The sequence below is a fragment of the Podarcis filfolensis genome (assembly GCF_964270895.1).
Source record: "Podarcis filfolensis genome assembly, chromosome: 13".
In the NCBI taxonomy this organism is placed as follows: domain Eukaryota; kingdom Metazoa; phylum Chordata; class Lepidosauria; order Squamata; family Lacertidae; genus Podarcis; species Podarcis filfolensis.
In genome coordinates, this window is record NC_139615.1 from 16931864 (window position 1) to 17175656 (window position 243793).

Consider the following 243793-nt stretch of genomic DNA (forward strand, 5'->3'; position numbering starts at 1 on the left):
CTCCCTCAAAAAAAGAAAAAGAAATAAGAGAGCTGTCTCTCTTACTTCTTTTGCTTTCTCAAAATGTAACTTACAAGTGATTTATGCCTCACTGTGAAAACATTCTCAGATCTAGCACGTATTATAACTCACTGCCTTGATCCACACACACCCTGCGTCTCACTGGATTGCACTTGCTTCTCAGAAGAACCAGGAGTCCTAGTCTGTCTCACACTATCACTATTATTCCATTTGGCTCCTCCACACACTCAAGAATCGCTTTCATACAACCTGTTTCACAGTGCATTCATCCTGATCTATGTGCAGGGAAGCTGTGAGACAATGTGAGGCTAGGCAGCATTAAGGCACAAAATGAACTGGATCAGACCAACAGACCCACATCCTTTTCGCACAGTGGCCAACCAGATGCCCGTAGTAAACCCACAAGCAGGACCCGTGCAAATGGGAGCAATGGGAGGGCATCCTCTAGCGCCCTGCTCATTCACAAAATGGGCTATTTAGCCTTTCTTCTAGTTCCCACCCTGAGAAGCCAGGAGCTCATTCTAGGCTCACCTCTCTCCATGAGAGTGTTAAAGAGCGAGGCATTGGAGAAGAAAAAGAGATATCCAAAGGTCTGCGAGACAAGGTCTGGGTGCAGGTCACAGTCACGGGTCAACTCGAGCGTGGCCTGGTAGATGGCAAGGGTCCCCTGGATTCCTTCTGGCATGCTGCTGAGCTCCGGCACGTGGGACAGGTCAGCTGTGGCCGTGAAGGGGTTACTGTCTAGCAAGGCAGGAAGAGCCGAGTAGAGAGTCTGCTGGGTGAGGAAAGGGATGAGAAACACAGGCTACTACAAAGGGTGGGTGGGAAGAGAAGGGGAGGTGGGGGGGGGCTTTACCGTCAAGAGTTTGCTCACCCACCTTAGTGAGGTAGTACACAGACTGCTGAAATGTGGACATGATGACTTCGTCCAAGACAGCCATTGCCTCATCACACGTCTCCAGGTCACTGGAGAGCAATGCATTGTGGGAAGCTCCTGCAGAGATGGGGGAAGAGAGCAAGTCTCAGGGTGTAGCTACATCACAGGAAAGCAAACTGGTTGCCCACTCATTTGCTCTGCGATGGGAACTGTAGCGCTGTAGTGCATCTTTACTGCAGCTTTCTCAGCATCCTCCTCAAACTGTAATTTCCAGGATTCTCTGGGGGAGGCCTTGGTAAACTGGCATAATGCCTTATTTATCTGGTAACAGTGTGTAGAGTGTCTTGAGAGTTCTGTGATATGTCCCTCACATAAGGCTCCACCACAAAGCTTATGCAGAGGTTGGGCTATGTCCTGTCATTATTGAGCATTTGTTTTGATTGGTTTGTGGGGAGATTTTGTGACAATGAGCATCCATCCTGATTTGTTTGTGGGGTGTTTCCACGTCTTCCCACTGATTATTTGTTCATCCCATACTTTTTAATGCATTTCCCTGTCACTTTAATAACTGCGAAAAATTTGTTCAATGTGCATTCCTTATGCTAGCACGACAAGAGTGCTTCAGTCCATCTGAACTGGATTTTCTGTTATGTGCTTGAATCTCTCCTGTAAAATACTGACCGTCTGGAGGCACCCACAGAAACCATAAGCTCCCTTGCTATTTGAACCCTTCCCCTTTCTGGAAAACCCAAACAGCCCTCAGTCATCAAGTTCTGTCCCTGAGGGTCTTTCTTTATCTGTCTCTTCTTGGCCCTCTGTTCTGATGTATGTTCTAGAGAACCCTGGTATCCTGACAAACAACTACCCTTCCATCCTCCTCTGACCCCAGGGAATGTTCAGGATTCTTGGCTCACCCTCCAAGTCCAGGTCCTTCTCAATGTCCAGGACTCTTTTCTGCACGAGGCTGAGCAGCTCCATCGCGTTGGCCATCCAGAGCATCAGGGGGCGCAAGTCGGCAGCCACTTCCTTGATGCTGAGATTTCCCAATTCTCCTTTGTCCTGCTGGCTGCAGGGATCAGACAGCGCAAGGGGGATTAGCGCACTGCCGAATGACAGGAGGGTGCTCTCACCTGCTGCCCAGAGGCAGCTGACTCTTGGCTGGGGCATTAAAACAACAGCTGGGCTGACTACTTGGAATTCAATCCATTCCACAAATTTTCAGAGTTCACACCGAGTTCAGGATTTCTTGACATATGTGAACTTTGCTTCCAAGGGACTTAGGTCTTCATTACTTGTGGATTTGCCTTCCACATTTGCAATGTTGCTATTGTGCTGGCTATATTATTAAGGAGGACTTACTAATATGTTGTTACCTATGGACCCTTCTGGATGCATTACAGTTGTTACTCATTTCTGCAGTGAGTACAAATTGCCTTCCCACAACTGAACTACCGCAATGGAAATGTTGCCTTTTCACAGCACCCTTGACTGAACTATCTTTTTTGCATCACAGAAAATGCAGTTTGTCCCCAATTATAGTGTGCTTCTTCCTCTCCAGCAGTGGAGCATACATGTGCCGTTTGTTTGTTTTAATGGTGAAAATAATACTAATATTCTCCTTCAGAAAATCTGCCTCCTCCTGCCACCCCATATCAGTTATGCTCCCTCCCCCAGCAAGTTATCATGCTATTGATTTTGAAATGTTATTTGCACAAAGATCTATCATACAAAGGCCAAAATTTAAGTTTTTTCATAGAAGTGGATGGAAGGAGCTGACACATGCAAATATTTTGGGAGGTAGTAACTTATACAAGAGTGGGAAGTATTAAAGCTTCAGAAGGCTGGAAGGAACTAAACCAGGGAAGGGGGAGCCTGTGGCCTTCTAGATCAGAGTCCTTCAGCCTGGATCCCTGGATGTTGTCAGGCTACAACTCCAATCTTCTTGTCAGCTTAGTTTAGGCAATTGCCACCTTAGCCTTAAGCAATTGTCAGGGGTGATAAGAGCTGTAGTCTCACAACATCTGGGGGCCCAGGGTTGAACAGCACCGTTCTAGATGTTGTCCCCAGCATGCAAGGTCAATTATCGGGGACAATGGGAGCATCTTGTTCAGTTCCCTCATCCCTGAACTAAACAATATAAGGATGTCTTCATCTTCACCTGCAAGATAATTTGTCATGCAACACACAATATTTATTCAGTTGCTAGTCACCTAACTGATATTTGTCTCTTTATGTCAAAAGTAACTTATTCACTAGACCACTACATCAAATAAAGTGGAGCAAACTGAAGCTTAGAAAGTCTGTAGCTCCCTTGGAGACAGAGAAAAAGGGCCTGGCCTACCAGTGTTAAACTGAAAATGCCCAATGTGCTGTTTGCTGTAGAGGCATCACTCTACCCCTGCACCTTTATGGTCCCTGGCATCAACCCCAACCCCATTTAATACCAGAATGTGTCCATGAGGACTGCATTCAGACATGGCAACTTCAAGAATTCATCCTAGGAAACAATTTAACAGTTTGACAAAAGCTAGGATAAACTGCTCAGATTCTAAGTTTAGCACCTCCCAAACATCTTGTGAGATGTGGAACAGCACCTTCCGGAAGCCAAATATGAGACATACTTTAGCTCTTACTTACTTTTCCGGCTGTCTATCTCCAATCTCTTTTATCTTCTCCTGGGAAGAAGGATATGAAAAAATAAAATGAATTATGGAGGTTTGGAACCCAACACAGAGTAGCCTCGAGCCCTTTCCATGCCTGAAAGCCAAAGGGAAAGAAGTCTATGGAAAACAGGTACTGAAGGAACTGATGGGGGAAATCTATTTCCTTTCATTACATTTACAACTTCCTCTTAGGAACTCAGTGTTTCCTACATGCTCTCTTATACCAGCTCCAATTCTGCTTAGCTAGAACTACTTTAGTTGCCTTCAGGGAGAGCTTAAGGGCCAGAAGGATCCATGTTTTTACCTATAACCATAAGAACCAGCTTCTTGCTACCATCGCCGTTTCTTAGTGAAAGTGAAAACGCTCCAAATGCTGGATTCCTTCCATGCCATGCCTGATTATCAACTCCATCTTAATAGCTACATACACAGACCTACATAAAGGGCTTCAGAATTGGATATGGAGGTGGAGGGAATACAAGGGAAGGACGTCAAAGAGGCAGGCGCAAAGGTCATGAACCAAACTGCGAGTCACTTACCCAAACAGCCTCCTTGACCAGCTGAGCGATTCTGGCTATCAACCTGGGAAGGTGTCCTGGCTCCAGCTCCCGGGCGGCGTGTTCCAGGCAGAGCCCAAAGAGGAAGGCAGGGCCCAACCTGCAGTTTGGCGCCTCCTGCAGCCTCACAATCTCAGCCAAGAGGGCCTCCTGCTCCTGGGGCCGGTAGCGCAGCTGAGGTTCTCGGCTCTTGAGGTAGGCCCGGAAAGCTTCCTGGCGCTCCTGCAGGGAACGGCCACAGGCCTGGCACGCCAAGGCCCCCACCAACCCTGGGGACACCCAGGCCTTGGGCAGCCAGGCCGGCGGCACAGCTGCAGCTCGCGGGTCCTTGTACATGAAGAGGAAGTGCTGCCCCATTCCCAGCAAGTCTCCAGGAGCCAGCTCCACCTGGCGATGGAGTGGGGCACCGTTGTGGGTTATCAACGCTCCCCGGAAGGGCCGCACCATGGCCGAGCCCCGGGGCTGGCTGGGGTCTGCGGGGGGCACCGAAGACACAACACAGCAGTGGCGCGGGAGGATGTCTGGAGCGCTCAGGAACGTGTCCACATAGTTGGATTGGTCCGGAGCCGGGCAGCGCTCAGGGCGGCCGAAAATGTGTCGGCGGCGTGTCATCACGTGGATTACAAACTCCTGTTAGTGAAGAGAGAGAAGGGAATAGAGCAATACAGGAAGAAAAGATCAGCCACAGCAGTTGCTATTCCTGTTAGTGGCCCTGAGTTACCCCAAGTGCATGTGTTGGGCCAGTGGGACACTTGGTCAAAACATTGGCCTTTTAGGCCAGGGGTGGGAAACCTTTTCAGTCCCTTCAGTCCCTTCCTTAGGGGTGGGCCCACACCAGTGGTGGGTGGAGCCAGAGGCAAAAGGGATGGAGCAACAGATGCAACAGAAACAAAGATGAGGCTTTGGAGGGGTAAGAGATCCTCTGGGTGCTCAAATAGTCACAGGTCAGCTGTAGTGTGGCTGATGCAGCAACTAAAAGTTCCACTGTGGGCTCATTCACACTTCCTTTTAAACTCAGGTCTGGGATTTCGGTCTGTGCCTGAGCAGGTTTCCCCAGAAAAACCTGCATTTTACTACTGAATCTGCAGAAAACCCACTTGCTGTTTGCTCCAATTCAGCAGTAAATTAGGGGGGGTGTCCCCAGGGAAAACAGCAGAAGTGGGGGAAATGCTTGGACACAGACCTTGAAATCCCAGTTCTGTGCCTAGAAACTCAGCACAAAAGGAAGTGTGGATGAGCCCTAAGTCACCACAACAGAGGTTTTTCTACTGGCAGCTCAACTGTGGATCACTAGGAAGAAGGCCTCCCACCCACCCCCAAGTAAATGTATGGGAAATCTTGCTCCCTTTCTTCTAAGAGGTTGCCTGAACTAAGCTTGAAGAAATTCAGTGGATCATCTTAACTTCACTCAGGCTTGGGTTACACCTTTCTCTGTGGCCTGACACTGAAGTGTCCTGCTTTGGTCATTCATTCCTGTTTGCTCCACAGGCCTCCAGGTGGACACGTCTGTCAATTTCAGTTTATCCCAGTTTCTTTTCTTTCTGTTTTTTTGCAGTCTTAAGTTCAGCTCTACACATTTCTGCAATAGTTTGTGATTTTTTAAAAAAACCTTCACAAAAATTGTCAACATTTGAGTGCACATTTCTCCTTATATGTACAGTTTCCATACGCAATTTCCCATGAGATTACACAATTTCACCAGAATTTTTGCCAAATATAATGCATTTTTATTTATATTTATTTATTACTAATACACACTTTTTAAATACTTTCCCTTTATAGACACATGCTTGTACACATTATTTGGCTAAAGAACTGCATCACAAAATTCAGACAAGTGCAAATTTTGAAGGATAGCTGTGTTTCAGTTTACATGTGGTTTCAGAAAATGTGAATCTGTTAAGTCTGCATTCAGATCCAAAGTGGATTGAATTTCTCCCCTACGCCTAGGCAGATCCCTCTTTATTTAATTCTGCTCTCTTTTCCTGACAATATAGAATAATAGAGAGGGCAAGAGTGGCTGATAGGGGTGGGGGTGAGGACAACCAACCTTCCTTCAGCAGAAGTTTCTAGTATTTTCCAACTCTATGTTGACATGGAACCTGAAGGACCCTGAATCCCACAGTCACTCAGCTTCATCAAAACCATAGAGTTGGAAAAGATTAGAACTGCCCCAATTTTCCAGGCAGGAAAGTGGACCTACCTGCTTTTCATTGTAGCCCAACAACTGTAGGAAATAGGGGTGCTCTGTTGGTGGTTGTATGAGGCACTGGGAGAGCTGCTCCAAGTTGGCCACATCCATGGCCTCTGCTTCAGATGCTGGAGGAGTTGATGTGCCCTCGGCCCCCTCGGCTGCCTTCAGTCGTGACTCCTCAGCCGCTTCCTGTGGTTCCCCAACCGCCATGCTCAGCACTCCTTTGCGGTCCCTGCGGCGTTTTGTGCTGAGATTCATCTCGCTGATGCTGCGACGGAGGGAAAGGTTGTCCGCCCTCTCTTTGGGGGCCACATGGCCTCCTGAGGCGGCCCGAGAACGGCGAGATTGCTGCCGACGGGCCTGGGAGATACCTAGAAGAGGCAGGGAGAGAAGGCAGACAGACAAATCTAATCTATATGAACAGTCATGCAAAATAAAAACAATACCCTTACCTATGTTGGTTTCTGTTTCCCTCACTGAGCAGCTGCTGGTAGTCACAGGACTATGTTTTCATTCCACAGTCCAGGTAACAACCTAACCTATATATTTTGAAAATTCTCCCAAGTTGGGGGCCCATGGAAGGGAAGGAGTACTGGGAAATATCCAAGCAGTTTTGGGGGGAAATAATTTTCTCACACTTCCCCTTTGATATATTTGTATACAAGGAGCTGGAATTCTTTCTCCTATTCAATTAGTTAAGGACTTTTGCTCCATTTACATGTATGGAATGTGTGAAAGGGGACCACATTAGTCTGTAGCCCCTGGAATTCGGTTTCCCCTTGCAGCTGCCTGTGTGCCCACATTCCAATATAAATAAAATTGTTCTTGTAAAAAATGTAATGTGTGAGTACTTAGGAATCCAATGTATGCAATGTATGTTTGTTTATTGGAAAATCATAAATAAAACTTAGAGAGAGAGCACTGTTACTTAGCCCTCAGTATCTGGTACTCAGAGAGGTATACTGCCCTTGAATATACTTGCAGCTCTCAGCACTAATGGCCATTAATCAATCTTTCCTCCATGCATTGGCCTCAACCTTTTTAGAAGCCAACTAAACTAAAGACCATCGCCACATCATATTGTGGCAAAACAAATTCCACATGCTAATTAAGCACTTGACAATGAAGTTGATTAGCCTCTTTGAAGCAGCAAAGCTTTTTGATCTCTTCCTGACAAATCATAAGTTCTAGAAACCTAACTGGATGGTAAATGAAATGAATGAAAGCCAAGCTTCTAAAGAACTTGAAAACACCATGAAACCCTAGAGCAGAATTGAGACCTAGGACCCAGAAGAGCATCTATTGACAGTTCCCTGGAAGCCTCACCCACTACCAACAACCCCGCACATACCAGACCCATCGCCATCTTCGCATTCTGCCATCCTCTCCACATCACATCGTCGGCGGATCTCAAAACGGCGTGTGCAGCCAGTCTTGGGTTTCCACACATCCTGCAGCACGAGCGGGCGTTCAGAATCGCCTACTGCACGGAGATACTGGGCCTGCCAGGAGCCATCTGTGCCATGGACGTTGCCAACCACATCGCACAAGACATACGCATCTTCGGCATTGGCCTGCGCCACGCCGTAGCGCTCAAGCGCTTCCTGCACCAGCTGCCGGGCAGTGGAGCGCGCTGTGGCCAGCACACTCTTGTAGTTGGCACCTGTGGAGATGTCGCCTCCATAGATTTTCAGGATCCCTGGCACTTCTCCCTGCGACGGGGGCTCAACTCGATCTTCGGGCAGTGGATCAATGAGATCGGCCAGTTTCTTCTCACTGGCCCAGCGACCTCTTCCTCCGCTGGTGGGCACGCCGGTCCCACCCCGCTGGAAGAGCGCTGAAATCCTCTTGTGTCGACTGGCCTTATTCTTGGTGGCCGGGCGCATCTCCACAGGCTCACTTCCACGGCTGGCTGTATCCGAGGATGTCGATCTGTGAGGAGGATAGACAGACTCAAAGATTCAGCAAGGGTGGCACCACAATGACAGGATGATGCAGTGGCCAAGCCGCATGGTTTCAGAGGTGAGAGATCTACTGTAACAAACTTGCTCTGCCTCAAAGCTTGTTGGGCAAGTCATAAGAATATAAGAAGAGCCTGCTGGATCAAGCTGTAGCAGGAAACACCCCCCCCCCAATCATTCAGTTTGTACAAACGTCACACACACTCACACACTACATACACTACGCTTCTGTTATAAATTCATAGAAAATCAACCATACATCGGATTTGCACTGTTCCACTTTTATTTTACTCCATGAAGGAAGGACAACAAAATGGGGAAAGTTTGATACAGGGCAGCCATAATCCCTTCAGCATACCAGCACATCCACAGGAGCCCTGCCTAGTTGCTATGCCAACCCTGATGGTCCTAGACAGAAGACCATCAAGATCACAAAGAACTTGCATATGGGAGTGGATTCAGCACAGACTGGAACAAAGGACAATAATCAGCTCTTCCCTCTGGGGGCAGGAAACTGCAAACTCCCCTCTGTCACCTGGAAAGTACTCATGGGGAGGGGGAAAGGGGGAACCAGCCAGGTGACAGGACACTCAGGTTACCAACACAACTCCTTCCTCAACCCCTCCTTTCTGTGATGTATGCATGATGTTTCTGGGGGTGGGCTTGATCTACAGGATGGGAATTTCAAAAGTCTTTATAAGACCTTGCACACCATTTTTCTGTGTCTTTCCTCTCTCCTGCAAGTGAGGGGAGCACCCTGTTGCAACAGTTCTGGTTGCTGGTGCCCACCAGCAGCTGAAATTACTGGAAGTGTGATCACTGCTGCTGCCAGGATCAGGAAATGACTGGTGCCAAAACAAAGGTGAAGGGGACAGTTTAGCAATACTTAGGGTTGCCATATTTCAAAAAGTTAAATTCCTGACACCTGCAAACTTGTTGAGCTTTTTTTTAAGAAACCCACCAAAATTGATTTTAAGCTTTTTGAGCTATTTCCACTCCTGCCATACATATGATTCGGCAAAATTCCCCCGACGGCACTTTTACACCTGAAAACCAGGACATGTCAGGAATTTTCCTGATGTAAGGCAAGCCTAGCAATACTTTTCTTCACTTCTGAGTAAAAAAGTTATGAGAAGTTCTTGTTCAATTCTGATTGCAAATTAGTTTTTGTCTGTTTTGCTCATTTTACCCCAAGCCCCGGAGAATGTTCATTCATTGCAGTCCCCATTTCATTAGCACAGATCACACATTTGTGTTCTGCTGTGTGCTTTGCCTCCTAAAATATTCCATACGATTTCTGAATGGATTAACTTTGAATTAATTCCCCACCCCCCTGTAACGTAGCCCTGGCACCCCACCCCATAGTGGTGGTTCAGAGCACATGATGCTTCCCTGAATGCTGCATAACCAGGCAAAGGCTACAGTACACAACTTAGTCTGAGGTGAGAGCCAGTGGTAGCATGGAATGCACAGCTGCTCATTGCCAATTACTGCTAAGGATTGCAATTATGCAAATAGATGTGAGGACCGGAATGGTGTGATGTCAGAAAGGCACGGAAGTCCACATACACAGACCACCCTGCTATAGTTTTCTTCTCTGTAATTCCTGAGAGGTGATTTATCATGGATGGACCAGTCCCAGGGCTGTGAATCTTCTTAACAGTTGCACTATTTCATGGTGCCTCTTTTGCCTGAATGAGTAAGTGTTTTAGGCAGATCGACAAGCAACAGAATGGCCTATGTACTAACAGTGAACTCATTCTCTGAGTACCTATTCATATGTAGCCAAAATGGCACCATCCGTGTTGGACGAGGCGGCATCAGCGGGCTTGTGGAATCTTTAAGGTTTGCAAAAATACAAAGAAATCTTAATTGAATAAACCCTAAAGAGAGGTGGACAGGGACAGGGGAGCAAAACAACAAGGTCCATTATCAGTCTAGCTGGGCCCCACAAGGCAGTCACTTACTTGACAGACCCCACACTAGGCCACCTGCGTCCCAGCTTGGCAAAATGTTTCTTTGGGGAGTTGATCCAAAGGCCAACAGGAAAGTGAAGCTTCCCAAAGCGGGGGCTCCCGTCTTTCCGCTCATCCGAGAACATGGTCACAGGGACCTAGAGCCTTTGACAGGTGAATATGCGGGGGGGGGGGAGAGAGAAAGGCATAAAATAAGCAGACCCATGCAAACTGTCCATCTACAACATTTGTCACAAGAAACATCTGAACATTTCAGCTTTAATTGATTGTATTTTCTTTAAAAACACAGAGACAACCCCAAACAGCATGCTTCTTCTAGGCTTTATTTCCAAGTGCCCTGAATCTGGGGAGAGGAAAACAAAATTTCTATGCACCACCACTGAGCCAAAGGAGGAGATGACAGCATGGCCCACCAGAGATCTGCAATATGGAATTTCAACTGGCCAGAGCAGATCACGTGATAAGGTGCAACACCTATAAAAGCTTCCAGTCAGGTTGGTTCTTTGGTTTGAGCAACAAGCTTGGTGGTGTCCTGTGCCACAGACTTCCTCCTTCTCTACCTTTCTCTTACCTGGCCACACCAAGCCTTGTTTTGACTTGCTCCCTGGATTTCATCAAGGCCTGCCAGGCCATATTGTAGAGTCCTAGAATTGTAGCGTTGGAAGGGACCACAAGGGTCATCTAGTCCAAGCACCTGCAATAGATGAATGTTTTGCCCAATGTAGGGCGCAGACCCAAAACCCTGGGATTAAAAGTCTCATGCTCTACCAACTGAACTATTTTTGAGGAGAGAGAGCCTGAGGGAACAGGGAAAAGTTTTAGAGCAGCCAAAATTTAAACACAGTTAGCCTAAAATTATATAAGGGTGTAATCTGACCCCTGGCCAATGGAATCTTGGGGCCACGGGTATAGGAAGGGGGAGGGTGCTGGGGGTGGACCACCCTGGGTGCCCTCACTGAGGAGGGTGACATTCGGCGCGCCACCTGCCCACAATTCCCAAGCCTACCCCGAGCCACTAGGGTAAGGGGGAAGCTGCGCCGCTTTGCCGGCGGCATTCCCCAATTCCCCCTTCGTTTTGACAGCTTGGGGGGTGGCTTGGGAGTCGCGGGCAGATGGCGTGCCGAATGTCTGCCATGGGCAGATCGCTTCACCCCAGCTGCAGGGCACCTGAGCGGCTATCCCACGCCTGGGAGAGCACCCTCCGTGCCACGCCCCCCTCGGGAGCACGCCCACCCTGGGCAGCATGGGCATATACTCCGTCCTGCTTGGGGCCATTGCCACATTAACAGCCCTGTACTTCATGTCAGCTGAGGCAGAAGGTGGGGAGCAGGCAAGCGGAGAGGACCTTGCTTCCCAAGGAAGGCGGAGAGCTTTAAAAGCTATTTTTGCATTGAGTTTTCCCAGTGTAAGAAGAGGTTTTAAGATTTCCACCTTGCTTGCATTTAATTTGTGGGATTTCAGCCAGTGGCCTGTATATGCTTGAAATCGTGCAAGTTAAATGCACTTAAGATGCAATCATACTGTATGATTTTCTTTTCTTTCAATGTTATGCTTTTTATTGGCTGTTTTCTCATAGCACTGTAAGATGCTGTGAATATAACATACAGAAGAAGCAACTAATGAATAAAATCCATATACTGTATATAAGTATGTGTATATTTGCACAGACAACACTCAGCTCAGCCCTGATGCCTGATAAACCTTTCCCCTCCCTGTGGCTTTATTTTTTTTTTTGTCCTTGCACTCCTCTTTCATGCCAGGCACTCTCCTTGCCTAAACCCTATAGAGAGACCTAGATTAATTTCCCAGAGAACACACACTGCTCACTTTGCTTCATGGGGAGAGCTGCCTGGTGGAGTTCAAACCCAGATCAAAGTGGCAGCAAAGGCACCAGGCCTGTACTTCCACCCTGACCACAAGGGGTGAGTCAGAGGCCCTGAATCAAACAGTTACGTCAACAGGAAAAGCAGAAAAAATGAGCTGAGGGGTTAGGATAGCTTGAAGCCACACCTCACAAAGGTACCCCCTAAGCTACTGGGTTTTTAGGAGATGGGACACAATGAAGGAAAGCAATAAACACATCAGCTCATAGCCCATTCCCACCCTACCTCCTGCTTCTCCATCATAATCAGTAGGTTCCTCTCCAAAATACTGAGTACTAATTCTTTAACTCTTTGGAATTCTGGTGTCTGACTTCTTTTCGTCTCCCCATAAGAAAACCCATGAGTTCTGGCTCTTATCACCTCTAACTGTAACCAAGGACAACACAAACCCTTCTTTGGTGCCTGAGGGAGAAAACCTAAATGGTGTTCTACTCCTCCAGTCCCACCCCATCTAGCCAACAAATAATCCAACATCTGCTGCTTTATAAAGGTATATCTAAATCTGCCCCTCCAATCAGAATGCTTCACCCTGCCTAACGTTAGGGATGGAAGGCCTGTAAACTTGCACATCTCGCAGAGAACTGAAGCATCTTAAGTTCTGTGTCCTTTCTCCACACTATCAGGAGCTTTCTAGAGGCAGAAAGAAAGTGAAGGCTGGAAGGCCTGAACACTATATATTCTGAAACAGAATCTATCAAGCAGGTAAATCAGAAGCAAGGAGCCAGGACTCCTGGGTTCCCTGAGAGGACGTTTTGGGCATAAGAAGGCCAAAGACAGATCTCTTTGGGTTCTCTTTGCATGAGATTCAATGGGCAGAGGAGGAAATGGGTACAACACACATTTTCCCACCTGTTTAATGTCCCTCCCCAGTTTTGAATTCTGGAGCTATGCTGCATGTTTACCTGTTCCACAGAGTGTCCCCAGGTGCTGCAGTCTCCCACTGTCACCCACTCTCACGCATCCAGCAGGCCAGGCTGCATCTTCCACTCGGGTATGGTGGCCACTCTCAGCTCTGGCGTTCCTGAGTGTGCTGTGTGTGACTTAAGTCCAGCGATGACTGCGCACGGATTTCCCGTGCCTCTGGTCATTCACACACAGGAGGTGGGGCAGGAAAGAGAGGTGGGGGGGCAGGAAACTGACTGGGAAGCAGGGCCTCTCCCAAGAACCGGGGAGGGCGCAGGAGCAGGGAGTGGGGCAGACAGGCTAAAAAGACATCTGAACTAGCAGGAGCAGGAAGCCCCAGGCTGTTAAACAGAGGTGGGGGGGGGATAGATTTAGAAAATCAGAAGTTGGGGTGTGCGGTTTTTGACATTTGATGGCTTTGCTGTCATCAAACAATGAGGCCTACAGGCAGAATCATTTGGCCTTGAGGGAAGCTATGTGAAAAGCCTGCATAGTCTGGCTCCTCAGAGCTGGTTGTATTCCTCCACTACCATGTGCAGGATTCAGCTTTGTGGCATGCTGCTAAGGTTGCCAACATTTTAACCAGCCACTGTAGTTGTGCCTATGCTATGAAGATATGTGCAGATTGGCAAGATTCTTGAAGCGATTTACAAAAACTGTAAAACTGAATGCAAGAAATGCAATAGTAAAGATCAAAATTGGGTAGATACCTTGGGGGACAGCCTTAGGGACAGCCTAGTGAAGCCTTCCCTAACCTGTTGCCTTCCAGATGTTTTGAACTACCACTCCATGATGGCTAGTGTGTATAGGAGGAGTTGGGAAGGCCCTCCCTATGTTGTTGGACTCAGATTTCCATCAGGCCCAGCCAACATGGCCAAAGAACAGGTATTATAGGAGTCATAGAAATCAGGAGCCATATGCTCCACTTAGATCCCCACCATTCAGGAAAAGCAAAAGTAATTGCAATTGCAAGCTAAGGAAAAACAGTGTGTTGTCTGCACTCAGTCTGTATGCATGCTATCATAGGCGTGTGAATGTTGTGGGCAGTATTCTTGGCTCAGATATGGCATATGGGTGGGAGAATTTGGCACAGTATTTGGCAGGGGCCAGGGCATGAGTGCTGCCAACCCTCTGGACGCTGCACGTGCATAAATATATTTCCCACACCTGTTTCCTTAGTCATTATTCTGGGCGGAGATTTGCTTCCCCTTTGCCACACTCCCTTTCATATGCACTTTCGCCCACCCGCTTCGGCTGTTTTACAGGGTGTGTGTAGCTTTCCCCCGACCCCAATCATTTTTTTCAGCTGGGACTTGGGGTGTGTGCTTGCACAGTACATGAGCCTACATTTCCCCTACACCCTTTTCCCTGGTCCTGTAGACTTGGGTGTGGGCAAGGGAGTGGGTGTTTTTGACCTGACTTCACACCTTTCATTTGTTTCCAGTGTATGTTGGGTGTGCCTTTCGTATGTGCTCGCAGGACCTTGGCTTCGGGCAAATTGCTGATCTAGGTAATCTTAGAGTCACTCTGAGCTCCATGATATTGTGATTCTTCAAGCCTCTTGTGTCCCACATGGTCAGATGACAAGAAGTACTGACCAGTTTTCTGGTGGGTGGAATTCAGACCATTAATCCTAATACTTTCTTACTAGATCTGCTCCCCACCCACCAAATTAAAAGCACCTCCATTTCTCTGAAGCTGTTGTTTGACCTGTTAGGGAAAACTTACCTGTACAGATTTGAATGAAAATTAAATGTACCAATTTTCTGTGGCTTTTATGTTCAGAGTTCACAGAGGGAGATGATTGCAGAAACGCTCAACAGTTTCAAAAGCCACCTCAGGATAATGGAAAGGTCTAAACAATATTGGATTGAGATAAATCAAACATTCATGCATAAGAATGAGGGAGGGGGTGAAATAAAGGAAAGAAAATGACCTGAACACTGTCATTTATAGGAACAAATTTATTGAGAATGATTATTCCCTCAGCTTGTTTTGAATGAACATTTTATGTTGTTTTCCCCTTCTTTAAACCTACCAAAATAACCTTAACTCAGTGTCACATCTGCTGAGGTAACTAACAAATTGACCAAGTTATTTCAGATGGTCTGGAAGAACATCTGCTGTGGGTCCATAAGGCAAGGGGAGGTTGAAGTTTATATCCTACCAGCAAAGGTTCCCTGTGCACGCTCACCATCCCAGCGTTGTATCTGAAGGGAGGGAAATAGAAAGGAGGTTGCGGAAGCTTAGTCAACAGCCCCAGACATTGTGGTACTTAGGGCAAAATAAATCAAGTTATATCTTCCCACAGTAATGAATAATATCATTAATGTTATCATCTACGTAATTCACAATTTTCAGTTCTCAAACAGTATTCCAAAATCTCCCACCTGAGGGAGAAATATTGTGATCAAGAGCCTGTATACTTTGCTGTATTTTTAAAGTTTTAATTCTAGAATAATCTGATTAGGCCAGGGATGGGAAACTCCAGGTGTTGTTAGGGTGACAACTCCCATTATACCATCCCGACCATTGGCCATGTTGGAGCTAGCAGGAGTTGTGGTCCAGCAAAAGCTGGAGAGCCACAGGTTCCCCATCTGTGGCTAAGCAATCCAAATTCTATGCTGAGAAAACTGGATTTTGTGACCCGTATAAATTATGCAAATTTAGAAAATGTTTTGTATAGCTTATTCTGCACTTGTTACTGTATTTTTCAAAATTCTGGTTTTGCTAGTCCTGAAGAGCCTAGTGGCCTGGAATCTTGGGCCTGGTCTATGCAGCAGACTAAGATAGCAAAATGATCCTGAGGCAGAACAACAAAACTTCAGACACTAGGTGTGGGATACCATTCTTGTGTGAAAGTCCTCATAAGAAAATAAAATAAAACATTCAAGGCATGTAAAAAGCTACCAGATCAGCTATCTGCTGTGTTATTTTTCCTCTTACTGGAAGTTGTTGTTTTTTAATGCAGACTAGCAGTCTGAAGTGACTTTAAATATAGTGTACATACATATATTTCTGCTGTTCAGCTAGTATATCTTGCTATGTATCTGATTTTGCTCCAAGGATCCCCTGTGATAAAGGATTTTGCATAAAGATACTAAAAATTGCCCAAAATGCAGGCCATGACTTGAGTCTTGGCAAAAAAATTATCATTTGCTACGTTTGCATCAAGCTGCCCCTTTTTAAAGGGGTGGAATTTTTAATCAGGCAAGTTGTCATCCCTCTCCCCAAGGCCAGAATTTGGTTCAAGGTACAAAATAAGCCCCATTTCATTCCCAAAACGTTAAAGAGCATTTTTAAGCAAAAACAAAAGGAAACCATACCTGTTGTTTCAACTCCATGTTGGTTACAACTTCATTGACATTGTCGAAAAGAAAGAGTGCAGCTGACTTGATGCTTTTTTACTTACCCAGGAAACAGGACACAGGGATTTAAAGACCCTGTGGTACCATTCACACACCTTGATGTCCTTGCCGTTGGCTCTTACGGTCTTCACACAGCGGTAATAATCTGCAAGGAAGGAAAAAGAAGCAACATGTCAACTTCTAAAGTGTTACCACTCCTGTTTCTGCACTGGTGGACATTTAATGTCTGCTTAACTTCCATATCATCTGTAGCTTTGTACCAGCAAGCAGGAGTCACCCTCTCTGTAATGATAAAAAGTTCCTCTAGCCAATAAGATATCTCAGTCTGAACCTACCAACAGGACACACTGAAGCAGAAGAGCACATGGCTCCTATTGGCTTTGGCTTCAGAGACATTAACAGTACAACCCTATGCATGTCTAGTCAGAAAAAGTAAGCCCTATTGAGCTCAATGGGAGTGTGAAAGATCTAGTGGAGGGGGCTTTTGCTTACTGGCAGACCCACCCATCCTTTCACTAGGGTGAAATCCCAAACTCTCCAGGAGGTGCTGGTGAGCTAAAGTGGAATATAGAGTTTCATTTAAAAGACAGAGTGTTACTTCCAGATGGGGAGAATTTTGACTTTTTGGTTTATGTATCAGAATGTCATTTAAAGCAGCATTTGGTTGAAAAAAAGGGATCCTCCTGATACCCAAGACAGTTTCTTTGTTTGCCATTTTCACAGGCATTTCCCCCAGCTGCCTTATTATCTGAGCAACAGAGTCAAAACTTTATTAGCAATGAGTCTTTATTACTTCTGTGTATAGTACACCACACTACTAAAGCTATACTATATGAATAATAACAACAATACATAAAGCTGTAGAGCAGGGGTCCGCAAGGGGCCGGTCCACTGTCCCGGACTATATTGGGGGGGGGGTGAACGAATTTCTATGCCCCACAAATAACCCAGAGATGCATTTTAAATAAAAGCACACATTCTACTCATGTAAAAACACCAGGCAGGCCCCACAAATAACCCAGAGATGCATTTTAAATAAAAGAGCACATTCTACTCATGTAAAAACACACTGATTCCCGGACTGTCCGGGATTGAGAAGGCGATTGGGCCAGATCCGGCCCCTGGGCCTTAGGTTGCCTACCCACGCTGTAGAGGTTAGGAAGGGCATCTAAGCATATATACGATGAAAAGCCTCTGACAAATAAAATATATCTTATCAGCCTGCCCCTCCCAAATATCTCAAAAGTACCATGCATGAAAAATTTTGCCCAATGCAGCCATATCCCTCTCTTTTACCCACCCAGGTAGTTCTGGTAGCAGTTCTTGGTCTGGTTGGTGTTTGGAAAGCGTGGGTCAAATGGGGCCGTGAGATAGTCACCCTGTTTTTTCTTCAGTTGGTTGATCTCTTCTGCTGATGGTGCAGCAGCTGAAAAGGTCTGCATTTCTGAGAGGGGGGAAGATGAGAGACTCAAGTAACCTGCAACACTGCCCATTGTCAGAGCAGACAGCCACCCCAGCTCTCAGCTACATCCTAGAGAACTTAAGAGTTCTGGTCAGAAATAGCTTTTAATTCCCAGTTCCTTTGCTCTAACAGCAGGGTTGCCATATTTCAAAAAGTAAAAACCAGGACACCCCAAAGTTCTTGAGCATACTTTTTTTTTACAAAATCGCGGTATTTCGATTGATCCTGGACATCAATTCTGGCTTTGAAATCCCAGTAATGCCTGGGAAAATTCCGACATATGGCAGTCCTATCTAACAATCCCAAGGCGCTGCAAGATTAATACACCTCTGGTTTTTTCTTGGCCTAGTGTTCAACCCAATCCGGCCCATGCTTTAGCCTAGCGGTTCTCATATTCCTTCCAAACTCTTATTCCCCTCCTTGCATCATCTACTCCTCTTCTCTGCTTTAGTCCTTCCTTTCCACAGATGTCATATTACAATAACTCGTCATGGGCCTCTTAACTCCTAGCTGTTGCCACCAGAGGTATACCTAGGCTCCCTTGGCAAGGAGCTGTATCGGTGCCCCCTCCCCCGACCCTCGCACTCCTCTGCCAAGGTGCCTAGAGGAGCCTGTGCACCTCACCCTGCCACCCAGAGCAGAATCACAGACTTGTAGTGTTGGAAGGGACCACAAGGCTCATCTAGTCCATCCCCCTGCAATGCAGGAATCTTTCACCCGGCGTGGGGTGAAAGACACACTCTGGGATCAGGCCAAAGGCCCTTTTAGTCCAGCATCCTGCGGTCACAGTGGCCAACTGGATGTGTCCACATGCAGGACCTGAGTACAATAGTACTCTTTCATTCACGATCCCTCACAATCCTGCTCCATCCTCACTGGTGATTCCTAGGGCCTGGTATTCATAGCCATCCTGCCCCCCAACAGCATGGACAGGGCCCTAAAGTCTCTCTGCCAACCAAAGTGCTGAAGGAAAACCAACCCTGGGATTATGGGTTGTATGGCAGCTGCAAACTGGCAAGGTTTTCTAGGACTGAGGTAGTGGTTTCGTTCCGACTTTTCTCTCCCCCAACCCCCTGCATGGAGTAGCAGCCCAATAAATTTCCAGAAGGCGCTGAAGGGAAAGCCTTTCAGCCAATCAAATGGCAGATACCCTCCTCCTGGCACAACTGACGGTGGGTTGGGAATAACTGTCACGGAATCTTCTGGAAGGGGTGCAAAGGGAAGAATGGACAGTGGTGTGTCTTAGCGGCCAGATAGGGCAAAATGTTCCCACCTCTGCTAGAGAAAAGAGGCCACTGTTGAGTCCTGTATTTTCACACACACACAAGCTGAGGAAAAAAATGATGTGGAATCTTCCTGATTCAAATTAGAGAATAGAAGTCTGTCCATCCCGCCTCCCCACGCCCCCTTTTTATGACTCCCAATGATGGATGTTGCCAAATTTGGAGAGGGTTTTTTTTAAAGGGGAGGGGGGTATAACTGTAGTGAGTTTGGTGTTTGCATAAATCTATGCCATGTCCTTTCCCTGGAGGGTGCAAATGTCCCGAAAAGAAAGCAAAGCACACACAAGAGTTAGACACAAAGCAAATATGTTTATTGTCCAGCTGAACAGATCTAACGTGCGGCTCACACCAGAAAGGCAGGGTAGACAACTTGCATCCACCAGGACTGTTCCCTAAACAAATACTCCTACTGTTGTGTATTGAGTCAAAGGATTTTATATCTGTATTATTATTGTCTGTATTTGCATTAGGGTAAAGTAACTGCCTTTTGGTTCCAGAGGGTACAGCTACTATTGGTTCATTTAAGCTGCTGTATTTGGATCCTCTGTCTTATTGGTTTCCTCCAAAAGGCAGGACTGTGATTGCCTGATATTGTTCCCTCCAAAATGTATCCTTTCTAGCTAGTTCCCTGTCCCTATAAATGTAGCTCTCCCCTCCTCAGTTCTCAGTCTTGTTTGCTTTAATAAAGAAGTGTTACTACAGAACTGTCTCCAGCATATTATGTCAAGAGAGCTGAAATCACAAACCCCACGTCACAACACCTACAACCTTTGCTCTTCTGTTGTCTGCAATTGGCTTTCCATACTCCAGCATACTCCATAGTCCAGCATTTTTGCTTTGGCCAGAAGGCTCCACTGCCGCCAACAACAACAGCAGCAGCAGCAGCAATTATTTATACCCTGCCCATCTGGCTGGGTTTCCCCAGCCACTCTGAGCAGCTTCCAACAGAATATTAAAAACACAATAAACCATCATTCATTAAAAACTTTCCTAAACAGGGCTGCCTTCAGATGTCTTCTAAAAGTCAGATAGTTGTTTATTTCCTTGACATCTGATGGGAGGGAGTTCCACAGGGCAGGCGCCACTACCGAGAAGGCCCTCTGCCTGGTTCCTTGTAACCTCACTTCTCACAGGGAGAGAACTGCCAGAAGGCCCTCAAAGCTGGACTTCAGTGTCCGGGCTGAACAATGGGGGTAGAGAGTCTCCTTCAGGTATGCTGGGCTGAGGCTGTTTAGGGCTTTAAAGGTCAGCACCAACACTATGAATTGTGCTCAGAAACGTTCTGGGAGCCAATGTAGTTCGGTGGCCACTCCCAGTCACCAGTCTAGCTACCGCATTCTGGATTAGTTGCAGTTTCCGGGTCACCTTCAAAGGTAGCCCCACATAGAGTACATTGCAGCAGTCCAAGCGGGAGATAACCAGAGCATGCACCACTCTGGCGAGACAGGTAGGGTCTCAGCCGGCGTACCAGATGGAGCCGGTAGACAGCTGCCCTGGACACAGAATTGACCCGTGCCTCCATGGACAGCTGTGAGTCCAAAATGACTCCCAGGCTGTGCACCTGGTCCTTCAGGGACACAGTTACCCCATTCAGGACCAGGGAGTCCTTCATACCCACCTGCCCCGTCCCCCCAAAACAGTACTTCTGTCTTGTCTTGTCAGGATTCAACCTCAATCTGTTAGCTGCCATCCACCCTCCAACCATGGCAGTCTGTGTAAGGGGCTGCTCCGATCCCGACTCCCTAGCATAGGAGCAGCCAAAGTGGCCAGTTTCTCATAAGTTATTTCAGCTGGCTGGCTGGCTGACTAGCCTGGATGGACTAGGTGCTGTTGCCTTAGCACACTCCACTCCAAAAGGTCCAGCAGCTCCTCTGGTCAGTCAGCCCAGCCCTTGACTCTCCTGGGCCTGAGTAACTAAATAACAGTGGAACGGACTTTGTCAGGAGGTGGTGGGCTCTCCTTCACGGGAGGTTTTTAATAAGAGATTGGATGGCCATCTGCTTTAGTTGAGATTGCCTGCATTGCAGGGGGTCCCTTCCAACTCTGCAATTCTTTGATATGATTCTAGGATCCAGGTACCCTGATTTTGGATGTTGCTGCCTCTTTAATGTAAAAACTCCTCCATAATGTTCTTCCTCCTCACTCTCCAAGGCCAAATAGTCTTAGTTTAGCCATGAGCACCTCAGCACTTGGTGCTTTGGAGAAGCAGCTGAGAGTTGGCACCTCTGGCAGCACCATCATTTCCCTGCCCTTCATCTCAGGTGTGTGTGTGTGTGTGTGTGTGTGTGTGTGTGTGTGTGTGTGTGTGACTGACTGCAGCTGCAAGAGTATGCATAGCACCACCCCTGGTGGCTATTTCTGGAATGCACCTTCCTCAGAAGACCCACTCCAGAGCTCAGAGAGGATCTCTTCAGGCTGGGAGCGGGTCTCCTTCCAAGCCAGAGGCTTGTTGAGGCTGCTCAGTTGAGACAAGGGGAGCCTTCTGTGCCTCAGCTGAGCAGCTTAGAGGGTCTCCCTGCCTCTCTGGGAGGCTGAAGAGCCTCAGCAAAGCCCCTTTGCGCCTCTGACTCACAAGTAGACCCTCCCTGGAGCCTGAAGAGAAAATCATCTACGGTCTCCAGAGACTATCTCCTTGCGAGCCAGAGGGGCTTTGCGGAGGCTGGGCAGGTCTCTCCCCTCACTTCGGGGCCCAGCTGAGAGGTGCCAGAACACTGTTCCAGCGCTTTCCAGCTGAAAAAAAGCCCTGCTTTTACCACCCATACACTCTGTTTAGGTAGTTCCTTCTGGAGTCCCCCACAATCTCTTTTTGTTTTACTTACCATGGAACAGTTTAGTATCATCAGCAAAATTGGTCACCTCACTGACCACTCCTAATTTTAGATCATTTATGAACAAGTTTGAGCAAACTGCAGGAGGCAGTGGAAGACAGGAGTGCCTGGAGTCGGACAAGACTAAATGACTAAACAACAACAATGAACAAGTTAAAAAGCACAGGTTCCAATACGGATCCTTAGGGCACTCCACTTTCTACATCTCATCATTCAGAGAACTGGCCATTCATACCTACTCCTTGCTTTCTGCAGCTTAACCAATTCCTGATCTACAAGAGGACCTCTCTTCTTCCTTGACTGCAAAGCTTACTTTGGAGTCTTGGGTGAGACACTTTGTCAAAAGCTGTGGACTCATCCACATTTACCTTTTGCCCCGAGCTTTCTAGGCACAGGTCTGCACTTTAAAGCACTGTGTCTCAGCACTTTTTTTCTGGCACCAGCACTTTCCCTGCAAAAACTTGCTGTTTAACACTAAATTGGAACAAACAGCAATTTGGATTTTCCAAGCTAGCTTTTTCCTCTGAGGGAAAAAAATTAAATGGTGCTCCAACCCTCCACATCACCCACCCACCTAGCCAACAAATTATCCACAAGTGGAGTGATAACATTTCTTCATTTGGCAGGTCACACTTGAGCAAAGGTAGGCAAACTAAGGCCCGGGGGCTGGATCCGGCACAGTTGCCTTCTGGATCCGGCCCACAGATGGTCTGGGAATCGCCGTGTGGATCGGCATGGATCTGATCGTTCGGGCTGCACCAGTGTGCACATTCAGCAGCGCCTGCTCCCTCCCTCCTCCTGGCTTCTCCCTGCCCTGCCTACAGCCAAGAAGAAGGGGACTGGCTTTGTTGGTGCCAGCAGCAGCAGCGTTAGCGCTCGAGTGGCCACCATTGTAAGCAGGCTCAATTTGGGCTTTGTTGCTGCCAGCCCTCTCCGGAGCCCTCTCGCACCGTCCTGCTGCCGCCAGCCCCTGCCGCTCGCAAAACACAGGTAAGGAACCACTGGGGCTTGTTCGGTACTGTGGAGAAGGGAGGGGAGAGTCGTGGGGTGGTGGTGGCTTACCTAAGTAGAATGTGTGCTTTTATTTAAAATGCATCTCTGGGTTATTTGTGGAGCCTGCCTGGTGCTCTTGCATAGAATGTTGTGTGCTTTTATTTAAAATGCACCTCTGGGTTATTTGTGGGAATTCGCTCATATTTTTCCCCCAAAATATAGTCCGGCCCCCCACAAGGTCTGAGGGACAGTGGACCAGCCCCCTACTGAAAAGGTTTGCCGACCCCTACACTTGAGGGTAACTATCTGGCTTACAGTCACAGGCATCAAGTCCTCGTGTCAACAATCTGTGAGATCTGGTTGGGTTTGGCTCTAACCAGAAAAGGAAAGAAAACAAGACCTCCTCCTCTTCCTTCTTGTATGTTTATTAAAAAATAGTCTGATACTTGGCATATCTATAGCAACGAGTTGTTCCAATTTCTCTTTATATATATAAGTAACCTTTATTGAGTAGTATCCTGGTTCACTCATCACTTCAACACGGGCTGTGACAGGAACCAAATGTGCCGTGGACTCCATCCAGACAAGGTCCTTTCAAAGTGGTTCAGTTACAACTTCTGAAAGCAAGAGCAGGGGAGCACAATGTGTTACAACACACCATCTATTTAAGGTGGTCCTATCCTGGTTTTCAATTTAAAGCCCTCAAGGCAGCTTACCTAACAAATGCAAACTATATAAAACATAATATCAAAGAGCAGTTGTCCTCTTTGTCATTGCTTCCCCTACATCCAGGAACTCAGATACCATTAAAAGCTTGGGTAACTAGAAGGGACCTAAAGGATAGTAATGAGGGTGCCAGGCAAGCATGACCAGACAGAAAAACCCTCTCCCTGTTAGCTGTCTACTAGGACTGTTCCTAAGCAGGTTCTCCTAGGAAAACACAGCCTTTGCTCTTCTGTTGTAAGCTATAAGTGGAACTGCAGTTGACTTTCTACACTATCAGTAGTCCAGCATTTTTGCTCGGGGCTAATGTTCTGTCCACCCTGGTCGTCTTCTTCTTCATCATCATCATCATGGCTTGGTGGCCATGATGTAGCTGCAATGGATGGGGCAGCACACCTTTCCCACAACCCTTGTGATTTGTGTCATTTTATGACCCCAATTATATTTAAAATCATTATTGTAATTATTGTAAAAATGGAATGTGTTTTGGGGAGGGGCCGTAAAATTAACACTTATGGACAAATTTCCGTTGGAGCTTCGGTGGTTTAGAAATGCAGAAAAAAAGCCCCTGGAAGAAAGAAGAAAGCATGGGAGAACTTTTACACTATGGGCTGGTTCAAATATGACTGCAACCTCAAGTGAAGGTTCAGCACATGGAAATGGGCTATCACAGATCATCACCTCAAATGCACATTTTGCTGTCTCACCAGTACCATCCATTTAATGCTCTTATATCATGGTCTCATTGATAACCCTGGCAACTGTAGTTTGTTCAGGGTGCTGGGAATTGTAGGTCTGTGAGTTCCGCGTCCTAAGCATACTACAGTTCCCAGGAATCTTTGGTGGAAGCCAAAATCTTTAAAGTTGCATTAGAGTACTTCAAATGTATGGTGTGGGTTAGGTTTAGCATCTTACATTAGGGTCCGGTACCTTGTAATCACCCTTGCCTTTCAGTCTCTCCAGCGATGAGGACAAGACACTATAGATGGTTATGAAAGTAGGGCTGCTTCTTTGTCTCGCTGCAAAGCAAATGGAGCCGTTAGCAGGTGCCTGGCTCTCAGTGATACTAGCACCAGGCAGGAGCATGATGGTGGGGGATATGGGAGCTAAGCATTGCTGTAGAGCATTTAATTGGCATTTCGTCTTACCTGAACTCAGAGCCTTTCCCAATTTGTTTATGGACTTATTGCTCCTAGTAAAAAAGAAGTTTAATTAGTTCACTTTGTACAAGGAGTTAAACATAAAGATACAGTTATTGATTTCTTAGTATTATTATTCTAAGGTTTATAATAGCCTGAGACCATTTACTGGCCCTGCTTGGAATCCCAGGAATCAAGTTTTAATTAAAAGAAGTATGTGTCTGTGAGATTGTATATAACCAACATGCTTATGTCTAATTAACATATGAAAGAGTTGTTGAACTTTTTAAAAAATGGTTGAGCTTTTTTTGGGGAGATCACAGATCAGGGACATTTCCTTTAAAATCTAAACCAAAACAAACCCAAGGGAAAGCTTTTGTTGGGAAGGCAGGTTTTTTAATTTTTTTGAGGCTTGGGGGGCAGCTGTCCGCCCTTGGTCATGACCATGAGGTTTAACAATGTCCCTTCATTTTGGAACTGGAGAATCAATTTTTGTTCTCCCCTAGTCTACCTGAGAAGCTTAGTGGGTGAAGAGATTTAAGCTAGTTGCTCCAGCTCAACCGCATGGCTCTGATCAGTCATACTTGGGTTCCTATACCCATAATGTAGGAACTTTCACCACTTTGTAACTAAGGCCACATTTACTGTCTGTGCAACTTTTTGAAACACATAAATCTGACTTTTAGAGAGTTTGTAAGTAAACCATTTTTAACTTACCAAATGTGTCGTCTTTTCCTATTGGGGGGGGATTTTGGAAAGAAACTTTTTAAGGGGACATTTTGGAATTCACTTGAAAGGGCATATTTTAAAGGTCTGACAGCCTATATTTCCACGCTTTACTTTGCTGCACATATTGTGACTCTAAATCTCTGCCGGGGTTCTCTCAGCAAAAAGTACTTGCCCCAAACTTGGATTTTGGCATCCAGGAATTCTCTTCTCTATATTATTTTCCCCTTGAATCAACACTTTCTAGATCTCATTGAGGCAGAAGTGAGAAAATAATATGACTGCAGACGTCATTGTTATACGGAATAGAAATGAATGAACATGGGGGATGTTAGGGTGGTAGGCTGCTCGCATGTGCATTCCTTGGAACATACAGAGAGCCCTGTATGTGCAAGATTTCTGATCATGGGAAGAAAGGGCTCTCAATGCCAGTTGGTTCTCCCAGCTTACCTGGATGGTTTCCCTGTGGCGCTTCTGGACTGGATCTGTTTAGCTAGATCTTTACTTTGTTTTTCTGTTTCCAGTGCTTTGCTCTGAGGTCTTGACGTTTGGCCACCCACTTTGGAGGGCCTCACACCTGCATTATCCCAGCCTTGATCAGAAGGTCCCACTGCCAGCGATGCCTTTGTCCTGCGGAGTTGTAGAGAAGGCTCCTTTTCCTTCGGGGATGGACTCTGAGAAGGGGGGTGCTCCTGCTCTGGGGAGGGGCTTAAAGGAGACTGTGGCCTGCTTGGCATTGGGGATTTCACATCTGTGCGGAGTTGTGAAGAGGGCTCCTTTTCCTTTGGGGATGGGCTCGGAGAAGGGGGGCGCCCCTGCTCTGGATAGGGGTTTAAAGGAGTCTGTGGCCTGCTTGGCGTTGGGGATTTCACGTCTGTGCGGAGTTGTAGAGAAGGCTCCTTTCCCTTCGGGGATGAACTCTTAGAAGGGGGGCGCCTCTGCTCTGGGGAGGGGCTTAAAGGAGTCTGTGGCCTGCTTGGCTTTGGGGATTTCACGTCTGCTGTCTGTGAACGTGAGGGGCTGCTCCGATTCCGACTCCCAGACTTAGAAGGAGCAGCCAAAGTGGCCAGTTCCCCAGAAGTCATTCGATCATGCCAGCTAAGTAGCCTGGATGGGTTAGACGCGACTGCCTTAGCACCCACTCCACGAGGTCCAGAGGCCACTGAGGTGGGAGATCTTGGGGCAGAAGTGGCTGGTGGTGGTCTGGACGTGTGCCCCTGGAAAGGAAGAAGGAGATGCTATCCTCCTGGCCTAGGTGGGTAATGGAGCCCCAAAAGGCAGGGAAAGATAAAGGCAATTATCATACCTTTGCTTCCAAGGAAAGCTTGGCCCACCCACTTCTCGATGAGCTAGAGGTCCTGCTTTCTGAATCCATTCAGGAAGGTGGTCCCCTGAGCACTGCCAGCTGAGCGCTTTCCAGCTGTTGGGCGGGAGACTCCACTAGACTACATGGGCAGGGGACCATGTAAAAACATTTTGCCTACTACAATACAAAACATGGAGCATCCCCCATCCCGATCTTTTGCTTTTAAACATCTTGCCTGAAGAGGAGTTCTGGAGAACTCAGAAGCTTGCACACTATTTTGTTATATCTTGGTTGCTCATAAGAATATAAGAAAAGCCTGCTGGATCAGGCCAATGGCCCATCTAGCCCAGCATCCTGTTCTCACTGCCTACCAGATGCCTACAGGAAACCTGCAAGCAGGTCCAATAAGGGAATCGTCTGACTATGGATTGTAGAACATGGACAGCATTTGATTTCTTGTGAAGAACTGAAACTCTGCTCTTCTCCCAGGCTCTGGCTTCCCACATTAGTGCCATTTTTTTGTCATAAAGCACCCCGAGTCGGACAGCCAGTGGGTCATCTGTAATGGCATCTACAGAGTCGGAGAAGGAAACGTTCAGACTCTTTTAACTGTTCTTACCTCCCTGGCTGGGATTCCACGTGTTTCTTGAGCAGAGCGGCCAGCAACACCTTTAGAGGGAGGAAAGGAGAGGAGGCAGGAAGCAAGATAGTGAATGCTATGGAGGCTCCAAAGAGACTTGTGGATGAAGAGGGGTCTGTAGAAAATAGTGAAGAGGCACAGGTTCTAGGGAAATATACCCCTGCTCCCCCAGCTGCTTCAGAAACTCAGCTGCATTAAAGCTGACATTTAACCTGAGGGGGGCCTTGACTTCAATCCTTCCATCCTTACCTGATTTTCGGATGATACGTTTTGCAACAGGGGCACTTTCCCTGCAATGGAAAGGCTGGAATGAAAACTGCACCAAAAAAAAAAAAAAAAAAAAAAAAAAACCTACCACAGTTTGACCAGAGCTGAATCATTGACTCCAGCATTCCCCAACTTGGTGCCTTCCAGATGTTTTGGACTCTAACCAGGGCTGGGTCCAGGACACCTTGCCACTTGAGGCATTCCACCTCAACTCCCTGCTACTCTGCCTGTGCGGCAGTGGAGTATGTCACGCAGATGCAGCTGTGGTGTGGGAAGGACATGGTTGTAGACGAAGTGGCAGATGAGGCAGCGTGGAGGCAGCACAGCCACAGAAGCAGTGGCAAGAGCAGTGCACTCCTCGGTCCTGATCTGCTACCTGAGGCAACTGCCTCACTGTGCCTCATCTCCCATCACCCTTAGCCAGCATGGTCAAAGGTCAGGAATAGTGGGAGTTGTAATCCAAAACATCTGGAAGGCAGCACACTGGGGAAAGCAGCAGATTTACTCACAGAGATGGGAACAGGGACACACTTGTGCTACCTGCATTTTCATTGTAAAGTTTGCTAGCAAGGCCTCTCCTCTGCCACTACCCCTCACCACCCCATTGCATATTGTTGAAGACTCAGTCCTCCCCCCACCCTATAGGACTGGAGTGGCCTGACCACCAGTTTAAAAGCAACAATTGTGTTTGTCCTTTTGGTTAAAGAGCAAAACACAGGTGCCTGACAATGTGTTCTCTCTACAAAATATACTTCCAGATACCCCTTGATTGTCAACTCATTGCATTTCCAGAGTTGGGTCGTTAATCCATGTTCACATGACATTATCCAAAATGCCTGTGTCTCCTGGGTTTTGTTATAAGATAATACTGTTGGGTGAAATGTTTCTCAAGCCAACTTCACACTGATTGGAGTGCTTAAACCATTTCTAATTTCTAGCCAAGATAAGAACACCTTTCCATAGGGTAAAGACATCGCCACCCCATCAGTGCCCCCTGCTGTGTTCACAAGCAGAAGCTAATCTGACAGTAATGAAGCTGGGCTGATGTGAACAGCTAGTGTTGCTGGCCAGGTACAATACCATGGTGCAAAGCATAATGAATAAATGAAATGCAACTCCTTCTACACTCCAGGGCAGCTGCATTGGGCACGCAGGCTGAATCAGAAAAAGTACTGCCTCAATGGACTAATGCAGAGGTTTCCAAACATTTCATGTTGGTGACACACTTTTTAGACATGCATCATTTTGCGACACAGTACCGTAATTCAGTTTTACCAGCAAACTGAAGGTTAAAACTAATCCCTTTCCAGCCTGGGGAGGAGCACAGGGAGGGTTCATGCGACACACCTACACACTGCAGCCAACACACTAACATTTGAAACCAAGGAGGGAAGCAAGACCTGTTAGGATGCTAATAATGTAAGTCCCTCCATCCTATGCTCAGGTTGTATATCCTAAAGACAACAGTGTCTCCGCTGGCCATCATTTTGAGGCAATGAACTCTGGGTAAGCAGAGGCAACCCTGGAGTCTCTTGCCACTTGGAGACTAAGACTGCATGCAAAGATATCAAGTTAAGGGTTGTTAATCCCAATACAGATGAAACACATACAGGGATCTTGATGTGCTCTTGACCAGGTTGGCTTCACGCAGCTGCTCCTTCACTATTTCATTGGAGTCTTCTTCAGCCATAACAATTGCAAGCCAATGCTGATGGAGAAAGACAGCGAGTCATGCACACGTATAAGAATACAGTAAGGATGGCAGCCAGGGACTGGGATGTGGGGCAAGGGTGAGGGTTAGGCACCCATAACAAACTACACTTCCCAGGATTCTTTGGGGGAAAGGCAGGTTTTAAATGTATGGTGCATGTACGCATCTGAAACAGAGAGACTGATGGGTTGGCCAATGTGACGGCCAAAGGTGGTAGACTTTGAGGGGGCTTTGTTTCATGAGACTGACCTTCTCGGGCGTAGCACGAAAGCTAGCGCTCTTCCATATCGTGTGGAGCCCGGATTGCTTTGACGTAAAGCTGATTGGATCACTGATCCTGCCACTGGCCACATTCAATACATAAATGAGACGCAGCCAGCGCTGAAAGATGATGTCCTCTTGCCCTGCAGGGGCACAGAGTTGCAGATAATATTTCCGGCCATTTGCCATCTTCACTCTCAGCTGCCGTTCATTCATGCTATGTACTTGAAACGCCACCAGGTTTAAAGAGATCAACCTGCGGGCAGAGGAAAGACTCAGCCTAGGAACCTCTGAGGTGGTGGTGGTGGTTTCTCTGGGAAGGTTTTGGGGCGATGGAGAGCAGGAGCTGGGTGGCTGTGCTAGTCTCACCTAGTGACTTCCAGGTCTTTAGCCTTTGCCTCTATATCTCTGATGCCTTTTCTCACCCGGGCAATGACCATCATGTCTGGAAGCAGCAAACCTGGACTGCTGGACAAAATGCCAACCATAACTAAATTGGGTTGGTTGTGGATCACGGCATATTCACCCGTCTTGGTTAACTGCATGGAGAGAGGAGGGTAAGGAGTCTGCTAAGAACGGAACAAATGCACGAGTGTTGGGCACCTCAAACAAGCTAGAGCACCTGGAACTGACCGGGCGCTGCAGGGAGTAACTAACAGGACATTTCCCAAGCTGTTCCTCAAAGGATGGCCTTCTGCAGGCCTGGAGTCTCTTCAACTCGCTATCAAAACCGGGTGGAAGGAGGCAGAAAATGGTCATTACCTCTGGCTCCTCCTCCTGTTTGGGCTCCCTAACTCTCTGCCCTATCAGTTCCATTGGGCACCAGCAGTGGCAGATCTTGGGGTCTCACACTTCAGCGGTGCCCAAAATTTGGCACACCCCACCTCTCATACTCCATTCTAAATCGTAGTTGTGGCATTCCTTGGGTGGGCTGAGCCCCATCAACTGAATGGTTTTTTTGGGGGGGGCTGACTTCAGCCCTTAGGAGTTGGCACCCCTCCTCTGACAGGGAGCCATGCAAGAGAAATATCTCCCTTCTGTATGAAAAAAAACTCCCACTGCCCGGCCATGACCAATGGTCCATCACCTGTAGAAAGGTCCCCTCAAAGATCTCCCCTTCTCCTAATGGAGAATACTCCGGCCTCCGCAGCAGCTGCTTGAGTCTCCCTGTTGCTGAGAACCGGCGCTGCGCAACCCGTCTGCCTCTGCGGGTTTTACGTGGAGCCCTCCTCCACTGACGTTCTAGGAGACAGATTGGGAAATAAAAACAAACAAAAATAAAAAAATAAATCCCACCCTAACCCCTCCCCCAGACTAGAGGCCTCTCCCTTAAAATCACAGATTGCATGCACACACCGTATGTTCAAATTGAATTCCTCCAAAGAATCCCGGGTACTGCAGTTTGTTAAGGGGCTGGAAACTACAGTGGTACCTCGGGTTACATATGCTTCAGGTTACATACGCTTCAGGTTACAGACTCTGCTAACCCAGAAATAGTACTTCAGGTTAAGAACTTTACTTCAGGATGAGAACAGAAATTGTATTCCGGCGGCGCGGCGGCAGCGGGAGGCCCCATTAGCTAAAGTGGTGCTTCAGGTTAAGAACAGTTTCAGGTTAAGAACAGACCTCCAGAACGAATTAAGTACTTAACCCGAGGTACCACTGTATAGCTCTTTAAGGGGGTAAAAACAGCTTCCAGGATTTTTCAGGAGGGTGTGTTGCTTTAACTGTGGGGGTAATTCTGTGGTGACATCATCTTTTGTGTTTTAGGTAACATTATTTGAACTCCAATTGTTTGTTAACTGGCTGGATCTTCCCTACAAAAATAATAAAGAAGTATGCCTCAGGAAGTTTGAATGCTTAATTCTTATTGCAATTTAAAAGATGTGGCCATTGTAACAGTTCTGCAACCTTGATAATTCATCTGGAAGCATGATGTTTTCTCTAAAAGTATGAATTTGGGGATGGGGAACAACCACCTGTGGCAATATATGTAAAGAGCAAACATTTCATGTGTGTCAAAATGATGGTAATGTTCATTAGAACAGTTTTTAAAGGCTTGTTTTCCCTCTGCCTGCTCTGTTGCTGAATGGAGCTGGTACTTTTACTCCAGGTTAAGACACACTAGCTTTCTTTGCACCAGTTTCTTGTACTGTACATAGGATTGTTCCCCTAATTATTAAATTATCAGGGGGAAAATCTGACAGTCCTCAAGAGAGGTTTAAATGACACACATGACAACACTTGTATGCTATTTAAGTTGCACCATTGTGGCGTGACTTTGGTCACAAGAAGAGCTGCATGTAAAACACTTTTCAGTTAATATCACATTTTCTTAATGCTCCCTAGCTCAAAGGAAAGAATAAAGTTAAAACATATAGAGCTTTCTGTTATTTTTGGGGAGCGGGGGGAGTATGTGTTTTTGTGACCAATGTAGCAAACTCAGTCAACATACATAAGTTTCATTGTTCTAAGCTCATAAGATTTCATTCCTAACGTAACATTTCTTGTCAGTTCACCAAGAAAGCAAGCAAAACTATCAATATAACAAAGGACCATGAAATGAATTTCTGAGCAAAATTAGAGAAATTCTGAGTCGCCTTGCATGCCATGATTCTGGTTGTTTTGCATGTGTGTAAAACGCCTTTTTGGAAAACTGGGAAATTTTCTTTAGAATGTTATAGAACCTGTTAACTATATGTGAAAATCAAAAATGGAGTCTGTAGGTTGACACACCCCACCCAGCTCAACAACTCAGCATCTTAGCTCCTCCTACCTTGAGGGTGTTTGTTCATAGCCGAGTTCCTAGGATCATCAAATGCTGTCTTTTGTGACTTAAAGGGTCAGTGTTCACAAACACCTCGTCTCCGCAACTGGTTCACCAGAAACTGATATGCACCCCTCTCCCAATGTAATATAATGTTGGCTTGCAAGCCTCCACATTGTGACATCAGCTGTCCAACAGGGGCCAGGCTGCTCCATTGTTGTCAGGCAGCTGAATGAATAGTAAAAGGGGACAGGGTCAAACATGGGCATAGCTAGGCTTTGATGGAGGGCAGGAATTATGGGGGGGGGGGACAGAAGCGAGCTTATTACAACACGGTTGGTTGGTTGGTTGGTCAGTTAGTTTTTTTATTTATTTACTTGATTTAGGGGGGCAGATGCTCCCCGCCCCCCCTTGGCTACGCACATGGGATCAAAATGTAGTGGAGCAAAAGTGTGATAGTTGTGCATCCTGCTCTATGCCTTTAGCAGCTTGACAGAAGGCAGCACCGTAGAAGTGTATAAAATTATGTGCAGAAAGCGGACAGGGAAAAGTTCCGCTCCCTCTCTAGTATGAGATCCACATCACACATTTAAAGCACACCCAGTGCACATTTAAAGCCCACGACGTCTCCCCCAAAGAATCATGGGAACTGTAGCTGAAAACCCATTTGCTCCGACTAAGCGTGAAAGAGTGGTTTTCCCTAGTGGGAAAGAGCAGCAGTGAGGATAGCCCTCACTGGATTGAGCACATCCAGTTCTTGAAAACTCCTCCAGTCGGTGATGCACTTTGAAGCCTTCTCGGTGCTTAATGGCGGTAGCTGCGATTATCGCAACACTCCTGTTTCTCTGCAGGACTCGCCTGCTAAAAGGTGTGCTGGTTTTATCAGTGTCGATGTCCATGCCCTTTGCTGGTTCTACTATGTGAGTTGTGTTTCTGGTCATCCCGTAGGAAGGAAAGCCCTCATTTTAGTAATGTCTGAACATCTATTGAGAAAGGAGCAGATACACACACAAAAAGGTGTGTGTGAGGGTAGGACACCTTTTACAACAGATGGGGAACTTGTGGTGGGAGAAGCCAACAATAAATCCAGTTTGTGTGCAAACAAGAGGATAACCTGATGACAATGATCATGATGATGATAGTAGTAATAATAATAATTAAAGCTTTATTAGAAACCAACCCACAGAAATAGACCCTGAGAGGCCGCCGGAGACCCTCACCCTTGGGCAAGACAGACAAACATGGAACAGCAACCCTGAGAAACTTAACAGTGAGCTGTGTGTCCCGGCCGGCCCTAGCATCACTCCAAAACTGCAGCCAGGATCTGGTCAGCTCAATAGCACCGGGAATCAATTCAATCAATATTCCGCTTCCAGATCAAAGGCAGCACAGCAGGGAGAGAGCTCCCCCTTCAGGCCTCTCTGAGTAGTGCTGCCTCACAGCCTTCAACAAATCCATGCCTGTAGTTCAAGATTTTCCATGTCTTCTCCTCATGTCTCAACCCGTAGAATCAAAAGTGCATCAAAGAATCACACGTGAAAGGAGGACGGGATGGTGATGGTGGTTGTAGCTCCAATGCGCTTGGATGCTGCTCCTTTTCCAGATAAACCTAGGAGTCCTGGTTCTTGGCCTTGTGTGCTCTAACTCACCAGATCTGCTTCCTTCATTCCCAACTGGAACAGAGGCCTCTTCCCTTCTACATGACCCAGATAGCTGCATTCTGGCTCCCAACCACCTGGCCACTAAGAGGGAAGTTGCTGGTGCTGTATAACCCAGGGAGGCATGAACATAGCAGGATTCGACAGGGGCGTAGTCCGTATCAGAGCAGGTCAACTTACTGCAAAGCAGCACAGTGCTCCAGTTCCTTAGCAGTGGAAGTGCTTATTTAGAAAGGGGTTGGGGGCAAGGAACCACCCGTTGCAGATCCCCTCACTGTGCAGATTCACAAAAAACAGATCCTGGCATCCAGATGGCTTCTGCTACAATCCTCGGCCTGAGAACATTGCAAAAAGTCATTGCCCCAACCCTCAGACACCAGAGGGTTAAACACGTGGGGAAAGAGGGCAGAAGAGTGAGATGGGAAGCCCACAACCACCAGCGTCTTATCTGTCCACAGTGCAATTCCCTCCTAGGCTGGAGCTGTGCCACACCACCCTGAAGTAGTGACTGTGCCCATCACCAGAGCCTCAGGCCTGCACCTGCCAGACAATGAGGTGGCTTCGCTCGGCTCGGCGTAAGCGTGGGTTCGGGAGGAGCAGGTCGCCGTAGCGGTCATCAGTGTCATCGCCTGGGTAAGGAGGAAAAAAACAGAGGGCCAAAAGGAGTCAAGAAGACATTGTACCTGGTGCTGGGATAATGGGGCTGGATGCCTATATCCCGTACCCACGTCATTCCATCCTACCTGTTAAGTAAGATGCTTACCTATCCGGAAGTTGATATACCCCTCCCCTCCACTTAGCACCAAGCTGCAAGGTTTGCTTGGTGCCTCTTGGCCATGCGATTCCTTGGTGCTCTCAGAAGAGGATGGGTTCATACACCCTAAAGTAAGCAAAGAACAGACAGAGCTGAAGTTTGCATTTATATATCCACCATTCTCCTCTTGTGGACAGCGATAGTCTGGCTACAGTGATCCTTGCTCCAGTAACATCCCATTTGGACTACTGTAAGTTCCTCGGGGCAAGGACCTGTCCTCTAGTACTCTATTAACTGCACATCTTTGGCATTATCTAAAGAATGGTAGCAGCAGCAGCAGCAGCAGCAGCAGCAGCAGCAGCAGCAGCAGCAGCAGCAGCAGCTTTGGATTCCATGCTCTTAAGTTCTTTTAAGCCACTGAATTCTATTTCCCCCAAAGAACCAAGGAATGGGCATCGATTCCTCCGTGCTGGTTACCTGGGACTGAGACAAAGAAGCGAACAGCATCGCGGTGCGCGTGGTAGCTGATCTGGGCTTGCTCCAGAGCACAGTAAGGGATGCCAGTGGGAGAAGACGTTTCCGAGCTCCCAGCAAATTCTATGAGAAACCAAGAGAGAAAATTCACAGAAATAGCCACCAGGGAGCTCTGCTGTGTATACACTTGCAGCTGCACTCCCTCTCCCTCTCCCTCTCTCTCTCTCACACACACACAGGTGCTCACCTGAGATGAAGGGCAGGGAAATGATGGTGCCGCCAGAGGTGCCAACCCACAGCCGTTTCCCAAAAGCGCCAAGTGCTGAGATGTTCATGGCTAAACTAAGACTGTTCGGCCCTGGAGAGTGAGGAGGGAAAAAAGGAGGAATTTTCCATTAAACAGGCAGGAGATTCCAAAACTAGGGTACCTGGATCCTAGTCATCTAGTCCAACCCTCTGCAATGGAGGCATCTCAACTAAAGCAGATGGCCATCTGATCTCCCATGAAGGAGAGCCCAGCTGCCCCATTTGGTGAGCCATTGAACAGCAAGTGGCAGCTTCACAGTGAGGCACCCCCAAAGCCCAGGGCTGGCCATTGGCTCCTCCCAGGCAGGAAGAAGCATGGGAGGCCTTCCTGTTCCAAGGTCTGCCTGCACTCTGGCCTGTTTCTGTATCCTTGGTTATTCTTTGGCACTGATTTCTGGCTTGCTTTTGTCACTTGCACACGACTACTGTGGTGGGAGTGCACTGGAACCGGAGTAAATCATAAAATAGACACAGCCTTCCTCTTTGGTCCCCCTTGGGACTAATGGCTGGTTCCCAGCTCCTGACTCACCTTGGACTACTGCCCATGACCCAGCCCAGATACTGATACACAGGAGGAAGCAGCAGGATGCCCCTCTCAGGCCTGAGAGCCTTCTATTAAAAGCTTCCTGCCCTCATAAAACCCTCCTGTCCTGGACGTTCTCCCTGCAGTCTGCTTCTTTGCTCTCCTCTGCCAAGGCTTGTTTGTGGCTAATCCAACAGCTTTGCCTTGCCAACTCCTTCCCGGATGCTGCCGTGTCCCTGCATTCTGCTCAGAGTCCCACCCAAAGCCCCCAAGTCATGGTGGCCGTTGACACTCACCAAGCATGCGGCTCACGTAGGGCCCCAGCTCCACTTCCTGCAGCGGCTGGCCAGTCTCGGCATGGAGGAGGCGCAGGGTGGACTCCAGGCGAACCGAGACCCAGATGCCGTTGCCGGCGGCTGCCATGTGCCGCACCTGGCTTTCAGGGTGTGAAGTCACCTCAAAGTACCTCTGGGGGGAGGAAGAGAAAGTGGGTTGCAACAGGCAGCCTGGATTCAAGACCCCGACCCCAGACCCACATCCACAACATTTACATCTAGATTTTGGATCTCAACACTTCTCCAAGTTGTGCCAGCTAGCAGTTGTTCCTCGGGATCTACCCATTTCAATAAAGGTAAAGGTACCCCTGCCCGTATGGGCCAGTCGTGTCCGACTCTAGGGTTGTGCGCTCATCTCACTTAAGAGGCCAGGGGCCAGCGCTGTCCGCAGACACTTCCGGGTCACGTGGCCAGCGTGACGAAGCTGCTCTGGCGAGCCAGCACCAGCGCAGCACACGGACACGCCATTTACCTTCCCGCTATAAAGCGGTACCTATTTATCTACTTGCACTTAGGGGTGCTTTCGAACTGCTAGGTGGGCAGGAGCTGGGACCGAAAGACGGGAGCTCACCCCGCCGCGGGGATTCGAACCGCCGACCATACGATTGGCAAGTCCTAGGCACTGAGGTTTTACCCACAGCGCCACCCACGCCCATTTCAATAGGAATGGCCAAAATTCCAGACTTTTGTAATGCATTGGTACTTTTGCCTGACAGGCTTGTTCCAATTAATTTCACAGTTTTATCTGTCTTATGTTTCAATTCTTTGTTCAGTTTCTTTTTTTCCCACTCTGTAGAGCTTATATGCTTTTGCTTCTTGCATTTGTCCTAAAATCCCAATAAAAACATTATAAAAAAAAGAAGAGAGAGTACAGCCAAAATGAATTCACCGGCTAGTTCTTGTAGCGATACTGTTCTAACACTGATACACAGAATGATCCTGGCCATTTCAAACTACCGTTTTTACACCATAAAAGCAGCCATGCAAGTCTCCGTGGGTTTCAGCCACCGCCTCAAGCTGCCTGAGGGGCACACTCACCTGGATGCGAGCAGTGCGAGGCTCCAGCACATAGACTCTGTTCCCATATCCACACCAGAGCCGGTCAAGCACGGGGATGGCACAACGAATGGAGCGCCGTGGCCGCCCCAAGTCAAGCAGGCGTGGAGAGCGCAGGTCCCAGTTCCGGACTGAGGAAGACAGGGATTAGGTGAAACCGAGGACCTGAGCTGTGGGGAAGGCAGAGCAGGGCAGGGAGGAATGAAAGGAGCAGGACGTACCTGTGTCTCGGTGGAAAATGGCCAGAGATCCGTCCCCTAGAGCAGCTGCTACACGGCCCTGGGTGTGGCTGAGACAAAAACAGCAGAGTAAGGCCTCATCTGCACTGCACTGTATCATACCGCTTTAAACAGACCTGGCTTCCCCCAGAGAATCTTGGGAAGTGTAGCTTGTTGAGGATGCTGAGAGTTGTTAGGAGACGGCCTATTCCCCTCACAGATCCTTCACAGTTCCCAGAGTGGTTGAACTGTCAGTCCCTCTTCCCAGGGAACTCTGGGAACTTTAGCTTCCTCTCAGCACCCTTAAGCTTAGGGGGGAAACTATGGCTGCTTACAACGATGTGACATTGCTTTAGCGTAGATGGGGGCCTAAAACTAAGGAAAGTCGCAACAGCACCAGCATGGGAAGGCAGGCGACATCCACGAGGGGTAGGCAGTGGGGCTCCACAGCATTCAGAGAGAGTGATGGAAGTCCGCATACTCACACAATACAGTGGACGGCATCCTTCAGCTGCACTTTGCCCTGGCAGCGGCGCCAATCAGTCTTGGCGGAGTGAATATAGATGCTACGGGGGGGGGGGGGAAATGCGGTCAGCCTCCAAAGGTGACACCCCCTGAGCCCTCCTGATGACCAGCCCAACCCCCAGCACAGCTCCAGGCCTGCTCCCCCATCCCTCCCTTGAAAGACCTACAGTGGCTCCCAGTACGTTTCCGAGCACAATTCAAAGTGTTGGTGTTGACCTTTAAGGCCCTAAACGGCCTTGGTCCAGTATACCTAAGGAGCGTCTCCACCCCCATCCTTCTGCCCGGACATTGAGGTCCAGGGCCTTCTGGCGGTTCCCTCACTGTGAGAAGCCAAGCTACAGGGAACCAGGCAGAGGGCCTTCTCGGTAGTGGTGCCTGCCCTGTGGAACGCCCTCCCACCAGATGTCAAAGAGAACAACAACTACCTGACATTTAGAAAACATCTGAAGGCAGCCCTGTTCAGGGAAGTTTTTAAAGTGTGACATTTTGCTCTATTTTTAATCTTTGTTGGAAGCTGCCCAGAGTGGCTGGGGAAACCCAGCCAGATGGGCAGGGTACAAATAAATTATTATTATTATTATTAACTGCTCTCATCAGCCACCAGCATTTCAGTTCCAACTGTTGCATCTCCTGAGGATGCTGGGCACCCTCAGTGTAAATAAACCTGGTGGAAGCCCATGGAATTGTCAAATATGGCAGCCGAAGTGATGGTGGCAGCAGCAGCAGCAAAAGGGCAGGATGCTGTTCCTGGTGGTTGGAGTTGGTGGGAGCAGGAAGAGGCAGAGGTTGGCCAGAGAAGCTCAACAATGGCAATCCATTCAGGAACGGGGGTTTACCCCCACCTCCCATTTCTTCCCCGTTCAACCCTGCTGGGTGTCAATTACCAGCCCTCCTGGGTGCCAAACCACACGGTGGGCTCTGTGCCAACCGCCTCCATCTCCAGCACTTCATCCTCGCTGTCGGATCCGGGCGCCAGGGGGTCTTCGAGGATCTCTGGCTCTCCCTCGGGACTCTCGCCACCAGGCACAGCGAGGCCTATGGAGGAAGAACGGAGAAGGCAAAGCGGCCTTCCTCAGGGAGCACAGAAACAGCTGGAGTCCCTGCTTAGGAATCCTACAAGGCAGGGCCGGGGAGAACCTTTTTGGCACAGAGAGGTGAAATCTTTATCTAGCTGTACATAGGCCTATCAACCTGCCAATCATCTGGAGTGATGATGAGGAGTCCTGCCCAGCTTTCAAAGTTGGCCTGTAGGATTGCGGGGAGATACTAACCAATAAAGCTGAACCAAGCAGGACTGAAGTCTCCACTCACCAGCTGTTGAGTGAGAGGTTGCTTAAACTCTGCTGCTTTATCTTGCGCATCCCTGGTCCCTTTGGGGAACTGTTGGGTGCAGACAATATAGGATTGAGCCCTGCCCACACCCGTCAGCTGATGTCGCCCACCCATCGTAGTGATATCAGTTGATTGAGAGATGGGTGTGGTTTCGGAAAAATGGCACCGTGAGCCAAATGGGATCTCCTGGAAGGGCAAGTTTTGCCCGCCACCAGGCCAAAGTTTTCCCATCCATGCTATAAAATCTCAATGGACACACAACTTCAGTCCAAAATCTGTGGTGCTTGCAATCTAAAATATATAAAGTTGGGAAAGTTTTGTGTACTTGAAGCTTGGCTACAGCTAGGATTAATAGGATGAAGTCAAGGGCCAAGTGGAAAATGTGTGTTTTGAGATGCGATAGAAGGAAGAAAGAGAGGTGGCACCAGGTGCAAATCTCAAGGAGGGAGCTCCACATGTAGGAGCAGCAGGAGAGACAAGAGTCATTGCCAGGGCTGGGTTGTGAGGGTATCAGGAACCATGAAACAAGACAGCAATGAGGACCAAAAGGCAGAACCAAAGCACAGGACTAAAGAACAAGCCAATCGGCCTAAGAGCCTAAGTGTGCATGTGTGTGTATTAAGAGACACTATAAAATGATAGCTTTTCCTTCCTTGCACTGACCAGGCACGCATGCGATGGAGAGGACGTGAACTCCAGGCAGCACGAAATGTTCCAGGAGCTGGTTTGGGTTCTGGGCATCAAATAGAGTCACTTCGCTTGCAGAGTGGGTCCCTGAGGCCACCCACAGCCGAGAGCAGTGATGAGAGGTGCCCTGGAAGAGAAAGAAGCAGAGGGATCAGCAAGACATTGTGGGCCTCGACCAGCCTCCCTCCCTTTTATGCTGCTGTGCGTGTGTGCGCGCACACACGCACACACACACACAAAAACATGCCCTTGACAATCCCTAAACTTCTTTGTACCTGTTTTGTCACTTCAGCTGACAAGCACGCACATGCCTAGGCTTTCCAGGCAGCCAGGCAAGGACATTTACACAACCTGGGGAAGTGTGTCTCCTTCCTCCCCACCCCGCTCCCATCCTGTGTTCAAGTTCTCCATGCACGGCAGCAGGTTAAGCATGTGGGTGGGCAAGGAATGTTTCTGGACTTAAATCTGAAGGAGCATCATAGAACGGCTGAGTTAAGAACCCCAAACTGCAACCACGGCTTGTTTGCCAATATATAAATTACAAAAAACAGAACAAAACAAACCGCTGAAGTGTCTTACAATTTTATGTGTGCGTGATTATAACAACAACGAAAACATGAAATAAATTGAAAGCAGCATCAGAACAAAAACACAATGCTGAGAAAAGTCAGAGGAAAAACCACTACTAACATTGAAGGGGATACACATCATTTCTCATTGTTACCAGTGCTGGATATCTATTCTAGTCACTACTTCTTTCTTGCTAATAGTTCCCTGCCCCTCTAAATGCATTAATGCAATAATCCCAGCCCATTATCATCAACTTGCTGCTATAAAAATGTGCCTATTTAGTATATATTTAAGCTCCAATGATTACCGACTGTAATTCTTGAATGGCAATCTATATACTTGCCACTTAACACATCTGATGAAGTGGCCTCAAGTCCACAAAAGCTCATGTCATAATAAATTTGTTAGTCTTTAAAGTGCTAAAAGACTCTTGCTGCAGGAGACAAACATCTCTCTGAACTGAAAAAAGGTAAAAAGGTAAAGGACCTCCGACAGTTAAGTCCAGTCACAGACAACTCTGGAGTTGCGGTGCTCATCTCGCTTTACAGGCCAAGGGAGCCGGCGTCTGTCCGCAGACAGTTTTTCCAGGTTATGTGGCCAGCAAGACTAAGCCGCTTTTGGTGCAACAGAGCACCAACACCAGAGCAGCGCACAGAAATGCCGTTTAACTTCCCACCAGAGCGGTAACTATTTATCTACTTGCACTGGTATGCTTTCAAACTGCTAGGTTGGCAGGAGCTGGGACCGAGCAACGGGAGCTCACCCTGTCACGGGGATTCGAACTGCCGACCTTCTGATGGGCAAGCCCAAGAGGCTCAGTGGTTTAGACCACAGTGCCACCCACGTCCCGCTCTCTGAACTGAAGGTCAGCCTAAATGAGCAGTTTTCACTACACACACACCAAAACAACACACACCAAAAAAAAAACAAAAAAAGAAAAACCCCTGAAAAGGGAAGCTTAAGTAAGAATTCTTAAGCAAGAGTAAAACCAATAATGATGATGGAGATGATGATGATGATGATACTTACGGTTTCTGCTTCTTCTTGAGTCTCAGCGCCAACTGATGCTGCAGCACACCAGAGCTACAATGAGAGAGAGGCAGGCACGACATTGAGATCTGCTGACCCCTGGTAAAAGAAGTCACTTTCCATACAAGAATGACACCCCACCCTTCCCAATTGCAGCCAGAAACCTTTGCCACAGGAACTGCAAATGTGCCACTTTAATAAGCCTTAAGCTTTTTCTGAGCCTGCCACTGTACTTGCCCACACAGGAACTGCCCAGAGTCTCTGCAGGGTTTGGTCTCCTTCCACTCACCCTTCAGAGGGACTGATAACTCAGCTGATGCCAATGCCACTGGATCACGTGAATCACTCCCAAAGCAGACATGCAGCTGAGTAGCCTGTCCTCAGAGGAGGCTGCCTGCTACCTCTCTGGATGAGTCCCTGCTCTGAACTCAGCCACTCTTACTCCTACACCTACACCTACACAAATTAACCCCCTTTTAGCACTTTACAGCAGGAAAACCACACCATTTTCCTAGAGTGGCCTCAGATTTCAATTCAGTGGTGCAGTGGTTAGAGTGCCACTGGGAGACCAGGGTTCAAATCCCCACTCAACCACATGAAATCCACTGGGTGACCTTGGGCCAGTCACTGTCCCTCAGCCATAAGCTACCTCGCAGGGTTGTTGTAAGGATAAAATAGGGGCAGGTGGAGAAGCATGTATGTCACCTTGAGCTGCTTGGAAGAAAGGTGGGATAGAAATGCAATAATAGTAATAATAAAAACTCGGGCGGAGGGGAGAAACATCCCTAGCTATTCAGCATTTGGAAACACACTGCTTTGTTACCTTTGTATTGGGGTCCTTCTGGTCTAGCATCCGTAATTGTACAAGCACAGGTACGTCGGCGGCCCCTGAAAGGGGGTCAGAGCCCTGCAGAGAAAAGGTGGCTGGATTTTAATGTGTGGACACTCGCTGCAAGAGTGGCCAGTTCAAAACTAAGGTCAGATCCCATGACTGGGATAGAACAAGGCAAATGTATAGTCTAAAGCACCACACTGTTGGGTGACTCAATAGGGCCGAATTCAGTGGACCCCATTTCCTAGATGGAATTTGTTTATTTGCTATATGCCAAAAACGGTTTCTAAGCAGTTCACAACTATGAAAATCAGTTTGTGAATCGAAATACCCAACAACAGATCCACTGGGGGTAGCAAAGCATCCTTAATAAAAAATGTACAATAAAAACAAATGAACAATCGAAAGCCTAACAATGAAAAAACAGTTCAAGCAATAACATCAGGAGTTCAGTTTTGGGACATGCTTGCCCAAACAGGTGTGTCTTCAGGAGCCGGCAGGATGCCAATGCTGATGGTGATTGTTATTTATTAATTTTAGACCATCACTCCATTGTCAAATGCGGGGAATACTGTCTGGTATGATAACACACACACACAATGCTACATCTACATTTTTCCTGCCCTGGTTTGAAAAGACAGTACTTGAGGACCTAGAATGGGATTGGCATGGGATTTCCATAGGGTCAGGTACCTGGATGCATGAGACCTTGCTGCCCCTGCTAGAATGCTCACCTGGAGCGCAGGCGGCTGGCTCCACCCATGGATCTGCGCCCGACCATGCTCCTGCCAGATGTGGGAGCGGATCTCACGGTACAGCTCTCTCCGCTTCTGCTGAGGGGAGGCGTCCGCTCTGCAGATATAAAAGCCAGATATAGTAGGGGGCAGCAGAGCACTTCCAGTGACAACCCTGCGTCCAGTTGCAACCAGGGGAAATGCTCAGGTTTCTGTTGGATTTACTCAGATGGGCCTGCGTGCAATTGTTGCCCAAAGTGGACTTTTGCTGGAGACCCTGAAGAGCTGCTGTTGGCCTCTGCTGTGCTAGATGGATCCAGTTAGCAGCCCGACCGTATATAAAGCCTCTTCTTTTTATGTAGAGTGAGCCCACAAGGCACACTCTGAAAGCAGAAGGATCCGGGGTTCAAGCCAGGGCGTCACCCATTTAATAAAAGGGATCTAAGGTCTTGGGGTTGGGCAACATCTCTGCCCAAGACACTGGAGGGTTGTTGCCAGTAAGAGTAGACCGGGCATGGGAACCCGGTGGCCTTCCAGATGCTGCTGAACTACAATTCCCATCAGGCCCTGTATGTATGCCCAATGGCCAGGGGTGATGATTGCTGTAGTTTGGCAACATCTGGAGGGCCAAAGGGTTCCTCATGTGTTATGTACTAATCTTGGATCCTAGAGCAATAGGCAAGTAGGATCCTAGAATGCAACAACTGATTGGCTTGCAGGAAAAGACCAATCAGGCTCCAGGAGGAAGTTAATCAGCCTATTAGGCTGGTAGGATCATAGAATGCAACAACTGATTGGCCTGTAGGAAAAGACCAATCAGGCTCCAGGAGGGAAGCAGAATCAGCCAATCAGACGGGACTCATTGTGTAAATAATGCATATAAAAACCTGCAATAAAGAGCATGAAACCACTACAGGACTCCGAGTATATTTCACCATGCCTGGAGGAGACAACACTGAGCTGGACAAACCAGTGGTCTAACCTGGCATCAGGGAGCTGCTGCCAGCCTGTGCTGGACTAGATGGATCCACTAGCAGCCCAACTCCATATAAAGGGAGCAGCAGGTCCCCAAGAGGTGCCGATGATGGGATTGCAAAATCAGCTTATGCACTCTCTGGCTCCTACCTCCCCCCTGCCAAGCAACTGCCACACAACTTACTCGTTCGGCGAGGTAGCTCGTGGGATGTATCTCAAGGCTGGAGACAGCTGCCCCCCATTCCTTCCCAATTCATTGCGGCCGCTGGGGCTGGACCGGGCCCTCCCGGGTGGCAGCGGGGACGCAGGAGCCCTCTCTGGGGAGTCCGAGGGGCTAAATAAGCGATCGAAACTGCAGGAGGAAAATACAATGCGTTCAGGGGAAATGAGGAGGGAATGGCAGGGGGCACAAATCAAAATTCGACAGAAAAAAGGGGGATTTACACCAAGAATGATGGAACTCTGATCTGTCGGAACCAGACTAAAAGGAGCCCACAGATTGTTTGCTTGCAGAGTTCTGTTTGACTTTGGTCCAAGGCAGAGCCATTGCTATGAATGGGAAGGAAGGTTCTCTCACAAGGACATAAGGAGAGCTCTGATGGATTAGGTCAGTGGCCCATCTAGTCCAGCATCCTGTTCTCACAATGGCCAACTGGATGTCTATGGGAAGCCTGCAAGCAGGAGTTAAGTGCAACAGCCATTCTCCCCATTAGTGATTCCCAGCAACTGCCTCTGACAGTGGAGACAGAACACAGCCATTATGCCCAGCATCTACTAACTAGCAGACTTCACTAGGCATCGCTCCCTTGCATGCTTTGAAACTTATCCATGCAGCCATAATGTCTTGCTAAGAGAGAAAGAAATTTCTCAGGATGCTAAGCTGTATGCCCAATATCAAATGTCAAAGCAGAGTATGTCAAGGCAGAGTATGCACAGCTGCAGCTTCGGGGCAGATCTTAGACGGCACCTACATTTTCCAGAAAGAGGATTTTTTCATCTGAACAGCTTGTTCCTCCCGCGAAGCCCTGAGAAGAGAGAAACAATTGCTTTAAGGCTGCCACCAATGCAGTTGACTCCCTCCATTAGCCATTAGGTCAAGGCTGAAAAAAGGGGAAACAGGCAACCCAAACCATTTGCACGACTGGCTCCCTGATCCCCTGTTAATACTCAGGGCAGCCCTTCACATGCTACACCTAAGAGCCATTTGCCTCCTCTTGTCTGAGTGACAAACTTGTGTTTTGAGTCTATAATCCTCCGTTTAAATCTCACCTCTCCAGAGTGTATTTCTATAAGCCAATTCTCTCCTGGCTTCCATTCTGACCTGCTTCCCTCCCGCCCAGTTTGTACTATGGGAAAATAATTATTGGCTGGGCAGCCACAGAGTGATTGATTACCCTGAGCAGCTTCAAGGATTGGGATAAGGAACCTCTGGCCCTCTGAACACCGATGGATCACAGCTCCCATCATCTCTGAGCTTGGGGCTGATGGGAGATGGAGTTCAACAACATATGGAGGGACACAGATTCCCCATTCCTGGTTCCTAGGGAATGGAATGAGCAGGTTGCCTGCAGTTTGCTGGTTTCTCCCAAGAGGGAAAAGACTCTGCTAGCAGTAGTGGGGTGGGACTTAATGGATAATATGGTGTCATTTGTGATGCTGCTGAGTCTCCTAATTCCCTGCCTCACAACACAAGCCTCCGTGACTCGTCCTTCTCACCTCCAGGGCTTTTTTTTAAAGCTGGAACTCACAGGAACTGAGTTCCGGCACCTCTCAGGTGGGTGCCATTGCCATTCTAAGAGAACAAGGCAGGCGTTCATGGTGAGTCTAGAAAAATAGCCACTGCTCACCTCCAACATTAAGGGGTGGGCATTAAGACCCCTCAGAAGTACTAATTCCCTTCCTTACTGCTGCACTGGCAGCAGGGAGAGAGTCCTCTCCCTTCTTCTCCAGTCCGAACTCCCTGGCACTTGGGGTGCTGTTTGGGAAGGATCGCCAGAAAGGAAGAGAAGCCTCTAGCTGCTCTGCTGCTAGAGCGAAGCAAGGAGGGTTGGGGGAGGGATTTCAACTTCCCATCATGCCCCTGGTGCCACATGGCAAGCTCCAACCAGGCTCACAGTCACTGAGCTGCTTTCAGACAATTCAAAAAGAAAACGGCTCTGCGGGAAAAACCCAACCTCACGTCAAGCTGAGGTAGAGGGCGGCTTGTCAAAAAGAGTCATAACTTAGGTTATGGGGTCACAGACCCATCTGCCTCCCCGCCAGCCCCAAGCCGTAAACCTCGGCGCCACTGACCTTAGCAGCTCCGTGCGCCGAACAGCTTCCTGCAACTCCATCAGCCTCTCCTTATAGAGGTTGCGCTCCATCACCACACGAGCCATCTCGGCCCGGGTGAACCGCTGAGGCCGGGACAGGCCTCCTTCAGCCTGCTGAGGAAGAGGGCAGATTCTGCCTCAAACGCACACAAATGCCACTCCCAGAATCCTGACCCCCACCCCTGTCTAGTTACAGCCCTGTAGAAGACCCTTTCCGCACCCCCATCCCTCAGCCTTCAAGGGGAAGCTGGCCCCCTCCAGCCTGTCACAACATCCTTGTGGAGGGTGCTCTGCAGAAGGTGCTCTGGTTACCTCCCCGTCCTCACTAGAACGTCTCGATTCCTGAAACTCCTGCCGTATCCTGGAAAGAGAAAGACGAACGACTGAAATTTGGGCTCACTTGTTTATTTTTTAAAATAATTAATTGTAGGCCAGTGTCTCAGGGAGAGTGGATTCCATCTTCCCTTCTAATAAACGCTCACGTTGTTGGTCACACATAAGAACATAGGAAAAGCCTGCCGGTTCAGGCTAATGGCCCATCTGGTCCCATATCCTGTTCTCGCAGTGGCCAACCGGGTGGGAAGCTGAGCACAACAGCAATCTCCACACACACCCTGGCATTTTCCAGAAACTGGCATTCAGAAGTAGAGGCAGAGCATAGCCATTGTGGCTAGTGGTTGTTGATAGCCTTATCCTCTGACCAGCTCAATACACGCACAGCAGAACACACACACACGGGTTTCTTTTAATGCATGCCAAACAATGGTTAGGCTGCAGTAACCAACGCCTGATAGGTACACAATGATTTGTTAAGTAATTCCAATAAAGCCCTAGCACTTCTTGAGCTAAGCTGCACTTGTTCAGAGGAATAGGCTAGTGTAGAAAGATTCGGGTTTGTCTGAAGTGCTTAGGCAGAAAAACACAAATCCATAGACTACCTTTATTACACAGTGGTACCTCGGGTCAAGTACTTAATTCGTTCCGGAGGTCTGTTCTTAACCCGAAACTGTTCTTAACCTGAAGCACCACTTTAGCTAATGGGGCCTCCTGCTGCCACCGCGCTGCCGGAGCCAGATTTCTGCTCTCATCCTGAAGCAAAGTTCTTTACCTGAAGCACTATTTCTGGGTTAGTGGAGTCTGTAACCTGAAGCGTATGTAACCTGAAGCATATGTAACCCGAGGTACCACTGTAGTATTATTAATCATTATTAGTTGTATTGCTATAGTTATTGTTGCTGTCAGATATGGTGCTCTTATTATTGTAGCTTACTGTAGCTACTTAACAGCAGTGTTTCTTCAGCTGTTTTTGAACTACAATTCCCATCATCCCTGGACCTGCGAGCTAGAGATGGTGGGAGTTGTAGTCCAAAAAGAGCTTAAGACCCAAGTTTGGGAACACACTGCTTCACAGCATCAAGATAAAGACACTACAATATAATCCTAAGAATACAAACAACACAGGCTGTTAAAGCATATAACACAACCTGCATGAAGAAAACCGGACAGTATCTTTCTACATTAGCTATGTATTGGCTTAGAGCATTTATAATACACCTCTTAGGATTTGGCTCTTATAAGGCAGCATGTAATAATTTCATTTAAATGATGCTCTTTGTCAGAGACCGTGAGTACGCGGCAATGTCCAGAGTGCTGGGTAGGATCAGGATCAAATCCCCACTCAGCCACAAAGCTTACTGGTTGAAATTGGACCATAAATTCTCTCTCTCTCTCACTCACACACACACACACGGTCTAACCTACCTCACAAGGTTGTTGTGAGGATAAGTGGGGGGGGGACAGGCATGTGACCTCTGAAGAAATGGCTAACTCAAAACACATTGGGATTTGTCTGCATTGCCTTGGTGACTTTGCCGGGGAGGAGTTGTTCCTGTGTACTACTAATTTTGAGGTGCCCCTCTCCTTTTTTTGCCAGCGCAGACAGAAGGTGGTGGAATCAAGATGGCTGCCAAACGCCAGGGAGGGCAGTTTACAAGCCCTTACCTGATCAGTTCCAGCTCAGCCTCCTTCAGCTGGGCTTGGCAGCGGCTCAGGGCCCCCAGTGTTCCTTCACGCTCCGCCCGTAACGACTCGCGCTCTTCGGTGAGCTCCTCTACACGGGCGATAAGATGACGGCGGGCTGTATCCAGAGCAGTCCTGGAGGTGGGACCATGAGGAACAGCAAGACTTCAGCCTGGGAGTGGCTGCGATGGCCCAGGAGGAGGTGGAGGGCCTGATCCAAGAGGGAAAGCAAGCGGGCCAGCGGAGAGAAGCAGGCCAGGCCTCAGCCCATTTCTCTGCCTGCCAAGCACCTTCCTTTCTAAGAAGCTCCAGCTCCCATCAAGATATAAAGACCCATAGACAGTTCAGGGCCAGGTAAATTGAGAGATGGCTTTATCCCTTATACACCCAAGCAGGGTCACTGCATTCTGTAGGAGAGTTTCTCCTTCAATTTCCAAAGAGATCAGAAGCTGCCCCTGTCTGTACTTTCTGGAACCAAATGAATGCATTTTTTCATTTTCTTTTGGCAAGCTTTTCCAGCTGGATGCAAAAAATCTCTGCCTTAGGTTTCAGAAACAATACAAAACCAACACCTACCTTGAGTTGCTGGGAGCATTTTTGTACTGTTTTTATAACTATTTTCAGCTGGTTTGTAAGGCGCCTTGGCACACACGTAAAAGGAGATTCATAAATCAAAACAAACAAACAAACAAACGTTATCGCTTTAGGCTGGTCGCTCTTACCGTGCCTCCTGTAGCTTAGTGTTTTCTGCCACCAGGGTTTCCAAGGCATCCCCTGAAAAGATGGTCAAGCATGGACACTGCTGAGCTACTAAGACACAGGTAGAAACCTTAACTCCCCACCGTCTGGGGAACTATGGGAGGCAGGTTTTCTGGATTAAAATTGGGGTGTGGGGGGGGAGCTAGGACTCCTGGGTTCTCTAGGAAAGGAACAAGGTCCCAGGCAGGACAGGGAGGCAGAGAGGGGTGGGGGGGAGGGGGGAGTTTCACCTACCCTGCAAATCGGCACCGCCGTCCATATCGCTGAGGAGTTCAGGACTGAGGCCCGAGACCTCGGCGAAAAGGGACACCGTGTTGCGCTCGAGGGTGTTACTCAGGGGGCTGAGAGACAGACAGACAGACAAATAGACAGACAGGAGTACCCACCCGCTCCTAACCTGGCAACAACACACACCCACATCTGACGTCACAGTAGACAGAAACCAGGGGTGGGGCTTTTTTCTCTAAGAAGACAATGAACACAGAGAAGTCCTCCTCAGCCTCGTTTGGCATCCTATGGCTGCGGTGCTTTCGAAACGGCAGTTTCAAAGGCGGGTGTGAGGAGAAAAAGAAGTTGGCTATCTGGCTGGGAAACTCAGGGATGTGTGGCCCTTCAAAGCCGTGAGCAGGATAACTAGAAGAGCTACCTCTCCCGAAATTAAAACACCTGTGGGGAAGCGGGGAGGGAATAGATGGGACAATGGAGGATTAGAGGACAGTGTGGGCATGCTGTGGTCGGAGGACACAGGAAGGAAGAGCCTAGCTGTTTCTTCACTCCAGTGAAGGAACATCCATGTTCAAGCACAGACCACTCAGGCTCTGCCCACCTGCGCTTTCTGCTCAGAGGCTTAATAAGTAGACACATCCCTCTTACCTGCTTGGCTGCTTTTGGTCCAGTCCCAGTTCTGGAGTGGAGCTCAGGAGATCGTCCAAGTCCAAGCGCCGCTGCAGAGTAGGAGAGGCTGACAAAAGAAGAAGGTTGTGGGGGCGCAAACGCAAAGCACATTATTTTTTCTAGATTATTATCCCGTGTTTGTTAACCTCTACACAGTCCTTTCCCTACTGAAAATAATCTAGAAAAGCATTGCTCCTTTGGGCAAGGGCCTAGCTGGCATTTTGTTGTCTGCATGCAGAGAAAATTCCTGTTATTATAAGAATAAAAGAGGGTCAGGCAGGTCTCTGCCCCACAAGAGCTTAAAATCTAAATGTTGGCAGTGGTGGAAACGACTGGCAGGGGTGTGGAAGAGGCACAGCTTACAAGGAACAGAAGCCCAGTAAAAATGCAAAATATATAGCACAACTCAAGAACCGGCACGCTACTAACTCATTAGGCTGCAGCAGAGAACCTGAGGCCCAGAGGCCAAATATGGCCCACCAGTCCTCTTCACTTGGCCCTCAGGGCTTTCCCTTGGCCACACCCACACCCCCTCACTGCCCCCCCCATACCCTCCTCAAGTTATTTTCCCTGGCTTAGCCGCACCAAGATGAAACAGAGGCTCCCCCTTCATACCATCCTGTTCCGGTTGCACCATTTCTTGTGCCAAGGGGAAATTGTTTCTTTCTGTGTCCCTCTGCGGAGCCTTCTCCGTGCTGGGAAGCTCTTGAAACTCTGCAGGCTTCTGAAGAGACGGGTGGTGGTGGGGAGAACATAAAAGGCCATTCATTCCTGACTCCTCTTAATGCCTCTGCTTCCCCCCTCCAGCCTCCCCGTCCACCACTGCTGCTGTTTGCCAAGGGCCAAGGAACAGTTCAGGGGCTTGAGCCCCACAACACCAAGCCACTTACCCCAGGGGAATGAGGCAATTCAGGAGACCCAGGGTCCGAGGTGCTTGGGAGGAACTTTGGGGGTGCCTGGATTGGTGGGGGCTTCAACCTGAGCAGGGGGAGGAGGGAGAGAAAGATATCTATTTTTAGTTCCTTGTTACTGTACATGGCTAGCTGATCGGCTGCCCTGGAAAAGACATGCCTGTAACCTCCTGCATCTTGCCTTCAACCCCTTCAACGTCTCCTTCTCTCAAAAGGGTTCTTACTCACCTTTCTTCCCTGCCACAACATGCTATAAAGCCCTCAGTGTGGCTGCCAAAGCCAATCAGCAACATTACATTACAGAGAAATTAAAAAGAAATCACTACAAAAAATGTCGGAAGATAGCCAGTAGAGTTCCATTGTTCTCAAAAGCTTGAAACGTGGGAATCTCGGAAGCTGCCTTGCAGAGCCAGAGCAGGCCATTGGTCCTTGCTTAGAAGTGCCTGCACTGACTGGCAGCAGCTCTCAGACAGGACTCTTCTTCCCTGGCATAACTAAAAATGCCGGGAACGGAACCCAGTACCTCCTGAATCAAAAACGTGTGTTCCACCAAGGCCTATGGCTAACATTCAAAAAGTATCATGTGGTACTATATTTGAGTCAGGCATTTCTGAGGAGTGAAGGAACGGGGGCACCACCACTAAAAAGGCCCTCTTCTTCCAAGAAACCCTGAAGACAATTGGAGAAAGGTTTCATGTTTCCTTGCCCGTGGCCCCACACCCCACCCCATTTCCACCAGTTTTGCCTTGGAGCAGCTTGTCCTTGTCAACCTTTCTTCGCCTTGGGGCAGGGGGAGATTAGATTTGAACCTAGCGCCACCCCAACTAACTATTCTGTCACACGCAGCCCTTGGTGGATTGCGGGCCGGAGTCCCATCCATTCCTGCCTTAATCCAGATGTGGTACTTGCAGTAGGCCCGGCTGTTGCTAGGTAACCAAAAATGACTTCTACCTTTCCTCTTGAAATGAGTGAAAACAGTTTGTGGTTTGACAGCTGCTGTGGTAAGGAACAGAAGAAGCTGGAGAGCACAGCAACTGGCCAATCAGCACACTCCACAACCTCAGCAGCTTGGGCAAAAATATCATTATTGGTGACACTGTGCCCCTAAGTGAACCCCTGACACACACAAACCCCGCTGCCACCCCACAGGCCGGCTTCCTCTTCCAAACCTTTTCGTTTCTGTAGTCAGAGATCCAGCTTGACTTGCAGCAGCCAACGCCACCCTCTGCGATTTCAATTCCTTGTAGTTTTGCACAATCTGTAAAAGGCAGAAGACAAAATGAGATTGTGGCCCAGCTTGGCTTAAGAGTGGAGAAAAGAAAAGAGCAAACGAGGGAAGGCAGCTGCAGGCTGACGGTACCTTTGTGTGGCTCTGGCTGAGAGTTGAAAGCTCCTTTAGGAGTGAAGATTTTTGTTCTTCCAGACCCGCCACTGTGAAGAGAGAGCAGGGGGGCAGGGAGGCATGGTGGTGTGATTTTGATGTACATACAAGAAACCTAAACCAGCTTTACATTAGTCTTAAGGGCATTTTCAAAATGGTGCTAAAAATGCATCTTGTGCGCTATTTGTGTTGTGTACAGCGAAAGCAGGAAAGGGAGCAGGCAGGGCCGGCTCAAGACATTTTGCTGCCTGAGGCGAAGGACAAGATGGCGTCCCCCTCCCAGATCCATGTACTGCAGCCAACTGGACTGGCAGTAGAATCAATAACAGACTAGGGGGGCCAGGAAACTCCATGTGGCAACAGAAGGGAATGGCTGGAGGCTCAAGAGGAATAACCACAGGCTGCTCCTGAGCATCTATAGCCCAAGGCAGTTTCTTCACTCTGCCTAATGAAAGGGCCAGAAAAATCCATCTTTAAATAAAGACAAATTTGCATTGAGCAGATTCTACTCAATGCAAGCTTTGCAGTGGCAAAATAGGCCAAATGAATAATAATAAGAAAAGATTCAAGCCTCATGGGTAAGAATATCCTAATGTCTTAGATTCACACAAAGAACACTGAAGCTGCAATCTGATACTTACCAGAAAATAAGTCCCAATAAATGCAATGTTACCCACATTTTCATTTTGTGAGGGTATGGAGAATTTTGTTAGAGACACTTTGATGGGAGTATACAATTCTTTTTTTTCTTTTTTAAAAGGATGAGGGGGAAATAATCCTGTCTGGATGCAAAAAATGCCATTGTGTGTGTGTGTGTTTTGGGACCTTATTAACAAGCACTGAGCATAACTTTTTTGTGATGACTTGTGAATAGGTGGGCATAATTAAGCTAAAAGAGAAGCAGCCCTGATAAAGGTGATGCTGGTGGTTGTGGAATAGATCACTGGCAAGGGATATAAAATTAGCTCTTCAGTCAGCCCTGGGTGGTATGTGGTCAGGGTCTAAGAGCATCATTAAATATAACCCAGTCTAGATAATAGCAGGTCACAGAATTAGGTTGCGGACTCTGCAAAGCATCTGAGAGCTGCTGGTTGGAGGGCAAAATCCAACATGAGGTAATTATAACTAAGACCCTTTGAAAGAAATAGAACAGTGTAACCTTATGGGTGTTAGCATGGCAATAGGCCCTGTGATGCTGAGTAGAGAAGATGTGGAGAAGGAATTTAACCTTTTCCTCGCCTGCTGCAGTGCTGAGAAAAATCTCTCTTTTGAAGCTGGTATTTGCAAGGGGAGGAAGTCCTCTGTTTGTGTCAATGAGAAATTCCCCTGCCTCCCACCAGCAGCAAATCTCAGCTTCAGAACAGGAAATTCCCTTCCCTTCAGTGGTTCTAAAGAAAGGGATACATTCGCTCTCCAAATCTTATCAGACTCTATGAATTATGAGATTATTGAAACTGACATAATTTGCCAGTTTATAAAACCTGCACATTAGAGTCAAAGATGCACCTAAAGTCACATATAGTTTTGTCTCAGCTTTTGCTAAAGCACCTACAAGCCCTGATCCCGTATGTGTTTACTTGGAATCAAACCCCACTGAGCTCAATGGGATTTATTCCCGAGTAACTGTGTGCAGGACTGCAGCCTAAGACACTCACTATCGCTACCTGTGAATTTGTCTAATTCTTTTTTTAAAAAAATAAACCACCTAGACTGGTGGCTACAGCCTCATTTGGTGGCAGGGAGTTGCATGATTTAATTATGCATGGTGTGAAATAGTATTTCCTTCTGTCTACCCTACTACATCTGCTGCCCAGCGGTTTATGTGGAACATTGCCAATCCTAATATTATGGGAGTGGAAAAAATATAACACCTCCCTCTCTTTTCTCTACTTCTTGCATAATTTTATAATCCTCCATCATGTCCCACATTGTATCCTCCCCCCCCCACCTGAAACTAAAGAGAGCCAGACATATATGTGTGTGTGCACACACATAAACATATACTGGAAACAATCGTAATTGTGACCAACGGTTGCCCCATTTTGCAAAGAGCCCCAAAGATATACGATGAGGTTGTTCTGCTCCCCGCTGCCTTACACCCCAATCTCGGAAAACTCGATAGACCAGCCTAGCCAGAACTTCCAAAAAGGAGAGTGGGAAAGATGGGAGAGTGCAGGATAGGGCATGTCTGTCTGTGGGAGGGGCATGGGTGGGCGGGGAAGCCATCCCGTCTGCGGGAAGATGGGGAAACAGAATTCATCCAAGGCCACACTTTGTCTGGCCTGGCGAACTGGCTTCCTCCCAGGCAGAGAGATAATTTCTTAGAGTGTCCGTATCAAATGCAGGTTCTTCAAACAATCTGCAGGGGAGACGATTCAGCACTTCTGATTTTAAAGGCATAGGATGCGAAGGAACCCGCCCCTCTCACCCTGGTCTGCGTAGCTGCGTGCTTTCCCTTCCAGGGCACGGCTCTGGCCCTCCAGCCGGCTCACAGCTGCTGCATGCGCCTTGCGCTCCTGCTCCATCGCGTCCTCCAGCTCCATAAACCTCTGCAGGAAGAGAACCCCGAGAGTCCAGGAGATCCCAACAACCTCTCCCACCCACCCCCAGTCCCAGCACTTTCTCCCAAACCCATGGAGGGCTGCGTACAAAATCCCCAGGAACTGTAGTTTACCCCTTAAAGGTAAAGGGACCCCTGACCGTTAAGTTCAGTCGCGGACGACTCTGGGGTTGTGGTGCTCATCTCGCTTTACAGGCCGAAGGAGCTGGCGTACAGTTTCTGGGTCATGTGGCCAGCATGACTAAGCCGCTTCTGGCGAACCGGAGCAGCGCATGGAAACGCCGTTTACCTTCCCGCCGAAGCAGTACCTATTTATCTACTTGCACTTTGATGTGCTTTTGAACTGCTAGGTTGGCAGGAGCAGGGACTGAGCAATGGGAGCTCACCCCGTGGCGGGGATTCGAACCACCGACCTTCTGATTGGCAAGTCCTAGGCTCTGTGGTTTGACCCACAGCGCCACCCACGTCCCTACAATTCCCAGCACCCTTAAGAAAGCAGTTTCCATTATTCTTTATTGGGGGGGGGGTTGCTTTGAATGTGTGGTGTGTGTATATACAGCCTTAGGTCTCTTTCATCGGCAGCTTCATCAGCCCTGTGCTATCCACTCCAAGTCTCAACATGCTAAAATGGGCAGTTGAGCTCATAGAGTCGTAGAATTGTAGCGTGGGGAGGGACCCTAAGAATCATCAGACCCCTGCAATGCACCCATTCCTTACACTCAGAATGAAATAGACGGAAGGCACAAGGATCATTTTCCTTATCAAGAAAGCTTGCAAACTGGTAATACTTTGACACTTTGCAGAGGCTAAATGGAAAGGTGGTGGTAATGTACAATCTTAACTGATGCACAAAGGATGAATAATTTCCTCCTGTTCCTTCTCTATTAGAGCATGAAAGCTCAGGGGCATCCCCTGAAACTGACAGGCCACAGGCTTAAGAAGCAGCAAAATAAGTACTTCCTGATAGCAACTATAACCAGCCCATGGAATGCCTTGCCACAAGATACTGCAATGGCAGCTCACATAAACAATGGTAAAAATATATATAGGATGGGGCCCATTCGTACCTACTGCCTGTGATACACAGAAGAACACTTTCAGTTTCATAATACAATTGCCCTTCGTTTAGCGGATGCCGGGGATTAGCAACCGGGGACAGAAACTGCCATCCTCCCCTGCTTGCAACTTGAGCCTAGATTATTTCTTTCTATTTCTGTTAACTGGATGTTTCTTGGTTCCATATAACACCAAGACCTCTAGAGAAAAGTACATTCACAAGAGTGGCACCATACACAGAGAAAATCCCTCTCCGTTGCTGCTAGTTCTGTAGCAAAAGTGCTGTCTGCTAAAAAGCACCAGCCTGGTCAAGTACAATATTGGAGAAACTAATACCAGATTTGCCAAGCGTGAGAAGGGAGGGAATATGACCCCTGCCTTCACTCACCGTGTTTTGGCTCAGATTGGTGTGCCAGCCAAATCTGGTAGTTGCCAACCAGTGTTGTAAAACCTTTGGCCCGAGACTGTCACCCATCTCTGACCTGCGCAACACACAGCCGAAACTAAGGCTGCATACAGACCATATATTTAAAGCATCTCCCTCCCCCCCCACAAAGACTCCTGGGAACTGTAGTTTACCCACCACAGAGCTACAGTTCCCAGTATTCTTAACAAACTACAGTTCCCAGTGTTTGGGGGGGCCCTGGAATGCGCATTAAATGTACAGTGGTACCTCGGGTTACATACGCTTCAGGTTACAGACTCCGCTAACCCAGAAATAGTGCTTCAGTTTAAGAACTTTGCTTCAGGATGAGAACAGAAATCGTGCTCTGGCGGCGCGGCGGCAGCAGGAGGCCCCGTTAGCTAAAGTGGTGCTTCAGGTTAAGAACAGTTTCAGGTTAAGTACGGACCTCTGGAACGAATTAAGTACTTAACCTGAGGTACCACTGTATAGGGTGTACACAGCCTAAACAAACATTTAAAAATAATAGTGGTAGCAAAACAAGTAGAAAGAAAGCGATACCAACCTCCTCTGCCCTCTTGCGCCCAGATCGCTCCCGCTCATACTGCTCCAGCAGCCGCAGCCGGTCATCCCGCAAGCGTTCCAGCGCCTGGTCCCGCTCTCGCACTTGCCCACAAGCCCCTTGCAGCGACTCCAGGACAGAAACCAGTTGCGGCAGGAGTCCTGAAACCGCACCAGGCCCATGGGCCCCTACAAGCCGCTCCAGTTCCCCATACAATCCGCCGGCCATCGCAGACACCAGCTCCTCATAAGGAGCAGGGTTGGGGTCTCCATCTCCTCCAAATATCTCCTCAGGGTCATCCATCGTAACCTGCTCTAACCACTGCCCTCTCCAGCCTCCAGACACCCCAGGGGTTTCCTGGCTCCTTGATCCTCCTCCTCCTCCTCTAACCCACCAGATCCCACCTTATTAAGCACAAAATCTCTTGCCCCACTTCGGCTCCCTGATCGCAGAACCCAGGAGTCCAGCCACTGTTCTACTGGTACTACTCAGCGCTCTCTCTGATCAACCAGGACCCCTGATTCTTCCTGTCCCTGAATTTTCTGCACAGGATTATCTACCCCCCCCCCAAATCTATCCACCCTACCTCCAGCCAGTTACACCCTAACTCCCTTCCCAGTTCCTTCCAGCATCAGGCACATGCACGCATATACAACCCCCTTGCTATAGCCACTAGGCAGCACTCCCCTTACACCCTGTCTCAATATGCCCATTTCCCTCTGCCAGGACTTTGACTTCCAGCCTCTGTGCTCTAACCACTAGGATCCACACTGCCTAGAAACCCAGGAGTCCTGCTTTTCCCTCCCACCCCCCGTACCGAGGGATCGAGAGGGGGGGATCTCTCGATTCCTGCCTCGAGTTTTGGGCTTCCCTTCCTTACGCCTCCCCACCCCGCGCACAGGGAACCTCGAATCCTCCGCCCGGCGCCGTCGACAGCTGCGATCCTAACTTCATGTCACTTTCCAAGAGGGAAGAGAGGCGGAGCCAGAAGCCCGTAAGGAGACCAATGGGAACGCGGCTTTCGTGAGGGAAGCCCCGCGGGCGGCCAATAGCGCGACGAGACAGGCTCCGATGGCCAATGGCGCGCGGGGGGTGGGAGTCTTCCTGCAAAAGGGCCGGCAGGAGACGCGGGGCGAGTGGGGGGGGCAATGAAGAAGCAACAGCAGCCGAGGGAGAAGAAGTATTAACTTTCTGCACTCACGTGACACCGGGTCATATGACATGTTAAAGCTGGTTGGGCGTTCCTGCCTGTAGATAGATAGATAGATAGATAGATAGATAGATAGATAGATAGATAGATAGATAGATAGATAGATGCACGTTTCGCGTCTGAGGTTGATGGTTCCTCTCCCCGCACTTTGGATTATTTGATCAGTTTTCAGTTCAGCTTCCCTTCAGAGTCACTTGTTGCTGAAGCAGCAGATTAACCCCAAGGATGGCAGGATCCACAAGATCCTGGTGTAGATCTTTTATTTCCCCCCTTGTTCTTGTTGCAGATCTTCTCATCCCCTCTTCCCTGGCGGGGAGGGGGGGTGCCGTTTTGTGGTTTGCCTCGGGGGCCAAAATGCCTAATCAACCCTACCTTGAAAGGTTTCACCCTCCTGCCATAGGAGCCAACTCCTAGGGGCCGAGGGATCTTCGCCTCCCCCCATAAAATATTTGAGGAGCTGCTCCCCCCCCAAAAAAATTGCCATTCAAATAGTGTGTGTGCACTGTATCATGTGATCAGTTATTGAGGGAGGGGGCTTAGCTGGGCCTCCCCAATATTTTATTCAAGTTGGAACCCCTGCCTCCTGCTACTCTGGAGGGTGGTCCCCCCCCACACTTCACCCCGTACCAGCCTGCCTTAAGACAGTTTTTAATGTACTTGTTGCGGTGTTGTTTCCTGAAAGGAAGTGGTTTTGTTTGTCCATCAACAGATTTATCCTTCTGGTACTGACTCAGACCTTTGGAACTTGGTTTCACAGAGATACCTGGTTTGCCTTTATGGAAAGCAGAATGCTGGGCTAAATGAATATTCTGGCTGTTCCTGTCCTGCTCCTATATGAACCTGCCTGACCTTAAAAACGGGCTATGGAAGCCCTGCTCTCTGTCCTATCTGTGTGTAACATCTGGTGGGCAGATACAAGAGTCAGGACCGCCTTTGTGGAGCTGCTGGGATCCGAAGGGGCTTCGTCCCAGGGCTACAGCTTCACCCACTGCATATGCTGTTAGTTGCTGGGTGTTTTAGAACTCTTGTCTTTGATGTTTTCAAAGTGCTAATATAATTATTCATGTTACTCATTTCAGCACCTGCTGAAAACATTTTTGTTTAGGCAAGCCTATCCAGCAATACAGAATGTAAACATATGTTTTAATCTGGTTTTTAGCTTATTGCTGATTTTAAATATTTTTGAATGTTTTAAATATTTTCAGTTGTTTTTTACTGATAATTTCATTGTTTCTCTGTTTTTGTAACCTTGCGGTTTTAAAAACAAGCAGCAAATATTTTTTTATAAACAAATAACAATCATTTCAATTTTGCTTTTTATCTTGTATTATTTATATTTTTAATTGGGATTTTAACTGATTTTATATCTACTGCTCTTTGTACTTTTAATGTTGCTACGATAATTGCTTTTGTTTCTGATTTTTTAAATTTGTTTTATATTTGTTTCATGGTTTTCTCTTGCAGGCTGTCTTGAAAATCTAGATTAATAAAATTTAATTAATTTTTCTTTTTAGTGTAAATCCGTGTTTGTACATTTTGTGTTTTCACGGAAAAGCAGGATATAAATAATGAATTGGAAGTAACTAAGCTACTGGCTGGTAATCAAACAGGCAGCTGTTCTTTAAAGGTTTTTCCCAGCCCTTAAAAAAAAAAACCAACTGTAGATGCCAAGGATTGATGCTGGGACTCGTCTGTAGGCAAATCATGTCCTCTGCCACTGAGCTAATATTACTAATGACTTAACTGTGAAAGTACTGTACAGGACAGCTCAATTGCCTCTGCTTGGCAGTGCACTTCTCTCTCTCTCTCTCCTTCTAGAACAAGACTAGAGGTGCACGTTTTTGGAAATTCTGACACAATATGTGAAAAACACCCCCCCCCCAACCCCTTCAAATTGAACTTTTTAGGAAACAGAAATATGTGTAGTCATTATTTTTATTGTCAGTTCTAAACCTATGCATTGTCTAACTTAGCACATCAAATTGAACTATTCAGCTCTGTTTAAAAATTAAGTGCCTTAATTCAACCGAACATTGCAAAATTGGGACAGATGCAGCACCTTGCGGCTCCATCGGTAATGTACCAAACACATCTCGGTCTTTGCCAGTTGGGGGAAAAGGGGAAAGAAAGATAGTTTAAAACAAACTCAATCAGCATTGCAATAAACAAGAGGGTGTTCTTAGTATTTGAGCTTAGAGGATAGACTTGAAAAGGAATAAAAGAACTGCTCTGGGTCCTTACTTTCTCATTTACAACAGTCTCCACAGTTAGCATTATCAGAAAATGTAGGAAGAAAACTTAACCTCTTCCTGTGAATTCATGATGACTTGGTGACACTACACACTGGCTTCATAATGTACAGTGGTACCTCAGGTTACAGACGCTTCAGGTTACAGACTCCGCTAACCCAGAAATATAACCTCGGGTTAAGAACTTTGCTTCAGGATGAGAACAGAAATCGCACGGCGGCGGCAACGGGAGGCCCCATTAGCAAAAGTGGTGCTTCAGGTTAAGAACAGTTTCAGGTTAAGAACGGACCTCCAGAACGAATTAAGTTCTTAACCCGAGGTACCACAGTATAGTTTAGGGATGGTAGTGCCTGATGCTGAATTGCTCCTGCTGTACTCCTCCCTTTATCAAGCAGGGAGCAATTGACCATAAGCCTTGGCTTTGTTGTTGTTGTTTAGTTCTTTAGTCGTGTCCGACTCTTCGTGACCCTATGGACCAGAGCACGCCAGGCACTCCTGTCTTCCACTGCCTCCCGCAGTTTGGTCAAACTCATGCTGGTAGCTTCGAGAACACTGTCCAACCATCTCGTCCTCTGTTGTCCCCTTCTCCTTGTGCCCTCCATCTTTCCCAACATCAGGGTCTTTTCCAGGGAGTCTTCTCTTCTCATGAGGTGGCCAAAGTATTGGAGCCTCCGCTTCAGGATCTGTCCTTCCAGTGAGCACTCAGGGCTGATTTCCTTAAGAATGGAGAGGTTTGATCTTCTTGCAGTCCATGGGGCTCTCAAGAGTCTCCTCCAGCACCATAATTCAAAGGATCAATTCTTTGGCGATCAGCCTTCTTTATTGTCCAGCTCTCACTTCCATACATCACTACTCGGAAAATCATAGCTCTAACCATACGGCCTTGGCGTAGCGTAAAGGGGAAAAGGTAAAGGACCCCTGGACGGTTAAGTCCTGTCAAAGGCAACTGTGGGGTTGCGGCACTCCTCTCGCTTTCAGGCTGAGGGAACCGGCCTTTGTCCACAGACAGCTTTCCAGGTCATGTGGCCAGCATGACTAAACCGCTTCTGGCGCAACAAGACACCGTGTCGGAAGCCAGAGCTCACAGAAACACCGCTTACCTTCCCGCCACAGTGGTACCTATTTATCTACTCGCGCTGGTGTGCTTTCAAAATGCTGTTAGCAAAAGGTGGGACAGAGCAACGGGAGCTCACCCCGTTGCACGGATTCAAACCGTCGACCTTCCAATCAGCAAGCCCAAGAGGCTCAGTGGTTTGGACCACAGCGCCACCCACATCCCTTTGGCGCTTAGCAAAAGGTACACCAGCACTCACAGTATGCTTCTCCCCAAACCCCCACAATGATAGCCAAGGCTTGCCTTTGTCTTGCTGGTCATGGTTTGTTTGGGAGAAACAAACCATAAACACTGGCTTGCATGTTAACACTAAGCTAAGGCCTGTGGTTTGTTCCTCCCTGCTTAACGAAAAGGAGCAAAACAAGCAATTCAGCACGGTACACTCATCCTCTGTTCATCCCCACTAAACTTTAGATTATGGTTTGGCATGCCATTCAGGCAGAGAAAATGTAAGCAAGAATTTCAAAAAGATTCCAACTCTTTTTTTAAAAAAAAAGAGAAAGGTTTGATGCAAATAATAACAATAATAATAATAATAATAATAATAACAACAAACAATTATTATAATTACTGTATCCCATGTTCCTACTGTATCTTTTACTGTTGATTGTCTTGTACAATTAGAAACTATTTTGAGAGAGAGAAATGCAGCTAACACAGTACTTTGCAACCCTGCATTAATTTTTTTTACATTATTCTAAAAGAAAAATGGTTTGTAAGAGGGGTTTTTTTTTTTACATTTTTACTGGGAAAATTTAAACAACTCATTCTTTTCTCTCCCTCCTCTCCCACAATCTTTCTATCTCCCATTTACCCCTTCAGATCTGTATAATGGCCACAGACTTTTACTGATTTCCACATTTTTCACTGGGGATTGCCATCTTAACCTGCATTCCTGTACATGCATACTTGGAGATAAACTGCATTAAACTCATTAGCTATGTTTGCATACCATGGAAAACTATTGTTAATGGTTTGCCATTGTTACGGTAAAAATCTGGGTGCGAGGCTGCTCTGCCACCCAGCTTGTCGGACTAAGTCCGCGGGTCCCTGCGGAGGAAAATGAGCTCAGCCGGAGACAGGAGCAAACTGCAGAAGATCCAAGTTTATTGCGCAACAGGTTCAAGGTGAGATTGAACAGCGAGAAAGGGGTGACATGAACTTTTGAAACTTCCCTCCATGTCCCAGAATACAGTGCAAAATACATCCCAGTTACATCATGAATACATTAAAGAGAGGTTGGGTTACACAGGATTAACATATGGAGGAGGGAGGGGGGAATATGCAGAGCTGGAGATATGCGCAGATAAGCACATCCTGGATGAGAAGACAATGGTCCATGTACTGGCATTTCCTGGAGGAAAGGCTTGGCAGAGTGATTTGACAGGATTAGGGTCTTGACACCTTGCTTGAGGGATTATGGAGGACAGGGGAGGTGTGATGGAGTCCTAGAGAAATTGAGCAAATTGGCACGTTGATTTTATATGAATTTTATAGATTTTAGTCCCTTTTGACATTGACAATTGGAAATAAATTGATATATTGTAGCGAAGAAGAAGGTGAAGAAGACATGCCCCCCCCTTCCGTATCAGCCATGAATATGCAGATGGCTCTAACTTTGTCCCTCCCACAGCACATGCAGGAACCACAAACTATAATCCCTAGTTTAGTGTTACGTCCAAACCAGGGACACTGGTTTGCTTCATTCCAAACAAAACCATAATGTGAATACAATGTTACTCCCAGATCTGGCTTGTTTGACTGAAGCAAACCAAAATCCCTGGTTCAAATGTAACCATAGAAATTATGATTTGTTATTTCTGCTCACACCAGGAGTACAGTAATATAAGGAGCCACCTGGACCTTCAAAGTAAACCATTAACGACAGTTTACAGTGCTCTGCATACAATCTAGGCCACTGGGACGTAATTGAATAAATGCGCACAGGCTCAGGCAGTTAGCTGAATAATATTGCCTGGGTTGTGTCTCGTTTTGCTAAGTGATTGTGATGTTCTTATTTTTACGAATGCTGTGGGGAGAGCTGCCTTGGGCTTCGCTGCAAAGGAAAACTGGGCTATAAATCATTCTCTCTAAATCCTTATGTAGGTGGGGAGCTCAGGCAGACTTGCAGTAAAAGCAGAGTCACTGAGAAACAAGAGGGATGGTATTAGCATGGTTGGGGAAACCCCAAGTTTTGCAGATGTACAAAAAGAATATATATATATATATATATATATATATATATATATATATATATGAGAATTAGAGACAATACTGCCCCCAAAAGGACAGCCGAATGAGGGGACTTATCAAGCTCAGTAGCCATGGAATGTTGAGTGTCACTTGAAAAAGAAAAATGAAAATGGAGTTGCAGCAAGAGGAAATATTTTAGATAACAGTATTATGGAAGAGGATGTGGCCAGCTTGCTAGAACCCTGAACAGGAGCACTCCTGGTAGAAGGTGAAAATACACTGTAACATTCTGTTGTTGTTCTTATTTGCTCGGGATAAATAGTGCTCTCATTAACCTACGTGGCGATAACATCCCAATTTTAAAGATAGGGATACTGAGGCCAAAACCACCTCCTGGTGTGTCTCTGGTTGAGGCGGGGCTTGAATCCCACCACCCAAGTGACCAAACCCATCGCTCCAAGACACTCCCCCCACCCAAAATAAGAACTAGGTTTTTGATTTGTTTTAAGGTTTGCCTGGGAGAGAAGCTTGCAAGCTTTTGAGTTACACAGATACTTTAATCAGGCAGAATGGAAAAACAGCTAATTCGAGCCAGAGGGAGAAGTGGAGTGGAGAACAAAGCTTGTTAAAAATGCAAATCATTTTATTGCCTGTGGGGTGGGCCTTGCCATGAAGCTTCTCCTACATCAAACAGTTGCAAAGATCAAAGCGTGTTCAGAAATGGCAGTGCAGTATCTTGGAACAGTGCAGATTTATTATGTTTTGTGGAAAGGGGGGGGGGATCTTGGCCATTTGGAGATAGCCACAGGGTCCTTAGCTGTCTTATCCGATGTGCCAGAGATATGATTCACATGTCACCACAGCATGGTATCGAGGTTGCTTTCCCCATGCAGCTCTGGCGATGCAGGAATAAATGAAAGAATCCCATGAGACAGGAAGATCATGTGAAGAATTCCCGCGCCAGGCCAGCACTTTGCATGTGACCTGTTGGTCTCGCATGATTCTGCTCTTCAAACAAAGTGTGTTTGATCCTCCCACCAGGAAGCAACTGTCCTGCTAAACAGGAAACACGAACCAAGCTTTTGTAGCATAGCCAAACACATAGTTCCACTTCCTTGAATTCCCAAGAAGCTGCAGAGAGGCGGCAAACCTGGGTTTCACCACATGGTCAGAGGCTGTATGTGGCCACCATTTAGAGGCAACGTACGGAAAGCATTTAAAGGGCTCTGTGTAGCTTCTGGCACAATGGCCTTACATCTCAGGGAATAATAAAACTGTAGAGTTGAGAGGGACCCCGAGGGTCATCTAGTCCAACCCCCTGCAATGCAGGATTTCTGTCTACCGCCGTCCCTGGGTGGGTTCAAACCATCAACCTTCTGCACACTGACCCATTGCACCACCTGAGATCAGTCTGAGATCTCTCGTGTTAGAAGAAGAAGAAGAAGAGTTTGGATTTGATATCCTGCTTTATCACTACCCGAAGGAGTCTTAAAGCGGCTAACATTCTCCTTTCCCTTCCTCCCCCACAACAAACACTCTGTGAGGTGAGTGAGACTGAGAGACTCCAGAGAAGTGTGACTGGCCCAAGGTCACCCAGCAGCTGCATGTGGAGGAGCGGGGAAGTGAACCCGGTTCACCAGATCACGAGTCTACCACTCTTAACCACTACACCACACTGGCTCTCAGATGGCAGAAATGGGTAATGTTGAAGCCGGCTACATGTTCCCAGCTCCTTATTTCCATGAGAGTTTAAAACACCACTCAATGCCTTTTAATAAAAGAAAAGTCTCCTGGAGCTGCTGGTGTATCATTTGGGGTGACCCAAAGCTTATGGTGGTATGCATACCCATAATGCCTTATCTGTTAATGTCACCTGTAGTCATCATCACGCACGGATCAGGCCAAGGGCCAATCCAGTCCAGCATCTGGTTGCCGCAGGATGCAATCACAAGAGCCCTCTCCTCTCCTGTAGTTTCCAGCAACTGATATTCAGAAGCTTCAGAAGTAATGCTTTTCTGCCTCTGAGCATGGAGGCAGAGCATTGCCACTGCGGCTTGTAGACATTGATATGCTTCTTGTCTGGTCTTTTAATAATTGGAGATTATTGTTGCTCTCATTTCAATGCTCTTTACTTCCCTGATTTCAAATACAATATAATGGTTACCTTAGTCTAAAGTATTGGTTGTGTTTAGAACAGATTGATGGAAGATTTAGAAAACTTGTTTGTGTGAGATTGTATGGGGAAAATATGGAATAACAGATACAATCTTGCTTAAAATGTATATAGGAAGTGCAGTGTAAGCAATGGAAGTCAATCAATGAAATTTTATTAATATTTTCGTATTGAGATATTTGTAGAATAAATTTGGAAGAAATTCTTCGAATTTTTCTTCTTCTTTTCTCTATTTCTTCTTTTTTCTTTTCTACTTTTTTCTCTTTTGTTCTTTTTTTATATATGTGTGCTTATCTGAAATATGTACATATGTACATATTTACGTATGTACATATTGGCAATATTTTGCTTATATTTTGTAATAATTATGTTAAATTAATAAATAAAAAAATAAAGAGGAAAAAATGGTTACCTTAATCCTTCCAGAATTCTTTTTATTGTGCACTCATGATGATTTGTGCTCATGGCGCTATTGGGGCAGTTACATGTCACCCTCCCTTCAATACTATTGTTTGTGCTAGCAAAGTTACGGAAGGGACATACTGATTCGTTTCCAGTCCTCGCACGTCCCATAACTTCCTGCTGAAACCACATAACTTTTCACGACAGGTGTGTGTAGTCAAGAGAGGACACCTGCACCCAAGACGGCAAGTGTGAAATGCCTACTTTAGGGAGGCGAAAGATGGTGGTGCTGTTTCCTATATGTTACCTAAGCAAGTCCCATTGAGTTCAGTGGGCGTTAGGCCCTTGCCGGTGCGCTTAGGAATGCAGCCTTGACTGCAGTTATTCCTGCAGGGCTGCATCATTGACAAAAGGCGGCTTCAGAAACACAATGCATTCCTGCACATCCAGGGCTGTAAATAGCACCGCCACCCGCCACACCCCTTCCAACTTGTTCCTTGGGCCTGGTTGGCTGTCCGCACAAAAGGGAGCAGGAAGCTTCTCTTGCGCCTTTATGACTGGGCTCATTGCAGTGCGTGCAGGAGTTGATGACTAATTCTGTACATGGTGAAAAGGGAACGGGGTTGAGAGGACAAGACGGGGACTCCTGGGTCCCCTGCAAGCCAAGTGAGAGACAGATTCTTGGGGAGGAGGTGGGGCAATGAGAGAAAACGAGCAAGCATCGTGGACTCCCAAATTAGGCTGGGAGACAGGTTAGCTCAAGGTCGGCAGGGGGCTTGGAGAGCCTGGATTCCCGGATCGTGAGTGCAAAGCCAAGCCGATACGTCTACTACCTGTTTGCCGGTCCCTCCCCTCATGAAACTGGTCGGGCCGCTTTCCCGGGTCTCTCTCACCTGGGCCACTCCTCCTTCCTGCCCGGGCCGCCTTCCCCGCTGTCCTTCCTCGCCCTCTTCCTCCCTCCCTTTCCCTGGACGGGGTTTTGCCTGGAAGGGCACCGTCCCGGCTCCCCTCCTCTTCCTGCCCTCTCGGGTTGCCTCGCTGAGACTTGGGAGGTTTTGCGCCGTCCAAAAACTCCCAGCCACCACCCCACACTTTTGCTTTTGCAGCGCCCTTCCCGATCCTGAAGCTCGCCCCGCTCCGCCCTCTTGGGAAGCAGCCCCGACGTGCCGCGCGGCCCCCCTGGACGACGGGCGCCGCCGATCCCCGGCCATCATGGGCTCCCCCTCGGGGCTGGGCCGCTGCCGGCTGGCCTTGGCCTTCGCGGTGCTCATGGACGCCGCGGGCACCGGGGCGCTGCTGACGGGCATCTTCGCGCGGCTGCGCCTTCGGGGCCGCGACTTCGGCGACCTGCTGATCTACTCGGGCGCCGTGCTGGTCTTCCTGAGCCTCTTGGGCTGGATCATGTGGTACACGGGCAACATCGAGATCGCCCCCGAAGAGCTGGCCAGGGACTACGGCGCCAAGGGCGGCACGCTGGCCCGCCTGGCCAGGAAGATCTCCAGGACGTGGTCCCGGCGCCAGGACACTCGGCTGGCCATGAGGACGGTGCAGAGCAGCCGGGAAGCCGCCTAGAGGAGGTAATGCCCAGCCCTGCCCGTCCACCCGATGGACGGCTGCTGCCAGTCAGGGTCGGCAGTATTGGACTAGATGGACCGATCCCGTGGTGCTTCCTGCTCGGGATGTGTTGACGTTACTAGGCTCAGGGCGCAGTGGAGTTGTCGCCGTCGTTTTCAACGCCTTGCGTGGCCCTTTCCCGCCGTCCAACTGTTCACGTCAGCGCTGCTTCATTAGTGTCAGATTCGCTTCTGTTTGTGTTCACACCAGGAGGCGTTGGTGGGGCGGGATGCCTTTGCACGATGCAAAGGGGTTCACAGATTGGCTAGAGAACCAGTTGGTGTGAAGGTGGCTTGAGAAGCGATCCATCAAAGAATACCTGTGTAAACAGTCTGACAGCGGAACAGAGTCCCTTTGGAGGTAGTGGACTCTCCTTTCTTGGAGGTCTTAAGGCAGAGTTTGAATGGCCATCTGTCATGGATGCTTTAGTTGAAATCTCTGCATTGCAAGGGGTTGGACTAGATGACTCTCAGGCTCCCGTCCAACTCTACAATTCTATTATTCTCGGATGCTATTATTCTGTTTAAAAAACCAGCACTGGAAACCTAGTGAGTGCACAGTACAGTGGTACCTCAGGTTACATACGCTTCAGGTTACGGATGCTTCAGGTTACGGATGCTTCAGGTTACAGACTCCGCTAACCCAGAAATAGTGCTCCAGGTTAAGAACTTTGCTTCAGGATGAGAACAGAAATCGTGCTCTGTTGGCGCGGCGGCAGCAGGAGGCCCCATTAGCTAAAGTGGTGCTTCAGGTTAAGAACAGTTTCAGGTTAAGAACAGACCTCTGGAATGAATTAAGTACTTAACCCGAGGTACCACTGTAAATGGGAGTGCGAACCCAGCCTTGGTATAAATTACCTTCCTGTGTCCTGCTCTGATTTCCCTGGGCAAGTCTCTACAGCCTCAAGAGCTGCAGACTTTCTAACCCGCTGCCTTTAATAGCTTGCTTGACATCAGGTGGGCGATTATGTTTCGCTTTCATGCCATGAAAATCTTCCCCTGCTGATTTCTGCACACCAGCTCGCTGATAAAAGGCGTTAGGAGTTATGTGTTTTTGAAGTTTTATTTTCCTGGCCATCTGGATGATTTGGTTGAGGCAATGTGTGTCCCAATCTGTCATAATCCTTTAATATTCTGGGATGTGCATGCTTTAACCTGGACCAGTTGCTCCCTTGGCATCCTTTTGATCTACAATTAGCACGAAAGAGGTGGAGTTAAACCCGACTTTTCCCCAAGGCATTTGTGACTGTGTGAGAATCAAACCAGCAGCTATTCTGGGACAGATTGGATTTGTAGGGTGAGCAGCCACACTTTCCCTCGATGGGCTGCTTCTGCCAACCCCAGCACCCCTCTGCTGCAGATCATGTAAAGCAAGGGTTCCCAAACCAGCACAGATCACTGGTGGTCCACAAGCTTCATTCAGGTGGGCCGTGGTGTGTCTCTGAATTTGAAGACAGAAGATGGCACATCCATTGAGTTAAATATATTGATTTTTAATCATATCTTTATTGCTCCTTTTACTTTTTATTTCATTACCACTTGGAGTCTATAGAATTCAAATTGCAGTACAATAGAATAAATTATGTAAGAAATAAAAGATGCAATAAAACTACGATTAAAAAAATCATCCGGCCTCTAGCAACAGCAAGTTGCAAACGCTACAACTCGGCCCTCCAGATGTTTTTGGGACTACAACTCCCATCATCCCTAGCTAACAGGACCAATGGTCAGGGATGATGGGAATTGTAGTCCCAAAAACATCTGGAGGGCCGGGTTTGTGGATGCCTGGTCTAGACTCTAGAATCTTAAGAACTTGATTCAGCCGATAATCGGTGCTTCAGCCTCCTTGCAAAGGGCTTTACAGGTGCTGTCCATCGTCTGTGCCTGAGAAACCCCTTTTGAACCTGCTGCTATGCCAATCTATCCCACACCTGACACCATAGACATGATACCAGGTGCAAGGCAGGAGAGGGTGACCTGGCCAAAATGGCCCAGGAGACCAAAATCAAGGATGGCCCAGGTGGAGCCTTGGTCTAATCCGGCAGAGGCCAGCTTCTGTCCTTCCACATCCTTTGCAGACCACAGCCCTGCTCTCTCTTCTGCCTTTTAACTTCCCTTTCCACTTTTGTTCCTCTTTCAGTATCATCATTAAACTTTTAACACAACATGGCCTGAAACCAGAGACAGCAGGTGTTGTTGGGTGTTGGTTTTTTTAATCTGGATGAAACAAGAGACAATTCTGACATTCACACACGCACGCACACACACACACACACGTACACGCACGCACACACACACCCATCCTGGCATCTCTGGCGGACTGCGGGGGTGATCACCTTCTATGCTGAACACAGCATCATTCCTGCTATATATGTGACAAGCTCAGTTTTGTTTTCCATCTGCTTGAGAGGTGGATGGGGTGGGGGCACATAAAAGTCTGCTCACTGGGTTGCATTCAGCTTGTCTTCAAATTCTTCACAGCCCTGTTTCTTGAGCTTTCTAAACCTGCATCTCCCCACCCTCCACTTTCCAAAACCTGCCAATGTGGCTCAGTCAGTAGAGCAGAAGACTCTTAATCTCAGGCTTGCGGGTTCAAGTCCCACGTTAGGCAAGAGATTCCTGCGTTGCAGAGGGTTGGACTACCATTCTATGATTCTACTTCTATTTATTTAGTTTATTGCTATCGCACCCTTCCTTCAAGGGGCTCACAAGCGGCATACGCAGCCTCCTCCCTGCCCCTCTGCCCAGCAAGCCATTTCTCGCTTTTTTCTTTGCCTACCAAGTGCCTGAATCCCTGCTGCCATTAAGATGGCCATATGTCCTGCTTTGCAGAAACATCTGCTTGAAAAGGAAGAGCTCATAGCGCAGTGGTAGAGCATCTGTCTTGCGCACAGAAGGTTCCAGGTTCAGTCTCTGGCGTATCTGCAAGTACGGCTGGGATTGTCTCCTCTCCAAAACTCTAGATAGCTGTTGGTGAGAATAGACCACTGGGCGGCATCCACACCAGCACTGTTATACCACTTTGACAGTCACGGCTTCCCCCAGAGGATCATGGGAACTGTAGTTTGCTAAGGTGACCAAGAGCTATTAAGAGACCCCTGTCCCTCTCACACAGCTACAAATCCCAGAGTGCCCTTGGAAGAAGAGGGGTTGATTGTTAAACCACTCTGGGAATTGTATCTCTGCAAGGGGAACCCTAACAACTGTCAGCCGCTCTTTAACAAACTACACTTCCCAGGATTCTCTGGGGGAAGATTGGCTCGGGGATCAGCAGCACTACTGCCATATAAACATCCTCACTGAGCATGGGAGGCATGAAGCCTTGCCACCATATTGTCCACCAGCAAGCCACACATCCTCTCTAGGGATTCAGACCGGAGGCAGCCTTACCTTAGAGGCGCTGGGGGTTGGGCTTTGTCTGCACATTTCCTACCACTAAGTTGTGGGCTTTGTTTCCTGTGGCAGCCTTGCAATGTCCGGGCGTCTAGGCTTGCCACCTGTTTTCCATTTTTTAGCAAGGCTTTAAAAAAATCGTACTAAATTGTGAGCCTGCACAGGTGCTAAAGGCCTCAGATGCCTTCCCGCCTGTCCCACCAACATCTGGAGCACATTGGGCAGCAATTTCAGGGAGGAGCCTTGGATCTGGAACCCTCTGATGCCCTTCTTTTGGCAGTCAACAGCATTTTTATTTAGACAGGCCTTTGGCCCACCAGCTGACTTGCAAATACGTTGAAAAACCGTTGTGCCTGGTTGTTTTTAGTTCTGTTTTACTGGACTTGTGGTGTTTCCTTTCAACTTTTATGTTCTATTGTGTTCTGTTGCATCTTACTAGGTTTGCATTTTTGTCATTGGCTGCCTTGAGCACCATTTGGTGGAAAGGCAGGATACAAATTTAACAGCTACAAAACCTCGTGCGAGTGCCAGGCGCTTCTCATCCTTGCCCAGGGCAGGAGACTCCCGACATGCCACCGCCTGAATTTCATTTCCACCCTCTTAAGTGCCTCTCCCCTTCCCCCTATTTGACATGGGAGCTGTTGCCACAATTTCCATTCTTGCTCCAACCCCCAGTTCTTCTTTTCTTGCAGGTGTCCTGCTTGCCATTAACTGGAGGATCTTCTGGCCCACTTGCGGGATGAATGAATGGACTCGCCAGGTTGGATGATGTTCTCCTGGGACTGGACCTGACCTCTGACCATATCCCAGGAAAGGGATATTAGACTTATCTCTTCGCCAGCTGCGCCCACCTTCATCCAGTAGTTTCTGTGTGGATTTTGCTTTACATACATTTCAATAATGCATTCCTCCCCCCACCCCATCCCCAAGGTCTCTGTTCTTTTCTTTTTGCTGCAATGTGGGTGGGCACCCCTTCTGAACCGGGGCCCATAACAAAGGCACAACAGACAGAAATTCTGGCTTTCTACTCAGTGGCGGGGCCATGGTCGAGAAAGAGGCCTCCCTTATTCTTGTCTCAAAGCTTTTGAAGTCACAAAGGCAGAAAAATGGGATCAAAAAGTAAAGCTGGGATGGATGGGAGGATCGTCAAAGGTGTCCAGGAACTGGGACTCCTGATTTCTCACCCAGGGGACCAGTGATTCTAGGGGGATTGGATCCAGATACCACAGCAATAACCAGAGGCTGGGGAAACTAAACTCTTTTATTGATAATAAATATATATGTGCTATATGGGGTGGTTATGCTGGTGGAGGAGCGGGTGGGGGTGGTGGGGGTGGCGCCGGGGCTGGTTCCCCAGGTGGCGGAGGTGGTGGCGGAGGTGGAGGTGCTGGGGGTGGTTCCCCAGAAGGCGCTGGAGCTGGTTCCCCAGGTGGCGGAGGTGGTGGGGGTGGAGGCGCTGGGGGTGGTTCCCCAGATGCTGCTGGGGTTGGTGCCCCAGGTGGCGGAGGTGCTGGAGGTGGTGGGGGTGGAGGCTCCCCGGCTGGCGCTGGCGGAGGTGCTGGAGGCGGTGCTGGCGGGGGTTCTGGGGGCGCCGCCGGGGGCAGCGCCAGGGTTTCCGCTGGCTGCATTGGCCCTGGGCTCGGTTCCGGGGTGATTTCTGCACTCCACGGCGGCTCCTCCATACTCCCCATCCTCGCTTCTGTGCTCCAGCGCGGCTGTTCCACATAATTTCCTTGCATCCAGGGGTTCCTGTGATCTAGGGCGTCGTCCACTTCGCTTTCTTCGTCCAGGAGCTTGACCAGATAATCAGCCATTTCGCCCTCGCTCCGCGGCCTCTCCAGCTCTCTTTCCTTTACTTGGAACTCCTTAAACTTCCTGTGTGGGAGAGAAGCACATCAGAACGTAGGGAGGGAGGAAGGGAGAGGCGGATTTCCTATGGCATGCAGGAGTGGGCGCATGCATGTAGGGTTTTCTATGGGGTGAGCTCTGCTTCCCCTACCCCCCTGCCACAACATTCCCTCCTCTACTGATAAATACACCTGGCTTCTATTATTCAAGTTGGCTGCTTCCCCCCTTATCTGGAGCATGAGATTCTTGATCTCAGGGAGAGGAGTGTTTGGGGACTGCTTCACTATCTATCTGTTCTTCTCAGTGTTTTTACCCTTTGAAAACAGCTCTAATGGGATGAGGGAGGTGGCTTTTGACTTGGCAATCAGCAGAGGCCTGCTCCACAAAGGGGTGAATGAGAGATGATGATGCTTCACGACTGAGATACGGATCTGCTCTTCCACAGCAGGCTGCTCCCTGAAATCACGTTCTTCTGCATGTACCCTAGTTTTTTCTGACAGGGAGCCTTTCTAATAACTTTGGCTAAAATATGAGGCCACTGGTGGTATGTTTCTGTCATGTTTCTGACAGCTCCGCTAACCCCACTACCACACTGGGTCATGGACAAGGCCCAGGACCTTTCCCAGGAAAAAAAAGTAGCTACTTTAACAACAGTTGTGTTCCTAAGCATGCCAGGAACCCGTGTGGAGTAGCGTTACTGGTGAGTCAAGAGGGGCTCGGCCTAACCCGAGGAAGGTTGCACCGGTAGAGTTAAGGGATCTGCTTTTCTAGAGAGAAATCACAAAAGATGGTGAAGAGAAGGAGGGAAAAGGGTACGTCCTCACTACAAATCTCCACTCATTTCTGGTTTGCTGGTTCTTTACTAGTTTAGAACAAATTATCATCAGTTGTATACAGCTAAGCCCAAATGGGGAGGGGGAAACAGGCCTTGAAAAGCCTGGGGGCCACATTCCATTATGGGGCAGCCTTCTGGTGGCCGGGGGGGGGGCAGTGGCAAAATTTCGCAGAGAAACAGGTGAGATGTTCACCTTTGTACAATAGGCACAGGGACTGAGGCACAACTTGGAAGCTGGCCCCTGAAGGGATCACCCCAGAGCCTGAATGGGGCACATGGGGGAGGGGGCTTCACTACCATGACTTGGGGTGTGGGGTGTGACACGTACTTTTTCTCCCTTACACTGAGGGAGGCTTTTTCTGGCAGGAGAGGGAGAGAAAAGAATAAAAGGAGAAAAGGAAAGAGGGAGGGAGGAAGAGGAGAGATGTTGCCCTTTTGGTGAGCAAGACGGTGGGGTGTGGGGAGGTGTGTTGTTCATGTGGTGGGAAGCTGCAATATTGCAGGAGATCTTGCCACCTTTTTGTGGGTTCAGAAGCTGAGGAAGAGACAACAAATGGTGGTCTTGAGGAGGAAACAGGCATGGGGAGGGGAGATGTGGAAAGGGAAACACCATAGGATGGAAACTGAGGCAAGGCAAGCGGTGGTGGCAAATACAGCAAGCAGGAAGGGGCATCCCCTGTCAGGTTAAAAAAAATAATTAGGTACTTTGTTACAGGTGGGTATTGGAGGCGGGCCACAAGAATGAAAAGGTGAAGTCAGTGGTGATTGGGAAGGTGAGATGAGGTTTGGCAGATCCAGGTTTCTGGGTTTCTTTCTCTTAAAGGGAGCTGGACCTCCTATGGGCTTAGACTAGAAGTACTATGGAACTCCCATATTATTGTGGAAAAGGGCAGTTTTTTTAACATAATTTTTTATTAGGTTTTTTTTTAAAACATATCATTTTCAACAGTAATTAAACATAGTTTTACATCTTATTCAAATTTTTGACTTCCATCAATCCTGTCTGAAAATTTTCCAATCCAATCTCGCAGTATGCATTTCTTATCTTCCCTATTACATTTCAAACTCATAACCAATATCAGGAAGAGGGCAGTTTTTAGTATGGGGGTGGGGAAACATCTGACTAGTGGTGGCTGGCGGACTCTGGACCTTTTAGGGCAACTAGGTGGGGCCTTCTGAAAGGGGTGGGGAAGGCAGCGTTTGAAATAATGCAAAACCAAGCAAACCTAAAAATGAAATAAAAAAGAATATGGGACGCAACCAGGTCCTTCTGGCCTATAAACATTAGACTTTACATGCATGTGCTCAGCAAATCCAGTGTGTGGGTGTCTGCTAGGGTCGTGCAGGGAGAGAGAAATCCATGCTCTTTTGCGATACACAGGCTGCGCCCACTGCGTTCTCATCTGAACCACCTCTGCAGCTTCCAACTTTTTGTAATAGCATTTTAAATTTGCGGAAGTGCTTTATAACTTTTCACCCTCGCCTTGCAAAGCAGGCCACAGTACAATTCTAGCAAAACACAAAGAACGATATTTTCACTTTTAACAAAACCACAGGCTTGCGGGGGGGGGGGGCTGAGATCTTACCCAAATAAAAATAGTAAGTGCCATACATTTGAAAACAAGATCTCAGGAGCGGTTGGAGCAGATCCCACCCCCACCCTCCAGCCACCCTGTAATATCACTACCATGAGAAAAGCATTTTTTAAAAACAGTTCTCAATCAAGCATTAACCCTTGAGAACTTTCACTCTTGGAAAAAAGGCAGAAGCACGATATTTCAAAAGGAGCCGTAGGCACTCCAACGCCCTCAGTGCTCCATTCCCCAAATACAATGGTAATAAAGCTAAAGACTCACACTTTGTACACCAATTCTTTGCCATCTTGATCCCACATACGAGCACCAAAGTTCCCTCGCTGATCAAATCAATCATAACAAAATAAAGCAGCTGGCTGGGCTTTTAGCAAAACATCTAAAGGCTTGTCACATGGAGGACAGAGCAAGCTTGTTTTTTCCTGCTCCAGAGGGTAGGGCCAGAACCAATGGATTCAAATCAGGAGAAAGGAGATTCCTGCTAAACACCAGGAAGTACTTTCTGACGGTAAGAGCTGTTCGACAGTGGAACAGACCCACAAGAGAGGTGGTGGACTCTCCTTCCTTGGAGGTTTTTAAGCAGAGGTTGGACGGCCATCTGTCATGGATGCTTAAGCTGAGCTTCCTGAACTTCAGGGGGCTGGACTAAATGGTGCCATTGGGGTCCATTTAAAAAAATCCACCCTGAGAATTCACAAATGGCTGTCATAACGCACCGTGAGCAAATGCAATGGCCAGGTTCTGCAGGCACAAAGTATAACATTTTCTACAAAGGGGACAGAACATTTGATTCCTGAGTATGCTAACGGTGGGCTGTGTAAAGCAGTGGCATTTTTTTTAATCACAGGTTTTTATGTGCATTTCCTTTTCTGCACGTTGTTTCCATCCTTTTTCGATCCCCACCTGCTGGAAGGTACACAAAGAAGCCAAAATGGAGCCACGTACCAGCTGAAATAAAGACACATGCTGAGGATGGCCACGATGACAGAGATCCCGCCAAGGATCCCTGCGTTCCGGCGTTGTCTGGCAGCTGTTGGGGGGAAAGGCAGATGTTAGTGATTCCCTCACCCAGAGGCTGAGATGTAATGGGTGATGGCATGGCTTGATCCAGGCTGAGTTAGAGGGCGCCCTAGGGCACAGATCCACCTAATCCTGCACCCTGTTCTCACAGTGGCCAACCAAATGCCCGCAGGAAGCCCATGAGAAGGACATGAGCACAACAGTCACTCTTTTCATTTGCAATTCCCAGCAAACGGTATCACAGACATAACGCCTGCAATACTTGTAGCAAATCGCCATCATGGCTAGCGGTCACTGATATCCTCCAGGATTGCTGCTAAAAATGCACCTCTGAGGAAGGATACATTCTGAAACATGCAGAGTGAGGCTGGGCAACCTCAGACCGGGGGGGAGAGCAAATCTGGCCCTCAGGATTTTCCCCCCCCCCACTCACTCGCCCTCCTTCGCACCCCCTCAGGTGGTTTTGCTTGTCTGGGATGTGCCCTTGAACTCTAATAAAGCTTTTCACTTGCCTGGATGGAGGACACAGAGTGTTGAAACTAGCATTTAGGGCCTGAATATTATTATTATTATTATTATTATTATTATTATTATTATTATTATTATTATTTCTGTTTATATACTGCCCTTTATCAGAAGATCCCAGGGCGGTGTACAACATTAAAAACATAATACAGAACATCAATGATCAAAACATAACACAAAACATAATGGCAAACAGTCTAATAGTAAAATGATCATAATAATAAATAAATCCTATTCCAAGCATCTGGAGTTCCCCCTTCTTTTCTCCAGGTGGGTGGGGCTTTCCCAGTTTTGCGGTTGGTTTTCTGCACCATACCCCACAGGCTACTTATCAAAATATATATAATGCTTACTGAAGCAAAAAGACCTCTAAGTGGTTTACCTATACATGATGTTAGAACATCTTCTAGAGAGCTGGTTCCCAAGCTTCGCCGCCTCACGGACTGGACTGCTTGAAATTTTTCCAGCATCTTGGTAGAACACTTAATCCTTCCCACCCCCGCCTGTCACAGCCATTGTGATGTGCTGTGTTAAATGCTGTATGGTTTTCACTAGTATTTTTACAGACAGGCTGCAGACCTCCTGAACAAAGGCCATGGAAACACAGGTGGTCCAGGTGCCACAGTTTGGGAATCCCTGTACTAGGGAGATGCTCCCATCCCAAAAAGATTGCAGCTGCTGTTATCGGCAGATGTCAAAACAAATGGGCACAGCTTGGGGGCACAGCCGGATATTCCCTCAGACATTCATTGTATCCACTTAGAACGAGGCTGTGTGCTTTGCAGTCAGTCCACTCCCGCCACTGGTATGTGAAGCCGTGTACATACAGCGTTGTAAGCCAGTAAAATGTACTCAGCCTGAATGAAAAGAGCTTTGCTGGCAGCAGTCCTAAGCAAATTGGACACCATGAGTCTTATTTTGAGTAAACATGGATAGGATTGTGCTGTTAGTTTTAGCTTGCCTGTATGTCTCCCCAGAAAAATTAATAATAATGACAATTATAATAAAATATTTGTTAGTCGCTTGTTACCCAAAGGTCTCCAAATGACATTATTATTATTATATGTATTTATATCCCACCTTTCTTCCAAGATGGGATTCAAGGTGGCTTCAGACATTTAAAAGCATCATGATGTAAAGAAAGTAATAATGACAAACTAGTAAAAAACAATAAACACATTTACACAGAAGCAGCCATTAAAATGCAATTTTCCCTGACAGTTGTCAGCATAATCTTCACTCTAGTTTTCAAAGGACTTACGACACTGTTAGAAACAAATAGATATATTACACCATAAAACAGAACAAAAAACAACAACCCCTGTAACAGCCACTGTGGCTTTGGCAGCATACTAATAACAAATAATATAGTCTTAGTCTATCAAGAGCCTTGGGAGGGGGCAAGATAAGTCTTTACCTCACATGCCATTGTAAAGATGTCAGTGAAGGCATCAGGTGGACCTCGCTGGGGAGCTCATTCCTCAGATAGGGAGCGACAGCTGAAAAGGCCCTCTCCCTTGTCACCGCCCCCTGAGCCTCCCTCAGTGAGGGGACCTGGAGAGGCACCTGAGATGTAGTTTTAAGGGTCCAAATAGGTTCATATTGGGGCAAGGAGTGTTGCAGAAGGCATTGGGTTCCTAAGCCAGAAAGGGCTTTAAAGCTCAAAAACAGTTATTCCTGTCTAGATAAAAGTTGTAAATGGGCCACTGGCCCAAGGTGATGAAGGCATTCTGTCCCACTGAGTCCACCTGTTACCTCAAGTGAAAGCAGTGAGCCCAGGAGAACCCCCAAACCACAAATTGGCTCCTTCAGAAGGAGTGTGACTCCATCTAGAGCAATCTGCACACCACTCAACTGGTCACCACCAACAGCATCTCAGTCTTGTCTGGATTAAACTTCAGTGTATTGGCCCTCATCCAGTCCCTTATTGCAACCAAGCACGGATTCAGCAGACTGAGCGCTCATATCAGGCACAACGTGGCACAGACATGTGTGAGGAAAGACATTTGTTCCTGTCATCCGTGATGACTCAGGCGCTGTCCAACAGGTGCCTGCGACAAGAAGTCTCTGCTTGCCAAGGGAAGGAGAATATTATTTATGCCACAGACTCACACTGGCTCGACAGTCATTCTCTCTCCCCAGGACACCCTGGTTCTGCAAGAGGGGCTAATGCAAGAGCATTGCCAGCACCTCCATCAAATTCCAGTTCCCAAAGTCCTTTTGGGGCGGGGGCAGAGGGGAACCATGACAATTATACAGGAATGGTTTGTAGTACAGATGCTGCCCTTGTGATACAGGCCCTCCCTGAGAAGAGACGTGTTCACTTTGAAGAAAAACGTGCAACCAGTGTGCGGGAGTCGCCTTTACTTATGCTATATAAGCTAATTGCCACGAAACTGTGCTCATCCTTACCATCAACAGCATGGTAGAAGCAGGTGCGGTTATTATAACAGCATTTCTTCTGCTGGCACTGGTGAGGGTAGAAACTTTCTGCTTCACCACCACATTTTTTCTGAAAGGAAGAGTCCTGTTGGCATGCTAGAAAAGAGACAGAGATTCGTTCAAGCAACCAGTTTTAAGGTTGCTTCTGTCCTGCCACCTCTCACAAATAAATGACCTACAGCTCCACCACACTGGTAAACTGGGACTCCCCCATAATCCCCAGGACAATAAATAAACAATAAATCTCTTCACTGGAGGTTTTTAAGCACAGGTTGGGTGGCCATCTGTCATGGACGATTCCTGCATTGCAGTGAGTTGGTCCTTTCCAACTCTACAATTCAGTGACTCTACGAATGTCATATGTGCAGCACACCAAAAATGCACCCAAGTTCAGCATTCAATACACATGTTCACACAGTGTGGGCAAATCAGGATGAACGCTCAATAAACGAATCACCCGGAGGATCCCACAATAATAATATGTTAAATAATTTGCCAATTCCTTTCCTGACACCCAGCGTCAGCTGCCTGAGGTGATTGCCTCACTCTGTGTCTATTGAGAGGGCCAGCCCTGCTGGATATGCAGAAAGAAGGCATTCAGCCTCCTCAGTCAGGAGTAGGGAATCTTTGGCCCTCCCATCGGCCCCAGTAAGTACAGCCAGTGGGTAGGGATGATGAGAGTTGTAGTCCTCATATTTTATCAAAAAACACTTAGCTGCCAAGCAGGGCTTTTACAATCACACCACACAAAATTGATATTGAATGTGAAATTTGAGTATCCTGAAAGCATCAGGCTTGGCTACAAACTGGAACAAATTGAATCGGTGCCAAGCCTTTCGTTCAGGGGTCAGCAACCTTTTTCAGCCGTGGGCCGGTCCACCGTCCCTCAGACCATGTGGTGGGCCAGACTATATTTTGAAGGGGAAAAAATGAACGAATTCCTATGCCCCACAGATAACCCAGAGATGCATTTTAAATAAAAGCGCACATTCTACTCATGTAAAAAACACCAGGTAGGCCCCACAAATAACCCAGAGATGCATTTTAAATAAAAGGACACATTCTACTCATGTAAAAACACACTGATTCCCGGACCGTCCGTGGGGTGGATTGAGAAGGTGATTGAGCCGCATCTGGCCCCCGGGCCTTAGGTTGCCTATCCCTGCTTTAGTTCTTATGGCTGTGAAGGGAAGCTTGGGAAAGTGAAGGCAAGACAAAGGGGGGGGGACATTGTAAGCCGGGGGGGACCTGTGGCTTTCCTAATGCTGTTGGACTCCAACTCCCATCAGCCCCTGCCAGCCTAGTCAATTGTCCAGGGGACGATGGGACACATTTGGAGGGACACAAATTCTTCCAGCACTTGCTTTTAAGTGTTGGACTTCTTGAGGCTGTGGTTCTTGTTGCCTCAGGAGGGAGCCCCTTGATCTCTCTCTTTTTTGAGAGCAGCACTTCAGGGTCAGAAGAAAGGAGGAGAGATAGGGAAGGAATCAAAAGAAGAAGCACTTTTACTCACTGAGAGGCTTGAGGAAATTCCCACTAGTACCTGCTGGAAGGCAAGGGGCAAAATCAGAGTTTGAACGGAAGGCAATGGCAAACACAACCACCACCAATGACCCCACCACCACCACCTGCCAGATCCTCTTGCAACCTCCCACTTAGAAGCCTAAAACTTTGGCATGAAGCGGTACAGAAATTAACAAATGAATGGCAAAAGAAACTAGCATTGATCCCAGCCTGGGGGACTGAGGGAGGCGGGTTCCTCTACATACCTTCTAGGACCAGCACTAGACAAAGAAGAAAAGCCAGACCAGGCTGGCTCATATCTCATATCTCTCTCCTTTTGGGGACGCCAGTTCCATGTGGCAGGAGGTGGGCCTGAGCCATGAGGCTGCCTGCGGCATGAATGGTGTCAGAATTGCAGAGAAGTGTCATAGAACCTGGGAGTTCTAGAGTATTCGTACACCTAGCAACCAGGAAGCTGGGGGTCTGGGGTAGGAGGAGGCTCAAGATCCTGTCCGTTCATTTTTCTAAAAACATCTGGTTGTCCACCGGGAGAACAAGATGCCAGGCTAGATGGTCTAGTGGCCTGATCCTGCAGGCTCTTTTTGTGTTCCTATCCAGCCCTCCCAATAATAGAATCCTGAGGAAGAGCACACGAGAGCTCCCCTGAAATTGGGGAGATCTCGCCCACAATGGGCACCAATGCTAGTGCCACTTCTCTGCCAGTGGCAGAGGCAATAGGGTGGGTGAGGCAGGCAGCAGTGGCGAGACAGGCAGGCACTTCCCATTTTGCCTCCAGCAGCAAAATGGAATGCGCCACCCCTGCTCACAGAGCTACAATTCCCAGCACCCTAAACAAGCTACGGTTCCCAGTATCCCTTGGGAGAAGTCAGGTGCTTTAAATGTACGGTGTGTGCACAGCCTTAGCGTAGTAGGCAGTGGCGTAGCGTGGGGGGTGCAGGGGGGCGGGCCGCACCGGGCGCAACATCTGGGGTTAGGGCAAATCCATGGGTTAGGGGGCGCAAATCCACGGGTTAGGGGGCGCAAATTACTTGCCTTGCCCCGGGTGCTGACAACCCACGCTACACCACTGGTAGTAGGTAATGCTGGGGCAGATGAGCCAAAGTTTTGATTCACTTTAGGGCGCCCTATGTTCATAAAAGGAGCAAGAGGATAAAGCGAAGACATGAGGGCAAGGTGGGTTTTGAGGAGGGATTGAAAGGGAAAGGAGAGAAGCAGAACCGCATATTGGGTTAAAAACTTAATTTGTTCCGGAGGTCCATTCTTAACCCGAAACTGTTCTTAACCTGAAGCACCACTTTAGCTAATGGGGCCTCCTGCTGCCGCCACACCATTTCTGTTCTCATCCTGAAGCCAAGTTCGTAACCCGAGGTACTAATTCTGGGTTAGCGGTGTCTGTAACCTGAAGCGTCTGTAACCCGAGGCACCACTGTATATGCTCAGGGAATGAGTTCAATACACAAGGAAACAATAGTGGAGAATGGGTGAGCTGTTTAAGGAAGCAGGAGATGTTTGCCCAGCAGAGGGCAGCAGAATTCAAGGAGCACAGCTTTGCCACTGAGCTGCAGCCATCCCCATTGCAAGCTCATCCAAAGGAAACAACCTAATAGTACTTCACCAAAACATGCCACCACTCTGGAAAGTGGGAAGCGTTTTAGGGGACATCTGTTTGTGTTGAGCAGTGGGACGCAGGCAAGTACCTAGCGAGACAGCACCGGTTCTGGAATGTGGCAATATCCTGCCCCCTGCCTCCCAAATAGTAAATTAGACCCTCCATCTAGTCAGCTGCAAAACCTAGATGTTGTCTCCTTTCCTGGACATTATTCAAGTCTGTTCTTCATTTACCTGGGCATGCAGTGTGTCCTTGCCCACTGGTCCATGTAGCTCAGTATTGTTGACTCTGACTGGCAGCTGCTCTCCAGGGTGTCAGGCGGGAGCTTTTCTCTGGAGAAGATGGGAGATGGATGTTGGGATCTTTTGCATGTGAAATGACCAGGTTTTATTGATTCAGGGGCAAGGTAACTCAGTTAACTCCGGATCGACTCAAACTATGCCAGCCTCTGTTAGCTGCCTGGATGCGGATTTGCCAGTAAGTGGTGCTCTGGAAGGGATGGGTGGGCGAGCCTCCATTTTGAATCACCTTGATTGCCACTGTAAATAAAAATGATTAAATCTGATTGCAAATAAAAAATGATTGTGCTGGCTACATACACCTTGACTTTTGCTGGCAAAAAGACCAGTTAAACTGCACTCATAAGTGGTTTGAAAACCAGCATTTTAAAACTTGATTAGCAGTTTGGCTTGTGTGTCGTCCCCCCGCAACCTGGTCTTTCTTGAAATGTGTCCTTTGATGCTTTCATTACTTTGTCCTGCTATCTTCAGTTACACACACACACACACACACACACACACACACACACACACACCCTCTCGCTCGTGGCTTTTCATCAACAGACAAGCCAATTGTTGCATTCTTGGGCTGGGACTGAGGGGGAACCGTCTTTGCTCTCCACCCTAGCGGGAAGCCATCTTACAAATTCCCGGCCACTCGTGGCTCCGCCGTTCCTGGCGCCCAGCAGCGTGGAAGGACAATCTAATCAAGGGTTATTAAATGCAGATACAACCCCCCCACCCGGGCTCAGGCTATAAAATCTGGAGCCTTCACGTTTATTGGGAACTGAGGTCATGGCTGTGGTGCCCCAGGGGAAATGATGGGAAACAGCGATTTCCTACCCTGCTGTTCTTTGCAGATGCTCTCCCACATCCTATCCTGAAATGCTCCAGTATCCCTTGCAACTCCCCGTGCCCCACATTTAAAAGCACGTGATTTCCCCCAGAGAATCCTAGGAAATGTAGTTTGTTAAGGGTGCTGTGGGTTGTAGCTCTGCGAGTGGGAAACTACAGTTCCCAGGATTCTTTGGGCAGGGGTCGTGTGCTTTAAATGTATGGTGTGGATCTGCCCATGGTCCTGGAATTAGAGTAGATGGAGTGGAGGTGGCATCAAGACTTTGGGCTCAGCCACACTTTTCTGCCTGTCCTGCGCCCAGAAATCAAGGAGGATCCAAGCGGTTTTGCGTTTGCCCCACAGCTTTCCCTTGGAAAACTGCTGGTTTTCCTACCTAGGGGAAAGCTGCAGGGCAAATGGAGGTACAGATGAGCCCCGCTCACGGTGGGATTAGAGGTTACTTCAACCTCAGTACTTTCTTCTGCAACATGGAATTACAGATACTTGTGGTTTTTTCCCCAAATGATATTTATTAAGATTTCAAGAAAAGTTACAGAAGTAATAAGAAAATAAAAAAAGAAAACAAAAAATACAAAATACAGAAAAGAAAAAAAGGACAATTAAAAATAAATCAATCCATCTTTCCATGTCTTGCCTTTCATTTACTTGTTTCCCTGACCTCCTCACACCTCCCTTTTTTGTATTCCATTTCGAATGGTTAATTCAGCAAATCCTTTCCCTCTTTGTTTTTATCTTAATTCTTTATCTTAACATATTATAACTTTATATTTTCATCTATTGACAACCCCTTTTTGCATATTCCTTTTTAACATTGTTGCTAAAACCGCTTCATTTCATTCCGACATCATTTTAACATTCATTAATTTTACAATGTTTCTGTAGATAATCTTTAAATTTCTTACAGTCTTCTTCCACCGACTCTTCTCCCTGGTCTCGGATTCTGCCAGTCATTTCTGCCAGTTCCATGTAGTCTATCACTTTCATCTGCCATTCTTCCAGGGTGGGTAGATCTTGGGTCTTCCAATATTTTGCAATGAGTATTCTTGCTGCTGTTGTAGTGTACATAAAGAAAGTTCTATCCTTCTTTGGCACCAATTGGCCGACCATGCCCAGGAGAAAGGCCTCTGGTTTCTTCAAGAAGGTATATTTAAATACCTTTTTCATTTCATTATAGATCATCTCCCAGAAAGCCTTGATCCTTGGGCACGTCCACCAAAGGTGAAAGAATGTGCCTTCAACAAGTCCAAGGGCAGATGAAGAAGGAAGAGGCAGTAATTACTCCTCAAACAACACAAATGGAGGGATTCAAAGTCCTGCAGGAACAAAAGTCATTGCGTGGGAAGATTGAACTTGGAGAGTGCTGGGATGTGTTTGAAGCAAATGAAGCTCTTAACTCTAGTGGGACTATGAAACAGGTGAACAACTATCTTCTGGATAAATACTTTTTGGACTACAAAGATGACAGGGAGTGGGACTGGGGGGAAGGGGCCAGTCTGACAAAGGAAAATGGAAACTATTACTGGATGGAAACCTCCGGAGACCCACTCCCCAAGGAATTAACAACAGACAAAGAAGTGTGTAACCACAAACAAGGACAAGAAATTGTGCAGAAGGGGCCTAGAAGAGACTTAAGGGCCTCGGATATAAGAACACCAGATTGATGGACTGGGTGTAATGGACTGAGAGGACTGACATGACCCGAAACCAGGAAGAAGGGACGTTGGATAATAATTAGAGATATCAAGGGAAATTATTTTGTTAATTTTGGAATCAGTGTAACATTAATGAAACACCAGGGAATATGCCGGAAAGGAACTAAATTGGCTTTAGTAGAAATAATTTAAGGAGATATGAATGAATATGACGTAAACTTGGAAATTTTAAGATTTTTAAGATAAGATAAGGTTAAAGAGATTAAGGTAAATTGAATAACAGATTAGATTAAAAGAGGGAAAGATTATGTTGAATTAATAAATAAGATAGATTGTGAAGATTAATTATTTAAATTAAAATTGAGAAACGGGAAGAATTTGCTGGAATAATGAATTAAACTAGAATACAAAAAGGGAGGTGTGAGGAAGTTCAAGAAATAAGCAAATGAAAAGTTGTAATTTGGGTTCTGTATTTTTCCTTTTTTCTTTTTGGTTTTTCTTTTTGTTTTTCTTTTTGCTGTATTTTTCTTTTTGTGTTTTTTTTTTGGTCTTTGTTTATGTATTGATGAAATTTTGAATAAATATTTTTTAAAAAGAAAGAAAGAATGTGCCTTCATTATCTTTACATTTCCAACATTTATTATCGGGCAAATGGTAGATTTTTGCAAGCTTGACTGGTGTCATGTACCACCTGTATATCATTTTCATAATATTCTCTCTTAAGGCATTACATGCCGTGAATTTCATACCTGTGGTCCACAACTGTTCCCAGTCAGCAAACATAATGTTATGTCCAACATCTTGTGCCCATTTAATCATAGCAGATTTAACCGTTTCATCCTGAGTATTCCATTTCAACAGCAAGTTATACATTCTTGATAGTATCTTAGTTTTGGGGTCTAACAGTTCTGTTTCCAATTTTGATTTTTCCACCTGGAAGCCAATGTTTTTGTCCAAATTGTAGGCCTCCCTTATTTGATAATAATGAAGCCAGTCTCGCACTTTATCTTTTAGTTTCTCAAAACTCTGCAATTTAAATTTATCTCCTTCTTGTTCCAGAATTTCCCAATATTTCGGCCATTTGGCCTCCATATTGAGCTTTTTCTGGGCCTTCGCTTCCATCGGTGACAACCACCTTGGGGTTTTATTTTCAAGTAGGTCCTTATATCTTATCCAGACATTAAACAATGCTTTCCTGACAATATGGTTTTTAAATGCTTTGTATGCTTTAACCTTGTCATACCACAAATATGCATGCCACCCAAAAACGTTATTAAAACCTTCTAAATCCAAAATGTCTGTGTTCTCAAGAAGCAGCCATTCTTTCAACCAGCAGAATGCTGCTGATTCATAATAGAGTTTAAGGTCTGGCAGGGCAAATCCACCTCTTTCCTTTACATCAGTTAGTATTTTAAATTTTATTCTGGGCTTCTTGCCCTGCCAAACAAATCTAGAAATGTCTCTCTGCCACTTCTTGAAACAATCCATTTTGTCCAAAATTTGCAATGATTGAAACAAAAATAAAATTCTTGGCAATACATTCATCTTTATAACAGCAATTCGACCTAACAAGGAAAGCTTCAAATTTGACCATATTTCTAGATCCTTTTTCACTTCTGACCAACATTTCTCATAATTGTCTTTAAATAAATTTAAGTTCTTAGCGGTCATATTAACCCCCAGGTATTTTACTTTCTTAACCAGTGTTAAACCTGTCTCCTTCTGAAACCTCTCTTTCTCAATCGGTGTTAAGTTTTTCTCTAGAACCTTAGTTTTTAACTTATTCAACTTAAATCCTGCCACATGACCAAATTCTTGAATCAGTTCTAATACTCTTTTAGTACTAGATTCTGCCTCCTGTAACGTCAGTACTAAGTCATCTGCAAAAGCTTTCAATTTGTACTGTTTGGCTCCGACCTTTATACCTTTAATCAGTTGGTCCCTTCTGATCATATTTAGCAAAACCTCCAGGACCGAAATAAAGAGCAATGGGGAAATTGGGCAGCCTTGTCGTGTCCCTTTCTCTATCTTAAATTCCTCTGTCACCACATTGTTAACAATTAGTTTAGCCTTTTGTTCTGAGTAAATTGCACCTATACCGTTTTCAAAACCTTGACCAACCCCCATCCCCTGAAGATTTTTCTTCATAAAACTCCAAGAAATATTGTCGAAGGCTTTCTCCGCATCTACAAATATTAAGACTGCTTTAGTATTAATGTTCACTTGCAGTTTTTCCAAAATATTAATTATATTTCTCGTGTTGTCAGACAAGTGTCTGCCCGGGAGAAAGCCAGCTTGGTCTTTATGTATCTCCTCCACTAATACTTTTTTTAATCTTTTAGCCAAAATGTCTGCAAAAATTTTGTAATCCACGTTAAGCAGGGATATGGGGCGTTAGTTCTTAAGTTGTGTCTTTTCAGACTCAGTTTTCGGTATAAGTGTAATATAAGCTTCCTTCCACGACTCTGGCGCTTTTCCCCCCTCAAAAATTTCATTACAAACCTCCTTTAGTGGTTGAATTATCCAATCTTTCAAAGATCTATAGTATTTTGAGGTTAAGCCATCCGGCCCTGGAGATTTGCCCAACTGCATATTCTGGATGGCACCTTCTACCTCCTGTTCTGTAATTTTATGGTTCAACATTAACTTGTTTTCTTGAGAGATTTTTTGTAGTCCATTTGTTTTTAAAAATTGGTCTATATCAAACTCTTTCTGTGGCCCTTGTGTATATAACTGTTTAAAATACCTCTGGAAACATTTTCTAATTTCCACTGGATTCTGAATATTCTTTCCTTCCACTTCCAAGTTAGTAATTGTGTTAAGTTTTTGTCTTTTTTTCATTTGCCAAGCTAACAGTTTTCCACATTTATTAGCCGATTCAAATGTCCTTTGTCTCATCTGTTTAATTTTCCATTCTATTTCCTGGTTCATCATTTTCATATATTGAACTTGATATAACTTTATTTCTCTCAGAATCTCTTGTGACTTTGGTTTCACTCTCAGTTTCTTCTCACCCTCTTTTATTTGTTCCAAAATTTTGTCTTTTTTCTCATTTTGAGTTCTCATCTTTAATACATTCTGTTGAATTAGAAACCCCCTCATAACCGCTTTGCTTGCGTCCCAGATTACTCTTTTTTCAATGGTAGTGTTCATATTTATCTCGAAATAGTCTCTCAAGGTTTTTTGGGCCTTCTTGGTAACCTCTTCATCTCTAAACAGGGTGTCATTCATCCTCCATCTGAAGGAACCAGTTGGTGTTAGTTTCATCTCCATTTTGACAGCATTATGGTCGGAGCAAGTTTTAGGGCAAATTTCCACTTTTCGAGTCTTAGGAGCCAGTCCTCTAGTTATCCAGATTTGGTCAATTCTTGTCCATGTCATTTTGGCTTCAGAGAAGTTCCCTCTCTACCCAGGGGATTCTTTGTTCTCCAAATGTCAATTAAGTCCATATTGTCAGTCATCTCAAAAAAGGTTTTTGGTAGTCTGCCATCCTTAGTAACTACCTGTCTCTGTGCCTTATCCATATTTGTGGATACCACTCCATTCATATCTCCCATCATGATAATGTTATAATCCATATAGTCCAGCAATGTCTCATGCAACTTTTTAAAAAATTCCGATTTCCCTTCATTTGGTGCATAAACTCCTACTATCAGAAATTTCTCTCCTTGTGCTTGAATTTCAATTGCCACAAATCTTCCTTGGTCATCTTTAAACATAAATTTCGGTGATAGGCTCTCTTTTGCATAAATCACTACCCCTCTTTTTTTAACCTTATCCGATGAAATAAACTCTTGACCCAATCTTTTATTGATCAATACTTTCCTGTGTAGCCTTATCACATGTGTTTCCTGTAAACAAATCAAGTCCAATTGTTCCTTTTTCAATAAATGAAAGACTTTTTTCTTCTTCTCCAGGGAGTTAAAACCATTAATATTCCAACTTAATAGTTGCAGAGCCATGGCATGGTTACTTTGCTTTTCCTCCAACTGCACCCAGCAATTGTTCTTGTTCTGTCAGTGGTATCACTTTCTCTGAGTTGTCCAATCCAAAGGATAGTGATGCTATGTCTAGTATTCCTGGTTTTAGTGCTCTTAGCTCTTCTTCAGATTCTTTCTGCAAATCTTCTCCATGATCTTTCAAAAATCTTTCTTTATCCTCCACTGATCTTATTTTTAACTTTCTTCCTTTGAAAGTAAAAGATAGGCCTTGAGGGAATTCCCACCTGAAAACAATTCTATTACTTCTCAACAGGGTCACCAGGTCTCCGTAGTTAGACCTAAGATCCAGAAGGTATTTCGGAATGTCTTTGAATATCTCCACTCTTGATTGATGTATTTCCAAGGTCTTCTGAAAATGCAGACTCAATATTTTGTCTCTCTCCTCTTTTGTTCGGAGGAATTACAGATACTTGTTGAGCAACTGATTGAGATTTAGGAAACTAAAAATGCTGCATCGTTATAATGCTAACAGTTTAGCAAAAATGTTTTGTTGGGGGGGGGAATAGTTAAGGAGGGGGGTTATATAATTAAGCATGGTGTGGAAAAAATGGATTGAGCCTTTGCCCTCTCCCAAAATACTAAGAATTGAGGTCATTGAATGAAATTGAGGAACAGTAGACTCAGGAAGGGCAAAAACCAGTGCTTCTTCACACAGTACATAATTAAATTAAGGAATCTGCAGTGGTGCCCCCTACTTTAGAAGACTCAGAAGGGGGGAAAACAAATACCTTGAGAATAGACGAGTCTGTCAGTGGTAATTCACCACGATAAATAAATGGAACTTCCATGTTCAACAATAAGGTAAAAGGACCCCTGACCATTAGGTCCAGTCATGGCCGACTCTGGGTTGCGGCGCTCATCTCGCTTTATTGGCCAAGGGAGCTGGCATACAGCTTCCGGGTCATGTGGCCAGCATGACTAAGCCGCTTCTGACAAAACCAGAGCAGCACACGGAAACACCGTTTACCTTCCCACCGGAGCGGTACCTATTTATCTACTTGCACTTTGACGTGCTTTCGAACTGCTAGGTTGGCAGGAGCAGGGACCGAGCAACGGGAGCTCACCCCATCGTGGGGATTTGAACCGCCAACCTTCTGATCGGCAAGTTCTAGGCTCTGTGGTTTAACCCGCAGCGCCACCTGTGTCCCTTAGATGTTCAATAATAGTATACCTGAAAATGCAACTTGCTGGAGGGAGGCAACAGCCGGGAAGGAATATTGCCTTGCTTGTTGGCTTCCTGGAAGCATCTGATTGCCTACTGTGGGAAACAGAACTGTGGGTTTAGTCAGGGCTGGGGAACCTGTGGCCCTCCAGATGTTTTTGGACCCCAGCTTCCATCATCCCCAACCACTGGCAATGCTGCCTGGGGTTATTGACAGCTGGAGCCCAACTTATGCTGACCATTGCTTTGGCAAACAGCAACTTTATATTTACTTATTTATTTGCTTCTGCACTCAAATATTATGTATTTATTAGCTTTTGCCCTCTTTTAAACTGGTGCAATCACAGGTTTTGGGCACTAGAGGTCGCCAACCCCTTTTTGGAGGAAAAAGATGAGCAGCTATTTCTAAAATTGAGATCCCTCAGTTTACCTGATGTTACCAGATTAAACATGGGCACCTCTCCCAGTCCCACATCTTTCTTAGATGCATAGAAATTTGGCAATTGCAGCGTCTCTCTCATTGGTAGGAGATAAACAGCGACTTTAGGCTACTCTTATGAAAGACAGAAGGGACCCTCCAGCCTGGCTGGGTGTTGTTGTTTGTGGGCACAGTCTTCAACATATAATTAAGGCCGCATTGACACAATACATTTCGATGCTGCTTCTTTAAACAGTCATGGCGTCCCCCAAAGGATTCTGGGAGCTGCAGTTCTTCAAAGGGCTCTGAGAGTTGTTAGGAGGCCCCTATTCATTCCCTTTGCAGAGCTACAATCCTTAAAGTGGAAGGATAATGGCCTACTCACTGTGGGAACCAAAGTGTTTGGCTGGTTGTTGCCTAGAGGGAAGGATCTCTGCAGAACACTCGGCAAAGAAGAAGCAATATAAAGAGCTCCAGCCTTTTCCATTGAGTTATGTAAGGGTTGCTCCACGTTGCCCTGAAAACCTCAAGCACCCTCCTCTGTTTTTCAGGGTAAGTAGTAGCTCCATTTCCTAAAAAACTCTGAAAAAGCAATGTGTTTTAAAAGACTACCTCATGACCATTTCTTTGGGTAAGGCTTAAAAGGGAGTAAGAGAGGGCTCTCTGCAACAGGAAGGCCCAGTTCTGCCTCAGTGGGGTTATACTGGTAATAAACTCAGCTTTTCCCACTTTCTGTCTCTCAGTGCAAAACATAGACAATTGGAATCAGACTTCCAGTGCAACTGTACACACTCTACTCAGAAGTAAGACTCACTCAGTTTAATGGGCCTGCCTCCTAGACAAATCCAAAGGGTATTGGATCGTAACCTCAGGCTGCATTCCTTAACCCACTTACCTTGGAGTAAAGTAGGATTTACTTCTGAGTAGATATGACTACTTGCTCTGTGAGTTGCCCATGCTTTAGCCCCATTTGTTTCAATAAGACAAAAGTGTGACTGACTGACGAGTCCTGTATGCATTTACCTGCAAGCTCCTGCCAACCTAGCAGTTCGAAAGCACGTCAAAGCGCAAGTAGATAAATAGGTACTGCTCCGGTGGGAAGGTGAACGGCGTTTCCGTGCGCTGCTCTGGTTCGCCAGAAGCGGCTTAGTCATGCCGGCCACATGACCCAGAAAGCTGTCTGCGGACAAATGCCAGCTCCCTTGGCCAGTAAAGCGAGATGAGCGCCGCAACCCCAGAGTCATCCGAAACAGGACTTAACAGTCAGGGGTCCCTTTACCTTTACCTTTAAGTCCGGCTGAATTAAGTGGCACTTACTCATGAGTAGACATTTATAGGAGTGTATTATTAGTCTGCATTGAAGTCAGGACTTTCACCATTGAGATGCCAGCAACATCTGACACCGTTCTGCAGTGCACCCTTACACACTGCATTGCAGTGCAGAATTACAGATCTAATTACAAATCATGGGGGGGGGGATCAAAATCAACACAATCTCACTGCAAATCGAAATCTAGCACATCAGGGAGAAAGTATCTATCCCAGTCCTTTGTCAGCCTGTGCTCATTTTCTAATTGGCAGATAGTTTTTAACATAGGGGAACATTCAGAAATGTGACTGTCTTTGTGAGGTCTGGAGTGGTGCAGTTCATTCTGCTACATCAGCACTGTGCCAGCTCATTCACTTGCAGGAATAAGTCAGTCCTAGGAATAGGGTTTCCAAAGCAAAGGTGGTTCTTTTTCCAAATACTTCATGTAGTAGTTGTTTGTTTGTTTGTTTGTTTGTTTGTTGCACTTATTAGTTGGGTTGCTTTACAAAAAGAAACCCAGAGCAACTTTTAAAATTTAAACCAACAAAAAGCTAAAAAAGCTAAAAACATATTAATATTTAAAAGAAGGCACGACTAACACATCCCACCTACCCACTAAAAGAGACCACAGACAATTAAAGGCCAAAGAAAGGTCTGGTGGAAGACACATGCTTTTGTCTGGCACTTAAAAATAAACAGTGAAGGTGCCAGGTATGCTTTCCTGGAGAGAGTGTTCTTCACGTGGTGAGCCACCACTGAGAAGGCCCGTTCTTGTGTCAGCACCCTCTGCAGCTTCCTTGGAGGGGGCGCACAGAGAAGGGCCTTGGATAATGAATGCAGCGTCTGAGTTGGTTCATGTGGAGAGAGGTGGTCCTTGAAGTATTGGAATCCTGAGCCCCATAAGGTTTTATAGGTCAAAACCAGCACCTTATGAAATCTGTGTCTATAGATCTGTATGCCTGGAACTGAAGCTCGGGGGTAGAGCACATCCTTTGCACGCAGAAAATCCCCGGCATCTCCAGATGAAAAACAAAATTCAGTGAGCAGGTGTTGGGGGAGACCTCTTTGCTTGAGAAGCTGGAGAGCTGCTCCCCCCGTCAGAGTAGACAATAGTGGCTACGAAGCAGCATGCTATAACCACACCAACATTTTCTGTAGCTAGTGTGCATGGGAAGTCCTAGCCCTCCCTAGCAGGTGGGGAGCTATGTCTTTCAGCCCACACTTACCCACTGCTGATGCCACCCATGCTTAAGGCTTAAAAGGGGGCATCTTCCCTGTGCCTGGGTCCTCCAGGCCTCGAGGGCTGAACTCCCTATCGTTCCTTGCGGCCGGGACTTGGCTTTTTGCTCCCGCCGTGATGGCCTCACACCCTCCGGTTGGGACAGACGACAAGCCGCTGTGATGAAAACAGGAGGTCGCGGCCACGATCGTCCTGTCTGAATCAACCACAAACCCACCGGGGCCCTCTAAGTAGAGTCACAGCAAAGAGGGAACACCCTGTGCACCAGGCACCGGCCCAGGAGGATGGGGAAAATGCAAACAAAACCATTGTGGATGGGGTGGTTTACAGATGCCGTTCCAACCCAAGGGGAGCGGAGCAGAACGGGAGCGCTACTTGTTGTGAAGCAACTGTGTTGTTGTTGTTGTTGTTGTGGGGAGTGAGATAGTCCTGCGGCTGAACCGTCAGAGTTACGTTAACCGGCATTCACGCAAATGTAAAGTTTGCCATTGTCTAGAAGCAGGCTAACATTTAAAACACACACACACACATACACCCTTGGCTTGGTGGCCAAAAGCAGGAGGGGGAAAAGGGCTGGTTCAATCCCAGCCTAATGGGCCAGAATGAAGGTGGCCGGGAGCCAGGACTCCTGGGTCCTCTGGAGAGCCGGGAGTGGTGGTGGTGGTGGTTGAGAAGCTACCGAAGGGGAGTAGGATCACGGCTCCGTCTGAGGGAGGGAGGAGAGGATGGTAGGGAGTAGGACAGGAATTGGCTCTGCTTCCCCCTCAAGTAGGCTGCCTCCCAAACCTCAGACTGGGCAAGAGTTCAGAGTGAGCGAGGAATGGAACAGCGGAGGCTTAGCTTGTCTGATGGTGCTGGAGGTCTGGCTGGCCAGCTCCAAGGGAGGGAAAAGCCTGGAGCCCTTTGTAGGGGGGATGCCTCGGAGAGCTCACGGAGGCAGCTGGTTCAAAGTCGGAATGTGCTGGCTTGGGCCAAATTCTCTGAAAAGGGACCTACAGAGTGCAGAAGGATACACCCTTTTGTTAGGAGCCGTCTGACTCTTTTACTCTCTTCCCCACTTCACTTCCTCGAGCCACCCCTCAGACCTTCCTTCAAGGCTTGCAAAGAAGGTTCTTGGGATTCTGTGGCCAAAAAGTGGGAGCAAGGGATTCTGGGAGCTGGGGTTCCTGGCTTTTCCAGGAGTAGTGAGGTTTGTAGGTTGAGCTGGGCTGGTGCTGCTAAGAAATGTAGCGTGAAACTTCGGAGCAGCGGAAGTGACGGAATTAGGCAAAGCCTACTGGCACCTGTCAGAATCTTGCACCAAATAATTTGCAGCTCCTGGCAGAAGTCAGTGACGAAGTAGGGAAAATGATCCCAGGGTTCTGCAACAGCTGATGAGCAAAATTTCAAACTTCTCTGTTTCAGAATACAATCCTTGCTGCTGCACACTTATCTGTCATATTGCATGCACCTCTTCCTCCTTTTCAAAAATACCTTGTCTTCACTGCAGTCCCTTGAGCTATGCCACTAGTATGCCTATTTTACAGATGGGGCACAATTGGCACTTTTTTGCAGCTGCTTCCATTGGAGCAGGTTTCTTACTCTGTGAGTATGCAGCAGGGAACCAGTGGTAGTTTTCCAGCAAATGTATGTGGAGCAAAAACCTATGTGCCAGGTTGATGCATGTTTATTTCTGCAGAGAATTGTGGAGAGACCCTCTGTGGGATTTGAACCCAGGACCACCATGCCCACCCTGGCTCTCTTGTCACCCAGTAGCTTTTTAGCACCAATGGCCTTAGGGGGGGCTTATATCTTTTGTGATACGCATTCAGGACTGGGCTTACTGTTGGGTCACATGGCTACACTGGGGGCTGATGTGATGATACCTATTGGGCGAGAGACAAGGAGGCCAACATTTGGTGAAGCCAAAGTCAATGGCAAGCAGAGCCAACTCATTCACGTTTTCTCCCTGTCCTCCTCTTGGCTGAATTCTGCAAGAGCAGCACTGAGGCTGAGGAGAGGGCAGCTAGGGGTCAGTGGCATCCTCCAGGCTAGTTGTAAGTTGGGGGCTGGCCGGCCGAAGACTAGTGGGACAGTGCCTTCACTGCATGGATATCTCTCTGGGGTTCCAGGAACAGTTGGAAGAAGCCACCTCTTTGACATGAAGTGGAGGTCGGGGCCCTTCAGTTGCTAAGCAACAGCAAAGGACCTCTATTCCTCTAGAGCCAGAAGCCAAAAGGCAGCTCTTTGTGGGTTGCCTAGCAACCAATGGGCCTACTCCCCAGCCACTTTTCGGCTGGGACCATGCTGCTTTGCGGGTGTGTATAGTCGTAGTAACAGTGACTGACGGCAGGCCCGGCCTCAGTGCTTGGCATTAGGCAAGCGTCTGCTAGGGCCCAGCACCAACTGGAGCCTCTGCAATTGCCTTGGCAGCAAGGAAGGGAAGCAACAATTTGCTCACCCTCTGGGCCCATCTCCACCATGGGGCGATAGCAAGCAGGAGGAGCTGCAGCTGCCAGCCATTCAACCTCCCTATCTTCTGTTTCTGGGCCCAAGTCACCAATATGGGGTGGTGGAGGCAAGCTGCGGTGAGGAGGAGGACCCACAAAAGCCTAGAACCAGCCCTGAGTGATTGACAATCCCCCTTCTTTGGAGTTAGGAGAAGGGGAGGATGGAAGAGGGAACAGGACGAGCTTAGAGCATAAAGGGAACAAGCTCAGTGTATTAAAGAAGAGCAGGGTGCGTGGATACATGACCTTGCGGGAGGGAATGAATGCAATGACTAGGGGCTGGCCTTGTGGGTACAGATATCCCCCTCCCCTTCCCTCCTTTGAGACAGAAATTAATTCCTTCGGAGCCTTCTGTTTGAAATCCTAAACTGAAGGAATGTTTGTGGCATCCAAAAGTTTAGAGCTTGCCTTCAGCATTGCAGGACTCTGGCTGGCTTTTGATGTTCACAGTCCGGGTTGTTCCTGGGGTGTGTTGGCACGTCTCTGTACCCCTGCCTCCCCCAAGAAGCTGCTCCCCACCCACCCACTCACTCCCAAGTCTAAGACTTTTTTTTTTTTTGGCTTCGTGCAGCGCAGTGCTTATTTTCATCTGTCAAAATGCGGAAGGGTCTTTCACCAGCCATCTGGCAGCATCTGCTGCTGAATACCTCGTCTTGCTGAAGAATAGGGAGAGTTGCCACACACACACACACACACACACACACACACACACACGGGAGCCTCCCACCATGGCTGTTTCAGCTCCGTCACCTGCTAGCTAAGAACTTTTCCGTCTCAGCGCAAAAAATGACACGGACTCTCTGGAACGACTCATCCGCCCCATGAGCGCAGCAACCTCAAGAGTCTAACCGCCGTGCCCAAAAAGTGACCCCACCCCTGGCAACGCGTCCCGGATTCCCCTGGAATGTCTAGACGCCAGTCCGGACAAGAAGCCAGCCTTCCTTTTGCACGGGATTCCCTGTCGCGCAGGAGCCAAAACCAGGCTGGCAATGGGGACTTGGAACATGGCAGAAGGGGTTGCTATTCTGTTTTGTTTTGTTTTTTTTCCTTTTTTGGCCGGGGGTTTCCCTGAAGGCTGCTATAAAGCAAAAGGAATGAAGTCACATCCTTTGAGGCTGGCTCAAAGGTCATGCACACTGTCAGGCTTCCGTGCTGTGGCTTCTTCCCCTGGGCTCTAATACACAACACGAGAGGATGCAATAGTGTCATCAATAACAACGACAACTGTAATAATTACTATTAATATAGAACCATGAAGTACTCTTTGCAGAGGGCACGGAGGAGCTTACAATCTAAAATTCAGCGCAGAGGTGGGGGAAGGAAACTGTGGGAAGGGTAAACAGGGAAAGTTGTATGCACCTGAGGTTTGGTGGCAGGTTACAGTTGCTTACAGTAAGATGTGAAAAATAGGAATTGCACCAAAGGAGATACTAGAGTTGTGCCAGGTTCAGGACACTGGGCCAGCTTCTGTTTCCAGTGCTGGGCTTAATTCCGGAAATATGCTGGGAGTTGATAAGAAATAGCATCAGAACATATGCAGAGCGTGCTTTCCTTGACTGCTAGGTCAATACTGGCGCCCACAGGCACATCTGAAGGCCTCCAGGCTGACCATTCTTGGCTGTGAGTCCTGGAAGACTCTGCCTTGCAGGCCTTTTCCCACCTGGCCTGGGAGGGCGGATCCCTGACTGACTGCAACTACAAAAGCAGAGACTGCTGAACAGACTTTGGGGTTGGGATGTTGTTTAGAGGGGGTTCTGTTGGGTGGGGGGGGGGGTTGTTGCTGTTATGGATATATCTATCTATCCATCTATATATTTTTAGATTTTATGATTTATGTGGAAACGGTTTAATTTGGCTGTGTACTTTTTGATGTTTAATTTATTGTTTATGACTAGTTTTGCTAAGTTTGTAATTGTATTTTTGTTTCATGCTATAAGCCACCTTGAACATGGTTTAACTATGGAAAGGAGGCATGCAAATACTGCATAATTATGGATGGATGGAGGGATGGATGGATCTGAGCAACCACAGGGGGAGCCCTTGAAGCAAAGTGAGGAGGCAGCTGTACATGGCTGTACATGTTTGTTTGAAGCTGCTCCCCATACAAACTAAGGCATTACAAACTAAGGACTGTCCCAGACCTTCTCCCCAGGCCACATCCATTGTCCCCTGGCCAGTTCTGCTCTGCACCATCCTTGCGTACATTTACCTGACTGGGATAACGCCTCTTTTTTGCCCATATGGAAGGTGAAAAACGGTATGTAACCATCAGTCTTATGTGGCTGGAATGTAGCTTTTGTCCTTGCTTCCACCACCTACATTGGCATGTGGTCCCCTGGAAGATCACCATGAGGGCATGTGTCTCTCTGTCTGAAAAAGGCTCCCCCCCCTCTGGTTTAGATAATTAGACATTTTTGCACCCTGCACAGACTTACATATCTGTAACTCCACACCCCCACACCTTTTCAATCTTCCAGCAAAAATGACAATCACAGTTCAAGATTGTTGCCTTTTGGTTTTGTCCCTTACATGAACTTTAAGGCACTTTGAAAATACTGTTATTTCAGGCAACGTACAGGAAGCTGCAAAAGCAAGCAGTAATTGATCCACTCCATTCCAAGTGGTGAAAACAAGGCACGGCCGATGTCATGGGCCTAAACAATAGCTTGGTGTGATGAGAATAAGCCATGGTGAGCCTTGCACAATTCCCTCTCCTATTTCCCTCTCCTCTGAAGAGTTCAGGAAGTTTTGCTGCTGATTTTGCTGCTGTGTTTGAACTCTAAACTGTGGTTAATGGTAACTGCGACTTGCCTAAATAAGTCAGTTCATAACCCATGGTTTGAAGTTCACTTGTGCGAAAGAAGACTAATCATGGGGTTTTTTTTTGGTTTGGTTAGCACAAGAAGCTGTGGTTCATCTAAATCAGAGCCAAAAACTTTTACACTCCCTGCTGCTTCTCACAGCTATGCTAGACTGGTATATGGGAGCGCACAAGCCCAGGGTTTGCTGTGGCTTGTTCTTGTTATGCTAAACCACGGTTTAATACTTTAGTACGATGTCTGAACTGGGCCAGACAGTCCAATGTACGAACAGATTTTCTTCCATTCCCCTGCTTCGCACAGGCAAATGTGGGTAAACACAGAAGAGAGCTGTGCTCTGGGCAACTGCACCAGTCACACTGCCTTAATGATGGCCGATGTTCCACTGGCCCCTAGACACAGCGGAATACACAGCTCAGTTCCCGTGTGTTTCCAAACACAGGGCGCAATTCAGAATTTGCTTGTTCTGAAACCCTCGCAGAACTTCAACATTCAGCCCATATAGATGCCTTGGCTGGTGTTCCTTTGTGCATAGATCTGCTGGAAGTGTTGTGCGCTTGGGCTTGAATGCGTTAACGTGTGTGGCTGCAAATGTATACGTGTGTCCTATTACTTGCATGGAGTACAAAATGCTCTCCCTCCTCTGTCCTTCTTCTCTGCCCCCCCCCCCAGCCTCCCCTCTAAACCAATGCAAATCCCCAACTCCGTAGCCAAACCACACAGCAGTCCCCCTCCTTTGCCTGCATCACGAAAAGGTTTGGACAAGAGCTGGGTCTCTGTCTCTGAAGGGAGGGGACACTTGGCACTTTTGCGTAAGGGTATTTGTGAGGATCCTGCAGGCCTCCTGGCACAAATAGGTAGACCAAATGGGGAATGGGGGGGGGGAGAGAGAGAGAGAGAGAGAGAGAGAGAGAGTTGTGTGTCTGCTGCACATTTTCTTTAATCCCAGCTGCTGATTCAGCAGATTTTCCACACAACCCAGGAATTCTCTCTAGCCAGGAACACTGTTTCTCTGTTGTTTGTACTTGGACCATGTTCAAGGCAAGGGCTGGGGGGTGAGGGGCTGTGGGGGGTGGGAGAGAGAGAGATGAACAGGATCCACAGACCTTAACCTGATATGTTGAAATCTGTGTGTTGGGAGTCAAGATCGAAGGATGTTGGTAGGGCTGGGGAAAGCCCAGAATTCATGGCAGGATGTGTGGGTGGAGAGGTGCAAATTGGAGAATGGGTGCCTTGGTGGAGATGAGAGGAGGAAGGAATTCAAGTTGGGATACAGAAGGCATCTGTAGGCTAGGACGGACATATCTCGGCAGGATGCAGGTGGGGAGGGTCCAGATAGGGAAGCCACTTTGCTTGCAGAAGGTCCCAGGTTCATCCCCCAGCTGGAAGGTTTTGAAAGGATCAGGTAGCAGAAGATGGGGGGAGACCCTTCCCTGTCTCACACCCTGGCAGCCAGAGCGGACAGTACTGGGGTAGACGGACAGGTAACCTGACCCAACACAAGGCAACTTCCTGGGTTTCTAGGGGGTAGCAATACTTGGCTACCAAGAGAAGACCCCGATGGCACTGTGGTCTAAACCACTGAGCCTCTTGGGCTCGCTAATCAGAAGGTCAGCAGTTCGAACCCCTGCGACGGGGTGAGCTCCCATTGCTCTGTCCCAGCTCCTGCCAACCTAGCAGTTTGAAAGCACACCAGCGCAAGTAGATAAATAGGTACTGCTGCGGCGGAAAAGTAAACGGCATTTCCGTGCGCTCTGGTTTCCTTAACTGTGTTCCATTGCGCCAGAAGTGGTATAGTCATGTTGGCCACATGACCCGGGAAAGAGCTGTCTATGGACAAACGCCAGCTCCCTCGGCCTGAAAAGCCTTTGACTGGACCTAACCATCCAGGGGTCCTTTACCTTTTTTTACCAAGAGAGCCCAGGTGGAGGTCATGCTTGAGGTGTATTTGCGAACAATTCTACTGACTCATCCTGCTTCCCAGACGGCGCTTATGGGACAGCACCTGCCGTTGCTTTCCCAGCGTGTGCCCTTCCTGGAGGGTGCGCTCAGCCCGGATTCCCGGAGCTGTTGACATACTGCACATTCCTGCTTTTGCATCAGCGGCTTTTCGCCCGACTGCCTCTCTTATCCCCGTCCTGGAACCTGGCACTCGGCTGCCCATGCACTCAACCAAAGGCTACAGATTCTGAGCATGAGGCAGGATGAGGTAGCGGAACACTTTGGGTTCCAGGTACAGGCTAGGGTCATGTGTTTTTTTGTTTGTAATTCACCCCCTCCCACCTACTCACCCACATAAAATGTTAGCTCAGGGAGATGGCTAAGCTAAGCCTTTCTCTCTTGTGAGTTAGGGCTCAGCCAGACTTCTGCTTCCCCTGTCACTTCCCCCCAGGAAAACTCAATCTTTGCTGCTGAACTGGAGCAAACAACAAGTGTGGACGGGGCCTGTACTTAACATCCTGGGAGAGAAAAACAACTGCAATGTGGTTGCATTGTTACGTGGGACCGGATTAGAGAAATTCTCAGAGGACAAGGCTTTCAGTGGCTCTGATGGTTATGTCAGAGGCAGTGTGCCTCTGAATATCACTTGCCAGGAATCTCAAGGGAAGAGTGTTGCTGTTGCCTTCAGGTGCTTCTTTCAAGCCTCCCCCCTGGTTGGACACGGAGAGAACAGAGTGCTGGACTAGGTGGGCCGCTGGCCTGATCCAGCAGCAGGGCTGTTCTTGTTTCCTTCTGATTGTGGAATACACACATCCCTCCTCCTATGGCTCTCCTTTCCATTTGTCCATTTTATATGTATTTTTAAACTGAATATAGGTATTGGGAGGGGGTAATACCAATACTCAGTTTACCTCAGTTTACTCAGTTTCATAACTATACCCACTTTATGTATTTAACGCCCCCCCCCCGCAATCCCACATGTGGTGTCAGTACATCAAAAACCACCTAACCAGATAAAGTATCTCAGCATCCACCTCTATCCTACATTTTAATGAGCCACCAAAACCTAGTTCAGGTAAAAAAGGCTTTACAGTGTGGTTTATCAAATAACCACAAACATGGTGAGAGTTTCGGCATTTCTTTTTACATCAATCCAGTGGAAAGTTCTCCTGTGCGTTCTCCGTTACAATTGCGTGCGTGCGTGCGTGCACGCACACACACACACACACACACACACACACACACACAAATAGAATTATAAATGTGTTCATTTATATGCTTCTGTGTTTGAAATGTATTGTGGGATATGACCGTAGAGGTCTGTGTTAAATTCCCCATGTATTTGTGATGTGGGACCAGTCCCTCACCTATCAGCCGATCCTCCCTCACAGGATTGTCGTGAGGATGAAGGTATGCGTGTGAGCTCCCTGTAGGAAGGGCAAAGCGAACGATGTAATAATTAACTTTAATCAATTAACAGTCATTAACTTTTGTTTTGAAATAACAATCAAAATCTCCAAGCAGATTGTCTGTTTTTAAACCTGTTTTCTGTCTGTAGTTGAGTGTGCGGATATGTACGACTCTCAGAACTTCATTTAATGTGCTGTGTGTGTATGTGTGTGGTCTTAAAAACGCTTCTCAAATGCATTTTTTAGAATTTACTCCATGCATGGTATAATAGATGTTGAAAAGAGTTGCCTTTCTGCACATCCATCTGCTCATATTTGTCTACCCGTCACTGACCTACCTAGCGATCAGATCGCCTAAGGTTAGGCTGCCTGTTGTCTGTGAACTGCTGCTCCTTGTGGTTATAGCTCCCCTGTCCAGCCCCCAGGAGAGTCATAACTCTGCGGTTGGACATGCCAGCTCTCTCCCCCCCCCCCACCCCAGTAGCTCTGACGTGGCAGGAAGCGTCAAGGGGGATGTTTAGATAGGACCAAACTCTGCCGTCAGCAGCGCACACTGTAATCCAGGCTCTTGTGTCATCGGGACGGTGAGAGAGATGGGATTCACACCAGAGTGTGCACAGTCAGGGGCTGGAAAAGGGATCTAGGAAAATATGCATAGACACACACACACACACACACACACACACGCTCCACTCACAATACATGCTCATCGCAGTGTTTGTATATAACTGCCCACTCACAAACGCTCATACCTACACACAGACACAAATGTCACGCAGGAAATGCACTATGAATACACACAAATGTACACAAGCACACCCATGCAATGCGAGCTTGGAGATAAGTAGGTGGGAGTATGCATTGTTGCGTGCTAACATGCATATTTCTGTGCCGTCCCACACAGTTATTTGTGTCATGGAATAGCTGTAGCGTTCGTTGCACAGGACCCAGATGTCTTTCCTCAGAGTAGCATTTCTGTTGCAGGTATATTCACCCATCTGAATACATCTGCTAGCGCAAGTACGTTTGGCTGCACAAAGGAACGTTCCCCACCCACTCACCCCCGTCCTTTCCTCGCAGCCCTCATGCCCCCCCCCCAAATCTGTTCAGGGTTTCCCCACAACCCTCCAGAACAGATTTGGGAAGGGTGTTGGTGGGGGCGGAGGGGTGCAGGGAAAGGAGAGGGAGGGGAAGTTTCGTTGTACAAGCTGAAATCCTTGTGCAATGGATCTATTCAGTTGGATAGCACCCATTGCTGTTTTCTTGTGTTCGTTGTGTGGTATCTTGTAGCACAGAAAATTCCATTCCTGCCGCAATGAATGTGTGTATGGCAAGTTCTTAGGTGTTGTGTATCTGCTGTACCAAGTATAGAATCATTCTTGCGCTAAGTGTTGCCCTTACAGGGAAATGTTTGCCTCATCTACACATACATGAACCCACCCACACCCAAGCCGTCTCCCTTACTCCAGTCTGCCATGTGCATTTCTGTTCATAGCATGGATGCAAGGGTTTAGTGCATAGATGTACTGTTTGTTATATGTCCAATATGTGGTAAGACAATTGTGATTATTTCTAGAGAAGCTTAGTAGTTTCTCTCTGGCATTTACATTACATTGTAACAGCCCCTTTCACAATTTAGGTGTGTATGTGTGTGCATAATAACAACATACTGACCACATTTTCACTGTTTCCACATTTTCTATTGTGAACTTTTTGGTGTACAAATACGTTTATGGCAACAGTGATGACTAGTGGCTAAGAACACGCTTCAATAAAAGGGACTATACTTGGGATCAACTACTCAGCTGTGAAACAGGACATTCAAGTCTCACCTCTACCATAAACTTACCAGATGATCTTATGAAAGCTCAGCTCCTCCATCTGCAATGTGAGGGGAATAATAATACTGACCCACCTTATAGGACTTCCGTACAAGGTACTGAGATCATGGTATGTGAAGCGCCTTGAACACTAAAGTAGAATAAAAATGTTGCAATACAGTACAGTGGTACCTCGGGTTAAGAGCTTAATTCGTTCTGGAGGTCCGTTCTTAACCTGAAACTGTTCTTAACCTGAGGTACCACTTTAGCTAATGGGGCCTCCCACTGCTGCCGTGCCGCCGCCACACAATTTCTGTTCTGAAGCAAAGTTATTAACCCGAGGTACTATTTCTGGGTTAGCGGAGTCTGTAACCTGAAGCGTCTGTAACCTGAAGTGTCTGTAACCTGAAGCGTCTGTAACTCGAGGTACCACAAACAACATACGGGCTGATGCCACTGCTCAATTTGGAGGGTCCAACCCTCTCCGCAATGCTGCCTCCCCCTTATTCCTCACCAAAGACCACTCTCCATTACTTCTTGCCAAAGGCCCTCCCCATTTTCTCGCCAAACCTCCGCACTACTGCACCCACACCCCTCACTCAACCTGCTCTGTGCTGCAAGCCTAGCTTATTCACTCTCTCCACCCTGCTTGACTGTGCAGCCCAATGCTCCCATCACTGCAAGCCCACCTTGGTTACCCACCACCTGCCTGTCTCTGGTGCTTCCTTCACCCTGGAACATGCACAGTCCATTGCCAGTGTGACAATGGACTAGTACAAATACGGTATAGAGAGAGGAAGGAAGGACAGAAAGTTGCCCTAAGCCAGGGGTCAGCAAACTTTTTCAGCAGGGGGCCAGTCCACCGTCCCTCAGACCTAGTGGGGGGGGGCGGACTTTATTTTGAAAAGAAAAAAAATGAACGAATTCCTATGCCCCACAAATTACCCAGAGATGCATTTTAAATAAAAGGACACATTCTACTCATATAAAAACACGCTGATTCCCGGACCGTCCGTGGGCCAGATTTAGAAGGCGATTGGACCGGATCCGGCCCTCAGGCCTTAGTTTGCCTCCCCATGCTAAGCCAACTTATTCTATGGATGTTCATCTTAGAAACAATCAGTTCTCTCCCCCCCCCCCCCACATTCCCTTCTAGTGCCTTCAAAACCTCAGTGGCTTTTTCAAGTATTCTAAAATAATTTTGAACCACAAATGTTCTTATTTTTTGTTGCACTGGACAGGAATAATGTGATAGCATTGGGGAAGCATAATAAATCCACAACTAGCGCACTGTTATTCTGTCAAGAGCATGTTTTAAAATACGCCTGCACTAAAACACCAGTCTGGAGGGACCCTAAGTGGTATGAAAAGTTGCGGGCCGACCAGATACCTGTGGGAGGCCTGCAAGCTAGACATGACTGCAACAGCGATTCTTCCAAACCGGTCTTCAGAGGCACACAGCCTCTGACAGTGGAGGTAAAACATAGCCACAGTGGCTGGTAGCCACTGGAGCGCTGGGGAGGGGGGAAAGCCCATTTCCCTATAGGAAATAACCTGAGCAAATGGGTCTCCTGCATGGGATTGGATCCCCGCCACCCCTGACAGCAATTGCTTCACAAATACTCCTTCGGAGCAGCCCCTGTGCAAAGTGACAGAGACGCTGAGCTCTTCCAGAGAGGCCTGCTTATTGAACACTCATTCTGAATAGCGTGCGCAAAATTTGCGTGGAGATAATACAGCATCACTGCTTCCCAAGCATTTGTGTTCCCAACCCCCTGCCTTTTTAACAACCACAAATTTAAACAGAACCTCTGAAGAATTATTATTTGCTTGCACAGAGATTACAGGGCATCATCCGGCATCAACATTATCCCACCCTTCCCAGGGCATTTTCTTGACACAAAAATTTCCGGGATTTCTTTGGAAGCAGGTTAGCTGTGCAAAAGCAATAAGTCTGCTTTAGTTGCTCAACCTAAATTTCACAGTATATTATTAAATCATGCCTTCTAGATTGCGACAGCCTAGAAGCGGACTGTGTTTCTCATCCCATCCCATGCTTTGATGGGCTGCAGCTGGGCTGCTTGAGCTCCGGGCCTGCTTGAGGCGGCTGGTGCGGGCCTCAATTCCTCTTCCAAAATTCTGTTTCACACACTGCTCTGAATTCTTGCCCCTATGCCTGTCTACTACGTACTGGATATTTCCTACAGAGGAGTGATTTCAACATAGAGGTTTTGTAACATGTACACAGTTAAAGCTATGGTTTTCCCAGTAGTGATGTATGGAAGTGAGAGCTGGACCATAAAGAAGGCTGATCGCCGAAGAATTGATGCTTTTGAATTATGGTGCTGGAGGAGACTCTTGAGAGTACCATGGACTGCAAGAAGATCAAACCTATCCATTCTTAAGGAAATCAGCCCTAAGTGCTCACTGGAAGGACAGATCCTGAAGCTGAGGCTCCAATACTGTGGCCACCTCATGAGAAGAGAAGACTCCCTGGAAAAGACCCTGATGTTGGGAAAGATGGAGGGCACAAGGAGAAGGGGACGACAGAGGACGAGATGGTTGGAAAGTGTTCTCGAAGCTACTAGCATGAGTTTGACCAAACTGCGGGAGGCAGTGGAAGACAGGAGTGCTTGGCGTGCTCTGGCCCATGCAGTCACGAAGAGTCGGACACGACTAAACAACTAAACAACAACAACAACAAAAACAAGAGCCGTTGAGTTCAGACGACTGCAGTGTGTTGTACGTGGGGCTGCTTCTGACGAGCGGTTTGCAATCACCAACGGGTTCAAAACTACACTGGCCGGGTTACTAACCAGATTTGTTTCTAGGTGCAACTTGGAATTGGTTTTGACCTTATGGTTTAAGCCATAAATGCTTTGAGACCGATGGTATCTTGAAGAACCACTTGCTCCAGGGGCTCACACCTTGCAAATTAAGGTGCAGACAACGGGGATACAAGCCCTTTTCTATAGTAGACCTCAGACTCTGATATACTTTCTGCAGACACTTCTGTTTTGACACCCACATTGCGTCAATTTTAAGCTTTTCTGCTCAGCTAAGCCAGACCTCCTATTTGGCGGCTTGATCCAGTCCCTCAAAATGCCAATAATTTTAGAAGAAAAATAATTTTTTAAACAGGTAAACTGACCTGTAGCTTGGATTTGTTTTGGTTCTTTGACCAAAACCAGTTTGCCACCTCTGGCCTAAACATTTGGTGGCATTTAATTTGTGATTATTATTATTATTATTATTATTATTTATTAGGCTCAGGTAGGTAGTCGTCTTGGTCTGAGGCAGTCAAAATAAATAAAAAATTGTCCAGTCTCTAAGGTGCTACTGGACAATTTTTTTTATTATTAGGCTGTTTTTGTTGTTGTTACGTTTTTATTATGCCTTGCTTTGTAATTAGTTATTGAGAGTCCCCTTTGGGAAACGGTATTGCTGAAAAAGGTGGGAAATAAAACATTTTAAACACCCAAAGATTTAGATGGTGGCGGACTAGCTCCCGGGAACATTTTAGAGCATGCATTTCGATGATAGGCCTTCTCCCTCGGAAAGAACCCTCACCTAAATTTCTGCAGTAGCATAATGTAGTATTGGAGGTAAGAGCCGTAAATGAAACCATGGATTTTGGAAAGTGTTCCCTTGATCTGGCAGAGCCTTCGGCAAATTTTTAAAGCGGGGAGGGGGGAGAGAGTCTGGGAGGAAAGGGGGGCTGCATGATGAATATTCCCATCCACCCCCACCTCCTGTTTAAAGCCTTGTGGTCTTTTTTTCCCTTCTCTGTCTCTTGCTCAGGGGCTGTTTCTTTTCCTCGGGTTTGATATTTTCATAGTGAGTCCATTTCCCCCCAAGGTGGGGGTCAGAGCCAGGGTGGGGGCAAACGACGCCGGGACGGAGACTCATCATAGCCTTTTGCTGTGGCAGTGTCTGAGGAAAATGCAAACAATAAAAGCCAGCAGACGCTGACCACAGTGACCTTTTGGGCAACTGACGCAGAGGACGTCAGGCAGCCCAGAAGACCCACGGGGGGCTTCACCCCTCCCCTGATATATCCCAGCTCAGGGGTTCCCTCTTCACTTTTACCCTACCGCCCCCTCCCTCCCCCACCCCCGGCTCCCTTGGCCATTCCAGATTCATCGGATTCCCCGCCTCGGCTTTTTGGCAGCCGCCTCCAAACGAAAGAAGATAACAATCAAAAAGTACACAAGCAAAGTATATACCTAATGGCGTACATGGGGAGATGGATCCAATATCGCACACTCGACATTGCAAGCCCCCACACCTACGCAAGAGGAACTCCTCGTCTGCTAGCCGGTTGGGTATGCATAAGTGAAATGCATATAATATGAAACAGGCATGGACTCAGTTCTTCCTCAAGACGGTGGTTCATGGGGCTGGGGGAGGCAGCAGAAGCGACACACAGTCATGGACCCGCTTTTATAGATTTCTAGTATGGGATGGTGTCTACAGAGTTGGACTAGGACCTGGGAGACCAGGGTGCAAATCTCCAGTCACCCATGAAGCTTGGACCAGTCATTGGCTGTGGACACACCTTACTTTGGACACAGAGTTCCCCTTCACCCAAAAAACCCTGAGAACTGTAGTTTATTACAGGTGCCAGGAATCGTAGCTCTGTGAGCAGTAAACAGCACTTCCCTGTGATTTGTGTGTGGGTGCTTTGAATGTATGGTGTGTACACAACCACTGTCTCTTAACCTGACCTACCTCACAGGGTTGTTGTGCGGACAAAATGGAGGGGGAGAGAACTATGTACGCCAACTTGAGCTCCTTAGAGAAAGGCAAGATATACATGTTGTGATGAATAATGGAAATGTGCTTACGCAGAGTTATGGTATCCACGTCCCTCATATGGGAAAATACACAGACTTTCCATTTCCATGTACACATCCACAAATATGCACACACAGAGAGTGAAGGGAAGAACCACACATATACCTCGGCGTAGAAAATGCACAGCTATGCACCAAGGAATTCAGAGATTTTCAGGCATGGCAAAGGGACCGAGGGACCCACACACCCATGAAAGACACACAGAATGATGCAATTGCACACTTATCTACATGCTGTGGCAGTTGGGTGCTTCTGCTACCATGCAGATGGGTGCATGCAGGCTAGCCAAAAGCACGTACCTGCAAACATTCATAATTATGCATACGCGAAGACAGAAGCAAAGTACCACACACATATGCACAGATCCACTAACCGATCCCGTTACGCCTTTATACATACATTCATGGCATGTGAAAGTTCTGCCTGAGGAGGAAAAAACCGCAACCACACACACACACACACACAGAGGCAGCAAAGCAAAGAACCACACGCATCCCCACACAGAAGAATATACAGATTCATAAATTCCAGTTCCACGGTTACCCACTCCCATATTTCTACCAATGAAAACAAGAATGCGCAGCCAACCAAACCTCATGAAGGAAAGCATACACAAAATTACTTTAATCCACAAACCAACCCAAGTTGCATGAAACATAATCCTGTACTGCTCTTTGCATTTCAGCAGACAACTGAATGCACAGTTACGTATACAAGAACTCACACATAGCAAGGCTCAATGTTGAAGCTCATAGCTTCCCACGGGCAACAAGAAAAGGTTGGATGCAGACTGAGGGTTGTAGCTGTTGTTAATCATATCCAGAGTCGATCCATTGAAGTTAATAGATGCGACTAACTTAGGTCCATTAGTTTCAGTGGGTCTGCTTTGAGTATAACTTAGTTGGCACAACTCTAATTGCACTTCTATTAAAATCAGTGGGACAAGTTAGGCATGATTTATGTCCCATTGATTTCAGGGGGAACTAAGTATTACTAACCTGCGTCTGGACCCAGCTTAGTACTGTACAGGCTAGATTTATAACCCACCTTTTCCATAAGGTCTAACCTGCTTAGAGGATTGCTGAGATGAAGCACCCTGTGCTAAGTTTATGTTGTTGTTCAAAGTTTGCATCTGCATAGGAATTGTTTTGAGATGCTTTAATTGTGTCAGTGTTATAGTTTGCTGCCCTGGGCTCCTTGGGGAGGAAGGGTGGGATATAAGTTTAAATAATAATTATAATGGCCATGAAAAAAGAAGATGGAGAACATTGCTGCTTTTTAGTTTTGGCTCTCACAGAGGAGGTAAGCCTGTGTTTGGCTGTAGTATTTCATACCAGCTCCACAGCAAGAGGTGTAGGGCCTCAGTCTCCAAAAGCAGATGATTAAAAATAAAAAAGCTGGGTGGGAATAAAAATTAGAACTTACTGCTTCTAAAATATTGTAAAGAGATGGCTATACAAACTTTACTATTGCCACAATACATGAGATATATCAAATTGACATACAATAAAATAATGGTGGTAATTGTTTTAATACAATAATAAATGTAGTATTATAGCCAAACAAATGCGTTTCAACCCTTTAGATGAAAGCTGACGTGACTGAATTTATTTTGTACGGAAAAGCATTCAATCTCCATGGAAATTAAACATGTCATGGAAAAGGGGTTCTGGGCTAGCCATCTCCAATATGTGAGGTTAGGATTTGTTTATTTCTTTTTAATAGAGGAGTTGTCCGTCCTATAAAGCCACCCCCACCTGCGGTTTGCAGTTGTCCTCTTCAGACCCAGGTTTTACCACCATAATGTGGACAAGACCTTAGTCAATTCTGACCGTGTAACTTTGGAAACATGAAAGGTTTTCTTTCTCCATTGCTTGTTTTATTATTCCTTTTGGTAGCTTTTAAGACTGCAGCGGTTGGAACCCCTGCTGATAGGAAAAGACTCATTATCTTTTACCTCAGAGTATAAAATTCCTTCTAGCCACCCATTCTTATAAAGTGTTGAAACCAGTAGTAACATTTGTCCTACAAGCTCTGTATCATAGACAGGAAAGGGCAAAGAATGTGGGTTGGGAGCCAGTTTCTGGAACAGATAGCAAATTGGCTGACAAATCAAAATAGTATCAATTATTTGCAGTTTTAATCATTATTATTTATTTCATAGTGTGCCATGGTGATTTGCGGAGTAACACATTTTACCTCACGTGTCTGAGGTATGCTTTTATTTTAATTTTGTATCTGCATATCAGATGGTTTATGGCTTCCTAGCATTTTTTAATTGTGTATTTCTGAAGAAACAGTTCCGTTTTTTAATCCCATCGGTTTTAAGAACCTGTTAAGCATGCTAAATCCATTTTGCATTTTAGCAAGTGGCTATATGCAACTGAGGAAGCCCTGGTAGCTAGTGATATATTATATCCACTTAGAATTGCTTTATGTCTCACTTAATTGTATTTCGTTTTACAGTTCTCTTTTATTTTCCTGTTATATGAAAAGGCATAGAGAGTTGTAGAATTTCTAATAAATGAAACTGAATTAATGACTGGCAGTTAAGGCAACTGATGTTTAAATATTTCTTACAAGGATTTCTGGGGGCAGACGTAGTTTATCCAGACATACCCAACAGGGACCTGCAGCTGATTCTAGCAGATTCTGACAAATATACCTGTAGGACGTCAGTGTTTGCAAGCTAGGCTGGGTCTAGACGCATCAAAGAAGCGTTTCATTTAAACGCATTTTAAACTTTGTATGAGAAATCGGGTTGGCAAAAATGGAACTTCACAGCGCCATCTGGTGACACAGGATGCATCAACAACGCTTATAAAGCGCTTTTTCTTTGCCAGTGTAGCTGAGTCCCTAGTATCACATCAACACATTAGGGGTATCCTTAGAACAGCTTAAGCATAGGCCTGAAGGTTCAATGTGTGGATATTCTCTGGGGTTTCCATGTACCTGGCACACTGATAGCCAGCCACCTGATCCCTGTCCTGATTTTGTGTGGCCTTCCACTTCTCCTTGCGCAAAGTAAGGGCACATCCGGGTTTGCGCACCCCAATTCTTGTCCCATTTACGTGCTGCAAACCAGCTCCCACGTACCTGCATTCTGAGCGGTATAATCTTTCTGCAGGTCTGAGTACATTTTAGATGTTTACTGAAAGTATCCTTCATTGTCTGGGCATTCCCCAGCTGTTGGTTGCTGAATTGTACTTACTGCTTATTATTTTTAATATTCTGCAGCCTGATGGTTTGAAGAATTTGCATGTTGTTCATATTACCTATATAGGTTTGTTGTTTTGCTGTGTGCTTTTGACTTTTTGTTATTTCAGAGAGCCCCTCCAGACCGGGGGGGGGGGGGGGCAGAAGTGTTTGCAGAGGTATTCTGCACCATGTTACAGAACCCATAATATTATATTAGTTGCAGATTTATACAGTACTACACATTTTTATGCTTTATTAATTCTTCTGTGATGCTTCCCCAGTGTTTTGCATTACTGCCCTCTTAAGGGGCACTTTTGCACTATAGCACAAGAAAAGTGATACCAAAACAAAAGTAAACAAAAGCATTTCTTGGATGAAAGGTCACATGATTTCAGCTGGAAGATGTGGGACATGTGCTGATTGGAAATGAAGCAGTGTGTCTGCCGCAGAAATGTTTGTACGTGCGAACGCTATTGGAAGTGGGATTGTGTATTACTACCCCAATACAATAGGGACGCGGGTGGCGCTGTGGGTAAAAGCCTCAGCGCCTAGGCCGATCGAAAGGTCGGCGGTTCGAATCCCCACGGCGGGGTGTGCTCCCGTCGCTCGGTCCCAGCGCCTGCCAACCTAGCAGTTTGAAAGCACCCCCGGGTGCAAGTAGATAAATAGGGACCGCTTACCAGCGGGAAGGTAAACGGCGTTCCGTGTGCTGTGCTGGCTCGCCAGATGCAGCTTGTCACGCTGGCCATGTGACCCGGAAGTGTCTGTGGACAGCGCTGGCTCCCGGCCTCTAGAGTGAGATGAGCGCACAACCCTAGAGTCTGTCAAGACTGGCCCGTACGGGCAGGGGTACCTTTACCTTTTACCCCAATACAATAATCAGCACAAATAATCATGGGTGCATAATTAAAAGGTTGTCGGGGGGGGGGGGCAGACTCTTTGATTCCTTATTTTAAAGCCTTTTGAGAGATATTTATAAGATTGACTAAATAAAAATAAATAAATATTTCCATTTCTAAATGTAGGGAGCAAGGTAATAGGAGGAAATGTTTTAAAGACGTTGGACAACATCTGAAGGACAAAGTGGGTTTTTAATCTCAATGAATGAAATCATTTTCATAATTCATTCTGGTTACAGAATTGGGGGCTTTGTGGTTATAATGTTAGGGGTTATTAGTGATAAATCCTACATTGGCCTGGTTGCATATATTTCCACATATCTCCCCTTATGTATGGCCCACACTGCATACCAAATAGTCAACAGGAACCTTTTTGCCACAAGCAGTGCACTGTTTTTGCTAATGATTCAGGCAGATGGTACATGTGACTCTTTGCAAAGCCTCAAAGGCCTCAAAAATTTGGTTAACCTGTGTGCGGGCAAGAACATGTATATGACCTCTGCCGGGTCCCCTTCCCTTGCGCAGGGGGCTGGATCCATTCCAAGTTGCTTAATCTGGGCACCCTGCTCTGACAGTCACTCCACCGAGTTGGTGCGCCATTGGAAAAGCCCCCATGGGCGCCAAGCCAAAGGCGGAGAGAAGGTTTCCCCCATCACCTCATGGCCAAATATTTGCCCATCCGGCTTGTGTTTTCCTTGGCACCAACCCTGCTCCTTGACATTCCATCCCGGGTTTTGCTGTTATATGTCTTCCATGCACAGAGTGTTCTCAACCCAACGAGCGCCTAAGAAAATTGCAAGGTGACCCATGATGACACAAGGCATTGCCAACACAGTTTCAAGTCTAGCTTTGCCCTCAAGAGGGATAGAAACATTTTAAAAAGGGAAGCTGGGGTTCTTGGGGAGCTGAATTCTGTTTCAGTCATGTGCCTTGCTTCCATTTGAGCATAATTATAGAATAAGCATAACCAGTGCTCTTTTTTTAAAGAAAAAAAAGGCGCTGGTATTCACCATGTTGTTACAGTAAGTGCCACACTTTTAACATGGGGGGTGGTGCCGGCACTATGTACCCTTGAGTACCCCCCAGAAAAATGCACTGAGCATAACTTTGGTTATAAGGTTGTTGCGAGGGTGGAACTTTTCTCACCTCAAGTTATTTTAGAAATTATTTAAATGACAGCACACTCTTGGAATGTGAAGTGATACGGATGTTTGCCTCTGAGCATCTTGAGTATCCCTGCCCCAATGCACACAAATGGGTAATGGTATTTGGGGCTTTTACATGGGGAAGAGCAAATAAAGGGGAACAAAGTTTATAAAACTATGGCTGGAGAAAGCAGATAGTTGAGAGACAGGTTTTTCTCCCACTCTCGTGATGCTAGAACCCGGAGCCATCCAGTTTAACCCGAGTAGGACAAATGAAAAGAAGTGCTTATATGTACACGTAATTAAACTATAGAATTGTCCCCACAAGATGTTTCAATGGCTGCCGATTTAGCTGGCTTTAAAATGAGATTAGTCACAATGGCTGTGTCTTGCTTCCAGAATCAGAGGCCATGTGCCTCTGAATACCAGATGCTGGGAATCATGAATGAAAGTGTACTCTTGTGCTCATGTGCTGCTTGTGAGCTTCCCACAGGCATGTGGTTGACCACCGTGAGAGCGCAATGTTGGACTAGATAGGCCTTTGGTCTCACCCGGCAGGGACGTATTATGATATGAGATACATCCCTTCCCCGAATGCCAGGCATTGTGCCCACAACTTCTAGATCAAATGGCTTTCATGCAGCTTTTACTCTCCGCTGTGACACACCAAATCAAGGACACCTGCCCAAGGTACAAGGGAACTGGTGGGGGGGAAGGGCTTACAACAGACCTCCATGCTTGCTTGCAGCAGATTCAAGATCAAGTCTCGAACTGTGTTTGAATAACAAGACTACATTCTGATTTCTCACCAGATTCCTTTTCTCCTCTCCGCCTATCAGCCTATCATCTTCTCATCAGCAGTGCCCTGGATAGGCCCCACAGCAGAATGAACGGGAGAGCCCTTAAATGCAGCAAAGCTTGGTTACTACATTTTAAAGTAAGTAAAACCGTGATTATTACAATGTAAATAGCACTCCCCAAATAAGACCATTCCACCCAGAGTCTAAAATCGCCTAATTGCACCACTACTTCTCATATTAGAGCTGGTGGGTTGTGTTTTTTTTGCAACATGTACCGTATTTTTCGCTCTATAAGACGCACCAGACTACAAGATACACCTAGTTTTTGGAGGAGGAAAACAAGAAAAAAAATATTCTGAATCTCAGAAGCCAGAACAGCAAGAGGGATCGCTGTGCAGTGAAAGCAGCAATCCCTCTTGCTGTTCTGGCTTCTGGGATAGCTGTGCAGCCTGCATTCGCTCCATAAGACGCACACACACTTCCCCTTACTTTTTAGGAGGGAAAAAGTGAGTCTTATAGAGCAAAAAATACGGTAATTCCCACCCACTTTTTTGCTAAATATTTTTATTGTCACTGACACTATAATAGTGCATTAATGGTGAATTGATACTGGATTGTCCACACATCAATCTGCTTTACTCGTTCTGCAATGCTTCTCCAATGTTAATTGCACTTTTGCTACCTGGAGGGGCACTCTTGCTCAATAGCGCAATGGAAATGGGGCAGAAAGCAACAATCCAGAATATTTGCAGTGTAAAAAGTCACAGGAGTTCAGCAGGAAGTTACGTGTCGTTAAAAATGAAGCAGCACATCAACCCCAAAACTTTAGCAGGCACAAACAGTATTTTGCAGGCTTATGACCACCCTGATGCACAAATAAAAAGGATGTCCAGAGGGACCCTGAGTTATATATACACAAATCACATTTCCCAAATACTAGCAATAAAGGACTGCTTAGATATTACATGCTGAAGTGGTGCGATTCAGCAAGCCGGGTTTCTGCTAACCTCTTGCACTGGTGGCATCCTTTATTTTGAACATGATTCGGAAGTCAGACAGCTTATCCAAGATGGAGAAAAACCTGATCTGTAATAGGTTTTATAAGGCACCAAGCTTGCCGCTTATATGGCTGAACTGGGAGCAACCAGAACATGGGAAATCAGCAGAAGATGCTTCAGGAAGGTTAATTCTCACGAGACCTTTCAGAGTAGCCACTGAAGTATCTGGGCGTACTTCTCTGGATTCTGTTCCCCTTGGGGGATTTTTGGGGACCTTGTAAGGCCTGCATTTCCACATTGGGAATGAAAGGACCTAGCCATGAAGTCTGGCTCCATATATGGCCAATTCTTAAATAGAATTTTTTTTACTTGTATGTGGGGGGGGGGGAGAGGAAGAGATATTGTTGCAATAAAATTCCAAGGTGCCTTCTTCGGAAACATCATAAGAGACAGACAGACAGACAGACCACTTGAGGGGAGTGAGACCAACTCCCCCCCCCCATGCCCATTAGGACATGCAGGCTAAAATTACTACAGGCCAGAAGATGGTTCATAGTGCCTCCTCTACCCCCCAACCAAGAAAAACAGGGGAGCATGTGAGACATCAGTTTAAACGTTTGTCTCTCTCTCTCTCACACACACACGGAACGCGCCACTTGCTCGGTTGAGCTGATGGTAAAGTTCCGATTGCACACACACTTACACACCCCCTCACGCCACCTCACAGCACACACACCTTGGCCTGGGGCTGTGTTTATGCCTGAGTCACACTGGGGGAAACTGTACGTCTGGGGCCCGCCCGGCTGGAGGGCTGGACAGACAAGCCTTCCAATGGACAGACAGAAACTGTCTACCTGAGAAGGCTGTCCCTCCCTCCCTCCCTCTCTGTGTGTGTGTTTGGCAAGACATGAGAGAGCAAGGACCTGTGTGCCTGCTTTTGTAAGACTGTATTCTCCAGTCCTCCACTTTGGCTTCCTTTTTGCCCCTCACCCCCAAAAAGAGACTTTGGTGCATTTGAGCCCAGTGCCAATACTGACTTCCTGGCCCCTAAAAGTGTGAAGAAGGAGAGTATTCAGCTCTATAACCTTCTTGCCTCCAAAATCTACCCGGAGCTAGTTGTAATTGTTCTGTGTAAACCAAAAGCTCCCACAAACTTTGAGACCAGCAGGCAAGACTTTGCATTGGTAGGTAGCAAGGGGTTCACACCCACTGAGCTCCTCAAAGGAAAATCCATAAGAATTGTATGAGGCTCCTCAGATAACCCTCCCTGTTTGTTAGGTTTTTCTGCTCAAGCTCTTCTCTGACGGCCTCCTTGTGTCAGAGGTAGGCTCTTCACTCGCAAGGGAGAGGACTTCCTCAGCAGTTGTGCCCCAGTTATGGAATGCCTTCCCTAAAGTGGCTCACCTGGTGCTGACGTTGTAATCTTTTCTGTGCCGGACAAAGAGGGCTTTTAAAAAATTATTTGTGTTATTACACCTCACCTCCTCACAATACACATGACACCCCAACACTTGTGTTGATGGTGCTACTTCTGATCCTTCATGACAGGATTTCCCAGACTAGTTTTAATGCTGACTTTTTTTCTTTTTTCTTTTAGTAACTGCATGTTACTTCCGCTATTCTTACTGGATTGCCAGAGTGGCTTTGATCCTGCAAAATTGATTTGGTCCCCCCTTTTCCACATCTTCCTCCTCCTCCCCATCTTTGACCATACAATGGCTGTGTGAGAAGGATGTTTTATCCTCAGTTTTCAATGGTGACTCCCCACTTGTGGAAAGCTCTCCCAAGGAAGACTCACCTGGCATCATCGTTCCATAGCTTTAGGCGCGGGGCAAAAATATTTCGTTTTCACTAGGCCTTTGGCTTTTAATTACCTGAGGCCTCCTTGAGTGGGTGGGATGTTAAAATCCTGTCTTTTAAAAGATTGTGCGTTATATTTTCTTTTTCCTTTATTTTATGCTGGTTTTAATGTTTGCACTTGTTTATATACTGTATTATAAATCACTTTGAGTTTCCTTCATAAAAAAAAGACCAATAATTTTTATTAATAAAGAAACAAATAAATAAAATTTTATTCCCATCGACTGAACAGTTATGTTAATGATCGCCATATTTAATATATATGTGGATGTTACTTCCCAATGCACACCTGTGCTTCTGCACAGCTCCAAAGGTAAGTTTTCAAATAAAGTACAGTGGTACCTCAGGTTACAGACACTTCAGGTTACAGGCTCTTCAGGTTACAGACTCCGCTAACCCAGAAATAGTACCTCAGGTTGAGAACTTTGCTTCAGGATGAGAACGGAAATTGTGGTGCAGCGGTAGCGGGAGGCCCCATTAGCTAAAGTGGTACCTCAGGTTAAGAACAGTTTCAGGTTAAGAACGGACCTCCAGAACGAATTAAGTTCTTAACCCGAAGTACCACTCTATGTTGCTATCTCTGCTGCTTCCCTGAGCCAATGCATGACGCTGCTGCCGGGTGGACACAGAAAAAGGGAATTAGACATAAGCATGAGGCAAGAAGATGGGAAAAGAGAACTGGCAAGGGGAGCTGACAATGTAACAGAGGCTCAATCTGCACTATGCATTTAAAGCAGTATCGTGCCAATCATCACTCCTAGCTTCCTGTAAAAAATTCAGGGAGCTGTAGATTGTTAAGAGTGCTGGGAGCTGTTAGGAGCCTGTTGTTCCTGTCAGAGAACTACAGTTCCCAGGGTGGTTTAACACTCAATTCCTTCTTCCTAGGGAACTCTGGGAATTGTCGCTCCCTGGAGGGAATAGGGGTCCCTGGATCCCCTAACAAAGTTTTAGTGTGGTTCAAGCATTTTATTTGTTTTATTGTTGGTTCTGCATTACTATACAGGGCTTTTCCAGGGGGAACTCGCCAGAACTCAGTTCAGGCACCTCTCAGGTGGGTGCCATTGCCATTCTCAGTAAGAGAAAGAGGGAAGTGTTCATGGTGAGTTCCAGCACCTCTTTTTCTAGAAAAATAGCACTGACTGTATACATTGGTTGTACACTGAACAGGATGTAGAGTTGTATACAGTGGTACCTCGAGTTACATACGCTTCAGGTTACAGACTCCGCTAACCCAGAAATAGTACCAAGGTTAAGAACTTTGCTTCAGGATAAGAACAGAAATTGCGGCGCAGCGGCAGCGGGAGGCCCCATTAGCTAAAGTGGTACCTCAGGTTAAGAACAGTTTCATGTTAAGAACGGACCTCCAGAACAAATTAAGTACTTAACCCGAGGTACCATTGTACAATCATTTTAAAAATAAATATATGAAAGAATGAATCTAAGAGGCTGTCTTTGCCAAAGAAGCTTCCCGGCTGAACTTTAGCCCAAAAGTTGGTCCAAAAAGACTGTTAATCTGACACTTCACCCCAGCAGGGGTGCTGGAAGGAGCAAAAGTTAGGAATGTTGACAAGGGCCAGAAATCCCAGCCTCCGTTCCCATCAGAGGGCACTTAGGGGAAGCGAGCAATGAACACTCATTAGCTCTGCACCTTGTGGTCACTGCGAACTCAGACGATACTTCCGTTTACTGTGCAGCGTTGACGTGAGCTGGGATTTTCATTCCTTGGCCGAGGTTCAGGATTTCCAAACTGTTTGTTTGTAAACTGCAGCGAAGCACTTGGTCATTCTCACTGATTCACTGACATTTCTCAGAGCCCGGTTTGGGACAGCCCCTTGAAAAGCCCAGATTGCACCAATTCCTGGTCTCGGCTTCCTTGCAGGAGGCTGTGTTTGTTATGCGATGACGAAGGAGAACAGGAGCTTCCATTCAATGCCATCTAAAAGGCACATGGAAAGAAACCTAGACTCCATTTCCCCCAAGGTTTTGTTGTTCTTCCCTCATGAAACTTCCTCCTTCCCTGGTCCCGAAGTTGGTTGAGGAGTTGATAGCAAGGTTATATCACACTGGCAACTCACCTTCCTCCATCCCCAGTATTTGCGAAATGGTCAGTCGGTCTGAAATGGGAGATATAGGAGATTGCTCCTCCCCCACTTCTCCACAAAACTGGTACCCACAGGAAGCAACTTCTTATGGGTTTTGATCCTGCTGTCAGAGCCAGGTCAAGGTCAAATACCTGACAGCATACCTCCAGATTTGGAATGTGTGTCTTCCAGCTCCAGGCTTGGGAGATTTGAGCATACAGTATACAATTCCATATACCTCCCGTCAGCCAGTGTTTCAAGCCTCAGGTCTCTGGACTGTGCTAGCTGTTATATGTAGCTGTGTGTAACTTTTTCTTTATGTTTTTGAAAAGCAGCCTTAGGAGGCTGTTTTCGGGAGCAGAGAAATGGTAGGTGGGAAGGGAAGCAATTAAAATCCCCACACAAACACCCTCAGTTGTTTTGTTTGTTTGTTTTGCTTCGGTATAATCTCCACCCTTGCTGGGCAAAAAAACAAAAATAAAAAACAGCTTTTGGAGGGCAATTTTTCTTAAAAATTTGTTTGTAAGCACCTCATCACCGTTTCCCACAACCCCTCCAGCCTTATTTCCAGACTCCTGAGGCTGCTTTCAGAAAAGCTCAGGATGTGGCCCTCTGATCCCCACTAGACTGTAGGGAGGCATTGAATGAAGGTAGGCTGCTAAAAATTATTTCTGTGGCTGTCCTTTACAAACAAAGTGCTTACATGTCCTTGTGTCAGCCCTTGAGACATCTCATTTAGCTCACATTTTTACTCATGGGAAAGTGATAGCGAAGCTACCCAGTGAGCTTTCTAGGCCAAGGAATTTGGATTCTGGCCACTGTAGTGAGCATGCTGCCACTGAAGACTGAAAGTCTTCATGGCTTTTCTTTGCTTGCAAAATCTGTCCTGGTTTTCTCTGGGTCTGTGGCCCCCTGTCCATTAAAATCCCTCACTTAAGAGTAATTGATCAGTGGAAGGAGCAGGGCCTACACTGTGGTGGCTCTTGTAGTCCCTCTGGAAGGTTCTAGAATAAATATGTCTGTGTGGCCTCACTTGAATAACGATTGAGACTCTGGCATGTTAACTAGCTACAGTATGTGACCTCCAAGCAGTTTGCGTCCAAATTCTCTTAGCAACAAGTGGCGTTCAGATGGATCAATAACATGTGAGTTAGATGAGGTAACTATTCAGTGGATTTGTAGCTGGTTGACTGACTGAACCCAAGGAGTACTCTCTAATGGTTCCTCGTCATCCTAGAAAAAAGTGACAAGTGCTGAGGGTTCTGTGCTGGGTCCATTGTTGTTCAATGTCTTTATAAACGAACTGGATGAGGGAATTGAGGGGATGCTTATCAAATTTGCAGATGGCACCGAAATGGGTGGGGTGCCACTGAAGATGGAATTGGGATTCAATATGACAACAGCAGGTTGCAGAATTGGGCCAAAACTAACAAAATGAATTTCAATAGGGGAAAACATAAGGCCCTACACTTAGGCAGGAAGAACCAGCTGCACCAACAGAAGATGGGGAACACCTGGCTTGCCAGTAGTAGATATGAAAAGGATCTAGGGGTCTTGGTGGACCACAAGCTTAACATGAATCAACAGTGTGACGTAGCAGCAAAAAAACCCTAATGCTATTCCAGGCTGCATCAGAAGAAGTATAGTGTCCCAATCAAATGAAGTAATAGTACCACTCTATTCTGTTAGACAATACCTGGGGTACTGTGTCCAGTTCTAGGCACCACAATTTAAGAAGGATGTTGACAAGCTGGAAGGTGTGCAGAGGAGGGCAACCAAGATGATAAAGGTTCTGGAAAGCAGGCCTTATGAGGAATGATTGAGGAAGCTGGGCATCTTTAGAGTAAAGAGTAGACTTGAGATGTGATAGCCATCTTCAGATATGCCAAGGGCTGTCACATGGAAGATGGAGCAAACTTGTTTCTTCCTCCTCTGGAGGCTAGGGCCCAAACTAGTGGATTCAAGTTACAAGAAAGGAAATTTTGACTAAACATCAGGAAGAACTTTCTGACAGTAAGAGCTGGAACAGACTCTCACGAAAGGTGGCGGACTCTCCTTCCTTGGAGGTTTTTAAGCAGAGGTTGGATGGCCATATGTCATGGATGCTTTAGCTGAGATCCCTGCATTGCAGGTGGTTGGACTAGATGACCCTCGGGGTCCCTTCCAACTCTATGATTCTTTGATTCTATGAACGTAGAAAATTGAATCAGATTTAGCTTTAAAGAGCAGGTTTTCGCAGGGAAAACTCAGCGCAAAATTTAAAAAAATCCCCGACTTGGACATGGAGTGTTATAGAGCGGGCATTTGAAGAACTGGGGCAAAAGTTAAGTGTGGATAATCCCTGCTGGCACAGGAAAGAGGGCATCCCATAGAGTGGCCACAAAATTTTTGCCTCCAGTAAACACCTCAGGAAAACATCTGAGGAATTCTGACAAAAGCCTTGATAAGATCAAACATGGGGATTTTAGCGTGTTTGATTTGGGGTCCTGCACATCTCTAGATTTCTGCCAGATCTCATCCCACATGAAATTCAAACCAGGCTCTTCAAATTCTGAAGGAACCTAAAAGGGTTGTGTCTGTTTTCAGTGCACACCCCATCCCTCAGTCGGCACCCCTCATTTCCTGACCATGTGTGAAAAGGGATGCATTTTCTTCCTCGGGGCCTAAGGTACCTTTGAGCTGGACTTGTAGACAAGATTTCAAGTGAACAGGCACTGTAGGATGGAGTGCCTTCAGGCACTGGGAAATCCAGCTGAAACCCGATACTTTTGCACAATGGCGTGTAACTCTGTGAGGTAAGACACTGTCCATTTTGGTACCGAAAAAAAAATTCAGCATCCCTGGGGCAGGCAGGGGTAATTTGTTTTACGAAAGTGTCATGGACAGGGATGCTTTTCTAGGGATAGCAAAGGTGTACCTGGCTTGGCTGAGCGTTTGGAAGACCACATAAGGCAGGGGTAGGCAACCTAAGGCCCGTGGGCCAGATGCGGCCCGATCGCCTTCTCAGTCTGGCCCATGGACGGTCTGGGAATCAGCGTGTTTTTACATGAGTAGAATGTGTCCTTTTATTTAAAATGCATCTCTGGGTTATTTGTGGGGCCTGCCTGGTGTTTTTACATGAGTAGACTGTGTGCTTTTAATTTAAAATGCATCTCTGGGTTATTTGTGGGGCATTGGAATTCGTTCATTTTTCCCCCCTTCAAAATATAGTCCGGCCCACCACAAGTTCTGAGGGATGGTGGACAGGCCCACGGCTGAAAAAGGTTGCTGACCCCTGACATAGAGTAACCGGCAGAAATGTCTCCCTCCCACCCCATACAGCTTTGGGGCATGCATGTGTGGGTCTCTCCTTTCTGCCTGCCGCACACCTGCCCTTCCCCACCACCTCCCCTGCCGGAGTCGTATCTGACCTGTGTTTTCCGTTGCTTCCCTGCGTTGTTATGGAGAGCGTTTACGACGCTGTCATCTCACACAGGCCCCATTCACAGCGCCGAAGCTACTTCCAAGGACCTGGCATTTAGGCTCTCTTTCCTTTGGAGACCATTGGGGAGGGGGTTTCAGGCTCCCCCGTGAAACTGCCGTTTCTTCCATTTTGGGGGCACCACAGCTATGTTTCGGCAGCACCTCCTGCTGGGTGTGAAGGAGAACCTGAAAGTCACTCCTGCTGGGAATTAAGATCCTCCAGGACTTGTCTCCCATCTACACACCCCTCCCTATAATGTTTTGGCACATCCCCCGAATCCCGCCTCACCCCTAGCAGGACTTCCCTGTCTTTAACATGTCAGAGATTCAGGCGGCCATTCAACCGATGCAGATTTTCCCAGTATGGAGATGCCCAAATGGGGAATGTATTGTTAGTTGCATATAGCAACCCGTCTCATAGGCACCAGAGACCTTAGCAAAATATAATTTTAAAAGGGGCACCCATATTCCTAGGTAATGTTACCGTCTGGTTTGATGGCAGTTTTTGTTTTGTCCCATAGAAGATCTCCAGCTTTTTGTATTTAATCTGTATTGTTTTAATTTGTATAAACTGCCTTGAGCCCCGGTCTGGGGGGGCAAGGCGGGATATAAAAATATATAATAATCATCATAATAATAACCCGCTTTCTCCCTGGAGTAAATGGCTCATGGGCGAGTTGCCACATGGTGGCAGTGTGGGGTTAATAGAGGTGGAAAGGGCCGGGGCAGGTGTGGCGTGAGGGCTGCGTTCCCCCCAGCCTCAAGGATCGAAGGTTGTATCTGAAGCTTGGATGCCTAGGTTCAAGGGTACATTCAGGCCTGAAGTCTCTGGACGCTCTTTAGAGAATTACTTGACTCCCAGCCTCAGTTGCCCAACCTGTTCAATGGGGATAATAGCAACCTGTTTCACAGAATTGTTGCGAATATAAATGAATTTAAGAAGCACTTACTCTCCTTGAGTCAAAGGGATAAAATGAACGGAGGCTACAAATCTGAGTGATAAGCGTTTCACAGGCAAGATGTGGTGGAAAGTGAGCTGTTAGTTCCAGAGCAACTATTGCCAAATTGCCCCAACAGCAGGAGCGGCAGTTGTGGGGACCTTATCTGTTCCTCATAGATGTCGCAAACACCTACTGTTGCAAAGGTAGAATTTCGTTCAGCACCCCATTTTGGGAGTGAAAGGATCTGACATCATTCTGATTTGCTGAACTTTGGCCTCCTCTACCCACAACTCCTCCTAGCACGTTGCTTGGCTTGCTTTCTTGAGCCATCAAAATCTACCTTGCTCTGTAAGTTCAGTGCACCTTGTCTGCTTCTGCTTGCTGCAGTGGGCTGGATTTCGCAAAAGGATTCTGCTTGGTGGGCCCGAGTGTTGAACCCCAAAGTGCTTTGATTCTCACACTCTGGTTAGGGCTCACTTATAGGTTTATTTTGAGTCCACACTGAATTCTAGCCACCTGACTGCAGTCCATGTGGAGGGTGCTCTGCCATGCACTGAGACAGACTGGATTCTGCACTGAACTTTAAGAACTTGGAAAGCTGCAGCAGTGGTTATGTGCAAAAAGTAGCTCCACAGCAGACTAAAGGTAAAGGGACCCCTGAACATTAGGTCCAGGCGAGACCGACTCTGGGGTTACGACGCTCATCTCGCTTTATTGGCCAAAGGAGCCGTAGTACAGCTTCCGGGTCATGTGGCCAGCATGACTAAGCCGCTTCTGGCGAACCAGAGCAGTGCACGGAAACGCCATTTACCTTCCCGCCAGAGCGGTACCTATTTATCTACTTGCACTTTGATGTGCTTTCGAACTGCTAGGTTGGCAGGAGCAGGGACTGAGCAACGGGAGCTCATCCCGTCGTGGGGATTCGAACTGCCGACCTTCTGATCGGCAAGTCCTAGGCTCTGTGGTTTAACCCACAGCGCCACCCACATCCCCCACAGCAGGTTAATGAGGGCCTAAAAACAACCATGGTTGTTGCAGTCTTGTGAAAGTCCTCTTTCGCACTGCTATGGGCTCATAAACTCAGCAGCAACATCTATGGGACCTTCCCATAGATTAGGTGTGGGGAGCCTTTGGTTCTCCATATGAGGACTGAACTACAACTCCCATCATCCCTGGTCATTAACTTTGCTTGCTGGGGCTGATCAGACTTGTAGTTCAGCAACATCTAGAGGACCAAATGTTCCCCACACCTGGGCCTCATCTGTGGACCTTATTTATGTATTACTCTTTGTCAATCCCACCCTTCCTTCCTTCAAGGAACTTAAATTGGCAAGCATGGTTTATCCTCATCGTTTTAACAATCCTGTGAGGTGGGTTAGGCTGAGAGACAGCAGCTAGCCCAAAGTACGCTCTGTGTGTGAACAGTGATTTAAACCTGTGTCCAAATCCAGCACTGTATCTACTAGGTTACCTTGCCTCTCCCATCACCCCAAAGGACCCTTTCCAATCACTTGCTGAAGAGAAAGATTTGTAATGATACCCACCCACCCCCTTGCAGGTTCACAACAAGGCCCGTGGGTTGCTAGGAAACATAAAAGGGAGGGAGATCCATCAAACTCCTCCCCCCCCCCCATACCAGAGGCAAGGGAAAGAAACTGAAGCCAGGACATTTTGGGAAGAAAAACGAAGACTAATTGTCTAAGCAGGGTCAGTGCGTGCGCATGGATGCAATTGTAAAAAGAGCTTTGAAGGAGCCAGGACTCCTGGGTTCTCTCGTGAGGGGACTACGACTCTGTGGGTTAGAGCAGAGGATTGTGGGAAGAGGCAAGATTTCCCATCCACCGTATACTGCTTTCCCAGACGGACCGCACCGGGCGATGACCGCACAGTTTTTGTGTGGAGTTTGTGTCACTGTCTCTCCCAATTACGACCCTCTTCTCCCGCTCCCCCCATCCCCTCCCAGCCAGCCTGGCTGGCTCCCTCCCCACATCTTCTCATCTCTGCCAGGCACAGAGGAAGTGGAAAGGCACCTGCAACTCTCTCTCTCTCTGTATGGATATTAATCCTTAGCCCCAGAAAATTTCCCAGAAACCCCCAGTAAGCTGGCTCTTTATTTCCTCTGACACCCTTTTTCTCTCTTCCTAGAGAACACGGCGTCCTTCCTCATCCCATCAGCCCCCGAATGTTATGTCAGCAGTGTGACATGGTCCACCCCCCCAACCTGTGACACAATCAGTGATTTGTGGGTTCTTCTGTCAAGCTGACACATCGACTTTGCTAGGTCCGGAAGACCAGTGGTCCCCGGGCGTTGTGCGTTTGCGTGTGTTTTAAGAGGAGTCAATGATTTTTGACGAGTGGCTAGTGACTCCACTTAATGAGAGTGTTAAAAGGGCACCCTGCCTTGACTCAGAGAGCTGGACACAGGAGGAGGGGGGCATTTTTCTGTGATCTTGTGCAACTGACCCGAAGAGAGTCAGAGCTGCAGATTCAGAGTCTCCGATCACAAACTTTCATCTCCTAGCCTCAAAACCACAATTTAGCCATTGGGATAGGTGACTGACCCAGCTACCTCGTCTCGAATCCTCGGGCTATCCGGGACTGACTCAGGGACAGGATGGCACCTAGAGAAATCCTGGCTCCGAGACTTCCTCCCTTTTTATCCCAGTCCTTTCCCTCAAGGTATGAGGCATGCTACCTCCCTAAAAGTGCTAACTTTCTTGTCAGATTCAAGACTTAATTTGAACTGTGTTTTGCCTGAGATAGAAACCCCCAGAACCTGTTTCCAAAGTCAAGGTTCCTTATTTACAACATACCTGCTAACAGTGTTGGTGTCATCTGAGGCTTCCTTCCTAAAACTACTTGTCCTGTGCGGCTGGAGGAGTGCCTCTGAGCATGTGCAGAATGCAGTATTTTTGTATAAACAAGTAAAAAGCCTCAGGACATTTCCATGCATCTAGGAGAAAGGAATGGATTATTTCATGGCACAGTGGTACCCAGGAAGATTTAAGAGGCGGTGCTTTTCCTTTTAAAAATTAGGTGGAGATAGGCTCCATTCCTCTGTCCCCAAAGAATTCCAGAAACCAGGTGTCAAAGCAAACTTAAAAAGGAAGGAAAAACAAATTTACTCAAAGCTTGCTAACTATTCCCTTCTCCAGCCCTACCAGTTATTGTGCCCCTCAAATTTCCTTCCTCAATTTTGCAGTGATAGGTTCAATCAAACACTTTCAATTCAGCCCTGCTGCCTGCCTGTCTAGATTCTAATTGTTGTCAGAAATTAAAAGTGGGTCCCATGTTGGAGTTGAGAGAGAGCTAACCTTGTGCCACAAAATGTTGAACCAGAGCTCCCATCAGCTCCATCAGTGACCTGGGATGATTATTGTGTTACAGAGTCCCTCCAGACTGGTGGGTGGGTATATTCTGGACTGTCCACACATCACTGAGCTTCACTGGTTGTTCTACGATGCTTCCCCAGTTGTTGAATTGTTGCTGTCAGGTGTGAAAAGTTGCAGAACTTCAGCAGGAAGTTATGGGACATGCATGAATTGGAAATTAAGCAGTATGTCTGCCCCAAAAAAACTTTTACAGGCACAAGCAATTGAAATCAGGATCACGTATAACTGCCCCAATACAATCATGAACACAAATCGTCATGAATGCACATTAAAAAGGACTTCTGGGGGGTTCAAAATAAAGGTCTATTCTACCTGACTGTTTCTGCTCCGGACAGAAGCAGAGAGAGAGAGCTCCATCCTGTTATTAGACCATTTGCCATTTTCTCATTTTCCTGAACATCTGCAGGGTGCAGGGTTGTCCAACTGAGAAAACTAGTGTGTAAGTAGTGAGGGTAGAGGTCTGGGAAGCTTTCTTGTCACAAAGTCCTTCTTTATATGTTGGGCCGTAGCCTGTGCATTTTTTTGCTGCTGACTCTGCAAGAGGAGACTGTGCTAATATGTACCCTAAAATCTTTCCAGTGGCTCCTCCTCTCTGCATCCGACCCTTCTGGTATCATCTTCCTGCCTGCTCTTGCTTCATAGCTGCCTCCTCCCAAAGCACAACTCCTTCTCTGCTCCCTAAACATTTATTCGGAAAGAGAAACATAGGTAGCTAACTTATGCTAAATCAAGGCATTGGTCCATTGAGCTCAATATTGCTTGCACTGACTGGCAACAGCTCTCCAGGATTTTAGACAGAAGTCTATCCCATCACTACCTGGAGATACCAGCGTTTGAATAAGTCCCACTTCGTCCAGTGGGACAAGTCAATGTACATAGAACTGTTGCCTGTAACACTCATTTAAACAGCACTTTTCAAAGGGCAGCAAAGTTATCTCGTTTCTTACAACAGATGCCTTTAAAAAATGGTGACTTGGGGGCGTGTCTCTGTGGATCTTCCTTTAATTCCTGGTTCAATTATGTAACCCCAGAGAGGAAATAAACCACACACCCAGACGACCTAAAATATGACCTACTAACCTTCACCTGGGGCACCTATATTGGTCTTGATCTGCTAGGTGAGGCATCAGCAGGATCTGCTGAAGATCTGCTGGGGAAGCTGTTCCCCTGACCTCTTCTGGCGGAGAGATCTGCTGTTTCCATACCATACCAGATCTTCAAATATAGCTGCACTGAAATGTAGCCTCTGAAAGTTAATAGCTGGCAGGGCTGGGGGGTGGGGTGGCCAGTGTCAGACCAGACCTCCATATTCCAGACCCAGTATTCAATCCACTTTACCCCTTGGGTAGTGGGTAGGTGGAGGAAGCATATGATGAGAAGGGGCCATCCCTCAGTTGTAGCACACTTAACAGTGTGTGCAGAATGTCCCGTGTATGATCTCTGGAATCTCCTGCTAGCCAACGCGATCTTACAGAGGTCCACTCAGACATAAGCCCCATTAAACTCAGTGGAACTTACTCCCAGGAAAGTGGCCAGAGCATTGCAGACTAAAAGATTCAGGTAGTAAGTATTGGGAAATGCCTGAGGCTCTGGAGCCCTGCCAGCCAAAGTGCACAGCATTGGGCTAAATGGTCCAGTTGACTGACTCAGTATAATGCAACAATATATGAAACTGTAATCAGGATGAGAGTGCTTCTGAGCATGTGCCAAGTACATTTCTCTTACTGCTGATTACCAATAGTCAGCCCACACAGAGAGAGCTGAGATCAGGGAAGGGAGGCTTCCAAGATTCAAGATGAGGCATCCAAATTGCCCCCTGCCTTCTCTTTTCCCTGTTTATCTTCTGTCTTCTTTCCCTGTTGTTTTGCCCATGCCCTTGTTCTGAAGGTGTGTGATGTGGCAACTGCACTAAAGCTAGGCAGGTTTTTGGGTGGTCGATGAGAGACTCTCCTAGGAACTCCATATGCCAACTTCAGTGAAGGCGGGATAGAAATATAAATAAATAAATAAATAATGTGGCAACTTTATGTTCTAAGCTATTAGTTAACATGATTTGGGGGGGGGGGAAGGTGATTTGGAAATGCCCACCCCCCCCAAGAGATCCGTGGATCACAACATGCTGGAAGCAGTAGGCTGAATTCACATGTGTTGTTAACTCCTCTTTCAATGAATAGCCAAGTAAAGTAGCATGATGACCAGTATTCCAGATTAATAGTAATAAATTTGCATTTTTAAAAAATACTCAGTAGAGCATAAGACTCTTAATCTCACGGTCATGGGTGCAAGCCCCACGTTGGGCAGAAAGATTCCTGCATTGCAAGGGGTTGGACTAGATGACCCTCATAGTCCCTTCCAACGCTACGATTCTGTGATTGCTAAGGTTGGAGTCACAGCTATCCTGTAGGAATGCTGACCACGAGACAGATGTTTGCCAAGAAGGGAATGAGTTTCTTCAGCTGAGAAAGGTCCCTCACCTCTTGATATAATTAGAAGGACCTCTCCTCTGTTTTCTGATTGGCTGTTGGCGGTTGTGTAATTATGCAAGCAGTAATGAGGATTTCTGAGTCTGAAAACTCCATGACAGTTCACAAAAACCTTCCAAGGATCCTTTGCTAGAAAGGAAGACTGCCCGATGACTCACCACCAGGTACCCTGAATGTGGAATTTTTGTCAATGATGGTCAGCTAGCTCAACAGCTCAATTAGCACTAATTACCGCTCTGCTGTCCTTTATTGGCTCACCCTCTGCACAGGTCCCAAGGTGGACTTTGAGCCACCCTTCTCTAGGACTCGATTCCTGCTACCGTCAAGCTCAGACAAGGGGGCTGCTGTTTAGATTGCCGCCTCCACCCCAGAGTTCGCTGCAGCTCAGGGCCCAGGCGAGGGATTCCTGTGTAAACAGCCACCCCAGGGGCAGCTGTGTCCCTGCCAGCCCTGCCCTTTCCCTGGAAAGGAAGCCTGTCCTGGAATGTGCGAGTTTGTGGGGAGGTGCGTTGATTTGGTTTGGAAATCAGCAGAAGGGTGCAAGTGACCCTTTGACCCTGGCACACGCCCCACATGGGGAAACTGGCAGTGGGACCTTGTCCATCAGGTTTGGCCTTATGCGGAGAGAGGCTGGGCCCAGCTCTTGCCTGAGGCAACACAAACAAGGAAGAACCTTTCCCCCCCTATGAAATTCCTTGAAGTGGAGGCGAAAGTTTGAGGAAGGAAGAAGGGGCGGGCTGCTCAGGTCACCAAGCTTTGGAGCCTGGGATAAACAGGCTTTTCTTGGTGTCTGCTGGCACACCATACATTTTAACCACATCTCTTGCCACCAGCTCCCCGAGAATCAGGGGAACTGTAGTCTACCCATCACAGAGCTACAGTTCCCAGCACCCTTAACAAACTAGTTCGCAGGACTCTTGGAGGGGGGTGGGATGCTTTAAATGTTTGGTGTGTGGGCAGACCTGGCCACTGACCAGCTTAGGACAAGGGATTTGCTCCCGTTTTTCGCTAAATCAAGCTTTGCACTGCCTTGCCTTCTTGACCTCGACGAGGGAATCTCCTTAATGGAGCATTTGGGACTTGAGGACCAGTATTCATTAGGAAAGGTGCACTCAGTGCCTGGAGAAATAATCAAGGCCCCGCTTGAAAATCTTTTAAATGGCAGCACTGAATATTATACAGACTTTAACCTTTGGGTGGGGAATGGGGGGGCAGTCCAATGAAAGCTGGGCATGTTCAGTGGCCACAGAATGTTAAGGAGGGGTGGGGAAATGGTGCGAAGGGAATGGAGTGTCTTGGAAGGGGTCATTGATGGCTGGCAAGCAAGAAGGAAGGAAGGAAGGAAGGAAGGAAGGAAGGAAGGAAGGAAGGCAGGCAGGAAAGAACCGTGAACAAGAGCAGTCCACATCACAACATTTTATTGTAAGGTCCACTGGCCGGACACTGAATATAAAAAAAGTGTTTCCTAAGAGTCAGCTTTGCATTAATACTTCCCTGCACCACCATTGTGGCCAAGCACAAGGGTCTGGATTGCTCCTGTGGGCAGGACATTTTATATTCTCAGGAGCCTCAGCTTGGTTTATAGTATGATGTAGCCTAGTAAAGGTAAAGGGACCCCTGACCATGAGGTCCAGTCGTGGCCGACTCCGGGGTTGCGGCGCTCATCTCACTTTATTGGCCGAGGGAGCCGGCGTACAGCTTCCGGGTCATGTGGCCAGCATGACTAAGCCACTTCTGGTGAACCAGAGCAGCACACGGAAACGCCGTTTACCTTCCTGCCGGAGCAGTACCTATTTATCTACTTGCACTTTGACGTGCTTTCGAACTGCTAGGTTGGCAGGAACAGGGACTGAGCAACAGGAGCTCACCCTGTCACAGGGATTCGAACTGCGACCTTCTGATCAGCAAGTCCTAGGCTCTGTGGTTTAACCCACAGTGCCACCCGTGTCCCTTTTTATGTTGTAGCCTATCATACCATTAATAATGCCACCACCTGTTTGCATTTGAATTTGCTTTGGAAGAAGTGGTAGTGGTTTGATTTAAACCTGGGGGACACAGGTTCAGACTCCTGGACTTACCACGAAATTTACTAGGGCATAACCTACCTTACAGGCTTGTTGTAATAAAAGGATGGGACTGTGTATGCTATGGTGGGCTCTCTGAGGGATTTTAAAAGCGTAATAAAGGAATACATGTGTTGTATCTGAGAATCTTCTTTGGTTTCTCTTCATACCACTTGTCTCAATTTCATTTTCTGTCTATGCTGCTTTCATAAATATGTCTTTCTGTCCATCAACAATGACTCTCTGGAAAGACGAAGTTGATAAATTATGTATTTATAATACTCTTGAGTAAAAGAGGAGTTTGTGTCATGCAGAAAGGCCAAAGGGTTCTGTGAAATTCAACTCAAAGGTAAGACTTAAGGTAAACTTTAAAAAGGGAGCGATCAACAAAAAGTATTGTAATGGTGCTATAGAAATTATGGCTTGTCCGTATTCAATATGCAGTTTCTTTTTTATTTTTTAAAAGCATTTACTTGTGAGTAAAATCCAGACAATGTTTAAAGTCCCGTTGAGTTTAGGAGGAAGGATTTAAGCATCTAGTTAGCATTCCCCATTGAAATCCACAGAAGAATGTAATGTCAATTGGGAGTTTCTTCCAAGTAAACATGCTTCACTTTTTCTGGATCTTGCCCTTCCTGTCAAAACACTAGAAATTTAGTCATAACGTGAAGCGAATTGGCTGGCAGATGAAGAGTTTCTTTGTGCAATGCATGGAAGTCTCTGATAACCTATGGAACTCGCCGCTACCAGATGTTGCCATTGCAGCTGGGGTGGGAAACTTTGAAAGGGGCTAGCATATTTATAGAGAAGATCCTTGGTCAGTGTCAATTAGGCAGAGATCAAGCCTCCATGTTCAGAAGCAGCCCATCTTCGACATCCAGACGGTGGGGAGGAACAGCAGCAAATGGTTATTACTACTTCCAGTGAACACACCTTTGTGGTGACCTGGGGCAACATGACGTGTGTCACGCTTTCAGATCTATGTGGGTCCGGGTTCAACCCCTCCTTCCCCTTAGTTCTGAAAAGATCTCCAGCGTCAGACCTGACAAAGAGCTCACAATTTTTGCTCTCTTGGGTTTGGTAGTACGAAAAAGACACCTCTGATTGGGCTAGGTCCTTCTGTTGATAAATCTCTCAACCACAGGAGTGTCTGCATGCAAATGGTTGTGAGGGGTCCTCAGTGAGTTTACCCTTTCCTTTCTTGATCTCCAGCTTTTGCACTCTCTACTTTCCTTATCTGTCTTTCCCTCTCAGTTAAAGTTACTGAGCGCTGTGAGTTTTTTTGGTGGGTAAGGGGCTTCTCTTTTAAAAAAATAAAAAAGTGAGAGACAGTGTAGAACCTGTGGAGTTTTGGAGGGGGGGGGATTGGAGCATGACCTCATCAAACACCCAACTCGCATCCCCCCCATCCAGTCTCTCTCTCTCTCTCTCTCTCTCTCTCTCTCTCTCTCTCTCTCTTCACACACACACACACACACACCTTAAAAAGCCCTCTTAAAGGGACAGCGCACAGCATTGCAGAGAATATGTGTCATCCTGGGCCGCCCACTTCAAAACGCAAGGTTAACTCAGAGAGTTTTTCCTGTGCCCTATGGGGTTTTTTTTCTCTTCTTTCTCCCTTTCTTGGATTTTTTTTTTTTTTTGAATGGAAAAGTGTGTGAGTCAAGATGTGTCACCATTTGAGAAAAAAAAACACGCGCCTAGACAAGAGCCGGGGTGTATATAAAGACCAATTTGTAAGTGATGTAAAACACACACATGCACATATACAAATACTGAACAGTTAAAAGCTGGTCTGGGCAACTTTTTACAAAATTAATTTTCTGTTCTCCTTTTACCCTTTTTTTTAAAAAAAAGATTTTTTTTTAAAAAAGAAAAAACTGAACAAGAGGCAATCTGGGAGATATATATATAATATATATATTATATTAGTTGTGCCTGGTTTTGTTTTGTTATTATTTATTTATTTATCTATTTATTTATTTATCTGTTGGAGAGGCTATTGCCATCTTGCACCTTTTTTTGTGTGTGTACGTGTGAATTCATCTACCTCAAAGGACCGAACCTCCTGCAAAAGGCAGAGAACAGGTGTGGTGTGGAAGAAATTTGCAACCCAAAGAAAACTTTTTTTTTTAAGGAAAAATCCCACAAAACAAGCAACTTCCAAATTAAACCTTACAAGAATAACACCAAACTAAAAACCAAAGGAGGACTTTTTTTTTCCTTTCCAAGAAGAGGGAATTTTAACTCAGGGAAAAGAAACCCTCACATCTTCTCCAAAACATGAAAAGTAAGTTTCTCTCTCTCTCTCCCTCTCTCTCTCTCTCTCTCCCTCCCGCACGACAAATTAAATATATAATATGTATATTATGCTGTTTAAAACAATTTCCCACTGAGCTGTTGAAGACGTCTGTCTTAACAGCACCATCTATCTTGAAATGTACATATTGACAGATAATGTATGTTCCTCGTTCACTTCACATGATTTATGATCTCATAAATTCAAGGTTATTGCTTTTTGTGGGGCGGTCGATTTTTGTCTTAGATACGCAGATGTTTCCCTTAACCTTTGCTTATAGCCAGAACTTTCTGAGTCCTTGTTCCTTAGGATGTACAAATATCTCGTTGTGGGGTTGGGAGGTTTGGGGGAAGAGGGATACAATTCTAAGTCTAGCTAGCTAAGTACGAATCAATCTGTGGCTTGCAGATCTACATGCTTGTGTATCCCACGAAGCTGTGTGTCTTCTCTTTCCTACAGCCTCCTTCCACATGCTCTTCTGCTTAGCCTTTTGTAGCCTTAAAACATCCTGGAGGCAATCTAGGCAAAGTCAGTGGGTTGTGCTCCAATACTTAGAGCTACTGAACCCAAGTTATCCATTGATTTTAATGTGTCTACTCTGAGTAGGACTAGCCTTGATAGCCAAGGGGGGAGAATTCAGCACTCTCGCTGATTCATCTTGACGTTGGCTGAACTGTGTGTCCATTTGTCTTTATGCACGGATCTCACTTATTAGAGAATCATATTGTAGAAGGGACCTCAAGGGTCATCTAGTCCAACCCCCTGCAATGCAGGAATCTTTGTGGGGCTCGAACCTTTGAACCTGAGAGCACAAGTCTTATGCTCTAATGTTGGAGCTACTGTGTACTCTTTTCTTTTGAGTAGGTCTGTTACTTCTTGGGTAGATGGGTAGATGGGTGCTTCTTGGGTAGATAAGTAATTATTGGGTAGACTCGTCCACATTTTTCTTTCTTTCTTTCTTTCTTTCTTTCTTTCTTTCTTTCTTTCTTTCTTTCTCTCCCCTCTCTCTCCCACCCACGCAAAATACATAGTCAGCATCACGGTCTTGCAGTCCGATTCCATGGAAGTTTGATCAGAACTAAGTCCAAGGTGAGCATGCCTAGGATTGCAGTCCTAATAAAACATTTAACCTGGAAAAAACAAAGTGATTTCCAAGGAAAGGGCTTTTAAGAGCAAGGTGCAAGTGCAAGAGAGAACAGAGAAACAAAAGACCGAAAAGGCAAAAGGAGGGAACCAAGAAGTAATATGTTAAGGGCGCTGGGAAATGTAGTTTGGCGAGGGATGGACGAAGTTCCCAGGATTCCTTTTTGTGTGTAGGTGTGTGCTTTCAGTGTGTGGCGTCTATGCAGTCCCCCCGCATCACGAACGTAGTTCATTCTAAACCCCGTTTTATGTATGGCTGAGCAGCCTCTCAAACCAATGGGCTCTAGCAGGATGATTTGGACTCTTGAGAGAACCAGGTTCAAAACCCTCATTAATGCTAAAGCTTTGTCCAGTCATGTGCCAGGCTAACCTAGCCTCACCTATTGTAAAGACAAAATGGGAATAATCCCATATATTGGAAGTAGGGTAAGATGATGAGATAAGGTCCTTCTACCCTCTAATTGCATTCTCTATGAACTCATCTCCCCACTAACAGGAGATTTTCCCCATGCATTTTTACCCCCTTCTCTCAGGTGACCTCTCTCCCCCCACCCCTGTGCATTACCTGAGCCAGCTGCTTAGCAACAGAGAATCATAGAGTTGAAAGGGATCCTGAGGGTCATCTAGTCCAACCCCCTGTGATGCTCTAACCACTGAGCTAACTGCCTAGTTCGCAGCAGCACTTCCTTTACTGGCTCTTCATTCAAATATGGGGCCAGGACCTGTTTTCACATGCCACATCCATTAAGCTTGATGATTCGGGACAGACAAAGGGAAGTAGTTTTTCATACACAGCAGCACATAGTTAAACCATGAAATTGGCTCTCACAGGATGTGGCGATGGCCAGCAGCTTGGATGGGTTTAGACAAATGGATGGAGGATAAGGATTTTGCTGGCTGCAATCCATGAGGGCGTTGCATCCTCTCCAGTATCAGAGGCAGGATGCTTCCGAGTGCCGACTGGAGGATCACAAGCAAGGGAATGCATACTATTGCTGCTATACCCTGCCTATGGATTCCCATAAGCCACTGGTTGGCCACTCTGAGAACAGAATGCTGATTGGACGTGCCTTTGGTGTCCTCCAGCAGGGCTCTTAACCTTATTCTTTTGAGTGCTGCAGCAAGCAGAAGTGTGAATTTGAACACTGTAAAAGCAACAGCCTGCAAAGAACTTCATCACAGCACCATGCATTTCCTGTGTGAAGTGAATTGACCCCCTCCACCGCCACCAGCAAAGCAGTGGTCCAGTTGCGAAGAAAACCAGGTCTGAATTAGACATAGACAAGCTGGCATAATTGCTGCCAAATGTGCTGTTTTGTTCTTAAATTCCGCCCCGCACCCCCCGAATTAGGGATCCATGCAACTGCAAAAATATCTGAATTGGCTTCCTAGGTGGATCAGCTAGATTTAAGGATAAGTGCCTGTGCCAATGCTGTCAGGTAGTTGTTGTGTTGACACTGGGACTTGCCATGAGATCTGGCCAGGTCAGATATTGCTGAAATGGCAGGAACTGCTTCTGAGCAGAGGCAGAATGCAGAGGCTTTTATCTTAGATGGTATGAATGTATTATTATACCATGATGATGATGATATCCTTTTTGAGTGCTTTAAACTGCTTCATGTCGATTCCCACGTCCCATAATTTGTCTAACAATCTGGTAAGGTAGGCCAATACACCACTTTTTCCAAAAACCACCTAGTAAGTTCATGCATACGGTAGGATTTGAGCCGGCAACTAAAACTTGCTCATCCTTTTGCCACTTCCCTAAACTAGAAATGACGATGTGGTGCTAGGGAATAAAATAGTCTTCCAAAAAAAGGCAAAAGGAGCTGCATTGGTCCATAAGGAAAATAACAATCCCATGGTTGGTCAATACCTTTATTAGGACCAATTCATTTTGTGACATTTTGTTTGGTCCTAAATCAAATAAAGGTATTGCCCAACTGGATTTTGGAATTATCTCTTTCCTCTTTGACCCTGATTGGTAGAGACACCTCTCATCGGAACCTGGTTGTCCCTTGCTACCTTAGTTTCCCCCTCCTTTGACCTTCCCAAGACCCTGGCAGGGCTTATTGTTTAGGCATATAAAGTTGTTTCCAGCTATAGGGCTTTTCAGATTACTTTTTTGGACTGTTACATATCAACTGTATTGGACAAGCTGCTTCTTAGAGAATCCTAGATGTTTATATCTTTTTTAAGGGAGATTTCTAATGCAACAACCCTAGATCTTATAAACATCTGCTTGGGATAAACACTGTAGCTCCCCGATTCTAAGCGCACTGGACTCGTTCTCACATGCATTTATTTTGCTTGATTACTGTATACTTGGTGGCTGAACTGCCTCCATTGAAAAGCATTGGTTCAGGTGGCATGAAAGTCCTATCTGCTGCTATATAACTGTGATCTGTGATGTTCCTTTTATACACACAAGGAGTCATCCATCATCTTCCTCTTGAAGAAAGGCATAAGTGCTTTCCCCATTAACCTGGAAAAAAAGCTGACTCATTCATACATACATGCACCTAAATCATAGCTGTCAACTTTCCCTTTTCTTGCGAGGAATCCTATTCGGAATAAGGGAATTTCCCTTAAAAAAAAGGGAAACGTTGACAGCTATGACCTAAATGCATTGCTCAATATGTCATCACTTGTTTGTTCAACCTGGAGTGACATGCAGCTGAATTGTGTGAACAGGCTCCATGGAAAAACACTGTGCTGGGCAAACGAGCATCCCCTGTTGTGGCTGTTTGAGCCATGGTAAAGGTAAATGTAAAGATAAAGGGACCCCTGACCATTAGCATGGTAAAGGTAAAGGTAAAGGAACCCCTGACCATTAGGTCCAGTTGTGACTGACTCTGGGGTTGCGGCGCTCATCTCGCTTTATTGGCCGAGGGAGCCGGCGTACAGCTTCCGGGTCATGTGGCTAGCATGACTAAGCTGCTTCTGGCGAACCAGAACAGCGCACGGAAACACTGTTTACCTTCCCGCCGGAGCGGTACCTATTTATCTACTTGCACTTTGAAGTGCTTTCGGACTGCTAGGTTGGCAGGAGCAGGGATCGAGCAACGGGAGCTCACCCCATCGCAGGGATTCGAACCGCCGACCTTCTGATTGGCAAGTCCTAGGCTCTGTGGTTTAACCTACAGCGCCACCTGCGTCCCATTAGCATGGTACAGGTCGTCAAATGGTGGATGTCCATGTGTGAACCAGCCAGGAACCCCAACTGTTGTGATGAAATTCTATTTATTCAAAGCAATCTGTTTGGCTGTAGGTGGACAGGAAGCATAGCTTATTGGTCCAGGAAGCATAGCTTAGTGCAGGCAGAATGCCACAGCCCCAGCCCCAGCCCCTCGGACCTCCAGTTCAAAGGACCTCAGGCAACAGATGGCATGAAAAACCTCTCTGCCTGAGACCTTGGGGAACCACAGCCAATGAGGGCAGACAAAACTAGGCTAGGTGGTCTGCTTCCAACCACCTTTTCTTGCAGAGAACCCCCAGGCACAACTTACATCCATATCTATGGGCTGCGTTCAATTAAGACTCATTAATTTATGTGCCTAAGTTTGTCTTCTCCATTGATGTCAACTTTGAGCAGGACTGACATTAGATCGAATCTCATAACAGTGCTTCATTGTTCTGAAAATGACACTGTTTTTGCACGTTGGTTGTGCAGACCCAAGTACCCTTCAGTCTTCATTCCTGGTAAACGGCATTTCTGGTAACACTGGAATGTTGAAAATGCTGGACTTGCAGCGGCATAATCCTACATATGTTTACTTGGAAATAAATCTCACTGCCTTCAGTGGGGCTTACTTCCTGGTAAATGGGTTTGGACATTGCAGCTGAATGGACATTCTTGCCCTGCAACCAGTTGCAGTTGACAGTTGCCCATAGTTGTATGACAACGCTAGGTGTCTCTTCCCAGTACCAGTGCAGTTTTGAAAAGTTACAAATGTACCCTGCTATTTCAAAAAGTGGGTTTGCTATTGGCACATTATTTTTATTAGAATTAAATGTTGGATGTGCCCATATTGCCATGCTTGTGCTCAACCAGTGTTGCTTCAGTCAAACTATTGCTCAGTGATCATCAGCATTCTTCACTCTTGAGTCTCCAGATGTTGTCAGACTACGGCTCCCATCATCGCTGGCCATTGGCTAACATAGATGGGAGTTGTAGTCCAACATCTTGCGACCAATGGGTGATGAACACGGAGCTTGCTGTAGGTTACTAAGCAGTTTGAAAGAGAAAGTGGCAAATAGTCCTCAGAAGAGAGTTCAGCTACTTCTGTCCTCTTGGGCAGAAATAATCAGACTAGCCCAAACCCTCTTTTATTTTGACCTCCCCAGAATTCCTTTTCATTTTGCGTGCATGATGATTTGTGCTCATAGAAAAGCATGGATGTTTGAAAAGAGATGTGCAAACGACAACCCTTGATTTCCACACACCCACACCCCAGAGTTTCTCCCTATTCTTTCCCCACCTCCTTTAGAAAACACAGCACTAATAACCTTGAACCCAGCATTTCCTAGGAATAGTAAGACACCCCGCCAGAAATCACTGCAGTTTCAATGTACCATTTTAATTCAAAATGGCATCTGATTGTATCTAAATATACACAGTTGTATCCTACCCTTGATCTTAGGAACCCTCATATAAACTTTAGTTACAATATTTTAAGCGGTGTCTGAATGCACAAAGAATAGACAATCAACTTTCCAAAATACATATAGTAGATGCATGTGTGTGGTGGTATACGTATTTTATACTTGATCACCTGTGACCCAGTGTTTCCTAATAATAAACCTTAGATCTACCTTCCTACAGTCTTAAGCCCATTTTGGCTGAGGTGATGGGAGTTTTGAGTCCAACAACGCCTGGAGGGCCACAGGTTCCTCATTCCTGCCATGCAGACAGAAAAACATCCCAATCCTGATCGTTTATTTTTTTTTAAGTCACACTTAAGTTGTTTATTTGTTTATTTATTTTCTGGCACCAGCTGTCTGCATCTAGCCATTGTTATTGAACATTTATGGACATTTTTAGTGGGCACAGTGTTTTTACAATCCTTATCTCATTTAGCCTCACAACAACCCTGGGAGGTAGGTAAGATGATGGCTGCCTCAGAAGGTTGTTTACCAACGAATGAGCTCAGGACCGTTAAGCGATTTGTGCATTACAAGTGCTCTATAAACATTCAGCAATATTTCAAGATGAAGGGCAAACCTTACTTTATGGGGAGACAGTGTCAGCAGACATCAAATTTTGCAGAGTGAGGCAAATGAAGAACAGCCATAGCCAAGCAGACTAAGATGAGAAACAGGACGATACTTTTTAAATTTAATAGCAGGGACGAAAATGAAGTAATTAAATGGCCGTGGAATGAGGTGGTTGCCTCAGGCAACGGTTTTGCAGGATATAAAACTGAGTATGGGGGTCAACGCAACGAAGTGAATTTAACAGTGTGCTTGGTCATAATATAATATATGGATTTGTGTTTTATCATTGGTTTGTGAGATGACTCTGTGTGTGTGTGTGTGTGTGTGTGTGTGTGAGAGAGAGAGAGAGAGAGAGAGAGAGAGAGAGAGAGAGAGAGATTTGGATTTTCTGCCTGAGGCACCAAAGTGGCCCTGAAACAGGCTACGCAAAGAGTGGGTGGGCATGGGGCAGGCTCCCCATCAGGTCCAGAATAAAAAGGAAACAAGGAGATGTGGTTAAGAGTAGATCTAGGAAAAAAGTGAAAGGAGTTTCTCATTCTGGGTGGCTAGGAAGTGTTCACACAGTGGACCATGCAGCCTCTCTAGGCTATCTAGTTAGGGCATCCTTTTTCAGCAGGGGGTCGGTCCACTGTCCCTCAGACCTTGTGGGGGGCCGGACTATATTTTGAAAGAAAAAAATGAACGAATTCCTATGCCCCACAAATAACCCAGAGATGCTTTTTAAATAAAAGCACACATTCTACTCATGTAAAAACATGCTGATGGTCCGCGGGCCGGATTTTGGGCTGGATCCGGCCCCCAGCCCTTAGTTTGCCTACCCATGGGCTAATTTGTATGAGTTGGGGGATCTCAAAAGATGCTTCAACAACATCCCCCAAACCCACTTACTGTAATCTGCCTTAGTTTGATTTGCTTGATTCTCTACCCCCTCCCACCCCCCTGCCCAGTGTTGTATTCCTGTCCTGGTCTACACATGGCAGCAGAGTGCCATTTTTAACTGCCCCTCCATATGAAGTAAAGGTAAAGGTAAAGGTAAAGGTACCCCTGCCCGTACGGGCCAGTCGTGTCCGACTCTAGGGTTGTGCGCTCATCTCACTTAAGAGGCCGGGAGCCAGCGCTGTCCGGAGACACTTCCGGATCACGTGGCCAGCGTGACGAAGCTGCTCTGGCGAGCCAGCACCAGCGCAGCACACCGAAACGCCGTTTACCTTCCCACTAGTAAGCAGTCCCTATTTATCTACTTGCACCCGGGGTTGCTTTCGAACTGCTAGGTGGGCAGGAGCTGGGACTGAAAGACGGGAGCTCACCCCGCCGCGGGGATTCGAACCGCCGACCTTACGATCGGCAAGTCCTAGGCACTGAGGTTTTACCCACAGCGCCACCCGCGTCCCTAACCCTCCATATGAAAACTCACTGCAAATGTTTGGGGGAGAGGGAGGGGGAACCCAAAACCGTATGCACAGAAGATAAACGTTCTGTCTCAGGCTGTACCTTGTTTCCGGCTTACGAGGACAGCATTTCTCCCCACCCCCCTCACATGGGAGCATTTGGAAATGTGACTTCCTGCCTGCAGCCTGAAGTGGTCAAGTCCATTCTGCCACCTCAGCATTCTACCACCACCTCAGCCTCGCCTGGCTCTGCGGCATGTGTAGACCAGCCCTAGAAATATGTGTGATAAGAGAACAAGAGTCTCCAAATTCCTTGGAGTGCTTTTTCATAAATTCAGTTGTCTGCTCGGGGCTGACTTTAATGGTTCTTTTCTGGGCCTGTCTTCTTCACCTCTGCCCCCACCCCGTCGGCCTGGACTGGACACATTTTGCATGCAGGAGGTTCCAGGTTCAATCCCTGGCTTCTCCAGGGAGGGCTGGGATAAAAATCCCTCTCTGAAATTGCCAGTTAGGGTAAGCCAGGACTTCTTGTGCTCCAGATGTGGCTGGACTGCAACTCCCATTGTTCCTGGCCGTTGACCATGCTGTGTGGGGCTGATGGGAGTTGGAGTCCCGACAAGATTTGGAGCAGAAGCCACAGGTTTCCCGTCCCTGGTGTGCAGCTAGAGGAGCCATCTATGGAGCCAGATGGGCCAGTGGTCTGACTTAGTAGAAGTCAGGTTGCATTTCAAATGCACACATTGTCCTCTCCTTCCAGCACCAGTGGGGAGCAGAGTTCCTCCTAGATGGTTCTGGGCATGTTCACCACATGCATAAGCTTTCTAGAGCGATTGCGAGAGGGCAGTCACATGTGTCCAAGATGCACATGCGGTACAGTGGTACCTCGGGTTAAGAACTTAATTCATTCCGGAGGTCCGTTCTTAACCTGAAACTGTTCTTAACCTGAAGCACCACTTTAGCTCATGGGGCCTCCCGCTGAGGTAATATTTCTGGGTTAGCGGAGTCTGTAACCTGAAGTGTATGTAACCTGAAGCGTATGTAACCTGAGGTACCGCTGTATTACCATCCTGTGGGCAGATTTATTTTTAAAAGTTCAAAAAAAGGGGGGAAGAAAACCTGTACAAAATCTCCTGCCTTTTGATGAATGCTACATGAGTAGGAAGGGGGGTTGACTAGATGACCACTGAGGTCCCTTCCTGTGTAATGCTATGATCTGTACCCTGAAACATCCATCTCACCCTGGCTGTTTACCCACTGTCAGCTTAAAATGCAACAAGGCCATTTCTTCCCCACTGAGTTTCAGAGCATATTTGCATGTGGTCGTACAAATCGGTATGCTTAGGTATGTTTCCAAGTCACTGTCTGTCCACACTAGTGGACAGAGAACAGGTGCAAATGTCCCCATATAGCTTTGTAGTCTACGTCCATGCTCCCATTTACCCTACACCCAGTGCGCTTTCACCGCAGGTCTGAGAAGTGGTGCGCACACAATGTTAGCCACAATCCATCTCTATCCTGTCATTTCTGCATTTTGGATGCATTTTCGCCTTTAAAAGGCACCCAAATTGAGAAAAAGAGCAACCTAGGTGTGCTCTAAGCCAGTAACATGAATGCAGGTTTACATTTTCAAATTGGACGAAGGGACAGTAGTCTTAATAAAGTACAGGATAGAAGTGGACTGTGGGTGATGTCATGTATATAAAGCATCACAAACCAGCAGTGGGAGCTCCCTGGATGCAGAGTGAATGGGGATGTGTACACAGCTCAAGTATCTGTCCCGTGAGCAAAATCCACAAATTTAACATGTTATCCAAAAGCCTTCTGCATTTGGGTCAGATTATGAAATTGCCTGAACCTGTACATTCAATGCCATGAAAAGATCAAAAGCCCAAGCGCATTTTATAGCAATGAGAGCCAGTCCGATAAAAGATATCACTCTCTCTGCCGGGCTTCCTCTCTTTCTGCCAGATAGTTTTAGGATCTGCCCTTTCTGTGTATGTTTTTGGCAAACAGTTGCAGACTTTAAAGTGCCTTTGAGCTGAGTTGACCTACCTACATTGTGTTAACAGCAGCCCCCTGCACGGGGGAGAATGAGGAGCTTAACTCCTGATGTTACGGACTGCATGTTTGAAAGAGACACATGTCTCTGTAGCCGTGTGTTTACATATCTGATACCCATATGTAGTTTAATTTTGAAATTTTGGGTGTGCAAAACATGAGTGGGCATAACTGCTTGTGAGCAATGTTGCCATTTCTCCATGTGCTGGTTTAGTCGAGTTGTGTGTACCTCAGCATTGTGGCAGCTGAGCTACAGGTAGACAGCTGTCTGTAGCTTCTTAGTGACAGTTGGATGTCTTTGTTTATTGTTGTTGTATAGCTGCTGTTATTGTATAGCTGTTTATCTGTGTGTAAGATCTTAGACACATGTTTCTCTATGCCCCTATATGGGTGCTTTCAGCTTTTATTTTTTTGGGGGGAGGGGGTGTCTTATATCACAAACAGGTTGCTCAGATCTGTTTTTGTGTGTCAGTGTTTGGCATGCTAGCCTCCCCACATTCCCATATTTTAGCCCACTGTACATGCCATACCTTGAAAGCACATGACTTCTCCAAAGAATCCTGGGAGCTGTAGTTCATTCAGGGAGCTGGGATTTTAGCTCTGTGATGAGTGAACTACAGTTCCCAGGATTCTTGGAGGGGTATAATGTGCTTTAAATGTGTGGTTGCAGAGACACTCTTGCATACTCTGCATTCAGTGCACTGCTGATTTGAGAAGTGGTGTACACATGGTGTTAGCCAAAATCCGTATCTGTCCTGTCATATCTCATTAAATGCCATGTTTTGATGCATTTCCCCTCCAAACCAACTTCAATCAGAATTGTGCAAAGGAACGACCTGGCTGCATTTTAGACCAGTAACGTGTACACAGCATCAGTCATGAATACTCGTTGCTTTTCTGCTGTTTGCCATCCACACCAGTAGGTGGCTCTTTACCAAAGGTGCTTGGAGTTGTTTCTTGTCCTGCCCCTCTACCACTTCTCCCCTCCACTACTTTCCCCTCTTGCTGCCTTCTTCTGTCCTGGGCATGCAGGCCTTTCTACAGCAAAATTTTCCTAGGAAGTGATCAAGAACAAATGTTACCACCCTTAGTATCATGTTTCTCAATTGGCAAAATAGAGGCTTGTGCTTTGGGGCGGGAGGTACACAATACTGTGTTCATTTCTGGTTTGGTTTGGTTTTTTTAACACTGAGCTTGTGCAAGAGTGACATTTACCTGGCTAAGACTTGCACAAGAGTGATGAAGAGGCCTTGCGCAAGATCTCTGTATTAAAACTTGAAGAAGAAGAAGTAGTACATCTGTGTACAGTGGTACCTCGGGTTACATACACTTCAGGTTACATACGCTTCAGGTTACAGACTCCGCTAACCCAGAAATATTACCTCGGGTTAAGAACTTTGCTTCAGGATGAGAACAAAAATCATGCTCCGGCGGCGTAGCGGCAGCAGGGGCCCCATTAGCTAAAGTGGTGCTTCAGGTTAAGAACAGTTTCAGGTTAAGATCGGACCTCCGGAACGAATTAAGTACTTAACCCGAGGTACCACTGTACTGCAGTCTCCCATGCTCTATGTGGATATCTTGAGAGAACAGCTCACCTTTACAGTGTTGTTAAGATTCTGCAAAAGGTGGCTGGTGCAAATAGGTACAGTGGTAGTGTTTGGGCTGCCGCAAACAAAATTGCTAGGTTGTGCTCAGGTGAGGAGCAAACAGAAGTCGTAGGGGTGTGGCATTAGAGGCCCGTCCACTGAAATACCACCACATGTGACAAACCAACCACCCTGCCAAAAATGCACCAATGAGCTTCAACGGCAGCAATAAATGCACATTTATAATGGGTTGTTTTTGTTTATCAGATTTTCCACGATATGGAGAAATCCAAATTAAATGCAAAAAAGAAGAAGAGAGAAATGTGCTAGATTTTTATTTTGATGCTAACAATGTCAGGTGGACGCTGCCCAAAATTTGAGTGCATGAGTGGCACCAATTGTACAATAAGCTCCCATATGGAAGCATCCCTGTCTTTATTTTTGGCTAATAGCTTTTCCTGCTCTTGTGTGTTTGTTTGGACGTGTACCCAAAATGCACGGCTGTGTCTATGCATCTGGTGCACATTTGCGCATGCAGCCACATGAGCATCCCTCGAGGTGAGGTGTGTGAGCAACTGCACACGCGGTTGTGTGCGTGGGGTGTGTTTGTGTTGGGTCGCCTGCTGCTGCTGCTGCAACCGCCAGTATAGCTGTCCTAACTAGCTACACCTCTCACGCCTCCCCTTCGCTCCTTCTTTGAGCCAGTTTACGAGGCTTCATCCTGCCAAGCTAGGGCTGTAAATCCCAGAGCTGTGAAACCAACCGCCACCTGGGGGACTACATGGTGCGCCACGTGACGCCGGATCGTTCAGTCTGCTGCAGCTCAATCCTTGTCTCTGTTCTGGCTGGGAAGAATTTCAGGGCAGAATTTCCAGCAAAATCTAAGGCTGCTTACACACCATGCATTTAAAGCACATGACCCCCCTCCCCCCAAAAAAAAAGAATCATGGGAACTGTAGTATGTTATTGGTTCTGGGAACCATAGCTCTGTGAAGCACAAGGACTGTCCAATGTCCACTTTATATCTTGTTTTCCTGGGAACTTGCCCAGAACTTCCAGTGTGGCACTTAATGGGAAAATCTCCCAGGTAGATCAGCACCAGGGGTCTCTTTGCCCAAAAGGCAGCTGAGAAATAAAACTCGCGACTACCCATCCTTTCCGTTATCCAAGTGCGTGTTCGAGTGTCGCCAGTCTTTACATTTTTAACCTGAACCAGTAGCATGTTTTAGAGGCTCAGCTACAAAAGCAAAAACATTGCAGGCAACAGAAACGTCTTTTCAACCATGCACTCCCAGAAGCGGGGGTTTGCCGCCTTTGCCACCATGTGCCACGCAAAACAGCACCATCTGTTGATCTGCCCATCAACCCATCCCAGCCCATGTGCAACTTGCTCAGCTGTCTAACCCTTGCATGGCATCCATTTTCATGCACACTTACCTATCGGTCCCCTCAACCTGCTCTATAACTTCGCCTCTCTCTGTCTTTCCCATCGCTCCCCCAAGTCCCCCTCCTTGCCTGCCTATTGATCATCAGAGACATCTACCGCAATATTTATGCATGAGTCTCTGTGGCGGGCCCAGAAATGTATCACCCAGTGGGTTTAGCACTGTGTGTCACCTTCATTGATCTTTCGGCTTCGCTCAATCGCAACAAGAGGAGCTGGAGCGGGTTCAAGGGTCAGTGGTTTTAATGGCCGAGTTGGTTGAGGAAAGGCTGTTTAACAGAGTTCCAGTCTCGGTGCTTTACGAGGCAGTGGGTGGTGGGAGAAGCGGAGCCTTCTCCAGCCACTGGCTTCTGAGTTTGCAGAGTAAACACGAAACCTGACCAGGTCCTTGGGCGAGTTTACCCAATGGCCTCTTTTCTCTCCGGTATCTTGTTTGTTTTCAAGTTCTTTCTATCTCGCCTTTCATCGCAATAAAGCCAAATACTCCAATCGAGCAGCTAGCAAAGCCCTAAAATATGAAGGAAAACAATTACAGCACATGGTGTCAATATGATGACACAGGAAAACACAGTGGCATCAAGATATAGTCCTCCCTTCATGGAGGGAGGCTGCATGTGGACCCACAGACACATTCAGTACCTCTGGAACTGGATTATGTGAACCGGCCTCAGCGTATAATCAAGGATTCTACCCTTGTGATAACGACCAATGCTATCTATGTTGCTTTCGTTCCATCTTTAAATGATCCCGATGTAATTACTTCCCATTTTGCCTCTGTTTCTTCTTCTTCTTCCTTCTGCATCTTTGTGGCTGCAAAGTCTGTTGGCCATATATTGAGGCCAAGAAAGCAAGCCTTTGCAGAAGGAAATGGACATATACACACCTGCCTTGTTCACCAGGCCATCTAGTGCCCAACCATAGCTCAGTGGCGGAGCACTTGCTTGGTGTGCAGAAGGTTCCAGGTTCAATCCCTGGCATCTCCTATTAACAAAACCCAGCAGGCAACAGATAATGTGAAAGGTCTTTTTTTGCCTGAGACTCTGCCCGGAAAAAGCTGCTACCAGTGAGAGGAGACGATCCTAGCCTAGAGGGACAAAAGCCTAAGCTATACTGGGCCCCTTCCAATACTTGTTGTCTAATTCTGGGTGGCAGAAGATCTCCGGTTGGAGGAAAGTCTTCCCCTCAGCCCAGGAGCCTGAAAGCCCTTTTAAGTGGAGATGCCCCAGGACCAAGCCTGGGCTCTTGTGCATGCAGAAACTGTGCTCTACCGCTTAGCTCAGGGGTCAGCAACCTTTTTCAGCTGTGGAAAGACCATGTGGTGGGACTATATTTTGGGGGGGAAATGAACAAATTCCTATGCCCCACAAATAACCCAGAGATGCATTTTAAATAAAAGGACACATTCTACTCATATAAAAACACGCTGATTCCCAGACTGTCCGCGGGCCGGATTGAGAAGGCGATTGGGCCGCATCCGGCCCACGGGCCTTAGGTTGCCTACCACTGGCTTAGCTTGAAATTGAAGGGCATACAATGCAGGCCGTTAAGGGGCAGACAGGCTGGATGGATGGATGGGAATTCGGGCAGGCAGCAGCCGGGTTTTATTTATAAAAAGAAAGGTTCTTTAAGCCTGCCTTGAACCACACCCTTCCCTAATGCCGGCTGAATGAGAGCTTGCCTCCCGTTCCTCAGTGTCGGAAGAAATAGGGCTCTACGTGCAAAGGTGTGAGGTTGCCAGCTTTTCCCCCGCAGGACCCTTGCATGCTAGGAAGAGCTTCACCGGTTAAATTCTGGCCTGCCCTATCTCTTTGCCCAGGTTGGCTTTGGAAAATGGCCACCTTGCATAGCCTCTGGTACCTTTAAGGGTTAGCTTCCGGGGTGGGGTGCCTTTTTCATCAGGCTGGTTCCTCCCTAGATCCCCCCTTTCTGTCTGCCATCCAGGGAGACCAGAGACATGATTGGAGTTCAGGACATGCCCCAGTTAGGCAAAGGGGGTGGGTGGGTTGCAAGGCTGGGCTGGGGAGATGGGGCTGTGGCTGGGGGAGAGGCTCACAGGCCACATAGAGAAAAGCCCCCAGGCCTGAGGTCCTGCAGCCCTGTGTCAACAGAAGGGGGAATTATGCCAGGTATGACCTCTCCAATCAAACGCAATGGGGAAAGTTACATGGTGGGATTCTTGCCAACATGTTAAAAAGGAGGGTAGGCTGTTTTTTTCTCTATTACTGAAGGGATGAACTGACCAAGTATGAATAGAGGAGCACTGCAGAGCAATTCCAGTCAAGGCACCTCGCAGTGCCAAGCTGTGCACATCTACTCACAAGTAAACCCCATTGAGTTCGGTAGGGCTTATACCCAAAGAAGCAGGCCAGGGGCTTTGCTTTCAGCCCCCTTCAACTCCTTTAAGCGGGATGTGGGGCAGAATGAAATAGCTATTTTGAAATCAGATGTCCATTCTGCCCATGTTGGTATTGTAACAATGGCATTTTAGGCTTCTGGTGTGAAGCTGGGCATAAACCCACTGCCAGAATGAAGCAACATTCAAAGGTTTTGCTGAAGAGTGGCACGAAGCCAGGGCTGCCAACTAACCAGGAACTGCCTACTTGGCCTGTTCATATTATTTTCATATCTGCTTGATACACAGCAATCAGCAGGTGAAGCTTTTTGCAGCATAGGGATAAGTGTCAGCTTGATCCTTGATCCTTGATCCTTGCTGCAGATCTAGCTCTGTAGTAGGGGGAATAGGGCCCAATAACAGGAGGGGGAAAAAATAAAGGAGTTGGCTACCAACCCTACATGTCTCCGTAAAGAGTCGGCTTCTGTGAAAACCCAGCGAAGGATCCATGATTTTATAGCCACGCTCCTAACAAATTGACCTACTTGGTTGCACTGGCAAACTGGTAGATGGTTTCGGTTCTGGGAGGCGAGGGGGAACCCTTTGAAATCCAGACTTGATTCCCCAGCTCCTGGCAAAGGGAAAATATGCAGTTTGCTCTCTAAGACAACACAGGATGGCTTTTCCATGAAAACACCTTGACTCACCCCCTCCTTTACCCCTCCCTCCTGCAACAGCATCACTATTTCCGAATACCGACGGCTTCTTTTTTCCTTACCTCACGGCAAAGGCGCCGGGATGACTCTGTCGCAGGGCAGGAATTCCCTAACCCAACCAACCCCTCCTTCCCCATCCTGCCTGCCAACCAGCTGTATGCTCAGAACTCTTGCCAGGAGCCTTCCAGGGGCACCTCTGGGCCATTCCTTGTTCCCCTCCGAATTCCCTCTGCAGCCAAGCCAAGGCATTTCCACACACACAACGTTGAAAAGTTGCAGCACCATCCTCTCTCTTCCCCTGCCCCACACCACCCATGCCCACCCTGCAGGCATGAAGCCTACATTGGCCAAGCTGCACATTTCGTTTTTGTTTTTATTTTATTTCGTCTGCCCTGCAGAAACTGCATCTGCACATGTGGGCAGGGGGCAGATCTACTATGAAACTAATGATCTACTATGAAACTAATCCCAGAGGGCCCCCCGAAGCAAATTTGGCCCACATTGCTTAAAATTTGGGGTCTAGTAGAACCAATTTGAGGTGCACAACTCAAATGGTTTAATTTTCTGTTGTTTATATTTCACCAGTCCCAAAATTTGAGATGTTGTAAAGGTAGAGTGTTGCAGTACAGCAATTTGAAGCAAAATCTGAGGTGTAGTGTTTTTGTGTGTGTGTGTGTGTGTGTGTGTGTGTTTTGGTGATCTGTTATGGAACAACCCCATTGGAGAAGATAACAGTGGTTACCCAGACCTTGTTGCTGTTTGAGAAGAGGGCCCCATAACAGTTTTAGGGCCCCCAAAATGTAGGTCCACCATTGCATGTGGATAATTAGCAATGGGGGTGGTCAGAAGTCAGGCCGGCCCTACCTTGAGGCAGGCTGGGGTAGCAACAAATCCTTCAATTTAACATAGCCTTCCCCAGGGGTGAACTACAGTTGCCAGGATTCTTGGGGAGAAGCTTTAAATACTGTGAATGTGACCACTTGGAACATCTAAAACACACAGGTGGGGAACCTGTTGCTGAGCTCCCATTTGCAATATCTCAATGACACTTTTGCAGTACTAAGCCCCTTAGAATCACCTTTATTGCCCACACAGAGACACCTCTGTGAAATGGGACTAATTTAGTACTACTACATCACAGGGCTTGTTCTGAGGATGAATGAACACAATTGAGAACAGGAAGGTTTTTGGACGGAGGGTTGTCTGTGCTCTTAGCCACAGGGATCAGACCACCCAAAGCCCTGGAGACAAAGCAGTTTAAAAAAATGGAAAAGAAAGCATTGCAAGAAAATATTATTCAAGTATTAAGCAGCACATATTTCCTGACGCTTCCTCTCTCTCGCCCAGTGAAAAAAAGGGAAGAATGAGTGGGTGGTTGAATTACAGAAGAAAGAATGTGTACAAAAATACATTTTATCCCACAGCCAGAAAGTCCGTCTGTCCAACATTCAGCTCCATGAATATTTTAAGGAAGTGGGCAAGAGGTCAAGGCTGGATAGCAGGCAGGGTAGGTCATGATTTGAACCCATAACCTTTGAGTGAAAGTGGCTTCTGAGGAAAAGAAGAGAAAAGGGCGTACTTGCTAACAGAATCAAGATTTCGGGGACACAGTGTTCTAAATTCTCCCAGCAAACCCACCCAACAATTTCCAAACACACACCTGTTCCCTGAACCAGAAGACTTCTCCTTCGCTGATAGATCCCAGACACCTTGGCTCTTAATCTCCGACTTTAAGATAATAGGACACCTGGTCTACACATGCAACAGGATGAGGTGGTAGAGTCCTGAGGTGGGAGACTGGACTGTACCACCTCAGGCTGCAGCTGGGGAGAGTGTTTTTTAACCTATCGTAAGTAAACACACAAAGCACTTTACTGCTGTCTGAATTATTTCTATTTTTATTGCGTAAGCTTCAAAAATGCAGCTTGATGATGATGATGATGAAAGGCTGTTCCTGACTGAACTTCTTTCTGCTTGCAAGTGTTGTATCTTCCTCTCTTCCCCAGGTTTAAAGGCCAGGCCTTCGTCCTCCTTCTAACCATGATCTTTGTTGCTTTCTCACTTTCTCTGCAGCATGCTTGTGTCAGGTCTTAGTGGCGCTGCTGAGTCTGTGTGAGGCCCTGTGGGCAGCTCCGGGCCCCCGTCCAAAGCCTACAGACTTCCGAGCCGAATTCGATTCCATTGTCCATATGGCGAGGAACCTGCTGAGCGACACCAAGAACCTCTTCAACCACTTTGTAAGTCAAGCAGCCAGCTTGAAGCTGCATTAGAACAAATCAGACTATTGGTCCACTTAACTCCAGCGCTGTCTGCTCTGCCCGGGAAAGACTCGCCAAAAATCTGCCACCAGCGTTTCCCGTGAGCTGGAAATGCCAGAGATTGACCTTCCACACAAAAAGCAGATGTTCTGCTGCTGGGCTATGGCCTGCCAAAGATGTGAGCTTTGGGTGGCTTCTAAATGAAGTGGCAGTACATTGACTTTTTTGCCTCCTGGCCCAAATGAGACAGATTCAGAAAATGGCTAATTGGGAACCTTCCTTCTGTTTCCTTTTCCTTTTAAGAAGCAGAAGTTCCCACTTGGAAAAAGAAAATCTTCCTAAGAGATCTTAAGAAAAAATATGATATTTTGTCTTGTTGTTTGGAAAATAAATTAAATAGGAGGGCATATCCTCCCCCTTTATTATTTATTGGTTGATGTTCCTGTTCAGTTGCACTATTTTGTGGTCTGATTTCCGCCATTCCTCTTCCCTGTACAGAAAAACCGCTACCCAGCAGAAGGAGAACACAAGCTAGAAACGCTGCCTGTGTTATCCATGACTGCGGTGGAACTTGCCAACATCCAGGTAAAAGAGGCCTCCTCTTCCCTCTTCTCCCATCGCCCCTGCCCATAGCTATCAACTTTCCCTTTTCTTGTGGGAAATTCCCTTATTCCAGCCCTGCTTCCCGCTGCTATCCTGGATTGTTAGATATCCTGTAGACTGTCCCTGGGACAGGTGAGGCTGCTGATCCCTTATTTTCAAATCTGAAAGTTGACAGCTATGGCCCCGCCCACTGGAAAACCAATAGGTTCTCCTTTGCACCACAGCTAGTTGCCGTAAGCAAAATCTCTCATAGTGGCTGCTTTAGGGAATACAGGCTTCCCACTGGCCCCTCGCAGTAGCTGCAGTTCTCCCACTCTTTGTAGGTTCTAGGTTTCTGCCAGGTTTTGTGGCTCCGGCTCCCTCACACAGACAGCCTGAGATGACTCCCAGGCTGCGTACACATCTTACAGCCACGCTTTGTACACGCTGTACGTTTAAAGCACGTGGCCTGTCCCAAAGAACCCTGGGGACTGTAGTTTGCTAAGGGTGCTGGGAAGCATTGCTCTGTTGACTACAGTTCCCAGGGGAAGCCGGGTGCATTAATTGCAACTTCTCTTGGCACGATCCCCATTTAACAGAGCTGTTTCTTGGTTCCCCTCTGCAGCTCCACTCACTCCAAAATGGCTCCCTGGCCCCAATGGTGCACCCAGGTTTTCTGTGTGGGCAGAGGAGGGGAAGAAACTTGCCTTATCAGATCTTTGGTACTGTCTGCACTGATTGGCAGTGGCTCCCAGGGTTTCAAGATAAGAAATCTCTCCTGCCCTACCTGGAGAGGCTGATGATTTGACCTGGGATCTTCCCCATGCTAAGCAGATGCTGTAACCACTAAGCCACAGGCCCTTTCCCTAATAACGTATTTTTTGCTCTATAAGACTCACTTTTCCCTCCTAAAAAGTAAAGGGAAATGTGTGTGCGTCTTATGGAGCGAATGCAGGCTGCACAGCTATCCCAGAAGCCAGAACAGCAAGAGGGATTGCGGCTTTCACTGCGCAGCGATCCCTCTTGCTGTTCTGGCTTCTGAGATTCAGAATATTTTTTTTCTTGTTTTCCTCCTCCAAAAACTAGGTGCGTCTTGTGGTCTGGTGCGCCTTATAGAGCGAAAAATACGGTATATTTCCAGAATACAGTGGTACCTCGGGTTAAGTACTTAATTCGTTCTGGAGGTCCATTCTTAACTAGAAACTGTTCTTAACCTGAAGCACCACTTTAGCTAATGGGGCCTCCCACTGCCACCGCACGATTTCTGTTCTCATCCTGAAGCAAAGTTCTTAACCCGAGGTAATATTTCTGGGTTAGCAGAGTCTGTAACCTGAAGCATATGTAACCCGAGGTACCACTGTATATGCTTTCCTGCCCCACCAAAGTTCTTTCTCATACAGCCCCTCTCTGTCATGTTCCTCTCTCCTCCTCCTACAGGTCTCTGTGGGTCTGGCTCGGCTCAGCTCCGACTTGCAGTGCTACCAACGCCATTTTGAGTGGCTGCGGAGGGCAGCCCCACTGCTGCTGCGACCCATGGAGCACGACATCACCACAGTGCACAGCCGGCTGGAACGCCTCCTCAAAAGACTGGAGCACCTGGTAAGGCTTTGAGAGGAAGCAACAAATCCTGGGGGGTGGTCCCAATTGTGTGGGGTTGACTAGATTCGCCTGCAAGGCCCCCTCCGGCTCTATGAGCGCTTCCAGGCTGTCACTGCTTTGGGGTGCGATTCAGTCCCATACCAGCAAAATCAGGTTGTGGGGTTATAATTGGTTGGGATCTTGCACAGCAAAATGGCTTCCCCAAAAGTTTGGACTTTTTGCTGTAAGGAAAGTGATGGGGAAAATGCACTGGGAAGCCTGGGGTGATCCTTGCTTTGTCACCTTAGGAACATAGGAAGTCGCCCATCAACAGAAATAGGGAGGGGTTAATATGGGCTACCTCAGAGCTTCTGTCGTTGCTCCAGAATTTCACAACTCACCCGCTTGTCTGCTTCTCCCCCAGATGACCAAGCTCAGCCTCTCACGGCCCAACGACCCTCTGCCAACCCTGCCAGCCCATGGCACCCACTGGTCTGTGGTTCAGGCAGGCCACGCCATCGTCCACTCATTTCACCTCTACCTGGACTGGGCATCTCGCGTGCTGGTTCTGATCCGGAACAAGCTGTGAACGGCAAAGAAACTGAACCACCATGGGTATTTTGGAAAGCCTTCTCACGGACCTGGAACTCTTAGATGCTGCTTCAGCAATACCGGTGGAGGAGGGTGCAAGGAAGGAAAGAAAGTCTATGGAACAGGGCGCCCCTGGATTCCTCTTCTGGGGGGTGCTGCAAGGGGGGGATGCTGAGACCTATGGCCCACTCACACACCCTTCCTACTCCATGGGGGGTGCATCGTGAAACAAAAAGCAACTTCCCTTGCCCTTGGAAGGACTCATTCTCCCTCAAGGCTTGGGGAAATGGTATGGGGAAAGGGGGGCTTCCCCTTCTTCCAAGGACATTTTTGCCCTCTCCTGCTCCCTGTTAAGGGAACACTATAATCTGTATGATAAGCATTGATCTGTGTCAAGTATCAGAGACCCCTTATAGGTATAGTCGTGGTGGATAATCTGCCCGAAAAGCACCTTGCCCACCACGATTGTTCTTTCCCTACCACTAGATTGTGTGCTGCAGTCTAGGGCGCCCTCTCAGCTTGTGCCCCATAGGTCTGGGCAGTGCCCCCAGGGAACTGAGAAATGTGCGTGAGAAGATGCCGCAGTTCTGTAGGCCGCGGAGGGGAGGAGAGGATTCATTGAAGGCGGGAGGCTTGACCTCTCATTGGCAGCCATCCTGATTTCATCAATAGCCCCTGCCAGTTTCTGCCCCTTGTCCACCTGCAATCTAGTACCACCCCAAAAGTGTGGCCACAATCTAGCACAGATTCAGTGGTTTTCAGCATTCCTCATACAGGGTGTCACTGCACCACACACACATATATGGATTACTAGGGTAAGTCAGGGTGGTTGCTGTTGTCTTTTTAAAGACGCTAACTATTTTAAAGATAAGATAGCATAAAGGGCGTTGGACGCAACATTTAAAGGGGGCATCATTCCCCATTCTCACACAGCGAGGCAATGCTTCTTCTAAGATGTGATATCATGTGTGTCCTGTCTAAAAGCAAACGACGTTTGCTTTTTATCCCCTTTCAAAACTATTGTTACACATATACAGATTTATGCAGATTTCATCAATTAATTATAGCTGGACGGTCAATCAAAACTCAAGAGACAGAAAAGCTTTTAGAAGTTTGAGGCACCTTTTCTCAAAAGAGATGTTCTTGTAGTTGCTTTAGGCAGTATTGAATCTTACCTGTTGTTTCAACAATAAGCAAAAAAAATCACACATAAAACAAGCCATGTTTTTGTTAAAAAATAATTTCATTGGGAAGGAAAGTCAGAAAGTCGAGATTGTGAAATTAATTTTCATGCTCCTGAAGAAACAACAATGAATCGTCAAAAGTTTAAGGCAGATTTGTTTACCAGCAGCGCCCTCTGCTGGATCATTTTTGTCAGCTCAGCCAATACTGTTGCCGCAGTGAGATACAAAAAAGGACCAGTTGAAAAACCAAACCAAAGCAATTTCACCTTCAAAAGAGTTTTGGAATAAAGACTATTAACCCAATATGTATCCTTCTGAATGTACCCATTTGAATTTTGGCCGAACAGTTCTATAAGATGCATTGATCATAGAATCATGGAATTGTAGAATTGGAAGGGACAGAGGGTCGTGCAACCCCCAGTCATGCAGGAATCTCAGAGAGAAAATGCATTACAGATGGCGATCCATCTGCTTAAAACCTCTGCTTAAAAACCTCCAAGAATAGAGAGTCCCATCACCTCCTGAGGAAGTCTGTTCCACAGTCAGATAGCTCTTACTGTCATAAAGTTCTTCCAGATGTTTAGTTAGAATCTCCTTTCTTGTAACTTGAATCCATTGGTTTGGGTCCTACCCTTCGGTGCAGGAGAAAACAGGCTTGCTTCATCTTCATGACAGCCCCTTAGATATTTGAAAATGGCTATCATAGCTCAGTCTCCTCCTTACCAGCCTGAACATTATCCAACTCCCTCAACTGTTCCTCATAAGGCTTGGTTTCCAGACCCCTGATCATCTTGGTCCCCCTCCTCAGCACACATTCCAGCTTCTCAATATCCTCCTTAAATTGTGGTGCCCAGAACTGGACTCAGAACTCCAGGTGTGGGCTGACCAAAACAGAATAGAGCAGTACTATTTTTGATGGAGAAGTTCATCCCATTCTTGATACCCCTTCATGGCTGTAGTTAACCCTCCCCACTCCTGTTTCAGGTATTTATCATGAGCCCTTCATTGCTCCACAGTATTTATAAAGCCATTAGGTTTCTTCCTTGTAAGTTATTATTATTTTTTAATTTATTATCTGTTACAAGTCTGGTTCATTTTATTATTATTATTAATTATTATTATTATTATTGTCATCATCATTGTGTTTATTATTATTTTTATTATATTTTATGAATGTTATTTTATTTTGAGCATCTTCCAAGTATTTATTGACCGCTCCTCTCTCTTTCTTTATCTATCTCTCCCTCCCTCTTTTCCCTTTTTTGTAATAAAAAAGATTTTAAAAAAGATGGGGGGAAATAAATTTGAAATAAAAAAAATTAAATGGATAAAAACAAAAGAGCTGTGTTTTTAATATGAGAAATGATCTAAAACATATAATTCAATTGTCACTCATATAACAACTACTATTATTCAGACAAACAGCCAATGATGGTTTCTGAACCTGGCACTTTGGAGCTGCAATTGGGAGGGAAGCTGTGTCAAAGCAGAGCACCCAGCTACAATAGCACTTTACCTGCCATGCCACCAGGGTTGTTTTCCGCAGCAAGCCTGGCAGTCGCAGAGCTTTGGGCTTCTAGGCTGAACTTCCAGCTTGCATCCAGTCAGCTCATCTTAAGGGCCAATTCCTGTCCCCAAAACCCCATAAAATTTGGAGCTTGCTCCTCACAGTCCACACCACACATTTCAAGTACTGTGCTATGTCCCACAGTCATGGCTTCCCCCAAGGAATGCAGTGTGCTGCTGTTTGTTAAGGGAGCTGCAATTCCCAGAGAAGACCGATTATTAAACCAATCTGGGAATTGCAACTTTCTTCGTGGGTGGAATAGTCCAGCAGCACAGGTTCCCCTCCCTCTGAGGCTTGCTTTATTTATATTTACAATTTATATACCACCTTTAATCTTCCAAGCAGCTCGAGGTGGCGTACATGGTTCTCCCTGTCTCCTCCTCACAACAACCCTGTGAGGTAGGTTAGGCCAAGAGGCAGTGACTGGCCCGTGAATTGAGCTTCATGGCTGAGCAGGGATTCAAACCGTCGCCTCCCAAGTCCTCCTTTCTAGCTTTGCTGGGCCTAGAAAGCAGGGCTTGATGCTTGATGAATTTACCCTCCCCTCTTCCCTCCAGCTTTATAAAACGAAGCAGACTGACACTGATTAATCCTTTAATTTATTTAATCAACCAGAAATTAACAACTCTTGATCTTCTCATTCCCCACACACGGGGAGATTATATGAAGCAAAGCCGATGAGATAAATCAGGAGAGCTGCAGACGGGTTTTGGGGGGAAGGCATGTGAGGTGGGGACAGTGATGAGGGACCATGGCTGCCATCAGGGGAGCCAGGGCTACGACGCTGAAGGAGCCCAGAGCCTTGAAAAGGAGCCATAACAGTCCAGTGCCTGGTTGAAATGGGCAATGTGAAAACAGGACAGGGCAAGACCTATTTTACTACTCAAACATATTGTACACGCCACATACATAAAGACACTTGGGCCTCGCTCGCTGACATCCCCTCAGGATGTTGGGGAGGCTATCAGAGCTGTTAGGGCGCTTTCACAACAGAGAAAGCTGGGGTTTAGTGTATACGTGTGCTCCAGGCCTTGGTTATTGGGGAAAAGTCTGAACTCTTTATGACACTAGCTCAAAACGCCTCCTAACAGCAGTGAGAATAAGCCAGCTACATGCGCCACAGAACAGGGAGCTGCAGGAGTTTCTGCTGACCCTGGGATTTGTAGATAGGAATATTTGATGGGAATGAAGGAGAGAGGGAATTTTCCCTCTCAAGAATGAAACACGAACTGAAGCAGCCCGGTATCTACCTTTGCGAAGTGCAAGCTGACTAATATACTAGTAACCTTGTTTATAGACAGGCCCTATGCAGGATTAGTGAGGAACAAGTCCAATATGCACCGCAAACAGCCTTGGATAAATAAATGGTTATATACAGCCCTTGGTGTCAACTGACGGTGGATACACACAATTCTACTGCAGCCGCAAGCAGAAGGCAATCCTATTGGTTTCTACTAACATAAGTGGGTGCCGCAGCACGTAAATAACAAGGCCGAAAGTTTATCGCAGTGGCTATTTCCTAACTAGCCACAGCCCTCACAGAACATGCCAGAAAGCATAAGAGGGCCTCAAAATTCAAGGAGTCACAGTGGGATTGGGCCAAGATCTCCTGCCACACTCCCCACGAGCAACTGCAGTGCACAATCTGAGAGGTATCCCCCATGATCTGTGACCATATGCCAGAGGCATGTTGGCGCCTAAAGAAAAAAACCTCCGAACAGCATTAATGGAATAAAATCAGGACACACAACCCTCTGGGATTTTGTCATTGGGCAAAGTGAGGCAGCCGCCTCAGGCAGCTGATTCTGAGAAGTAAAGAGCCAGGCCTCTTCGTGATCCCTGAAGTTGCCTTCCTCAGGTGCCATGGCGGACGCTGCCCCTCAGTTTTTAAGAATGATTCAAATGCCAGTGTATTGGCGGGGACCATCTTGTCCTTTGCCTTAGAGGGAAAAATCTCATGGCCAGCTCTCTGTGTTGCCTTGCTGAACTGAAGGAGAGCTCCACAAGAATGCAATAATATCATTTCACGGCTTCCATTTATCCCTGCACAACGAATTCCTAATACATTTCGCCCTCTGGGTTTGACCTGCCCACCTCCCACTCTACCGCCCCAAACTCAACACATGAGGCAGCTGCCTCCTCTTGCCTCCTGGTAGGGCTGCCAAAATAATAATAATAATTTCTTCTTCTTGTTGTACAGTTTGAACTGGGCCTGATCCATAGGTCTGCTCTCGCCCTTTTACCCAACCTAAAAGTCATGACAACCTCAAAGAACCAATGTTTTCACAGGTTGTGAAATGGCCATAGGTTGCCTAAGCAGAGGGAAGGGCATATTTGTGATGGGACAAACAGTTGGATGGATGGGTGAGCAAATGGAAGAGAAGGGATGTGATGGTGGGAGGTCTTGTTCTCCACCCAACATCCTCTCTCCCTCTCTCTCTCTCTCTAGCATGGCTCCCCGTCATCCTCGTCACCAGCATCTCCACTGTGACCTCCTGCGAGCCCAGCATACCCTCCCGCGTAGGCCTTGCGCCCGCTGCAGGGAGCCATTGGACCCGGAGGGCTAGGGGAGAAGTCTAGAGAGTCACTAACGCTGAAGATATATTTATCCCAGAGGAAGCGTTCGAGGTCAGGGGCCAGAGCGGGTGAGCCGGGACCTCTGCTGCTCCCCATTGACGCCGTGTGCTTCTCAAAAATCCGCCGGCGGTACTTGAATTCCAGGATGGTCTTGGTGTAGGTATTGAGGGTCAGCACAGAGGCTGACATGCAAAGGGTGAACGAGAGCCAGGCCATGCTGTGGGAGAGAAATTGGGGAGGGGGTGCAAAGGGATGCGTCTCAAGGTCATTCTTGCACTGCCAAATCTATCCAGTTCCCCCATGATAACTGACTTCCTAAAACTCCTTTTCCATGTATACACCGGTTCTGACACAATTCTTCACCCATTCATGTCATGCAGCCTTTCTCAACCTGTGGGTCCCCAGATGTTGTTGAACTACAACTCCCATCACCCCTAGCTAGCAAGGCCAGAGCTCAGGGATGATGGGAGTTGTAGTCCAACAACATCTGGGGACCCACAGGTTGAGAACCGCTGAAAGGTAAAGGCAAAAAAAGGTACCCATTCATGTACCGCTCCTTCTGTTGGTGTCTAGATAGCTGGAAGAGGACCAGCCTAGACCAAACAATAAATGAGATGTTATGGGCTGCCATCCCATAGTCAGTGTGTTCAGTGCTTCCGAACCCTCTCTTCTTCACCCTCACAGAAACCTTTTGACATCAACAATCCAACCAACCAAATATGATTAGGTATTTCCAAACCATGGGTTTTTGTTCCATAGGCTTCCTTGGCTTATGATGTCGGATACCAGATGGGGAAACAGAGGCTGAAAGGTTTGCTCCAAAGAACTGAGCTAAAACAAAATTGGGGTGGGAGGAGGGAGTGTCAAACAAATGATTCGAATTTGGGTTTGCTTGCAAAAATGCAAATGTAACATATTTAGGGGTTTTAGCGAGGTAGGGGGAGGGGACAAAATGGAAATTGGGCACATTGCTACACATTTCTTCTCCACCTTTGTCCATCATTCTGTCTCTCTTTCTCCCCTCTTTCCACTTCCTTTCCCATATCCTCTCCTCCTCCTTTCATCTTTGGACAGAGCAACAACTCCACTCTCAAATGCAAATGCCAACACCCAAAGTGGCTGGATGCAAAAGGAAAGGGGGCTCCTGCACCTTTAAGCTACAGCTGCTGAAATTCCTGCTGCTATGCTTTAATTAAAGGCATAGGAGCCCTGTCCTGGGTTGCATTTACCCTACCCACACCCCACTCCTCTCCCATGCTGGCTTTACTCACCCAAATGACCAGCCATAATACCATGTCTGAGGTCTCCAGTCTTTTGGTCCCAGGTTCACAGCCACCTGAAAGACGGTCATGTACATCATATGGGCTACCATGCCCAGGAGCCCTGTTGGGAAGGGGTGGTCAGAAAGATACTCAGAATATGCCCAGCCACTGTGCGCTTACTTCCCTTGGGTACCACTTTCTGGGGTCTGAGCTGAATAGGAGCAGAGCCATGGCAGCCCAACAGAAAGCAAGTTTGACAGACTTGAGAGATTTCACTTACAAGTGTAAGGCTGTACATTTCAGAATCCTGGTGTCTGCTGCCTCGGGCAGTCACCACACTTTGCCTAATGGTAGGGCCGACCAATCCCTGAAATGCTGTTTTACTTTGCTTGGGAAATTGTATCCTTGAGAAAACACTCAAACTTGAGATTCTATCCCTACCTGAAAGCTTAAAGTTGTACATTCTAGGGAAAGCTATACCAAGGCTTGATCCTGCTGAATACATGAACTGACAGGCATTTGTGGCCCGGCTTAGCTCATGGCTTCAGTATTTCACTGTATTGTTTGCCTCTAGCAATGGACACACACTATTGATCACATGCTGGGAAATGAGGCCAGCTACCTCGGATTACCCTTTACAAAGCTGGCAGAGTGCCTTGCTGGGCACCACATATGAATAAGAAATGCTGTGGTGGTTTTAATTTATATCCCATCCTTCCTCCCAAAAGAGCCCAGGGTAGCAAACAGTCTTTCGGCCAGTGATCTCACGGTTGCCAGGAAGCGTATCTTTCAGCTAACAAATGTTTGCATATACAGGAATGTTTTAAAATTCCTCCTGAAACTCAACAATGAGGGAGACAGACACAAACTCAACAATGGTGGAGGGCACCACCACTGAGAAGGCCCTGTCATGGACAAGCATCAAGTGGGCAGTGGCCAGTGCTTGCCCCACCAAGCATGTGCAGTAACCTTTTCAGGGTGGGGTGGGGAAACAGCACATGGGTATAAAGAAACTACAACAGTTTGGGGTTGCAGGGTTTTGTTTTCATTTTGGGGGCCTGCCACCTGTTTCCCCACTCAAAATCACTCCCCAAATACTTTTCATTTAAAAAGAGAGACTTCCTTACACACATTTAGATATACTGTGAGCATGATACAGGAATGACTAGACCATGATCTCGAGTACTATATGGATGGGGTTAGGGTCAGTGGTGAAAGTCCATACAAAATGAGTGTTAGGTCTGAGTGCTGTGTGTGGATACCTAGTGGGAAGAGTAGCTGACTACTGGTGGCGCAGTGTAGATCGAGATACCTGAGAGAACGGTGATCACAGCCGCAAAAGCATTGATCTTGAGCCCATCAATGAAGTTGGCATAGTAGACGGCATCCAAACACATCAATAGGAACCCCACAGTCAACAGGATAATATAAAGGAATTCGGAGGCAACGGAGAGCCACAGCACCCCTGGAAAGTAACATGGGTGGTGAGTGGGAGATTATAAACAATCTATATGTCTCACAGAGTCTCGGGAAGGGCCGTAGCTCAGTGGTAGAGCACCTGTTCCCCATGCAGAAGGTCCCAGGTTCAAGCCCCAGCATCTCCAGGTAGGGCCACTGCCAGTCAAGGTAGACAAAACTGGGCTAGACGGACCAGCAGCTTAACTCAGCATAAGGGCATTCCCACTTTCTCCAAGCACAGGCCTGGGCATTAACGCTCCATGTCAAAGCACTCTTGTTTTCGTCCTGGAGCTTTCCCTGTGAAAACCTACTCGACGAACGGCAGCAACTTCCTAAATTCCTGTTCATAACACTTGTGATGTTTTTAACATGTTGATAACACATGGCAAGCCTTTGGGATGGAGTTAACTCTACAATGAATCGGTTAATACATATTAAATAACTAAGGAGGAAAAAATAGTGCTCAGCCTCATTACTTTGTTCGGCAATAATGAGTATCACAGTGACCTGTTTTGTAGGCACATTTAAACCGCGGACTTCAATTGATTTCATAGTCATTCCTTCTCCCCACTGGATCGTGGAAGCTGTAGTTTGGGGATAGAGGAAGATCTCTAACGGAATCCTCACCAACTACCGTAGATTCCCAAGATTGTTTGGTGTAGGGGACACATGACGGTTGGTATAAAGCCAACTTTTGTAGCCGGGATGTAGAAGAGAAGAGAAACAAGAGGAACACAGAAAACTGCCTTATGCTGAATCAGACTTGTTGGTCCATCCAGGCCAGTATTGTTTACACAGATTGGCAGCAGCTATGCAGGGCTTCCCAGCCCTACCTGGGGACACCAGGGATTGAACCTGTGGCATTCTGCTCCATGGATGCTCTACCACTGAGCTGTACTCCTTCCCTGTGAATTAAAGGGATGTGGAACACTGCATATTAATTAGAAGTATGGTAAACGGAGAGCAGGGGTTTGGTTTCCTATTTGTCATTGAAATTAATGTAAAATATCCCATGCTGGAGTAAAACGTTCATGCACAACAAATAGGTCCAATGCAAGCATTTAGCATTGAGCTCATATTCCAAAACTGCAAACTGGTTGTCAATATTGTAAGATCTTTTAAAGATGTCACCCTTTGCTCCAGTACTGCAGGGTATGTTGAGATCTATGCCCCTGTCATTATGATGACCTAAGTGGCCCCCTGCCGTATCTGGAGTATAGGATTGTTCGGCCTGAGTTATTAATTTCAATAACTTAATTAGCTCCCAGGCTTTAAATAACACTCCCGTGTCAAAGGTTCCATTTGTGATTTCCGAGTGTTTGTGAAATATACATCTAGCAGCTGGCAACAGATGCAATACTACATCATAATATTTTATAGGCACTATAGGATGCACATAATTTAAAATAAATAATAGGAGGTCCAGAGGAAAACCTAATGCACAGAAGTTTAAAAAATATTGTGCTGACTACCAGTGTCCAGAATGTTTCTGCCCTATGCATTTCCACTATGGTGGTGGGGTTTTATTTGGGGAGTGTCGAATTTTATTACAAAAGTCATTTCCAGGAAGTGGGTAGCTCTTTGCTGTTCATAAGTTTAGCCCTCTCCTCTTAGGAAAGGTTCAGAGCTGGCAGCCATCTCTGCTTCTTGTAGAAGTGAATTCCATAGTTTAACTACGCCCTGTGCGAAGAAACACTTCAGTTAAACTATGGCACAAGAGGAGGCAGGAACGGCCACCATCTTGGACATCTGGAGTAGACAGGACTCGGTCGGATGAGCCACTGGTATGTCTCAACATAAAACAGCATTATTAATTCTGCCATTTCCCGTTTGTGTTTGCACCCTTAAACAAGACGGCCTGTTTCGCCCTCCCCAAATCTCACCTTTCTCAGACTCGGGGGGCAGCTCAATGAAGCTCCGGCACTTCTCCTCTAAAAGGGTGGAACAATGAAAGAAGATGGCTTCAGTTTATCCAAAGGCTGGTGCTGATCACAACAATTATGTCATTCTTCTGTTTGTCAAGATTTCCGTCTCCCCTCGCAGCGAAAGAGACTTCCCACAATTTACTCCCCATCCAGGCTTGGAACGCACTTGTCTTTTAAACTGCAGGTGGTTTCATTTGAGCCAGGATGCAGCCCCAGGACGGGGGGGGGGGGAGGGGAGGTGAGTAGGGCAAACCCAACTACATATGGGGTAGATTAGGAATCCAGATATACACCACTATTTTAAAGCACTTTCCCCCTACAAAGAATCCACAGAGCTACAATGCCAAGTGTCATCAGCAAATTACAGTTCCCAGGATTCTTCGGGGGAAGCTGTGCGCTATAACTGCATGGTGTGCAGGCGGCCTGTTATGCATGACCACTGGCCCTAGATCACAAGAGGTGGAGACCTCATCTCATTCTGCTCCTCTGCTGCCCTTTGACAGCCACCTTCCACATCCCCACCACCAACACTCTTCCCCTTTCTCTCTCTCTTGTCTGTCTAACAGGAGAGGGGTTTTGTGACCTAGCTGTCAAACTAATAACAGCCGTCATGGAATCTGCTCCGTATGAGACGCAGGCTGGTTTCGTACCTCCGTGATGCTCCTCACACGAGAGCCAGAAGCCCGTGTGGAAATACCGGAAAGCATACTTGTCTTCGCCCGTTTCCCAGATGTACTGGACGACGTGGGGGTCCATGGTCACGTTCCCATCCATCGTCTCGTTGCTGTTGATGGGCACGCAGTTCCCCTTCTTGACGGCCGAGAGGCAGGGGGGCTTCACCACCTTGTGGGTTCCCTCACACCAATAGCTGGTGCAGAAGGCCGAAACCGAAAAGCAGAGGGCCAAAGAGTTGAGGCCCAAGGAGAGCATTGAGCGGGACCTTCGGCTCAGTTTAATCATCGTCCCTGTTTTCCCAAGAGATGTGAGGAGCTGTCTGTTTGGCTGCCCAAAGTCGCACCCAAATAATTCGAATTCGCTCACAATTCCCAGAAAACTATGTTCTACTGTTGGATAAATCTGCTGGTTCCTTGTTTCAGTGGAGCGAAGCCAATTCTGAACAAAGCTCCATTTACAGAGAATGCCTCACTTTTGATCATTATTTTCTCCTCCTTATTCATATGCTGTGGCCCATCCAGTATGTCCACTATGAAGCAGTACACCACAAAATGGTGTGATCATAATTTGAACTCAGCCTGGGGTTCTGTTCTTATTAGGGACTAGTTACTTGTGGAGTGCTTAAGAGCCAGGCGGGTGCTGGCACCCAAGATACCTGAGGTCTCAGAAAGAAATTAGTTTGAACTAATGAACACAGAAGGAGCTAGGCAGCATGATTCCTACCTAGACCTTCCAGATTTTGATTAATGATCTGTGTATAAAGTAATTATTAGCAGGTTGCCTAGTTTATGCTGAGTACTTTAAAAAGAACTTTAAAACACACACATACTTTCCCCCACTGCTAACCTTCCCCCTTTTTATAGCTATATTAATTAATTATTAACAACACCCATTCAAAGTCTTGTTAAAAAGCTGTTGTAGGCCATTGCCCCGATTAAACAATCTTCCAAATTCAAATCTTAAATCCCTTAAGGTTTGGTTTGATTTTTTTAAGTGATGGGTTTGAAGTCAATGCAAAAAGTCTTTTAGAGTCCACAAAGAATTGCAAACCATCTCTTCCAAACAGACAGAGTGGAAATAGTCTAAACTTTAGCCTAATTGCTGCAGTCTAAATGCTGCACAGTAGCCCTTCTGAAATAGTTTTAAAGAGTGAAAACCTCCCCATTAGGGTTGGGGTGTCAAGAAATGTGGACGTCCAGCTCCCCCCTTTTCTAGCAGCTCAGAGGGGACCATATAAACAACTCTACAGTTTGTCACGAGGCATGAAGTGATTTGAGGTTTGCCAGTTCTGCTTGTCTGCTAAGAGGGGAAAGCTCTGTGAGCTTTCAAAGGCCTCGTCCACCCCTCAAATTCAAGCCCCTGAGAAGGGGGGAAGGAGTGGAAAACCAGCCTGCAACCCTGACTCCCCAAAATGACTTACTACTAGCAAGTTCCTTTGTCTCGAGCACCCCTCTTTTCCCTCTAGATTGGTACCCCTCAGTGGTATTTTTGGGAGTAGCCAGATTAAGGCGCAGTCTTCACAACCCACAATGCCCGTCACTTGTGATGAAGGGGCAATGCTTAGAGTTCTAGGTTCTGCTCACTCAAAAATCCAACTAGCCCTCTGAAATGCCCCCTATTTTTCATTCAGATCACTCCTGTTAAGAGTTTCCTTCTGGCCCTCCAGTTCTGTTAGAACCTGTCTTCGGATACTGCCTGTCTGTCTCTGCCCCCTACACCCAGTCAGTCAGCTGTGTCCTTTTGGGATCAGACGGCTCCAAGGGCTTTTTGTTCGTCCTCCTTTAAGAATTATATTCTAATCCACTTTCCCTCAGGCACGAAGGAATCCAATCTCTTCCCTTCTGTCCTGACTCCATCGCCGCTTTCCTTCAAAAATATCCTCCAATTCACGCTTGCAAGTTTGCAGGGTGATTATTGTTCAAATACACACTACAATTGCAAGAAGACGCAAGTTTGCCGTGCCGATTCTCTTCAGGGTCTTGAGATCTGCCTGGCAAAACAGTTGCCTGGAAAGGGATGATAAAAACCCGAAGTTTGTGCAAAGCTGAAGAATAACAGGCTGAGAAAAGAAAAGGAAGACAGAAAGGGTTCTTTCTGGAGGTACTTTTGTCAAAGTTGTCTGGTGAATCTCAACCCCCGTGGAAGCAGCAGTGGGTTCAAATGGAACAGGGCCTTTCAGTCTGTCGCTTGAGGGAGTTGAAAAAGTGGGTACTGAGGAAAGCTCAAAATGCCATCCAGCAGCAACAGAAGGAGACAGTGTCCACTTCAGTTCCAAATCACCCAAGTGGAAGAAAAGACCTGATGTTCAACACCCAAATATTTTGATCCTCTTTCTTCCCCCAGGATAGGCTGCCAAACCGATTCAGAAGAACATCGTTCATGAAAAAGGTTTCGCTGGTGTAAGGTTGTTGCCCCGAGTCCTTCAGCTGACCTGGTGGCTGGAGATCAACCCCCAAACATCAGATTTGGGGCCCACACTTGCACGGTCATTGGAGACAAGGTCTGGAGTTCTTTCCTCAGCAAAGAGACGGCACCCAGCACATGTCCACCCCAAAGGTTTCAAAGGAGCCAAGGACCCCTCTGCAGGCGAAGGAAAGTGCCGCTCCCAAGGGCGCAGTGTGCAGCTTGTGAGAAAATGCTCCCCAGATGCTGCTCAGGAGGGAAGAATCAGGAGGTGCTCTCCAATCCGGCTGTGCAGAGTGGAGAGGTGGCATAAGCAGTGTGATAAATGAGCAAGCGGCGGAGAGCTCCGGCACCCTCCAGCGCGGCACCGTCCCCGGGGGATAGGAATCAGGCGGAGAAGTGCGGTGGCGGCTGATTAAAAAACCTCTTCATTAGTGCCAAGGGGGCACCAGTGCCAAGTGGTGGGGATTAGCATCTAATAAAGGGGGAGGGCAGGGGGGAGGGAGGGGGAGCATCTCCGCTTTGGTCTTCCCTTTCTGCAATCGCCCGGCTGCCAGGAGGAGAGGATGAGAAATTGGATGCGGAGATGAAGGAGCAGCTGGGGTCAGAGGGGATGGAGTGGACACGGAGGCAGAGAGAGACAAAGAGGCTGGAAGGCTGACAAGGGCTTGTTGGAGGGGAGAGAGGGGAACAGACGCCAACAGGAAGGCAAATTGTATGGAGATGGAGGGGGGATAATGGGGCACGGATCGATCAACAGTGGAAGACGTGCACATTAATGGGTGGATTGATCGATGTCACACACACACACAAACAGAGAGAGAGAGAGATCATTATTTCAGAAGTGAAATATTCCCCCACCACCACAACAAAATCTGGATCTTCAGTACTTGTATGTGTGTATTAATGTATGTAAACAAACAAAACAAATATTGTGGGCAGATGGTACCAAAGAAATGCAAAAAAAGTTCATAGTTGTAGCTTTTCATTAATTTGCTTTTGACTGTCATATTTCACTCCACAGAAAATATCTATTGGCACGGAAGGATTGTGGGTGTGGAGAGGAAGGTGTGGAAAGGTAGAGAAAGACTGACCAGTGGACAGGCCAATACAAAGAAATGCTTTATGTTACAGGTGGGTGCAGACGCCATCTGTCTATATATGAGAGAGAAAGAGGTGTGGATTAGTGAATTGACAGGCAGGAGATATGGCGATCCCGTGGAACGGGGAAGAGCGAAAGAGAATTTCAGTCTGCCCAGCACATTCTATTTTCCCCCTTTGCACGTACAATTCCTGTGCGCCTTTGTGCCCTGTGTGGCCCCATCTCGCACACCCATCCTGCTGTGTCACCCTGCCCCGGGTTCACAGTCTTTCTATTTGGGACCCTGTGTCTCTTGGGATTAACTCCCAGCTGGCAATAAGGAGATTTTTTGTGTGTCCCTTTCATTAAGAGCAACGCAGAGAATCAAACCACTTGCACCACAGCCGGCACGGACTTAAAACACAGCAAAGTAATTAGGACACAGAGGATCTAGCAGGATGGGCTGGGAGCCAGAACTCCAGTCTCCAGGGTTCTCAGAGAGAGGGGAGGGTACGCCTGCTGAAATAACAGCAGAAAACAAGCAGAAAACAGGGGTGTGTGGGCTGAGGGCTCCCAAGGTTGTGGTGGGAATAGAATCTAGTCCCAGGATTAGAAGAGGCAGCAACTGGATGACCAGATGGACACTTCTGTATCTTTAATGGTGCTGTGTGAAGAAGGAGTTTCTGTGCATGTAGCAGGGCTGAGAAACATCTGCAGCGTAAAAAAGCTGCCTGCTAAGAAGCCAGACCACCTACTGTCCAGATACTGCCTGCACTAACTGGCAGCCCCCTCCCCCCCAGTGTTTCTGCCTGCAAAGCACCCACTCTGTTATGGCCGCTGGAGACTGGTCCATTAGGGTAACTGGTGCACTGTTCCCCCTCCCCCAGTCAGCCACCAACTTACAACCAGTCCAGAGGGTAGCACCCTTCTCTTCCTTCTCTTCAGTGTTGCCCTGGTATGGGCCAATAGGAAAGAGGGTGGGGACAAAAATAGCTGGTTTCCCTTGTCATTGGCTCTAGCTCCCTCTACTGGTTGTCTCTTTGCCTTTCACCCTACCAGTCTCATTGGTTATGACCCTCCCCTGCATGAATTCCCTTTTTTATACAGCTATTTGAAGTTCCTTTGGATTCCTGGGTTGTTGTTGTTTTGAGAGGGCGTTTAAGAGAATAAGGAGAAGCTGGGAGCCAGGAGGACCCTCAAGTTCTCAAGCATCTTATAATTATCACAGGAAAAGACACTTCCTTACTGTTAACACCAGTGTCCAACGGCATTACTTGTTGTGATTTATGGGTCACTATTCTTCTTCTTTCTTCTTCTTCTTTTTCTTCCTTGCACTAGGCTTTTTGGGGTTGAGCAGGGAGGGAACTGTAGGCAGACAGTTTTGGAGACAGGTGCCACATGATGGGGGGAAGCCCACCGAATGCCCCACCAGCAGCTTCAGCCTCTCCCCTTTGGAAGGCACAAGTAGTAATCATCTACTATATGTATTTCGGAAAGTTGGTCCTCAGTTCTCTATGCATCTGGGCACGTCTTAAGAGACCATAACCAAATCTGGCAAGATGGTTCCTGAGATCAATGTCATGTGGACTGACTGGTTGCAGAGGAGTGGTGGGAGACACCAGCTGAGGAGCCCCCATGAGAAGAAGGCTCTGTGCCAGCGGACTGGTGATGGGTCTCGATGCGTGTGAGGTAACAGGGTTTAGTGGGCAGGAAGAAGCTGTGGCAGAGAGCAGTTCAGAAACAGAGGCAGGTCAAGAGGCAGAGTGCAGGCAGGCTGCTGAAGAAGCCAGGGAATCTTCCTGCTCTGTCTGTGACCAGCTCCTCCCCACCTCTGGTCTCCCAGAACACAGAGGAATGAAGAGGGCAGAGCAAAGAGAGACAAGACAACAGAGCCTTAGGCTGCTGGGGAAGGCATCTGGGGAGGAGTCTTAGAGAGCGGTGTATTTTGTGGTTTTGTATCTCGATTTTATTCTGTGTACTGCCCTGAGACCCCTGGGTATATAAATTCAATTAATAATAATAATAATAAGGTGGGGACCTTCAGTCCTCACAACTGTCTCATTTGGGCAAGACCTACTGGGAAGAGTCACTGCGATCGCTAGGCCTGTGTTGTTTTGGTTTCCTTGAGTAAAGAGTTAGCTTCTCTGACACTGAGTGTTTTATTGCTGACTTGCTCCTGACTCTGGCTCCTGACAATCAAGGCATAGGTCTGGATACAACTGGATGCCATTTTGAATCAAGACAGCAGACTGAACCTTTCGAAATAGCACTTATTTCAGCCGCTGGTTTCACAGCGCTGATTTTTGGATTATTAGAATTCCCAAGCAACTCTGGGTATGAGGCTCCTAATCACTAATAAATTGTTTTATGCTCTGGATTTAATGTTATGGAGGGGGAAGAGAGACCCTCTTCAGCTGGTGATGTGTATTACTTCAAAATGTGCTTAGCCGACCCAGTTGTACTAGGGGGCCTTTCTGCTCCCTCTGCTGAGTGAGGGTCCTGCCCCGATGGTGCTACTCATATGTGATGGGGAGGGAGATCAAGGAGCTGTTCATATAGGGATCCATTTCTTTGCTGCTGTAATGCAGCTGGCTCTCAGGTACTGAGAGCCCGGCTGTTTCCAATGGGAGATTCCTCAGAGTTTTAACAACTGCTTGTCAATAAAGTTCAAATAGACATCTACACCAGACATTTAAAGCACATTGCGTCCCCCAAAAAGAACCCCGGGAATTGTAGTTTACCCACCACAGGACTATAATTCCCAGCACCCATAACAAACTACGGTTCTCAAGCTTATTTGAGGGAAGCTTTAAACTTGTGTTTTCTGTATGGTGTGGATGTGACCACAGCAGCCATTTCCTAAGGAAATCACATCCACTGTGATTTCCACTTCAAAGCTCAGGCCCATCCTCAGGCAAGTCAAGACCTCCTAACTGGGGATTTCTACCATGGCACTGAGAAGCTCCCACATACATCTCAGAACTGGCCAGGAGGGAGACTTCTATGAAGATTGCCACCTCCCCCCCCCCCCCCGGGCACTGCTCTTGCGTTTTTAAAATCAGCTTCATCTGGCGGATATTTAGCAGGATGATGCTTTTCCTGGAATGAAGATAAAATAAAGGAGAAAGTTTGAGCTGCTAAAACTCCAGATAACAGGTTGTTATTAAAGACGTGCTTTAAAAGTCCACAATCTTCCTTCCAAGCAGGCATTAGCATGTATTCTTAAAAGGTTACCATTAGATCTGAGGGAGGGAGAGAGGGGGGAAGAGTGGTGCAGTGGTTAGAGTGTCAGCATAGGACTTTAGCACCCCAGCTTGAAATCCCCACTCAGTCATGAAGCTTTGGACATAACCTACCTTGCAAGGTTGTTGTAATGATAAAAAGTGGTGTGGTGGGTAGATTTCTGCTGTATTGAGTTCCTTGGAAAAGGGGGATAGATAGATAGCTAGATGATAGATGATGATAGATAGATAGATAGATAGATAGATAGATAGATAGATGATAGATAGATAGATAGATAGATAGATAGATAGATAGATAGATGATAGATAGCTAGATGATAGATAGATAGATGATAGATATAGATAGATAGATAGATAGATAGATAGATAGATAGATATAGATAGATAGATAGATAGATAGATAGATGATAGATAGATGATAGATAGATGATAGATAGATAGATGATAGATAGATAGATGATAGATAGATAGATAGATAGATAGATAGATAGATGATAGATAGATAGATAGATAGATGATAGATAGATAGATAGATAGATAGATATAGATAGATAGATGATAGATAGATAGATGATAGATAGATAGATAGATGATAGATGATAGATAGATGATAGATAAATAGATAGATAGATAGATGATAGATAGATAGATGATAGATAGATAGATAGATAGATAGATAGATAGATAGATAGATAGATGATAGATAGATAGATAGATGATAGATGATAGATGATAGATAGATAGATAGATAGATAGATAGATAGATAGATAGATAGATGATAGACAGACAGACACACACATCCATGAATCCCCTCCACAATAAATTTAGTAATTGTGAACACCACAAATAAGCCCTCTTTAGCAAAAGGGTATGCATCTTCATTTCTGTCTTGCTTTATCTCAGTCATATGGTCAAGTGCCAGAATTATCCCCAGTGCAACCTGAAGCTGCTTTCGGTGTCTGTTCTGTAAGGTTGCTTCCAGACAGCTTCCATTGAGCATTCCTCCCCATCGGTTTGCATGGAATGCTGCCTGTTTATTCAGTGTTCATTCTGAATTGTTTGTCGGCAGGTCCTACCACGTTGCATCAGGAAATCTGGCCCATTTTCACACCCAGTTGCTTATCATAAAAATTTTTTTTAAAAAAAATCCAATGTGACAGAGAGGAAAGCATTTCCGTTCCAAATCAACTTGAACTGTGCCAACCTGAAATTGCCCAAATGTGATTGCCCTCCTCGTGAAAGAAAAAAGCAACGTCTGGTGGGGCGTCTTCTACAGAATTCCCCTTTAAACAGCAAATCCTGAGAGTTAGCCGGGGTGGGGGGAAATGATGCATTAAAATGTAATTGCCAAGAAATCTACTATCTAAGCCCCAGGCTTAGAAACTGCAAGAAATCAAAGACTCCAACCCCTTTCTAATGACCCCCCTCCCCAAGTTAGCTCCTTTTGGTAAAAAACTGAGTCAATGTATCCAAAGCTTTTTGATCAACACTCAAGCCTGCACAATATCCACTGAAACATCTTAAACTTACTATTCAAAGTACCCTCCATAGGCCCCCACCCCCAATCACTTAGGGCTGTTCAGCAACCACTGAGCTTTTGCGTACACCCATTCAATTACCTGTTCACAGACATTAAGTCGTCCATTGATGATGATGGTGATAATAATAATAATAATAATAATAATAATAATACTTTTATTATTTATACCCTGCCCATCTGGCTGGATTAGATGCAATCCAGAATCAACAGGTCAAGATAGCACAAATAAAAATTGTACCCAAAACCCTCTGGTGCAGGAGCCAAAGTCCAAGAAAAGGTCAGAAAGCATGATCTCCCTTCTAGAAGGTGGGAAAGGAAGCTCCAAGAAACATCAGAGCTCCCCCAGCAGAGGCAGAGGAGCATTGTGCACAGACGCGCACACACCTATGTTGTTATTTTTTTCAGCCCATGACTTTTGACAACATCGCCATCAAGAGCATAGCAGCAAGGAGCCACGAGGAAGGCTCAGGAAGGCGGGGAGCAGCCGTGTTTCGCCAATGGGCATCTGGGCGGCAAGGCAGGTGCTCACGGAGAAGGTGTTCAGCCGTGGAATGAGAACCTGAAGGAAAGGACATGTTGTGAAATTAACCATTCTTCAGGCATGCTCAACACACACACACACACCATTAAGCTGCTTTTCTTTATTACTACTGTTATGTTGTGGGTGAACATATCAGACGACACAGCGATTCTTCAAACAGCTCTTGTTTATTCCCAGGCCAGGACAGAACTGAACCGAAGGGTTCAGCCAGCCTGCTTATATAGAGCTCCGGTACAATGTAACTGTAACAATTTTCTAAAACTATCCAATCACTGAACGTCACTTTCAATCCCTTATTTGCATAACTATCTACAGTATCCCCCTGCTGGCCCAGGGTGAGAACTTCAGTACATAACAACTACTTCAAGGGCTGAGGCATGAGAAAGAGGTTATGGAGCTGACAGACCCTCCAAGTGTCCCTATTTCCCTGGGACATCCTGGATTTAGAGAAGCTGTCCCAGTTTCTGATTTGATCCCATAATGTCCCGATTTTCCTTAGGATGTCCCTATTTTCATTGGAGAAATGTATGGAGTTATCTGCCCCCCCCCCCAAGCCATCTGAAGGCAATCCTGTATAGGGAAGTTTAAAAAAAAAAAAAGTTTACTGTTTTATTATGTTTTTATATATGTTGGAAGCTGTCCAGAGTGCTGGGGCAACCCAGTAAGATGTGTGGGGTATAACTAGTAAAATTATCATTGTGGAACAGGACGTCCCTATTTTCACCAGAGAAATGTTGGAGGGTATGAGCTGACTGGGATCAAACTATGTTTGGCCCAGGTCTTTAAGACATCACTTCAGAGTATCCAGCTTCTATGGATGAGATCTGAATGGTCTTCAGTTTGGAAAAGTACATTTCTGGCATTGGAGTACAAAGCGTTTCGCTTGCCACATTCCCATTCTCCGTGCATCTCCTTCCTTCCTCAACAACTGGGAATCAGATCTTTTCTTTCTTTTTGAACATTTATTTTAGCATACTTTAAAAAGAAGAAAAAAGACAAATACCAAATAACTGGACAATTATATACAATCCCAGGCTGTAAGGATAAAGGCATACCTCACAGATATTTTAAGGGAATTCTATATCCGATCTATCCTTCAAATGATATTTTATACTTTTAAATTATGCTTTTATACTTTTAAATAATGATTTCAAAGATATGAGGAACACTGCTACATTTTTAATACCACTAGCTGAGTCACGAACAGATTTGACTAAGAAGAACATAAGTATTAATATTAAAGCCGCTCGCTTGTTTGATACTTAACATTTAATTTGCTTGGCGTTTCTTATGGCTAATGGTGAACTGAACTAGATACAGTCGCTCAATTGCTAATAAGGCATAATAAATAAATTATTTTAAAGCATTTTAATAGCACCCTTCCATTGTATTCCCAGGATGGTTCATAAAAAGCAAAATATGACTAAAGATGATAAGCTAAAAGGCCACAAAATAATCATAAAACAGTAAGCAGGATTGAGGAAAACAATCTCAGGAAAATAAAAAATGTATGTTTGGGGCTGAAAGGACCAGGTGGGCCTCTGCAGGGAGTGTATTCCACAACTGGGGCACCACCACAAAGAAGCCCCTCACAGGAAGCCCTCTGTCGAACAGCTTAACGTCAAATTGGGCCTGGAAATAGACTAGAAGCAGTGTTGTGGGCATAACATTGTACTTAATATGAAAACAATGCCCAGTTAGTAATGTAGCATCTGCATTCTGCACCAAGTGTAGATTCTGAACAACCTTCAATGGCAGCCCAATGTACAGTAGTCTAGACTGGAGATTACCAGCACAGGGATAACATGGCCAGGCTATCTCTGTTTACATGCAGTTGCAGCTGTGGATCAATAAGAAGAACACAGTGAAGGCTAGCCCATGGGGGCAGATGGGGCCCTGCTCCACCAAATTCAGTCTGCTCACAGCCAGCCCCCAAGCCCCACCTGCCAGCTTCCTCTTCCTTGGTCTCAGTGTTGCACTCACTAGTAAGACTCAGCAGGGAAGATAATGGGGCAGAACTACAACTCGTTGGTTCTGCCCGTCATTGGCTCTATGGCGCCACCTACTGTTGGGCCTCCCACTCTAACCAGTTCCATTGTGCACCAGCCCCCTGTGCTGTGAACACCACTCCCTTGGGAAGACCAATAACATACCCACACACTCCTCCTCTGCATCTGGGTTTAGCTTCTGTTAGTTGGCCCTCGTCCAACCCATTACTAGAGCCAAGGACTGATTTACAGTACCCACACACTGCGACCTAATGTATATGGATCACTCAAACATCAACAACATGGAAAATATCTGAGGGCACAGATTTTCATATAGATTGCTCTTATTCAATAAAGAGTAAATTGCTTTCCAATCAGCCAGGAAAGGCATCGTAGCTTGGTCATTACCTAGTCTTAATCATAGCAGTTGACAGGAGCTGCATTCTGATATTTATACATTGGGTTTGCCTTTATCATCACATGCAGCAGCACTCTCCCCAACGGGAACATTTTCAGGATTTCAAAATCACCGTAAACCCTGGAGTTCTTAAGATCTGCTGTCAACAAAGGTGAGGCCTTTGGATAGTTGCAGCAGGCAGGTGAACCCACCTCCCTAGTGAGCAAAATCAGTGCTGTTAATTATGAGCACAGTTAGCAGAGCTTCCATCTCAAGGTCACCCCAGTTCTGCAATAATTTTTTTTAAGCATATTAATTAGCATATATATCGCCTTACTTCGCATAGTTTATTCATCATCGGCTCAGCATGGGATCTAAACACGGCACATAGTTGTTGCTTTCTTGCCACTAGTAAAATGTTCTGTTTGAAGAAGCACATTTCTGGTATTCCCCCCCAAACGTGGCACACTTAAGTGGACAAAATATTTCTGCTTGTCACAACATGCACATGTCCTCTTGACCACAAGATATCGCAATCTGCTCCCACTGTACCAGCTTCCGATCTTTCACCAGAAACTGCTCAGTGTTTTCCAAGCTCTTCTACATACCGATAAGGACTAGTAACTTGCTTTGCGTGCAACTAACAGAGAGCTACTACAAATCTACCTATACTGAAAAGAATGGGATCGGATAAAAGAGGAGATGATAGCCCTGGGAATACAGGTTGGAATAGAGGAGTGTTGGTGCTGCCAGGAAAGGGAGGGGTCATGATCCAGATTTGGGGGGTCTCACCCTGCGATCGGTTCCATACGAAGAGCCTGAGTTCACTTAGGGCTTCCGTGAGATTCTGGATCTTGCCCTGGAGCTGTGTGTTCTCGCTCTGCAGCTCCTCAATGGCCTCGTGCAGTTCAAACGGGAGCCCCCCACCCCAGAGAAGGGGCAGCAGCAGCAGCCAGAGCATCAATGCCATCTGCACCCCCTCCAACAACCTCGCACTGTGCGGCCGGTGCTCAGCGCAACCTCGCTTCCTTCCCAATCGATCAGCCCGCCTGGGCAATCAATAGCTTGTTAATTACCCCGTCCTCCCTGAACCAAACTCTCTCTCTCCCTCTCTTAAAATAAAAATAAAAATGTGCGCAATCCCAGTCCTGAAGTCTCAAGAGGACCACAGATGAATTCAGATCCTATATCAAAGGGTGAAGCTGAGTGGTCCTGCCTGCTAGCCCACCAGATCTCCCAAAGTTTGATCAACTGCATTCATTTACTAGGGAAACTTCCTGTCCCCCAGTCAGGCCAATGCAACTGGGGCCACGTTCACACGACGGTAGAAGCAGCTGACAGCCACATTTTTTTTAATAAAATGACAAATTGGTAGGGTTTGAGGGGATCACAAAAAAATATTGGGGAGCTAAATGCAGCCCATAGGCATGTTATCCCTTTTTCTAAGCTGTGTGCATCTCCACCAGTCAGGATCAATCTGTCAGGCAGGAGCCAGCAGTAAATCACACCAGGCCAGTTGGAGTTAACTCTTTATTAGCAAGAACATGATCTGCACAGACTTGGCTGAGTGACAAACCTAATGAGCACAGCAGCTCATCCCTGGTAGGTCTTGCCGCATGGATCAGTTGCTGAGACTGAAAGTCCCTGCCTCCCGACATCCGTCTAAGTCCCCTCCTCTCCAGGGCTTTCCCCAAGCAATCAGAGACTGTGTCTGCATGCAGCCAACCTCTCCTCCACTCTTTTCACGCCTCTCCTGGTTCTGGGAGATGGGGAGGGACTTGCTCCATGACTCTTCACCAGCCTGACTCATCTCTGCCTCTTGGCCTCCCTTCTCTCCTGCTTCAGCTTCTGTCTCTGATTCTGGACCTCTCTGCCACAGACTCTCCCAGCTCACTAAGCTCTGGTACCTCTTTAGCTTCTGACACCTCTTCCCAGTCCTCCCTCTGACTACTCATGGTTGTCTCACCACCGCTCCCTGGGCTCTGAACCTTCTTCCCTTGGTGGTTCCCCAGATGGTTCATCCCAGCATCCTTCTGTGACCAACCAGTCCATGAAACCACCTATGCTCAACCTGTACTTTTGTAAATAAACTCAAACATTACATAACACCAGTCAGCCCCCAGTGGCTTCCTTCCAAAGGAAGCCAAACATAGGTAAGCCCTCATGCACCCCTAGAATGTCGCAAAACTCAGAGAACGGGGTGTGTATCAAAGTGGGATAAATTGATTCAAAACAGTTCTGGTCATGCTAATGCCTCACTTGCAGTTTTAATCTGTTTACTGGTAGGGAGGATGGTCTGGCTAAACAGCCTCAGCCCAGCATACCTGAACGAGCGTCTCCACCCCCATCGTTCTGCCCGGACACTGAGGTCCAGCTCCGAGGGCCTTCTGGCAATTCCCTCACTGCCAGAAGTGAGGTTACAGGGAACCAGGCAGAGGGCCTTCTCGGTAGTGGCACCCGCCCTGTGGGACACCCTCTCATCAGATGTCAAGGAAATAAAGAACTATCTGCCTTTTAGAAGACATCTGAAGGCAACCCTGTTTCAGGAAGTTTTTAACGTTTGATGTTTTATCATGTTTTTAATATTCTGTTGGGAGCTGCCCAGAGTAGCTGGGGATCCCAGCCAGATGGGTAGGGTATGAATAAAAATAACAATAATTACAGCCACCACATCACCAGGCATACCCACATACTGGAAGGGTCAAATGGTCCTCTGCCCCTGTGATGCTGCAGTGGCTTGCCAGCACAAAGGATGAATTGATTGATGGGGTAGTGGTTGGATACAGGGCTTTCAAGCAGTTCGGCTGGGAGTTCTGCTGAGGTTAATTCCAAAATCATTTACTTAACGAATTATATCCTGCCTTTCCTCCAAGCTCAAGACATGGTTCTCTTCCTCCCCATTTTATCCACAGAACAATCCTGTTCTGGTTAGGCTGAGACTGTGACTGGACCAAGGTCACCCTGTGAAATTCATGGCCGAGTGGGGATTTGAACTCTGGTCCCTTAGGTGCTAGTCTAAGCTCTCTAACTTCTACATCATGCTGGCTGAGAGATGCTGAGCTGAGTGCAATGACTAGGGAATGTCTCTGCACCCTTGGATACCCTGGGCAGAGTCTTATACCTCCAGAGCCCACCACTTTGCCTGCTGCCAGTTTGGCCCATGCAGACACACACAACCCTCTGCCATTCTCCTTCCCTCCAGGATCTGCTAAGCCACAGTGGGACTGGCAGGGCAGAAGGCAGAGAGGGCAGCAGTAGGTGGAGCCACTCTGGGAGGCACTGGGAATAAGGAGCAGGAAGCTGACAGCTAGGACTACCACCTGGCATGGCTGCAAGTCAGAAGGTAGGCAGGTGGGGGCCCATCAATGGCAAGTGAGGCTGGTTAGGCAGTGCCCCATTATCCCTAACGGGCAGCCGTCCACCGTGAAGTCTCCTATCTGCTTGCCTGCTTACCCATGGGCCAGCTGCAGAGCTTCCCTTGCAGCAGAGGGCGCAGAGCCAGCTTCTAGAAGCCCCTTGTCAGTCTTGGTCCCTGTCAGGACCTGTCCCAAAGGTGCAGCAAATAAGCAATTTGCACAGCAAGGATTGCAGAAGAAAGTGTGAAAATAGTTTCTAGGGGGCGAGGGGGATTTATTTTGTTTTAAAATAAAAATCGCAGCATGAAGTGGTTGCATGAGAGGAGAAAATAAATAGAAAACAGAGGAGGAGGGCGTGAGGCCGCAAGGAAGCACACACAGAGTCATTGGGAGGTGTGAAAGATTACACAGAAAGAGAGAGATAAAAGAAGCACAAGGTGGCATAAAAGAAACGAGGGGGGGACATCTCCATGGCAGAACAAAAGTCACAAGAGGCAGGAAAATAAATCACAGAGAGTTCTGAGGGGGAAACAAAGCAAGGGGGGGTGACGTGTTGCAAAGTGAGCTGGGGGGGTAACCAGTCACTTCTAAGGTGTATGGAGGGATGGAAATATCCTATTATAGGCTGTTGTTGCTGCTTCATTCTCAGAGAATAAGAGATACGGCAATGAGTTAACAGGTTGGAGCAGAACCTTAAGTCAACTAATGAAGAACATATTGCTGTTTATTTGCTTGCACTTCAAACATTTATTTATTGCTTTTCTAATCCCACCTTTTCCTCCAAGGAGCTCAATTGTCCTATGTGGGGCACATGGTTTTTCCTCCTCCTCATTTAATCCCCACAACCTGTGGGGTAGGTTAGGCTGAGTGGCAGTGACTGGACCAAAGTCGCCCAATGAGCTTCATGGCCAAGTAGGTATTTGAACCCTGGTCTCCCTGGTCCTAGTCCAACATTCTAACCACTACACCACATTGGCTCTCATTTACTGTCCTGCCCCGCATCACGAACTGCCATAACTTGGATAGTGTGGGCCACTGGGGGCCACGGCAGAGAAGGTCCTCCCCTGGTTGCCATCAGATCAGCCAAGAGGGCTTCATCCTGAGGTTTCAGAAGCCAGGTGTTACCTCAGGTAACCAGGTCCCAAATTGTTCAGGGCTTTATAAGTCAGTGAACAGAACCTTTAAAGTAGTGTTTGGATTTATGCTGATTTTTTGTTTTATTGTCCCAGTTTTCAGTGGATTGGGGGTTTTTATGCACAGCTGCTTAGAAATGTAACTATTTAAGCAGAATATAAATGTCTTAAATAAATTGGCAGATCATGTTGCTCCACAGACAAAAGTGTTTCGTGATTACAGGAGGCTGTTCTGCTAACAATCTAAACAGCGGAGTTTTGCACAAGTGGCTGTTAGGTTTTCTTAATATTCTTATGGTCAATGGTATGTCTTTGTAATTATAACCTGCATGGCTGAACATCTGTGAGCTCTTAACAATTCAACACACCTGTAGTATCTTAACAATTTAACTAATTAGCAGGGGGTACTTTATCTGCTGCACCAAATGCAGCGATGTGACAGGGTAATTGATTCTTTTGAAATCTGTATTTAAGTTGACCAAATGCTTTGTATGGTACTGGCTGGTGTAGAGTGGTGAGTTGTAGCTGTTTGATTATTATTTAAAATAAAATAAGCAAAGATATTGCAGGCAAGTTTTTATTCTATCATCCCAGTCGCTGCGCAAACTTGGTTGGCAAAGGAAGTCCAACAGCAGTAACTTCCGAGTCAACCTTAAGGCAGCCTTACACAGTGCACAACCCACGAGTCAAATCTTGAGATTAACCAACACATGGGTCACTGTCATCAAGCCATCCCATTCCAGGTAATGGCTGTATCTCGCACACCAGCCCGAGCTGGAAAAGGGATGCAAAGAGCCACTGCAGAAACTTATTGAACCATCCATTGACAACAATGGCTCAATAAGCACCCCCTCCGCCCACTACTACACATCTGTCCAGAACAAGCAAACTGCCCAATTCCCTAACCTGGGAACTGCCCACCCAAAGGGCTTCCCATCTTCTGGGATTCAGCGTCAACTCATGCATTCAGTTCAGTGTGTGCACTTTCTCTTGCTTGGATGGTGGGTGCCTCAGGCTCAAGAATTATGATGCTTTTTTATCAAAACACAACCTGCCTTCTTCATGCACGTTGCTTTTCAAAAGATAAAAGAGGAGAGGTCCTCACAGCAAGGAATCTGCAATACAAAATTCATCACAGGTAAGACAACAGAAGAAAAGGGGGCAAGCAGAAGTAGGGAAGAAAAGGGGGGTCCTTTGTGTTATTTCAGGTACATGTATTTATGCTTAGTTGCGGTTACTAGGGTATGTGCAAAAATATACACACCCCAACCCATTTTGTCACTTCACATCTGATCCACGGAAAGATGCCACATTTGTTAATCTCCTGATGCGCCGCAAGTCTCTATTTTGTCCCAATTTGTGTTTATTAAGCTATGGTGTGTGTGTTTTTTTTAAATCCCCTTCCCACTCACATTTTTTACGTCACTTTGGAGTTTTGTATATCTAAAAAGTGGTATATGAATGCTTAAAACAAATGGAGCGGCACAGGCGTCCCTCAAAACTCAATTCAGGGTTTTCCCCCTCTCTCTCTTTCCCCCACCACGCTAGTGTAGAATGCGCAAAAGTGAGTCAGGCTCTCGTCACCCTCCGCCAGAGGCAGCAGCCGCTCAACTGAGCCGCCCGAACAGAGCCTCCGAAAGGCGCTCCCGGCGGTTTCCGATTGGCTCCAGCTTCTCGCTCGATCGTCCACTGCCGCCTTCTCGGAACGCTCCTGACGTCATGCAGAACCGCCCGAAGGAAAACCCGAACGGTTCCGAGCTGCCGCCGAACTCTTCCGAAGCCCTCCTCATAGGAACGCCGCCATTTTCCGAAAGCTTCGCGAAAGGTCCCCGGAAGGCTGCCGTTCAAAACTCAAAGGCAATGATGGTGCCGCTCTATCCCTAGACATCTCTGTGGCGAAACAGCCCTCTCTCCCCCCGCCCCTTTACAGTCGGGTTGGAAAAGCTGTTCGAACGTAGGCCGGAAGTGCCCGCGAGACTACCTGCGCCGCAAAGCGGAAGAGGCGGCACCGAAGGCGCAGCACCGAAGAGGTGGGAGGGAGCTGGTATAAAACCCCCTCGCGCCGGCTCCGGTCCTCCTTTTCCGTTTCCGGCCGTCGTCGCGAGAAGAGGGTAAGGAGTGGGCCTCGTGCTTGTCCTGGACGGGGGAAGTGGGATTATCCCGGTTGGAGGGGAGGGAAGAGAATTGGGGGTAGTGAGGGCAGGTTCGGGGTCCTCTCCCGCAGTGTATGGGCCTGAGGCCTACCAGATAGTGGGGAGGGGAAGTTGGTTTGGAGGGGGCTGTCACGTGGCTAGTCCCTCCATTTCAGTCTTGTAGGTTGATTTCAATTGTCTGGGTTGTGGGTCGCCTAGTTCCTACCCTTATTCCTGGAGGCAGCACACAGGTTCATTTTACTTTTGGTATGCGCTAAGATTGGGCTAAATTTTTAACAGTTAAGGGGGCGCTCTCTCCCTTACCGTGTTGAGGATGCTTGTCAGCTCCTGAGGCAGGTTTTTGTGTGTGTGAAATACAGTCTGTGCATCGGTGCCTCGCTAGCTTGAGGCTAGAATGAATGCGTGGCATGTTACAAAGGTATAATATGACTCTGTGCATGGTAGGGAGAATTAATGCAGGGTTCATTGACCCATTGATGAGCTTTGAAAGATGTCATTCACCCGAACCCAAATTCTTAGAAATGTAAATGAAATAAAATCAGGCATGAATGATATATAATCAACATTTAGTAACAATCAATTGCCATCACTAGGATTCAAAAAGTGTAAAAATTAGGTATCTTATTAAGTACAGAGGCTTCTCATTGGCAAGGGAGGTGCACTCTATATTCCCACACCCTTTTTGTCTGAGGCTCATAATTCCTAAGTAATTTGTTGTTCGTTCATTTGCACTATCCCTTGTAAATTTCATTTTGACCCCAAGGTCTTTATTTACTTTCTACATAGTCCCATTGACCTCAGGGTGTTCAGTATCCACCACTTTGGGAAACCCTGGCTTAACAATGTTATAAGGGTAGATTATGTCTGATGGTAAACAGCAACTCATTTGCAGGCATCTTCCTAATCACATGATCTCTTCTCCGATAATATTATACCTGTGTTGTTGTCCTCCTTTTAAGTTTATATTTCCCTTTCCTTCATTGACTGTATCTCTACTTCCTGTGGCATATCAGGGGGAAGAAGATACCACAGAATTCTACTACTACCACTCACTGATAGAAGATGTGGTATTTAAACAAATAGCCTAGTCTTGAGGTTGATGCCTAATAATTCCCTTTTGTCTACTGAGTGAAGGTGAGCCAGTGAGTTTCATTGCTTGAGTGGGGACTTGGGCCCTGATCTGCCAAGTACTAGTCCAGCATTCTAACCACAATAGCACATTGTCTCTTTCATTGTGTTGGGAGAGGAGTGTGACATTTAGAGGTACCAGGATGTCAAGACTGAAATAATGTGTAAGGGAGCATAAAATTAGAGGGGAAATACCTAAAGCAGGAGAGTGTGAGGACATAGATGGATATGCACTGGGCTTCTGACAATGGCGTATTTCTTTTTCTTATATTCTCATTGCTTGGTCTTCTCATCCCTAGGATTCTGCACGATGTCTGCCCATCTGCAATGGATGATAGTGCGCAACTGCTCGAGTTTCCTTATCAAAAGGAACAAGCAAATATATAGCACGGTGAGCTGCCCTCAATTAAAAAATAAAAACCTAGGTTTTATTTTCCAACAATTCTATTTCCCTTTTTGAAGCAAAAAAAGGGGGGGGGGAAATCCCTCACTTTCAAACACATTGTTCCACACCTCTTAAGCTCTCCTCTTTTACTCTTGGAACCCAGGAGTCCTAGTAACATGTTTTCTTGTTTCTTCCAAGGAACCAAACAACCTCAAAGCCCGCAACTCTTTCCGCTACAATGGACTGATTCATCGCAAGACTGTTGGGGTGGAACCTGCAGCTGATGGGAAGGGCATTGTTGTGGTCCTCAAGAAGCGTGCAGGTGGGTTAGCCTAGTTTAGAGCAAAATAATGCTGAATGGAGTGAGGGGGGGCGGAGGTGGGGGAGAGAGACGTGAGCAGGGTCTAAAAGATCTGTTTAGTTCTGGTTAGTGAATAAGCACTACAATAGAGTGGTGGAAGCAGTCCCACCAGACCATAGAAAATTTGTGTGTAGATAGTGCAGCATTTGGTAGAGTGCCAGAGGGATGCAGTTTTGTGGCTGGGGGGAGAGGGACTTCTAATACCCTTACCCCTTTTGCCAACACTGCCTGGCTGTCCCAAGTGCCCATATTCATTCCAGCCATTGTTTAAAAACGAAATTCTAAATGCTTGAAAATACAGATTTGGGGAACAGGAAATGTTATCAAAAATTAAGGTCTACATATTTCTCTGTGGGGTCATAAAATCACCAATGCTCTTCAACATCTACATGATATCACTTGGAGATAGATCATCTGGGGCCAGGGAGTGGGTTTACTTCGGTATGCTGATGAGACTCATCTCTATAGTTCCATGCCACCCTGTTCTGGGGAGGCCAGACAGTTCTGAATCTGTGTCTGGAGCCAGTGGCAGGCTGGATGAAGGTACACAAACTGAAATTTAAATCGGGACAAGACAGCAGTGCTGTTGGGTAGGAGTTCTACTGGTTCAGGAATAGGAGGTTGTCCTGTTTGGGATGATGTTGCGCTTCCCAAGATCTCCTGGATCCGGCTTGTTGGATGTTCACAAATCTGCTGTGGCTTGGAGTACTTTTGCCGAAGTTCAGCTGCTTTGCCAGATGTGCCTTACCTGATAGTCAGTTCCGGCTATGGTCCTACGTGCATATCACACTTTGCTACTGCGAAAATCTTGACTGGGGCAATGTGTTGGGATCGTGTGGCCACTCCCCCCCCCCTTTATGATGTATATAGGATTAATTCTGTCAATGTTTAATTGTATTTTAATGATCAATATTTCTGTGTTTTTAGCAGTTCTTGTTTTTATCTGTAAGCCGCCTTGAGTCCTGTCAAGGGAAAAGGCAGAAAATAAATAACACCGGCTATACTGGCTCTCAAGTCTGTTTCCCCATGCAATTCAAGGTGCTGATTATGACATATAAAACCCTATTCTGCCTGGGATCAAGCTCTTTGAAGGGCAATCTCCTCTTTTGTGAATCTTTCCATCCTCTGAGATCAGCCATTGTCTCTCCCCCCCCCCCCGCCCCCCGTGTGTGCTGCCATCTAGAACGTGAGTTTGGACTGAAAGTCTTGAGCTGAAAAATTCAGCTGAGCTTTCTGGGTGGGTCTTAGGCAGGCCACTGTGTCTCGCAACTTCAGCTGCAGTATGGGGTTATATACTGGCCTACCTTGCGTGGTGACTATGATGTGGAAACCTGAGAATCTCCAGGTGTTGCTGGACTACATCCTTATTTTGAAGGGACGCAGGTGGCGCTGTGTTCTAAACCACTGTTTCCCAACCTTGGGCCTCCAGCTGTTTTTGAACTACAATTCCCATCATACCTGACCACTGGTCTTGCTAGCTAGGGATGATGGGAGTTGTAGTCCAAAAACAGCTGGAGGCCCAAGGTTGGGAAACACTGGTCTAAACCACTGTGCCTCTTGGGTTTGCTGATAGGAAGGTCAGCAGTTCTAATCCGTGCAACTGGGTGAGCTCTTGTTGCTCTGACCCAGCTCCTGCCAACCTAGCAGTTCGAAAGCACATCAGTACAAGTAGATAAATAGGTACTGCTGCGGCAGGAAAGTAAATGTTATTTCTGTGTGTTCTGGTTTCCATCACGGTATTCCATTGCGCCATAAGTGGTTTAGTCATGCTGGCCACTTGACCCGGAAAGCCGTCTGTGGACAAACGCTGGCTCCCTGGTCCTGAAAAGTGAGCTGAGCACCACACCCCATAGTTGCCTTTGGCTGGACTTGACTGTCTGGGGGACATTTACCGTTTTACCTTTATACTAATTGTTGACCATGATGACTGGGGCTGATGGTAAGGACTTCCAAACTATTATATTTTTCTCCTAAGTGCACTGGTGTGTCATTTGGCATTGCTGCTTCCGTCTTGGAGATTCTAGGTTTTTGTTCCATCCATGTGACCTAACCTTTCACTCTTGCAGGCCAGCGGAAGCCAGCCACCTCTTACGAGAAGATCACCATCAACAAAAATGCCCGTGCCACTCTTAGCAGCCTCCGCCACATCATCCGCAAGAACAACTACCGCAAAGACCTGCGCATGGTAAGATGAAGCCCTTTGGTTTCTCCCTCTGTAGATTTGCACTGGGGTATATTTAGTCTCCACTACTCCAATGAGCATATGGTGGCAATTCATCAGAAACAAAACGGCATGGTAAACTGGCATTTTAGAGTGAAAATTGAGATGTTTACGAAATCTATCTAACACTATGAATGTTCAAAGTGTGGTGCAGTCAATGAAAAGCACCCTTCTGTGTAAAACCAGGGTTATGATAGTGTGTTTTGAATTGCAAAAGACATTGAGAAATTGCTAAAGGGCTTCTGTTTCACTCCTGCTTTAGGAGTGAAGATGGTTCTGCTCATTTAAGTTTGTAGATCTGAAAGGAGGAGAGGAGGGTATTGCAAGTTTGAGAAACAGTATAGAAACGAGGTGTTTCAGGATCTGGGTTTTTTAAGAAACCGCTAGAGGTGCTTGACCTGGAAATAACTGCTGTGCTTTGCAGCCTCATTTTTCCACCGGAGGCTCTTGTTGGCTCACTTTTCCTCTTAACTCTCTCTCTCAGGCTGCTCTGCGTCGTGCCAGTGCAATTCTGCGCAGCCAGAAGCCGGTGGTGGTGAAGAAGAAGCGAACTCGGGCTACAAAGGCTACATAAAACAGTTGTCAGATTATCCAATAAAGGATTAGAACCAGAACATGGCGTTGCTGATTGGTGTTAATAGATTGAAACCTGGGTTGTTTCTTTGCCACTGTATACAAGCCCTGGTCTGCAGTTGTCATTTTGCTGAATTGTCTCCCAAAAGGCAAAAGAGGCTGTGTTGCTCCCTGTCCTGCAGAGATTCATTTGCACAAAGAGAACAACTCAAAAAATTAGTGGCCAAATAATCTCCTACCTTGCTGATAACTGGGTTTCTCATATACATACAACTACTTTGCATTGTGGAGTCTCTTGTCCCAATTGTTGGGAAGCTTACTCTTTTATAACTCCTGCTTAGAATAGCACTCTGAGAGTATAATGGAAGTGGCCTCTGTAAAAGAATATAGCACTATACATGTGGTAGGCTTTAAGGTGCTACAAGACAAATTCAGTAGTGAAAAAAAAGGAATAGAAAAAAGGCATAGGAGGAAATGGAGTGGGGTGGGGAGAGAAAATAAAAGGAGCCGATCTTTTTAAGTCTCCATGTCCACTATTGGGGGTCATGAAGGTGATTTACAGATGCTTGTTTAATTGCCTTGACAATGACCAACAGATGGCAGTTTAGAGCTAAGAAAACTCCTTGTTACCACCTAGTATACTTCCATTTTTTCTTGTCCCAAGGGATAGATGAATACCAGTGAATTTTATTCTGAGGTGAGGCTTAGAAGCACTTGAAAACCAACTCTTGTGTTAATGTCTCCGCCTCAGATATAAGAGCTGGCTGCAGTTGCTGAATGATAATTGCACTTTGTGCTCGTTCAGAGCATCATTGTGTGAGAGAGGAACGATGCAGGCAAAAACTGATGGGCTGCTGCCTGCAGAATCTGGTAGTTAAGCTAGGAAAGTCTTTCGCTGGTGAGAGAAGGCATAGGCTGCAATTCTAGCTCCACTTACCTGAGAGTAAGCCGCACTGAATTCACTAGGACCTACATCTAAGTAGACACAGGGTTGCATCAAATATTTTCACAAACTTTTCTGTTCCCATTCCCCTTGCATTTAGTGGTTGGAGAAGCCGCAGGAAGACTCGATAAGAGGCTAGACTATCCCTATATATATATATATATTTACAAAATTCTACTGCATTTTTTTTCTCCCAAGAAGTGCTGGTGGTCCAGGGCATCCTTTCCTTGCCATGTTTTTATCTCCACAACAATCCTGAGAGAGGAAACTAGGCTGACAGGTTTCATTGCTGGGATTTGAACCCGGGACTCTGGAGTCCAAGCTCTGCTGCTACTATTCTCATGCTTTAAAAGGGTGGGGTGGGGCAATCAGAAAGGAGCATCCCAAAGTACCCGCTTGAGATTGACGGAAGGCTTGTTTGGGGAAAACAAGCTGCAGAAGGGAGGGGACCAAACAGGAACTAGGACCTGGTGTGAAATGGATGTGCATTCGCATGCATGCTTCATGAACCTCGCCTGTCCGTGCAACGTTGATTCCCTGGTGAGAAATGCGGCGAAGCTTCCAGATTTAAAACACCTCACTGTCCTGTATAGCATGTGCCTTCCGCATGAAAGCTGTGAGGTTCTGGCAGGTCCACAACTGAGGTGATTGGATCTCCGGAGATGGCTGTGGCCATAGGGCCAGGTGTGAGTGCATTTCCCTAAATCCACCTATCCTTACAGGTGGCTCTTACCTCTGTCCCCCGCCCCAAGCTATCTTTGTTACAGCTCTGTGGTGCTTGCTGAGCCAAAGCAAGGTGATCTAATAGGCCCAGCAGGCAATTGGCAGGCCTCCCGATGACCCCAGCTAGCTATTTGAAGCCCTGGGCTGACGTATGTCCTGACCTCTTTCCTGCCCTGCCATCTCCCTTCCTGGGCACCACAATTGAGCGGGCAGCCAGAGTTGGGAGGGGTGGAGGGTTCCCCCTTCTCTCCAGAAGTCCCAATTCTGGCACAGAGTCCTCTGGGAAGGAAAAAATACCTTTTCCCAGCAGCACTGTATTAGGAATTCATATATTTTATTTCATTCAATATCCCACCATTACATCACTAAACTCATTTACAGATATTCTTTTCCCCCAGCTCATCCATGCAACAGCCTTGCAGCTTTACCTTTACAACCCAAAGTAAATATCTTCAGAGGGTATAAATGTTAGATGCACCTTCATACACAATATTCATTGGCATGACAATGGACATGGCATGTTTCTGTCAGATAAAAACAAACAAACCGAGGTTATTGCATGACCACCACCCTGTGGGCTGTTGTGCACTGCATGGCCGGTGGTGAAGCAGTGAAGGGCCAAAGGCCACAGCTATGTCCTCTAGGTCAGGGCTTCTTAAACCTTTACCCCCAGGGACCACTTGAGAAGGCTGAAAGTTACTGAGGCCCATCAGCCACTAAATGGTGCTGCAGGGACAGAGCCAATCAACATGGCAGCAGGTGAAAGCAGAGTTTGGTCTTGTATCAGTCAACTAGCAGGAACTGACTTTGCTTTCTGCTTGATACCTAATCCATCTCTGGAAATGGCTGCGTTATTTGCCACAGCCTTTTCCTTCAACCCCTCCTCTGGCCCTTTTCCCTCAGAGAAGAGAAAACCTCCTCCCTACATGAATGTCTCTGTCTCCCAGCCCCCTTTACTCAGCTTCTGTATGTGTCATATGGGGATGTGGTTGTGACAGAAATCTTTTCATTTGCTTTAGGCTGCAAAATGTATTTGAACTGTTTCTTTCCAAGGATAATACATAAAGCTGATTGAAAATAAATAAATGAATCACTAGATTATGGAAAAGCAATAAGGCACGTAGCTAAATATAATATAGAAGGGAATGTGGCAGGATGCATAAAAGTAACAACATGTTGTAGTAATGCCACTTAATCTCCGGAAAGTTAGCATCTGTGCATGGGCAAAGGGCATCCCTTTAGGACCATCTTGCAAGTCTAGGCAAAACTCCAAAGAGACTGGCCATTGGCTAAGCAATGCAGATGTTCACCTGCACATGGACTTTGGTTGAGACTGAGTGCATAATGTGGGGATGAAAATGTACTATGCTATGTTGTGACTTGGTGAACTCTAGGATGTGTGTGAGAGACTTTCCTAATGCAATTTGAAAGCGGACAGCTCCTAGACCAAACTCCCAACTATGCCTGGGGTGTGTCATTAGCAGGAAACCGGGGCTTGCTCTCAGAACAATGTCCTGACCTAGGAGTGGCACCGTGGGCCGGAGTGATAAGCTTGGTCTGTTTATACATGGGCACCGAGATGGCCGAGATCAAGCCAGCCACCAAGAGTATATTGTCTGCAGTTACACTCGTAGTCAGTCCAGGGTTTGGGAACGGGGCCTTCCTTTCCTCTTTGAGGCCTTGCCTTTGCTGGATGGGTCTGGGCCAAATTGATTGTACGAGGTCTAAAGACGCAGTTTTCAGTAATTTGAATGCTAAACTGGACAGTACCACTTCAGACTGGGAATGAGGACTCCCGTGACTGAATGCCCTGCACATAGAAATCTATAGCGAAAGGAAAGGATCTAACCTACTTTTCTTCTTGATATGCTAATTTTCTATGTGCAGGAATTCCTTTGCTCCCTCCACTTCTAGAAGAGCATGTGAGTCGCCCCTTGCAGTCTGAAGTAGTCCAGAAACACATTTACCATCTCACCTGGTCTTCCTTGGAGCCTTGACCAGCTCCCCAGATTTGCAGTGTGGAAAATATACTGCCAGGAGGAGCAGATGGCTCAGAAGTGGAAGCACCATTGCAGGGAATTGGTTGCTTACAGTTGTGAATTTGGCCTAAGATAGAAACTTGGAGGGAGTGTATCCCTTCTTTATCAGAGAGCGCCCAACAGGGTTCAATGAAAAGAGAGAGGCATATATATTTTCTGTCTTTGTCTTCAATGGCACAAGTAGGGCTGGATAAGCATTCTACCAACTCGTTCTGCACCAGAATTAATTCTAAAATACAATACTCCACTTCCAGTAAGTAAGAGAAGTGCAAAGAGCTGCACAAGATACTAATACACCACCCTCTCTTACCCATGGAAATCCACCTCAGCCAATATTTGCAAACTTGGGAACTAGAAACGTGCTTTAAAAAGAAAGAAAAGAAAGCAGAGAGGTCCAGTTTTGGGGTAGGTGTGTGGTTTTTAGGAACAAGTCATCTTACCGATGTGAACAAATGTGAACAAATTATTGGCCCTTATAGTGGTGAGGAATGAGGTTTTAGCGGAGGGCAATGGATTTTCTTCATGCCTCATAAGGATTCTGTCTCAATTAGGATTGGGAAAGGGATCCTTCTCTTCACCCAGGCCTAGGACTTCGTTGCCAAGCGCTGGCACAGTGTAAAAGGTAAGACATTATTCCAAAGTGTTTCCAAAACATTGTCACTTCTTGCAGTCTTACCGTGTCAGAATCAGGTAAGGATGGTTGGAGTAGCCCCAACTGTGTACAGACTAGAAGGGAAACGTGGGTAAGAAATAGCCCAGCATGGATTTCCAATTTATATAGGTTGCCAACCCCAGAATGCAGTTGCCGTTTGTTCAAAGTGGAAACTGGCTGTTTATAAAACCTGGACTGGTTTGGATTGAGATTTTCCAATGGATTTCGGAACCTGTCACTAGTTCAAAATTGGGCTTTCCTTGGGAAACAGCCTTTTGGGTTCTTCCAGCTGACAGGAAAAATCTGGTCTCAGGTCTTCATATGACCGCTTTCTTTGCTTCTGGCTCCATCAGTAGAGTCCAGCTGTCACACCTCTTACGGCTCCTGTACTGCTGCCACAAGCAGCTGGCGGCCACCCCCAAGACCCCGGACCCCAGCAAGACCCACCCCAGGACAGACAACACAGAGCCAGGAGGGTCACGGACACCAGCCACACCAGTGGCAGCCAGGCCGATGATGCTCATCAGCAGCCCAAAGGGAAGCAGGCAGTCTCGGCAGGAGGCCTCCACACCTCCCGTGATGGTACTTATGAGGCGGGGGTCCAGGGGCAATGCCGAGCGCTCCAGGAAAACCTCTTCCCTCTCCATGTTGACCCTCACACGGTCATAAGGCATGGTTGGGAGGGTGGCAGCAGTATCCATCCTAGGGAGGAAAACCAGGGAGATAAGAGCATAATAGGAGTCCTGGTGGATTAGATTTGGATTTTACTTTTTAACTATTTTATTCTCAGTTTATAAGTTTTGCCTTGTTGGTCACCTTGAGCACCCCCAGTCCTGAAGGTGAAAAGCAGACAGAAAATCCCCATACAAACACACACACACACACACACGGGGAGAGGGGGGAGACAGAGGCTGGTGACCATTTAAGAGACAGAATGCTGGACTGAATGGATCTTGCTATAATCCAGCAATGTGCTGATATAGCTGTGAAAAACACATAGCCTGTAGAGAAGCAAGTCTGAAAACTATTGTAAGTACAGTGGTACCTCGGGTTACAGACGCTTCAGGTTACAGACTCCGCTAACCCAGAAATAGTGCCTCGGGTTAAGAACTTTGCTTCAGGATGAGAACAGAAATCGTGTGGCGGCAGTGTGGCGGCAGCGGGAGGCCCCATTAGCTAAAGTGGTACCTCAGGTTAAGAACAGTTTCAGGTTAAGAACGGACCTCCAGAACAAATTAAGTTCTTAACCTGAGGTACCACTGTACAGAAAGATTAGGGGTTGTATCTAACCAAGTTATACTCAGCCACTGAAATTAATAGACCTTCGTTATCATGTCCATTAACTTAAAGGTGTCAGCTCTCCATTTGACTAACACAGTACCTGTATACAACACTAGGTAGGAATGAAGAGAGAGGTAACAGTCGGAAGCCTAAAGATATTTGGTAAGGGTGAAGACAGATGTTACATCGCAAGGATGAAAACAAATGTAACATTCTAAGGTGGATTGGGTTTCCATGCACATTTGCTGTGAGTGTGTTTTCCAGACCATCAAAGCCATTTCTACCACATTTAGGACACGTATGCCCGTCTTCTTGTTTAGCTGACCATTGAAATGTTTTATTCCCCAAGCCATGTAGAAAAGGATGTCCTGTATGTCAGCAGTTGGTTGGAAAAGAAGAGAGGAATTCTTATCAGGCTCTATCTGGGAGGTTGCATGTGTGGAGAGAGAGAGAATGAGAGGAGACAGAATTGCTTTGCATTGCCCAGACAGGAGCTTTAGATTACATATGAAGATAATCTTTTGAGCTGAGAGAAAGAGCCCAGGACTGGAACACGTTCTCTAGGGAAAGTGTTGAGGTGCCCATATCTTTTTTTTAAAAAGAGATATAAAGAAGGTGGACTTCAGGAGGAGCTAGGAAAGGAATAGGGCAAGGGTAGGCAAACTAAGGCCCGGGGGCCAGATGCGGCCCAATCGCCTTCTCAGTCTGGCCCGTGGATGGTCCGGGAATCAGCATGTTTTTACATGAGTGGAATGTGTGCTTTTACTTAAAATGCATCCCTGGGTTATTTGTGGGGCATAGGAATTCCTTCATATATATTTTTTCAAAATATAGTCCGGCCCCCCACAAGGTCTGAGGTACAGTGGACCGGCCCCCTGCTGAAAAAGTTTGCTGACCCCTGGAATAGGGGTTGCCATACTGATCAGGAAAACAACAGCCTAGCCCAGGCTCCTCTCCCTTTAACAGAAGTTTGAGCTATAGAAGACAAAGCTTTTTAAAATCTAAACTGGCAACAACTGCTTCAAGTCAAACTGCTGATGTAAAGCCAGCAGCTCTGGGGGTCAGCTGCAGAGTTTGCAGTCTAGAGAGAGTAAAATTGTTAAGGATTTCTAACAATGATCAAATGCTGAGTTGGTAGTTGACAGTTTTTGAAGCTGCTGCTGTAACAGACTATATATTGTTATTTCCATGCATCACAAAACCTCCTCTGCTAAGTTCTACACATCTCACAGCCGCTAAAAACACAAAGTAAAAGGACAGTCCCTCATTGGTCAATTGGCATCCTTAATTGTGTAAAGTGGCCAGCTTTTTAAAGCTGCCTTCAACAGCTGTCCAGCAGACTGAACCAATAGGTGGAATGTCTTTGTGTCAATGAGATACAGAGATGGGGAATTGTGGCACCTGGGGAATGCCTGCCTTCTGGCTGAAAGAGTTCCTAGGTTCTTTTTAAAAAATGAACCAGGCAGTATAACCACAATAAAAACACTAATTTTAAGTCAATCAAATGGCAAAAGTACAAAGCACAGCTACATTATAAGTTTAAAGCCCAGGAGACAGCATAAAAGCAGTAAATGCCTGATGGATTATTTTTTAAGTGTTTTAGCAGAGATGGAATTTGGTAGATTTCCCTGAGGGGTAGAATCCATAAGTGCCACAATGAACAAAGCCCAGCCCCTGAGTCCTGCTAATCAGATATTTACAAATATCTGAAACCAGAGTCCCCTGAAAAGCTGGAAATAAAGTTTAATTTAAACCTTTATAAATTTGCCAAACCTGAATATAGAATGTAATACACTTCTATATATTATCTATTTGTGCCATGAACAAAAATGATACATCAGTTCTTTTATCTCTGTGTCTCCCCACCCATCCTACATCCCTCTGCCTCACTCCTGTCTGTAGAGATTTGTTTCCTTATACAGTGGTACCTCGGGTTAAGTACTTAATTCGTTCCAGAGGTCCGTACTTAACCTGAAACTGTTCTTAACCTGAAGCACCACTTTAGCTAATGGGGCCTCCTGCTGCTGCCACACCGCTGGAGCATGATTTCTGTTCTCATCCTGAAGCAAAGTTCTTAACCCGAGGTACTATTTCTGGGTTAGCGGAGTCTGTGACCTGAAGCGTATTTAACCTGAGGTACCACTGTAGTTATGACTTTACCTATTGCCAAAGAATTCAACACAGCTTTCGTTTGAGAGAAACCGCCTTGAGTTCTTTGGCAAAAGGCGGAGTTACCATTACTGCACCATAAAATCCAGCCCAACAACCTGTCCTGCTCCTCTACAAATAGTATTAAACTTTGTATCAAATCATTAAATACAAACTGACAACATAAGGAAATAAAAGCACAGTCAGGGTAGCAGAAATCATAAAAGATCACTGAGGCACCTTGCATATATGCCTAAAAACTCTCTAGTTTGATTACAGGTTTTCTTTGTGTTGCCTAGTTGACTAAAAGAATTGCACATTTAAATTATCCCTTTTGCTCAGCCTGCTCTTGAGCCTTTTCTGATCCGCTGAAATTGGCAGGCAACCCCTGCTCAGAATGGTCAACTGATGCAGACTGAGCTGCCGCGTGATACTGGTGGTAAGTTGGCAACCAATAACCCAAGATGAACAAGCATGTTAAGAACTTGTGAAGTTTCACAGGATGGAGGTAATACAGCATCAGCGTTCTAAATGTTTTGCCCTCACACCAATTGACTGTTACAGGCAAAGAGGTACATTTCCCAGCTGAAAAGTTGGCAACCCTCCCTAGGCAGACTGGCACACACAAATAGAGCTCCAAATAAATGGATGTAGATCTCTGTCCCCACACCCCACACAACCACACACACACACCTCCCACCCCACAGCACCCCAATGCACAAGTCTGGCAAACAGCAACTCATTTCCAAATGTATACTCTGTAGGGTTGCCAATGAACCTGGGGAAAAACCGCTCCCATTTCTGCAGAAATCAGAGGGAGGGTTTTTTCATAACGTGGAATAAACCAGGTAGACACTTGTCTGACAACACGAGGAACATAATCAACATTTTGGAGAAGTTGCAAGTGAATATTAATACTAAAGCAGTTTTAATTTTCATAGATGTGGAGAAAGCCTTTGATAATATTTCTTGGAATTTTATGAAGAAAAATCTCCAGGGGATGGGGGTGGGTCAAGGGTTTGAAAATGGTATAAGTGCAATTTACTCAGAACAAAAGGCTAATCTAATAGTCAATAATGTGATGACAGAGGAATTTAAGATAGAGAAAGGTACACGACAAGGCTGCCCAATTTCCCCATTGCTTTTTATTTCGGTCCTGGAGGTTTTGCTAAATATGATTAGAAGGGACCGTCTGATTAAAGGTATCCAGGTCGGAGCCAACCAATACAAATTGAAAGCTTTTGCAGACGACCTAGTTTTGACGTTACAGGAGCCAGAATCTAGTACGAAAAGAGTATTAGAACTGATTCAAGAATTTGGTCATGTGGCAGGATTTAAGCTGAACAAGTCAAAAACTAAAGTTCTTGAGAAAAATTTAACACCGATTGAGAAAGAGAGGTTTCAGAAGGAGACAGGTTTAACATTAGTTAAGAAAGTAAAATATCTGGGGGTTAATATGACTGCTAAGAACTTAAATTTATTTAAAGATAACTATGAGAAATGTTGGACAGAAGTGAAAAAAGATTTAGAAATATGGTCAAATTTGAAGCTTTCCTTGTTGGGTCGAATTGCAGCTATAAAGATGAATGTATTGCCAAAAATGTTATTTCTGTTTCAATCATTGCAAATTTTGGACAAGATGGACTGTTTCAAGAAGTGGCAGAGAGACATTTCTAGATTTGTCTGGCAGGGCAAGAAGCCCAGAATAAAATTTAAAATATTAACTGATGCAAAGGAAAGAGGCAGATTTGCCCTGCCAGACCTTAAACTTTACTATGAATCAGCAGCATTCTGCTGGTTGAAAGACTGGCTGCTTCTTGAGAACACAGACATTTTGGATTTGGAAGGTTTTAATAATGTTTTTGGGTGGCATGCATATTTGTGGTACGACAAGGTTAAAGCACATAAAGCATTTAAAAACCATATTGTCAGGAAAGCATTGTTCAATGTCTGGATAAGATACAAAGACTTATTGGAAAATAAAACCCCAAGGTGGTTGTCACCAATGGAAGCGAAGGCTCAGAAAAAGCTCAATATGGAGGCCAAATGGCCGAAATATTGGGAAATATTGGAACAAGAAGGAGAGAAATTGAAATTGCAGAGTTTTGAGAAACTAAAAGATAAAGTGCGAGACTGGCTTCATTATTATCAAATAAGAGAGGCCTATAATTTGGACAAAAAAATTGGCTTCCAGGTGGAAAAATCAAAATTGGAAACAGAACTGTTAGATCCCAAAACTAAGATACTTTCAAGAATGTATAACTTGCTGTTAAAATGGAATACGCAGGATGAAACGGTTAAATCTGCAATGATTAAATGGGCACAAGATATTGGTCATAACATTATGTTTGCTGACTGGGAACAGTTGTGGACCACCGGTATGAAATTTACGGCATGTAATGCCTTAAGAGAGAATATTATGAAAATGATATATAGGTGGTACATGACACCAGTCAAGCTTGCAAAAATATATCATTTGCCTGATAACAAATGTTGGAAATGTAAAGAAAATGAAGGTACATTCTTTCACCTTTGGTGGACGTGCCCAAAGATTAAGGCTTTCTGGGAGATGATCTATTATGAAATGAAAAAGGTAATTAAATATACCTTCCTGAAGAAACCAGAGGCCTTTCTCCTGGGCATAGTCGGCCAATTGGTGCCAAAGAAGGACAGAACTTTCTTTATGTACGCAACAACAGCAGCAAGAATACTGATTGCAAAGTATTGGAAGACACAAGATTTACCCACCCTGGAAGAGTGGCAGATGAAGGTGAGGGACTATATGGAACTGGCGGAAATGACTGGCAGAATCCGAGACCAGGGAGAAGAGTTGGTGGAAGAAGATTGGAAGAAATTTAAAGACTATCTACAGAAATATTGTAAAATTAATGAATGTTAAAATGATGATTGGATTGAATAGGGGGTATTAGCAACAAAGTTAATAAGAATATGCAAAAATGAATTGATAATGGATGAAAATATAGAGTTATAATATGTTAAGATATAGAGTTAAGATAAATGAAAGAGGGTAAGGATTTGCTGATTTGATTATCTAAATGGGAATGCAAAAAGGGGAGGTGTGAGGAGGTCAAGGAAACAAGTTAATGAGCATAAAGTTATAAAAAATGGATTTGTTTTTAATTCTCTTTTACCTATTCATTTTTTGTATATTGTATTTTTATTTGTATTTCTTCTTTTTTATGTATTTTTTTAGGTTTTCTTTTTTTATTATTTTGTTCTTTTCATATGTTCTTTTTTGTATTTTGTAAACTGATGTTTTTGTAAAATTCCAATAAATATTATATAAAAAAACAACAACAAATAAATGGATGTAGATCTCTGTCCCCACACCCCACACAACCACACACACACACCTCCCACCCCACAGCACCCCAACGCACAAGTCTGGCAAACAGCAACTCATTTCCAAATATATACTCTGTAGGGTTTCCAATGAACCTGGGGAAAAACCGCTCCCATTTCTGCAGAAATGAGAGGGAGGGTTTTTTCATAACGTGGAATAAACCTGATCACCTCAATGCACATCAGTAGCTGCAGAGGGAGGTTCAAAGGTTGACAACCCTTAAAACTATTGAGGTTCTCCAAAGTAGCATCCCTTAAAAACATGCTTCCTTCCAGGGCGATCTGATCATAGCTGTCAAAGTTTCCCGTTTTTAAAGGGAAATTCCCTTATTCCGAATAGGATTCCTCGCAAGAAAAGGGAAAAGTTGACAGCTATGGATCTGACTGAGCCATTCACTCTGCTCCCCTCGAGATAATTCAACCGTTACCCCTTTCTTACCTCAAAAAAGAGTTTTGGTGGTAGTATTCTTTTTTTAGTATTATTTCCCCATTCCTTTAGTGTGCCAGGCCTGCTCACGATCAATCCTTTGTTTCTGTCCTCCTTCCACTGCAAAATCCCCACCCCAAGTCTGTGTTCTTGGGGTCAGTTTGTCTCCTCTGCTGCCAGCCTGGCTGCTCAGGACCTCAAATTTGGTTCCCGCCCCCACCCTCATTTATTTTAATGTCTATCAATGCAGGGACACGGATGATGGAATGATAAGGAGGCAATTAGAGAGTTCCTGTAACTTAGTAGGCACTGGAGAAACTTGGATGCAGGACACGGCACATGCACACAGCACATTGTACGCCTCAGGTACACACCCAGCCATTCAGAATGTGCTGTAAATAAATAAATGAACAGAACCTATTCAGTCACCTGTCATTTATATATGTGTGCGTGTGCGCAGGCACACATTATTAGGAAGGAACTCCTGATAAGCTTCCATGAATTCTCCAGGGGGGGAAACAGTTTGAAAACCACAGCTTTAGAAGACAGCCACACAATACATTTAAAACACATGGCTTCACTCCCCTTGCCCAAATTCCTGGGAACTGTAGTTTACCCTTCACAGAGAGACAGCTCCCGGCATCCTTACAAAACTACAGTTCCAAGGGTCTGTGTACATGTGTGTGCGAAGCTATGTGCTTTCAGTGTGGTTTAAATGTATGAAGGAGATGTGACCTATATTCCTCGTTCCATGGAGCTCTGATGATGCAAGCCAGGCTGAATCTGAGCTGGATGGGAGAGAAATTTTAATTCAGTTCATATTTAAAGCCGAATTCATCCAATTTGCACTTTCTGAAACGAGAGGAGAACCAAAACACAGCCATCCTCCGAAATTCGCACTCATCCAAATTCTGCGATGTACCAGTAGTTCTCCAAACCAAACAATGCTTACCAAAATGCGTGTATTAGGGGGAAATGTGCATAAAATGCATATATTCGTGAAAACAACACACAAAAATGAATTATACTGGGAGAAATTGCTTGCAAATAGTCAAAACTGCATATACAAAGATGTGCTTATCGGGATAGAGTTGCACTAAAATCTGAATGATTTTCATGAGAATTATTTTTTAAAAATCACAAATTGCTGCACTAAACTAGAGTACTGAATTTAAGGTTGGCGGAAAAAAGAAACTGAGACAACAAAAATTTGACAGATCCTTCCACCCCCGCTAACCAGGACTGAGCCATAAGACTGCAGGTTAGTATGTGGAACACAGTTAGTATGTGAAAGAGCCCCAGAGGCCCTGAAAGGAAGATGATGAGGCAACAGGTGAAGGCATAATCCTATCTCTCTGCCTGAGATCTGGACCTAGAAAGTAGTTGGAGTGGACAATACTGGACCCCTAGATGGACAAAGAGCCTGACCACGTATACAGTAGCTTCCCAAGTTCCTGTACATGGTCTCTCTCATACCGCAAGGCTAAAGACTGCCCACCTTTACTGCACAACACTGTGGAGAGGCTGATAGGAGAAGGGGTACCCTCTGTTCTGTTCTGGACGCGGGTGGCGCTGTGGGTTAAACCACAGAGCCTAGGGCTTGCCGATCAGAAGTTCGGCGGTTCGAATCCCCGCAACGGGGTGAGCTCCCGTTGCTCAATCCCAGCTCCTGCCAACCTAGCAGTTCGAAAGCACGAAGTGCAAGTAAATAGGTACCGCTCTGGCAGGAAGGTAAACGGCGTTTCCGTGCGCTGCTCTGGTTTGCCAGAAGCAGCTTAGTCATGCTGGCCACATGACCTGGATGCTGTATGCCGGCTCCCTCGGCCAGTAAAGCGAGATGAGCACCACAACCCCAGAGTTGGCCACAACTGGACCTAATGGTCAGGGGTCCCTTTACCTTTACCTTCTGTTCTAGAGTCAGGTCATCATTCTGGACTCCGTCTCCATCTCTCAAGTCATAACAAGGCCAAGAGGACTTATGGGTTCCTTCTGGACTACCTGCTTTTGAACATCTGTAGGGTTGCCATATTTAAAAAAGTAAAGACCAGGACACCCCAAAAATTGTTGCTTGTCCTGATTTGTTTACAGAAAGCTCATATGATGTTGGCTGTTAAATTATCATTCCTTTTTACCTGTTTGTGGGGAGATTAGCTGACAGTCGCATCAGAATAAGTGCCACCCTGCACTTTCCTTATCTGAAAAAGTCTGATCTTTCAGGGAAGCCAGTTTGTTGCGCAAGACCTCCCAATCAACTATAATCACGCAACCTGAATTTCCCAGGATGTGATCGAATCTGAGCTGGGGGGAAGTGATAGCCTACGGAAGTGCCCCAAGGCAGAACACACACACTATACCTTTAAAGCACATTCTTCCCTTTAAAGAATTAGGGGTGTTGTAGTTTACCCCTCAAATAATTACAACTTCCAGAAACCCTTAACAAACTACAGTACCCAGAATTCTTTGAGGGGGGAATGTGTATTGAAGGTGCTTTGAAGGTACACAGCCTAAGTCAGTTTCCAGGTGCTACTTTGCAGGGCGATTCACTCTTTGTTTCCTAGTGATTCTACCTCACTTGCTCTAAAGCAGAAATAGAAATTCGCTAAGGGGCCATCTTTTTTATGCTGCAATCCTTCTCCCTTTTCCCTTTGTGAGGGGTTGAGGTTTTGGGGTGATCGCTCTCTCTGCCTCTCCCTCCCCTCACACACAATTGAATCCTGACAAGATTAATTTTGACACTAATACTGCTTTACTGGCCGATCTGGATGGGCAAAGCGGATTGAACATATGGCTGAGGACAGCAAGGGACAGACAAATTAGCCATGGCCCATTGCAATTAGCCACCAGAGTGGGGTGGGTGGGTGTTATGAGGCGGTCAGAGACTATGTAACACCATTGGGAAAGGAGTGCTCCCTGTTGGTTAGAGAAGGGGGGGAGGCTGGGAACTAGGAATTCCTGGGGAGGAGTTTGACGTAAAGAATGAGAGAAATTAACATAAGTCTGAATCTTCTTGAAAGAGGGAACACGAACAGCAGGTAGTGACCACAAGGAACACCAAGGTTTTCCAGGTGAGGCATTATGGGATAGGAGCCATAGGGAGCCACGACTTGAGTGGAAACCAAAAGTCTGAGAGCCCAACACTAGGCCTTTTTGTAGTCCTCTTGAGATCAATAGCCTGACAGGAAAAGGAGACTGAATCCCAAAGTATCTCTAGGCGGTTTCTACTTTCCAGTGGGATTCGGTCACATATAAGAAGATCCACATTATGGAATTAAGATCCCACTCTTATGCAATAGAACCACTTCCCCACTTGCAATGAGAGAGTGAAGGGGGGGGGGATGCAGTGGCGAGATAACAGTTGCTCTAACACAACTTTGTCTAGCCTCCCAGCAGGCAAATAATGCTCAGTAGTAAACACCTCACCTGGAAGAGACAGCCAAGCATCATTATCCTGTGCTGGTGGTGTGCAGCTTTTGATAAGATTAAAAATCTGATTTTCGGGACCTGAACCTGTGGGTATTATTTCTGAGCTCCTTGGAGAATAAAGGTGGGATATAAATGCCATCAATCCATCAATGAACAGTCGGACCCAATAGTTCTTCATTGCACTTACTCATATAGTCTGCCAATATATTTATTCCTTTTACATCCAGCTTACCTTCAAAGAGCTCCATGCAATAACATTCCCCACTGCCATTTTATCCCCGCAACCCTATGAGCCAGGCTAGGTGGAGAAGTAGTGATGATTATCACCTAATATGCTTCACAAACGATAGGGATTTGAATCCAGGTCTCTCTGAACCTTGTTCTGTATTCTAAACAACACTATACCACCCTGGCTTTGTCTTATCCGTCCATCCCCTATGTTGCTTTTTGTTTGCATTCACACACCCCTTTTGCTCTTGTCAACCTTTCCACACCCTCCCACTACCTTTGTCTACATTTATTAGAGCTCTGTTTTTAAATATACACTCATTCTAATGCTTGCCCCCATCCTATCCAGGGGTTGCATATGACATCTTCAGCACCAAAGTCTATCCAAACTTTACCCCTGGATATACAGCTTATGTGAAATATAATAATGTTATATTGTATTGGATTAATGCTACAGTAGTTTACAATTAGAAATTTTAACATAGCATTTAAAAAGCTGGCAATCATAGAAGTCAAAGTCCATATATCAATCAACTAAACCTAGTAACTGAAAGTAACTGCAATGTCCCTTCCAACTCTGCAAATCTATGGCTCTCTGGCTTCTTCTTCTTTGGCGATCACTCATAGCCGAGTAAGATTGTCTTCCATAAACACAGTTTTAACTATGAGTCCGTAAGTGACTGTGGAGGCCAATTTTGGATCCACACATCCTTCCACAGTGGGGACATTGGTTTCTGGGCGGGAGTTGATCACGGTGTGGATTTGCCAAGCGTGCCTTCCTCTTAGCATGTTTCTCCCTTGTGTTCTGAGTTTGAGTGTCTTCAAAGTCCATGACACCTTTGGTAAAGGCTGTTCTCCAACTGGAGCACTCGCAGACACTAGGGTTGCCATATGTTTTCCGGACAGAGCCGAAATACTGCAGCCATAAGCAGTCTTTGGGTGGAAATCAGAAACATCTCTGGGACCCATGTCAGCAGTGTCGTTCTTTGCAATTTGCCAAAAAAGCAAAACTAAACTAAAAATTTAAAAAGCTCCACAACTCTTCACTTTTTGAAATAAGGCAACCCTACACTAGGAAGGAAGGGCTGTGGGCTCAAGTAGCAGCACATCTGCTTTATGTTCGGAAGGTCCTGGGTTCAATTTCCGAACATCTCCAGGTAGGGATGGGAATGCTCCTTAATCTGAATTCTTGGAGAGCCGGTCCCAGTTAGTGTAAACAATACTAAACTAGATGGGTCAATGTAGTTTAGAGAAAAGGCAAGCAAGAAGGCAACATGGTAGAACTTTATAAAATTAAGCATGACACATTAGAGAAAAGTTTTCCTCCCAGTTAAGATGTGGGGCTGCCTCCCACAGGAGCCACAATGGGCACCAACTTGAGTGACTTTCAGAAAGGAGGGGACAAAGGATTTACTAACCACAGAAGGGGAGAGAGCTCTTGTGCTCAGGTCCTGTGTAGCTGACCACTGTGAGACCAGGATGCTTGAACAGATGGGCCACTGGCCTGATCCAGAAGGCTGTTGTGTTCTTACGACCCACTCGAGGGCAAGAATTCTATAACCCAGATACCACAGTGGGAAAGGCTGTGCTTCTAGGGGAGGGTGAGCTGAAAGATGGTACCTGGACTAGGGCCTCTTTAGCCTGGGGCAGGTAAAGCTTGGGGTGGGGGCAGAGGGATACTCACAAGGGAGATGTTCCCTGAGATGTTCAGGACCCAGATCATGATAAGCTTCTATCCCGCTGCCTTTCAGATAGTGCTTGGGTCTGAAATCTGGGTCTGCCTTTTTGCAGTTCAGTGTGTGCCTTTGCCTCGATGGAGAAGATGCCTGTCTTTCTCCTCTCCACCTGCTTGAAAGCTATTCAACCAAGAAACCAGGGGCACTTCCAGACTGCCCCTTTTCCAGGTGGGATTTGATCACATGCCAGCAAATTCAAGCTGCTCAATTCTAAATTTGATCATATACCAGCAAATTCAGGTTGCACAATTGATTGGGAGGTCTTACACAACCCACTTCGCCTGAAAGACTGGACTTTTTGCAGTAAGAAAAGTGAGGGGGAAATGCACTGGAAAATGTGGGGGTGGTGTTTGCATTGATGGAACCTCAGCTAACCTCCCCACAAGAAAATCAGAACAAATGCTCATTAAATAGCTGACGTCACCTAATCTTCCTGCAAACAAATCAGGATGAAGCACCTTGCAGAGAAACAGAGCACCCTGCTCTTCTATATAATAAATGATCAGGGTGGGAAGGGGTGGCTTAACTTGGACTTGCAAATAGCCACTCAGTTGGTTTCCTTCCTTCCCCAATAATTATAATAGGAAAGTTAGGCACATACTTAACAGTGCAACCCTATGCACTGGCTTGCTTTACACTGGCTTGCTTTGACTTTAGTCCCACTGTGTGTGTGGTTTTTTTGGGGGGGGGGCTACTCCCAGCTACATTTGCATAGGATTGAAACCTAGCTCCCTCTCATTCTTTGGCCTTTGTGTCTTTCTGTCTGGCTGATGGTTTATTGATCTATGCTCTGTCTGTCTGTCTGTCTATCTAAAGTCTGTCTATACCATCAGTCTACATGGTATGTTTTAGCCCCAGCAGTGGGGAATATTGCAGGATTGGGGAAGTGTCAACAGAGCAACGGCTGTGTCTTCTGTCCATCTGTCAATCACCAGTCCGTATGCTGCTTCCGGCCATGGTTTTGTTCTTCCCAATACCCCTCTCCTCCCCAGTCACTCTCCAGGCTGGCACATGGTCGGAAACAGCACTGAGCAAGGCATTAAGAGGAGGGAGGCCAGGAGGGCAATCAAGAAGGAGGGAGCAAGAAAGGCCCATGATGCCTAAATCCGATTTGCCATGCGTTAAAGAGCTTGGGGGCAAATGTGATCAGTGCAACCAAAATAGCCCCTCTCTTTGTGTGTATAGTGTGTGTGTGTGTGCACGCATGCACACTCACAGCCACCAGGTGTGGCAAGCGCAGGGCTGCGTGGTCCTCTCAACCCTCTTCCCCCGCCTCAGGGAGTCTATATAAGAAGGTGCCGAGGTACCAGCCATTCCACTAGCTCTGTTGAAACAGGACCAGGAGGACGAGCTCGGAGCATTGGCGGTGCAGGGTGAGCGTACAGCCAAACCATGGGCAATAGTAAGAGTGGGGCCCTCTCCAAGGAGATCCTTGAAGACCTGAAGCTGAACACCAAGTACTCGGAGGACGAGCTGTGTAAATGGTACGAGAGCTTCCAGAAGCAGTGCCCGGACGGGCGCATCAGCAGGTCCGAGTTCGAGAAGATCTATGCCCAGTTCTTCCCCAACTCTGATCCCAAGGTGTATGCCCGGCACGTCTTCCGAAGCTTTGACACCAACGATGATGGGACCCTCGACTTCCGGGAGTACATCATTGCCCTCCACCTCACCTCCACCGGCAAGACCAACCTTAAACTAGAGTGGGCTTTCTCGCTCTTTGACGTGGACCGCAACGGAGAAATCAGCAAGAACGAGGTTCTTGAGATCGTCACGGTGAGTGAGGAGGGCGTGTGGGGCGAGACAGAGGGGAGGCTTTGGGAGGGGGCTTGTAGGCGGGGGGTGGGGACGACAACAAGGGAATACAGGCAAGACCCAGGCTGAGAGCTTCCCCACTGCAAGACCAGATGCACTGAAACTGGTTGTGGAATTACATGGGGGGAATATTCCCTTTTCACACATAATATGTTTGGAGACAAGGCCACGGAAGTCTACCTGAAGGAACCACTGCACTGAAATCCTTATTGGGGTTTTGGTTTTATTTTTCCGGTCCCCTGCTTGGATCATTTTGGTCCCGTCTAGCCTTGCATCAGGCCTACTCTTGGTCAGAAAAACAGGGCCTTACCTATCCCAGCACTCCGTTCACCCCAAACCTGCTGCAGTCGATGGAAATTTATAAGAGTGTCTACCCTTCTTCCACCCATTCATGGACCCATCTAGCTGAGCTCCAGGCTCTCTCTTCCCTCAATCATCTCTAGCCTCCTTCGCCCTGTCCCCCAACATGGAAACATATCCTGTGTTCCCATGGCAGGTGCCTCACATGTTGAAACTCATGGCTGCACCAGTTAAAGAGGGGAGCAGGAATGGCTGGTCATGTGACTTTCTCTTGACCCACCTTGAGGTGATGGGATGACAACGGATTACCTTAGCTGAAGGCTTTGCATTGTGTCAAAATAGAATTAGCCTTGCCCAGTGGCAGGGGAAATCCTGTTACATTCCTTTAACAGGATGAGCTGGATTGGCAGCAGAGTAAACAGGTTCAAATCCTCTCCTAATTTTATCTCATGGCCTCAGCTGCCCTCAGCAGGTTCATACCTGCAAGCAAATGTTCATCTTTTAAGGAAGATAGGAAGCCATTTTCACATATATATTTTTTGAGCAGGGAGGGAAATACATATATATCTATTTCTTAAAACCCCAGAATTGCACCCTCAGGTCCAGAATCAAATCTAAACACATCTGTATTACAAAATACTGTATAAACTAGTTTGAAGCAAGTTTAACCATCATGGCTTCCCACAAAGGTGGCTGGGAATTCTAATTTTGCAGGTGCGTTAACAATAATGTATTTACCAGAGCAGGGATTACAGTTTCCTTTATTCAGTTTGTGGTGGGATCCATAACATGTTAAACAGGCCTGAAATGGATAAAATTTGGAGTGTAGGCAAGTATTTGGATGCTGCTATTCCCATAGCGAGGAAATTCCTTTTTCAGAAAAACTGTTAAATTGAGAGCCAACTGAAAAGTGGCTGCCTTGCGTTAGAAGATGCCAAGGTGCCCATACAAATTTGGCACCTCTGAGATTTCACAGAGCTGTGCGCAGTATGTAACCCATATGTAACCCATAATTCCTTGCTGCCAGCCTTCCTCCGCTGATCTAGACTCCCCCTGCAGATGTGTTTGCCACAAACCTTGGAAGAAGGGCAGAGCAATCTGAGATTAAAGTTGGATTAGGCAGGGTTAAATCCCTGACCCTCTCAGTGCAGTATTTGCCTCGCTTCAACTGTCTTGTCCGGAGGAATAGCTTCCACCGACCTTGGAAAGGGGAGACAAGGAGCAGAAAAGTCTGTCTGGGGATAGGTTTGGAGGAGATCTCAGTAAGGGCTGAAGAATTTCATACAGTATTTGAAAGGGATGGCAACGGTGCAGATGTTTGTACAACAAATCCTACCAGCTGGCTGGGAAACTGGTGCAGAGATATCCCATTCCTCTCCCCAAGAACCCAAAAGTCCTGGTTCTTAAACGCTACGGGGTATTGGTGTTGGTTTTCAGAGGCTTACTTGTTTAGGGAATTCTGAATACTTTCCCACAAGAATTATGTGCTCCAGATCCATCCACATTCCAGCTCGGTTGTGGGGAAAGTAAGTAAGTAAGTAAGTAAATAAATAAATAAATAAATAACCAGTGAATGGATCCTTTCCTCTTCCAGAGTACCAAGAACACTGTCATAACCCTTTCCTCTCCAGGCTGGGCTGTGGGGTTTTTGTGTGTGGATGTATTTTGCAACATGTCATTGATGCAACCATAGCGCATTGGTGGTGAATTTATACCGGATCGACTCTGTACACCATCCCGCTTTATTCATTGTTTTAAAATCAGGGTTGGACTCTGGTAATACGGCATTCCGAGCGATGACAAAATTTGGCACCCTCCCCAAAATATTTCTTATTTTCACATGAATTCCTTTCGGTAACAGTAGCTTTTTTATGGATCTTCTCAGTAGGTATCTGTAGAAATATAGGTATTGGTATTATTATTATTATTATTATTATTATTATTATTGTGTGCCCCCTCGTCTTGGTGCCCTATGCGGGAGAACCACCCACATCACCCTAAATCCAGCACTGCTGCAATGCCCCTGCAGGGTTAGCGCATGACTGTTGTCTGGAGAAGCACCCCTTCGCACTGTAGCACAATGAAAACGCCCCTCCCAACAACAGGGCATTTGCGGTAAAATAAGTTACAGGATTTCAGCAGGACATGCAATGATTGGATACAAAGCAGTATGTCCACCATGAAACTTTTGCAGCCGCAAAGCGTATTGAAAGCAGGGCCGCATCATACCTGTCACAATACCAACAGGAGCACAGATAAGCATAAATACTCAATAGAAAGGAGGTCTGTGGAGGCCCTAAATTAGTGTTGCCACATGTTTTTCCTTAGCCGGGCTCCTGTGTTATTAACAGCTGTGTGAAACACAGGGAGTTCCCTTTCCTATGTGTGCTGCATGGATGGAGAGAGAAATCTGTATTTTGTTTCCAAACAGAGTAAGAGTTCCATCCATGTACACTAACTTCGTTTTTCCTCCATTTCTGTGGTACATTAATTCATTTCCCTATTTCTTCGGGTTGCCTCTCTTAGACTTCTTGGTCTTCAACGCTATCTGTCACTCTTGAGCAAAACTTCGTACTGAAATCCAGTGAGCAGATCACAGACCCCTTGTAAGCTAGCATTAGCAAACAGGTCTCCCAGGAAGAAGGGCCACCACATAAACATGTCTCCTGTCCTAAGTATGTCCATCCGTTTATAGATTAGTAAAGAAAGGCTTCCTTTGTTTGGTCATTCCTGTAACAACCTTGTGTGAGGGAAGTCACGATTATTGGAATAGCACAGGTAGGGTAAACGGAGGTTGAGAGAAAAGGAGAAGTTGGAATATGACCTAGCGGGCTGTCGTTGTTTCTTCAGGTGCGATTCGGGTTGTCTGATTATAGTTGATTAGGAGGTTTTGCACAACAAACGGCTACCCCCATGACCTGACTTTTTGCCATAAGGAAAGTGAGGGGGGGAATGGTTTGATGCAATGTCAAGTAACCTCCCCACTCAATAAATGAATGAACACTCGAAAAGTGGGTTGACTGGAAGCAACCCTTTGTTACTAGCCCAAATCCTTCTTAGGGGGTTGTTATGTACTGAAGTTCCCACTTTGCCCCTGCAGGGGGATACTGTAGATAGTTCAGGTCCGCATATGCAAATAAGGGATTGAAAGTGACGTTCAGTGATTGGATAGTTACAGAAAATGGTTACTGTTGCGTTCTAGTGGAGCTCTATATAAGCAGGCTGGCTGAACCCTTCAGTTCAGTTCTGTTCTGGCCTGTGAATAAACAAGAGCTGTTTGAAGAATTGCTATGTCGTCTGATATGTTCACCCACAATTTAACAGGGGTGGTAAAAAATAAACTAGAAAGGGGAGGGACAGAGGGACGGATGGACAGACACACAGACAGACACACACACACCCTTCCTGAAGACCCAAATATACTGCAGAGTGAGATGGACTGCAGGTGTGGAAAGTCATTCTTGAAAAGGGACAGGTACCCTTTTTGTTTGCTGTACGTCATCAAAGTGACTGGAGATTGAAAGCAAAGTAGGAGGTGTACATGCAACTTAGGGCTCATTGTGTTTTATTTTCTCCCTCAGCCTGAGGGATTCCCTACTGCCACCATTACACTCAATTTATCAGGCATATCAGATAGCAAACAAATCAGGGATTCAGTCACCTGAAGGGCCGGCTCTACCATCAGGCTGACTGAGGAGGCTTATTTGGGGTATAATGAAAGCACAGTAAACTGTTAGCTATTTAAATAGTTGTTGTATTTTTACCACCAAGGAGAGCGAGAGGCACATGTGGGATTTTCTGCCTCAAGTGCTAAAAACCATTTGCTTTGGGGGCAGGTTTGCCATTTGCTCATTTTTACCTCATGGCTGAGGCTGGCAGTGCACCATTTCCCTTACTTCAGGTAAGCCATACACTTAAAAAAAGAAAAGACAAGAAGTAGTAGCAAAAATACATTTATTCAATTAAATGTAGTTTGTCTTGTGTCACTTCCACAGCAAACTTTCTGCTAAAATTATATGCGTCTGAATCTTACCAGAGATGGTGCTATATCAACAGAAGTTGTACAAGTCAAAGTGCTGAATACATCTACGATTTGTTACTTGTGTGAAATTTACCATCTTCCACTGGAATTTAGCTTCCTATGAGAAAATATGGACAAATTTTGTTCGTAATAAGTGCTATAATTTTGGACAAAGCCTGCCAAATCTCCATTCTGTTACTGAAAGGGGCAGGGCAGGGGACCTTTCCTTCCCCACAAGCAGCCACTGTGGTCAGCCAATTTCTGGTTCATTTAGCATTATGGGGAATGCCAACTCCTCACTGCCATGTCTCGACATGTGTCACGATGGCAGCTAACAGGCTTTCCAGGCATTCAGTTGAGAGATGAGGTGATGAGAGTCTAGCTCAACATACATCAGAAACAAGGCAGCACATTCACCATGCTCAGAAATCAGCATCTTACATCAATCATTCATTTTTACTGGGCAGTCAATACTGATTTGCTTGTGCAAAGCTAACACGGTGGTTAGATTATATCCAGTCTTTATTGAGCATTTATGCTGATTTGGTTGCAGGGCAGTTATATGCCACTGAGCATTTATCTGTGTTTGCTTGCAGGGTATTTATCTGTCTTTCCACTGGGCACCTGTTCATACATTTCAATGCATTTCTGTCACTTTCCATACCTCCAAAAGCTTGATTCTTTTTCTTTTTCAAGTGGATTTCTTGTGTGCAAGGGCCACAGAACCCTTTAATCCACTTTAACTGTGGAAACCAAAAGTTATGCTATGCCCGTGAATCCTTCCTGAAAGAAATAGCCCTCGGGCCAATGTCAAAATAAAGCAGAGGTAATTTGTTTATTATGCACCATCTATCCCGCCCCCCCCCCCCAGTTGATCAAAGGATGCTGGCAAAATTAGCAGGACAAATGGCTTAGGTAGAAAAGGAAAAAAATGTGGTTTGGTGGTAAGGTGGCTGATGGGGAAGTTTGTAAAGCAGGGATGGGAAAGCTGTGGCATGCTTTTTGAAGGCAGATGTCTAGTCCTCAAGGAAGGCAATGGAAGGAAACAAACAGGCAACATTCAAAGGCCAGGTTGTGATCTGTTCTGGGTTTTACACTTCCTCAGAATGAAAAGGCATGGATTAACAGTTATGGGAAAGAAGGGAAACTGGACAATATTTTGCCATAATGCTGAGACGGTTACTATAAAATGCTCTTTCGTTCTACATGGGACTCACTGGTGATGTGGGAAATTCTACCTGTAGGGACAGCCGCTTCAGCCCTGCCCCTTCTAGGACCATATAACAAAGATGGGCTTGCTGTTTTTTACCAGTGCGAACCTTGTAGCTTCAATGTGAAGTCAGCTTTTCCCCCTCACACCTTTCCTGCCTTGCCTTGGCATCCAACTTGATGGCCATTTCTGGGGGACTGGAGAGCTTGCTCCCTGTTTTGTGACCTTTTAGGCTTCTGTTGGTTTGCTTATTGCTGCAATTGGTTTTAATGCTTATACTGTGTTGCAAAACGCTTTGAGTCACTTTAGTGAGTAAAGCGACTAATAAGTATAAAAAAATAATGTGATGCTGGCTGGGCTGATGAAAGCTGGAGTCCTCATTGCTCTTATAGACAATAGCAGCCTTGGAATCCACAGGAGGCTGTGAAGGGCAATGAAAACTCTCTCTGACCCTTTGGAAGCAGCTCTGGCCAGTCCTTTTCTATCTTTGGAGCATTCACCAGCCACACTGAAATATTTCCCGGCAGTTTCTTTCAGCAGGAAGACTAGAAACTTAGAAACTTGCTTTGTTTAATAAGGTATGCATGGGGAGAAAGCTTCTCACATATGTCCAATTCAGTAGATTGATTTTGTTTTTTTAATTCACTACACATATACAGTATCCTACATTTAACCTCACTAGACACCCCCAAGAGAATGGAGTTAAAAATAAAATAGTAGCTTCTTAAAGGTGCAATATGATTTACAATCCTTGTTTGCTTTTACAAGAAACGTGTGCGAAACAGGCACATGGGATACTTCCACTTTGCAGATGGGAAAATAAGGGGTGTATTCATTGAAGTTTTACTTAGAGTAGACCCTTTGAAATTAATGGACCTAACTTAGTTGTGACCATTCATTTCAGTGGGTCTAGTCTCAGTAAAATTTGGCTGAATCCCACCCAAGGCTCCACAAAGAATGATCAGCCTTAGTGTATTCAGTTTTAGCCCTGCGCACATTGCACTGCCCAGGGTTATCAATAGATTAGTTTCTGTGCAAGAGACCTGTGTCTACTACTGTGAAATTAAAGCTGGGATTCTCAGCTGTCTCCCGAAGTGGCCCGATTTTACATTAGAAGCCTTATTCTCTGCTTCCATTATGCAACAGGAAATGTCTAGACTCCAGATAGGCTGCTGCTTATAACATTTCCTTCATGCCACCAGCAGACTCACATATTTGCCTGCAAGTCAAGGATGTCAAGTCAGTAGTATTGCATGCCATCCTGATCTCTGAGAAGGGCAAGACTCCAGGTGCTCACACAGAGTTCGTGTTTCCTTTTGGAAATGAAGCACAGTGGAGATGGCAGTGTCTTGATGACATATGGTTCATTTACTTATATATAGAACCTGAATTTAGGATGGAGGGGTTCACAGCATTTACACGCCAAATGGGTCTTGCTTCTTCCATAGAAGCAAGCTCTAAATTCACAAAGACATCAAACGTTGCTCTCTAATGTTGTTCTCCTCCTCTCTCTCCAGCTTGCTGCTTTCCTTCTCAGTGACATCACTCCTTCCCTCTCTACTCTAAACCCGGCCTTTATCTGTTGCTGGAGGGGACCCCCATGCATTTGCCATCTAGCACAAGCCCTTTCATCCCTTGTTCTCTTAATAACCCAGGAGGCTAGCCTGCCTTAATTCACTTTTAACACTTGCTGAATCCAGGGATTAGAAGTGGCTAGCACCCACAAACTCATAACAATATGCTCCACCTCCTTTCCCACTGGTGAAATAGCCACCAGAATGAACCACAGAAAAATGAAGTGCATCATTTAGGCTCCAGAAACTGATAATTGGAACTTTGGCTCCTAGTGGATTGAGGGAGTGGGCCTTACCTGGTTATCCCTGACATCCTGCTCAAAGCACAAGGGTGTAGACTTTGCGCGAGTGGTCAAGTACCTTTGCAAGGGAAACTCCCTTCGTCAACTATCACCATTCCCTGAGGCTACCTGAACCGATGTTTATTTTAAACCCCTGAGCTTGCTTTCTCTCCTATTTCTTCCTTCCCCATCTCTTTTACCTTGTGTGTCATGTCTTCTAGACTGTACGCCCGAGACCAGGGACCATCTTTTTTGTTAAGCCAAGAGTTCTGGGAATGTTTTTTGGCTTGCAAGGGTAAAGATGCTTTTAATATATGTGTGTGTGTGTGTGTGTGTGTGTGTGTGTGTATGGCACCCTGTCCTGCACGAGAAGGGTTGCATCCAGCCAAGTCCTGCTCAGAGTAGGCCCAATGAGTGGTTGCGTTATGATCTTTCCCCCCTTTTGTTCCAACAGGCCATATTTAAGATGATTCCTCCAGAAGAGCAGAAAACCCTGGCCGATGATGAAAACACCCCCCAGAAACGGGCCAACAAGCTGTGGGCATATTTCGGCAAGGGAGAAACAGGTAGCGACCTTCCTTCATGCTACTAAGTCTGTAACACACTTTTTCTTGCCACAAGAGGGCAGGGTGGGGGTGATTACGGTATTTTATCCCTATATGAACACATGGGGCTGGATCCAGAGCCTCTCAGTGGGCTAGAATGATTTTAAATGGCCGTAGCTCAGTACTAGAGCACAGGCTTTCATGAAGCACCACTGAGTATGGAGAGAGGTGGCCCAGTGGTCTTTGGCACGAGTTACACTTGGGTCCCATTGAAATCAGTGGGACAAGCTAGTCCCAACTTGTGCAATTAACTTTGCATGGATCCAGCCCACTGTTATTGACCTCTTTCTCAGTTAGCATTATATATATATGTCTCAGAACCTTCAGTCCTTCACTGGTGTTTGACCTTGAAGAAGCCCAAGATTTACAAGAATACCAAAAAATATTTAGGGGGAAACAGCTAATGGGTGTAAACCCAAAACAGCTCAATGAGGAGTGAATGTGGCACCTTTGTTTTCATGTGTCCGCACATCTATTTGTGTGCAGTGCATGAGAGCATTAGAAACAGGATGAATCCACTGCCACATGCAAACTTATAGAGATTTATGTTCTGTAGACCGGGGACGAGGCTGAAACTTTAAAAAGCAGTAAAGCTATCAACTCACATGAAGTTTTTAACAAGGCATTCACACGCAAGTTGGGGGGGGGGGAAATGACAAAATAAGGAGAAATATCACAGAACAAAGAGACAGCTACTTCACTGGTGCTATAAATAGAAGAATATTAGGGGGGGTGCGCGCGCGCGCACACACACACACACAGTGTTCCTCTTTAGACCTGGTCCTTCCACACAGTATAGCCCACCTTGTGGAGACAAAAGTAAATGCCATTTGCCTGATGGCCTTTGACAAAGGAGAAATAATCCTCAAGGCAACCATAAAAGGAGATTTCAGAAACTTGAAGGGAAACATTTTCTTCCAGGCCTCTGGTGTGCCTACAAATCACTAACTACTTATGCAATTAAGCAGCCTTGCAAAAGAGAGAGGGGGTGGTGGGGACATACCTTCGAAAGATAGCACCTGTAATGTATTTATTATCAATTAAATATCTGGCCTGTGGCCCCTTTAAGAGAAACAGTGACAACCCAGGCGTGGCAGGGCCTCATCAAGAATAAAAGTTTGATTTACTGTTAACTCAGGTTGCGGTGAGATCCTATATAAATCGCAGAAGGCATTACAGCACTCATCATTAACATATATGCACATCATATGGGGGGAAAGTATACTCCCCCTGCAAAGTGTTGCAAGGATTACTGCACAAGATTGCCTGCAGATTACAAATGCTCTTAATTCTGAGGATAGGGAAACCAAGGTGCCATACAAATCCAAAGCATTATTAACAACTTTTGTGGACTACCATTTTTGCATGGATGTCCAAAATATAAACAAATGAGTATGCTGCTAAAGAACTTCACACACACACACACACACACACACACACACACACACTGTACCCATCTCTTCCTCAAAAATCAGGCGCCCCAATTGGGGAAAAGCCCTGGGGGGGGGAAGAGGTTCACAATCTCCCCCAGTTCACCCCACCCCTTGCCGCCTCGGCTCATCCGTTTGCTTCTTTTGTGTGTAATTCTACCGCTCACATTTTACATGCATGCGTTGTTTTTCCTTCTCCTTTTGCAGACAAACTTGCTGAAAAGGAGTTTATTGAAGGGGTGATGAAGAATGATGCAATAATGAAGCTCATCCAGTACGAACCAAAGAAAAAATAAGGGGTTGGGGGTTGGAGGAGGAGGAGGAGGAGAAAACACAGAGATGTAAGAATAAATGTACGCATGATGGGGAAGATGGGGACACTGAACACCCCTAACCGTGTGTGTGTGTGTGTGTGTGTGTGTGTGAACATGCAAAAGTACAACTACAAAAATAAGTTTGTGCCCCTTTCAATACAGTCCCTACTAGCCCACTTCTTTAATTTACTGGGATTTTTCCAATGGGGATTGTAGGCTTGGCAGCCCTAAGAACCATTTACCTTAGCAGGTATTTTTGTTTTGTTTTTTAAAAGTAGTAGTAGTAAAGAGTTGAGGAGGGACAGAAACAAACAAGGAAAGGAAACTGGGGGAAATAAGAGAAAAAGGATGAGGACCTAGATTCGAGCAGACAGACCCAGGCTCAAATCTCCACTTAGCCATGAAGCTCAGTGACAAAATGCGAAAACCTTACAGGGGTCACGCTGTGCTCCCTGGGGGCTGAGATACAAAGGTAATAAATAAAAGGATCGACCGTATAGGCCTCTTGAGACCAGAAATAACCTGTTAAAAGCAATCTACGTTTTCCAACCCAAAGGCTGCATTATATCGATGGCAAAAATGGATGGAAGAAATGGGAATTTTGGCTTTGTGCAGTGGGGCAGTTTCCACACAGACTTACACCCCTCTCTATCTTCCATCCAGGCAAGGAAGAGGCATTGTCAGGGTTCAAAAACACACCTGAGTCAGGCAAACAGTCAAGGAGGGTGTGACGTGAGGCAGGTGAGGGGGTGTGACCTGGAGAAAGAGGGTGTGTTCTAGGGAAAGTCCTAAGGGCCGGGGGGGGTTGGAGGGCCACATTTGGCCCTCAGTTCCCCATCCCTCACCTTTAAAAAGAAAAATAGGGAGGAAGACCAAAACAGGTGCCCTGATTTCTGTACTATGAAACCCCATTCCCCTCTCTCAAAGGATCCTGGGTAATCACCCAGTACCACTCTGTTCTCTCTGCTACTCATCATTTAGGAGTCCTGCCTGTCAGTTGGCTCACTAGCTCCCAGTTCGTAAATCTCATCCAGAACCAACTTCTAAGATTCTCTGTGGGGAAGCCATGACGGATGACAAGAGTGTAAAAACAGCTAAACGTGTAGCGCAGATGTCTCATTAGCTGCCAGCTTCCCCTGGCTCACAGCTGCTTGCTAACATATCCCACTATATTTCAAGAGGACGGGGGGGGGGTGACTTGCAGGCCCCGATGCTAAACATACTTACTTGGAAGCAAATACCACACTGAACTCTATTGGACTTGCTTCCAGGTGAGCAGGCTTAGAACTGCACTTTCCCTGGATTGGGGTCGCTGAGCCTGCATTTTTTTCTGTCTGAAAGGTTAGCCCAGGATGGCTACTACCACATTTAATCAGCACATTCACCCTTGTTTCCTCTGCTCCTGTTGAAGGTTAATACTTTCTCAGTCCATATCCCGCCTTTCCCAAAAGTATATTTAAAATGTAAACATTACAAATCCCGCCCCCCACCTCCCCCTCTGCTTGTTCCGGAGGAGAGGGCTGGGTGGGCTAACAGAGATCTCTAGAGTTGTCATTATTTCTAGAAGTGGACTTTTATGCATCTCTGTTGATTTCCTTCCTCTGACACTAGAATATTTCATTTCTTCAAAAGAAGGGGGCGGGGTAACTTTCTAGGGAGCGGGTGGCAGGTAGTTAATTTACTAACGGGGGAACGTGTTTAAATTTATGTACTGTGTCTGTTTTTCAATAAAGGACATTGTGTGAAACATACTTTGCCACAAGTAGTATGTTCAAATATATCTAAGTTGTAGGGAGCAGGGATTTACCGGGATCAATGAAAAACATATGGTGCTGTTCCAAGCTCTCCAGAGGGCAATGGAGATCACCGGGCCTGAGAACTGTCTTACAAGATACATGAGAAGATAAGAATAGGTTTTCTGGATCAGATCAAAAGTCCAACTAGTCCATCACACAGTGGCCAACCAGAAGTTTCTGGAAGCCCACAGGCAAGCAGGCAGGAAGACAATGGCCCCCACTTTACTTAAGAGCCCAGCAACTCAGAGGTCACCTACCTTTGATAACTGAAAGACAGACAGACAAATAGTCATCATGACTAGTAGCCATTGAAAGCCTTATGCTGCATGAATTTATCCCATCCACTTTAAAGCTAAACTGGCAGTGGTGACTGCTACATCTTGTTGCAGAGACTTGCTTCTTTTTGTCGCTCCTGAATCTCCCAACGGTTCAGCTTCCATTGGATCACCCCAGCTTCTAGCGCTAGCAGAGAGGAAGAAAAAACCGTCCGCAACAAGCTCTTTGAACCTCACATCCTGATGTTCCCTGTGTACATGGATTGCTGATAGGCCTCTGGCCACACACTTGAAATCATTCCTCAGCACATTCTAGGGATTTTCATTATAGGGGCTTCTCCACCCCAGAACAGGTCTCCAGCATCAATAAGGCATTAGTTGCCAAGACAAGAGAGCAGGAAAATCTTCCCCTTCTAGATTTATACAGTTGTACCTTGGTTTACAAACATAATCCGTTCCGGAAGTCCGTTTTAAAACCAAAGCGTTCTTAAACCAAGGTGTGCTTTCCCATAGCAGGGGGGGACTCAATTTACAAATGGAACACACTCAACAGGAAGCAGAACATGTTCTGCTTCCAAGGCAAAGTTCACAAACCAAAACACCTACTTCAGGGTTTGCAGCGTTCTTAATCCAAGTTGTTAATAAGCTAAGCTGTTCTTAAACCAAGGTACCACTGTACTTGGCACATAGCGGGTAAAGGCACACCAGAAAAGTACCAAATCCCAATACTCTAGCTCCCCTTACTCCTATTTTCAGAGAACTCAGGAGTCTTGGCATCCATCTTCTCCCCTGCCCACTTTAACCCTGCAGACACTGGCTTCCAGGATCCCTTTAGGTTGCCGTTTAAAAAAGAAAAAGCCCTCCCATACACGACACAGTGAAATTTAGTATATTATTCTTTTCCTAGCAGGGAGGTGCCAGGACAACTTTCACCTGCAAATGCCACCTTCTCTTCTGCCTTCTGTTAAATGTGCAGGAGCAGGGCCGCTAAAACAAGGCACACCCATCAAGTTGCCATTAGATTCCTCTCTCTTTTTAAGCCCTCCTAGCTGAATCCACAGGATATAGCTTTCCCTGTTCGATTTCTGTCTTAAATCACTCATTAAAAGCCTTGGGAAGGTGTCTAGGAGCAATGTTGGCCTAGGAAACGCAAAAGTCCAGGTTTTCCTTGTCTTTCATTCTTGGAGAAGGCCAAGCCAAAGCATCGTCATTTACTCCAACAGGGACATCGAAAACCATCTCCTGAGAAGCTATTTCTGATGCCATACAAATAAGCTTTTCTTTTTCCCCTCAGAGAGAAATCCACTAAATAAGGTAAGCAGAGGGAAATGGGAGGTCACACAGCACCCACAGCCGTGTGTCCAACTACCAATTTTATGGGGGGGGGGGAATCCAAAATCCCTTCATGACGACCAACCCAAACATAACAAAATAGTGAGCAAACTTCTGCGTCCACACAATTCATCAGGCTGGATGTTTAGCAAGGCAAAAGTGGGATGAGGTAAAACAGCTGGCTTGCTATTGCAGCTGTAATGCCTGCATGGGTCCCAAGTTCATTTGTGTTGTATAATCTTAAGAGGAGGGTTGTGGCCTGTGAAGAGTGCCTGCCGACAGAATTTACCACTACAACAACAGTGCTTCTAACTCAATTTGTTCCTTCCAGAGCTTTACTTTGGCCCAATGATTAGGAAGAGGGCTGGGGCTGGGGAGAGGAAGTGGGGTTATATAACCAGTCTCTTTCCCCGCTCTCTTGCTCCCTGGAGTTTTAACCACAAGCCAGTTAGTGCTGATCTGCACTAATCCCCATGTGGAAAGGATGCTGTAAATATGGTTGTAAGGAGCTTGTGATAATCAGCTGGACACTAGAAGCAGGTGATGCTGCTGCTGCTGCTGAGAAGTCCCCCTCTCCAGCTCTGAAATTTCGCTTCTCCCCCACCCCCAGCATATCGTGCAAAACCAACCAGGTGGCAGTAAAGACCTTGCTAAAAATTACAAGGCATCAGCACAAAACCAATTACGAAAACACAGAAAGAGCTAAACTGGTGCGATGAAAACAGCACTCAATCCCCCGCTTCTTGCTTTGAACATGGCAAAGTAGTGCCACCTGGTGGGCAGAATGGAAAATGGCACCAACAATCCCTGTATCTGAAGTGGCAGTTTAATTTCTAAACCAAGGCAGGCAAAGCTCAAATATAACTTCAAGCCAGGCCAAACTATGCCATTGCTACTAGATTTCAGATACGTGGGAGTTTTTCGTGATTCCTCAGTGCTGGAAGGCATACTCTGCACATGCTCAGATACACGTTATGCCTTATCTCATGCCAAAGGCCTGAGGCCTATCGCTGAAAATAAGCTAAATACTAGCTCAACTGAATTAGGAAAAGAAAGAAAGAACAAGTGTTGTGTCAAACTTCTAGGCAGAAGAGGATGGGTGGTGAAGCATCTGCCTTGTACACAGAAAATCCCAATTTCAAAAACCAGTGTCTCCAGGTAGATTTTGGAGACTTCTGCCCAATACAATGGAAAGCTGTTGCCAGTCAGTGTAGAGATAGACCAATGGTCTGACTCTGTTTAAGGATGCTTCTCCAGAATTCCTCATTTATCCACCCGAATTTAATGAAAACACACAAGGGGTGGGGTGGGCGAAAGGGGCCAAGATCCAGGAATGCAAGACTTGTGGTTCTTTGCAGTCAAGTCTAAGAGGGATAAGAGGTGGGAAACTAGGAATTAAGCTGTCAGGTTCAAAGTCAGAGAACATGGATGCTTTTAAATCCCCTGCTGCAGCAGGACCCTAGGCAGCCACTGTTTCTCTTGCCCATTCCCCTCCCAAGCCATTATCCACCAGGGACCCCTATTAACTGTGTGCCATGTAGCAAGGTGGCAAGAATGGATGGATGACAGGGCCTGAGAGGGAACAGGCAGGATACATTTCTCATCATGGGGAAATTTATAAGTGTCGGAATATTCATCAGCTTTGAATTAAGACATCTCTATTAACTAGCAGTTCGAAAGCACCCCCGGGTGCAAGTAGATAAATAGGGACCGCTTACTAGCGGGAAGGTAAACGGCATTTCCGTGTGCTGCGCTGGCTCGCCAGATGCAGCTTGTCACGCTGGCCACGTGACCCAGAAGTGTCTGCGGACAGCGCTGGCTCCCGGCCTATAGAGTGAGATGAGCGCACAACCCTAGAGTCTGTCAAGACTGGCCCGTACGGGCAGTGGTACCTTTACCTTTACCTTATTAACTAGAACAGCCCTTACCCAACTAACCAATGAAGCAAGCTATTTCAGGACAGATCCAAAAATCTGCAAAGTTAAGTTTTCACCTTTATCCATCAGTCCAATGAGAGCCGGTCCTACCATTAGGTCAACCGGGGTGGCCACCTCAGGCAGATTTTTTGAGCATCTCAAAAGGACAGTAAATTGTCCGTTATTTATTACTGTATTTTTGCTGCCAAGTTGCGGGGAGAGGCTCATATTGGATTGTCAGCCTTAGATGCCAAAATTAACTTGACTGTCCTGGATGACCCTGTGCCTTGATTTGGGTGACAGTAGGCAGTGGGTTGGGACCGTTTGTTGCTGTGTCTTCAGGCAGCAAAATGTCCTGGGCCAGCTCTGGAAAATCTGCGCATAAAGCAAAATTTATACACAGGAAACTTGCCAAGTGTGGTGAGGGAACGGCACACTACCCCCAGGCAATTCTCCTTCATGTGTTGAGAAGCCTACACCTCTAGGGTATGGCTCATCCAAAGAAACTTGGCTAAAACACACAAAACAGGAAGATAATCAAGGACAGTGCTGCCCTCCGCTGGTTCAGTATATTCCTACATCCAAAATGCAGTAATAACGCAAGGAAAGTCCTGCCCAGAATCCTTCCCACAATGGCCAAGTATGTTTCTGAGAAGCCCACAAGCAGGACACTGGGGCAACAGCTCTCTTCCCATTACTGCTCCAAAGCAAATGGAAATTCAGAGGTTCAGACTACAAATCTGGAGGTAGAATAGCTAGTCATCTCAGTATCAGCTTTACCTACCATGAATTTTTCTAATCCACTTTTAAGTCACTTAAATTAGTGGTAGTCATATCTTGTGGCCATGAATGCCAGTTAACTGTGACTATCTGAAATACTTCCTCTCATCCTGGATTTTCAGTTTCGCTGGATTTCCCTGGAGAAAAGCATCTGCCCACCTTTACTAAGATTTTGTCCCCACTGCTATTCTTACGCTGTATTCTTATTTTTTGTGTTTACATCCTTTTTATATTAAAAAAAAAATCAAGCCACCTAGAGGACTCTGGTAATGGGGGCATGCCAAAAATAAATGCCCATTACACCAAACTGAAGAGCTCCCAATATTGCTTTTCCGCATGGAGAGGTGCTCCAGCCAGTGACCATTTCAGTTGTTCAGCTTTCAGTGTTGCATTATAAGACTGGTTTTCAGCCTCATTTCAGGAACTTTTTATATTCATACCTCCCATCAAGCTTACCCAAGAGTTCATCAGATTACTTAATTTGCCATATAGCTTTATGTGCTCAGCTAATGTTTATGCAGGTTAGCAGATGAACCCAGTTTGAATTGGCAGAATGACTTATCTGTGACCTGCATTTGGTGACAAACCACTTAGAGAGTTCACCAAGTGCTTTGACTTTTCCCAACTAAAAGTTTAAACCCAAGTCCAAAAGGACGACATCGACTCACACTGAAACATTCCTGTCTGGTACCAAGTTGCCTTAAGGACTATCTATGCCTATATAAACTTGCATCGCAATTAAGATCAGGTTCAAGAACCCTGTTTGCTGTCCCACCAACACATGAAGTTGAAAGGACAAGTGCCAGAAACAGGGCCTTCCCATTGGTGGTGCCAGGCTATCGTTCTTGTCCTTCTCTTGAAGACTTAACAAATACTTTTAGTGCAGTTTTAAGATGTTTCCTAGCCCCTACCTGGCAATAGGTGTTTGTCGATCGTTTTAGATTGTTGAACTGCAACTGAATTGTAACTTTATTGCTTTTCTGTTTTTAATTTTGTACACCACTCTGCACCATGTCTTTTAGAAAAGCGGTATATTCAAAAAATATTTAAAATATTTATATACTGCTTTTCAGGTGAACCTCAAAATGTCTTTACACGAAAATATTTCAAATAAACATTATTAAAAATTATTTAATAAAATAGTAAATATAAGCTACAGAGGAAAAACAATGAAGTAAAACACTTCTAAAAAGCCAGATCTGTTCCCCCCCTAGCCCTGTGGTGGCAGTTGTGGGAGGGAAGACCGTTGTTAAAGTTCTGTGTGCACAAAGAAGCACACACCATGCGGTATAGCCCATGAGAAATGTGTGTGCACGTTAGCATACAAGGAACTGTGGAGACCTGTCAAACAGCCCCTTGACTGCCTGCTACTGTGCCAGCCAGAGGGTGCACCACAAGGCCCTTAAAAAACCATGTGGGCTACCTTATACTGCTGGCATGTTGTGTACTGCTGAGGGGTGTGTGTGTGTGTGTGTGTGTGTGTGTGTATAAACTACAGAACTGGGTAAGGACAACCGTACTAGTATTATCCCAAGCTGCACCTGCATTTTTATGACACAAATGCATACAACTGGGACACTGATGGAGGGAGAAGAAATTCACACGTTCCATTAAATCATTTAAGTACTTGCCAGCTAATGTGTGGAACAGTTCAGATGCCCCTCGTGTCATAACAAATCCCAGCATTCATCACCTCTTCCCACATCAAGGTAGCTTAACACCGGTGCCATAGGACAGTTTAAGGGGTCGCGGTGGTAAGGGATGCAGAGGCCAGTATTTTGAATGAGCGAATTCATTTGGACACAGAGGGAGATCACTCTGCTCGGCTGACTTGCCTTAAGAACGTCCTTGCTGGATTAGGCCAAAGGCCTGAAAAGCAGCTAACCAGATGTTCCCAGGAAAGCCCATGGCCACCCCAACATACTGCCTCTAAACAGAGGTCACATTTAGCTTGCATGGCTAGCACGCACATAGAAAGACCCTTCTTTGCTTAGATTTGCCCAGCTTCCTTTTGAAAACAAACAAACAACTAAGTTAGTGGTCAAAACCACAACTCGGAGCAATGAATTCCTTAATTATGTGTTGTGCAGAGCAACATTCTCGTTATCCTTCATCAACCAATTTCAGCAAAGCAATCCTGAAGTCCAACAGTAAAGAATCCTCTTTCCCTTTACCTGCTCCTCACGGTTCACAATCTTATCTACCTCTATAAAGTCTCTTCTTTGATATCTTCCCCCCCCCCAACCACAAAGCAGCAACCTCTTTTTAAAGCCCTCCGTCAAAAAGGAAGATGGGCAGAGCATTCTCAACGTGGGCCGCTGGTTTTAGATGATGGCACAACCAAACATTAAGAGCCTTCTTAAGAAAAAAAAGGCATTTAATAGATTTTCCTGCTTTTATAATTTAAATAACTTAAAGACGGAAAAGAAGAAAAATCTGACAAGGGCGAGACAGACTTGGACTGCAGCCTCAACGTGAAGGTGGGAGAGGAAGAGAGAGGAGAAATGGAGAATGTACTTGTGGAACCCCAATGCCCACCACACCCACCCACCCTGTGCGCCAGACCCCACCCCGTCCCCGCTGGCCCCTAAAGCCGCCGGAGAGCTCGCTTCTTGTCAGTCTTCTTCTTGGAGGCCAGTTTCTTGTCCCTGTCGCCTGCATGTTTCTTAGCCATGGGGCCTTCCCCCGAGGCACCGGCCGAAGAAGAGCAAGGCTCGGCAGGGTCCTTGGTGCGCAGGCCGGACGAAGGCTGGGCATGGATCTCCGTCAGGAGGCGGGCCCGGGAGGCATATTCCTCATAGTTCTCCAGCAGGAGGCGCCCTGCTTCCTCGTTCAGGGCCGATTCTGGATTGGGATGGATCAGCAAACACTTGATGGTCTAGGAGGGGAACAAGGAGCGAGGGCAGTCAGAACCAGGGGAAGGAGAGACATTATCAGAGTGTCAGGCAGACGGCCTTCTTGGCAGTGGTGCCCACCCTGCGGAACAGCCTCCCACCAGCTGTCAAGGAAATAAACAACTATCTGACTTTTAGAAGACATCTGAAGGCTGCCCTGTTTAGGGAAGTTTTTAATGATTGATCTTTTATTGTGCTTTTTATATCCGGTTAGAAGCCACCCAGAGTGGCTGGGGAGACCCTGCCAGATAGGCAGGGTATAAGTAATAAATTATTATTATTAATATTATTATTATAGGGAAAGAATCCAGCGAACTCTGCCATCGGCCAGCCAAACAAGGGCGTCTCAGGAAGTTGTGCCCAGTCCCTCCCAGGAATAGCAGCAGGATAGGAGGAAGACCAGCATGATCTCAGCCACTGCTTGGCTGCTGCTTCCCTCTGCCCCAGCAATAAATCTGCTTCATGAACCGGTTGTCTTTGGACTGCTAAAGTGAGGAGAAAGATGCACTGATCCCTGTCAGCAGTCAGTGGGTCACAAGCTGCTAGGCACCCTTTCACACATTGCCTGGATTTATTTTTATTTATTTATTCCATTTATATATACCTTTGTCTTCCAAGGAGGTCAATGTGATGTACAAGGTTCTCCTTCTCCCCATTTCATTCTCACAACAACCTCGTGAGGTAGGTTAGGCTAAGAGCTTCATGGCTGAGTGGGGATTTGAACCCTGGTCTCCCAGGTCATAGTCCAGCACTCTAACCATTATACCACACTGGCTGCCTTCCCCAATGTGGTGCTCTCCTGATGTTTCATACTGCAGCTCCCTTTGGCCCCACCAGCTGACATGGCCAGCAGTTGGGGCTGATGGAAATTGTAGACAAAAATTTCTGGAGGGCATCAAGCTGAGGAAGCCTCTTATCATGTGTTGTAAGTTGCCCTTTGGAAATCATTCAGTCCTAGAGATGGGGCATAACTCTGAATCTGAGTTCAGAGTTCTGCCTGCGGAAGCTTCTCACTCTCAGCCCGACACCAGATTCAGATTAAAAAGTGGAGCCAGGAACAAGGTACTCTATTATCACCCCGGTACAGATATGTGCTTGTGAAAAAGGAGTGTTGCTGGTTTGAAAGTGCCTGTCAAAAGCTCAAAGCTTGTGGGAAGTGAATGCATTAGAGAAAAGGCTAAGAAAGCAGCAAGCAACCTTCCTGATGTGCAAGCGTTTTACTAGCAGGGATATTATAAGTGGATGGTTTCAAAGCAAGATTCTTCTCTCATACATTTTGAGGTGCATTGCGGTCTGTTTTTTGATTTAGTCACCATGATGGAGAGCTGTAATTCAAATCCAGGAAAACGCAGCTAATATTCTGGGGCCCCAGGTCCACCTAAATATTGTGGCATCATCTATCCCTAGCTCCCACAGAGTCCTATCTCTGTTGATTCAAAAGTTACCCAACTTAAAGATTGGAAAGATGGTAGAAAACCTAGAAAGGAGCAAATTTTAATGGCCGCTAAGGTGTTTTTTAACTTACTCGTCACCTCCCTTTTAACTGATTCATTACATTTAAATACTTCAACATACTGCCAAAATATTAAGAGAGTTGCCTAGACCTATCTACTTGCAGGGGAAGAACCCATAAGAAAATGATCATATTCCCAATGACAGGGGCAAACTATGGCTCAGAGGCGAGACACATGTTTTGCATGCAGTTCAGTCTCTGGTATTGCCCATTGAAAGGATATTAGGCATCATGCAAAAGAAATGTATCTGCCTACTTGAAACCCTGTCACACCAATGCCAGTCAGTATAGAAAGTACTGGACGATAAGTCTGACCAGGTGAATTAACAATATTAACAATTTTGGGTTACAACCCAATTCAGGCCCCAAACATACCATTTTGGGATGTAACCCAGTAAAAACCACTACTCACCAGCAGGACATGTCGGATGCCCAGTTCCGCTTTCCAGTCCTTCTTGAGGACGTTGACGCAGATCTCGCCATTGGCCCCCACGTTGGGGTGGAATATTTTGGTCAGGAAGTAGCCTTTTGGTGGGCTGGCTGGAAAGTCTTTGCCGAGGATGAGCTTCATGCGGAAGAGGCCACCGGAATATGGGGTACCCTCTGCAGCAGGAACAGGAGAAGGGTTGTCTCAGCAATACCGCAGGGTGGCATCTCCCACTCATTGTACCCCACACATGGTTTAAACCACAGCTCAGTTATCTCTGATGTCCAGCTAACTATTTTGCTTTTTCGGCTACCTGATCCCAAGGAGTGCTCCCTTTTCCCATATGACCACTTCTCCATTTTTTGAGAACGCCAATATGGCCTCCTCTACGGCAGCCATGATGATCCACAAGACCTTGGGAGCTAAAAAAGATGCTGGCCAAGCTATTGGTACCTGAGTGTCGGTTTATGATGTGGTTGGTGCTCTGTACCATGTTGGGAACAAATTATTTTGTAAAAAATTGTATACCGCCCTATACCTGCAGGGTCTCAGGGTGGTATACAAGATAAAATAATGATATAAAAACACAGAATACATAATCAAAATAAAAACAAGAACAATCCAATAACTCCCCCCTCTCAAGCACATTATAGGTAAGGGACCCAAGGACAGTTAAGTTTAGTCAAAGGAGATTACGTGGTGTGGCACTCATCTCTGCTTTCAGGCCGAGGGAACCGGTGTTTGTCTACAGACAGCGTTCCAGGTCATGTGACCAGCATGACTAAACCGCTACTGGTGCATGGAGGACCGTGATGAGTGCCAGAGCGCATGGAAATGCATTTACCTTCCCACTGCAGTGGTACCTATTTATCTACTTGTACTGGTGTGCTTTCGAACTGCTAGGTTGGCAGGAGCTGGGACAGAGCAACGGGAGCTCACTACATTGGGCGGATTCGAACTGCCAACCTTATGATCAGCAAGCTCAGTGGTTTAGACGACAGCATTATAACACCCCCCAACAAATGATATGCCTTGTCAAAGACTGTGGAATTTTCACTGAAAAGGGGAACGTAATTTGAATCCTGAATTATTATTTTCTTGGACAGTGTTCTGAGGCAACAATGGTTGATTATGATATTATCATCATCCTCACGTCTCTGGATTAGCAGAACTTTCTCCTATTACCATTGAATATGTACTTTTATTCCTGATTCAGACCTGCTTAAATTCAGAGAAAACCTCTATTCTTCTTTTCATGTATTGTATCCGAAGTCCCAGAACTTAATACATTGATCCAGTATTTGTGACTTGGCATGTTCCGTGTTCCTTATTTATTTATTTCTAATTAAACTGGAATGTGGTGGTTAATAGAAAAGCATAGCAAATATCATAAACCATAGGATATGGGATGAAAGAGGGTTATAAAACATGAAATGGGCACTGCAGGAGTGAAGTGAATGATGCCTTTCAATGCTATTTGGTGGCTGCCTAAGTATACACAGAATAAACTCAGGGAAGAGAGGTTTATCTTTTAGAACGCTCTGGTTGGTCACAAGACAAAAAAAGATGACATTTTAAAAGTTAATAGTTAAAAGTTAAAGTTTATATAAGCCCAGATAAAATTATGAGTTTGTTATATTAAAATGCAAAACGTTTCTGTTTTCCCATTTTATTTCTGGTGTGGTTTTATTGCTAGAAGACAGACAATATATGGTCTTGCTGTAGAAACTGAGAACTTGGTATTTCAAGAAAACTGAATCTTCTCTTCAGTTAAGAGAGAATGTCCCAAATGTTAGATAAAGCCCACCATACCTCTGTTACATTAGAGAACTCTTCTCTCTCTGAAACACCACGTTTAGAGATACTGTAGAAGATTCCACTTTGGGCAATGAGGTTGAAAAATCAGATAGACAGAGTACAAAAGAGATACAAAAAAGTTTCAAGGTTCCTCTTGGTCTCAACCATATTTACAACCCAACTGTGATAAGGAAGGATTCTTAGTGTACAAGGAGGAAAAAGAGAAGAAGCAATCCAGAATTTTGGGATTGTCATTATAAATTAATGAAAGGCTAATTTTTAATAAGGAGTATTATTATTCACATGTGTGTAACTGAAGGAAACAAACTAAATGTACCCTAATTTTGCTTCCTTTTTAGCATTATTTAGCCCAGTTTTGCTTTTTCTCCAGCAACTCTCCTGAATACTGAAGGCTTGCTGACTTCTTTTTTTAAAGGAGCTAAATAATAAATCTGGTTCCCCCCCTCTCTTTTTTCTTTTAGCCTTCACCTCAAGCCCTTTTCTGGGGCAAGTTTGTCTACTTGCAAGGCAAGATATTTTTACTCCTCTCAGCACAAGCTTAATAGGGGCTAGATTTTTCTTTTCCCTTTTAATTTCCAGTTTGGGGCTCAAGGATTCATTCACCAGTTGAAAACAGTGGACCTCAACTTTGGTAGATATGGACCCTCCTGAACATTTATTAGAACCAAGGGTGGGAAAGGGGTTAATTTGGTTTTATTGCTAGAAGTCTGAAAGTATATGGCCGGGCTGTGGAAACTGAGAACTTGGTATTCCTAGAGAATTGAAACTTCTCCTCTGCTAAAAGAGATTACACTGGCCAAATGGGCTGTCTCCAATGTTAGCCCTAGACCCATTGATATCGATGGGCATAATCAACACAGGCCCGTTAATTTCAACACATCTACTCAGAGTATAATTTAACTGGATACACCCCAATAGTCCCGACCTCCTGTATTCCACTTCAGTGTTATGTCTACACTGAGCCACGGCTCAAGGCTGCAGCTTGGTTCCAGAGCTTCCCCCGCCTACAAGACCCCACCCAACTGTCTTATTTCTAACCACAAGGTTAGATTATATGAATATATAAATATATATATGTATTATATATACATACATATATATAATATACAGTCATACTTCTTGTTACGTTTGCTTCAGGTTAAATCTTTTCAGGTTGCATCCTGTGGCAACCCGGAAGTACCGGAAAGGGTTACTTCCGGGTTTCGCCGCTCACGCAGACGCTCAAAATGATGTCACGCGCATGCGCAGAAGCGGCAAATCATGACCCATGCACACGCGGGTTGCGTTTTGCTCATGTTGCGAACTGGGCTCCGGAACAGATCCCGTTTGCAGCCAGAGGTACCACTGTAAATACCTGCACGCTATAAGCAGCAGAAAGGTATCTGGATTCTCCCACAGGAGGTGCGGAAGAGAGCTCCTTTCCCCATCCTGGAAGCAGGTGATGGGAACAAGCTCTCCTGGACAACATAGGAATATTGATGGGAAGCTAAATTTAGGCTGCCTGTGGAGAAGAGCCCCACAACCCCTTAAAAGAGTCACCCTTCCATTCTTGCTTGGACAATGCCACCTGGCACTGTTGCCTTTTTCACAACAAGCCATAAGCTAGAGCTCTGCTGTACTTGATGCAGGTACTGCCCTCTGCCTCCTAACCACATGCTTTTTTAAAAAAGGAGTCTCGGAAAGCAAACTCCACGTGCCCCTTCTTACCAGGTCCTTCAATGGTAACTTGCACATCTGTGATGTCCTCCTCATTAGGGAATACTTTGATGCCTTCAGGTGGGTCTGAGGTCAGAGTGGAGACTTCCCTGTAGACCAGCCGAATCACGTGGGGAGGCAAATTTTCTACATTGGAATTCTGCAGGACAGAAAAGGTGGGAGAGGGAAAAGCAAAGAAGAATATGGTTCTTAGCTGAAATAAAGTCCCTGCATGGATCTGCCACCCGCTACTCTTGAAGGGGGCAGGGCTGACCAATATTGGGAGTGACAATGTGCTGCAGAATCCCTGAAAAGTTGCATAGAGGGTGACCAACAGATCTACCCAAGAGCCAACAGCAACACAGAACAGGAAGGCCAGCTCTAGGCACTAGTAAAACTCAGAGTTACTTGGGGGAGGGAATGGGAAGGAAAGCATAGTGCATGTAAAAGGTGCTTACTTGGGTCAAACAATGTTCCAATGCCTTGGAACACACACACACCTGTGGAGAAACACCACCATCCAAAATAAGCCTCCACTTCCTAGTCTTCTCCCAGCAAAGTCAGTGAATCATTAAATAGCTACTTGCTTTCCAAGACATGTCACTGGAACACTGTCTTCTGCCAGCATGCCACTTGAAATGCTTACTCCTAAGTAATCTCCCCATAACCCACATGAACCTGCCAATTCAAGCAGCAACACAGTCTGCTTCCTATGTTTACTCACAAGTAGGCTCCCCGAAAGCAGTTTCATGCAGCAGGAGGATGACAAAACATAGGATCCATTTCAAAATGCACTTTCTTCTGATTAATTCTCACTCACCAAGAATTATGCATGTCTTATTTTTAAAGTATTTTTTTGTTGATGAGCCCCCGACTGCAAAACCCAAAGACAGTCTAATTTCTCTCCACTAAAAACCATGTACCTCTAGCCTGAAAAGACACACCCACACACAGACTCAGGGAGAGAGATCCAAGGCAAAACAGCACAAATTAAAATGGACTTTTGAACAGCCACTCACCTGCCTGCACATGGCAAGCAAGAACCAGGGATGCTTTATAAACTGGAAGAACCCTTTTTAAAATTAAAATTAACACTATATATATATATATATATATATATATATGCGCGCATAAGCTCATGGGCAACTACACTGTATACAGAGTCTTCGTTGCAAGGCAGAAATAAACACATATGGGAAGAGTGACATGAAGACACACCCATCCCAAATAGCAAAGGCGCATCAAATTAGACAGAGTAAAAGAAAAAGGAACAGCTTGTTTGCGCAAATTGATTTATCTTGTTTCATTTATCAATTGCTTCCAAAGGGATCAGAAGCCCAATGGTAAGTATTTTAAAGCAATATTACATCCCTCATAGCGGCAATTCTTGAAAGCACAGGCACAATTCCTCCTCAAAACTGCCTGAGTGGAACTTCCAGGGCTGAGGAAGGAAGGGATGGGAAGCAGCTACTTTGCAGCCCTGAGCTCGCAGTCCTTTGGTGGAGCACAAGCTCTCATAACTGTCAAGACAACAAGGCTAGATGTGTTACGGAGAGCCAAAGTCACGTTGGCTCAAGAATCCCAGCATTCAAAAGTACTAATTGGTGGGGACAGTGTCAAATCCTACGTAAAACCCTTCCACCCCCAAGGCAAATGCTGCTACTTGAGAAAAGCCAATGTGGATGAGTGTGGTACAGAGGACAGGGAGGGCTGTATTAGGATCAGAGAGGTAAGTTCAGTCACAAAGCCCACTGCGTGACCTTGGGCCGATCACACACTCTCAGAACAACCTACTTCACAGTTTAATTGTGAGGGTAAAACAGGGGAGAGTGAAATACAAGAATCATGGGCACAGCCCTTGAACTCCTTGGAGAAGAGGCAAGAGCAAAATGTAATAATGGATTGAGAAAATACACTAGCAAGGTAGCTTTCACAGCAAAAGTTGAATCTGACTTCTCAAAAGCCTGCTGCCAATATTGCAGCACAGCTATCAAACACAGCAAATCTGGAGTGGCTGGGCTTCTTCTAACCCTCTTTTGCACACACGGGTTTGTATGTTTTTAATTTCAGGTGAGAAATGGGGGTGAAAGCAAGCAGAGACACACACAAATTAAGCGGGTACCTGAATGACAGTTTTCTTTGGGGCTGTTCAGATGGTGTGTGACCCCCAACTCACATGAGGTAGCCAGAAAGAGATGGGGAGCAGGCCTCAGGCCTACAGTTTCCCAATTCACTCTCCTCACTTACTAAGCCAATGGACAAAGGCAAGGGATTCCATGATTGTTCAAAGCAGAGATTAAATCTGGCAAAGTAGAGGAGATTCCCCATTCAAACAAACACAGGATCTCTTGGTCTGTTAGTCACTTTTTCAGTGTGTGTGAGAGAGAGATAGAGAGTGAGTGAAATAGAAAGAAAGAAAACACACGAGAAGGCAAGTTTGCTCTCACCTTTCACCCCCCCTAATCCTGAGAACACCTCATCTAAACAGCCCCCCCATTGCTATTTATTTATATTTCGACACCTGTCAACTGTAGATCCTCATTTGCACCGTCAGAAGGAATTAAGTGGCCTGCATTGCCAGCAAACATTGACATACAAAAGCAGGACAATTGCGAAGGAAGAAAACCTTTTGTACTTAGGTTACGCAAAGTCTTTAGGCAAGGTGTGCCTTAACTTTTCCCTCAGACACAATGTGTATTTGTGGGTGTACAATTTTTGTTCCTTGGCTGTCATTTCTACAAACACTCCACCTCAGATCAATATCATAGGGTGGCTATTTGCAGCCTCTGCTTCTCAGACCAATTCTGCACACACCCTAAAGGTGCCCACATATGTCTTTCAGAGTGCTAAAGGGGTTGCCCACTTGCCATTTTAAAAGGAGCAAGCTGACCTAGCCTCCAACATGTACCAGCTCTCTCTGGGGAGTTCTTTCCCATCTCTCTCTCTGACTCCAATAGAAACTAAGTTTTACTACTGTAGCGTACATGGACACAAAAGCATGTAGCCCAAAACTGAAAAATAAACCATTTGGGTCACAGTCTAACTCAGACTCTCTATCAATCTTGCATCCTCAGATTATGTTGGACTAGCTAGCAGGACCAGTGGCCAGGGATGATTTTAGTCCAACACCACCTGGGGACCTAAAGTTGTGCAAGGCTAGTCTAGTTAGTTAACTACATCCACAGCCTCCTTTACCAGAAGTACAGAGGAGGCCACACTTAAACAGGACACTCCACAATACCATTTCTGATCCCTTCTGGATCAAAGCAATGTGTCCCACGTTGCTGGATGTTTTTTTCTTGGAATCCTCCAAAGCTAACAAAAATCAGATTCCATGCCAGGCTCATTCTAATGGAACTTAAAACACAAAGTCGCCAACAGTGGGAATGCTGCCCCCAAAGGGCATTTCAAGAGTAAACCAATAGTAAGGATGCCAAATGGCAAAAATGCATCACCCTTGGCTATAAAGGAAGACATCAGAGGAGGCATCCTAGTATCTCTTTGGAGTAACTGTAAAATAAAGTACCAACACTCAAGAGCTTACAGATAAAGAACACACTCACAAGGAGAAAAATATTACACACCACTATGTATGGCTTTCTACGTGAACATTTTCATTTCGTCCATAAAAGTCATCACTTCTGCTTAAGTTACAAAGTGCTTAACCTTCACTGACACACACATATACTATGTGTTGAGTAACGACTAATGGTTTTTGATAGATTACAAAAAAATAAAGTTATCATGGAAGCTCAGTCCTACCCTGCACACAAAACTGCTGCCTGTGTGTAAACCATCTGCTGGGGGGTGGGGTTGGGGAAGAGGAGAGAACACTGCTTGCCAAGGATTCGTCCCATGAGAAAGAGTTTACAATTAAACACATCTGAAAGCATGTAAGAGGTCAAAGGACTGCGCAGGTCTCAAATACAAAATGAAAATTTAAAAACATGTATGCAGCACTGCACATAGAAACATATACCCAAGGGAACCAAAGGCCTAGACTGGAACAAATCAAGACAAAAGGTTTTTAAAAGGCTAACCAACTTTATAGACCTTAAAGCAGTACTCTTACAACTCCACTGAGTAGAAGAGTTTGCAAACATGGAGGATTTTGCTTTGAGAGAAAGGGGGAGCAGGAGAAGACAAACTGTTCAGAGTACTGCTGTATCTTCCTAAATCCTCATACTACGAAAGAATAAAACTACTTAGAAAGCAAACTCTAGATGCCTCTCAATACAATCCTATATGTTTATTCAGGAGCAAGTCTCATGGTGTTCAATGCCCAGGATTCCAGCCTTAATAAAGAATGTCTGAGATATGTTTCCCCATATGTAAAAAGAACAATCCACCTTTTCTATTATGTATTATTTTGTACAAGTGATTACTTTCTGTGTTTGCAGCAAGGAATAGGCCTTTAGCCCTGCACCTGGAAATCAAACAAAATACAAGGTATTTTGGAAGGCACTGGAAAGAAATACATTCTTTCTTTCCCTTATAAATCAAACAATATAAAATATGCCTCAACAAATATGATCCAAACAGGGAATGTAATTAAATTCTAGAAAAGCAAAGGTGGCTATTATCAAAATGCATTATTTACCCTGTAAGGAACCTATTGTCCCAAATAAATATCTGAGGATTTTTTAAAGACCTTGATACTCTCAATAATGTGTGTTTTTCATATGGATCATGCATCAAGGATGCCACAGCTCACACATCCAAGAAAGGAAACAGGAGGAGCAAAGTTGTAACAAAGAATGGAAAATATTGTGGCAAGTGGGGAATTAAGTTTTTTTTCAAGTTTGACTTCCAGTGTGGGTAACTGCCCACCCCTCCTATACAAAAATTATTCCTCCCATAAACACTTATAAAACCCTAATGAAGTCGGACATTTTAAACCAGGGATGGAGAACCTGCGGCCCTCCAGCTGTTGGACTCCAACTCCCATCATCCCCAGTCAACATGGCCAATGGTCAGAGATGGTGGCAGTAGGAGTTCAATAACAGCTTCCCCACCCTGCTTAATTTAGACAAATACTCAGAGAAACTGGCATCACTACATCCGTTATACTTGCACCTCCATTTTTAAATGCCTTTCCAGTGTACTCATTCCACACCAAAGAATATGGGCCTCTTTAACCATATTATAAGATGAGTTCCTTTAGGGATTGAGAAGCTCCTTCTGAATGTTTCACTTTCTCTTCATATTTCATCAGTAGCTCCTCTATTAGGATTCCTCCTCTATCATGACACCCCTAAGCCTGGCACTAGATCAGGAAATTCCACCCTTTCTCTACACCAGGACTTCAACAGGCTTCTCACCACTCGCGCCACAAACACTGACATACATCCAATGCTAAATCCAAGTATCTTATTACAAGCAAATCCTACACAGAACCCCACTCCCAGATCCCTTCCCCAAAACAAAACCATAACCTTGGAACCCAGCTGAAAACAGGCAGCCAAAGGTTTCACTCCATACTCCTGGATTTTGCCTACAGGCACACAAATATGAACAGATCCCCATGTTAACCATCCCTTGAACCTTAGATCAGTATTGTGCAGTAAAGTCACATGCCACCAATCCCAACCAAGTTCTGGTAGGTCCCAGAACCAAGGAGAAAACTTCAAATTAGGCATGGGCAAACGAGCCAAAAGCCACTCACCATTGTGTAGGGTCTGCACAGAGGATTGTAGAACAGCACAACCTTTAGAGGGTTCACATACGCACCTTAGTCTACACCTAAAATATCGTGCGCCTACTCCTAACCTGGGTCAGGAGCCCCCTACCCCTATTGAGAAAACGCTAGATACTAGGGTTTAAGAAGTTCCACCTTTCCCATGCATTTACGGGGGGGAAACCAGATGTTCCCCCCACCCTCCTCCTTCTCCACGCTGTTACCAACTCGCTTATGCCACCCTCACTTTAATGAGGGTGGCCGGTGCCCAGCAAACGTTTTTATAACCCTCGGCCAAAGCCAGCCACACCCCTTTGGAACCCCAACCGCCCAATCAGGCCCGTTAGAACGGAGGGGGTCCGTTCCTCCCCCCTCCCTTCTCGGGTGCTCTCCTCGCGGAGAGCCGTTGACAACCAATGTCCGCGACGGCCGGCAGCCAATGAGGAGAGGCGTAGTGGAGAGGCGGCGCTATAGTGCCTGATTGGACGGATTTGAATACGAACGTTTGGTGAAAGCGGCGTTTAAAGGGACGATAGTTTGTTTATCTGCTAACGGTTGCGGGAAGAAACTGGGTGGGGGCGAATTTCAAATCCTTCGATTGACGCGCCGTTTCGCCAATAGAATGTGAGAGTGCGCGAGAGACGCGGCTCGGAGAAATAGTAACTTGACGTAGCGATGTAGCCAATAGACGACGAAAAAGTGTCTGGCTGAGGGGAAAGCTCTGCCTCCAGTTCTTCCTTATTCAAACAAAGCGGGCAGGCTCCTAATTGGCCAAATGAGAAAAGTAAACCCGCCCAACTGACGACAGGAAGCAGCTAATTAGGGCTTAATAAGTTAAATATATTTCGTCTAATAATTATGCATAATGACGGGATGCACTAAGAAGCGGGTGGGGCTTAACAGGGGAAATGACTGCTCGGGCGACCAGTTCGAGATGTTCTCAACCATCCTGTCCTCAATAATGTTCATGGACACACACACTTGGCAGCTGCCATTAGCTCCATCTATGAAGGAACTTCCTTCTCACTGGAAACGTCGTTAGACTGCAACTGCTCTCTGAAGGCGTTCATGATTAAGTCTGCAAACCTATGTTCACTTACTTGGGAGTTAAGCCTCGTTGATTGTAATAGGGCTCACTTCTGAGTAGACAGAGAGAGAATCGGCACAAAGGTTTACCTTGGCTTAAAAGGGAACATCACCTCAATGGCCATGTTGCCATATCAGTTGCTGAAGATAATACAAGTGGGCAGTGCAGCAGCTGCAACTTTTTTGCCCCGGGTGAAGCCCCCACAGAGGCTGCCAGCCTGAGTGGAAAGCATAATGCTGGTGGTCGACAAAAGAGGCTTAAAGACTCTCTCAAGGCAAATCTTTTAAAATGTAGTATAAACACCAACCACTGGGAAACACTGGCCTGCAAGTGCTCCTGTTGGAGAACAGCCTTTACCAAAGGTGTCATGGGCTTTGAAGCTTGAATGTGGGATGAATGGGAGAAACATGCTAAGAGGAAAGCACGCTTGGCAAACCCTCACCATGATCAACTCCTGCCCAGAAACCTATGTGCCCACTGTGGAAGGACGTGTTGATCCAAAATTGGCCTCCACAGTCACTTATGGACTCATTGTTAAGATAATCTTACTCAGCTATGAGTGATTGCCAAAGAGGAAGGCGTATGCAAATGCACATGGGTGGGTGTGCCAAACTTTGACCTGAGTAAAATAAAACCTAGTTTCACCCCTGCAAGTGGGAATAGTTGCTTTTACACTAAGTATCCTGCTTGTGGGCTTCCCAGAGGTGTATAGTTGCGACTCTATGAGAACAGAATGGACTAGGTGCACTTTTGATCTGATTCCCACAAGGGTCTTCTTAGTGCCCATCCACACTGCTGAATGTTATGGATTGTGTGCCCCTTGTGCATCCTTTAATTCCCCCTCGGGAGCAGGGCTGCCCCCTTTTATTTATTCCACTTTTTGTGTGTTTAATTGTTATTTATTGAATGTGTTAACACAAAATACATAAAAACCAGAACAGAACAATAACCTCCTCTCCCACAAACACATTTAGAAAAATATAGGTTGTTAATCCACCAAAGGCATGGTTGAAGAGGAACGTTTTCCCCTGGTGCTTAAAGGTGTATAATGAAGGTGCCAGGCAAGCCTCTCTGGGGAGAGCATTCCACAAACAGGGAGCCACTGCAGAAAAGGCCCGTTCTTGTTTTGCCACCCTCCAGACTTCTTGTGGACATGAAAAAAAGGCCTTAGATGATGATTGCATGTTTTTTTGTGCATAAATGTAAAGCTACCATTTTGCCTTCACTGCATAAGGACACTTTTTACCAGTAGAATACAGCATTATCAGATTTCCAGACTCTGTTCAAGGTTCTGGTTTTGATCTATAAAGCCTTGTTTACTTATTAAATTTATAGCCTGCCCTTTTTCCTGAAATAGCACAGGCGGGCCGCCTCTTCCCATACAAACACGCCTGGACCCTGGGGTCCACATCAAAACCCCTTTTCTGGGCACCCATGGAAGGTGAAGAGGGGCAGCCACATTCCCCTAAGCTGCAGCCACATTGCTCATTGGGAGCTGCTATGATTTGCAGAGAAGAAAACCTGAGTTGTTACATTTCTTAGCTAGCAAATTTTGCTTTTCCATGGCTAACAGCAGATGGGGTCCATGGAGGAGGAGAAGGGATAGATCCCCTTTCCACCATGCTATGGTCCTGCTGAAGGGGCAAATTTGAGAGGCACCTGCACCAGTGGCGTAGCGTGGGGGGTGCAGGGGGGGCCGGCCGCACCGGGCACAACATCTGGGGGTTAGGGCAAATCCACGGGTTAGGGGGCGCAAATTACTTGCCTTGCCCTGCGTGCTGACAACCCACGCTACGCCACTGACCTGCACCATATGCATTTTAAAAGCACATACTGTAGTAAGAGTTTGCTTCAGGGATGCATCACATCGGTCCTCCAGGTGTTGCTGGAGCCGTTTTAGGAAAATCTCCTCCCCAAATAGTGATGTTAAGCTTTTTGAGCTGTGTCTGCTGCTTTTCCCATCACATTGCCATACATCCGGGTTTCACCTGACATTTTGCTGATTCTGCAAAAATTTCCCAACACCATTTTTATGCCCTAAAACTAGGACATGTCAGGAAATACGGCAAGCCTTCACTTGACTCTCAACAGCTAGCATGGCCAATAGTCAGGGATGATGGGAGTTGGCTCTGGGGTCTAAACCACTGAGCCTCTTGGGCTTGCTGATCAGAAGGTTGGTGGTTTGAATCCCCATGACGGGTGAGCTCCTGTTGCTCTGTCCCATCTCCTGCCAACCTAGCAGTTCGAAAGCACACCAGTGCAAGTAAATAGGTACCGCTGTAGCGGGAAGGTAAATGGTGTTTCCGTGCGCTTCGACACTCATTATGGTCCTCCGTGCGCCAGTAGCGGTTTAGTCAGGCTGACATGACCCGGAAAACTGTCTGTGGACAAACACGGGCCCCTTGGCCTGAAAGCGAGATGAGCGCTGCAACCCCATAGTCCCCTTTGACTGGACTTAACCGTCCAGGGGTCCTTTACCTTTTTACTTTTGCCTTTAGTCCATCAACATCTGAAGGCACACAAGTTCCTTGCCGCTGGTCTACATCCTTGTGAGTGATTCCTGTGAAGCCCTTTGTATGTGTGAACTAGAAATGTTTTAAAAGCAAGTAGTGTTGGGGGTGGGGCACTGGAACAAAAAGGAACAAAAATAAATGAAAGCAGGAACTAGGTTGCGGATTGTAGCAAATGTTACTCAGTGCTATGCTCACTTCACTACTTAATAGTCATGAATGCAATTCAAGAGGGGTTGATGCCCTGGGATGCAATAGCAGCCATTGCCAAGAGTCCCTTTGCTTAGCTAGCGGAAAGAGCATCCACTTGTGGCCTTGAAAGCGATTGCATTGGGCGGAATGTGGAAGGATGCTGCAGGCTACACTGGAGACCCCATGAGGCCTAATCAATCCCTGGCCTTCTATCTGACAGCCCTGCTATAATAAAGTAAGCTTGAATGTTAATGAATTACTAGGGAGGGGGGTGATCCCCAGCACAGCATGAGCTGAGATTAGCTGCTGAAGAATACTAATGAGGTGATATATGCAAATTGCTTGCTTAGGGAGATAATCTTGAATGTGAATGAGGTGTGGAGATAGATATTAACTCAACCAGTCATATTTGAAGCAGGGGAGATAATCTCAAATATTAACGGTGCTTAATACAGAACTGGCAGCAGCATGCTTTAGCTGGGGTTGATGTTTCAACATACTGGCCTTTTTTCCTTCTTCAGATGGTTGACAGGGAACTTTCAAGTTCTGTAAAATGTTTGAAATAAATGTTAAATAACATGTACTGGTACTTCTCAACATGTCTCTGTCGTTGATCCACACAAGGATTAAATCTGGTTGCTGCAGTATTGCTTCCCCAGGCTGGTGGTCAATTCATTTTCAGATCTTTCATTTGCTCAGCATCCTTCCCCCACCCCTTCTTCTGCATGTTTTATAAGCGGGTGGAGCGGGGGCGACGGGACACCCACAATGAAAGGCAAAGCTGTGTGTATGTGTGTTTGGTGGGGTGTTTTGTTTTTGGTATGTATGTCTCAATTTGAACACAATATCTTTCCTAGAGCTGGTGTAGAGCAGCTGCAGTCCTAACCCTAGTTACCCAGGAGTAAACCCCATTGAATTCAACAGGACTCACTTCTGAGCAGGATCGTGCTATAAAGTATTAGGTTTGGATGTGAAAAAAATCAGCTTCAAATCGCTGCTCAGCTGTGAATCTCTCATAATGGTTCTTATCCTGAACCTACTGCAGCAATATTGTTATGTGGCTAAAACACTGTCCTTTGGTGCTAGTAAAACAGGTCGGATATACATAAATCACTGGGAACATAGTTGACTTTTTGCTGCTGTGGAGGAGCACAATAACCTTCTAGGCAAGCCATATGCCAGAGGCAAAAGTGGGCAGAGCAAGGAATGGAAACGTTTCCTTTGTACAATAGGCTAGTTTCTACTCCTTCGGCTCTCCTCCATCCAGACAAGCAACAGACCTTATCGGGAGCTCAAGGACACATTCCAGCCAGGTACAAATACTCAAGGAGGGTGTGAAGCATGTGGAGATGTGTCTGGGGAGAATTCTGAGGGCCAGGTAGAGAAGCCTGGAGGGCCACATCCTCTGTCCCAGGCCTGAAGTTTTCCACTCCTGGTTTGGAACAAGATTTATATCTACCTAATAAACAGAATTAGGGAAAGGGTCTTGCAGCTGAGGATGGCCAAACCAGCCCAAAAATTTACACAAAGAAAATAAAAAATTAAAAGGCTGATACCTAGGAGCTAAAATAGACATCACTCCTATGATTGATAAAATAAGGCTATACTTAGAATAATACTAACAACCAATATATTGTAGATAGATATTACATATATAAAAATACTTGAGCCTTACCAACAGGCTCGCTCATGGGGCATGTAGTGGGAACTGTTAGGATACTTGCAGAACAGATAGAAAGCTGCTTTTGGCACACAGATACTTCTGCTAAGAATATACACTTGATTTCAGACTTATAATTGGGCCTTATAATTGGGGCATATTTTGCCTGTAGGCCTCAATTCTATACACACTCGCCTGGGAATAAATCCCATTGAGCTCAATGGGGTTTACTGCTGGGTCGATGTACATAGGATTGCACTGTTAAGGCAAAAATGTTTGATTTGACTGATGTTTTATTATGCTTTTTTAATGGTTTTAGCAGACTGGTTTTATAGAAATGCCACCTGCATGGCAGATAACAAAAACAAATGCATAGTTAAATAAATGTTAACATGCAGGGTTGAGGATTTTTACTAATTTTATCTCTGTTTCTGTACACATGATAAATAGAAGCAGAGGAATGTATTAGACATCAAACAGTTGTATGTATTTGTTTATCTCAGTGTTGATTAGTGAGTACACTTGGTCCTGTCTGAGTGAACACATGACCAAACCAAGACATTGGGAGGTGGGATTCAACTGCCCTTACTTCCCACCCCATACAATTCTCCCCAAACTGGTAATGCTGTTGTGATGTATTTATGTATGCATATAGGTTTTACTACGACAAAGCATACTC

At 46.3% G+C, this 243793-nt stretch overlaps 11 protein-coding genes and 5 long non-coding RNA genes across 32 annotated transcripts in view; 6 read left to right on the forward strand and 10 right to left on the reverse strand.

The window, feature by feature from the left end:
- The window catches only part of RASIP1 (Ras interacting protein 1), an 18387-nt gene extending 3519 nt beyond the window's left edge, over positions 1–14868 (reverse strand). Inside the window, exons 1-9 of one of the 3 annotated variants that reach the window (XM_083582102.1) lie at positions 14764–14868; positions 10241–10393; positions 7664–8244; positions 6322–6683; positions 4101–4748; positions 3536–3573; positions 1813–1964; positions 900–1015; positions 553–796 (exon numbers count right to left, since the gene is read on the reverse strand). In XM_083582102.1, coding sequence (XP_083438228.1) covers positions 553–796; positions 900–1015; positions 1813–1964; positions 3536–3573; positions 4101–4748; positions 6322–6683; positions 7664–8244; positions 10241–10374 — 2275 coding nt within the window. In that variant the 5' untranslated portion in view covers positions 10375–10393; positions 14764–14868. Of the gene's footprint in view, positions 1–552; positions 797–899; positions 1016–1812; positions 1965–3535; positions 3574–4100; positions 4749–6321; positions 6684–7663; positions 8245–10240; positions 10394–13034; positions 13807–14763 lie in introns of those variants that run through there. The other 2 variants (XM_083582103.1, XM_083582101.1) reach the window with 2 other exon arrangements.
- On the forward strand, positions 9145–14545 carry LOC310747614. Of its 3 annotated transcripts, none has more exons than XR_014540958.1 (4): positions 9145–9972; positions 10539–10743; positions 13805–13920; positions 14480–14545. It is a non-coding gene; the product is annotated as an uncharacterized lncRNA (long non-coding RNA). The 3 variants fall into 3 exon arrangements; XR_014540960.1 differs by lacking the exon at positions 13805–13920 and adding an exon at positions 12756–12834 and having other exon boundaries at positions 14480–14540; XR_014540959.1 differs by lacking the exon at positions 13805–13920.
- Positions 14869–14984: 116 nt separating the features above from the next.
- Positions 14985–19054, reverse strand: COX6B2 (cytochrome c oxidase subunit 6B2). Of its 2 annotated transcripts, none has more exons than XM_083582176.1 (4): positions 18845–19054; positions 17704–17847; positions 16448–16548; positions 14985–15245 (listed from the first exon to the last, which is right to left on the reverse strand). In XM_083582176.1, exons 2-4 carry the CDS (start codon positions 17843–17845, stop codon positions 15192–15194), a joined length of 297 nt encoding a protein of 98 aa, XP_083438302.1. In that variant the 5' UTR covers positions 17846–17847; positions 18845–19054; the 3' UTR covers positions 14985–15191. The 2 variants fall into 2 exon arrangements, with proteins under 2 accessions (XP_083438302.1, XP_083438303.1); XM_083582177.1 differs by lacking the exon at positions 18845–19054 and adding an exon at positions 18742–18765.
- A 1806-nt stretch (positions 19055–20860) lies between these two features.
- Positions 20861–23433, forward strand: LOC310747613. The gene is made up of 2 exons (XR_014540957.1): positions 20861–22966; positions 23192–23433. It is a non-coding gene; the product is annotated as an uncharacterized lncRNA (long non-coding RNA).
- Positions 23376–32783, reverse strand: GARIN5B (golgi associated RAB2 interactor family member 5B). Of its 3 annotated transcripts, none has more exons than XM_083582129.1 (11): positions 32519–32783; positions 30830–30984; positions 30112–30281; positions 29731–29998; positions 29381–29478; positions 27753–27793; positions 27483–27532; positions 26008–26774; positions 24841–24884; positions 24623–24711; positions 23376–23586 (listed from the first exon to the last, which is right to left on the reverse strand). In XM_083582129.1, exons 1-11 carry the CDS (start codon positions 32535–32537, stop codon positions 23578–23580), a joined length of 1710 nt encoding a protein of 569 aa, XP_083438255.1. In that variant the 5' UTR covers positions 32538–32783; the 3' UTR covers positions 23376–23577. The 3 variants fall into 3 exon arrangements, with proteins under 3 accessions (XP_083438255.1, XP_083438254.1, XP_083438253.1); XM_083582128.1 differs by having other exon boundaries at positions 24608–24711; XM_083582127.1 differs by lacking the exon at positions 23376–23586 and having other exon boundaries at positions 23599–24711.
- Positions 32784–33654: 871 nt separating this feature from the next.
- LOC310747578 (C-Jun-amino-terminal kinase-interacting protein 4-like) lies at positions 33655–58363 on the reverse strand. Of its 2 annotated transcripts, none has more exons than XM_083582100.1 (27): positions 57378–58363; positions 55222–55342; positions 52773–52843; positions 52582–52670; positions 51392–51479; positions 51117–51225; positions 50481–50568; positions 49842–49948; positions 49571–49622; positions 48831–48983; positions 47142–47190; positions 46810–46940; positions 45489–45542; positions 44702–44869; positions 43543–43660; positions 42800–42883; positions 41977–42030; positions 40354–40504; positions 39243–39393; positions 38319–38399; positions 37837–37904; positions 37598–37746; positions 36521–36692; positions 35643–35753; positions 35399–35518; positions 34931–35047; positions 33655–34796 (listed from the first exon to the last, which is right to left on the reverse strand). In XM_083582100.1, exons 1-27 carry the CDS (start codon positions 57675–57677, stop codon positions 34696–34698), a joined length of 3057 nt encoding a protein of 1018 aa, XP_083438226.1. In that variant the 5' UTR covers positions 57678–58363; the 3' UTR covers positions 33655–34695. The 2 variants fall into 2 exon arrangements, with proteins under 2 accessions (XP_083438226.1, XP_083438225.1); XM_083582099.1 differs by having other exon boundaries at positions 46810–46943.
- An 8279-nt stretch (positions 58364–66642) lies between these two features.
- On the forward strand, positions 66643–72643 carry TMEM238 (transmembrane protein 238). The gene is made up of 2 exons (XM_083582155.1): positions 66643–68292; positions 72414–72643. The coding sequence occupies exon 1, from the start codon at positions 67571–67573 to the stop codon at positions 68285–68287; it is 717 nt and encodes a 238-aa protein (XP_083438281.1). The 5' UTR covers positions 66643–67570; the 3' UTR covers positions 68288–68292; positions 72414–72643.
- A 321-nt stretch (positions 72644–72964) lies between these two features.
- Positions 72965–81907, reverse strand: LOC310747597 (uncharacterized protein). Of its 2 annotated transcripts, none has more exons than XM_083582150.1 (5): positions 81753–81907; positions 81497–81526; positions 79954–80079; positions 76942–77026; positions 72965–73596 (listed from the first exon to the last, which is right to left on the reverse strand). In XM_083582150.1, exons 1-5 carry the CDS (start codon positions 81802–81804, stop codon positions 73020–73022), a joined length of 870 nt encoding a protein of 289 aa, XP_083438276.1. In that variant the 5' UTR covers positions 81805–81907; the 3' UTR covers positions 72965–73019. The 2 variants fall into 2 exon arrangements, with proteins under 2 accessions (XP_083438276.1, XP_083438275.1); XM_083582149.1 differs by having other exon boundaries at positions 81497–81529.
- A 43-nt stretch (positions 81908–81950) lies between these two features.
- Positions 81951–158274, forward strand: IL11 (interleukin 11). 8 transcript variants are annotated; one of them, XM_083582169.1, is made up of 8 exons: positions 81951–81974; positions 82626–82680; positions 91829–92035; positions 115422–115546; positions 152946–153109; positions 153629–153715; positions 155150–155311; positions 155715–158274. In XM_083582169.1, exons 5-8 carry the CDS (start codon positions 153062–153064, stop codon positions 155877–155879), a joined length of 462 nt encoding a protein of 153 aa, XP_083438295.1. In that variant the 5' UTR covers positions 81951–81974; positions 82626–82680; positions 91829–92035; positions 115422–115546; positions 152946–153061; the 3' UTR covers positions 155880–158274. The 8 variants fall into 8 exon arrangements, 6 of the variants coding, with proteins under 6 accessions (XP_083438295.1, XP_083438296.1, XP_083438299.1 ...); XM_083582174.1 differs by lacking the exons at positions 81951–81974; positions 82626–82680; positions 91829–92035 and adding exons at positions 108802–108835; positions 111532–111580 and having other exon boundaries at positions 115449–115546; XM_083582170.1 differs by lacking the exons at positions 81951–81974; positions 82626–82680 and having other exon boundaries at positions 91399–92035; positions 115449–115546.
- Positions 120285–125388, reverse strand: LOC310747615. The gene is made up of 3 exons (XR_014540961.1): positions 124945–125388; positions 123759–123978; positions 120285–120381 (listed from the first exon to the last, which is right to left on the reverse strand). It is a non-coding gene; the product is annotated as an uncharacterized lncRNA (long non-coding RNA).
- A 944-nt stretch (positions 158275–159218) lies between the features above and the next one.
- Positions 159219–171053, reverse strand: LOC310748329 (germ cell-specific gene 1-like protein). Its single transcript, XM_083584027.1, has 6 exons — positions 170917–171053; positions 166505–168535; positions 165813–165860; positions 163784–163936; positions 162481–162592; positions 159219–161426 (listed from the first exon to the last, which is right to left on the reverse strand). Exons 2-6 carry the CDS (start codon positions 166812–166814, stop codon positions 161078–161080), a joined length of 972 nt encoding a protein of 323 aa, XP_083440153.1. The 5' UTR covers positions 166815–168535; positions 170917–171053; the 3' UTR covers positions 159219–161077.
- Positions 171054–174936: 3883 nt separating this feature from the next.
- On the reverse strand, positions 174937–184211 carry LOC310747612. Its single transcript, XR_014540956.1, has 2 exons — positions 183133–184211; positions 174937–175355 (listed from the first exon to the last, which is right to left on the reverse strand). It is a non-coding gene; the product is annotated as an uncharacterized lncRNA (long non-coding RNA).
- Positions 184212–184245: 34 nt separating this feature from the next.
- RPL28 (ribosomal protein L28) lies at positions 184246–189073 on the forward strand. The gene is made up of 5 exons (XM_083582175.1): positions 184246–184322; positions 185792–185883; positions 186076–186199; positions 188305–188423; positions 188944–189073. The coding sequence occupies exons 2-5, from the start codon at positions 185803–185805 to the stop codon at positions 189031–189033; spliced, it is 414 nt and encodes a 137-aa protein (XP_083438301.1). The 5' UTR covers positions 184246–184322; positions 185792–185802; the 3' UTR covers positions 189034–189073.
- Positions 189074–191021: 1948 nt separating this feature from the next.
- Positions 191022–200947, reverse strand: LOC310747610. Its single transcript, XR_014540954.1, has 2 exons — positions 200621–200947; positions 191022–194091 (listed from the first exon to the last, which is right to left on the reverse strand). It is a non-coding gene; the product is annotated as an uncharacterized lncRNA (long non-coding RNA).
- Positions 200948–206876: 5929 nt separating this feature from the next.
- On the forward strand, positions 206877–217553 carry RCVRN (recoverin). The gene is made up of 3 exons (XM_083582166.1): positions 206877–207768; positions 215648–215759; positions 217436–217553. Exons 1-3 carry the CDS (start codon positions 207388–207390, stop codon positions 217522–217524), a joined length of 582 nt encoding a protein of 193 aa, XP_083438292.1. The 5' UTR covers positions 206877–207387; the 3' UTR covers positions 217525–217553.
- An 8444-nt stretch (positions 217554–225997) lies between these two features.
- On the reverse strand, positions 225998–238084 carry UBE2S (ubiquitin conjugating enzyme E2 S). Its single transcript, XM_083582160.1, has 4 exons — positions 237654–238084; positions 232001–232148; positions 228461–228651; positions 225998–226519 (listed from the first exon to the last, which is right to left on the reverse strand). The coding sequence occupies exons 1-4, from the start codon at positions 237654–237656 to the stop codon at positions 226229–226231; spliced, it is 633 nt and encodes a 210-aa protein (XP_083438286.1). The 5' UTR covers positions 237657–238084; the 3' UTR covers positions 225998–226228.
- Between the last annotated feature and the right edge of the window lie 5709 nt (positions 238085–243793).

Excerpts from the sequence above, each read along its gene's own strand:
- COX6B2 (XM_083582176.1), bottom strand. The coding sequence starts at position 17,845 with ATGCAGACCTTTTCAGCTGCTGCACCATCAGCAGAAGAGATCAACCAA. Across the intron at positions 16,549-17,703 it reads CTGCTACCAGAACTACCTGG|ATTATTACCGCTGTGTGAAG; the intron begins GTGGGTAAAAGA and ends CCTTCCTTGCAG. Across the intron at positions 15,246-16,447 it reads CCCTGTGTCCTGTTTCCTGG|ATACAACGCTGGGATGGTGA; the intron begins GTAAGTAAAAAA and ends CCCTCCCTTCAG.
- GARIN5B (XM_083582127.1), bottom strand. Across the intron at positions 29,999-30,111 it reads AAAGACCTGGAAGTCACTAG|GTTGATCTCTTTAAACCTGG; the intron begins GTGAGACTAGCA and ends CTCTGCCCGCAG. Across the intron at positions 27,794-29,380 it reads AAGAGCACATCAAGATCCCT|GGAAAGTGCCCCTGTTGCAA; the intron begins GTATGTGTTTCA and ends TTTCCATTGCAG.
- LOC310747578 (XM_083582099.1), bottom strand. The coding sequence starts at position 57,677 with ATGGATGACCCTGAGGAGATATTTGGAGGAGATGGAGACCCCAACCCT. Across the intron at positions 35,519-35,642 it reads TTCCCTGCCCTTCATCTCAG|AATTTGCTGGGAGCTCGGAA; the intron begins GTGAGCACCTGT and ends GGTTTCTCATAG. Across the intron at positions 35,048-35,398 it reads CTTCTTTGTCTCAGTCCCAG|GGTGTATGAACCCATCCTCT; the intron begins GTAACCAGCACG and ends TGCTTACTTTAG.
- TMEM238 (XM_083582155.1), top strand. The coding sequence starts at position 67,571 with ATGAAACTGGTCGGGCCGCTTTCCCGGGTCTCTCTCACCTGGGCCACT.
- LOC310747597 (XM_083582149.1), bottom strand. The coding sequence starts at position 81,804 with ATGAGCCAGCCTGGTCTGGCTTTTCTTCTTTGTCTAGTGCTGGTCCTA. Across the intron at positions 80,080-81,496 it reads GAATTTCCTCAAGCCTCTCA|CATGCCAACAGGACTCTTCC; the intron begins GTGAGTAAAAGT and ends TCTCTTTTCTAG. Across the intron at positions 77,027-79,953 it reads CTTCTACCATGCTGTTGATG|CTGCCAGACAACGCCGGAAC; the intron begins GTAAGGATGAGC and ends TCCCCCCAACAG.
- IL11 (XM_083582169.1), top strand. The coding sequence starts at position 153,062 with ATGGCGAGGAACCTGCTGAGCGACACCAAGAACCTCTTCAACCACTTT. Across the intron at positions 153,110-153,628 it reads AGAACCTCTTCAACCACTTT|AAAAACCGCTACCCAGCAGA; the intron begins GTAAGTCAAGCA and ends TTCCCTGTACAG. Across the intron at positions 155,312-155,714 it reads TCAAAAGACTGGAGCACCTG|ATGACCAAGCTCAGCCTCTC; the intron begins GTAAGGCTTTGA and ends CTTCTCCCCCAG.
- LOC310748329 (XM_083584027.1), bottom strand. The coding sequence starts at position 166,814 with ATGATTAAACTGAGCCGAAGGTCCCGCTCAATGCTCTCCTTGGGCCTC. Across the intron at positions 163,937-165,812 it reads GCCCCCCGAGTCTGAGAAAG|GGGTGCTGTGGCTCTCCGTT; the intron begins GTGAGATTTGGG and ends GTTACTTTCCAG. Across the intron at positions 162,593-163,783 it reads TGTGATCACCGTTCTCTCAG|GGCTCCTGGGCATGGTAGCC; the intron begins GTATCTCGATCT and ends CCTTCCCAACAG.
- RPL28 (XM_083582175.1), top strand. The coding sequence starts at position 185,803 with ATGTCTGCCCATCTGCAATGGATGATAGTGCGCAACTGCTCGAGTTTC. Across the intron at positions 186,200-188,304 it reads GGTCCTCAAGAAGCGTGCAG|GCCAGCGGAAGCCAGCCACC; the intron begins GTGGGTTAGCCT and ends TCACTCTTGCAG. Across the intron at positions 188,424-188,943 it reads ACCGCAAAGACCTGCGCATG|GCTGCTCTGCGTCGTGCCAG; the intron begins GTAAGATGAAGC and ends TCTCTCTCTCAG.
- RCVRN (XM_083582166.1), top strand. The coding sequence starts at position 207,388 with ATGGGCAATAGTAAGAGTGGGGCCCTCTCCAAGGAGATCCTTGAAGAC. Across the intron at positions 207,769-215,647 it reads AGGTTCTTGAGATCGTCACG|GCCATATTTAAGATGATTCC; the intron begins GTGAGTGAGGAG and ends TTGTTCCAACAG. Across the intron at positions 215,760-217,435 it reads TTTCGGCAAGGGAGAAACAG|ACAAACTTGCTGAAAAGGAG; the intron begins GTAGCGACCTTC and ends CTCCTTTTGCAG.
- UBE2S (XM_083582160.1), bottom strand. Across the intron at positions 228,652-232,000 it reads AGTTACCATTGAAGGACCTG|AGGGTACCCCATATTCCGGT; the intron begins GTAAGAAGGGGC and ends TTCCTGCTGCAG. Across the intron at positions 226,520-228,460 it reads GCATCCGACATGTCCTGCTG|ACCATCAAGTGTTTGCTGAT; the intron begins GTGAGTAGTGGT and ends TTCCCCTCCTAG.